At 48.3% G+C, this 268,990-nt stretch overlaps 1 protein-coding gene across 1 annotated transcript; it reads left to right on the forward strand.

Moving 5' to 3' along the window:
• Positions 1–40,683: 40,683 nt before the first annotated feature.
• On the forward strand, positions 40,684–237,807 carry GALNT2 (polypeptide N-acetylgalactosaminyltransferase 2). The gene is made up of 16 exons (XM_075995452.1): positions 40,684–40,915; positions 146,489–146,582; positions 166,873–167,026; positions 198,728–198,826; positions 199,102–199,169; positions 199,412–199,477; positions 206,379–206,500; positions 209,144–209,231; positions 213,362–213,449; positions 214,432–214,535; positions 217,574–217,700; positions 222,042–222,134; positions 222,390–222,473; positions 224,622–224,748; positions 231,853–231,972; positions 235,064–237,807. The coding sequence occupies exons 1-16, from the start codon at positions 40,790–40,792 to the stop codon at positions 235,217–235,219; spliced, it is 1,716 nt and encodes a 571-aa protein (XP_075851567.1). The 5' UTR covers positions 40,684–40,789; the 3' UTR covers positions 235,220–237,807.
• Positions 237,808–268,990: the final 31,183 nt, after the last annotated feature.

Consider the following 268,990-nt stretch of genomic DNA (forward strand, 5'->3'; position numbering starts at 1 on the left):
AAGGAAAGGCCTTCTCTGACCGTTTTCTTCCCCCAGCAGGTGCCGTCTAGGCTGAGCCTCGGGGGAGGGGGATGTCGCTAAGCGTCAGTAGCAAGGTTGCAGGGCTCTCCTAATGTCGGGGGCCAAGTTCAGAGATCCAGAGGATCAAGCGGCCTGGTGGGCTCCAGAACCACCAAGCATGGTGTGTGGCTGAAGCGGGAAGAAGATGCCTTTAGACTTTTCCCTGGCTCACCTGAGAAGCCAGGGACAGGATGCTGTGTGCAGATGAGCTCCATTTTCTTTACGAGTAAGAGGCAAGGCCCCTCGGTGAAGGAGGCAGAAGGAAGTCTATAAACTCCAGGAAGCCTGGAAACACTGTGAGGAAGGGGTGAGAGAAACGACAGGGACAGGGAGAGCAGGCCCCTGAGAACCTGGCTAGGCGCTGTCCCATTTTGCCCTGGGTCCCTTCTCAGGTAGTGCATGGTGTCAGGATGGCCCTGGTCCCCAGGCCAGGCAGGTGCAGGATGGATTGGAGGTGAAGGACTGCATGGGGAGGCAGGAAGGAGGGAGGAGGATGGAGGAGGAAGGGGAGGAGCAGTGCAAGCCGGACACATGCGGGCCAGAACGCAAAACAGGAAGACTGGGATCAAAGCCGGGACCCAGTCGGAGTCTAGAGCTTCCCCCTCTCATGCCCATCCCTAAAACATTCCTGTGATGCAAGTTCCGGGAATTTTCAGTTTAGTGTCTGGGCAATCCATGCCATTTTTTCAATTACAACTTTGTGGTGATGTTCTGAAATTTGGGATTCACGGTTTGTCTTCCAGCCTCATCACAGACTGAGCATTCAGCTGTTTCCTATAAAATTTCCCTCTGTTGGTTTCTTCTATGGAGACAGGACGATCAATTCTGCTCACTTGCCTTAGGGACAATAACGATCAGATGTGAACCAGCCCTGGAGTTTTAAAAGTCAGTGATGGATTCCGGGTCATCGGGGTGAGGTGACCCAGGGGACCCAACTCTAACCCTCCTCCAGGCAATCCAGCATGTCCACGCCTGACCTGCGGCGGGCAGCGTTAGAGACTCTGGGTAGGGGGTTGCCAGGAAGGGCAAAGCCAATACCATCAAAATTCCAGAGTGGGATTTTTAATGTACATATGCCTACTAGCTCGGTCTGTTCCGGCTGCTATAACAGAATATCATACACTGGGCAGCTTATCAACAAATGAAATTTATGAAATGAAATTCTCGCAGTTCTGGAGGCTGGGAAGTCCAAGATCAAGACACCAGCGGACTTGGTGTCTAGTGAGGGCTGCCTCCTGGTTCCCAGATGGCACCTTTTTTGCTGTGTCATCACATGGTGGAAGGGATGAGAGTCCCTTTTATAAGGGAAGTAATCCTATTCATGAGGGCTTCACTCTCAAAACCTAATCATCTCCCAAAGGCCCCACCTCCTCATACCATCACCCTGGGGGTTAGGTTTTCAGCATGCGACGTTTGTGGACACACAAAACGTTCAGTCCATAATACCTGCCTGCCCTTCCCCCAAGAGGCTAATGTCCCCACCCATCTATCACCCGCCTTCCAGGTGAGGACACACCTCTAATCCCAACACTTTCCGTTTACAAGTGAGTACAGATTCAGAATGACAAGATGACTTCCCCAAGTCATAAGACTAGCCAGTAGGAAAAGCAGCACTGGGAACCAGGCCTCTGGCCATCTCTATGATCCTGCGATTCGATTCGTACAACCAGCAGTGAAAACCCTCTCGTTTCTACCCAGCAGTGTGTGTGGGGAGGGAGAAGAGATGATAAGCACTTGGATTTGTACCCATCTTATTCCAAACTCAGAACACGCCGGAAGTAGCATGATTAAGGCCCCTCCTCCCGAGTCACTGGCTTCCCGGCTGCAGGGCACCCACTGGCCCGTCTGTCCATCAGAAGTAGCCGGCGTGCACCTCTCCCCGGACAGACGCACCTTCTTCCATGAGTCCTTTCCATTTCAGGAAGCTGTGAACAGCCAGGAGCTTCAGGGAGCTGGAACAGGACTGCTACCCATGGGGAGGAACTGGGGTCACAGAGGCAGGGCCCAGGTTGGAGCCAGCCACATCCTTCTGCAATTCAAAGGCCTGGAACTGGTGTAGCACTGGGAGCTCCATAAGCTTCTGGAACGTAAGAAGCATCTCTGATCTGGGCACTCTGTGGCTCGATGCCTCCTGCTCTGCTCTTTAGATACGGCGCTGTTCCCGAGGTGAGCGTCCGCTGAAAACAGAGGGGAGGGCTTGCCCATTCTCCTTGGTCTGTCTTCAAGGGCGGTGACTCTGCACCCACCGAATGAGAGCCCGGCTCTCAGGCAGAGCAGGCCACACTCCAGCCCCTGCTCGCACACTCTCCTCCTCCCCCGACAACCCGTCTTCTCCCTCTCTGCCTCTCTCCCTCTCCTTTCCAAGCTCTATTCTGAGGCTTCAGGCATGCACTACAACCCTTTCCTTGAGGCGTTTGCCCCGACGTCTGAAAAATGACCGCGAGCCCCTTTTCTGAGTGGCTCACTAAAGCCAGTGTAAACGAATACCATTTTTATGTCCTTTTATTCTTTCCTCCCTCCTTTTAGCTGCCATCCAACTTGAACATCTTAAGCACATTCTTGCATCAGCCAATCAAGTTGTTTCTGCCTCCTATCTGACTAGTGCAGAATCTAATTTAAAACTTAACCAGGTGAAGCAATCAATACAATATGGAAATCCAGGACTTGACCCTCTGCGTAAAGCACAAACAAGAATAAAATGTATTTACTAGAATAATTACTAGTTTCAAAATGTCTAATAATTGCTCCCTGCTAGAGTCAAACCCTTGGAGAGGAAGAAAGGTGGAATTAGCCAAGGGCAGATGGAGAGTGGGCTGTTGACGCCCCCGCAGTTGCGGAACCATGAGGTGTCTGTCCCCTCACTGGCAGAACCCTGGCTCAGGGCGGCCGGGAGACAGGCGACCCCCTGGCAAGGACGCTGGGCCCAGGGCTAGGGTGACTGGATGAGTCAGGGCTCTCCAGAGAAACAGGCCAATAGGGGAGATGCACAGAAAGAGGCATGATGAGGGCGGGCTCACGTGATCATGGAGCCCACGAAGTCCCCGCAGGCCAGAGAACCAGCTGACCCTGCGATCTTTCCAGCTCGCCTACGAAGGCCTGAGAACCGGGGCTGATGGATAAGTCCTGGCATCAGAATGCAGGAAAGGGTGGCTGACCCAGCCAAAGCACAGACGAGGAATCCACCCTTCCTCTACCTTTTGTTTTATCTGGACCCTCAAGGGACAGGGTGATGCCACCTCCATCGGTGAGGGTGATCTTTCTCACTCAGCCACCAATTCCAATGTCCCCCTCTCTCAGGGACACCTCACAGACACACCCAAAAAGGATGTTTTGCAAGCTGTCTGGGCATCGCTTGGCCCAGCCGCGCCGACACTAAATTAACCATGGCAGGGACCACCTGTTTCTAACAGGCTTCGCCTGGCAGCCCTGGACCCGTGGCAGGGGCAGTGAATTTTACCTCTGAAGGTCTGTTTTGTTATGCATGACTGCTTGTGGGAGCCATGGTTTATTTTATCCAGCTGATGGGAGCCGAGCCCCACCCATCTCGGCTGCTGGGGGGACCACGCGGGGCGTGCGGCCAGGCATGCTGTAATCTCTAAAGCTCGACGTAGATGGTGGTTCTTTTCATTAAATGTGACTGGCTGTATGGTAAACAGTCATGGAAAACAGATGGATAAACCAACCAGCCACTGGTGCTGGAAACCTCACGTGGCCAAAGCAGGGGAACACGAGGACGTACTCGGTGGTGTGCGCAGCCACGTGGGACAGAGGTCAAAGGCTAAGTCTGGGTTCTAGAAAGAGCTGGTGGGTTCTGAGGAGAGTGACATCAAGTTGGAGCAGCTGGCCCAGGAAGCCTGGTAAACCTCAGAGTCAGGGGCCCAGGTGAGAAGCCTCTGTTCAGTTTGGTTCATTTAAATGCAAATGAGCCCAGGGATGGTAACCCTTTAGGGTATTGTCAGTAATGCGTGTTTTTCTCTGAAGAGCACTGGGTGCCTCTGGGTAGGGAGGAGTTTGCACCCCAGAAAGGCCCCAATTAATTTTAAAACATTTTTTCAGGTCCAGTTTTCCTTCTTGTGTTTTCATTTTATGCCAAGGGAGGTGAAGGGGAAATGTCATCTTCTCTTCCAAAAGCAATCTGAAGAAGTGCTTAGCTTGCTCAGTTCGCATCTACCCTGTGTCTTGCTGGAGCTCAGCATGCATGGGCCCTGCCTCCAGAGAAAGCCTGCTTCTCCAGAAGATTCCATGTGTATTCAGCTCTTTCTACTTACCTGTCTCTCCCTGTAGCTTTCAAGTCCCCCAGATGGGGGGAGGGCAGGGAAGGAAGTCTGGTTTCTTCTCTGCTCTGGGTGTCTCAAGAGGGCTTAAGCCTGTCAGAAATAAACAGAATGGCGGGGTTCCCCCTGGGAATGTCCAAGGGCTCCAAGGGCAGGTCTGGAAACACGGGTCTTCGGTGTCACAAGCCCGTGTCCCACAGTGGGTTTATCTTTTCATTCACTTTGTCACTTACCATGCAACTGGCATTGTTGTCTCTGCATCAACCTCACCCCACAGTAATTCAAGGGAACCCTGACAGTGACACATTGATCAACAAAAGAAAGAGGACCCAGGCCTCCTGAAGCCAGCTGGGGGCTAGGCCCCATCCCTGCAGCCCACCCTTATCAGCTTAAACTGTGCCCCGCTGCTTTATTCTTAGGAGCCAGCACTTCTTTGAGTGTTTTCACTCGCTTTTCTGTTGGGTTCATCCCCAGGTCCCCAGCGTGACGGTGACCACCTGGCATGTCACGCCACTCACAGGTCTCCACTTGTAAGGTGTGCCCTCTCACCAGGGGAGGACCCCCAAACGTGGGCTGGCCTTCCCACCTAGAGATCGTGTGCTTCTGTGTTGCAATGAGCCACCAGTAATCCAGGAAACTCTAAAACAACCCTCAGGGGAGACTTTGGGTTGTTAAAGTCTCTCATTGCCCAGATCTTACCTCTGATTAATCTCTGATCTGATCCCTGATGTCTACTAGGCTCATTCTTTGCTCCTAGAAGACTTCAGGGATCTTTTTGTCCCCCCCCCCCCCCCAGAACGTGAAAACATTGCCTTAGAATCCGTCCAGGACTCTGGCTATTACAAATTGGCTGGTGTTGGCTGGAAATTGAAACCTGTTGACGTCCCCTAATGTGGCCCAGTTAATGGTGGAAGGGCTCAGTCACCACGGCCACAGAAATGGAATTTAGTACTGTGTGTTATAAGACGATTCTTTTGGCAGAGAGGCAGTATGTTATCCAGGAGGAGGGTAAAGGTACAGCTTAATGCTATCTTTTGATAAATTAGCAGTGCATGTTGTAATTCTTAGAGTACTCACTCAAACATCATAAACACATTGCTGTCAAAATCAAAATTCTGACCAATTGAGTTTAAAGAGCTACTTGGCTTTTATTAGCAATTCATGAATCAGGCAGCATCCTGTCTGAAAGTAGGAGTTCCACTGGGCATAGCAGAGTGGTCGGTCTGTAAGGTGCCTTGAACAGGAGCAAGGAAACAGCATGATACAAAAAGTGGATGGGTTAGCATCAAGTTTCTTCAAGTTACTTTCCTTGTAATTGCTAAAGCAGAGGGGACTTCCTCATGCCAGCTTTTTGACTGGTTGCTCTGAATTTCTTGTTTGTTTGTTTGTTTGTTTTTAAATGGCTTGTTTGGGGATTTTTCTGATTTTTAAAGTTGCAGTTGGCTACATGGCACTCAACACAAATGGCTCCATTTTGGTTTGCTCTGGGGCCCAGGGCAAGAGCTTAGTCGAAAACAACAGCCTCTTGGCAGTCGTATTTAACACCGTACCCTCCCCAGCTAAGAGAGGGAAATCGCGAAAACCTGAACACGGAGACTAAGCTCAGATGGGGCCAGAGGTCAGGTCGTGGGCAGGGACAGGTGGTGGCCGTGCTGCTCTTTGGGACTGTGGTGAGGGTCGTGGGCAAACACAGACTGTTACTGGACAGCTGCAGCTTCCTGCACGTCTGCTTGTGCTCGACCTCCCCTCGGGGTGTCCCCTCAGCACCCAGCTTCCTGTCCCGTGGACCAAGATGCCTACAGCAAGGAAGGTGGATTGAAGTTGGCATCAGACGGGGCGTGTGCTCCCAGAAACAGTTTGACTTCAGGAGAAATGTGAAAGGGTTGTCTGTCAGAGGTTATTTTCCTTCTTTATTTTCCCAAGATTTGCCTATATCTTCACTTTTTGACCCAGAGATTAGAGCTCAACGATCACACTACTGCTCCCACTTCCATCACCATCTCAAACAACCAGACTAATTTTAGGAAATCATCCCTAATCACACCAGAAAATAACCAGAGAGAGTCTCCACAGCTTTACGTGCAGATACAAAAGAGGGGACAATTCAGACAAATGTCTGGTGACTAAGCATGATCCATGAGTTCCTACATTCAGTCAACGCACATTGACTCACTGCCTGCTATGTAAATTATCGCTGGCATTTATTGAGCATTTACTACGTTCCAGACATGATTCCAAGCATATCACATATATTTATGTCTTTGACCTTCCCAACATCCCCACAAAGGAGGTCCCATGATGATGCCCATTTCATAGGTGAAAAAAAAGATGCAGAGAAGTGAAACAACTTGCATGAGATAGAAAAGAGGTCAGTAAGACCAGGCGCGGTGGCTCACGCCTGTAATCCCAGCACTCTGGGAGGCCGAGGCAGGAGGATCGCTTGAGCACTCTGGGAGGCCGAGGCAGGAGGATCGCTTGAGGTAAGGAGTTTGAGACCAACCTGAGCAAGAGGAAGACCCCATCTCTACTAAAAATAGAAAAATTAGCCAGGCATTGTGGTGCTCGACTATTCCCAGCTACCTGGGAGGCTGAGGTGGGAGGATCGTTTGAGCCCAGGAGTTTGAGGTTGCAGTGAGCTGTGATCACACTACTGCACTCTAGCCTGGGAGATAGAGTGAGAGAAAGAAAAGAAAAGAAAAGAAAAGAAAAGAAAAGAAAAGGAAAGGAAAGGAAAGGAAAGGAAAGGAAAGGAAAGGAAAGGAAAGGAAAGGAAAGGAAAGGAAAGGAAAGGAAAGGAAAGGAAAGGAAAGGAAAGGAAAGGAAAGGAAAGGAAAGGAAAGGAAAGGAAAGGAAAGGAAAGGAAAGAAAGAGAGAGAGAGAAAAGAAAGAAAGAAAGAAAAGAGAAAAAGGGTCAGGAAGTAGGGGACAGACCTGGACATTAAACATGGACTACTTGGCCCCACCTCGCCATAGTCTCTGACATGTGACAGCTCCCAGGGCAGTCTCAACCCTTAGTGAGCTTTAGGTTTAGCAAGGAAATAAGCAGGTACACACATGATTCTAAAACAAGACAGCATGAAAACCACAGAAGAATTACAAGTGGTGTAAGTGAAGAGGGAGAGATCATGCAATGACGAAGAAGAGAGTGGCTTTGGAAAGACAGGGAAGATTTCACCAGCCTCACCAATAAATACCAGCTGCAAAGCTAGTCATGCGAAGGGAGGGACAATCCTGTCGAGAGTAGAAAATAGTGTGAGCAAAGACACAGATTCTGAAACCAAGTGACATTTGAAAAATGGCCGGTGAGGCTGGGTTTCCTGCAATGTGACAGTGACAACAGCAACAACAGTAATGATGGTGACGTGTTTCCATACATGTTGCTGGGAGAGCCAGGCGCCGACCGCGCCACTGCCCTGGTGAAGAACTAACAGGAGCTCATGCCTGGTTTCCCCTGGACTCCACCCTATCTGTCTTTTGCTCTTGCTGATTTTAACCTGTTTCCTTTTGTTGCAATAAATTAAAACCATGACTATCACAAAAAAGTGATGCAATAATAATGATGAAAAAAGTATCATTATTCCAACATGCCAGGCACAAGTCTGAGCACTTTATGTATACTAACTGATTTAATCCTCACCACGACCCTATGGGATGGGTAGGATTATCACCCACATTTTATAGATGAGGAAACAGATACAGTCAAGGACAATAATTTTCATGAGGTCACAATGCCAGGTGTGATATTGGGGTTCGAATCCAGGCAGACTGGCTCAAGCATGACACTAGACTGCCTCTTTCCCCTCATAGTAGGATAGAGCCTTAGTGACAGTCACTGAGGAACAGAACACAGGCTCTGCAGACCTGGATTTGAAGACCTATTTATTAGTGATGTGACCTTGAGCAAGTTTTCGTACTCTCTCCCTATCAACTTCCACTTTTATAAAAGGAAGACAACGCTACTAACCTTGGAGCATTGTGATGATTAGAGACCAACGTATGTCAAGCACCTGACATATAAGTGGAGTATTGAAACACCAGGTGAAAGAATAAATACCCAATTTGGTAGATGCTCTTTAAAGGCCTTCAACAAGTAACAGGGTTGCAGCCTCACATGAGAAGAACCATCTGAGAGGAGTTTGTTGAAGGAACAGGGTCTTGGTTGGCATGTCCACACATTCCCATGAATGCCAAAGTCCTCAGAATCTCATCAGAATTATATCATCTAGGAATTTATTCTATCAAAATAGAGATGCACTAAAGATAAATATATAAGGGTGTGTTATTTTAAAACAAATAAATGAGTTTTTATTAAAAAAATAGGATCTGTTTTATATAAATGATGCAAAGCATAGGATAGAATGCTATAAAAGACATTAAAAATACTATGTTGGAGGACTATATGATGATTAAATGCTCATTGTGAATTATTAAAAGTAGAAAAAGAAGCAATATATAAGAGTCTACATAGTATGTCTTCATAAATATACATAAAAATGTGTACATGTGCATATAAAACTGAAAAGCTATTTAAAAAGTGTTAACAGTAATTCTTGGCTAGTGGAATTGTGGGTAATTTTAGTTTCCTTCTTCGTAGAGTCTCTATTTTCCAAATTTTCAGAGTGCCCATGTATTACTTTTTATATGAGAGAGTATTTAAAATTTTTTAAATATGTTTTAAAATCTTGGATATATAACTTTAACTGGGAAATTTTAGTAACAATGATAAACCTACCAGACGGATAGTGATTCCGAAACATATCTGCTCAACATGGCAGATTACTAGGTATTTTGTTTTATTTTTATGTTGTTGTATGTAAGTCGTTTTTGTTTTCAGAGTAAGGATTCAGGATTTAAAATAAATTAGACCAAATGGAAAGATTTAAATCTCCTTTCTTCACTAAACCTTTTAAGAACTGGGGCTTTCATCCCAGTTAGCCAGGAAAAGATGGACGTCCCAAATCAGTGTGCGGGTGTGAAGAGACTTCTACAGCCGGACATCGAAGGATGGCAGAAAGGCATGAGTTCTGCTGTGAAAATGGAAGGAGAAGTACGCTTTATCTTACTTCTGGGTTTCTCTCTGTTTCAGAAAACCTCTGCATCACAGCAGAAAAAAACATTAAATTATTAAGGTCTGTGCTTAAGAAGCTGAGGAGAGCTGTTTTATGAACACCGTTGTGACCATTAAATCCATTTTACTGAGGACTGTGATTTTATTTTCTTAAATTCATGGTGACATGCTTACTTTGAATCATGTAGGGTGGCAGGCACATTGCTTTATGAAATAGTTTCCTGGGTTTAAAAAGGACCTTAGAACCTTCAGGAGAATAAACAGCAAAGGGAGGCTTTTCTGTCTGGAAAATGACCCAAAAGGGTGGGTTATACTTAATGCTACAGGATTGTACACTTAAAAATAGTTAAAATGGTAAATTTTATGTTATGTGTATTTTAACACAACCAAGTTTTTCATATAGCTTAGATTCAAATCCTTTATCATATATATTTGACAAATATCTTTTTCACGCTTTGGCTTGCCTTATCAGTATTTTCCAAAGAGAAATATCTTTCATTTTGATGATGTCCAATTTATCAGGTTTTTTTATGGTTCATGCTCTTTGTGTCCTAAGAAAGAAACTTTTGCTCAAAATGGGATCACAATGTATTCCTATTTTTTCTTCTACAAGTTTTTTCTATGGCTTTAGATCTTAAGTTTAGATCTGTGATTCAATTTGAGTTGTTTATATATGGTCTAAGGTTCATTTTTAAAATATGGCATTCTAGCCCATTTGTTAATAGACAATCCATCCCCCCATTGAATTACCTTGGCATCTTTGCCAAAAATCAACTGGCCATATGTATGTGGTCTCTTTCTGGACTCTTCATATTGTACTTTTGGTCTAATTATTGATTTATGCAATTATATTTTAAATCAGTTAAGAGTTAGAGACAAAAAAATACATTTATACCTTCTTTTATATTTACCTATGGAGTCACCTTTACTGGTGTTCTTTATTTATCAGATGGATTCCAGTTATTGTCTAGTGCTCTTGCATTTCAGCCTGAAGTGCTTCCTTTAGTATTTCTTGTAGACCAGGTATACTAGAAACAAATTCTCTCGGTTTTTGCTTACCTGGGAATGTCATAATTCTCTTTCAGTTTTGACGAAATGTTTTACTGGAAATAGAACTCTTGATTGATAGTCCTTTTCTTTCCAGTACTTTGAACATGCCATCCCACTGTTTCCAACCTTCATGGTTTCCAATGAGAAGTCAGCTGTTAATCTCACTGAGGTTTCCTTGTGCCTGGCGCATTGCTTCTTTCTTGCTGCTTCCAAGATTCTGCTCTTTTGTTTGACTTTCAGCAGTTTGATTATGATGTGTCTGGTGGATCTCTTTGTGCTTGTCCAACTTAGAGTTTGTTAAACTTCTTGAATGTGTAGGTAGATGAATATTTTTCAACAAATTTGGGATGTTTTCAGCTGTGATTTCGTCAAATATTCTTTCTGACCATTTCTCTCTTCTCCATGTGTGACTCCAATTATTAGTATGTTGGTAAGTTTGACAGTATCTGGCAGGTCTCTAAGGGTCTGTTTCAGTTATCTTCATGCTTTTTCCTTTCTGTTCCTCAGACTAGATATTGTCAATAGACATATTTTCAAGTTTTCTGATTCTTTTGCCTGCTCTTATCTGCAAGTGAGCCTCTCTAGTGAATTTTTCATTTCACTTATTTTACTTTTCAAGTTCACAATTTATATTTGGTTCTTTCGTCAATAATTTCTATCTCTTTATTGATATGTTATCTTTGTTAAGATGTTACTATTCTCATACTTTTTTTTTAGTTCTTTAAACATGGTTTCCTTTAGTTGAATATATTTTAAATACTGATTTAAACACCTTGTCCAGTAAGTCCAATCTATGGGCTACATCAGAGATGGTTTCTATTAACTGATTTTTTGTGTGTGCACAGCCATACTTCCTTGCTTATTTGCATGTCTTGTGATTTTTTTTTGTTGAAGTGATATAATATGGCAACTCTGGGTTGCAGATTCTTCACACTCTCTAGAATTGTGTTTTGTTGCTGTTTGTTATTGTTGCTACTGTGCTTTGTTTAGTGACTTTTCCGAACTTATTGTATAGAGTCTGTTCTTTGTTATGTTTGGCCATTGAAGTGTCTGCTTGGTTAACTTAGTAGTCAGCTAATGATTGGTCAAAGATTGCTTTAAATGCCAAGAACCAATGAGTCTCTCTTTCTTTGCTGCAGGACTTTGTATGTATATTGGAGAATGCCTTCAACACTCAGTCAGACAGTCTACAATGGTGGTTTAGCCTTCACTTCCTGCTTGCATGCAGCATCAAGGTTAGCTAGAGGTAAGAGTTTAGGACTTTCTCAGGTCTCTCCTGAGGGTTTACAAAGCCCTGAGCATATGCATAGTGCTACACGTGCATGTGACCTTCTAGAGTCTCAGGAATATGTCAAAGCTTTTCAAAGCCCCCTTTGGACATCTCATTCCCCAGCTTTTCCTTTTAAGAGTTTGGATAACCTGCTGTTTGGATAATCTACTGCTATCCATTCCCTCAGGCAGCTACAATTGTTAAACAGTTACCCTTGATGGTTTTCAACAAATGTCCCTGGGAAAAAGCCTTTTTGCACTGGGAGAGCTCTTAGGTCAAAAGAAAAAGAGAAGTCTTGTGAATGGGAACTTTCAAGGACCACCAGACAAGTCAAATAATGACAACTCTATCAGAATTGGGCTTTGAAAGAGCTCCAGCCCCATTTTTCCCCTCCAGTGACTGCCAGGTGCTGGTTTTTACTGTGACTGTGGGCTGTTTGTTTTCAAGGCTATTATCAACCTGCATAGAGGAGGTAGGAAGGCTAAGTTAAAGCACCATAAAGCTCACTGTTCTTACTGAGATTAAGTTGTTTTTCCTAAATAAATGCTCTCCAGATTGCAAAAATCCTTTGGTTAATTTCCAGAGCTGACAAAGTTGTTCCGACAAATTTTCTCAGTACAGTTAGTCCCTGACTTACAATGGTTCAGCTTCCATTTTTCAACTTCACATTGATGTGAAAGCAATACACATTCAGTAGAAACCATACTTCAAGTACTCATACTACCATTCTGTTTTTTCACTTTCAGTAGTCAATAAATTACATGAGATATTCAACACTTTATTGTAAAATAGGCTTTGTGTTAGATGATTTTGCCCAACTTAGGCTAATGTAAATGTGCTGAATATGTTTAAGGTAGGCTAGCCTAAGCAATGATGTTCAGCAGGTTAGGTGTATAAATGCATTTTCAACTTACAATATTTCCAACTTACAATGGATTTATTGGGACATAACTCCATCATAAATTGAGGAGCATTTGTAGTCTCATTGTCTTGGAATAAAGGATTTTCAGAGGTTCTTACTCTGCCGTTCTTGCTGACATTATATCTCTTTGATCTATGTATCTATCTATGCACACATATGACATTCTCTTGAATACTGTATAATAAACCTTAAATCAAGTAGTGTAAGAATTCTAACTTGGTTCTTATTTTTCAAAATTGTTCTCCACTACTCTAGGTTTTTTTATATTCCCATGGAAATTTTATAAATGGCTTTCCAATGTTTACCCAATAAACCTGCTGGGATTTTTATTAGTATTCTATAAATCTATAAATCAATTTGGGAAGAAGTGACATCAAAAAATACTGGGTCTTACAATCCATGAACATAATATATGTCTCCATTGATTTAGGTCTTCTCTAATTTTTCTAATCACTGTTTTATAGTTTTCAGTGTATAGGTCTGGCACGTTTTATAAAATGTATCAGAATATTTTGTTTTTTTGATACAATGATAAATAGTATTGTATTTTTAATTTAATTATTTAATTGTTAATTGCTAGTAGAAATACAATTGATTTTGTATATGGACATTGCTAAGCTCACCTATTCTGCTACCATTTTTGTACATTAGTATTTTAAATTAGTATTTTAAATTAGTATTTTAAAGTTTCATTAGTATTTTAAATATTAAAAGTATTAAAAGTATTAAATTTTGTTGAATCTTTTTCTGCACCTATTGAGATGATTATATGATTTTGCTTTTTAAAGCTGTTAATATGATGAATTACATTAATTTTTCACATGTTAAACTAACCTTACATTCCTGGCATAAATCCTACTTGGTAATGATGTATTCTGGATTATAGTACCAGATTTGATTTGCTCAACTTTTGCTAAGAATCTTGCTATCGATGTTCTTGAAAGATATTGGCATGTAATTTTCTTTTCTTATAATGTCTTTGTATGGGTTTGGCATTCGCACAATATCAGCCTCATAGAATGAGTTGGGAAATGTTCCCTTATTTTCTATTTTCTGGACGAGTTTGTACAGAATTGGTATTGTTTATTTCTTAAGTGTTTGGTAGAATTTACCTATGAAGCCATCTGGGTCTGGAGTTTTCTTTGTGAGAAGGTGTTAAGTTTTTTTTTTTTTTCAATAAACTTTTCATCATAGAATTGTTTTAGATCTACAGGAAAGCTGTGAGGATAGTACAGAAAGTTTCCATACACGTTATACCCCATTTCCCCTACCATGAACATTTTGCATTAATATGGTATATTTGTCACAACTACGAACTGATACTGATGCGTTATTATTAACTAACGTCCATTATTTATTTGTATTTCCTTTTTACCTAATGTCTTTTTTCTGTTCCAGGATCCCACCCAGCTACTACATTATCTTTAGTCACCATGTCTTTTTAGAATCCTCTTGGTTGTGACAGTTTTCTCAGACTTTTCTTGGTTTTGATTTTTTTGATGACCTTGACAGTTTTGAGGAGTACTGGTCAGGTTTTTGTAGAATGTCCATCAATTGGGGTTGGTTGTTTGATGTCTTCTCAAATTGTACTGGGATGATAGATTTGGGGGAGGAGACTACAGAGGCAAAGCACCATTCTCATCACATTATACCAATCACTGTTGATACTAATTGTCACCTGGCTGAGGTAGAGTTTGTCAGCTTTCTCTAATGCAACTTTATTCTTTTTATTCTCAGGAAGTTTTAAACTATGAATTTAATTTCTCTAATGAATATAGGGCTGTCAATAACATGTCTTCTTAAGTGAGGTTTTTGTCTTTCAAGGCATTTGTCCATTTAATTTGTTGAGTGTATCGACAGGAATTGTTCATACTTTTTTCTCATATTCTCTTAATATTTATAGAATCTCAAATATTTATACAATCTATTTATAGAACCCCTTTCTCATTCCTGATATTGATAATTGGTGTCTTCTCTCTTTTTTATTTTTTTCCTTATCTTTTCATCTCTTATCTTTTTCATGACTTATTTATTAGTCTGGCAGGGGGTTTATAAATTTTATTTGTCTTCCAACAAAATCTGCTTTGGTATTATTGATTGTTCTTTATTGTTGTTTTATTTTATACTTCATTTCTTTTTAATCTTTACTATTTTCTTTCTCCTGATTAACTTAGCCTTAATTTGTTCTTCCTTTTTGTGTGCCATAGTGGAAACCTAGTTCATTTATTTTAGATCTACTTACAAGCACACAATGCTATAGATTTCCCTCTAAGTACTACTTTGGCTACAGCCAAAAATATTTGTAGGTTATGTTTTCGTTTTTCCCCTTCAGAAGTTCTTCCTTTTCTTCTTTTTTATTGTATATGTTTAAGGTATAAATGTTTCCATTTGTATTCTGTTCAAAGATTTTCTAATTTCTCTTGTGATTTCTTCTTTGACCTATGTGTTATTTAAAGGTGTGTTGTTTAATTTCAAAACATTTGGGGGAATTTTCCAGGTATCATTCTGTAAATGATTTCCAGTTTAATTCCTGTAGGGTCAGAGAACATATTTTCTATGACTTAAATCCTTTTAAATTCATTGAGAATTATACTAAGGTCCAGATATGGTCTATTTGGTAAATGATTTATATGAACTTGAAAATAATATATATTGTGCTATTCTGAGATGGAGTGTTAAATAAATGACAAATTGGTTGTCAGTGTTGTTGAAATCTATATTTTTACTGATTTTATTTCTTCTTATTCTATCAGTAATTGAGAAAGAAATGCCGAAATTTCCAACTATAATTGGTAACTTTATTGCTTCTTTCAGTTCTATTAATTTTACTTCATTTTGAAGTGGGTTACTAGTTAATACATATTTAACATTTCGATGTCCTCTTGATTGCTTGACCTCTTTATTGTTATGAAATTTTGATCTCTTTTATCTCACATATTTCAGTGCATTTATATTTTAAATATCATATTCTTCATCTTTATAAGTTCCATTTAAGTATTTTTATATATTTCATTTATTGCCTCATTATATTTGTCTTCTCTTCTACTTTCTTGTACGATGGAGCATATTTATAACCGTCTTAATATTCTTATCTGCTAATTCTATCATATCTTTCATTTCTGTTTCTATTGGTTATTTTTCTCCTGATAATGGTTCATATTTTCTCATCTTTTTCTTATTTTAAAATACTAAGGAGGACAAATGTTTTTGTTACATGGCTTGAGTCAGGGCTATAAATGTGGCCACCACCTGATTAGTGTTCATTGTACCTGTTAGGTGGAGTTCTGCCCCCCGCTTCCTCCTCCTCCCCACTGCTTGATTTCCAATGACTTTGCTTTCCTCTATGCATTTGTGTATCTATCGGTTAGTTCCAATTTATTAGAGAGTACCTATGGTGTTTGTTTTTCCATTCTTGAGATATTTCACTTAAGAGAATGGTCTTGAGTTCTATCCACATTATTGCAAAAGGCATTAATTCATCCTTTTTATGGCTGAGTAATATTCCATGGTATACATATACCACATTTTATCAATCCGCTCATGAATTGATGGGCACTTAGGTTGATTCCACATCTTTGCAGTTGGGAATTGTGCTGAAATAAACATTTGAGTGTAGGTGTCTTTTTGATAGAAAGACTTATTTTCCTTTGGGTAGATACCCAGTAGTGGAATTGCTGGATCAAATGGCAGGTCACTTTTAGTTCTTTGAGGAATCACCATACTGTTTTCCATAAAGATTACACTAAGTTGTAGTCTCACCAACTGTGTATAAGCATTCATTTCTTTCTGCATCCATGGCAGGACCTATTGTTTTTGGGCTTTTTAATATAAGCCATTCTAATGGAGTGAGGTAATTTCTCATTGTGGTTTTGATTGCATTTACCTGATTATTAGTGATGTTGAGCATTTTTTCATATATTTATTGACCATTTGTCTATTTTCTTTTGAAAAGCTTTGCTCATGTCTTTCCTCCACTTTTTAAATGGGATTGTTTTTTTCTTTCTGATTTGAGTTCTTTGTAGATTCTGAATATTAGCCCTTTATCAGATGTTTAGATTGCGAATATTTTCTCCCATTCTGTAGGTTGTCTATTTGTTCTGTTGATTATTTCCTCAGCTGTGCAGAAGCTTTTTAATTCAATCAAGTCTCATTTATGTATTTTTGTTATTGCTGTAATTGCCATTGGGGTCTTAGTTACAAATTCTTTGCCTACACTAATATCTACAAGAGTGTTTACTACATTTTCTTCTAGAATTCTTGTAGTTTCATGCCTTACATTTAAGTTTTTATCCATTTTGAATTAATTTTTATAAGTGGTGAGAGATAGGGGTCTTATTCCATTCTTCTGCATATAGCTATACAATTTTCCCAGCACCATTTGTTGAATAGGGCTTCTTTTCCCCAGAGCACGTTGTTGTCTGCTTTGCCAAATGTCAGTTGGCTGTAGGTAGATGGTTTTATATCTGGGTTCTCTGTTCTGTTACATTGGTCTATGTCTCTATTTTTGTAACAACCCCATGCTGTTTCAGTTACGATAGCCTTGTAGTATAGTTTGAAGTCTGGTAGTGTGATGCCTCCAGCTTTGTTCTTTTTGCTTAGGATTTCCTTGGCTATTTAGGCTCTTTTTTGGTTTCAAATGAAGCATAGAATTATTTTTTTCTAGATCTGTGAAATCGGTATTTTGATGGGGATTGCATTGAATCTGTGAATCACTTTGGGTAGTATGGGCATTTTAACAATGTTGATTTCTACCAATCCATGAGCATGGTGTGTTTCTCCAAGTGTTTATTTCATCTGGGATTTCTTTTTTCTTCTTCTTCTTCTTCTTTTTTTGGGGAAGATGGATTTGATTCATCTGCGATTTCTTTCCACAGTGTTTTATAGTTCTCCTTGTAGAGATCTTTCACCTCCTTGGTATATTCCTAGGTATTTTATTTTCTTTGTAGCTATTGTGAATGGTATTTAGTCTTTGATTTGACTCTCAGCTTGGTTGTTATTGGTATATAGAAATGGTACTTTTTTGTGTACAGTGACTTCATAACCTGGCACTTTGCTGAATTTATTTATCAATTCTAGGAGTCTCTGGGTGGAATCTTTGGGGTTTGCTGATACAAGGTCATATTGTCAGCAAAAAGTAGTATTTTCTTGCTTTTTGCTTTTCTAGTAATTTTTGGTTGAATGCTGGACATTTTAAAGTTTAGATTTTTGAGATGCTAAATTTTTGGTGTTTCTCTTAGTTTTGGTAGGTGTATACATTGCTCTGAGTTTATTTGCTCCTTTCAAGGCTTGCTGTTAAGCTTTTTGGAAGTACGTCAGAAACAGCCTTTAGTCTAGGGCTAATTTATCTCTGCTACTAAGGTAGTATTTTCCTGAAGACTGTACTTGATGTCCTATGTATTATAATGTCTGTCTACTTTGGCTGGTGGGAGTACAAAGTGTCCTACCTACGTATGAGCACTAGGAGTGTTTAGCTTACTGCTTTGCAGAGTTCATTCCCCAGGTTCATGCAGTTTCCTTTCACAGATGAGCAGATCTGTACTCATCTAAAGACTTGGTGTGATTTCTCCCACAGATTTCTAGAGCCCTTTCTCTGTGCAGGTCACTTTTTTTCTTCTTTCAATATACTATTCCACAAATTCTAGACACCTTGCCTCCCTCTTCCCCAATTCCAAATTCTTTTCCTGAGCTCAGCATGACCCTCAGACTTTTTGGGAACCCCCTTTCTGCACTGCAGCCTGCAAATTGCTTCCCAGCACTGAGCTGGAGCAACTGTAGGGCTTATCTTGTTTATTTCTCTTGCTCAGTAATCTCAACTTTGGACTATAGTCTACTTTCTAAAAAAGTTGTTTCTTATAATTTTGTCCAGTTTTCTAGGTGTGGAAGGTGGGAGGGTGATTCTAGCCCCTGTAGTCTATCATGGGCAATAGTGGAAGTCTACGATACTCTTTTAACAAGTTTTGTGGCAAAGAGAGAGAGCATGAGATAGAGGTAGCTTGTAGGTCAGACAGAATCAAGGAGATCTTTGTCTTTACGTTGGAAAAGACATTTCTTTCTGCAGGCAGAGAATGAGCAAAGAATAAATGCCATTAGAACTAAAGTTTGTGATAGTGGGTAGAAAGCTTGAAGAAGCTCATTTCTGGTGACATTTATTATTTCTGTACTGTGGGAGGTACAGTCACACAGTAAAAATGATACGAAACTTAAGAAAACGGTGAAGGTGAAGGAGCAGCTGGTGGAGGCAGGGAGTGCAAAGTCAAGCTGATCAGAGAACAAAGAATAAGGCAGGTGAGCAGATTAGAGAGTCCGTATTGTAAGCCAAATATTTGTAATGATACCAATCAAAGAGACAGGTAACTTGAGCAACAGCAGGAAACACTGTCTAAAATGATGCCCTTCACCGTAAGACCATGCTCAGTAAACCCAAGGCACATATACATCGAGCACTATTGAAAATTCATTCCTCCGGGCTGCTTCTAAACACCATTAGTGCCAGGTGCTGTGTTTCCAGCCCCATTCCTAGGGCTGGCTGCAAAGCTCTCCTTAGATCCTTGGCTGTTGTTACTCTATTAAAAATAGAGAAGAGTTCATACATGGTCAGACACTTAGGTCAGAACCACACCTTCAAGTCTTGTGAAAGAGAATGAGGGGGGAACTTGGAGCTTTCAAAGAGGCACTGTTAGAACAGACCAGTTGGGTTCACCTGGGCTGACCACAAGGAACCCTTTTTCCTGTGTTTTGTTTGCCTGCACGTCCTTGCCAGCTTGAGATTTTGGATTTGCCTACAGTCTCAGTTTATTACCTGTTTTGCCCAAATTTACATGCCAAGTGTGCTGAAACACCCCAGCCAGGTCCCCCTTCTCTCACCTCACAAGCTGAGGCTTGGCACCCTGCCCATCGGGGCCCCGTTGGACTTTGTGTGAATTAGTAAAAGGTGCCGCTTTCTATAAGTATGCATAGTGCCATGTGAGGGCTTCCGGCCTGGCAGGTGGAATGTAGATTAGATTTCAGCCCTAGCCTAGCTTTCTTGATCAGCCACCCTGGTACAGTCTGTAACTATATCACCCACACAACCAAACACAACTGCCACAGCGCCCCAGATTTTCTTGTCTTGATTTCCTAACTTCTGTCTTGGCATCAACAACTAGTAGTGGTTTTATCTTCCAGGAAGGGTCCTGGCTTCTTCATTTGCTGCTTTTTATAAGTCAGTACAGGTATCCCTCCAGGTGGGTCCAATCCTACCCAGGTGTCTGCAATGACGTCTGCCAACTATCAGCTCTGCACTGCTAAGCCCTGAACCAATGCAGGTCAGGACACACCTGTGTATTAGGAGACATTCCCTCTCTACCGGGGGCATGGAATCTAGCGCCAGTGTCTGCTCTCCAGGTTGCCTGAGCTGACCTGAGTTCCTGGGGTCCCTTATGGGAACAGAGTTGTGGCTTCCCCATATACCCCATCAAGGGCTGTCAGTCTACACAACCAGCCAGACCTTATATGCTTCCATGTTCCTGCTAGTCATGTTCATTTCCAAAAGAGCCTGGGCATGGTGCCCTGGGAACCCCACACTGACTGTCTGTAGCTTTGATGTGACAAGGCTCACCTAGATGCCACCAGATTTTTTCCCCTGGTGCAGAGCCCAACTTGCAGGGTCTTTTCGGCTGTTCATCCAGGGAAGACTTCATTGTAGGTGGGATCTGGGCACTCCTCAGACTCTAGAGTGGCTGCCCCAGCATTTGGGATCCTCTGCTGTGCCTCAACGCTCCTCCTAGAGTGTGAGTAGCATTAACACATGAAAACGTGAAAGTCCAATGTCAGACTTCTTAGTGGTTCTCTTAGAAGTGTTGGTAGGAACAGAGGCTGAAACTGACGGCCAAATGAAGGCCTTAAAATGGGTCAAGGCAATATTTCCCAAACCGTGTGCTAGGAAACACTAGTTCCACAGGATGTTTTATGGGAAAAAATTTTGTCTGGCCAAATATGTTTGAGAATTCTGGGTTTGGAAGCAGTTTAACTGATTATTTTGTTGCAGGACTTCTCCGTGCTTTTAATATACTAATGTCTGTAATGCACCTGCAAGGGGATTTAGAATACAAAGCATTTGCCAAAGTTATTTGATTACAGAGCATCTCATGAAATGAGAGTTTCATAGAATTCTCTTGGGAAAAGTTGGTGTGTGGACCTTTGTCTTCCCCGTTTCCTGGTATTGCTTTCTCGTGTTATTGGGAGGGAGTGTGCACTCTCCTCCCTTCTGGGCTTCTGCCTCCGCTCCTCAGGTGAGGAGGAACTACCTTGGCCCCCCTGTAATCATGTCAGCTGCATATGGAGCTGAGAAACAATCAAGGAAAATGCCTGCTGATTACATCTCTGAATTCTGGCCCTCGTGTACTGGGATCTGATTGATCTCCTCTGTTTAACTTGCAGTGTTTGACTCTCAGGCGTTTGCATTCTCAAGTCTGCTCTAACAATGCTGTTCTTGAAATATGCTAATAATTTCCTTTGAGACAACTGGCCTGCTCATTTCAAAATGACAAATTTTGTCTTTCAGCCCTTTAACTGAGCTCTCTTTGATTAAAGGTGTCTTTAAAGCAAAGCTCTCTTCTCAGTTCTCATCCCTACGTGAAAGAACACGAGAAGTGTTTAAATAATGAGCCTCCACTTCTACATCAAACGGCTTACTCAGTTGATGCAAGTGGAGAACCTCTGTCCACATCTCCTGCCCAACCTCACGCAGTCTTTTGGTAAGTAGGTAAGGGCACACGCCTCCTGAGATGAAGGTGCTCCGTGGTGACTGTCTCTAAGGACAAAGAGTGGGCAGAAGTGTTGATGTCTTAGTCCTTTTAGTGTTGCCTTGAAGGAATCCTGAGACTGGGTAATTTGTTTAGAAAAAGGTTATTTGGCTTATGCAGAGATCACATGGTGAGAGAGGAAGCCAGAGAGAGGAAAGGGGTGCTAGGCTCTTCTTAACAACCAGCTCTCTCAGGAACCCATAGGGTAAGAACCCACTCATCCCCATGAGGACAGCACCACGCCATTGTGAGAGATCTGCTCCTGTGACCCAAATACCTCCCGCTAGACCCCACCTCCAACTCCGGGGATCAAATTTCAACATGAGGTGGGGGTGGGGACAAATATCCAAACTATAGCAGGTGACAATGGGATAAAGATTATTTAGAAAAAGCTGAGGGCCCAAGTCCTTGGCACTGTGCAACTGACAAAGAAAGAAAAGGAAGAAGAGGAGGAGGACGAGCAAGGAAAGAGGAGATGGTCACAATTTTGTAGTCCAGGTTCTCGTGGAACAGAGTTCCTGGTTAGGCTGGGCTTCAGAAACCTAGGAGGTGATGAAATCAAAGACTCTGATGGCTGGCTGGTCATTCAGTCGCCACTGTCTGCAAGGTCCATGTTGCTGGGTGCAAGGCTACGTGCAGCCATGGTCTGCTGGAGAAGGACACAGATCATGAAGAAAGACCTTGGCCTTCCATGAGCTTACGGGATCGTAGGGGGGACGTGTAGGCACATTGCATTACCATGCAATGAGATATGTGACATGTGATCAGGTGTAACTCAACAGCAGAGCAGAGCTCAGCCGAGAGAGTCCCTGCTGAAGGCTTTACGCTAGAAGTCACATTTGAGCTGAACCTGACGGTTTTACAGGTAGCAAAGGCAAGAGCCATATGTCATACCACTTGCTATGTTTCCCCCAACCTTCCACGGCCTAACAGGAAACCGATTTTAATTGTGGTAATTAAAATTCTGGTAATTCTCTTGCCAACACAGGCTGTGTGCTTTGGGCCATGCTTGACTCACCTTAAGCCAATTAGCACTGTCCATTCCTCGGGCCATATCATTATTTTGGTGAGAGTATAGTATTCATTATAGCTTCTTATTTTCTGTACTCCTGATGCTCTGGCATCTGGGGCCTACAGACTGGGAAGAGGCTGCCCCTTCTAGGGCAGCCAATTCTTAGAGACAGCAAAGGGCTCACCCAGGAGCGTGTCTTTCCCATGCAAACTCAGAAATCCAAAGCTCATACCCTGAAGCACCTCCTCTGTGTGGCTCTAACACTGCAGGAGGCAATTTTCCTGTGCCCTAACCATGCCCAGGACCAGGGACAAACAACTGGAACAACCCCTGGAACAACCCCTACACCCAAGAGCCCATTGAGTTTACTCAAACCAGCCGCCCCTGCACCTGCTCACTGTGCCTCGCCTGGTCTTTCCTGTGGGACACAGCACAGACTCCTGCTCACGCCCTCCCCTCACTCCCTCCACCTTGAGAGCAACCCCGGTGCTTCCCCATGTCCCCCTCCTAACTCCCAGTGGCACGGGAGTGGCCCCCTTGTCCTGGGAACTGTAACAAACTACGTTCTCAATGGTGGCCACTTCATGATTTGTTGGCTTTGCCATACCTGAATAATAATAAAACTTATATTTTAAAATGAGTGTGACCTAAGTCAGTCCAATTGGCGTAAATTTCTGGAGTCTTGATTGGAATTACGGAGCAGAAGCCCTCTCTCCGACGGCTGGCAGGGAGAGCGGTTGTAGCCCTGTCACACGTGGTGGGCAGCGATAACCACAAGGGGAGCCACCTAAGCTGGGTGCCACCAATTGAAGAGACACAGTCTTGATGACAACACTGCACCTCTAAGCCCCTGACAGCTACACCTGAGACCCCCTGTCTTGTCAGGTGGCAGAGCTCCGGCCAGCTGGTTTTAAAGCAGGAGATAAAGCAAAGAATATTCAGAAGCTTAGACGATGGTTGGAAATAGTCTCCAGCCTGCGTTTGCAGGGACAGCTCCCAGCACGCCTCGGGGAACTGGATGAAGAGGCGACTGTCACAACCACTCTGCCCAGGCCAGCCTATTGTCTCATATAGGCTGCTTCACATGGTGACCAACTCAGCTCAGGTCACCCAGGGCCTTGCCAGTTTCAGCACCGAAAGAAAGCCTCACATCCCAGGACATTCTCAGTGCTGGGCAAACCTGGATGGTGGCTTGGAAGTTTCAGGAAGTGCAACTGGATGGTGGGAACCATGTCCCTAGCAGCAAGAGGGGATGGCTCTCTACAACGAAAAGGTGGGATTTACGATGTGGTGAATGGTCAAAATGCAGAGAGGATGTTTAAACAATTTTGAGCATCCAAGAATGACAAATGTGCAGTACACCATCGTACCTGGACTTTCCAGGTCCACGAGCAATACATAGGAAGCACTTCTAGCTGGGCTTGCACCCAGAGCTGCCGCCGGTACACGGCAGGCTTTCGGCGGCTCCTGTTTAAGAGCCCTGCGCTGAATTGGGAGTGAGCACCCTGGCATTGCTCACAAGAGGATGGGGTCAGATGTCCAGGGCTTTTCTCATGGGATTTCAGATCTACCACACTTGACTTTGTGGCGCCAGGGGCAAAGAAATGAAGAAAGTGATCAAATAGAAGAGGGGGAATAAAATTCACCTTAACTCAGTCTGTTAAGTAAAAGAATGCATTTAACCTTTTATCCCTTGGTGAGAATGGGCTGTGCCACCTTCTTGTGAATATGGCATTTTGACTCTGGCTCCAGGGTATGGACTACAAAGCAATAAACCCAGAAGACCCTGAGTACATGCCTATGTGAATTAATGAATGAGTGAGAGAGTGGCGTAGAAGGTGGTGGTCTAACTATCGTTTGTCAACTGCCTGCACCTTAGCATCCAGCACCTGGAGCAGCTCTGCCAACATCACTTACAGTTGCTGCTGAATCACATGTGACATGACAAGTCCCTGGCAGGTCTGGGCTGGCAGCCAGCTTGCCCACATTGCAGCCATCAGTGCCCAGGGTGAAGCCCCTCTTAGGGGCTCGGCCTAAAGGACAACAGGACCCCCCTGACCCCCCCACCCCATCTACCACCACCAGGACTGACCACCACAGTTGGAGAGCAAGGTACAGGAGAATGTCACACGCCTATCCTTGGAGACAGACGCCATGTGGGACAGATTAGCCCTGCCCTTTGCAAAATTGTCCCATGCACTTTGTCTCAGGTGAGCCCCACCTACATAGCCTGGAGAGGTAGTCAGGGCAGGTGTTGTGACATCACTTTCAGAGAAAAGTAAGCTCAGATTCCAAGAGTGAGACTCACCAGCGGTCATACCCGAGGTTGTCACATGTAGCTCCTTGCCTTTGATGGGTGAGAAACGCTAAGAGGTGGCAAGACAAGCCTCATTTGTCAAATGCCATTCATCAAAACCAAAGTCAATAATTTTGAAACGTTTGAATATTTCCAAATATTTCCCAAATACTTTGGGAATATTCCCAAATACTTTGGGCAGATTCATTTCATTCTATAGTAGACTGGTTTTTGCATGCAGGCTGAACTATTTGATAAACACATATTCTGCACCATTCTATATATTATTATTCTTATGTATAGAAAAAAATTAAGCTGCCCAAAGTTGCCCTGATGTCTTCTAAGCACACGGAAGCAAGGAACATGGAACAATTCCAAAATAAGTGACTCCTATCAGCCCCGTGACGGTGTCTGAGGCCTCACAGTCCCCACTGTTCTGCTTCATTCTCTGCAATCCCGCTGGATAAAGCGTCACCTGGTCTAAACTGTCTTGCCAGCAGAACTTTCACTTCCTCTGCTGTATGTTTCTGATCCTCATACTCCTGGAGCCATTCAGACCAGGGCTTTTCTTCCCGCCCCCAACCCCATCTCTCCTGAGCTCTGTTCTTATCTCCACAGGGGCTGTTTGCGGCTCTCTGGCTTCCAGCTCTGACCTTCCAGTGGCATTGAGAACCAGCCCTTCCGCCATGTCTATATTCCACTCTGCACCCCCACCCCCACCCCAGCCCGAACTGTTCAGAGAGGGAAGGGCGTGTCATCCTATCCAGCCAAGTGGACTTTCACTTCCTGGGGTTCTGGAATTCAGCCTCAGCCATTGTCTCTAGACTCTGCTGGTTGGTTGGACTGGGGAACCACCTGAGACAGGGCTGGAAGGGACACGGTGACCTTGTTGGCCTTGTAGAGGGGAAAGCCAGATGTTTTAGTGAGAGGCATGAAGCCAAGGGCAGGAGATCAGGAGGTTCTAAGAGGCTGAGCAGGAATCTGGTTCTTGGGAAGGTCCCAGTTCTGGGAGCCAGTCCCTATGGAACCTGGCCACATTTCCTGTCCTTGTTCTTTTTTGCTTAAATTTTGAGAGGTTTCTGTTTCTTGTGCCCCTAACCATGCCTCTGACTTTGTCTTTAATTTGTCGAGAAGCTTTAACTGACAGCATCTGCCCCCCTCAGGACTGCAGCTTTATTCTGACTCTAGCGTTGCCGTCTCAGGAGAACATCTGATCTAATCCCATCTCTATATATTATGAGCTGAATTGTGTCTCCCCACCCCCACTGTTCACATATTGAATTTCTAACTCCCAAGGCCTCAGGATGTGACTGTATTTGAAGACAGGGCCTTTAAGGGGTAATTAAGTTAAAATGAGGTTGTTAGGGTGGGGCCTAATCCAATATGACTGGTGTCTTTATAAGGAGAAGAGGTTGGGACGCTGATGCACACAGAGGGAAGACCACGTGAGGATGGGGCCGGGGAGATGGCCATCTGCTAGCCAAGGAGAGAGGCCACAAGAGGAACCAACACTGCCCTGACACCTCAGTCTTGGACTTCCAGCCTCCAGAATTATGAAGAAACAATAGAGCTGAGAGCAGCTGCTGATTTCCATTGCTCAGGGCAAAATCTGACCCCACCTCCTGCCAGTCATGAAACCCTGTTGGTTCTACCCTCAGTGCTGGCTCTTCTCATCTCCTGCACGCTCCAGTGCCAGTCTCGGCTGGAGACCTTCCTGAATGGTCTTCCTGCTTCTGCCCTTGTCTCCCACCATAAAGCACAGCACAACAGCCAGCATCAGATATGTCGCTCTTCTGCCCCAAACCCTCCAGTCAGAGTAGAAGGCAAAGTCCACGGAGCAGCCCACAGGGTCTTGCATTTTCCTACTTGCCAACACCTTCTGACCAGCTCTGGTCTCTTTCCCTTCATTCTAGATTCACCGCACAGGCGGGACAATCTCTGGACTAGGGGCCTTTGCACGCCACTCTGGCCCCTGCTTGGGATGTTCTCCCAGGCACCTGCTTGGCTAATTCTCTCACCTCTCTCCAGCTTGGTCTTGAGTATGCCCCGCTCACTCTGCCCTACCCGATCACCCCTCCGCACTCACTCTCACCCTGCCCCGCCCTGCCCTGCTTGTCCTGGTGTCCAGCGCACTTGTCACCTTCTCCCATGCTACAGCTGCCCCCTGAGCGCCGTGGGTGTTAGGGGCACCAACCCCGGCCCACATGAAAATCCACGCATAACTATTGACTCTCCCAAAACGTAACCACTAATAGCCTACTGTTGCCTGGAAGCCTTACCAATAACAGAAACAGTTGATTAACATCTATTTTGTATAGTATTGTATACTGTATCTTTATAATAAAGTAAGCTAGAGAAAAGAAAATGTTACTAAAAAAAATCATAAGGAAGATAAAATGCATTTCCTATTAAGTGAGACTGGATCATCATGAAGGTCTTCATCCTCATTGTCTTGGCATTGAGTAGGCTGAGGAGGAGTAGGAGGAGGAGGAGGAGGGTTGCTCTCGCTGTCTCAGGGTGGCAGAGACGACAGAAAGTCCATGTATAAGTGCACCCTCGCTGTTCAAACCCGGGCTGTTCAAGGGTCAACTTATATTTCCTTTGCTACTTATTCCATTGAATGTTCGCCACCAGTGCCTCTCTGCTGCAATAGACTATAAACTCCAAGAGGGCAGGAACTTGAGTCTGTTTGTACCCTGTTGTAACTCAAGTTCCTAGAACAGCACCCAGCACAAAGCAGGTGCCTAATTTAGTGGCCGAAGGAATAAATAAAACTTCTCATGAAGTCGATCCGCCATTGTCCTCCCGTTTCCTCAGGCCTGAGGCCGCCCTTCGCGCCCCAGTCCCGCTGTGGCTGCTCCCTAGCTAGCTCTTGTTTCACTCCTCCTTCTCTCCTGGCCCCTACGGAAGTTCAGACTCACTCCACCCCATCTGGCTGCAGGGAACGGAATGCACCTCTTTACCTCAGTGTGACCTGAAATTGTCTATTACATTAATCTTTTTATTTTTTATTTTTATTTATTTATTTATTTATTTTTTGAGACAGAGTCTCACTCAGGCTAGAGTGAGTGCCGTGGCGTCAGCCTAGCTCACAGCAACCTCAAACTCCTGGGCTCAAGTGATCCTCCTGCCTCAGCCTCCCAAGTAGCTGGGACTACAGGCATGTGCCACCATGCCCGGCTGATTTTTTCTATATATATTAGTTGGCCAATTAATTTCTTTCTATTTATAGCAGAGACGGGGTTTCGCTCTTGCTCAGGCTGGTTTCGAACTCCTGACCTCAAGCAATCCGCCCGCCTCGGCCTCCCAGAGTGCTAGGATTACAGGCGTGAGCCACCGCGCCCGGCCTACATTAATCTTTTTAAATGCTGCTTTTATCGTATCACTCCTTTGCTCCAAAAAACCCACAACCCCCCCCCTCTGTTTGCTGTAGGATCAAGTTCAGGCATACCCACCGGAGAGCCCCACTCCATTTACATAAGCCCTGGACCCAGGGGCTGTCACCACAGCTGTCTGCTGTCGGCTCCTCCTCCCAGAACGCTCACACTTGGGTCCAAACTGTTCTTTTCCAAAACCAGCTCAAACCCTCTCCCTAATCCTTCCTGGGCACTCCAGACCACACTGGTGTGTCCCTTCTCTGAGTTCTGTCTTAACAACAACCGAGGGTGACTTCTGATTTAAAAGCCAGGTCAATGCAGCAGGAGATTAAGGACTGCGAGCCTTTTCTCATTTGGAAATCCCAAAGAGATTTGATAGCAACCTGGCTGGCTCCCCATCTTATATATTGCATTTTAAATTTCCTGTTGACCTCTTAGTGGCCCACACTCAGCATTTGCTGCTTTATTTATTGCCTCAGTGTCTACTTCACGTGTGCGTGCTCAGTCTGTCAAACGAAGAGAGAAGTTCCTTGAGGGTAAAGGCCGGTTTATACAGTGATGCGCCGATTAGAAATTCCTCAGGAACAAGGCTCATTTATTCAAACGCAACTATGTTCAAAAACAAAAACCAAACATCTTCATCAATCACTCTAAGCAGAGCTGCCTGCTTACAGCTGCGAGTCAGAAATATTTCAACGTGCAGTTTCTGTCTGTCTCTAGGGATTCTCAAATCCGCAAGGCCCTCCTTAGGGGGACGTGGAGTCTGGGGTTTGCTCGGCATCCAGAGCCCTCACTCTACCTCCGGCCTCAGCCTCCGTGGCCAGGCCCGGCCGGCGGTACTGCCTCCAGCCCCCCACCCTCCCAGGAGCTCGTTCATCCTGTCTGGCTTGATGAGCTGGAATGACTCACTGGCCCTGAAGGTGTGAGATTCTCTGAAGGCAGAGATTGTTCTCTGGGTCCCTCATGGATGCATCCCAGCAATCTAGAACAGAGCTGGATGCGAGGTGGGCGCTTCATGAACATGTGTGGAATGGGCGACTGTTCTCTCTATGGGAGTTCACACTTTGGCCCTTTTATCCCTAGTTGCTCAATGACATGTTCAGGAATTATCTACACGGGGAGGAATGTTCTCCCTCCCCACAACTTCTTAAACAAAGATGCCCCTGATGTTACCCCGAGGCTCGTCAGACCACCCATCACTGGCCTGGCCTGCTGTCAGATGGGGTGACTCACGGGGACTTCCTCACGGCTTCTCTGGTCATGGGCAGGCCCTTGGGGGGACGGGTGGTGGTGGGGCTGGCCCATCCCCAGGACGTCCACAGCCTCGTCAAGCCCCTCTCTCGGGCCCCCTTCTCTGCAGGGCTCTCCCCTGTCACCCACCCCTGCAAAGGTCAACCCTTTGTTCCATGTATCCTTTTTTTTTTTTTATTTCAGGAAATTATGAGAGAACACACATTTTGGTTATATTTTATGTCTTTGCCTCTCCCTAGCAAGGGTTAGAGGCATGAGGATCCCATTCATCCTTGACAATGACCCAGCTCTGCTCTTCCTTCCTGCGCTAGGACTTCCAGACATACCATTGTATGTTGGCCCTGTCTGGGATCTGGTATTATGGACTTTTCTTAGTAAAACTTCTCTTTTTCAAGATCCTGGACTGTCCTGTATCATTTCTCTTCCTGGTTGCAAAATTTCGACAAAGATATTCTTCTTGGTAGCAAAACATGTTTGCTAACAGAGACATCACTTTGGTGCTTTTTTTCTAGGAACCACCAAAGGATCACATCCAGAGCAAAGAATTTCTGTGGAGTTGAATTTACTCATTAGCAGTTCGGGGACAGGAACCCTATAGTGTACATTTGTGGGTTTTTTTTTTTTTTCCATTGTTTGTAGAAGTTCTAGGCCCAGCACAGAAGTGAAATAAACACCTGTTGAATAATGGATTGACACACAGCTAGGCAAACATGTGGTATGTTTCTGTCTGGCTACAATGTCTAGGGTTTGGTTTTTTTTCCCAATAAAAATTGTGAATGTTTTCACTGCAATTATTCTCCAGACTCCCCTCATTGTTTCTTTTTATTTTCTCCCAACTTTTCATTTTGAAAAGTTTAGGGTATAGACAAAAGTTGAAAGAATAGAACAATAAACCCATTAGGTTCTCCACCCAAATTGAACAATAAATGTTTTTCCACATTTGTTTTCATCTCTTGCTGTATCTCTGTCTATGTATCTGTAACTCTCTCTAGAAACATAAATACTATTTTTGCTGTGTCATTTGAAAGTAAGTTGCAGATGTCAAGACACTTCACCTGTACATACTCTGGCTCACAGCTCCTAAGATTGAGGACATTAAATAACCACAACAGCATTAGCACAGCTAAAAAATTAATAATCATTTCAAAATGATTATTTTTTATAATATTCCCTCATGTATTCTCAAACTGGAAAAGTTTGCCTTTCGATCAGACAATGACTGTGCTTTCCAAAATTGAATTCTAGTCCTGGTTCCCTACAAATCCATGAGGATTTACAGGTGTGGCCAAGATCTTATAGTTCACATAAGGTGGTCGAATTCTCTAGTTCTGAGGTGGCAAAGGGTTGTTCAGGCCCCAAAGGTAGGCTGTTTCTAGAACAGACCGGGTTCATCCTCAAGCAGGAGCAGGGCAATGTTGCTCTGGGACACTGAGGGTTGCCATGGCTCCGCATGGCTGGTGGCGTTCCTAACCCCCACAGCTATACGGTGTATGATTTCTCTGTCTCTGCAAAATCTCTGTTTCTACTCTTCCTTTGTCTACTTGCATCGGTGAATGAAAACAATATACAGAAGTCAGCTCCACTCTTGGCAATTCTTATGCAGTAGGTCTGGGATGGGAATCTCAGAAAATTGTATTTTTAAAACGCTCTCCAGGATTAGCAATCTGGCAGGGGGAGGGAGGAATGGAAAATCCCCTATGCGTTGCAGGGTCTGCCTACACAGCTCTTCTCTGTACATCTTATGTATATGTGTTTTGCGGATTTCTGTAAAACGACTCCAATTTTTTTTTGGACGTGAGTGGAGTATAAACTATAAATAAATGAGAGACTTTCTCAGAACATCTATGTTCGCGGAGACCAATCTCGGTATCTGCAGCTGAAGGCAGAGGGAAGGACGGTGGAGGGAGGCCGTGACCTTCCTGGGAGATGACCTGGCTGCAGTTTACTAATCGCATGGCTGGGCTTGGATAACTGGCCTGACTTCTCTGAGCCTTAGTTCACTATCCTCTAAAATGAGCAGAGTAATACCCACCTCTTGAGGACTTGTGCTTGGAAAAGCACTTTGTAAACAATGCAGCAAGCAGGAGTCTAGCTGAACCAGCGTTAAAGTCACCCAAGAACCCGGATCTCCCCTGGGGGACTGCGAGGGCAGGCATCCCAGGAGCCAGCTGAGGGGGCTTCCTGGGAGGAAGCTTACCCAAAAGGAAGGTGGCAGCCACAGGCAGGAGGGGAAAGAGAGCAGAAAGGACATTGCTAGGGCTAGAGAAGTATTCCTCAGTGGCCAGGAAGCTTCTGCTCCCCTCTTCAGGACGTAGGGACAGAAGGGCCCCAATGCGAGAGTGGATACAAACAAAAAGCACGGGCAGGTTATCCCTTCTGTGGAATGTGGGCAGGACAATGTCCCTGTAGCTTTCAGCACTCCTGACACTGGACTCCTCCTTCCTAGGCTGGGCTCTCGGGCTCACTCTGGCCACAGGCAGCCCTGGCCTGCGGGACACTGGCAGAGGTGGTCATGCAGTGACACAGTGGCACAGTGCCCCAGTGGACACATGCTCTGGGAGCCTTGGGTGAGAGAGTTTACACAGCAGGGGAGGTAAGGACAAGAAGACCACCCCTCAGCAGGATGTCCCCTAAGCGCTATAAGGCTGTGTTTAGTCGAATCCCTGCCCCTCCTTCTGTGGGTAACTGCTGTCACAACATCCAGCGGCAGGCTCAGTTTGCCAGCGGTGTAGGCAGGCGCTTACTTGCGACTCACACTGCCGGCTCTGCCACTCTCTGAGCTGCCTTGGGCAGGCAACTTAACAGCACCGTGCCTTGCTATAAAACTAAAGTAGTAATAGCATTTTACATCATTGGACTGTTGTGAAGATTTAATAAAATAATATTTGAACAGTGCCTGGCATATGGCAAGCACACCATTAATGATTTTATATGTTCAGGGCAATTGATTCCTTTACCCTAAATCACACTGATAAACTATTTCTCATTCACAGTTCAAGTCAGGAAATTTCTAGGAAGATTGTAGCAGGTGTCCAACACTCTCCACTGGGTGCAGGGATTTTGAGTTCATGTCACTAAGAGCTACTCACTAAGGAGAGAACTGTCATATTCCAAATCGTTCCCTCCCATTAAAGCCAGCCCAGGACTGATCCTGGGAGTTGGGCACGACCTGGGCAGAGCTTTTTAATATCTTCTTTTTTACAATAGGCTTTAAATTTGAAGGGAAAAAAGAGTTCTGATTGTCCATTTTCAGTGTTTAATATGTTGGTCCTTTTAAGCAGTAATAATTTAGTTTTTCCTTTGTTTCCTGATTGGGTACTTTCTCCCATTAAAATATTTTAGCAAAAGGAAAACAGAACGATCAGATTATAAAAAAGTCACAATGTATTATTAAATTGTACAGGGCTCTTGACATCTCTTGACAACAGTAACTGGTACGGTGCGTTGGCAACAGAAATACTGAAGCTATATTTATGTGTTGCTACAAATCTGTGGCTGTTCTTACTGTACTATACAGTCAAGAACAAGCCCTGAGGGCTTCCGACATGAAAATATTACATTGATAAATGACAGCCTTGCTGCACAGTAGCAGGGGCTGACAAAAGGGCACGTCAACGCTTACAGAGCGTTTACTATGCAGCCTATTACCTGAGAACACTATAGAAACCATGCATGAGTGGCTGAAAGTGTGTGCGGAGGTGTGTTAGGAAGGAAAATAAAAGTAAAAGAAATGGAAAGGAGCCTGGTGCAGTGGTTTGCACCTGTAGTCCCAGCTACTCAAGAGACTGAGGCAGGAAGATCGCTTGAGCCCAGGAGTTCAACACTAGCCTGGGCAATATAGTGAGACCTCCATCTCTGACAGTTTTTTAAAAAATTAGCCAGGCATGATGGCATGTGCCTGTAGACTCAGCTAATGGGGAGGCTGAGGCAGGAGGATCTCTTGAGGCCAGGGGTTCGAGGCTGCAGTGAGTTATTATCTCACCACTGCATTCCAGCCTGGGCAGCAGAGGGAGACCTTGTCTCTAAAAAAGGAAAAGGAAAGACAACAAAAGAAAAGAAAACTAAATGGAAAGGATTTGTATGTATGCCTGCAGCCTAGGGAAGCAATTTGTGGTGGAGTGTACAGGCCTGGGCTGTATAGCTTTCCTCGAATGATTTTGGGTTTCTGCATCTTTCCTAATATAATCAGACTCTACCACACTGTAAGCAAAATCACTTTTTAAAGTAAATAATTCCAAACTTACATAAAAGTTGCAAAAATAATACAGAGAATTTACATATGTCCTTTACCCAGACTCACCATTTTAAAATATTTTGCCACATTTATTTTTTATCATCCTCTATATTTTTTCTGAATCTTTTGAGAGCAGCTTGTACTAATATATATCATGCTCCTTTAACCTTTGATAACTTCCAATTCATATTTCATAAGAGCAAGAGCATTCTCCTAGGTGACTATAGTACAGTTAGAAAAATCAGAAAATTTAACATTTTACTATTTATTATAGTATACCATAGTATATAACACTGACACTGGAAAGTGGATCTTCAAACTGGGGTCTGGCCTGAAGGCCAAGAGGGTTCTTGGCTTTGTGCAGGAAACAATGCAAGTATGAGCTATAAGTTGGAAATAAAAGCAACATTTATTAAACAAGCAAACAGCAGCAAGCAGGCTACCCCATAGACAAAGTAGCCCCTGTATATGGCTGGCAAACTCTATTTACAGCTATCTCTTGATTATATGCTAAACAAGGGGTGGATTATTTATGGATTTCCTAGGGAAAGGGTAGAGGTTTCCAGGAATTGAGAGTTCCTCCTCTTTTCATACCATATAAGATAATGTTCAGGGATTTTCATGGTGTTGGTGGGAGTTTATTTTAGCTAGCTAATGCATTGTAGTTAGTGTCTAATGAGCTGCAAGGTCAGGCAGTGGCTGGTTTCTCCTCCATCTTGGTCTCACTTGGTTTCATCTGGTTCTTCCGTATCCTGTCCTTTGTTTCAGGAGCTGTAGGAAACTTAGTCTTGCTGAATCCCCATCTCAACATCATGCTCTTACCTACTGTCTAGTCCATTGTCTTACTCATGTTCTCCAGGCATTTTTATCCTTCGGGACAGGAGCTTGTATGCCTTTAATTATCATGTCTCTTTAGGTCTATTACTTTGGGACATTTTCTCACTGTATTTCACAATAGTAACATTTCTGAAGAATACAAGCCAGTTATTTTACAGAATGTTCCTCTATTTTTTTTTTCTTTCTCATATTTATTCATGGTTAGATTCAGGTTATATAGCACTCGGCCAGAATACTAAAACTATGATGTGTATCCTGGGTCTCTCTGCAGACTCAGGAAATCCATCTGACCCTCATGAGTGATGTTGGTTTTGATCACCTGGCCAAGATATTGTCCAGTTTCCTGCTAACTACTGATTTCCTCCCAAAACTAATAAGTATTCTTTTGAAAGACATTTGAAGACCTTATAAATATCCTCCTCTTCATCGAACACTCCCCTCCCTCCACCACTTCAGTATCCACTGAAGAGTCTTCTCCTAACAAATCTTTACGGTGATGGTTGTAAAATGGTGATCCACTCTTCCCTGCACATTTGCCAGTTGGTATTCTACTCAAAGAAGAGTCCTCCTTTCTCCCCCATTTATTATCACTATGAACTCATAGATTTTTATTTTATTCAATATTTATTTTGATGCACATACTGTCCTAGATTTAGCCAGTGGGGCCCCTTCAAGCTGGCTCCTGTGTCCAAAAACATTGCTGTCCGTCTCTGTCTCTGCCTCTCTCTCTGCCCTTCCTTACTTTCTACTATAAGATGTTCCAGGCTCATTTAATACCTTCTAGGCTCTGGTCATGGAATCATTCATTTCTCCAAGGAAATATTCTTAGAGTGGAAAATGGCATTTAGACACCAAGATCTGGGTATAAAGTGTGCCCATTGCTACTGGGCCCTTTCAGTGGACAGATCTAGGAAATATGTATATATGTATTTACATGTGCACATATATATGGGCATAAATGTATGTGTATAAGTTCATACTGTTGCCTTTAATTCCAAATCCACTCCATAGGCATCTTACATGCCTTCCCCCAGTCCATATTGTATCTTCCACAGTGAAAACTCTAGCTTCCCCAAACAACACACTTTCTCATTTGCTCAATCCCACACTGTGCATAAAACAGTTTAATTGCTATACCCATAACACTATGAAAAAAACCATTAAGAAGAGTTTTAAAATTCTTTGTAGTTCTTTTATTTTCTAGGCTAGGTTATACAGCTGAAGTACTTTGTTTAAAACTTACAAATATCAGGGTTTTTTAAAAAAAACTCTCTTAGGTTATTCATTTGTAATATACTTGAATCCATATATTTCTGTTTGTATTCAATTTTTAGTCCCCTCCCCCATCTTTGCTGATTTTATCTTGCTTTTTGAATATGTAGAACATTATCACATTTCCAAAAGTCACACCTAGGAAAGAAGTATACCCTGAGAAGGGTCATACCTTCTCCTACCCCTTCTACCTTTCCCTTCCATCTCTTAGTAGGTAATCTCATTGCTTTCTAGTTTATTACTATTCCATATTCGAGTATGTGTTTTGCCAAAATAAGTAGATACATGTATGTTTTCTTATTTCTCCCTTTTTCTTACAGAAAAAGTAGCAGATGATATATACTCTTTTGCATTTTGATTTTTTTTTTTCATTTAATAACATATCCTGGAAATCACTCTCTATCTGTTCATAGAAGACTTCCTTATTCTTTTTTTGTAGTCTTGCCAACAAAATGTTTTGTCAGGCTTTTGATTTTTTGTCAGTTGATTGGGGTGGTGGTGGGATAAATAGTATCTCTGTAGTTTTAATTTACTACTCTATGATGAGTGAAGTTGAATGTCTTTTCATATGTTTATGAGCTCTTTTGAGACCTTTACTATCAATTATCTGTTTATACTTTTGCCCATTTTTATAGGATTTTTTTTTCTTCAATGTTTAAGTTCTTTATCTATAGTAAAGGGTACTATCAGGGATAGTACCCTTTTATCTATGATGTGTGTGGAAATAATTTCTTCCAATTCATCATGTATGTTTTTTAATTGTGGTGTTAATAAAATATACTTAACACAAAATATTCCATCTTAACCATTTTTAAGTGTGTAGTTCTGTGGCATTAAGTACATTCACCAGCCATCTCCAGAACTTTGTTCTCATCCCAAACTGAAACACCATACACATTAAAAAAATAACTCCCCATTCTTCCCTCACGTGAGCCCCTGGCAACACCATTCTACTTTCTGTCTCTATGAGTTTGACTACTCTAGGAACCTCCTATAAGTGAAATTATATAGTATTTGTCTTTTTGTGTCTGGCTTATTTAACTTAGCATAATGTGTTCAAGATTCATCCATGTTATGGTACATATTAGAATTTGCTTTCTTTTTAGGCTGAAAAATATTGCATTGTATGAACATAGCACATTTTGTTTATCAATTTATCTGATGATGGACACTAGGGCTGCTTCCACTTTTTGCCTACTGTAAATAATGCTGCTATAAACATGGGTGTACAACTGTTCAATTCCCTGCTTTCAATTCTTTTAGGTATATATTCAGAAATGGAATTTGCTGGACCATATATAGCAATTCTATGTTTCAATTTTTGAGAAACTGCTGTACTATTTTCCATAGCAACTGCACCATTTTATATTCCCACCAACAGTGCACAAGGGTTTTAATTTCTCCACATCCTTGCTAACATTTGTTATTTTCTGTTTTTAAAAAGTGTTTTATATAATAGCTATCCTAATTGGTATGAAGTGGTAACTCACTGCATTTTTTGTTTTGTTTCATTTTTCATAATCAACATAGGAGGTAGATTCCAGTTTGTTCTCATGAATTCTAGCTGTTCCCCTGAGATCCACTTTAACCTTGCAGGTTTCTACTTTGTCCTTGCAATTCCTCCTGTCACATCTGGCTTTTCTTCTGACTGCCAGGTCTGTAAACCACAGTGACTTCAGGCCAGCCCTCATGTGCAATGGAAACAAACGTCTATATCTCTAACATTATACAAAGCTTAATGCCCATCATACATACCTCATTCCATATCACTGATAATGATTTACTTCTGTGATCAATTCCTAACTGATACGCAGTTGACATATGTTCATTGGGAGCTGAGGCTTTTTTTTTTTTTTTTTTTTTTTTGCTATAAATTGTCCCTCTTCATCTCCTTTGTGCTTCTCAGCCTGTCCTACTTTGTTTGATAGTAGGATCACAGCTCCTGCCTCTTTAGAGTTGGATTTTCCTTTATGGCCACATTTGAAAAACTTTTCTTTTAAAAGGCAAATTAAGCCCATTTGTAAATTGATATGACTGTTACGGTTTGGTTCAGCTCTGTCCTACTGTGTCCTACCAAAGTTATCACATGTATCGTGCTATACTCATTGTGTCTCTTTCACTATTTGGTGCCGTATTCCTTGCTATGTTTAGAATTTTTCTTCTGGGGTTTTGGAGTAGAGTCCAATAGTTGGGAATATTGATATTTTGTTTTAGGGGTTAGGTTTTTATTTGTATTTTTTCTATTTACCCTTAATTCATTTTTGTTGTTGTTGTTATTGTTTCTAACCTTTTAGCGTCTGGCCTGTGAGCTTTATACAGTATCCTTTCACACCTATCTATTCCTGATAGAATAGTGAGGGCTATTATTCTACATTCCTTTTGCTCTCTCCCCTCTCTTTTAATTGTTTTTAGTTACACCTGTTCTCCTTCATTAGGAAGCATAATGTGTATACACTAATATATTAATACCTATTGAATATATAAAATTCTCTCATCATTTTTCTGGCTTCCTCAGTTATCTCTTGCTCAGAAGAAGCTCATTGCCTAAGATTCCTCGGGGAAGGCCCATGTGTATGGTGTTCTCTGAATTTTTGCACTCATTTCACGTCTGTTTGCCAAGGCTACATATAAAAATCCTTGGCTGGTACTTTCTTTCCTTAAGTTTCTTATAAATGCTGCTCCACTGTTGCACTGCTTTGCATGTTGCTCACAAGAGGTTTGATGCCAGCTTAAATTTTTATCTCTATAAGTAATTTGATATGTTCTGCCTTTAAAATCTAATAGTTTTTACTAAGATACATTTTGGAGTGGATTATTCCATACCATTTTTTCCAGGATACCTAGCAGGTACTTTTGATATAGAGATTGAAATTTACTTTATTCCTGAATTATTTTCTGGGATTACTGTTTGAATTCTGTTTCATTGTTTGGCATTTCTACTTTAGTGACCCAGGTATGTGTATTTTGGCTCTTCTTTCCTGGCTTTCATTTCAACCATTTCTCTCTGACTTGCCCTTTTACTTCTTTATCTTATTTTCAATTTCTTGATTATTTTCTTGCCATTCATCAATGTCCCTTTACATATTTTGTTTGGATATATTCTCCCCTGGGCATCTTGTAATTATTCTTTGTTCCTGGGATAGTTTTTGCCTTTATTTTCAATTTCTTTCCTGAATTCAGTCAAGTCTTGTTGCATTTATTTTTAATTTTTGTCTGGTCTGTTCTTAGTTTTTGAATTCTGATTTCTAGCTATATGTGTGTGTGTATGTGTGTGTGCGTGCATGTGTGTATGTGTGTATTCAAATTATTATGAATACATGACACTCTGTTCAGTTTGATGCATGGTATTACACTTTTCTTCTGCTTCATGGTTTTTATTGGGGTGGGTTTCATGGCTGAATTATTATGATTAATTTTTTTATCATCAGAAATGTGATTAATTTCCTGTTTTCTTTTTGTATCTTTGTATGCTGTTGATTTGATGTTTTTCTGTTACTATGTGTTTTGAGGCAGGTTCCCAGGTCAAGAGAGCTCTCTTTTATCTGTGTACTGAAGAGCAGTTTTTAATAGATAACATTGCTGTTTGGGAGAGGACTGTCTTCTGTTTTATTTCTATAAGATCTTTAATTTTTCCTTCTGACTTTCTTCTTTTAGCTTGCTGCCAGGCCTCTGAAGGGCATTACCTTTTTTTCTATTTATCTGACTTTTCCCCAGAAGCGAGGCTTCTTCAAGGCTGCCAACTTTTGTTCCATTTTCTTTCAAATCTCTTTCCTTGATCAATGAAGTTCCCAACCTGTGTTCAGTTTTCAGTTCTTGGCGTTGGACTTTCTCTTTATAGAGGAGACAAGCCCATGCTTCACTTAAGTTCCTGGCAATCGTGGAGGGAGCTCCGTTGGAATTTGATGTCTTTTTCTTCCTTCTGCCTAAGTAAATTCTAGTTCAGTACATGGCATTCTCTCTCAGCATTGCTGAAGGCTTGTTTGTGTTTTTGTTTTGTTGAGGAAGTGCGCAGAGATTTACATTCAGGCAGATGCCATTATCCCCTAGGCTGGGAAGCTCCTGAAAACATTTAATATATCAAGTACTAAGTAACATTTCTTTCATAGGAACACTGGAAACTTTGCATGTTACAAGGGCACCACCAAGGTTACACAGCTTCTGTTACAAGAGGGATCTGTTTTCTTGTATCCTTTAAAGACCCCTAGTGTACTGAAAGCAACTAACGAAAAGATTTTAAAAATATATAGTGTCTTCCTTCTTCCTCATTTCGTGTTTATTTAAAACAGCAACACCCCTGCTATTAAGAGTTCTGGGCATCCGCAGAAAAATGTTTCTTTTAAAATTGCCTTCACGGATTCTACCTCGAGTGAGGCTCGCACCTCTGCCTAAATTAATAAATTAATTAATTGACTCCAGGGGGTCAGAGATGTTTTGTTGCAAGATTAGCAAGAACACTGCAGCGAAGTCCGGGAGGGGGTTTTGCACTAAAAAAGTCAGGTTCGTTGGCCAATAAGAGAGAGCGTGTTAAGAGTGTGAGGTGGTCCCAAAGACCAAGGACTGAAGAGGTGACACTCTGGGTAGGAAAGGGCTGAGGCCCCCAGAGCCCCAGTCCCTGTGTGCGTGTGCACGGCTGTGTGCGCACGTGCGCGCGCGCTCCTCCGGGGTCCCGGGGCAGCCACCTGTCACTCACGGGGGAGGGGACGGCCGGCGGCCCGGCGCACGCAGAGGGGCGGGGCGGCGCCCAGGCTCCCCCGGCGGAGCGTGGCGTGCCGCAGCCATGGAGACGCGGCGGTCCCCTCCCGCGGCCCGCGCCCCGGCCCCCGCAGGCGCCGCCGATTGGTCGCCCTCTGCTCCCTGACCCCCTCGCCGCCTCGGGGCCGCCGCTTCCTGCTCGGGCGCCGCGCGGCGCTGCCGGCCCGGGGCGGAGCTCGGGTGCCCAGTGCGCGCCGCCGCGCAGCAGCCCCGGCGGGAGGAGGAGCCGCCGCCGCGCCCTTCCCCTTCCTGCGCTCCGCCGCCCAGCGCCCGCGGCCGGCCCAGGCAGCACTCGCGAGCAGCGGCCGCGGCCGGCGGCCGAGTCGGGAGAATGCGGCGGCGCTCGCGGATGCTGCTCTGCTTCGCCTTCCTGTGGGTGCTGGGCATCGCCTACTACATGTACTCGGGGGGCGGCTCCGCGCTGGCCGGGGGCGCGGGCGGCAGCGCCGGCAGGAAGGTGAGTGAGCGCCCGCCACGGCCGGGCCCCCGGGCCACCCCTCCGCGCCCCTGCCCCGCCGGGCCCGCCGCTCCCGCGCTCCCCTGCCCGGACCTCCGCCCGGCCCCGGCCTCCCCGCGGGCGCCCGGGCCGGAGTGCGCCGGCCCCTCTGCTCGCCCCGGCTCCGGAGAGGGCGCCGGCTCAGCCTTTCTTCCCCTCACCGCCCGCGACGTCGCCCCTCTCCTTGCTCCACGTAATTGGGGTCTGGCCCGGCCGCGGGGGTCCTCATCCCCTGCGGTGGGAAGTTTAGGGATGGGGGTGTTGGGAAGCACAAAGCGGGTGGGAGGAGAGAGGCGGCCGCCTTCCCAGCGCGTCGTGTACATCAGGGGAGAGGAGTCCAAGTTTCTTTTCAGCCCTTCCACACTAGCGGCTGCAAATCCTCACCCTCTGCCCCTTGTCACTCCGCGGGGGGTGGGCTCCAGGCTTCAGCCACCTTCTCTGCTCCTTGTGTTCAGGGGGTGGGGGCGCAGCCACCCCTGTGCCAAATAAAATCCCGGGCCGGAGTAAACAGGAGCCACCGCGCCCCTGCGCCCCGAGCGAGGCCGGGCACGGCCAGCCCCTCGCGGCCCCTGCGCTACTCTCTGCCCTGCCGGGCCCAGCCTCGCGCCGGCCGGACGTGGCCTCCTGCGCTTACACGGATGGTGTCCCTCTTCGGTGGGTGTGTTTCGACCTGCTCCAGGGGCCGCGTGATTAGGCTGTGGCGCGCGCGTGAGCCTCTGTGCGGTTCCACGGCCTCGTCCCGCACTCCGGACGGCCCCCCGGGTCTGCTGGTAGAATTGCGCCCGGGACAAGCCTGGATGGCGCGGTCCTGCGGCCGTGCGCCACCGCCACCGGGAAAGCAGGGCTTCTGGCGCTGGGCTTGTGCACATGCGGGTCGAAGGGGTTTGTGCTGTTTTATTGGCTAAGCGGCTTTGAAAGCAGCGTTATCTTTTCCAAAAATCCCATAACCCTCATTCCTGTGATGTTTAGTGTCGCCGCAAGCCCAGGAAATTGTGAGTTAGCGGAGGTGGAGCACGTCTTAGGTTGGACAAGGGAATGGTGTCCCGGAACAAACCAAACTGGACTGACTACATGGACAGACTTTAGCCTTGAAGTCAGACCCCTAAGTGTCAATGCTGAGATTTGGCTGCTTTAGAGGTTTCCTTCATTGCTTCATTCATTCATTCATTCATTCATTCATTCATTCATTCATTCATTCATTGCCAGCTGAAGGTATTGGTTGGAGGTTGGTGTCTTACCTGGCTTTTGGTATTTCTTATGGATTTGCTTTATCTAGAGGGCAGAAATGAAAACAGTCTTTCCGTGTGCTGAATTGGCCTAGCTTGCCTCTGAGCTGATTTGGTACTCTCAGCCTTGTTTTTTTTTTTTTTTTTTTTTGAAATTGTACGTGTACGTGAAGACCCCGTTTATTCCTGAATAGTAAAGAGCATACAGCCGGTGGAAGCAGTGTGGTCCTTGGAAAACTATGTTCATGTTAAACTGGAATGATTTTAAAAACTTTGCTTTCCGGTAAACTGCGCCTTGGCTTACTCCATATAAGCCTGGTGTGCTGGTGAGACCTGGCAAAGCTTTTTGCCTTTTCTGCAAAGAGGACCAAACACATACACCACCCTTGGTGTTCCTCCTTCCTTGGTCTGCCACTTTCGTTAGTACAGGTGATTAGAAACAGCATGTGTGTGTTAGCTTCCCAGGCGCTGGTTTCTCACTCTGGTGGGCTTCAGTTGTTGGATGCTTTAAGGCAGCGGTCCCCAACTTTTTTGGCACCAGGGACTGGTTTCGTGGAAGACAATTTTTCCACGGATTGGTGGGGGAAGAGAGGCGGGAGCTCAGGCCAAAAATCAGGCGGTGATACAAGCAATGGGGAGCACCTATAAATACAGATGAAGCTTGCTCACTCACCTCCTGCTGTGCGGCCCAGTTCCTAAGTTTCCTGGAAGACAATTTTTCCACCAACAGGGAGTAGATGGGGGAGGTAGAGCTCAGGTATGATGTGAGGACCAGTTAGTAACAGGGCTGGACTGGTACCAGGCTGAGACCCGGGGGCTGGGAACCACAGCTTTAAGGGGTCTTCCATGTTGCAGTCTTCGGACACCTGGGAGGTATGATTCTTAGTTTAAAAAATCCAAGAATTCCTTGTGGTCTGGTGGCAATACTGACACCATGTAGAAAAAGTGGGGGGGAAATGAACAATTACACATGGATTGGTGATTTGGGATTCTATTCTTTCTGTCAACGAAGCATAAAATTTAATCCTAGCCTTTAGAATGATTTAGTGATTTGTCGGTTGAGGAAGAAGTATATAAATGCGATAACTTTTGAAATTGCAGTACAAGACTCATTAACTTAGTGCGGTGAACCCCGAGACAAGAGGGGAAGCCCTAAGTTTCTGGAGGGGTAAGTGGAACCCTGCTGTCCTCAGTCACTGGTCTGTAGGAAAACTGCATAGTCTTCTCCCCTCCTGAATTGTCCCAGTGGGTTTAGACATTAGAAGCCTCTCCAAACTTAGTTCATCCTCATGATAAAAGAAAATATGTGGTCTGTTTGGCTTATAAAGTATGGACATGAAAAAGATGGCAGGCCAAGCATGGAAAAGCAGAATTTAAATATTAGCTATATTTTTCTGTTTTTTTTTTCCTGAGATAAGTAGATTTATATTTATCCTCTTGTTTTATACTGTTCAAGTCAGGGCTCTCATTCCGTGTTTAGCCAATTTCTCCACATCCTGACGTTTTCGCAGGGTACCAGGCTGCAGTAGCAGGCTTTGGGGATTGTCTGAGGGGAGTCTGATAGGATTTCTGCTGCTTCAGCAGCCCAAGCTGGGCTCGGCATTGTGTGCCCTGCCTGTTAAATAACTCATCACAGAACTGTTATTCTCCATTTGGCAAAACTCAGAAAGCCAGCTCACCTCAGATTGCAGATTTACTAAACGAAACGGGAGTGAGTGCTGAAAACCAACTGCAGGCGCTGCTGCGCAGCTCAGTGCTGAGGGTCAGGATACGTGTGTTAAAGCAGTTGATGCATAATATTGTTTAAAATTACTTTTCATTTACATTTCTGCTGATACCCCTCCCCCCATATTTTGCTCTTTCCCCCTAAATTGACGATTTGCACTTCAAGGATGCCTTTCCTTTGAGCATCTTAAATGCTTTAAAATTTCCATCACGTTAAGTCTCCCCTGGGCCCTGGTATGTTGGCAGTGGATGGAGCCTCCGAAAAGAGGATGGGATTTCTGTTGAGAGGAAGCTGCCTCTGGGTGAAGTGTGGCTGTCCAGGATGGAAGGGGAAGGGTTTTCCAGTATGCGAAGAGTGATCTCTGCTGAAAGCGTGTGCGGAGCCCAAGACCCGGTCCCTCCCTGTGTTCCCTGCATGCATGGAGGTCAGAGAAAGCTGAGCAGGGCCCACGCAGCTTGTTCACTTTCCACGGCAGCATCACCCTCCTTCACCGAGCTGGCACAGATGCTGCAGCGCTGGCCTGGGAGCCCAGGGGTGGGGGACATTGGGCAGGATCTTGTCTGCAGCAGGGGGAGGGTACGGGGGAGGGTGCAGGTCACTTCTCAGAAGGGTGAAGAACCTCATGTGGTTGGAACATGGTCCTCATGTGGGGCAGCATCAGGGTGTAGAATTGGAGGAATTTGGAACTCAGTTGTAGAAAGCTTCAGATGCCAGACTGACTTACCTACTGGTCCTTAATTTGGTTGACCTCAGGGAACCAGTAACATTTTGAGCTGGGTAGTCAACACCCAAATGGAGGGAAATTTCACAGATCCACTTCTTGGCACTGAGACCCTCTGCCTCTTTCTGCTTAGTGACTTTTACTGATTTATGAACCTCCTGACCCTCAGTTTCCTCCTCTTTATAGTGGGGATAATTATTCTTACCTTGTGGCCTTTTTTGGGGAGAATTAAATACTATTAGTAGGTGCTTGCAAACAGTGGGTGTTGAATAACTGGTATCTAAAAAAAAAAAAAAAAGAAAAAAGAAAGAAAGAAAAGTTTAAATATTCCTTTGAAAATTTAGTGAACCAGGAATCTTAAATGTCTTTTTGATTTCTGGAAAATTATTTCCAGTAATAGTTTTTTGTTTTTTTTTTTAATCCCTCATTCATACTTTTGAGATTGATCTGATTGGTTCGTTTGGAGCTTGTGCTGTGAGCCTTGATGCTGCCAAGGACTGGCTTTTTGGAAAGTGGTCCAGACGCCGTGCCAGCGCTCTTGTACCCAGGTGTGGTGTCAGACTTCCCATTAGCGGGCGGCCGGCAAGAAAGTGGGCGCAGGGCGCAGCGCGTTGCTGCTAGTTAAACAACAGGAGTGGCACTGATGGACGTTTCCCTGAATAGGGATTTCTTGTCGTGGGGAGATGGCTCTGGGCTCCCCCAGCTGCCCTCTCCTCTGCAGCCCTGCTCCTCTTGTTGGAAGGGGTGGTGGCTGTGATCACTGTCGCTGTGTGCGGTTTGAGCTGCAGCGGGAGGCCGCCATGCAGTTTAAGGTTGGCGGCAGATCTGGGAGCGTGTCCGTGGGTGGACGTGAAAGGGGAGACCCGTGCAACTCCTTGCCATGATAGGTTCAGAATTTAAAGAATGTCCATTTGAAATGAGAGTTTGAAGTTGAGGTAGGGAGGACAGTAGCGGGGCAAGCATACTGTAGAGCCAGAGAATCTGACAAATGGTACTGTAATACAAACTTCTCTCTTTAAAGAAAATAAAGTTTCCCTTTTCTGGAGTTATGCTGTGGCTGCCTCCGGGTGCTCAAGCATAATGGAAACAGATTGTGACTGCTAAACAGTGCAAAAGTAACGAGCTCTTCCCTGGACCTCCTAGCAAAAAGTGAAAAAGAAGCTACGGTACCCAGCACCGAATGGAGCTGACTTGCCTGGGCTCTGTCAGACCTGGCCTGGCGGGTGGGGACACCTGGGAAAACGGGAAGGTGGTGTGGGGGCTTCGGGCCCTCTGCACATCTCTCCAGCTGAGCTCCTGGGGTGGCAGGTCTCCGTTTGGATCAGAGGAAGAGGTATTTGAGAGGTGGTCGGAAAAAATGATTGCAGGGGAAGGCACACACATATTTTGTCATTGCTGCTGCTCATGTTTGTTTTTCAGATCTTTTCGGGGAGAGGTCATTGGGGAAGATGCCAATGTCAGTGGCAAAGCAGGCACGGCTGCTGTCCGGCGTAACTTCTAGCAAATCCAGAGGCCACTAGTGGGCTCAGTGGAAGGAAGTGGGGGTGCAGTGAGGCTGCCTGGGGCAGAGACACGGGCGTAAGCAGTTGACTGTGAGGTTCTGGCTGGGGTCCTAGAAAGGAGGTAGGGTATCCCTGGGGAAAACCTGTGAAGTCTCTTGGCGGGCCCAGAAGTTGCGTGGTGAGAAAACAGGCAAACCAGGCCAGGTGCGTTCTCCCTTTTGATTTTTCTGCTTTTGTCCTTGTGAAGCCTGTTCTGGAAGCTCTGTTTGCTTGGATGATGCTGAGACATACAAGCTGGACAGGTATCCAGACGGGAACACACTTGTATAACCATGCCACGCAGATTTAACAGTGAGACACTTCCATGCTGGTTACGAGATACGCCACTATCTCGAGACCACCGAGCGTCCCCCAGCCCCTGGCTACCCTGGTCCTCCCTTGGGATCCCTGGCCCATGCTCAGCAACTAAAGGGTTGAATCCTGCCACCTCGAGGGCCTCTGGGACCCGCTTCTGTACCCATGCCATGGTAGTAGTTAACATGCTGTCACCCCTTGCACACATGCCGCTTGGCTCGAAGGAGGCCTGGTCTCATTTCCATGATTGGAAGATCCCCATCCCCTTGAGTAAGTCTTCGATTCTGTGCTGCTCTTGGGAATCCTTGTTCCACTATTGTCGTCTTGGGTCCCTGCCTGTAGACTGCCTCCCTGGTGAGGTTTCTCAGGGAGGAGGGGTGTCTTGGCAGTTGCGCCCCCATACCCTCCCGAGGGGGTTCAGGAAAGGCTGGGCCTGGCGAGGCCCTCTCCTCCCTGGAGAATGACGTTGAATGCACTGGTGTGTCCTCACCACCTGTGTCCTCGGAGCAGAACTTGACCATGTTCTCTGAGCAGTGTGAAAGATTCCCTGACCTTTGGCCATGTGCTTGATCGTAAAGATTAACCCCAGATGTGGAGGCACCAGGACTGCTACCTTTAGTTTACCTGTCCGGTCAAGAAAGCCGCCCGCACCTTTCTCCTTTGTAGACCGTGTGCCCGTTTCTAGGAAATTAAAAAAAAAACCAAAACAAAACAGGTTTAAGGCACTAATCTGTCTCCCCTGGTGGAGGCCCCTCTCCTGTTCCAGGGCTCCCCGCCCCAGCGAGGCAGGTGGCGCTGTGCTCCTGCCTGGCTCTTGCCTCCCGCCGCAGCGTGGGGTGTCACACTTGGCATTTCTGTGCTCAGCCAAGTGCAGTAGTAGTGTGGGCCCCAGAAGCAGGGGTCATCTTGTACAGATCGGATTTCTTAGGCTGCCAAAATGTAGACAGCAGTGACTCATCAGGGCTGGATTTTGAAAAAAACAAAAACTGCCACAGAGATTCTCACTTAGGAGCTCACATTTAAAAAGCTCACCCAGGCTTTGGGAGTTGCGTGAGCCCTGTGTCTTACTGCGGCCAGCTGTCAGGAAGAAGCAGTTGAGGGGTGACTGCCTGGGAGCTGGGAAATGGGCCGGTCACTCATAGCTCAGCCTGCCCCTGCCTGCCTGCCCTGGTGAACTGTCCCTTCCGCCTCTGCCTTCTGGGAGCTACCCTTGGGGCAGGGAGTCTCTCCCAGGCCACTCTTGCTGGCCCCCTGGTCCTGCCAGGGCCAGCAGTTTCCTGTCCCTAACTCCTACAGAGGAGGAGTGGCCAGGAGGTGTGGGGGAGAGTTCTGAATTTCCAGAGCCCAAATCAGGACATGTGTTTGGTCAGGGACAAAGGTACTTGGGGGGTACGGGGGTTGCTCTTACTCAGGGTTTCTCAATTCTGGCGCTGTGGACGTTTTGGGCTGGATAATTTTTTGTTGTGGAAGGCTGCCCTATGCATTATAGGGTGTCTAGCAGCTTCCTGGCCTCTACCCACTCCATGCCAGTAGCACCCCTTCCCCCAGCCCTGCCAAGTTGTAACAACCAAAAATGTCTGTGGACACTGCCATGTGTGTGTGGGTAGGCGGGTGGGCAGAGTCACCCTCCGTGAGAACCACTGCCACAGTCACTGTCACCTTTGATTTCGTTTCTTTTCCCTGTGCTTTGGAGGAGGGCTGATGCCAGTTTTAACTTTTAGAATTTAATAAACACTTTCACAGCATGCGTGCACTGCGGGCCACGCACATTCCCGTTTACCCCTCGTGGCAGCCCTTTGTATTTCTCCTATTTTACCGTTGAAGAAACTGAAGCACCGAAAGGTTAAGTGGCTTTCCTGAGGTCACAGAGCCGGCGGGAGGCGGACCCAGAGTTGTCTGGCAGGAGAAATCTCCCCTGGGGCTCCGAAGGTGGTGGGGGTTTGTCTGCGTGCTGGGCCGCGGGTTTCTGCCGGCCAGGGCTGCGGGATGTGGCTTCTTCTCGTGCCGTGGGCCTCCTTGGCAGTGTCCTCATCCTGCCGCATCATTTCAGAACGTTCCTGGAAGGCATCTGGGAGCAGATGCCCTCACGGGAATGTTTTGATAGTGGTGCTCCTCCGTTTTGCTCTTTTCTTCATTTTTATCTTTTGCTCTAGCACATTTATGTTCTTGCCCTCCAGGCCTCTGCCTGTCCAGAGTGGTAGTCCTCAGCTGCCCCTCTGGCAGGGGCAGAAGTGAAAACAGGCTCTGATCCTTGTCATTCATTCTTTCAGTGAGTATTTCTCGAGCACTTACAATGTGAGCTTTCTCAAGGAGGAGGGTTGTCTTGGTCGTTGCACCCCTGTACCCTCATGAGTACTTGGCAGTTGCACCCCTGTACCCTCGTGGGACTGGCAAGGGCCTCTCCTCCCTGGAGAATGATGTTGAATGCACTGGTGTGTGCTCACCACCTGTGTCCTCAGAGTGGAACTTGACCTTGTTCTCTTAACAGTGTGAAGATTGCCTGACCTTTGGCCATGTGCTTGATCTTAAGGATTAACGCCAGGTATGGAGGTACCAGGAATGCTACCTTTAGTTTACCTGTCCAGGCACTGCTTGGGTGTTTAGAAGTAAGCACCCCAGTGAACATAACAGACAAGATATCCCTGTACTCGTAGAACTTTCATTCTAGTGGGGGCCTGGGGAGAGCTAGACAGTAAGCATCATAAAGTCAATTATGTAGCCGGGGAAAAGATGCTAAGTGCTATGGGAAAAAGTATAGCAGCATGTGGGGATTAGGAATTGGGTAGAGAGGTAGTTTGCAGTATTAAATTGGTGATCCCACCTTCCCATGGGGAAGGTGAGTCTCTGTGGCTCAGTTTGCTCTAAAAGTAGCTCCTGGTTTCAGCTATGTCTAGCCTGTTTTTTTGGTGATCTCTATACTCCTTGGTTTATTTTGCTAACTAAACGAGAGTTGTTGCCTTTGGTTTTTTAGTGGTGGACGTCTTGGGTCATCTGTTCTTGTCCAACGTGGTCTCCTGGATGACTTTAACATGCTGGCTGAAATGTTGTGTGTACTCTCCTTCCCACCCCACCCCCACCCCCACCCCACCGACCCGTGACTGCTTGATGTGCCAGCAGTTTAATTTGGCGATCGGCTTCTTAGAATATGCTTGTGGAATGAGCTCATTTCTTGATTCCTGAGCTGACTTCTGGGAAGTGCCAAGTTGGATTGGGGAAGCCTTCGGTTGTCAGGCATGCCATTAAAGAACTTTGCACATTCATAGTGTGGTCTCCACATACATTATCATTTAATGAGAAGTCCTCTTGGGCCCTTGGGCACCTGTTCCAGCATGGGATTTCCACCACGATGTGACCTTGGTGAGTTGCTGTGGGTGAGTGATGGTGGTGGGGTTGTTGATAAACATTTGCAAGAAAACACAGAGGTCAGAAGCCTGCCAGGTACTTGGGCTTTGGAGAGGGAAATTGTTCTTGGCAATATGGGTAATGTTGAGGCTTTGTGATCTGTAGTCTTTGTGGAAAATAAAATAGAGATGTGACTTCATTGTCCACAGCCACTTAGGGAGGTGGAACGGTGGGAAATTGTAGCTCATTCTGGTTCTCAAGTTGAGAGCATGCAGCTGCTTCTCATAGAGGCCATTGGCACTGAGGAGGGGCCATTAGAATTTCTGTGGAGTTAGGTACCATGCCTCCAGTGCATTTCTGGATGAAACAACTGGAACATTTACATGGTGGCAAAGGACATAGAGGCCTTCAAACTCAAGAGTGGCCATCGAGGTTTCTTCATCTCTCCTGTAGAGGCCAGTGCAGGGAATGACCTCTTTTCTTCCTGACAAGGTGCTGCCCTAGAAAAATGATGCACTTCAAATGAAGGGTCCTTCTTTCCTAGCTAAATTGCCCGATGAGCCCTTGAGGAAGTGCTGTAAATTAAAGGGCTGTGTTTTGGAGCTGCCCATAAATCAAGCACTCTGTTATCAGGATTTGGGTAAGTGCAGATGACTCTCATGTAGGGGCATTTATAGGGCTGTCCTGGATGGTGAGATTGTTGGCTCAGTGTGGGATGCCTTGAAGTCTCACTGTCTCATCCTTCCTGCCGCAGGGGCTTGCCCATTGACCTAGATCTTGGCTCTGTGACCTTTAAAGGCCTCCCCTACGCCTCTCCCTTCCCCTCTCTCCCCCTCCCACCTTTGCCCTGCTCTATTCCCTAGGCCAGGGAGTTCACCTAGTTGTTTGTCTTCCTGCCTCACTCTTGATCATCACTGATTTCCCTTGTGTCTGGAACACCCCTTTTTCATCAATGCTAAGAGGCCGTTATTTGTCAAACATGCCATTATTTTATGGACCAGTAGGAAAAAAAAAACACTGTCCATTGAACTGTGACACAATGGTTTCTTACCAGTTAATGTTCTTATTTTCTTCTTATTGAAAGAACTCTTTCAGACCTAGACATCGATTTCTCCATATATCTCTCATGTGCGTGGATACAAAGGAAAATAAAAGGAAACTCACAGGGTAAGGTATTCCTAAAACTTTGATTTCAGAATCCAAGCACTCTGAGTTACTTTTTGAGTGTAAGTGCCCGTTTTTTCCAACAAAATCATCCATTGTGCCCCCAAGAGTATTGGTCATATAGTATTTGTTAAAAAAAAAAAATTAATAAAAGCAGTAAAAGCTCTTGGTTCTGGACTCTTATAACAGCTTGGAAATTATGTTTGAGTTAGCCAACTTTTGACTCTTCTGGGAATTTTGCCTAACTCTCCAATTCACCATCCATTCCGTTCCCACCATGATTTGGTTTCTGGGGATTAAGAGTGGTTCACTGTTGTTTCTGGGATTTTCTTCTAAGCCATTGACATACATCCTGCAGATTTCGATGCGGGAACATGGGCTGATAGTAGCGTGTCATGGGCATTGCCTGGCCCGCAGCATCTTAGGACGCCATTGATCGTGAGACGAATTCTAACTTCCTGTGTTAAACTGGGGAGGGAGCGAAGAGCATCTTCTCCTTGACCAGTTATGGCCTTCTCTTTTCTCATGTGTCAGATTACAGTCGGCCCTGTGTATCGCCAGTTCCGCATCTGGGAATCCAACCAACCGCAGATGGCAAATACTCAGAGAAAAAAAAAAAAGACCCAATAAAATATAAAACACAACAATAAAAAGTAATATAAATTTTAAAAACCAGTACTGTATAACAACTATTTACATAGCAGTTACATTGTAATTTAGAGATGATTTAAAGTATATAGGAGGGTGTGCATAGGTTGCATGGAAACATCACATCATTTTACATAAGGCACTGGAGCATCCTTGGGTTTTGGTATCTTTGGAGTTTCCTGGAGCCAATCCCCTGAGGATACTGAGGGACGGCTGTACCCACCTTTATGAGAACTCAGCTCCGAGCCTTCTGTTTCTGATACAGGAAATTGGCAGCCCTCATTTGAATGTGTACATCTGCATCTGTTTACTCCCAATTCCTGGAATCCATATCAACAGAAGTACTTCTGGCTTTTATTTTCGAGAGATGAGCAGCTGGTGAGCACGAACCCATTCAGAAGCATTTTCTGCATACATATTACCGTGTTGCGTGCTAGAGTCTGCAGAGAAACACTGCCTCCCTTCAGGGATCTTACAATCATGAAACAAACCAACATTTGTTGAGTGAGATACTTTCTTTTAAAATTAGGGGTAAGTTGAACAAGGCTGGGATAGTAGATCAAATTAAGCCATCCCTATTTTAGTAATGGTGATAATGGCATCGGGGTAATGTTTTTAAAAAATTCTCATTTGGAAATACAAACTAAAGTATTTATAGATACAGTGATATCACGTGTAGGGGGAACAGTTATGGGAGAACAAGATTTGCCAAACTAGCTGTTGAAGTTGACTGATGGGTTCATGGAGTTCATTATGCTGTTTCATTTTTGGATACTTTTGAAAAAGTTCATTAAAAAATTTGTTTAAAAAGAAATTTACAGATGTTTGTAGCTTAAATTAATGAACCAGCCAAAAACTAGTTTTTTTTTTTTTTTATAAAGCAAGTTTAAGGGTTTGTGATTGGGTCAGTCTAGAGGCGTGTCACCTCCCACCTCTTCTGTAGTTTAGGAATATTCCACAATGATTCTTTTCTTAGGATGCTTTGGAGGTTGCATAAGATCCTGACTTACCACCTGTGTCACTAGGGGAATGTTCTTATTTTGGTTGCCATTTCTTCTGTAAAGACTATCTGAATTCTTTGAAACTTGCTAAATCTGGGGAACTCTGTAGTGGTGGAGTGTAAGTTAGGTGGTCTGGGAGATCACGTCCTTCTATGTAGACTGTGGCTCAGAGACCCTGTGACCCACCAGAGTTCCCAGTAGGATGTTTTATTATCTTGTCTGCACCCTTCTCATTTGCCAGGCATGTCTTTGTGTTCATTCTTTCTGCCAGATTTTTCACTTAGGCGGTTTTGCTTGCTATCACAAGCTATCCATTAGGAGCTATGGATGATTTAGGAAGCTGGATGGGAAACCTGTAATAAATATTTGCTATTGTTTCCCCAACAGGATATTATTGCTAAAGCCTCATACTTTACATTATATTTATAAATGAGAGATGGGGGCAAGTTATGATAACTGCGTATTTTTTGTAAGGTATAATTCGTGGTACTTCAGATTTCCATCAGCCTTGTCACTGAGATGTCCGAAAGGCTTTGGAGCCATTGCTCATTTAACTTGCTTTGCAGCATGCCTGGAGGAATGTCAGGAACAGGTTTTCTTCCCACATTCGCACATCCAGTTTCTGATAAACCCCAAGGTTATTCGCTTGTCCCACAGGTCACGCAATAGCAAAGTAGGGGCTGGAATTTTAATGTTCCTCCAACTACCCTTCAGTATGGCTTTGGAGAAAGTCAGGTCTGGCTGTCCTGGCAGTAGAGCTGTAGGCCCTGAAATTCCAAGCTACAAATAGCAGGTCTCCCTCTTGCTGGTGCAGATCTGCAACCTCAGGCCTGGCAGGTGCTGATTGCTGGGGCTCGTGCTCTTCTTCTTAACCTTCGCTGGAACTGCTGGTGGGGGTGACGAAGAAGCAGGGAGCTGCAAAGGGAGTATAGTCTGGATTCCTGGGTGGTCTCAGCTCCAGGCCCGAGGCCGGGCATCATGAAAGGGGCATAGCTGTGGCCGTTCAGGCTTCCTTTGTCATCAGGGGTCCTGTGGAATGTCCTTGTGCGGAGGGCTGCCGAGGCTTGGCCTCGGTCTGCACTTTGGTATTTTAGGCGGCCACATGCTAGTATGGAAATAACGTGGGTCGCTGAGGATTTGCCTGGGAAGATGTCAGTTGGTGTCTTTTGTTTTAGAAAGAAAAGGAATAGAGGTAAAGTTTCCCCTGTCCTTGGGAATAAATCTGACTGTGTCATGATTACAGTAGCGTTTGTGCCTAAGACACAGGTTTTATTTTAAAGCATTTATCTCCCTAACTGGCCATGAGGAGCTCGTGGAGTCATTTTTGCCCATACTGGCCCCAGAAGGATATTTTTGATCATCTAATAAGATCTAATTTTTTTTTACTCCAGTGTTGGAAAGCACTGAGTGTCATTACCAAATATGCCAATGGTTTTTTGGAAGCAGAGCTCTCATCAGCACTGTAAGGTTTTTGTTAGGGTACTGCCGAGAGGAGGAGGTTTTGGTGGAGGGCTGATGTGTGTTCGGGATCAGAGCCACCTGCAGAAATCGTCCGAGTCCTGGTGACCCAGGGAGCTGGTTCTGACATAGGCCCTGGGTGTCATGCTGTGGGATTTCCAAGGAGTGGCTGCTCTGACCACTTGACCACCAAAGCACTGGTGCCAGGGGGATGGTCTGAGTGTCAGAGGGCTGCCAGAGCAACGCCGTCAATACATATTGGGGGTGCTGGGGGCTTTGGGAACAGTTTTACCTGTTTCTGGTCCTAGCCTTGGGGTTTGACAGCAAGAGCCCAGGAGGCTTGCTCAGGGAGCTCTTGGTGGACAGCTGGTTGCAGGGTGTCATTCTAGTTCTGCCATAGATATGATAAAGTGGATGCATGGCGCAGCTGTTAGCTCCGTGGCCTCAGGCAAATCACTTAGCCTTTCTGTGCCTCAGTTTCCTCATTTACTTATCTCATGGAATTGTTGAATGATGAATAAATTAATGCATGCAAAATGCTCAGAATGGTGCCTGGTGTGTACATAGTAAGTGTTTAAAAGTGTTAACTGCTGTTGATGATGTTAGCTGTTGCATTCAAGGTGGAGAGGTGCTCCTTAAGAGTGTTGGCTCTTGGGAGGCTGTATCAGTGCGTTCCCGCGCCACATGTGGCTCCTCTCGCATGTCACAGGCATGTGCCCTCACCGCAGCCACACTTGTCTGCCATGTTTCAAGTGGACAAACCCACTTTCCTGGAAGGCATCTGCAGCCTTCATGTACTGTGCCTGGGACCTTCATTCCCAGACAGGTGGGTTGTCCGGGAAGAAGTGTAAGGACCAAGGGACTCCTGCAGCTCTTTGTTCCTTCTTCAGGTGGGGAAACTGAGTCCCATAGAGGGTGGGGGAGCTGATCAGGGTCCCCCAGTCAGCTGGTGTGAAGGCCAAGTGGATGCTGGGTGTGCAGGAAGCTTCGGAGCGGAGCCCTTCCCCCGCCAGTGTTTGATGGCTAAGAGATTATTTCCCAGTTTCACCCCTTAATCTCTTGTAACTGGCCTCTGAAAAATTACACTGGGATTTGGTTTTGAACTCTGTGGCTGTATAATTAATTTTTTTTTTTTTTAAACTCTAATTGGCAATTGGTTTTTTTCAACACCTTGTGCTGTTATTATCTGATGAATAGAGTGTGTTATTTGAAAACTTTTCCACAAGGTCTTAATTATTAATAGTAAACGTTCTTCTGGTTTCATTAGTTCAGTTTCTAGCTTGCTTTTGAAACTGCAGGTGAGTGACAAGCAGAAGACAGATTCATAATTGTGGCAACGCATCGTACCCCCCGAGAGGGCCGAGGACTAGCTCTGTCGGTTAGCAAACTGTTCATGAGGTTTTGCTGATAGCTCTGATTAAGACAATTTCCAACTGGATTGCAGATTAGTAGATACACAGCTTGATGATTTCAAGGAAGAACAATCTGTGTAAAAGCCTGGACGTTTGATTCTGCTGACCGTTACCCGGAAGGATGGCACAGTGGTTAGGAGCCTGGGCTGTCACATTGGGCCTGGGTTCAAATCCTGCCGTCACTACTGAACAGCTGTGGGACTCTGGCCTGTGTCTCCTCTCCTGCAAATGGGGGTTGGAGGAAAGGAGGGAGCTGGTGGAGACGGGGCTGCGGAGCCCGGTGAGGGCTGTTCTCTGCGCTCACACAGGCTCGCTCTCCCTTCCTGCAAGCAGTGCTGGAGCCGGTTTCGGCCGTGCTTCTCTGACCCAGAAGGGGCTTGCTTGGAGCAGACACACAGGTCCATGGTGACATCAGGTGTGAATCAGGTGTAGGGGTCCCGGCTTTTCCCTCCTGCATGGTCAGTGTCCCTCCTTTGGGCCGTATGGAATAATCGCCTTGGATCTGGGAAGGTCGCGGTTTCTTTGTTTAAGGTGCAGCTGTGGGTCTGAGTGGGGCAAGTGCCACGTTTGGGTTACGCTTTTAAGATGCTCTGATTGGTCAGAGTGCAGTGTCAGGTCCCAGGGGCGCGTGGAACAAAGCAGGCCTCATGGATTAATGGATGTGATCGAGTGAGCCGATGGGGGTCATTTCATGGGTGTCCGGCTTCAAGTTCTGCCTTGTCTTTCTAGTTCCACAGACATTCAGGCAAGTCATCTCCTCCCAAGGCCTTGGAGCTGCCCCCCACCCCACCCTGGGACCCCCCGCTGTTCCATTCCTTCCGCAGTGGGCACCCTCCCTTCCCCCAGTGCTGAGCCGGAGGAGAATCTGCCTCAGGTGCCTTCTGTATGTTGTGTGTTTTTTATTTACTCCAGGGAGGGAGTGAAGTGGCTGTCAGAAGAGGGAAGCCCAGACTCAGAGCTCTGCACACATACAAAGAGTGAACAAAGCCTGGAAACCTAGCCATTGTCCCAGCTGACAGTCAGGAGGTCATATGCCCTGGACATACACATTGAAGTGCCAGTTAGGCAGCTGTGATGATAGAGCAGGAGACCCAGGCTGACAGAGCAGGGAGCATTCACATAGAGCAGGGGACCCAGGCTGACAGAGCAGGGAGCATTGACAGAGAGCAGGGGACCCAGGCTGACAGAGCAGGGAGCATTGACAGAGAGCAGGGGACCCAGGATGATAGAGCAGGGAGCATTGACAGAGAGCAGGGGACCCAGGATGACAGAGCAGGGAGCATTCACAGAGAGCAGGGGACCCAGGCTGACAGAGCAGGGAGCATTCACAGAGAGCAGGGGACCCAGGATGATAGAGCAGGGAGCATTGACAGAGAGCAGGGGACCCAGGATGATAGAGCAGGGAGCATTGACAGAGAGCAGGGGACCCAGGCTGACAGAGCAGGGAGCATTCACAGAGAGCAGGGGACCCAGGATGATAGAGCAGGGAGCATTCACAGAGAGCAGGGGACCCAGGCTGACAGAGCAGGGAGCATTCACAGAGAGCAGGGGACCCAGGATGACAGAGCAGGGAGCATTCACAGAGAGCAGGGGACCCAGGCTGACAGAGCAGGGAGCATTCACAGAGAGCAGGGGACCTAGGATGATAGAGCAGGGAACATTCACAGACAGCAGGGGACCCAGGCTGATAGAGCAGGGAGCATTCACAGACAGCAGGGGACCCAGGCTGATAGAGCAGGGCACATTCACAGACAGCAGGGGACCCAGGATGACAGAGCAGGGAGCATTCACAGAGGACAGGAGACCCAGGCAGCCAGGATGTTGGAGCAGAGAGCTGGGATGATAGAACAGGGAAGCTGGATTGAGAGATGACCTTTAAAGGTCACCTGCAGCCCCCCTGATGCTTGTAGTATGTTACAATGTTTTAAGATGTAGAATCCCCATTTTAAGGCCTTGTTCTTTCCCTGAGAGAGCCGTCTTTGCTGTAGGGTGGCACCCGGAGCCTGTGGAGGCAGGTGGTCAGCATTCGGTTCCTTCAGAGGAGTAAGAGTGGACACTGCATTGTTACCTGGTGTATCTGGATTGATGAGGACCAACCGTAGCTGTGTAGAAAGCGTGGCCTGTCCCCTGGGCGGGGCTGCAGCAGGCTGTACTGTCCAGTCCTGCGTGAGCGGAAGGAGGCGGTGCCTGCTGTGAACGAGAGGGACCAGAGCCGTGGGTAGGCCCGAGCTCCTCTCTCTGGGCTTGCAGAGGTGGGGTGCCTGCCCATGGGGTGGGGTTCTGCACTTCCAGGGAGCCTCCCCCACCGCTGTAGACACCCGGGACTTGCGTGACCTGCCTGGAGCCTCTGTGTGACTTTCTGTGTGATTGCCCGTGTCCCACCAGACTGTGAGCATCCCAAGGGCTCAGCCTGCTGTCTTGCTGCTCCTCCTCCCACGGAGAGTGAGGCAAACGTGGGCCTGGGAATGTGCATTCTGGAAAAGGGGCAGGGTGGCGGGGGGCCAACCAAGCCAACATCAGAGAGAGCTACTTGGGGCTCCATGACGGGCAGGTCGTGCCCCTGGAGGGCCGAGGGGGGACCTGTAGGGGAGACCTGATGGCTGGCAGGATCTAGCCATGAAGATAAGGGGGGAACTGTCCAGACATGCAGAAGGTGCTGTGCAAAGATCCTGAGGCCAGAATGAACTTGGCATCCTTGGGCAACCAAAAGAGGGCAGCAGGCTGGCGAATGGGACATGAGGTCACAGAGGTGGTTGGGGCGTGGTGAGCATTTGGGGTGTTATTTTGCCTGTTCTCATACGCCCCGTGCCCGGCTTAGCACCCAGACATTTCTAGATGAGGGAGGTGAGCCTGGGTCTGGTGAGCTAAGGCTAGAACGTCCAAGAGCCGTGGTCGTGGAGGATCTGCCACTTGGGGGACCAGGCTGCGCTGTTCAAGCATCAGGGCCTCTGTCCCCTCTCCCCGTCCCCATCCCCTTCGCTGTTCCTGCTGGGTGACAGCTGTGGTTGGCAAGTCATTTTGCCCTTTTACGCTGGGATCGGCATGCTCGGTTTCTGGTTGGTAATGGCCCGTGCTTTGTGGTTTGGCAGTGTCCCTGCTGCCCGTGAAGGCAGGGAGTCCGCGTCATTTCTGGATGTGAATCTGGCTTTTCCCCTTGGTCTAGTGTGAACAGGGAATTAGGGGAGTCAGGAGTGTCTGCCTCTTCATCCAGAACTGCGCCATTGCTGTTGCAGCCGAGCAGACCCCATCTGCATTTATAAGTTAAGCTGTTAAATCTTCGTGCCTTCGTGGGGAGAGGTGCCGCCTCACCTATGAGGAGTGGAGAGAGATTGTGCAGGTACGGGAGAGAGATGAGGAGTAGAATTATAAATTGTTTCTAGGCAGTCTTGTTGCTTTTGGCTCTCTTTAAAAAGTTTTTCATTATTAACCCTCTTTTCATCAATTCATCATCATACAATGATTCTGCATTTAGATGATAATGTTTAAACCATCACCTAGGTTGAAGTGGTTGGAGTGGTCTACCCATTAATATTTAGGGTGGATGCAGGATTAGGCATCTGAGTTTCTTCCATTTATTACATCCCTGGTCTTTTGGAGCTCATCACTGACTGGTTATTATTATTATTATTAGAGACAGGGTCTTGCTCTGTTGCCCAGGCTGCAGTGCAGTGGCATGATCATAGCTCACTGTTACTCGGATCTCCTGGGCTCAAGTGATCCTTGTGTCTCAGTCTCCTAAGTAGCTGGGACTACAGGCCTGTGTGCCACAATGCCTGGCTAATTTTTAAAAATTTTTTGTAGAGATGGGGTCCGTTATGTTGCCCAGTCTGGTCTCAAACTCCTGGCCTTAAGTGATCCTCCTGCCTTGGCCTCCCAGAGTGCCAGGGATCACAGGCATGAGCCACCGCACTTGGCCCCACACCTCCGTCAGTGCCCCCGAAGTGACTGGACACTGCTCACGTAAGGGAGCCACTCAAGCAATCTGACAAGGCTTTGAAGCTGACCTGCCGAGTTAAGGGAGGCACCCAGGTCCCACTAGAAATGTGATTTCTGTCTACTGTCCTGGAATTGTCCAAGAACAAATGGTAGGATTTTAATCCAGGACGTAGTGTTCTTAGGCTGCCAGGAGGAGGAACTGGGAAAATGTCCTCAGTTGTTTGGCAAGTTTGAAGGCACAGACTAATGGGCACCCCTGCAGAGGGTCCTCCCCATCATTTCCAGGAGGGATGAGGGAGGGAGGATGACCGAGATGCGTGGTGCAGCCTCGCTGGGCCCGGCTGACAGGTGCTTAGTTCAGCCTGTGGGAACTCGGTGCAGGGTGCCTGCTAGTCGCCCTACCAGCCCTTTAGCCAGTGAGGTAGGCGTGGAGGGGCTTGGGGTGCGTGGAAAATGCGTAAGTCCAGGGAAAAGAGGGAGAGCGAGGTAAGAGGAAAGCCTTGTGGGGAAGATTTCTACAGTGTCACTAACTCACCCTTTGGAGATTGGAGCTTTCTCCATTTTACATTTTTTTGGGGGGGGTGTTCTTACCGGCTGAGGAGGAGAGCTGTGAAGTGAGCAGTTTTCTTTGTGTGTTAAGGGAATCTGTTTCCCTTTCCTCTCTTTGTTCCTCCTCCTTGGTTTCACCCTTGCTCGGGAGGTAACTTTTCCGAGAGTGAGGATTCAGTGGAAGCCTGAATCTCCTGGGTTGGGTCTCCTGCAGAAGTTAATAACTTGTTGCGAATCGAATGTGCTCCGGGTGCAGCAGTGTCCACTCAGCTGTGCATCTGCTGTGCTTCGGGGGACCGCTAAGACTGCTTGGTAGAAAGGTATGGGTAGCATTGAGCTTTGGAGTCATTGTGGGGTTCAGGTCTCAGCTCTGCCACTTAACATGTGCGCCCTTGGATGAGCACCATGCTCTGTCTCTGTCACCTCTCTGTGAGATGGAGTTGAGCACCAGGCTTACTGCGTGGGGCTGTTAGAGGGATTCAGTGAGATATCTGGATCACTAGTCTACAGCGAGGCGCTTGGCAAAGTGCATGTTCTTCTCCATCCCAGGGAGTGATGCACTTCACCTGGGAGGATGTCCCACACCCTGGGAAGGGGTGTATTTCACCTGGGAAGGTTCCTGCAGAGCTAGAAATGAAGGGCCTGGCTGGGAGCTGACTTCTTTTTTCACACCAAGCCGGCGTCTCGCACGGCCCCTTCTAAACCAGTGCCCACTGTCCCCGTAGGGAAGGGGCCTGGCTTGCTGGGACATGCTTAGTTTCCTGTATTTTAAGAGGTGCTGCATCTGCTGACCAGTACTAATTACTGAATTTCATAAATGAAATATGTGCAGGGTGAAGGAATTTGCCTGTGGATTGCGCTTGAATGACTGCATTAAAATTAAACTTCAAGGACTGCAGGGGCCTCAGGAGCCTCCTCCTGTCACCCCCTCCCCATCCTAATTGGCTTTCCTTGCTTTGCTGCTTGCGGTCTTTCTTCCCTTTACTGCCCTGGCTACCACCAGCCCACACTGGCCCAGTGCTGCTCAGTCTGGCTGCACAGGAATCTCCTGGGGAGATTTTTCAGCTGCCCAGGACCCACCCCACATCAGTTCCACCAGAACGTCTGGCTGCGGGGCCCACGTGGGGTGATTGCCATGCCGTCAGGTTTGGGGACAGTGGTTAGGAAGGCGTTGTTGAGAGTCCCCATCTTTTGGTTGTAACTGCTAAAGGTCATGGAGCCCTCTAATATATGTTTAGTCTATTCTGAGGGCTTTGAGCTTGAGTTTGTTCTTATCTTTTGGAAGACCAGGGTGTTTGCTTTTATATTCAAAGTTAAATATTGACGGGCAGGTGATGAAATACCCATTGGATTACTGAAAGTTGCTTTTAGCCATGAGTAGTTATTCTGGAAGCTCTGAGAATAATAAAAACAATGAACACTAATTGACAGTTTAGAATTTTAAAAAAATACAGCTTTTGTTGCAGGCTCTGGCTAAATGAATATGGGGGAGGATTGGGGTATTAAGCAGTTGAGCAATTCTGTTTTTCCATGTTATTTGTGTCAGTTTTTCTCCCCAAATATGTTGTAGCTTTATTTAACAATTTTTTTGGGATAAAAAAACATAACATAAAGTTTGCCATCTTAACTGTTTTTAAGTGTACAGTTTCGTTGTGTTACGTGTATCCACAGTGTTGCGAAACTCCTTCAGAGATTTGTGAACCTTCTCATCTTGCAAATCTGAAACTCTGTCCCCATTAAACACTAACTCCCCATCCCCCCTCCCAGCTCCTGACAAACACTGTTCTGTTAATACTTTCTTTACGAATCTGGTTTCTTCAGGTACCTCATATAAGTGAAATCTTAACAATATTGCCCTTTTGAAATTGGCTTTTTTCACTTAGCATGATGTCAAGATTTATTCATGTTGTAGTGTATGACAGGATTTCTTTCCTTTTTTTCTTTTTAAAAAAATTCATTTTTTTTTCTCGGTGGCTCACGCCTGTAATCCTAGCACTCTGGGAGGCCGAGGCGGGCGGATTGCTCGAGGTCAGGAGTTCGAAATCAGCCTGAGCGAGACCCTGTCTCTACTAAAAAAAAAAAAAATAGAAAGAAATTAATTGACCAACTAAAAATATATATATACAAAAAAAATTAGCTGGGCATGGTGGCGCATGCCTGTAATCCCAGCTATTTGGGAGGCTGAGGCAGGAGGATCGCTAGAGCCCAGGAGTTTGAGGTTGCTGTGAGCTAGGCTGACGCCACGGCACTCACTCTAGTCTGGGCAACAGAGTGAGACTATGTATCAAAAAAAAAAAAATTCATTTTTATTGAGATGAAATTCATATAACATAAAATTAACCATTGTGAAGTGTACAGTTTGGTGGCATTTAGTACAGTTTGGAAACATTGTCATCATTCCAGATAAAAAGCCCATTCCCCTTAAGCTGTCACTCCTCATTGCCTCCTCCCCCAGCCCTGGCAGCCACCAGTCTACTCTCTGTCTCCCTGGATTGCCTGTTCCAGATATTTCCTAGCAGTGGGCTCGTACAGCGTGACCTTGCCTCTCAAAGGTCTCATCCAGTCCTTTGTGCCTGGCTTCTTTCCCTCGCCATGGTGTTCCTGAGGTTCATCCACGTTGTAGCCTGTATCAGTACTTCATTCCTTCTTTTTGTAATTTTGTGTATTGTGGTAAAACACATATAACAAAACAGATCATCTTAACCATGTTTAATTGTATGGTTCGTTGACATTAAGTGCATTATCATTGTGTGCTGCCATCCCCACGGTCCATCTTTACACCTCTTCTCATCTTGTGAAAATGACACTCTGTGCCCATTAAACCATAGCTCTCTATTCACCTCTGGCAGCCGCCATTCTGCTTTGTTTCTGCGAATTTGACTATTTCAGGTAGCTCAGGTAAGTGGACACATACAGTGTTTATTCTTTTGGACTGGCTCATTCCACTTAGCATAATGTCCTCAAAGTGTATCCATGTAGCACGTGACAGGATTTCCTTTCTATCTGTTGTAGAATAATATTGCATTGTGTGGATATACGTTTTGTTTATCCATTCCTCTGTTGGTGAACAGCTGAGTTGCTTCCACTTTTCGGCTTTTGTGAACACTGCTGCCATGGACATGGATGTGCCAGTCTTTCTTCGAGAGCCTGCTTTTAATTCTTTTGGGTATATACCCAGTGGAGTTGCTGGATCATTGATAGTTCTACTTTTAGTATTTTGAGGAACCTCCATACTGTGTTCCATAGTGGCTGCACTATTTTGCTTTCCTACCAACAGCAAATAAGGGTTGCCGTTAATTTTTCCATATCCTTGTGAACACTTGTTGTTTTCTGTTTTTCACAGTAGCCATCCTAATAGGTGTGAAGTGGTATCTTATTGTGGTTTTGATGATCATTTCTCTGTTTTTTAAGAATTTTTAAAAAATTTTATTTTTTAGAGATGGGGGTCTTGTTTTTGTTTCCTAGAATGTTCTTGAACTTCTGGCCTCAAGCAGTCTTCCCACCTCAGCCTCCCAAGCCTCTGGGTTTGTTTGTTTTTCTCTCTTGGTGGGGGGTGAGGTTTGACCCTGTGTGTGTCATGGTATAGTGGATGTGATTCCCAGGGAAAAGTCATTGCAGATGACCTCTTCTGGATCATGTCCCAGCTGATTGGAAGCGTCGGGAACATTTTTATGATTGGAGGACTTTGACATTTGTTGTCAAACTGCCTGTGAGTCATTTATCTTCCGGGGGGAAATAAACACAGCTGTGTCTTCCAGTGTGCGATGGGTCGGGTGGATTATATGAAGCATGTACAGTGCCTGCCGCCCCTCCGTGGCCTCTGTACCTTCCGTGCGGAGCTGGAGGGACCCTGGCAGAGCTGGTGTCCTGCTCTCCCTGGAGTTGTGCGTGCTGAGATGCGGGATGGGGAGGGAAGGTTTCCAAAGTCCTTGGACTTTCTCTGTTGGTGGATAAACTGGTCATAATTTAGGAATGTGGTTAAGTAGGGTTATCCGGGGAAGTTGAAGTTTTGTGTCTGTTTTATTCTTCTGCGAGATTGTGTGTGTGTAACACATTGGCTGAAGTCGTTGAGGCTTACATGCTTATTTTCTTCTAAAGACCTGATTTTTTTTTCTAGTATAAAAATGACATGTAATCAAATATGTAAAGTAAGAGAGACCATTGGGCTGTTGAGCCTGGGCTTTGAGAGAGAGAGAGAGAGAGAGAGAGAGAGAGAGAAAGAAAGAGAGAGATAGATCGATTGATTGATCACCATGGGTCCAGAGTCTCAGTTTTATAGGTTTGGAAACTCAATTTTATTAGTTTACTTGGGAGTTTTCAATCAAGGGTTGGGGTTCGCATGCATCAGGATTGTAAGGTATTGGTAACTGAGAATGACAGTTTGTTAATTGATGACGAGGATGGTGCCTCCCTGAGAAAGCCCTCACTGCTGGGGTGTATGTGCTCAGCAAACCACAGCACAGCTGAGTGAGCAGCTACGTTTTCTGTGGGCTTATTTTTGTCAGTCTATGGAAACTTGATGAATCGGCCTTCCCCATTCCGGGGATCTTTCTGTATATAAAATCAATACCTTCTCTCTGGGGTAGTGATGGACACTCATTTTTCAAAAACCCCAGTGTGCCATTTGTTACCATCTCAGCTCCAAACCTGTCTGTGCTCTGTTCTGTGGTGTTGGGGCGAGCACTGCACACTACAGTTTGCTTTGCCAGTGGCTTCCTGGCAGGCTCTGCCAGTAGGGGGTGGTACAGGGACCAGCAAGATGAAGGCACAGAAGGGGCTGTCCCTCCTGTTGGCATCCTGTGGCCCCAGCTGCAGCACTTGAATCCAGTCCTTGGTTTTCCCAGCACTGATAGACCCGCTTCACTGTCCCACTCCCCTTGGAGATCACAGCTCCCCTCTTCAGAGGCCCCTGCCTCCCAGCCTTTCCTGTAGGTTTCTGGGGTTCAGCAAGTCCAGCCTATTTCCTTGGTTCTCTCAGTCCTAGGGGTGGTAGCTGCTTCCTGCTGTCGCAACCTCCCGTGTTAGGTTAGAATTTTTTGTTTTTCCTTTCAGTTACCTAGTTACCAACTTTATAGCCAGGTAGCAATTTATAGTAAAGCCCCACTGTTCAAAAAGCTTGTGTAGTTTCTGAGTTCTAATTGGATCCTGACTGATACATCTGACTTACTTTTGAACATTCTTTAGTAATCAGTCGGCAAAACTATTTCATGATAGATGTATCATACTTAATTAGATTACAGTTCACCTTATGTTCCTTAGATTTTTCCTGTTTTTTATTTTTTTTTTCCGCTCACGTCTTCCCGATGAGATTTTTAGTTTAGGTTCTTCTATGAGATCCGAGGCATATTCTCCTCTCATCAAGCTACATTTCTAAATCATCAGCTAGACTGAGTTATTTCCTGGAAAGATTGCCACAGATGGCTAATGTCATTCATTCTGTGGTTCTTATTTGGCTTTCTTTTTGGAGGGTGACATTTCCCAACCTTATTCTAAATCCTGTGTCCATTATGCAGTTACGCCGAAACTTCCTTCAACTTGTACATTGTTTCCATTGTGTGTTTAAGCTACGTGTGTTCCTTAAAAGATTTGAGGCTGTTTATAAGGAAAAGCACATATGTTATGTGCAAACACAGATTGATTAAAATAGGAGTTTAAAAATCTAGGGCCAAATAATTTGGTGGGAAGGGAAATGGGGATGGGAGGATAAAAAGATGAAGAAAAAAGAAGTGGATGGAAAATTAAAGAATGAAGGAGGTGCCCATTAATAACAGTGGGCACCTCCCTTGGGCCGGATCCTGGTTAGGTGTTTCCCGTCTGTGTTTAGTTTAATGCTCAGCATATCCCTGCATGGTAGCTGTCGTTATTCCCGTTTATAGAATGGGACCCTGAGAGCCAGAGAGCTGGCCGGCTGGGCTCTAGTACTCATGTGCTTCCCAGCAGGTATGTGCTGCCACTAGGCCAAGGGGAGCTCCTTCAGTTGAACACTCAATTGTCTCTTATTAGTCGAAGCAAGAAAGGAACCACGTTGGGTTGCATGGTTTTCATTTTCTTATAGAATGAAGGATTTCCTTGTGAGGCATAAACATTTTCTTAGCCTTCAAGCTTGATAAGAATCTAGTGGATATTAACTTAAAAGGTCATCGAACATGATAATGGTCAGTATCCATTGGGAGGAAAAATAACAAAAGCTCAGAGCAGAGAGGCATGCGTGGCCATTTATTTAGATCAATACCTGAAGCGGAAGCAGGAACATTAAAACCACAGCTGTGGAAAGGTAATTGTAGGGGAGAGAGAAGGGTTGCCTGTGCATAGCTAGCTTTCTGCAGCCCTGACCTGGCCGAGGGTGAGATGGGAGCGGCCGTGGGCTTTGTTCCCCGTGCTCCCGGCTGCTGCCCTCCTTGGAGTGGGTGCCGAGAGGGCAGGCTTTGATAAGCGCTGTGAACCCACGGGAGCATTTACTGCCATGCACACTTGGACAGGGTACGGTCACTTGCCACATAATGATGTTTAGGTCAACGAGAGGCCTCACGTACAGCAGATCACATGTACGACGATGGTTCCATAGGTGACAGTACCATCTTTTTTACTGTACCTTTTCTGTTTGGATGTGTTAGATACATAAATACTTACATTGTGTCACAGTTGCCTGCAGCATTCAGTACAGTAACATGCTGTACAGGTTTGTAGTCTAGTAGAAGCAGGCTAAACCCATCTAGGTTTGGGTAAGAACACTCTCTGATGTTTGCACAGTGACGAAATCTCCTAATGCCGCTTTTCTCAGAAGGTGTCCCCAACAGGAAACAACACGTGACTGTACTCAATCTAAGGCCCTCGCTCTCGATCATTCATTAAATGGGGGTAATAACGTTTTTGTTCTTTGGTATTTAAATACTTTCATGACACAGCTGGACAGCTGATGCTAAAAGGAGTATGCGTAGTAGAATTAAAACTATTAAAAGAGAAATAGAGCCAGACCATTTGGGGAAGAGAGAAGACAGTGAGGGGGACGGGCCACTCATGTTGGGAGGGGCCTTGCACGTTATTGCACATAATCTTCCCCAAGGTCTGCAAGGCGGATGGAGATCTCCCTGTTGTATAGACAAGAAACAGGTTCCGATTCATAACCGTACCTGTGCTAGGTGTGCTTTGTAGCTCCTAGCGAGGTGGTGAGGAGTAATAATGGTGATCCAGGTAAAGCTCTCAGCATAGCCGGCGGCATGCTGCTCCTGGTCTCTGGGTTGTCACTGCTGTCACACACTGGCCCCTCTGCTCGGGGTGTGCTTCCTCATGTGGGCCCTGTCTGTCCTGCTGTGCAGGTTGAGATGGGCTGGCTGCGGTCAGTGGGGCAGCTGGCGACCGAGAGTCTGGTGAGCAGAGAGCTGGTGCAGACTGTGGGTGGTGTCAGCGACCCGGGGGCCTGGGACTCTGTCCTTTCTGTGGCTTGGGTGGGCGTTGGGGTGCCCCTTCTGGTGGGGAATAAAAATAGTAGCCCAGAGCACTGGATGTGTGCCACACGCTCTTTCACGGTTTTGTACGTGTTAACGCATTTAATCCTGTGAAAACCCAGGAAACATTTTCATTCTCTCCATTTTTACAGATGAAGGAACTGCCAGGTAGAGAGAGAGAGCGAGCTGCCTCAGGTCACTAACGTGGAAGCGTGCAGGTGGGATTCCAGCCCTCCTGCAGGCTCTTTGGGCCTCTTAACCAGCCCAGTATACTCCTTGCTCTCTCCGTGTGACCAGGTCCAGTGCTGGGGTCCACCTCCCAGGGGAGGTCTGAGGAGTTGTGCAGTAACCTGCGTGCACTGGGGGTTCAACTGGCTTTGGAGGGGCTGGTGGCTCCAGCAGTCACCACGCATGGGCTCGGCAGTTTCTCCTCCCTGTACGATCTGCGTACACTTCTCACCTTCCCCCTTCATGAACCTGGGCCGGTCTGGTGACAAACTTGAACCAGTAGACTGCTGTGGTTGTGACACTGGGCCCAGGGTCCTGGCCCAGTCCGTGAGAGGCCAGATAGCCATGCCTCGGTCCCCTGGAGGTCAGCTGCCCTGCCGAATGACATCCAGGCTGCTCTGCTAGGGAAACAAGCCGTGTGGCGTCTCCTGCAGCGTGGGATGCATGGCGGGGAGGGGGAGAGAGGCCACGTGGAGGGGCTCCCTGGGGTCGAGCGGCCTTAGACCTGTCCAAGAGGCCCAGCCCTGTGGGCTCCTGGCGTGGAGTACCAGACCTGCCCGGTCGACTCAGCGGACCCTAAAGACAGAAAACCTTGTCTGAGCCCCAGGGTTCCAGGAGGGTGTTTTTGGTGGGAGTGGCAGCTGAACTCCTGTGACACGCGAGTCCAGGGCTGGGGACTAACACCGTTTGCGCAGTTTCCCAGCCACGTGCTGGCAGGGATTTGCCATGGGGTTCTCCCACCCCGCTGGGCCGGGCTCGCTTGGGTCCCACCGGTTCCGGGAGGGCCCGTCCGCCAGCCCCGCCTGCTGTCTCCTCGCCAGCCCCCGCCAAGTCAGCGTGAGCCGTGGTGGAAAATTTTCCCTTTTAAGAAGATTGTAATTACTGAACCGAAAATATTAAATATGTACTTATCTGCGGTAATTATGACTAAAGCATTCTTTATCACTGCAGCTTAGTCATTTGCTTAAGTGATTTAAATGATTATTTGTTAATACACGTGTGTTGTCCAAGGGTATTGGGGGGGAAGGGTGGTCAGAAGATGGTGCTGGCTGCCCGGTCCCGAGGGCAGGAGGGCGTCTGCAGGTCCCTGACGCCCTGTTCTCCCCTCCCTCCCTCCCTCCTCCACACCAGGATCTCTTTAATGTCTCTGTATTTGATCACCGTCATCGTATTCCAAAGATTTATTTTATCCATCAGGCAGTCTTTCATAATTCATAATTAATTTAGTTTTTCCAGCCTCCGCCCCTCCCCACCCCCATCCTTGGCAGCCTGGGGGCACCAGGGTGGGAACTGCTGTCCATGTTAAATCTCCTTAATATCCTTTCATCGATCTCTTCGCAAAGATAGAATTAGCTTGCTCTGAATTGTATGCAATCATAGAATCAAAGCGATTTGAAACCTAGAAGGGACATTTTCCTTTAGGGTTTAATTCACTCAGAGGTCCTCCAGCCCAGCCTCATTCAGTAAAGACTTCCCTTCACCAACAGATGGTAAATAGATTCTGCGGGATGAGTAATTCCTTCATTTCTGTCTGAGTGGTTTGTTTAGAAGCAAACAAAATGATTCCCTCTTCCTATTAAATTTGTGGGGAGAACATCAGGATCATACTAAGTTACTAAGTTACTGTCCAAAGCTACACTGGGGAGGAGGAGGTGGATAGTAACAGAAAGAGAACAGGCTGGCTTGGAATTTCAGAGTTCAGGCCCAGGGACCCACAGTAACAATACATGCCAAACCTTGACTTTAATAAACTGCGACTCCAAAATGTTAAAGCACTGGGCAGTCTGCTCAGGAATGTTTATCATGTTGAGATTACCCATTTTTAGGGAACCAAATATTTTTCTTTACTTTTTTTTCCATTTTCTTTTATTTTGCAAAATTTTTAAATTGTGATAAAATATACATACATTTATCATCTTAACTATTTTTAAGGGTATAGTTCAGTGGCATTAAGTACATTCACATGATTGTGCAGTCATCGCTGTCACCCATCCATGGAGCACTTTTCATCTTGTAAAACTGAAACTCTGTACCCGTTAGACAATAGCTTCTCTCCCCTCTCCCAGCCCCTGGTGACCACCATTCTACTTTCTGTCTTTGAATCTGACTACTCTAGAAACTTACATAAGTGGACTCTTACAGTACTTGTCCTTTTGTGACTGGATTATTTCAGTTGGCGTAACTGTCCTCAAGATTCATCCACGTTATAGCATGTGTCAGAATTTCCTTCCTTTTTAAGGCTAATATCCATCGTACACACACACCACGTTTTGTTCATTCATCTGTCAGTGGATACTTGGGTTGTTTCCACTGTTTGGCTGTTGTGAATAGTAATGCTATTCCTTGCATTTTAACAGTCAAGGGAAATATAATTTAATTTATCCTTGATATCTCAGGAGAATTTTAAGTATCTTCTAATAGTGGAGAGTTATAGTAACATGTACCAAATATACATTGTATTATTAACACTTAACTGGTAGGCAATTTGGCACGACTTCTATATTCTGAATCTTTAAGTTTGGGCTCCATAAAGTAGATAATACTGCTAATTCTACCTTGGGTTCAGGGATCAAAATGAGTTAATGTGTATGAATATAATTTGTAAAATAGAATATATAAATGTTTTTATCAGAGTAAATTCTGAACTTTCTTGTTTGCATTCTGGGTAAGTAGACCTTTACAGTAGAGACTTAAGATGGATAGAAAATTAAGATAACTTAATTCTTCCAGAAACTTGAAACATGTTACATGTACTCTTTTTAGCCCAGGCTGCAGCTCTCTGGGGCTATTCATGGGGCTTGTGAGATTTGAAGGCGTATCTAAATATCATGTAGGTTCTCTAGAATGAATGCGGAAAGAAGTATTGTACTCTTATAAAATGCCGGTACCCTCACCAGCATTAGGGGTGGCTTTCTTTTTTTCTCTCTCCTTTCTCCCTTTGCTGGACTCTCTCTGTCTGTATAAAGCGTGAGGTCCATCCTGTGGAAGGACATCCCTTTTAGACTGCACGCACATGAATTTTGTAGCTTGCAGATTTGCTGTATCCATTTCCAGGATGTTTTTATTGCACACTGATTGCATGCCAGGGGGTGACTAAGATGTGGTGTGAGGCATGGGGAACGCACCCCATTTGAATCTGGGAGAGTGGCTGGAAATTGTAACTGGTAGTCTGTACAGATTCAATCATGCCTTGACTGGGCTTGTCATACGCCCTCCTTTGGGTGTTCCCGATCATGCAGAATCATGTACATGAGAGCATGAGATGAGATCAGAGCTCTGTCAGCTTTATTTAACCCAGGACTCCAAGTTCTTTCTCAGAAGAGTCGGCCTTCTTTAGCCTCCTGCATCACTCTGGTCATCTGTGACACTGGTACAAGGTACAAGTCAGGTGCCATGTGCTGTGCCCGAGGTGTCTTAGTGCCCCTGCTCCAGGTTGATTTTGTCTGTCTTGCCCATTTGCATCCACTTACAGAGGCCTCTGTGCTGTTTCCATGGTGGCAGTTCCAGGGTTCCCTTGCCCCGGGACGGGGGCATGTGACGTTACAGGTGCTTCATGGTCAGAAGTCTTTGGGAATCTAGGACAGTCGAATACACTCTTCACTGCAAATTTCTCCAAACCATTAATACACTGTTGCATTTTGTGAATCTCCACCAAGTCCATATAGCTCTGAAGCTTTGCCTGGGAAGATTTTTCTCCCCTTCACAAAGCTTTCCATGCATCCCAAGCTGCGATTCCCAAGAAACACCAGCTGGGAAACCTGTTTTGGGGGTAACATGTGCTACATTGCCATGGCCAAGTCAGTACATGCCTTTTTGCGACTGCGCGTGCGCTCAGAAGGTTCACTGTGGACAGTTTAACCATATTTTGGCCTTTGTTCCTGGAAGATGTCTTTCTTCTGCCATGTTGTGCTGGCTGCCAGGCATCCTCTCTGGCTCATCTGGCTCTGCAGATGGCTTGGCCGAACCCAAGAGTGCTCAGTCCTTCCTGTGGGCCTGATGCCTGCAGGAAGGGCCAGTCTGGTCCCCGTGTCTGCAACCCCTACAGCCCCCTTTTCAGTTTCTTTCCATTGTAGGGTTATGAGACATCTGGACTCTGAGGAACTGCTTTATCTGGGGGTTAGTGTCTCAGGCATGGTATGTGTGAAGAGTTAGTAGTTAATGTAGTTAAGGCATTTCCCCTCCCTACCAGGACCTAGGCTGCTTTATGGCAAAAGCCATGGTTTATTTGCGGATGTGTTTCCAGCTCCTCATGCAGTCTGTGGTGCAGAGTAGGAGTTCCATAGATTGTTCAATAAATGACTGAAAAATGAAGGGTCAAGTCTTGGCAGTCATTTCAGTTTGCTACGATTCCAGGCAACTTGCCCAAACACTCTGTGTTTTCCAAATTTTAAGGTGTAACTAAATATTTCTCAAATGACTCCAGAGGACATTGGTGAAACTCAGTTCTGCACCAGCTGTGCAGGATTGTGTGCCCGGACTGTGCAGGGTAGGGGATGCCCAGTGTTTTTTCTCATCCCTATAACAGTCCTGTGAGGTGTAGGTGGTGGTATTCACTGGATTTTGTAAGTGAGCAGACACAGAGGATTGAATAACTTGCTCAAGGTTACAAAGCTCTTAAGTTTGAGAAGTGTGGTGAAAATGCAGGGCTGCCTCAATCCAAAATCTGTGTGTGTGTGTACATAAGTATATATAGACACATGTACATATGGATACACATATGTACATATATACATATTTAGGAAATGTATCGGGGAGTACACATGCATACACACACATATATACAGTCATGCGCCGCATAACGATGTTTTGATTAACAGGAGACTGCATATGTGACAGTGGTCCCATAAGATTATAATATCCTATTTTTACTGTGCCTTTTCTATGTTTAGATATGTCAGATACCCAAATACCATTGTGTTACACGGTTGCCTACCGTTTTCATACAGTAACGTGCTGTGCAGGTTTTGCAGCCTGGGAGCAATAGGCTGTCCCATACAGCCTACACCTGTAGTGGACTGTACCATCTAGGTGTAAGTGCACTCTGTGATGTTCACAAGATGAAGAAATCACCTGTCCACCCACTTCTCAGAATGTGTCCCTGTTAAGTGATGCATGACTGTCTGTGCATATACACAAGTGCGTGTGTGTATGTATTATACTCCTAAATGTGTCGTATACCAGGGATGCTGCAGTGTAATTCTGGCTTTTGTGATAAATCTTAAAACAAGCATTCGCCCCTGCCCCTGGTTCTTTGAAACCTCTGACCTGGTGTCCAGTTCCTGTCCAATGCCGCCTCCCCCCCATCCTGGTCACAGTGTGCTCGTCTTTTCACACATGATTTTCCCACTCCTGTGCACTGAGGTGCCAGGATGTGTTTGTTGAACTGAAATTCTTAAGCCTGCAGAGTGTGTTCCTGGTTGGTCAAGACAGATAAAACAAACACCTTTTTGTTAGACTATTTAAAAGATTCTTGACATGATCCTGATGGTGTTTTAACAGCTTTTCAGGTCCTGGTCAGCCAAGCTCTGGGCCAGGAGTCAGTGTTTAATAAACAACATCACAAGAGTGATGAAAGGGAAAATGTATCTTAAGTAGAACTGTGGGCTCTGTAAATCTGTGATGGATTCTTGTTCCTGCTTTTGTTGTGTATAGTTATTTGTGTTCCTCCTGAGAATTTTCCTCTTTTTCATCACGAAACACATAGCCTGCCCCCCTCCCCCTGTAATTTGGAGCAGCGGGGCTTGAAAGAGAAGATTGATGCGTAGTAAGAAAAGTCCGTAGGAGAGATTTAAGAGGGCAATTTCCTTATCTTCTGTTCTGTCCTGTTGCCAGACAGAAGCACAAAAAGTAGTTGGAGTGAAAATGCTGCCTCCTAAAATTAGCTCTTCTCTTTGTTTTCTGGATGCTTTTACTGGTTGATACAGGCACAGTTTGCCCTTCCTGGTGAGCCTTTTGCATTGTTTAAATGTGCAAAGAAAGACAAATTGTCTATCAGAGGAGTTAATTTTAGGTGCAAGTAAGTTTTAAGGGTTTCCAAGACTCCAAACTTTTCCCGTTCTCTTTGAAGAAACACATTTTCTTCCCCTGAAAGTCAGAAAAGGGGATTCTAGACAAAGCTCCCACGTAGGCAGGTATGTCTTGTCTACTGTAGTGTTCAGCAGCTGGCTGGGGGCCGGCCCGCTGTGCACCCAGTAACCCTTGGCCGGATGTAGAGTTTCCGTGCTGTGAACTTGGGAATGGAGCGACATAAGGGGAGCTTCTGCTTGAGACAGCAACTGCAGCATCAAAATAAATGCAGTGTAATTTTGGTCGAGAGTGAAGTTGTGTCTCTGAAATTATAAGCCCAAATGGATAATTTCCTTTTTTAGGTTTTAGAATTCTGGGTTTCTTTTCTTAAGAGCTTGCAGCAGATGTGGTTCTGTGGGGAAAGTTTACACCTCAGGGGTTCCATTTCAGGGGTCCTTGATGTGTTATTGTTTACAAACGGTAGATGGCAATTGTTCGTTGATCTGACATTAAGTCTGCTGGGGCTCATTGTAAAAAACACCTCTGCATCTGGTTAGAATGACACTTAGTAGGATAACTCAGGACAGCTGATGGCTTTTTTTTTTTTTTTTTTTTTTAAAGAGAGTGAATTGAATAAATCACTCTCAGTTTTTTCATAGCCATTGATGGAAGCAGATTCTGGGGGGGGGGGGAACAGTCTTGGCTGCTGGAGAGGTTGAAAACATCCAGTAGCCCTGACAGTACAAGTGTCAAAGGACTTTTTCTTTGGGGGGCAATGGGGAGGGTGGGCTGTGGGTGAAGACCAGAGAATACCCACACAGTAGTGTGGACAAGGGTGTTGTCTGATGTCTATCTGAGACCAGGAGAAGTGACATTTTGCTTGCTCTAGTTCACACTGAGGCTGAGACCAAGGTCTGTTGGTCTTCCTGGGGTTGTTTAGAACACAGCACGGTGCAGTTAGGGATTCTAATAACCCAAGTCAGGTTTGCATTTTGAGAGATTGTAGAGAGCTTCTATTTCCTCCTCGGTGAGGCAGTCCAGGAAAGCAATTGCTTGAAAAAGCTCATTGCAGAGACAGACAGTTGTGGTCCTTTCACATTTTAATAGTTGTTTCTTGGATGTCAGGGAGTCTAAGATTCTTAGTAGACTTTAGTAACATTCATGCAGTCTCAGTTTGCACACCGTAAGACCTTTCGTGTGGCTTGCACTCTCTTCCCCTTGATTGACTTTGTGCCTGTGAGCAACTGTGCTACTGTTGTGCAGAGATGTTTATTTTCCCTTCAGCAGCAGTTAGGTGCAGAGTTGAGCACCGAGATGCCGTCCCGCAGCAGGCTTCCCCTCTCCCAGCCAGCATCTGCAGCCTCAGCGTTTGGGAAGAAATGCAAATCAGCTTTCTTCCTGTTTGATTCTGGAGCAGATGTTGGCAGGCTGCAGAGGCTGTGTCGGTGGGGCTGGCTAGAGCATGACTTTCTGCTCCTAGGAAAGAGATTCTTGCAGGATTTTGTGTGTGGCTCTCAGGAGACGAGTAGGTGGCTGAAAAACCAAACCAAACCGAAAAAAACCACACACATAAAACCAAAAGGAAAAAAAAAAAAAAAGCACATAATTATCATGTAGGCACGGTTGCAGCTGACCCTGATTTTGGCCTCAATTCTGGAACAAGTGAGCTGGTTTAAACAAACCCCTTATTAGGTAATGGATTGTTATTCCTTCCTTCCCTTCTTCTAGGCATTTACTCTGAAAGCTGCTCCCACCTGACCTTCGCGGATTTTGGCAGCAGCATCTCCTGGAATAACTGTTTCCTTCTCCAGCGGTATTCCATACATAGGGCGTAGATCATACACCAAGGATCCCCGTAGCACGTTTAATTAACTAATTGATTCAACCCGTGCTTACTGAGTGCTAGGTGGGCGTGTGTTTCTGTTCAGTAAATGGCGCATTTTACCTCCAACTCCTGAGCATCCTGAAGCTTCTCTTACGGTGCTCTCCAGAGGTGTGGGGCCAGGGTGCCGGGCCTGCCAGGGCTGCAGGAGGCAGGGAGGTCGGCCCTGTCTTCATTTGGCAAAGGCTCTCTCAACTGGGGTCTCTCCTGCTTCTTTCTCCAAAGCTGAATGGAGCCACTGTCTGAAACAGCTGACATCCTGTCTTCTGGAGGATTTGGGCAGAGAGGACCCCCTTTCCATGGTGGTGGATTAGGTTATCAGAACCAGCTGGTGGGCCTCAGAGGGCAGCGGCTGTCATTTTAGCCCAGTGATCTTGATTCCTAGTTCCCCCTGCTCTCTAGCCGTGCCTCATTGAATGCATAGAGTGATAAAATAAACGTGATGTGCTGAGTTGGGGTTGGGGTGGGAGGAGGGAAACAGGTTGTTGGAGCTGCTTCGTGATGGCCGCCCACCCCGGCTCTCCCGTCTTAATAGGCTTCAGAAATCCTGGAATGCATAATTCAGCAGCCCGTGGAGTCCCACCCATGTCCCCTGTGGCTTCAAAATGTAAATGACATTTGCAGAGCCCGTTCTTTTTCCCTGGATCTCGGGCCCCAGGAGGAGCTGGCTCACGTGCCCGTTACAGCGTCTGGCCTGCTTGTTACTGGTCTTTGCAGGAAGCCGCTCTGAAGGCACTTGGGGCCTCGCCAGGCTGAGTCACAGCTGACTTAGGGAAATGCCACACAGGACGCTTGCAGTCCCCCTGGTTCTAAGCGTGGGTTTGCAACTGCATTCTCCAAAAATGAATCAGAGTGGGGGAAAGTGTGCGAGAGAAACAGAAATGGAAGCGTGGGTGGGAAGGCCACAGTGGCGCTGTGTATTCAGACCACACCTTCGGCCCTGCTGCTCAGCGGTTCTCCCCCAAGGTGTGTCTGGGGGCTGGAGGCTGTTGGGCCATTAGATCCTTTCTGCCTTGTAGCCGGCCTTCCTTTTCCAGACTGGCACAGATAAGGGTGCATTAGAGGGCTGCCCAGGCCCCATTTCAGAGCAAGGGAACCAGAGTCTCCATGAGGGACGGGGAGTCTGAAATTTAAGCAAGTCCCCAGGGGTCACTGAAGAACAGCCTAACTGAACACCCACGGCTCGCTGGGCTCAAGCTGGCCCGTTTTTTTCCTGCTCGCATTTTAATGTCTCTGAAATCAGGATGCATCTTACAACGGATGGTGTTTCAGGGTTTAATTGACAATGTTTTTCTTCCTAAATGGCACATAAAATTAATGGTGCGCCCCGCAGTGGATGGCGTCTCCGGTTCGGTGAACCACGCTGCTTTTGCACACGCCTCGGTGGGAGCGTGCGCTTGCTTTCTGACTCACCTGCTCTCTCCGGGTGGTCAGCGCGGACGAGGCGGGAGTTGCGGAAACAGCAGCATCCAGGAGCAAGGGCTTCTGCCAGTGCCCTGTCCCTCCGCGGGGCTGCAGAGGACATGGGCACCTGTGTTTGCGTTCTGCATTGAGGTTAATGTCCTGTTGGCTCAAAAGCGTGATTATCTCCATTATACAACTGGGGCACCGACGCCCGGAGAGAAGTTAAAAGACTTGTTCGAGGAACACAGCTCGGAAGTGGCGGGGGCAGACCAGGGCTGTCTGACACCAGCTCCAGCGCTGTCTCCGCCCGGCTGTGCGCACACCCCGCCTTTCCAGCCTCTTCCCACTCACCTTTATTCTCAGCCCTTCCCGGCCCCCACAGGGATCATAGTAATGCAGGAAAGATGATTCATGTCTTCTGTCCGGTCTTCGGACCTGACTCCTTAGAGGCCGGGTTCGTGCGACAGGTGCACGTTAATAACTACTTGGAGAGTCCGTGCACTGGGACATGCCAGCTTTTCTTGCTTACGGCTGTGCAGTGCAGAATCTCCAGGCGTTGTCTGCCCTGTCTCCTGGATGTTGCAGTGATTGCAGAGCTCTGTGTCCTGTGCGTGCATGAACTAGCTGCATATCTCCGGGCGGCAAATTGATTCCTCTGTATAAGGGTGGGGGGATTGATTCCTCTGTATAAGGGTGGGGAGATGGCTTGCAGTTGCCCGAAGATTTCAGCCTGAGAGATGGTGCTGGATGCTGCCTGCTTCCAGAGGCTGTGCCTCCTCGTGGCCTGGGGTGAATTCCTGTGCCCCTGAGGCTCTGAGGCTCTGCACTTAGCTGAAACGGTTGGTGGTTTGGCCCATGGCCCCGAAAACCCAGCCACCTGAGGTTGTGACTTTCAGGCTTTTTTGTTTTGTGTTTAGCTTTAGTTCCGCCTGTGAGGCAGTGCGGACCGTTCATTTCATTTTACATCAAAGGCTTTTAGGGGTTGAGACGGGAACAGGATGAATAATTTTTGAGCATTTGCTGAATGGCAGACATTAGGGAGAGTGTATTTGTTGATATTCTTCTTCTTTGGTCTTTCCTGTCATCAGCCCTAAGCAGCTGATTTTGCTAAGCTCTGTGCTAAGGCTGAAGTGTGTGGGCTGCCAGGGACGGCGCTGGGGTGCCCGGGACAGCACTGGGGTGTGGCCGGGACGGCGCTGGGGTGCCTGGGACAGCGCTGGGGTGCCTGGGACGGCGCTGGTGTGCCCGAGAAGGCGCTGGGGTGCGGCCGGGATGGCGCTGGGGTGCCCGGGACGGCGCTGGGGTGCCTGGGACAACTCCAGGGGTGCCCAGGACACACTAGGGGGTGCCTGTTGCCCAGTGCAGGATTGATCGTGCGCCTTTTCACACTCACACGTGCTTTCGCCTGGCTAAATAATAATGTGTAAGTTCATCCTATTCATGTGTATTTACATTTAAATGACATATGTTATAACAACACTGTGACAGAGACAATATTACTATCCCCACACTCGCAGCGACCAGGCGGGCTGCGGCAGTGGGGGCGCCTCCTCGAGGGGCTGGGTGTCCCGACTGTGGCCGGGGATGAGCCGAGGGCTCCGTGAACGAGACTGTGTGCAGAGGGAGTCCGGGCTCCCCCTCTGTTCCTTTCGTCAGCGGCATGGGTACTTTCAGAATATAAAATCTTAAGTATTTTAGTGAGGTGACTTGCAGAGTTGAGCTAGGGAATGACAGTGGCCTCAGGCGGTGACTGATGAATCCAGATAGTTACTTCCGCCTTGCGGGAGAATCAGCTGCTTGTACCCATTGGGAAGTGACTCTAGGGAGAAAAAAATAAATTCTCATTTTTTTTCTCTCATGGACTTTGTATTCGTGTATGTGTGAGGATGGGGGTTAAGCTCTTGATTAAAGAAAGAAGAATTATAGAGAGCTTTAAACGTCCACAAATAGGTTTCCTGTCATTAAAAGTGACTTACATATTGGTTCTGTAGCAAGGGTTTTGGAGGGCGGTTTATGTGTATAATTAAAACAAAAGTCTTTCTAGGAGATGTTCGTTCATTAGACTCAAGACCTTAAAAATAAGAATCAAGGGTCTGGAAGAAGAGGAGCAGAGCCTTGGCGGTCGCTGGGGCGTGGGCTGGGGGTGAGGCTGCATCTCATGGCAGCATGTGGTGAGCGGGGCGTCCTGGGCCTCAGCTTGGGTCACCTGCCCGTGGCAGGCCTGGCTCCCACTCTTGCGCAGGTGCAGGCAGGTGAATGTTGGTCACATGCTCCGTGAAGTGCCGTGGAAGGTGCAACTGAGTGTTGCTGAGGTTTGGACAGACTCCTTCCCAGGGCTCGCTGGCTTGTGTAAAGATGGGGTGCTGGGCTGGGGTACACAGAGGAGGGGAAGGCAGGCTCTGCTGTCAGGAGCTTGCACCCCCAAACCATGTGGATCTGGTTTGCCCACGAAGCCACAGGGCTGGTTCTGAAAGAGCGATTCTAATCAGACAGATGTGTAAGCTCGAAATAAAGGTATCCTAGGAGTTTTCCTGATCATTTGAAAGTCACACATACATTTAGGATGGTTTGACTCATGATTTTTCCACTTCATAACGCTGTGAAAGTGATATGCATTCAGTACATTCCTTGACTTATAATGGGGTTATGCCCTAATAAACCCATTGTAAGTGGGAAATATCATAAGTCAAAAATGTATTTAATGCACCTAACCTACTAGCCTACCTTAAACGTGCTCAGAATACTTACGTTAGCCTGCAGTTGGGCAAAATCGTGTCAAAAAATCACTGGCAACACAGTACACTGTAGAGTATGGTGATTGCCTGGCCGATTGGGAGGTCCGGCTCACTGCCCCTGCCCAGCATCAAGAGAGAGTATCGTGCCTCAGATCGCTAGCTTGGAAAAAGATCAAAATTCAAAGTATAGTTTCTACTGAATGCATATGGTTTTTGCACCATTGTAAAGTTGAAAAATCATAAGTCAAACCATTCATTGTAAGTTAGAGACCAACTATATATGTGGATGAGATACACAAGATGAGCTATAGGATAGGATATATATACATTTGAAACAAAGTTTCACAGACAGTACTTATGCTTTCTGGATGGGCTATCTAGCCTACCCTTTTCTATCTCAGGAAAAGCTTTGCAGGCATCAACTCATTTGATAGATTTCACATTCTACCAGTGGGCCTCCCTTGGCCATGGAAAGGCACTGCCCTGAGATTCGTGTGTCCCCAAGAGCTGTGGCTACGGAAGTCCTGCAGAGGGGGTGCAGTTGCACAGGGAGGTTGTCTCAGAAGGGGGGGGGGCGCCTGCCCGGCTGTTAGAGAGCAGTGGCCCGGGTCACCGTAAGGCTTGTACTCCCTGCCTTTGCACTTGAACAGGTGCAGGAGTAGTGGGTAGGGGTGCTGCTGCTGCGGCAGTGCTGGGGGCCCTGCAGGCTCCCTCAGGGGTGTGGCAAGGACATGGTGGTCAACAGAAACAGGCCATTCGTGTGGCATCAGGACTAGTCCCATAAGGCAGCCCTGTCAGGTGCACGGGTTTGCACGGTCATCCCTCTGGGACAGGTGCCTGTGTCTGGGACTGGCTGGTGTCTCTGGGCCACCAGGGGCTGCTCCTGGGACTGGCTCCCGCATGTGCTAATTGCGGCTTATTTACCAAGACTCTGGCCTCAACATCACCAAATTCCAATGTCTGCAAAGTGTAAACGTGCTGACATTTAGCAACACTAGTGAAACGGGGCAGGCAGATGCTTCTTCAGGCTTGACGCTACATGGTTAATGCTAGGAATATTGGCAGCCCTGCTCACTGAGAGACAGCTCTTACCTTTCAGGGGTGTGCATTTGATTGGCAGATCATTTGTCAGAAACCAGCCCGTGTCTGTGGATAGACTGTGCTGGGCTGTGCTGGAGGTTCGGGAGAAATGTATCGATTCACCAAGACCGTGGTCACCCCGAGGACCAAGGAGCAGCCCTGTCACGTACGACCCAGGGCCGTCTCCTGGGGCAGGCCGGGTGCCTGTCAGCCCACAGAGGCTCAGCGTCCCCTGGGCGCCAGGCGTCAACAACCAGGGCTGAGAATCATTGCTCTAAAGTAAATCACCCAGAGCTTTTCCTTCTGTCACTTACAACACTTGGTTACCTTTTCCCTGGTGTCGTTATTGACCTGTTTATTCCCCACCCTATGGATGGTGTAACACAAGGATAGCCTTGTCTCTCTTAATTGAACTAGACTCCGAGCCTCGAAGGTTGGCATTGCCCCACGTGGTCTTCCCGGGTCGTCCCTCCCACCCCCTTATGGCTCTCTTCCCAATCTCTGCTGCCTTCCCACCGGCCTGGGTGGGGCAGAACACATGCTTGGATTCTCCCACCTGGGCTTGAGCACACGCCTCTTGCTTTAAATTCTTGGAGCACACCTGGGATCCTAGAGAAGTCAGTTCGCCGTCTCACTAGGTGTGACCGCTGCTTGCAGCTGGAGGCCAGCGTGGGCCTTGCCTTCTCACAGCCTTTCCCCATGTGCGTGTGGTGGCCTCTGTCTTGCTCAGTGAGTGAGTGGACGTGGAGTCTGAGCTGCCTGAGTCCAGGGCTGGTCCTGCCCCGGGCATCCGTCTCTGGGCATCCGTCCCTCTGAGCCTCGGTTTCCTTACTTGGGAGGGGAGGGTGATGCACACAGCACATCTAACGTGTGATGCAGCAGCGGCTTTGCTCCATGGCAGTGCTGACCTAGTGCAGTGAATATTAGTTGTTATTCATGTCCCCTGCGGCACCTCCCTCAAAGGCCTCCAGATCCCTGGAATCCTCGACTGCAGAGGACCCCAGGAAAGGTAGGAGGGCCCTTGCTGTCTGCACCCTGCTCACTCCTGTGTTCCTGTCCAAAGACCCATTTCTTCTCCAGATGACCCCACCCCCCATGAGGTGGGAGCAGCTGGCTGCAGTGTCTGAGCATTGGGGGCCCTCCTGCCCCCTCTCCGTGCCCCTGTGCCCAGCACGGTGCATCTAGCACCCAGTGGTTGCCCAGCAAATGTTTTTTGACTGGTAGAACGTGCCAGAGAATCTTAGTGCTCCTGGTCTCCTCTTCACGGAACAGCAGCCCACACCTGTGATGTTAGGCCTGGGACTGCCACCCCCAACCCCAGAGTGGCAAGAGATGGTGGGTGGAGGTGGGGGCTGCCTGAGAGCAGCAGGAGGGGCTCGTGGACCAGCAGGGGCTCCACGGGAAGGGTTGAAGGGTCACTGAAGACTGAGAGCTGGTTTCAGAGAGGCAGCCAGCAGGTTTCTGTCCAGCCATCCCTGTCTTCTGGGCTACTCAGCGATCGCCAGGTCCCTTCACGTCACCTCGGGCACTGGCTGGGTGTTCTGAGAGTGTTGAAAGCTCTGCTCTCAGCCCCGACACCTCTGTTGGCTACTCTAACCGTGTCCATTGAGGACATTCAGTGCAGACATCGTCTTAAAGAACTCAGTGTATTACACTTTGAAACTTGGCACCTTGGCTCCCAGACCCAGTCTGATGCTAGCAGAAATGTCCATTAGACCACATGGACCATTTTCCCTATTGGATCACGAGCTGGAAGAGTGATCAGGAAGACCTCCCAGGCTGCAGTATGGCTGGAAGCTTCTGGAAAGGGAAGACTGTGGTTCTTGAGGCCCATGGGGCGAAATGGGGCGGGCTGGAAAGGCTCTCACCTGAGGAAGCATCTTGGAAGGTGGGTGATGTCAGGAGCAGAAGAAGGGCATGTTTGGGAGAAGAAGAGAAGAAGAGAGCTGGCCAGGGCTGGATGGTAGCGGGCCCTTTAGTAAGGAGTAGAAGCCGTGAGTGATGAGTTACAGAAGGAGGAAGCTGAAGGGAGGTCGCTGTGGGGTAGGCAGGCAGGGAGGCTGAAGTCAGAAAGTGAAACAAGCTCATTTCACACGTTTCGTGAGCTCTTTTTAGACATGCGTCTCTGTAGTTCCGGGCTTCTGTTTTTGTCTCCTCTCATGAGGAACAGAGATGTGAAACAGACCCAATGCGTGCCCGTTGGGGCAGCCCCAGGTGCAGTGGCGTGCTGGGCACAGCCTGCTGTCCCTCCATGGGATACGCAGCAGTCCTGCCCCGTGCAGGTGCCGAGCCAGGCTGGGAGCTGCCCGGGGTGAACGTGTTCTTCCTGAGGGACTTCCAAACTGAGCGCTCCCCTGCTTCCCTCAAGATTTCTTGTAGCTCATTCAAAAAATACTACGGTGGTTTTTCATTTTTGTGACTCCTTCTCATCTGTCTTTTTGCTGTGAGTTAGGGACATTTTAGGGACCAAAGTGATTCTGGCCGTCTTGAACTGTGAGGGCCTGGGGCCAAGGCCACGGAGCCCTGCTGTTGTCACACGAAGGCAGATCTTGGGGTGGCTCAAGCATCGCCCTTGGGCTTGGGCCCCAGCCTTGCCTTGTTGGGGGTGTCTGATGTCTGCACTGAGTTTCCTCGCTTACGCTGAACGGGAATAACCAAAGCCTTGTGTGAGGGTTAAATGAGTTGACGTAACTAGAACACTTTAGAACGGAGTGTTGCACACAGTAATGCAACTGTTTACCGATGTTGCTGTTAGACTATTTGTTTGATTATTAGACGTTTTCTATGACTAAGGCTTCAGGGTTTCTCTTAGCTATGCTCTTCTGGTTTTTTGTCTTGGACAGATTTTTCCAGGGAATTTAGTGGTAAAGTGAGAGTAGGAATGCAGATGCATCATTGAGCACGGTTTGAGAGAAGGCTGGACGTCAGCCTGACCGTGGAGCATTGGGAGGATTGAAGCATGTAGTTTTCTCTGGGTAGGTTATTGATAAACTGTGGCAACTTTGGGAGAAAATTCATGCTTTTCTCTTTAACCACTTCGTTACGAGCGTCGACTATAGTCAGTGGTCACAGATGAAGGCGTACAGCCGACTGTTGACTTTAGCCGGCAGCCGTCATATGACTTTTCTAACTTTTCATTTATCAAAATAAAAAATTGTGAACATTTAAAAATAATGTAATGAAAACATATATGTATATGTTACCTATTCTGATTTACATTACAAGTAAGGCTGTCTGTAAAGTAAAACAAGCTTTCAGTGCTTTAAGGCTTTCCTCATCACACAAGAGCAAAATGGATTTGTAATCAATGCACAGCACAAACTATCATGTGGACTATGAGTGCCGGCTGTGGGCAAGGTTTCACGGTCAGCTTGCGCAGTACTGAAGTGGTTAAATGCAAGGCAGCACCATTACTAGGCAGAAGATGATAAAGGAGTTGAAGGTGTTGGCCATACCTGACTTTCAGGATGTGTGTGTGTGCACCTGTACGTTTGTATATATTCTTCATGGTGTATTTCCGTGCACACACACATGTATACAGTGTACATGTGTGTTTGCATTTATGTACATATGGGCATGTGGCTCATGCATATTTGTTCACACACATGGATATACACAACACTCACACATGTATTCGCAATCATGTGTGTTCACATGCATACAGTATACACTTACATGCATGCACATACTGCCCACATGTGCTTGCATACACACATGTACACATGGCATATGTGTTTGCATACATGTATGCAATGCAACATCATGTGTGTTTGAATTTATGCATGTGTACATGTGACACATGTGCTTTTATGCATGTGCATATTTATATACCTGTGGTTCAAGGGGAATCCTTACCATGCGGCTCTGCCCAGTGAAACTCTCAGTGTTCAAAGGCACAGTCTGAGAAAGCATCCACCTTCAGGGCAGGTACCCAATGGGCTTTTTTCTTTTTTGCTGGCTGAAATCATCAGGGATTGTTTCAAAGTTGTAACTTCTGATTCTTGCTCTTCTTTTAAATCCCAGAGCCAGTACTTGAACAGAAACAAGTTTGCTGTTATGCCTCTCACTTTGATTAGCTTGTTGCATTAAATTAATTGTCAGGTTGCCTGGAATCAAAGCTTCTTAAAATGAAAACTGTTTCATTAGAGAAATTTATGCAAGATCAGAAAATGGAAGACTGTCTCATTGAGGAAATGGAAAGCTAGCCTGAATACAAAATTTGGAGCTTCAGACCTGATCTCTGGGTGCAAGATATGATGCACTTTTCCTGTCTTACCTAAGAAGGAGCCCCCAGCATTCACATACCAGTAGCCTCTTTCTGTTCTTTGTTTTTTAATGTAGCTCCTTTTTAAAGATCCTCTTGGTTACAAGCAAGAGCAGCCTACTGCAGGCTGGCTTAAGCTGAGAAGCGAATTTATTGTGGAGATAGGAGGATGTCTCACATTACTGGGAGGAGGAAGGTTGGCTGGCCACAGAGGCGTGAGAGCTGAGACCTGGAACCAGCCTGGACCACAGTGGCCACAAGTGAGTCTCAGCTCTGCTCTCTGAGTCACGTGACTGCTCGGACTCCCTGTGTTTACCTGTTGTGGGTCTAGCCTCCCAGCCTAGACTAAGCCCGAGTCTCCTCGAGGAAACCAACTGGGTGTTCACTCTGGCGTGTCCCAGAAGGGGGTGTGTGTGGCCTGCAGTCTGTGCATGAGGCGGGCAGTTCTTAACGGTAGCGTTGCCTCCAAAGGCGCTGGGAGGGCCTGGCTGAGAGTACCTGTCTGGAGCGCCTAGGTGGCCTCTGTTTTCATGGAGTCTCAAGGATCAGAAAGCATTTTATTCTCAGCTCTGGTAGAGATGCTCACACCTGGCCTGAACTGCTAGGATTTGGAGGATTGGGGGGTGGGAGTGAGGGATCTGGCAACACAGGTGATCTGATTTCAGGGGCTACTTCAAGTCACTCTTCCCTTGCTGGGCTGAGATTTGTCCTTTTCCAAGTGACTTAAACAGAGACTTTCTCTCTTGTTTGTGGGAGTGAGGACAGTGAAGGGAAGAAGCAGGAGGGGCTGGCTGAGTGGAAGGAAGCATGACTGCACTGCTGGGATTCTGGCTCCGAAGGTGCCTTCCATGGACCCGCCTAGGAGGCAGGTAGCACCCCAAAGTCCAGGTCTGGCTCTGGTCTGCTCCTGGGCTGTCAGCCAGGACAAAAGCATGCACCGGGCAAGCATCTCTTCCAGTAAAACAGAGTGTGTCCATGTACTTTTGAAATGCCTGGCACATCTCATTCTGTTCTGGATTTTACCCTGGGCTCTGCTGCCTGCTTGGCGTGAACCAACCACCTGGGAAACGGGGCAGGGGTGAAGATCTCGGACCTTCTGTCCACCCTTCTGCGTGTGGGTTTGTGAGCATGCGCGGGGCTCTGTTTAAGTGTTTCCTGGCCTGAGGAATCATTCTGCTCCCACGTGGTTTAGGTGGCAGCACAGTATCCAGAGAGAGGGGCAGAGCCCCAGAGCAGGGGCCATCAAGGCTGCCTGGTGTAGATAGCTCTGCTGATGCCAGAGCCGACTGACCTGCTCTGTGCAGGGCTGTGATAGCCAAGCTTAGAGAGTGAGGGGCTGCCGAAAAATTCATTCTCCTCTTCTAGGGCTCAGTCCTCTTTGCAGCAGTTTGTTTATCTTTCCTTCTTTCCTCCTTGACTCAGCAATGCAGCGTGCCCAGCACCTGTGTGCAGTCTACACCTGGAGCACAGGGTGCAACCACTCCAGCCAGGGGCCGTCATCGAGAACCAGCTGTGGGGGGAAGGGTGGGGGCAGGTAGGAAGAAGCAGGAGACCTGGCCCCTCCTTCAGCGCAAGAAGCCCACACAGCACAGCCAACAACGCGGGGCAGCGGCCGAGCAGACGTGACACTGTGGCACGGTGTCCTGTGCAAAGTGCCGGAGAAGTGGCCGGGGATGGATCATTGCTGAGTGGGGCTTCAGGCGCAAAAGGTGTCCCGTGGCTGGCAGTGCCCACTGCGGCTTTCCTGCAGACAGCACTCGGGGTTTCAAATGCTCTTCTCGTCGCCCTCAGAGGCCTGGGGGGAGTGTCGTCAGCTTATTTGTGCCTGATTAGATAAAAGAGGTCGTGATCCTGAGAAGGTGCTTTTCAGGAAAGGGGTCCCTGTTGCCAGATGTGCAGCGTGGAGCGCCAGTGCGGGAGGCGGGAGGCCTCAGCTCCCCATTCTGCCCGTGACTCATTGCTGTGGCTCAGGGCAAATGACTGGACTTGTTTTTTTTTGTGGAATAATGTCAGCGCGTGTTGGGCGTCTGACTCACAGGGTGAGGCAATGGATGAAGGACTTAATCTCCATGCAGGGCTTGACATGACGGATTGAAAGCCATGGCGTTGCCAGCCTTGGGTGCCACAGTCCTGCTTTAAGGTAAGCCAGTTGTGACGTGTGTTTCCTTTCAGTTTGGCCCTGGCTTCAGTTAGAACAGGAGGGTCCCACCCACTTAGCTGTGGCCCTGGTAATCTGAGATTCATGGAAACAGGCCCCAGTGATTCCTTTTTGACCACCTTCAGGATCAGGTATTCAGGTCAGTTTCCTGGTGTTTCCACACCTCATTATATAGGGGGAAGTGTAGTCACTCCTGTCCTTCTCTGCTGTCACCTGGCGGCTTCAAAATGTTCCTTGTGAAGGAATATTCCCAAGTGACTCTTCCTCAGTGAAATTCAGGGAGGCATTTGAAGTTAATAAATTGATGAATGTTTCCCATGTTATTACCTCTTTATCTTGGAAGGAGTTATTTGTACGTGGTAGTGAGGTAGGAGGGATTTCTTAGTGGAGGAAGGTGCTTGGGCTGAACTAGGCACTGCGGTGACGTGAAGAGGAGAAACGGTATTCTGCCGATGGAGTGGGTGGACATTCCCACTGTATCCTGGCGAGTGACTCCTGGGTGTATTACTACACAGCGAGCTGGCCCGCAGGGTGAAAACGATGCAGCTGACCCAGGAAGTGCACTGGGCTCACCTTCTAGTCTGGTCCAGAATGTTGGATCGAGCTCTCGGATCTTTGTGGTCATTATGTGGCGTGGCATTATGAACAGTAAAGATGGATGGTTGTGTCCCATTTGGAAGGTGGAAGCCTGTTTTTAATAGGCTTTATTTTTTTTAAAGCAGTTTTAGGTTTACAGCAAAATTGAGCAGAAGATACAGGGAGTTTCCATACACCCATTGCCCAAATGCAGGCTTTCCTATTATCAACCCCCCACCCCACCGCCAGCAACACATTTGTTACAGTCCGTGAGTCTGCGTGACAAATCACGATCACTCTAGTCCACAGTTTGCATTAGGGTTCACTCTTGGTGTTGCACAACGTATGGGTTTAGGCAGATGTACAGGCGCACTGCAGGGGTACTGCAGGTTTGGTTCCAGTCCACGGAATAAAGCCATTATTGCAATAAAGCATGTCACACGGATTTGTTGATTTCTCAGTGCATATAAAAGTAGTGTTTAGGCCGGGCACGGTGGCTCACGCCTGTAATCCTAGCTCTCTGGGAGGCCGAGGCGGGCGGATTGCTCAAGGTCAGGAGTTCAAAACCAGCCTGAGTGAGACCCCGTCTCTACTATAAAATAGAAAGAAATTAATTGGCCAACTGATATGTATATAAAAAATTAGCCGGGCATGGTGGCGCATGCCTGTAGTCCCAGCTACTCGGGAGGCTGAGGCAGTAGGATTGCTCGAGCCCAGGAGTTTGAGGTTGCTGTGAGCTAGGCTGACGCCACGGCACTCACTCTAGCCTGGACAACAAAGCGAGACTCTGTCTCAAAAAAAAAAAAAAAAAAAAGTAGTGTTTACATTGTATTATAGTCTATTAAGTATGCTATAGCATTATGTCTAAAAAACCAATGTATATACCTTAAGTAAAAAATACTTCATTGCTAAAAAATGCTAATCACCATCTGAGCCTTTAGCAAAGAGGGTCTTGCCTCAATGTTGATGGCTGCTGACTCATCAGGATGGCCGTTGCTGAAGGATGAGGTGGCTGTGGCAGTTTCTTAAAATAAGACAGCAATGGAGTTGGCCACATTGATTGACTTTTCCTGTCAGGAAATAGTTCTCTGTAGCATGCGATACTATTTGATGGCATTTTACCCACAGTAGAATTTCTTTCAAAATTGGAGTTGATCCTCTCAAACCCTGCCTCTGCTGTATCAACTAGGTTTATGTAATATTCCAAATTCTTTGTTGTCATTTCAGCAATGTTCATAGCATCTAAACCAGGAGTAGATTCTACGTCAAGGAATCTTTTTCCGGCTGGGCGCGGTGGCTCACGCCTGTAATCCTAGCACTCTGGGAGGCTGAGGTGGGTGGATCACTCAAGGTCAGGAGTTCGAAACCAGCCTGAGCAAGAGTGAGACCCCCGTCTCTACTATAAATAGAAACAAATTAATTGGCCAACTAAAAAAAATATATATATATAGAAAAAAAATTAGCCAGGTATGGTGGCGCATGCCTGCAGTCCCAGCTACTCAGGAGGCTGAGGCAGAAGGATGGCTTGAGCCCAGGAGTTAGAGGTTGCTGTGAGCTAGGCTGACACCACAGCACTCTAGCCTGGGCAACAGAGTGAGAGTCTGTCTAAAAAAAAAAAAAAAAAGAAAGAAATCTCTGTCTTTGCTCATCCATAAGAAGCAACTCCTCATCCATTAAAGTTTTATTATGAGATTGTAGTAATTCAGTCACATCTTCATACTCTACTTCTAGTTCTTTTGCTATTTCTGCTACATCTGTAATTACTTCCTCCACTAAAGTCTTGAACCCCTCGAAGTCATCCATAAGAATTGGAATCAGCTTTTTCCAAACTCTTGTTAATGTTGATATTATGACCTCCTCCTGGGAATCATGAATGTTCTTACTGACATCTAGAATTATGAATCCTTTCCAGAAGGTTGGCTTTGCCCAGATCCATCAGAGGAAGCACTATCTAAGGCAGCTGTAAACTTACAAAATATATTTCTTAAATAATAATAGTTGAATGTTGAAATTACTCCTTGATCTGTGAGCTGCAGAATGGATGTTGTGTTAGCAGGCATGAAAACAACATTCATCTCCTTCTCCATCTGCATCAGAGCTCCAGGTGACCAGGTGCATTGCCATTGAACAGTAATCTTTTGAAAGGCATCTTTTTCTTCTGAGTAGTAGTAGGTCTCAGCAGTAGGCTTAAAAAATTCAGTAAACCATGCCATAAACAGATGTGCTGTCATCCAGGCCCTGTTCCATTTATAGAGCACAAACAGAGTAGATTTAGCATAATTCTTAAGGGCCCTAGGATTTTCAGAATGCTAAAGGAATATTGGCTTCAACTTAAAGTCACCAGCTACATGAGTCCCTACTAAGAGAGTGAGCTTGTCCTTTGAAGCTTTGAAGCCAGGCATTGACTTCTCACTAGCTATGAAAGTCCTAGATGGCATCTTCTTCCAATAGAAGGCTGTTTTGTCTATGTTGAAAGTCTGTGTTGAGGGTAGCCACCTTCATCAATGATCTCAGCTAGGTCTTCTGGATAACTTGCTGCAGCTTCTGCATCAGCACTTGCTGCTTCATCTTGCACTTTGATGTTATGGAGATGGGTGTCTTTTCTTAAACTTCATGAGCCAACCCCTGCAAGCTTCCAGCTTTTCTTCTGCAGCTTCCTTACCTCTCTCAACCTTCATAGAATTGAAGAGAGTTAGAGCCATGCTCTGGATTAGGCTTTGACTTAAGGGAATGTTGTATCTGGGTCTATCTTCTGTCCAAACCACTGAAACTTTCTCCAGATCAGCAATAAGCCTGTTTCATTTTCTTACTAATCATGTGTTCACTGGAGCAGCACTTTTGATGTCCTTCAAGAATTTTCTTTTGCATTCACAACTTGACTAACTGGTGCAGGAGGGCTTTCAAGTAAGAGATGTACAACTCTTCCTTTCCCTTGGACACTTAGAGGTCATTGCAGTTATTAATGGGCTTACTTTCAAAACTGTTGTGTCTCGGAATAGGGAGGCCCGAGGAGATGGAGAGAGATGGAGAACGGCCAGTCGGTGGAGCTATCAGAACAAACACAAAATTGCTCTCATCCTACATGATTAAAAAAAAATTCTTATAGAGAAGTTCAAATATATGTAAGTAGCAATAGTATAATGCTCCATATGCCCGTCACCTGCTCTGACCCCATCAGCCTGTGGTCAGCCTTCCTCTGTCCCTGGCCCTTCAGATAGACGCCAGAAGTCGTATTATTTTGTCTGTGTATAATTAGTATGTAAAAGATAAGTTAAGATCACAGTACCATAAATCATACCTAAGAAACAACTAGCTAGTTCCTTAATACCATGAAATATTTAATTAGTGTTTGTTCAAATTTCCATTTGGTTCATAAATGTTACACATGCATTTTATAATTTCTCTTAATTCAGTATTCACATAAGGTTACCTATTGTGATTGATTGGTACAACTTTTTTTTTTGAGACAGAGTCTCACTCTGTTGCCTGGGCTAGAGTGCTGTGGCATCAGCCTAGCTCACAGCAACCTCAAACTCCTGAGCACAAGCAATCCTTCTGCCTCAGCCTCCCGAGTAGCTGGGACTACAGGCATGCGCCACCATGCCCGGCTCATTTTTTCTATATATTTCTAGTTGTCCAATTAATTTCTTTCTATTTTTAGTAGAGACAGGGTCTTGCTCTTGCTCATGCTAGTTTCAAACTCCTGACCTTGAGTGATCCTCCCGCCTTGGTCTCCCAGAGTGCTGGCGTGAGCCACTGCGCCTGGCCGATTGGTACAACTTTTAAGTCCTTTGAAAGCAGTTCCCTCCTTTCTCTCTTGCTTTTTGTCATTTTGTTTTGTTGGTTGGTTTTGCAACTTTTTTAAGGGAGCTGGTTTTTGCCTCCCAGGTTTTGTGGGTTGTGTCCCCATCACGTTGCTCTTTGCTCTTTCCTTCCCGCACATTGGAAGCTAGACTTGGAGGCTTGGTGAGATTTCCATTTAATTTCTTTTTTCCTTTCTGAGGGACAGGCAAGATCACTTGCTACATGGGTCTGTTTCACTCCTTGGTCGTCCAGGGTGCGAGCAGCTGTCAGGGGTGCAAATATTTTTTAATTCTTTCTCCTTTCATTTAGCAATTTCCAGTCAGTGGTGACAGATAGGGTTTTTTGTTTGCTTGGTTTAGTATCATCATTAACTCATGGTTTACACATTCGCATTTCAGTGTTTTCCAGTTATCATTCTCACTAAGGTTCAAATCATACCAGCTTGGGCAGTGAGAGCTGCTGGAGGTGATCCTGGGTCCCATCGATCTGATGGTCTGGCCATGGAGCTCTGTGTTGCATTCTGGTGTGACAAGATTTCCGGGATCACATTGTCGGTTCTTGCCCCAGACCTGGAGTTATCTGTTCCCAGAGATCCCGGGTTCCTGTACTGGGAGGTGGTATTTGTATGTCTCCATCTGGGTTTGGGACAGTCTGTTCTTCCTGTTCCTCCCTGCTGCTCCTGGCACCTGGCTGGAACGTTCCCAAATACCTGCCACCACAGATTGCAGTCACCAGCCAGGCTCTTGGTCTTTTCCGTTAGCGAGGGCGCCCATGCCCTGGGTGTCTGGGTCGTTCATCTTTGGATTCTTGGCCTCCAGCCTGGGTCCTGCCGCACCGCACATCTGAATGTCAACACTGGACTAAAACTTACTCAGGTTTGCATGGGGGGTGCAGGGGAAGGTTTAAAGGCTGCACCCGAGTTTCTCCAGCCCTCACCAGCCTGTGTTAGTTAAGGCCACACAGTAATCATGTGAACCCAACTTGCCCCCTTGAGTCCCAGTGGTTCCTGGGGGGTCTGTCAAGACAAGCCCTTGGATGGATGTTAGGTCGTGGCCACCTTGTGGATGGCTCTTGCTCCGTTATCGACTGTCTCCAGGGCCACTCCCAGGAAGGGTGAAGTCTCCACCAAGGGTGTCGTCTCCCGAAGCTGCCAAACTATAAACTCTACGGCCTCAGCCCCATCCACGTGTCCTGGGAGTCTCTGCTTTGTGGAACGCTGTGTCCCACGTCTGAGGGGAGTCCATGCACCTCTCCCCTCGGGCGTCACTCGGGCCAGCTAGACACCAGGCCGTACTGCTTCGACCCTCACGGCTCAGCTCTGTCCTGTCCTTCCCCACATAGGATGGAGGGACCCACAATTCCTCAGGGATAGTGTCCCAAATGACAGTGTTCCTTTCTTCCCTAGCCTGTCCTCAGGCTGCTTGGGAGGGAGAGCTTCCCAGGTGCCCCTCAGCACACTCAGAAGACCTTCCAGTAAAGCTCTTTCTGGTGGTCACGGCCCCAGGTCCTCATATGTGGCTGGATGCTGCCCAATCTTGGGCTGGGTTGTGTCTGCACAGCTTCCAACCCTTCGTTAAAATTCCTAGTGACTTCCTTAATTTTTTGATAGGCGGACGCCTTATAAGTAAATTTTGGAGTGGACACCAGGCTAGAAATTGGTTGACCTCCGTTTAGCACTCCCAGTCACCTCCAGACTTACTGAAAGCGTCACGCAGGCTGGCACGCACCAAGTCTCCGTGGCACCGCGTCCTTTCCTGATGCTCCCTAGGAAGGGACGAGGTTTGGAGGAAGGAGCTGGGGCCGGTGTCCACTTCCAGCTCTTCCCGCTTCACTGCCAGAGCTCTGGTCCTTCACGTGCCCGCCACGTGCTGGCAGAGGCCGTGAGGACATGAGGGGGTCCTGCGGGGCGCTAGACCACACTCGGAGAGGCGCTGCCTTAGCCCCACGTGGGGACAGGCTCCTGAGCTGGAGGAAGCAGCAGCAGGCTTTTTACACACGGACAGACAGCTCTGCTTTGCTTTGCTACCCCCACCTCCCTGTCCCCTTGACTTCCCCTTTCTCTTTTTCCTCTGTTTCTGCCTCAATCCTAGTTTCAGTCCCCGGGTCTCCTCTTCCTTTTGCTCATCGGTTTTCCGATGGGTTACGTCTTTAGTAGGGAGACCCTGGCACTGTTCTGGAATACCCAAGGCAAGGTTTGAGGAGGAGGGGATTGGGCAAGTGTGCATCTCACAACACTTAGTTTTTGCAGAAGGAGAACCCTACTGTCTGTTTTTAGTCCTGGGCGGATAAGCTCCTCCAGGCGGATTCTCCTGAAGATGGTTAGTTATCACCTGTGTGTATGTGTATGTGCGTGTGCATGTCCATGCCTTGGCTGAGTGTCACGCTGGGGGAGATGGCTTGCTGTCATCCCGAGAAATAATATCAATAGCTGACTATACCGCAGGCGGTGCTCTGCCCGTGTTCAGTGCTCACAATGGCCCTGCGTGGGTAAGTGCTGTGGCAAACCTCACTTTGCACAGATCCTGAAAAGGGGACCTTGAAAGAATCAGTAACTTGCTCAAGGTCACACAGCTAGAAGAAGGGAGACGGGACTTAGAATTTGAACCCAGGTCTCTCTGACTCCAGTGTTTGCTCTTAACTCCTGCAGCGCTGTCTCTGATGAACAGGTCGGTTGCCAGGAATGGGCAGAATGCCATTGTCCTTGTAAACCTTTGCCCTGCAAGTGTGGCTGGACAGGCGGTCGGTGTTTCTCTTGGGTATATTTGGCAAAGTAGGGGCTCGTGGATCAATTCTTCCATAGTTGGTTGGAAAATAAAAGGGCATGGTTTTTCCCTGAAAAAGTTCATTTTTCTATTTAACCACGGTTTAAAGAATCTAATCTCTAACCCCTGAGGCCTCTAAATCAGTAGCTGTTTCACTGCTCTTGCTCTTGATCTTGCTTAACCTGGGCTTAGGGACACACGCCTTTTTAAGTCATGGCATGTTGGGACAAGTGTTCCAGGGCAGTCCTGTCTTGGTGTTTATCTTTCATTTTTTAGTCGTACCTTCTTAACACAATTTTCTCCTCCGGTTGTAAAGGAACCAGGAAGACACAGTCAATCGGAGTGCGGGAGTGTGTGCTGGCGGCTCTGCGTGTGTGTGTGTTTTCCTCCAGAGCATTTGAAAGGTCTCGGCTATTATTAACATTGAATTTATTATCTATATTTAGGATAAACCCACTAACGATGATTTTGGGATGAGCTGTGAATCTGTGATGTATATATAGCTCTGCACACATGTGTCATGCATATTTATGTCTGCTCACACTCCTGGGCATTGGCATCTGCCCGTGGGGTACTGATGTCTCTGTGCAAGGTTGGGGCTCATCATCCTCTTGATTGGCTGTTGAAGTGTCCCATGTCCCCTCCTTAATAACGACGTTTTTGGAGTTAGGTTTAGTTGGGGTTGTGCAGTAGCGATTTATTAAGAGATGGCTTATCAAGTCACCAGGCCAGGTTTAATCGACTAATCAGAACATGTGCCTTCAGACAAGTGGCGAGTTTCAGAGTTGCTCCACACTTAGAGCAGAACATTGTTCAGAACATTGTTGAACCTATGCTTTGGCATTGCCATCACGGCTAGTCATCTGTGAGCCCTGGGAGAAAATTTCACTTGCCAAGTTGGTATCCACTATGAGCATCTGACCAAGAATGAAATTACCGAGCTTGGTCACTCACCTTGTTCCTGACTCTCAGCTCTGAGTGGTTGTTAGCGGTTTCCAAGAAGCACATGTGCTTCAGAGGATGACAATTGTGCTGTAGGCACATCAAATATCTACCCAGAGGACTGTTTTGAAGGGGGGGACATGTGTGGATTGGTCACATTTTGTGTGAATTTCAGGGTTCAAAAATAACAGACTTGTACCAACTGTGTTGGTGTGTGTGTGTGTGTTGCCCACACAGTCAAGTTTAGATGCCTGAGCTTTTCGAGCCTCTGGGAGCTGGCCTCGCCATCTCGTCCCACGCTGGTCTGTGCCCATTTGGAATCATCGTGCTTGAGCCCTGTGGAGAGTGGCCTTTACTTCATTTCTTAAAAGTCTTTTTTACTTCCTGGTTTCCTGTTGTTATGGAAAGGAAAAATACATATATTATTTATAGTGTAGCAGGTGTGCTTATGTCCTTCTATATTGTGCGTAATGGGAATGTTTTCATTGCTTTCTTTTGTCTCCTTTAGCCCCATGTTTGTAGCTTTTGTTTGCTAGTTTTTCTGCATCTGCAATTTTGGAAATGACCTGTACACTTAGCTGATGTGATGTAGAAACTAAAACCTAAAACCACATCATCAAACACTGTAAAAATGCAAAAACACCATGGTATTGATTTCTTAGGCACTCTGTTCATTTGGTGAATTCTGTAGGTCCCAAAGGCACAGCTTGCTGATAGTGACGTGCAGATGACCTGAAGATGTTACTCCCTTTCCTCTGGACTGAGTGGATTTGTACCAGTCACACATCCAGCTCAGCTTTCAAAAGAAGTTAAAGATATTGTCATCAGATCTATTCAGTGTCAAAAATTTCACCCAGCATGTATTTAGATGGAAATAAATACAAGTGCTGATAGGTACCTTCTTGGAGCTCATTTTATTATTTTCTTCTCTTTAATTTTGATGCATGCAATGAGACAGCACACAACTCTTGAGCATGCCACGTGTTGGTTTGTTGGTAAACGTTGCTGAAACAGCCATCTCTCAACCAAGAGAGCCTTTCTGACCCAGACTGTGGTTATAACTGGACTGTGACAAGCTGGCATGTTCACTTGTTACTGGTGATATGGTTAATGTTATTACAAACCAGAGAAAATATAATTAAGAGCTCTCCCCCAAAATCTGCCCATGGCATGAAAAATCTCTCTGGTTGCTCCATGTCCAGAAGGAAATGTGGCAGAGCTCAGTGGGAGTTAATTCCTGGGCTCTGGGTACTTGGAAGAGGTGGGCAACAGTTCTCATTGGAGACATTTGGAATGAAGGCACTGTATTTTTTTCTGAACATACTGGATTCTTACAGATTCTTGGAGAAATAAAAGCTATGGTCTTGGAACCTACTTTCATTTGGCCCGAGTCCTTCTAATGAGGGTCACAGGTGTGGGTGGGACCTGCTCTGCCTGCCCCACCTTCACCCTCCCCCCCCCCAGCAGATTAGGGTCCAACCTGTCTGGGAATATGGGCTTTCCCTCCGAGAAGCAGCTGTGTGGTTATTAACTCAGGATTGTGGCCCTGTGGCTACCGTGCGCGGATGAATCCTCCGAACACTGGAAGATCAACGCCGTGTTTCTGCACCAACAGCTGTTGTTAAGAGTACTGTTCTCTTCCATGAAACAGACTGCAGCCCGACATCCATGTTTTGCTTTATTTGTTGATGAAGTTGGAAAGATTCCATGTGACCTGCAACCTGATCTCTGCTAAGCTGTTCTCCATTCCTGTCAAATGTGAGGCTTCCCAAGCCTTGGTTGTGTGCTGTTGGCTGCCAGAGACCGCCAGGTGTTTGGAAATAAGTACCAGATTGGAGCATCATAAATGAAGACGTAACAACCCATTGCACAATTGCAGCGCAGCCGCTTTCCCCAAATCAGACTGAGACAGGACTGAAGAAGTTGTACCAGCCAGAGAAGGGGGTCTGGTTGGAGACAGGAGGAACAGCGGGTGGAACGTCCCTGTGTTTCTCAAATTCTGCAGTTTGCAGCTGAGGAGTGCCAGCAAGGCCTTGCTGGTGTTTGACAAACATCGCATGTGTTAAAGGCAGACAGAACAGAGACGGAAGGTTTACCGCGTGTGGATCGTTGGGCCGCTCAGCCAAGATTGTGTCTTAAATTTTGTAGCTTGCAATACTGCATCTGTGGGAAGTGTCAATGATATCGACAACACCTCAAGTTATGCAAAGGTGTAGTGGGAGTTTTTCATGGGAGGTCATAGATTCTGGTGGGCAAGAGAGCTCTGCATTTAGAGGGGGTCTGGTAGCTGCCTTCAGGCAATGGGGAAACTGTATGAATGGTTTGAAGGCTGACCGGCAGCTTGGGGTTAGACAGCTAACACGGAGAGCTTTCCCAAGGGTAATGTTCTAGTCTTCCATTTGAGTAAAGAGTTGAGCCCTTTTTAAACTCTCGTGCTATGCTTCTTATCATTTCTTCGGAAATGGACTGTGTGTGCCACCCTGTCTAAAAAGGGTTTATGGCAGAGTTTTTATTTCTCCCTCCTGTCTGTCTTTTCCTCCCTCCCGCGCCCCGTTCCACGTTAACACACGTGGGACGGTGGTGTCCCCCAGGCACTGGGTGGAGGCAGCACACAGACAGGTGATGATGACCCTGTGCTGCGGTGAGGCCAGGGCACAGGAGGATGGGTGCGCGTGTCAGAGGAGAGTGGAGGATGACACCTAACGGCCCGAAGAGGAGAGAGGAGGAGGAGGCCTCTTGGAGTGGAGACCCCTTAGTTACACATGAAGGATGGGGGGGGGGGTTACCCGACCAGAGTGCGTTTGCTGGCCGGCCGGGCGGGGCAGCCCTAGCAGAGACGCAGCAATGGCGACGTAGAACTTTCCAGAGTGCGGTGGGTGTAGGAGCACCCGAGTGGGGCCATGGGTGGGTGGGATCCTGGGGGCGGACACCCGTCTGCTAGAGTATCGAGAAGGCCTGGGGAAGCTGAGAGGGGAGCCTCCCGGGGTGCTCTGAGGAGGGATGGAACGGTACAAGTGTGGAGCCTGGAGCCCTTGAGACCAGAGAACGGAGTGACTTAAGGTCATAATTGGGTTGCAGTTGAGAGCTAATGGACTTATACCAGTTGTGTCCGTGTGTGTGTTGCCCGCACAGTTACCTCGAGAGGGTTTGGGGTGCAGGAGGGGAGGCCCCTGCTCCCCTCTCACCTCATGATGGGCAGGAACACGAGCAGGAGTGAGAATGGCGCTGGAAGGACACGTTCCTGGCAGGCAGTCTCCAAGGAGCCGAGCCTCTGAGTTGTAGGACCGCCTGGGGAAGTCAGGTGCAGGCAGGTGTGGCCTCCGGGGCACACTTTGCAGAGGCAGGTGAGAGGCTGAGGCATCCGCAAGGGTGACTGCGTCCAGTCGCATAATCAACAGTGCCCAGGACTCTAAAGTGGAGACTGTCTTCTCCCTCGGGATGTGGAGGGAGGAGAAAAGGATTTATGGGGCCAACATTTGTTTCCAGACCTAAACCGTTCCTGTGAAATGACAACCTTATTGGTCAGTCTGGTGGCTCCCTATTTCTGGCGGTAGGTTAATGGGGGTGGGGGGAATGTCTCCCCCTTTTATAGATGGTTGTTAATATTTTACATGGTGTTAGAACCTGGGAAAAATCCATGAAACAAATGCTCCCCGCATTGGTGCTTGAGGCAGGGGTGTGACCAGTTGCACCCTCATTTCATTTGGAAAGAGGGACTTTGCAGGGGCTGGAGGCGCCCCCCAAATCCCACTGTGTGATGAATCAGCGCCTCTTTGTTCATCTCTGGGGATGGCTGTCTTAATAGTGTGATTTAAAATTCATTATGAAAAGGAATTTCTTTTTAATTTTAAAGAATTGACTCTACGCAAGCACCTTGAGGTGTGTGGTAATATTCCTCAGTGGTGTGCTCCCTACAAATCCATTAGCACGATATGTCGCCCACCCCATTAACCAGTGCTTGCTGCGGGCTGTGTGAGCTCTTTCGAGGTGTGAATTGTTGCACTCTCACTCATTCCTCGTTACCACGGTGCTGCTCACGTGGGGTGTGAGATAGGACATCTTTACAGGCCAGGATGGGGGTCCTCCTGGTCCCACCTTTGAAGCCTGCTGCTGTGGTCTTGGGTGCCCACTGAGGAGTCGCTGGCCCCGGTGGCCTCTGTGGGCCGTGGGGGGGACAAGGCACAGAGTGAATGGGACGTTGTCACTGGAATGGTGTCTGAATCCTTTCTTTTCTCTCTCTCTTTTTTTGAATACGGTCTTGCTGTGTCACCCTGGGCAGAGTACAGTGGTGTCATCCTAGCTCACAGCAACCTCAAACTCCTGGGCTTAAGAGATCCTCCTGCCTCAGCCTCTGAGTAGCTGGGACTACAGGCAGGCGCCACCATGCCCGGCTAATTTTTTCTATTTTCAGTAGAGACGGAGACTCACTCTTGCTCAGGCTGGTCTCAAACTCCTGACCTCAGGCGAGCCACCTTGGCCTCCCAGAGTGCTAGGATTACAGGTGTGAGTACTGTGTGGCTGGCCCTGAATTCTTTCTAATGCCCAGGGGACTGGGGAGCATGCAGGCCATTTAGTGCCCTTCCAGCCATCAGGGGCCACCTGTCTTACATTGTAGCTGCTCTCTCACACCCCACACGCCACCTGCAGGTATTTCTAGATGCAGGTGCACTTAGAAGGTGTATATGGGGTTACAACAGCAAACAGAACCGTTGCTTGTCACTGTGTGTCATAGGGCAGGGGAGTACACTCATGCTGTTGGCTTTAGTGGCCCTGAAACCCCTCAGCTACTCACTCTGAGTTTGTTGGTGCGAAGCCTCTTCCCTGGAGCATAGGGGAGGGCATGGGGCCCAGCGTATCTGTGTGGCCACTTACGAGATACAGAGCTGCACTTGGGTCTCGGGCACCAGGGTGGGAGCCACTGGCTTCTGCGTTGCCTCTGGCATTGCCACTGCTTGAGTAGGGAGGTGAGGGGGAAAGAAAAGCAGGAATGATCTTAAAGTCCTCTTGTCTCCGCCAGAGCACCAGGCTCAGGGCGGCCTTCCCGTGTTCCTGACTTCCCCATCTGGGTGGTTGCCTGCCACTCATCCCGGACACCTGCACTTTCCCATCAGCAACATCTCGTGCCTCAGCATCCTCCAGAGCAGCCCAGCCCGGCATTTGCTGGGTATTTGAGTCCATGGAGAGGATTTTCCAGATTATCCGTGATACTTCCGCCAGCCCTTTCTTCCTGAAACCCCCGCGACACCCCTGGAGCACACGCCCCGTCATTACTCAGTGGCCACATGCCGCTGCTAGCAGTGCATCGGTAATGTGGTGTATTTTGGGCCCTCTCATAATTTTATGATGAGCTTGCTGTTCGTTTGTAGTCTGTTTCTAATCTGGCTCATTAGGAATTAGCAAAACTTGTCTCATGCTCAAAATAGATTATGTTGCCAGGATTCAAAGCCAATTTCTAACTGCAGATAGGCTGTGAATTTTTCTATTTCTTAAGATTTGTGTGTGTCTTTCCCGTCTTACAGCCTATTTGCTTCTGGGGGGTGGGGGGCAATCCACAAATCTAAGTCTTTTAAGAGGAGACGGAGCATCTGATTGTCCTCTGCAGTGGCTAGATGTTCTGATGCTACAAAGGCTGCTGAGTTGCCAGTCCCTTAGCATGAGAGTGTTGGATCTGAAGGGGCCACAGGTTGTCTGTCCTTAGGCCAAGCTCCTGGCCCGGCCAGGGAGGCAGTCCCTAAGGTGGGTGTCACTCACCTGCTGGGACACTGAGCAGCACAATTGCAATTTGCCACCTTGGGGCATCAGGTCATTGCACCCTCAGCGTTCGTATCTGTAAAACGCAGAGTAAGAGTGGACGACCCCGAAGCCCTCTGCTGTCTCTGGAGCTTTGGGTTAGCTGATAACCGCCTCTGTGGAACGTTCTGGCCCGAATATCTCTGGCACATGAAAATCTCTCAGCTGTTTGAAGACCACTCTCATGTCACCATCTGTGACCACCCCTATCCTGTAAGCCAAGCCTCTCTGATTGGCAGGGCTGTGGGGGATTCCTTCGGCCACCCCACTCCCCTGCTCAGTGGCACAGGTGCTCATTGCAACCTCTTCAGCGCCCTTTGTGCGTGGTGTAATGTCCACTGTAGTCCGTGCCAGTGCTGAGCACAGGGCCACTGTCGCTTGCCTCGTTAAGTAAATTAAGTGGCTCAGGAGAAGCACTTAGCAGGGGGTCTGGCGGTTAGGAAGCGCTCATTAAATGCTCACTTCTGGATGCCACTGTAGGTGAACTTCCGCTGGGGACTCCCTGTGCTCTAGCCGGCTGTGAAGGACCTGGGAGGCTGGCGTTCACCCCCACTGTGGGGCGGGGTGCCTCAAGGAATGCAGTTTGACACAGAGGCAGCTTGGGGCTTATGGCAGGGTGGGGGGGCCCTGAGACAGCCGGCATGAGTCACATGGCATCAGGAACATGAGGGGGCCTCGGGGTGGCCCCCGTGTCTGCCCTGAGCAGGAAGCTTCCGTGCAGGAGCAGAAGGACAGGCAGCCTGGAGCTGCCGCCCGGCTGTGCCCGCAGTGGGACTTCTGCCGACCAAGTGTCTGGAATTTACACTCCGACAGGTTCGGAAATCTCAGCGACAGCTCCCGTGTGTTCAGAGTCAAGCTTGGCAGACCATGGCTAAACCACTCTAATGAGTTTGTGGGACATCGGTGAAGCAGCAGACCGGGTCAGGATGGGAGCAGGGGTGAGGGGAGGGTGTTGGGGGACAGGGGGCTCAAGTTGGGAAGCAGCAGAGGGCTGGCCCACGCCCGGCCCAAGCCCACCTGCCCCGTTTCTCATATGAGCAGAAAGGTAGAGGCCAAGCCCTGGAGGGTTAAGACGGGGACTTGGTCGGGGTGTGGGGTCCTGGGCATAACCCTCTGCTGATACGGTTTTCACTGTCCCTGAGTAGACCGGCTAGGAGAGGCCAGGACCTCCAGCCCAAGAACTATGCAGTCACCCAGACTTCCTGTGGAGGGGCTCGGTGGCCATCTGTCCAGCTGATACCAGGGTCCTCACGGTGGGGCGATACAATCTCATCCCACAAAACTTCTTGAACCCTGGGAAAGCCCAGGGAGGCTGGGTCACGTGCTCTCCTCTGGCTGGCCCTGTCCCCTCCTCTGGTTTTGTATGTAGGGCCGGGTTTTGCTGAGAAATACAAAATTGGGAGCCCTACGGAAGGAACTGTCGTAGGGTGGACGCCTGCAGACTGCATTGGAGCTTGTTTGGGAGAAAGTAAGAGAGTAGCAGTACTTAGATGCAAAAGGTGATTTGCACACTTCCTGAAGCAGGTAGAAGGCGGTGGTTGAAAAAATTAAAGCAGCATTTAAAAAAATTTCTTTTGAGCATTTTGTTGCAAAATAAAGGACTACTTTATTAGATGTTTCTCTTCTTTGTGAATCCCTCTAGGAATCTTCTACCGTCTATTATGATGGCCTCCTTTTGTCTGGGAGTTGTGTTTCCTGAGCGCAGGGTGAGAGGGTGAGAATCTTCTGCTGTTGCTCCCCTCCCCCCCACAGAACTGATACATATTAGTTATGAGCTGACAGTGTGAGGAAGCAGAAAGAAGTAACACATAATTCACACCACGTAACCAGCACTGCCAGCACTGCCGTGGTTCCTTCTAGGCTTTATTTTGTTCAGGTTTTGCTTTTTTTTTTAAATATGCTTGAGATAATAATGTATTGCAGATTTCCCTGCTCCCATAACCCCCATCCCCAACCTTGAAGATTTTAACACTGTACTACCAATAATTTTATACAATCTGAAAAGCTTTTATTAACATTGTATGGATATGTCCAATCTACCTAGCTAATTCCTCATTTTTGTTTTAACTTAAGGTGGAACTTTCTGCATAAACCTTTGGCTCATTTTTCACTGTTTCCTTGGAATAGATTCCTGACAGTGGAATTAACAGGGTCAGAGAGTTTGAACGTTTTTTAAAGCTTTTGGTAGATGTTCTGAATGTCTTTCCAGAAAGGTGGCACCAGTTGTACCTTTGCCATGTTAAATGTTAACATTTGCAAATAAACTCTTTGCTTATTGTCTGGGTGGTAGTTGACATTTCCATTTTGATTTCTTTAATTCTGTTGAATTGAGCTGTTCCCCATCATTGTTATTTGATCTCATAGCCTGCTTTTCTTATCACCTTTTTCTTTTTTTTAAGACGGGTCTCTGTTGCCCAGGCTGTTCTCAAATTCCGGGGCTCAAGCCATCCTCCCTCCTCAGTTTCCCGAGTCACTCAAACCACCATGCCCCACTTTGTATAAGCTGTTTAATAAATATTACTAATTATAACCCTTTGTCTATTTTTAGCTAATATTTTCCCCAGACCCTTTTCTACTCTTTTACAGAGAGACCTAACTTTATGTAGTTAAATTCTCTTTATTTATTTATTTATTTTTGCTTCGTGGTTTCTTCCATTGCTTTTAAGCTTAGAAATGCCTTTTTCATCTAGAAATCAGGCAAGCAATATTTAATTACATATTATTCTGATGTTTGGTTTGTTTGCTTGATTTCAATATTTAACTCTTCATCCGTCTGAATTTATTTGGTATTTTTGAGAAGTGAAGATCTAAGTTGGTTTCACCCCCTTCTCCTAAGCGCCTAACCAGTTGTTCAGGTGGGACAGCCATATGATGACTATTTCTTCATTTTCAGGGAAGCTGTATATATTGATCTAACCCTCCCTCCCTGATCCTCACCTTGTTCTGGGTTGGTGCCAGGGGAGAGGGTCCCCACCTGGGCCTGGTAGGGAGGACCACCAGGCTCTCTCTCTGGCCTCTCTTTTGAGGCCAGTGACGCTCTGTGTTTATAACCTCTTCTGTCTCAGCTCACAGAACAACTCACAGTTGCAGTCTTTGCCCTCCTTGCAGTGACACTGAAGGAAGTGTCGGGGGGTGGGATGATAGTGAACAGGTGAGGTGTGTGGCAAGCCCCCCAGCATCTTTTCCTGGGTCATCGCACTTTGTTCATTCATTCATTACCTGCAAGACCAAGCAGGCAATGTCTACGCTTTAGAATCAGATGCATCCCCCTGGGCCCAGCTCTTGGGAACTCCAAGCCCTGTCTCGGTGCTGCCACTTGCTTAGAAAAATCACCGAGCAGTCTGCCGCAGCCAGTGTCCCCATTTTTAAGGATAAACAGTGGGAAGTAAAAACCTGTTTGACTTACCTATTGTGAAGCTTGAATGTGTTTTGAATTATCTAAGGTGCTATATAATTTTAAAGCAGTATGAACATATTGATTTGAATCTTTAGGTGCTAAGGAGTAGAATAAGATGAACCATCATTTTATCTCAGAGAAAAAAACAATGATGAAATGGGGTACCAGCAATTTTGAGAGTCATCCCCAGTTTCAGAGGTGTTGAAAGAGATTCCATGTGTCCTGGAATCGATGACATTTGGTATTTGGTCCTGACTTTCATGAGGGGTGAGAAGTGGCAGCAACAGTGTCCTGAACTCAAGCATGGCGTTGTAAGGGGTGCAGAGAAGGAATGTCACTGATACCTACATTTTATTCTCTAATAATACACAGTATTCATTTTACTCTGATTCCTGAGGCTTGGTTTTCCTCTTAGTCATTTCACCTTGTGATGCTTGCCTTAAAGAAGAAACTGTCCTCCAGTTTTCTTCATCTCATTTCCATTGTGCCCACAGAGAAACTGAATTCATCACGGGCGCCTTTCACTCCTGTCTGTGAATTGTCAGGCACGGGCCTTGGAAGCCATCAGAACCCGCCCTCTGTGTGGAGGTCGTGCAGCGGGGAAGTGGGGCACCAAGTGACCTTAGTGATACGCGCTTCCTCCTGCCCCCTTTGCAGTCTGGCATGCGTGGCTCAGGGTTCGAATTCGGCTCTGCCGTCGATTGCTCAAGAGGTCTGAGATGAGTGCTCTCTCTCTGGTCCTTAGTTTTCTTTTCTGTAAAATGAGGACATGCAGATATGTCCTGGAGCCTCGTTGGGAGAATTGGATGAGACCTGCATGGAAGGCCCTCGCAGTTTCTTGGGTACACAGTAGGAGCACTCAGTAAACATCACCTTGCTTCCTGTCTCAGGAGTGGAGGAAAACTCGGTTTTCACTCTTTTGGTGGCATGTCAGGTAACTGCAGTGGAACCTGCGTGGAATTTTTAATGCCGCCTTGATTGGGACGTGGCTGATCCGTTTGCTTCCGGTCTGGCTGTCTGAGATGCCCCCCAGCAGGTGTGTCTGGCACCAGCTGTCCACGGGTCACCCTGTCGTAGGGCTGCAGCGGTGGGGCCTGTGCTGTGGTGCCTGAACTGTTGAACTGTACTCTTTCGACATGGAATGTAGGATTTCGAAATATACGAGGGTCTGAGAGGCTTGTCAGCCCCGCATTCTCACCCTGACTCGAGTTCCAGCGTGTGTGTGGCCTCTCTGACCTCCCCCGGCCCGGACCTGGGGCCTTCCCTGTCGGAATACATCCAGCCCTAAAGAGGGAGGCGTTGTCTCGGGATCACAGACTCTGCGGCAGCCTTGTTCCTCTCCTTCTGGAACATGGGCATGAGAGAGAACTTCAGAAATAAAGGGGGCAACTTCCACTTTGATGCTATTATTAGATAGAATCTTCCAAACACCGCTTGTTTGTAGCCTCCCAGGGCCTTGGAGAGAAGCGAGTGGGAAAGGGTTGCGGCTAGTGCCAGTCTGCAGGAAGCTCAATGGCATTTATCTGGCCCAAGGTCATTCAGCAAGCACAGATTGAAATAACTCAGACTGAAGAAGAGCCGGCTGTCCGTGCGGCTCACTTTTCCCGCCTGGACTCTGCTTCCTGTCACTTGCCGGGTCTGGTCTCCGCGTGCAGACTCAGGTGGGGGTGGTGGCAAAGAAAGTGCACTTCTCAGTAGTTCCTAAGCTACCAGCCTACTTCCTTGGACCAAAAAGCTGATTCTTCCCTGTTCAGAGCTCCTGTTTCACACCCATTTCCTTGGGGAGTGGCGGTCTCAGGTGTGCGGGCCACCCCCAGCATTTACTAGGGGGACCGCATGGTCAAGCTCACTGGCGCGTGGATGGATGCCAGGAGACACACGGGCCGCGCAGAGCGGCACCCTGAGGGCTGTCTCGCCGCTCTGGGGCTCCATCGTGGAGCCTTGCGTAGGCTGGGCTTTGTTCTGCGTGACAGGAAGGCGGCACAGAGGTGGCGGATGCATCCAGGGCCAGTTCTTGTTCACGCTGTGGTCAGGCCAGGTGCCCTGGGTGGCTGGGAGGGTGTGCCGTGGAGGTGCCCGTGGTCAGAGGGGCTACAGGCCGGGGAGCAGGTCCCTCGCCTCCTCACCCGCACGGCAGAGAGGGTGCTTGCTGGGGGTGTCTCAGGTTGGCAGCCAGCGGAACCTGTTAAAGCCACAAGAGAAGAATTAATTTTTTCTCAGGGGTGGCTCTGAAGTACTGAGTTACTTGCAGAAGGACCATTGCTCTCTACTCAAATTCTCCTTGCTGCTCCCCAGCTGCGACCTCAGGACCCCCCCCCCCCCCCGTGACACTTGTCAGCCATGGGCATTTGCCGGGCTTTCTGGGTGGGTCTGGTTCTAGATGGCAACCCGGTTTAGCGACACATGTTACAAAGAAGGGAAAAAAATAGAGATAAAATAAGATTTGGCTCAGGATTGATGTTGTTGTCTGTCGTTCGGTTTATTATATTTTCTTTCATTCATGAAAATGGAAACATACTCTGCTTTGACTTCTGTTGACTTTATGTTGGAAATAGAGATTTCCTTCAAGTCTTTAAACAACATTGTCACAGTTGCCCCGGTTCTTAGTTTTGATTTGTTTTACAAGTAGTTATGTTTCATTCTAATCCCTCCTGCATTTGTTTTACCTTTTCTCCTCCTGGATTTTGTTCAGTGATGCCTTAATAGAAAAAAATACCTTGCTCGTTTTGTTTGTGTCTTTTATTATGATCCTCTGTTTGTAGTCCCTCCTCTTTCATCTGCCGTTGCCCAGGCACCTGTTGGGGACATGGGGCCCAGGGAATAGCACCCCTTGTCTGCCCTCAAGGGAGTCCTAGTGTAGTGAGACCTACAAGAACTTCTGGCTTTTTCTGGCTGCTATGTACCATTCACCATTGACAGTCACTTCACCTGGCCAAGCTACCCTTGCCTCACTTTGTGAAAGTGGTCTATTAACCCTCTTTTCGGAATTTTTATATTTAAATGATGAAATTTAGAGGAGAATGCCAAGATCTTATTGTGAAAGATGAAAAAAAAATCTTGGCCAAGCGTGGTAGCCCACACCTATAATCCTAGCACCCTGGGAGGCCGAGGCGGGAGGATTGCTTGAGCTCAGGAATCAAGGCCAGCCTGAGCAAGAGTGAGACCCTGTCTCTACAAAAAGTAGAAAAATTTGCCGGGCATGGCGGTGCTCACTTGTAGTCCCAGCTATTTAGGAAGATGAGGTGGGAGGATCGCTTGAGCCCAGGAGTTTGAGGTTGCAGTGAGCTATTGTTATAACACTGCACTCTAGCCAGGGTAACAGAGCAAGGCTCTGTCTCAAAAAAATAAGAATCCTAATCTTAATGTTGAAGCACCCCACCCTCTCCATGTGTGTCTCTTCGGATGAGAAGTTTGTCCGTCTGCGTCCCCTGCCGTAGCCTCCAAGCCTGCATGGGCCACAGGACCCCTGATCTGGGCTAAGACAACATGGCGTGGCCTGGAGGAGTTTCTCTCCCTAACTTACACACCGAATGGCATGGAAGCAGTTGTGAAAGATCATCTCGAATCGAGGAAAACTGGGACAAAAACATCTTGAAATTAAAATAGAGCCAGAAGAGCCGTGTGCATGCTGAGGTTCCCTCTTGATCAGAGATTGGGAGCCTGAGTGAGAGGGCTTCCAAGGTTGTGTGCCTTTCAAGGCTGTGAGCCGTCAGCTAGAGGTCGGCCACCTCTGAATTGGCTAATTGAAGAACACTGTGTGGTTTCTCTGTGTCCTCCTCGGCCCCTCAGGGGAAGACAGAATGAAAAGCATTGGCTCTTGGGTGGATCTGCCACGCAGTTTTCCAGCTTTCCTTAGAATTGAGTCATTGTTGGCGCCGGCGTGGGAGTGACCCGGGGCAGAGGTCCTGCCAGCGGAGGGCAGCGGGTCACGCCGCCTGGAGGAAGCCGTGTCTGGTCGAGCACTTTCTTTTTTGATTCCTGTTCGGCTGGAAACGCTCTGAGCCCATCCGCCGGCCCAGAGCCAGCACCTCTTCGGCGGACAGCAGCCAGAGTTGTGAGAAAATGGCCACCCATGGGAAGAGCGCTGAACAGTAAGGGATTTTGGTTTTGTTTTTCAGTAAAATTCTAGAGAAAATGAAGCACCAAGTTTAATAATTTGCCAGTGCACGGAGTAAGGGGGAAAGATAGGATTGCATGATGTATTCGAGCAAATTTGGCCTTTTGTCCATCTATGAAGATTGTTTGGGTTTCTGGAGAATCGTTTACCTTTGGAGAATTATTATGGAAATCATCTGCTTGGAATGAGGTTCTTTTAGCTCCCGGAAGCCTTTGATTGGCCCACTGGCCATTCAAGTTGTGTATTCACAGAGTCACAGAATCACATGTCCCTGGAAGGAAGGGACGAGAAAGATGGATCCGTCCAGCCTCAGCCTGCTCCAGACAGCGTGTGACAGCCCAGGCCTGGAGAGGCTGCGCCTGGCTCGGGCTGCCAGACTGGAACCATCTGCTGACGGCGCCCTTCCCTGCAGGGCTGCTCTGCTCCCTGGCCCCCCTTCCCTTCCCTCAGAGGCTCCGCGTTTTAACTCCAGCTCCTCCCTGCCCACGGGAGAGGAATGACAGCTGCAGCAGGGGACTGGCCTCTTAGCACATCTGCCAAAGGTGGAGCAGAAGGAGGTGGGTTTGGGTTTAGAGGCTGGTTCATCCCTGCCATCCGTGCTTCATGTCTGGGGACAGCTGACAGATAACCTAGTGACAGTCCCTGCCAGGGTGGTGTGTAAATAAACAATAGTGTGGCCGGGAGCTTTGGCCAAGAACTGGTGTTTCAGTCTCCTGCTGCTGCCTGGCTCTGCTACCCTAAGCCATGTCCCTGTGCCTTCTGCTGCCCCTAACCTCTGGACAGCAGCGCCCAGGTAACTGGGATTGGCCTCTGTCCTCCCAAGGGGATGAGAGCACAGTGGCTGGACCCTTTGGCCTGGCATTCCTGGAGTGGCATGCCTCCGGGCTGTTCCTGCGAAGGCACTAGGCTGTCAGTGTCTAGTGTCTAGATATCTTAGATACCATTTGGAACCTCCCCCTCCCCGCTTTCCCCTTTCCCCTTTCCTCAGGGAAGGGCTTGTGCATGAGTCAGTGGTAAATGAATTGTCTAAATCATTTAGCATAACACAAGATAAGGCGACTCTCTAGCACCTGTCTTTATACAGCCCAGTTACGCAGTATTTGAGCGTATGCAGAAGAGTCCCTTCTGATTACCAAATGAGAGTGTGGAAGGGAAGAAAATACAACTTCTGCTCTCCTCTGTCCTTTGGGGTTCTGAAAGAGGTATGTCCTCGTTTCTCTGGTTTTGTGTCATCATTAAAAAATTTTAACATGCTTTGCAAATGTGTATATTTTGAAACAAACCACACACTAAACAAGAATGCATAGGTAAAGATGCTTACAGACATCCTGGGTGATCTGTCTTTTCAAGGAGACGTGTGAGAGATCACCCTACAGGAGACTAGTGGGATCTGATTTATTTGGAATATGTTAGCAACGTTTGTTGGCAGTGTATCCTTACTATTACATCTGAAAGAAAAGACCTTCAGACAGCACAGAAGTGAGTTGCACAGGCTCTGGGTTCAGACCCCGGCTGTGCCCCTTCCTTTGTTTTTGTTTTTAATCTTTAAGAGTGTGGTAAAATACACATACACTATAGCATGTATCATCTTAGCCATCTTTAAATGCACAGTTCAGGGACAGTAAGTACATTCACACTGTTGTGCAGTCATGACATCTCTCCACGGAAATCCCTTCCTCTTGCAAAACTGAAACTCTATGTCATTAAACACTAACTCCCCATCCTCCCCTGCCCCCACCCTGGCAATCACCATTGTACTGTCTGTCTCTGAATTTGGCTCCTCCAGGCACCTCTTAGAAGGGGAATCATAGAGTGTCTGTCCTTTGTAACAGGCTTATTGCAGTTAGCCTAATGTCCTCAAGGTTCATCCGTGATGTAGCATGTGTCAGAATCTCCTGCCTTTTTCAGGCTGAAGATACTCTGTTGTGTGGTCAGACCACGTTTCCTTTACCTGCCTGTTCACCAGCAGATGCATGGGTTCTTTTACTGAGTGGTGCTGCTGTGAGCACGAGTGTGCAGGTCGATCTTCAGGGCCCCGCTCTCCCTGCCTTGGAAGATAGCCCTGCACGTGGGGTCGCAGGGTCCTGCAGAGAGGATGAGCTGTGTTTGGGGGTCAGGAACTCGCGTGGAGGCAGAGGGAGGTGGGGAAGGAGAGAGCTGGTAGAGGGGGGAGCTTCCCACAGTGGCGTCTCCATCCAGCCGGTTCTCCTTCCCCGGTGCTCTTCTGCATCTGTGCCAGACGGGGGACTTGAAAGCGCCAGGCGTGTCTTAGAGTGACACTCGCCCGAGCAGTCTGCGTGGGGGGAGCCCCGTGCCGCCCGTGCACAGAGGCTGTGTGGCCCAGTGGATAAGGGCCTGGGTTTCCAGCCAGCTCTGCTGGTGGATTCCTCTTGACCTGGGACAAGTAACCTCTTGGTGCCTCTATTTCCTCCTGTGTAGAAGAGGAATAAAAATAGTACCTGCTTCCTAGGGCTTGTTTGAGAGTTACTGGAGTTAATACAGTTAAAAGTACCTCGTAAGTGCACAGTCAGTACCATTTAAGTGGCAGCGACATTGTGGGTAAAGGCAGGCCAGGTGCTGGTGAGTGTGGGAGTCTAGGATTTAGCTTGTACAATCAGGGCGTTGCCTGCTCTCTTCACCTACTTAGTAACATTCGACTACTTACCTGCTGAATGCTCTCCGGGTACTTGCTGGTTAGCTGCTGCTTGGTCCCTACCTTACTTGGGGTGAGGGGGCTACCTGGGGAGGCCGGGTTTTTCCGAATACTCACTTATAAATTATCCTCTTTGTGTGCATTTTAAAACCAAACATTCTCCCCTAAGTGGGGATTTTTTTTTTCAGTCTTCAAATAGTTTTTTTGGAAAGCCATATATTTCCTTCATTAATGGTATTTCACATCACTGTACATTTACTTTTGTGAAAAAAGTACCTGCATTTCTAGGATTTAAAAAAACCCTAATGAATTGTTTCAGTACTGTAGAGAAAAACCCAACTTAAATAGTGATAAAGGACACCATAATTACTGCTTTGCTGCAATCATTTCTGCATTTCCCATTCTTAGATAACCATCTTGTGCCATAACGCAATATGAAGAGCAGTTGTGAAAAACAGACATTTACATATACTGCTGAAGTCTTTCTGGGAATGTCCTGTGCCAACTGGATAGCCCATTGTAGGTGCAGCTGCAGTAGCGGGATATGCTTACGCCTGTTGGTTCATACCGTTGTGCATATCGCAGAGAAGGTATGAGTCCCACGGGGTCCTGGGGGGCTGCGCTTCCAGGAGACCCATTTTCTTGTCTGTAATTGCTCTTCAGAGCAGCAGCCTGCAAGCTGGGCCAGCCCCTGTTCCCTGCGGTTTTTAGGGGAATGGGCTGCAGAGCTCCCTGTGTCTGAGCAGCTGGCGGAGAGAATGGTGCTGGCTCCTCTGGGCTTCTGGCCACTCCCGGAGCCTGAATCTGGAGGCAGAAACCTCTCGTCTTTTTCTGGCAGTGGGCTCCAGGAATTGGGGTAGAGGGCACTGTCGCTGGTGAGCATCTTCTTGGCTTTGGGCAGGGTCCCAGTCTCTCTGGCTTTCAATTTCCACACCCAAAAAGTCCAGGGAATATGCCGCCTGATCGGTCCTCTGGAACAAGTAGTTATTTTTTGGTAAGAGATGACCCATTGTTTGCAGCAGCAAGCAGGAATGGAATACTAAAACAGGGCCACTTGCCAGAACAGAAGCAGCAACAAGGCATTGAGTGTGTGCAGGTGTACACATTTCCACACAGTGCCAGTGCTCATCCTTCAGGGGACCCTGAAGTCCCGTGCAGAAGATGCTGGAGGCCCCACTGGGGTTTTTGTGGATGCCACTGTTGCTCTGTGAAGAGACAGATGCAACAGATGCAGTAGGCACCAAGGAGAAAGAGGCCTTCTGTCGGTCCGGCACTCCGTGGTTTTTTCCTGGCTTCATGCAGCATATTGCTTTTGCACATGGGAAAGTGTCAGCCCCTCTCCCTTAATAAAGCCTCTGGTTTTAACAGACCTGTGTCGCTGCTCTGATAACCGAGAGGGTATTATGCTTGTCTTTATCTGCCACGCGCATGTGGGTGACTCCAGAGAGACAGCCAGACGCCCCCAGCTGCGACCGGCAGGATTCAGCTGTCGCAGTGCTCACTGGTTAACTGCTCGTCTCGTTTCGCCCAATGATGGTCCTTCCTGTCATTTGGCTGTTCATCAGATATCAAGAGTTTTATTTATTTTTTTTTTTTTTTGAGACAGAGTCTCACTTTGTTGTCCAGGCTAGAGTGAGTGCCGTGGCGTCAGCCTAGCTCACAGCAACCTCAAACTCCTGGGCTTGAGTGATCCTTCTGCCTCAGCCTCCCGAGTAGCTGGGACTACAGGCATGCGCCACCATGCCCGGCTAATTTTTTATATATATATCAGTTGGCCAATTAATTTCTTTCTATTTATAGTAGAGACGGGGTCTCGCTCTTGCTCAGGCTGGTTTTGAACTCCTGACCTTGAGCAATCCGCCCGCCTCGGCCTCCCAAGAGCTAGGAAGAGTTTTATTTTTAATGGCTTTAATTGCTAACCTTTAAATCTTAATCAGTTTCAAAATAGCACCCTTTCAAACGGAGGTGATACGTCTCAGAACATTCAGAATGATGCCCACCTAAATTTGCTGGGTGTATTCAGCTTCTAACGTGCCACCTGTGAGCGCTTGGCAGTCTGAGCATGAGTAGAGTGAGGAGGGATGTGAGACAGGTCATCCGGGTCCGTGTTTTGACCCCGGGGAGGAGATGTTGGAATGCCGCTGTCTGGGCCACATTTCAAAGAGATGACCCTGTCATTACGTGGTTCCTACCCCGTATCTAGAATGACCATGTGATTTAGTGTCTGGACCTGGGTACTTTTGAGAATGAAAGGGAACAGTAGTTATTATCCGAAATAATAGTCCTGTGTTGTCCCTGTGAACTGGGATTATTGAACTCAGCTTATCTACAACCAAATTACCAGATCCAGTGTCACCCAATGCACTGAATGATAAAAGCTCAGAATAACAGTTGGCCCCCAAGTGAAGAGTGGTTTCTGATCCTTGCCACCAGAATAATGATTACAGTTGTAATAAACATAAAGACTTTTAGTATTTTTTCTTTAAAAGTTTTTATTGTTTCAATATCTACAGAAGTAGATGCTGTGAACTCCTATGTACTACCCACCCAGCAGGATTTTGCCATGCTTGTATTGTCTTTTCCTATATATGTTTGGGGTGGAGGGGTGTTGGTATATATTAAAGCAAATTACAAATGTTTTTTTTTTTTTTTTCTGTGATGTTTACTTCAAAGGAAACATCGCTAACCTTGCGTTAGGGTTCTCATGGGGGACAAGAAGAGTGTAATGATTAATTAGAGACTAGGGGACTTGGAGAGAAACCGTAAGGTGTATAAAAGCTCTGGAGTAGGTGGTTGATTGGGTGCAGAGGTGGTAGCCTTTCTGAAATAGTGGCTTCTGAACTTACAGTAGGAAGCACAAGTTTATCCAAGTTTATCTTTGGGAGCCTTTCGGTAATCTCTCCCTAAGCCTAGAGGTGAGCTCTGTAGTGAAGTCAGGCTCCATTTTTGCTTGGTAACCTACAAGCCAAGGCCAGAGGACCTTGTTGGAGCATCCTGGGAGTCTCCTGGCTGCCCCCGAGGAGCTGGGTGGCTTGTTTTCTGCTGTGCTGTGTGCAGACTGTCACTCACTGTAGAGCACCACATGTACCTGTGGGCCCGTCCCCCTCCTGTCTCAGGCCCGAGATTGTCCTTGGGCCTCAGTTCTCTAAGTGTCCCCCGTGTTGCCTGTTGGCAGGCAGGTTCCAGTCCAGACCCACTGCATCTGAATCTTTAGGGGTGGGGGCAGCTCAGAAATCTGCACTGTCAGCTCTCCTTCCCACGCCCACCCCCCAGCCCCTACTGCTTGGGCGTCCCTGGGCCAGGCCTCGGGTTCCTGGCAGGCAGGCCCAGCCTTTCCAAGGGGGGTTTGTCCTGGAAATCATGTCTTCTCCTTTATCCTTTGGTTCCCTGCGTGTCTGGTATATGAAGCCAGTTCCCAGTTTCCCTTCTGTTTTTGTTTTTATCACACTGCTGATAGTGAGAGATGCAGCCAACTCAGTGGTTCTCAGCCTGTCACAGTCTCTGGGGATACTTAGATCCTGGGTTTCCATTGCTGAGGTTTGGGCTTAGACATTTACATGGTTTGGTTTGGTTTTTTAGAGATCTTTATCCACAGCTAGCTTGTTTATTGAAAGCCACCCACCTTGGCATAGTGCCCGAGGTGGCTCAGGTGGTGGTAGGTGCAGCACAGGGGGAAGTCACGCAGGTGTTTCCAGGCCCAGAGCGTCACCCGCCTTCTTGGTGGCAGTGGTTTCATCTGGACTTGGAAATTACATGTTTGACACAAGGTCTCTGTAATCAGTTACAGAGAAAATGAGAGTTAGCACTTTGGGGTTTCTTACCTCCCTATCCAGCCCCTTTGGGAAGTGTGTGTTTTAAAGACACTTACCGCCTTTTATTATCTGAGATTAATTGAGAAGAGAGAAAACGGTGGTCTGTAGCTTGTCTGGGCTACTCTGGGCATGAGTGAACCCGTTTCTGCTATTCTGCTTTCTCATGAGGGTTCTTCCCCCCCCCCTTCCCCTGTTCTTTATTGATCTGTAGCTGCTTATGTTTTCTGACTTGGCTAAAAATAAGCACTTTTTCCCTTCCTCCTCCTGGGCTAGGAATGAAAAAGACAGTCTTTGTACTTCTGCTATTTGGAGTTGGACCTAAGAAATTGATCTGCTGAAAGACAGAGTGATTATTTTTTCCCTCCCTTTTCCTGTATCTCATTAGGGAGCCCTGGAGGAGGAGGGGTGGGGAGGAGTCCTGGCCAGCTCCCCGGCCACAGGCCTGAAACTTGCACACTCCAGTTTGCGTCTCCCTGCGCGCTCCCTCACTCCTCCTCCCCGCTCCAGATTTTTCCATTTCATTGCTAAATCATATTCGGACTCTTTTTAAAAGTGTGAACAATATTTTTATTCCTTTGAGGGTGTGGCTCGGAGGCCATTGCCTGTGTCCCTTCCCGACCAGGTTGGAGTGGCGCAGGCGCGGGCCTGGGAAAGCTTTCGCGGGAAGCACTCCTGCGTTCTTTACTCTTCGGCCACCTTTTATTGAACACGCCCTGCAGACTGGACTTTAGATGGGGAAGGAGCAAACTGTGCTGTCAGGGAGCATGTGCATTTCGGAGAAGGAAGGGCACGGAAACAAATGGTTACAGTGCATTGTGGTCAGGACTGAGCCAGAGGGGTGGCCCAGGCTGCCAGGGAGGGAAAGGATGGGAAAGAGAGAAGGCAAGAGTGTGGGGAGCTTGCTGGGGAGCCCCTGATAGCTCAGTATTGCCGAGAGAGAGTGTTGGGGGAGAGGGGTTATGGCTAGAAATGTGACTGGTGCAGCGGTGCAGGTGAGAATCACGTAGGGGCCTGTGTACTGGATAAAGAGCCCTGCGACTTCAGGCACTGTCGCATTGCTCTGCGGGATGTGCCCTGGCAGCACTGTGCAGGAGGAACCCTGTGGGGAGGACAGGCAGGAGGCGGGTGGGCCATTAGGAGACTGTCGCCGGAGTCCAGGTGAGAAGGGGAATAGGCCTCGGCAGTGGCCGTGGGAGTCGGGAGGGAGGGCCCGGAGCTAGAGGAATAGGAGGCGGATCCACAGAACGGCAGGGCTGGGGAGATGCTGGGGGTGAGGGCTGGGCAGTGCGGGAGGAGAGGGCAGCTGTCAGAGCCACTAAGTTGGGGCCGATGGCAGCTGAAGATGGGCAAAAGGATGCTCTCTGATTACCTCCCAGCCTCTGTTGGAGGAATTGCCTTTGCATCCCTTCCAGGGTGTTGCTGCTGGATCCATGAACTAACACCCCAAAAACCTTTTCCTCTGGCGTTTCCTAGTTTCCAAGATTGACTATGACTTATAAATGGTTTCATTTCGTTAAGCGTTCATTTTGTGGAAAACTTCTTGCCGGAAGCCACCTGATTTGGGGTGACGGTGTGGTTTTGCCTGTGTTCGCTGTGCCGTCCTTCACTCCTAGCAGAACCGCCCAGACCCCTCACCGTGCAGGGTCTGCTGTGGCCTGAGACTGGTGCCACCTCGCCCCTGAGGACACAGGCCTGCCCTGCCCTGGGCCTGTCCCGTCCACTGGATCTCTTTCCCTGGGCCTGTAAGGTTTTTTTGTTTTCTTTCTTTCTTTTCTTCCCTCTTTTTAAAACGTCTCAAGCCAGGGCCGCTCCTAGTCTGCGTTTTCAGCTGATCGTATCTCTGTCTCGTGAGCAGGTGCTGGCGGGCAGCGCCGTGTACTCCTCCCCGAGGTGAAAGCAGGAAATCTGATAGGTGACGGGGACCTTCTTTAGGGCGGAGTAGTTCGGCCCAGTCTTCTCCTGACTGTGGAATCCTCTTCTAAATCTGTGAGTCGGGGTAACTGGCTGTATCCTGCAGTTCCACGGGCCTGGAAAAGCCCTCGTTTAACACAGCTTTTCTCCCTCCCCACCTCCTTGCTGCAGAGACGGGTGACGCCTTTGTTCTAAAGAGGTGCCTCACTCCCCACTCGGTCATTTCCAGGGTGGGTCAGCCTTTCCAAGGTGTTTTCTCTAATTCTTTTTGTTTGTTTGTGTATAGTTGCGGAGTACAGGTGTAATTGATGTATTAGGCAGCGGTGAAGTCGGGGTTCTTGGCGACCCCATCGCTAGAGTAGTGTACATTGCACCCATCAGGTAATTTCTCATCATCCCCCCTCCCTCCTGCCCTTCCTGAGTCTCCACCGTCCATCATTGCACATGGTATGTAGCTCCCACTTACAAGTCAGAACACGCAGTGTTTGTCTTTTGTCTAATTCTTGACTGCCTGATTTCAAAAGCTGCTACTTCTGCTTTTTGGGTCCTCAGGTCATTTTATGGCCTCGACCTTGTGTCTCCCAGGAAGGGGACATCGCAAGGTCACGTAGAGCTGCCTTTTGGGCACGGCGTTCAGGAGCATCACTGGAGGGTGGGTGTGGTGCCGCCTGCTTGCGGCCTTATGGGGGCTTGTCCCGCGGGCTGCTGACAGTTTGGTGAACACAACATTGATAAGTGATTCTGGGGTCTTGAGTTGAGGTCGGGGAGGTTTCCTAGCTAAACACACTCCTCCTCTGCAGTAGTGATTCTGGGACGAGCCACTATAGATGGGGGCATACAGCGTCCCTTTGATGTACTGAGTACAACAAAAAGCTGAGGGCCTTTGGATTTAGAAGATTTTAAAAAGCTGCCTGATTGTTGGGTGTGTGTGTGCACATGTGTGTGTGTGCACGTGTGTGTGTGAGTGTGTGTGTGTGTGTGTCCTGTCACAGTGTGCCCCCTAGGTCAGCTTAATGAGGTGGGCGGTGGGCTTTTTGTTTTGCTGTTTTGCATCTCAGCCATGTCAATATGAACAGAGCGATATATCGACGAATTCTGTGTCCAGAGTGGGACATGGCAGCCAAATGCCTTTGCTTTTAGAGTATCGTGGCATGAATAACAACCGCACAACCTCCATCCAGTCTCCCCTACCTCTTCAGGATTTGTGTCTCCAGAGACTGGCAGAGCCATCTCAGCAGGGCATCTCCTGTGGCCATCAGACCAATCGATCCTGACACATGGGGTGCCTCGGAGGGCTTCCCACTCTTGATTCAATTCTCGGAAGTACTTCACAACACAGTCGGCGTGGTGCTTGATTATGCCCTGATAGAGATTGACAACCACACGGTGTGACAGTCCCCGGGGAGAGGGTGGCTGGATGGGTTTGGGGAGCTGCTGAGGCCGGGGACCCAGGAGGTTGCTCTCAGGCCCCGGGCATGGAGCCCACGGATGGCTCAAATGGTAGCCACTGGCCCTGGCTTTGGGGCCAGGGAGTCGTCTGTGTGTTTGGTGACAGAGAAGCTGCCCACCTCCGTGTGCTGCTGTTTCTCTGTGCGGAAGGTTCGCTTCTTTACCTCACCGTAGGAAGCCTGAGATACAAACACCCAGAAGAGGCTTTATAGGCTGGGAATAAAAGGCAATGTTTCATACATCTCCCAAGGTGTCATATTTCCTCCCAGAAATTTATATTTGGATAAAACAAAAAATTCTTTTTCAACCTTTGAAACTATTTCCAACAGCTGTTCTAAAAAGACATTAAAACAACTCCTCAACTCAACCGTTTCCTCCTGCTTTGTTTTTGTCAGCATCCTTCCTAGAAAAAGAGATGTCTCTGTTAGAGTTTGGGTTGGGAATTGGGGAGGGACGTGCGTCTTAGTTTATTCTGAAAGGAAAAGTCTCATGTCTTCTGCTGCATGAACCTTTTTTGCAGAGAGCGTTTTTTGTTTTGATTGTTTGTTTTTAGACGTTAAGCTCTACTTATAATTCTGTCCAGGACACCTATGTAGAGCTGTTGGAGTGTTTGGCTCCCATTAAAGGATGTTCTGGAACATTCAGCCCCTTCAGCCTTTTAAGATGATGGGAGACACAGGCACACCCCACTTTTCCCATCCAGGGGTTTAGCATTCAGAGCAGGGGCTTTGGATGCTTGTCTCTGACCGCACACTGTTTCGGATGGACGACTCCTGTCTCCTGAGCACCAAGGAATCCATCTTTGCCTTTCCTTCCCTAAGGAATCTGTCCTTGTGAGCTCAGAGCGGCATAGAGAGTTCCCGGCTAGGACCAGTATTCACAGCTCTCCACGACTAAGCTGGGTACAGCAGGCATTCAGGTGTGTCTCATACCTTGGTGTGACTTTTGTTCCACGCTTTTGCATTTAAAGTGCACTACGTGGACTGCTTTCTGGAACATAATCTTTCTCTTGTGGAAGCACGTTCGGGATTTTGTGTGGCCTCCTGGGTTGGATTTAGTAGGTTTGTCAACATAACAATTGTAGAGTAGTTGACAGTCACCGTGCCCTTCTTTATCTTTTATCTCTGCTCCTCTTGTCCTCTGCACCTTCCTGGAGAGAGGACCACTGGGGAAGGGTCCCCGTGGAGCCTCACTGTGGCATCTCTTGCTCTGCCTGCTGTTTCTAACGCAGCACAGCGCTGCACAATTAGGTCCACCCAGGGCGATGATAAAGGTGAAAACGTGATTGTCCATCCAGGTGTCTCCAAGAAGCCCAGGATGACAGCCGGGCCAGCAGTGTAAGGTGGCTCTGTCTGTGCTCCTTTGTAAAGCAATGCTGTTTCCTTAAAAAGCGTAAGATGCTGACTGCACGTGTTCCCTAAGATGGCCCTGGGAGGAGAATTTCTAATTCTCAAATTGGCTCAGAGCTGCCTTCCCTGGAGGATCTGCCCTCCTTGGCCCCGCGCCCGCCGTTGAGGCCTGAGGAAGGAAAACAGAGCCCCTGCCATGCACTGATGTGCGCAGCTACAGGTGAACAGAAAAGAAGGCCCTCGGAGAGCCCAGACTGACGGGCTCCTTCTTACTTTTGTGAATTGAGCTTGGCCCCGTGGCCTGTAAATGCGTCCGACACCAGGCTGAAGTCTTGATCCTGGCTCTTTCAAAGATGAGGGTGAGGTTTTTCAGATTGTAAGTCATGACCCGCTAAGTGGATCATGAAACTAATTTAGGAGAATGGCATCCTTTATTTAAAAGAAAAACTAAAAGAGAAAATACTAGAGCACATCAGTAGTCTTATGACACTACGTATAGATAGATATGTGTGCGTGTGTATATGTAACATAGATTTCTTTAAATACATGGATTGTGTGCTGCATGTCTACATCACATTTATTTTGTACTATAGGTGTTGGCAAAAAAGTTTTGAAAGGTACTAGGGTAGTGCATGGCCAGGAGGGAAATAAAAAGAGAGGCTATCAGAGAACTAAATAACTGGGCTTAGAGCACATGTTCGTGTTTTGCATGAGTGGGACACTCCTCGGCCTGTATCCATGCACAGGTGACTACCTTCTTGGTCCGCTTGTCTTTTAATGGGCAGGGGCCATCTGTGCCGTCACCATCCTTGGCTCTGGGCACGCTGCCAAGAAGGGTCATGTGCTCATCGTCCTTGACCTATCTTTACTGTCTTGGGCTTTGGCTTCTTATCCCGTCACCTGTCTCTACGCCTTCTCACTGGCTCTGGTTTGGGAAACATCACTCCATCTTCCTGTGCCTTGAGTATTTTCGTCCACTGTGAGTAAAGCATAGTACTTAGTAATGAGACTAAACTGTGCTCAATCCTTCTGAATACATTTAAATGAAATAAAACCAAGTGAGATAATGACAATAAATAGGCCCAGTGCTATGCCCGGGACAAACTCAGATGTCCACTATCTGTTCTCTTTTCCTTACATACAGAAGTATTTCTGTAATCAAATTTGACACATAAATGATCATTAATAAGGGCTCATCCTTTAACATTTTAAAGGTCTTTTTCCTTTTTTTTTTTTTTTAATCACAGTAAGCACATTTTCATGTATTAGGGAAAGAGAAAAAAATGCCCATATTACTTGCTGCGTAGAAACAAGCATTATAATGATCTTGGTGTTAATGTCCCCAATCCTTGTGAAAAAATAATTCATGGAGAACATTCTGTTTTGTCTGAGGATGCTTTCTAAGCTCACCAGTCATTGGTCCTCCCAAAACACCCTCCCGCGGGCCCCCACCTCTGTGTTCTTTCCTTAATTCCCACCCAGAGGCCTTGGTTGTGAAAAGTTTCTTTTGTCAGACACAGTGAGCTCAGTCTGTCTGGCCAGGCCTGTCCCCACTCCTGGGTGATGGATTATAGCTATTGTCACTCCTGGGCGGCCCAGCAGAGCCTCTGGGGGAGGGGGACCTCTGGTTGGTAGCATTTATCGTTCAATCTCTTGCCTTCTCCAGCGTCTGGTGGAATTGATACATTTATAAAAGCTACTGGTAAAAAAAAAACAACCCAAAAAAACAAAAAGCAAAAAAACAAAAGCTACTGGTGCCCAGTGCTTCTTACGAACTTCCATGCAGATTTATTGTGTGGGTCTGTCTGCCTCAGTGTCTGCTTTCTAAAGACTCAGAAATGGCTTCTCTTTTCACCCATTATTTGGAGAGAATAATAAGTCTCTGTCAGATTAGCTTCTTGGGGGCTCAACGCCTTTTGAAAAGAGCTTGCATAATCAGGGTGTCTGTTGTGCGGTTAAGCCAAGAACGTATCCCTGTAGTGTGATGGGAATGTTTATTTTGTACATTTTAAATATTCTACTGTTCCGTCCCGTCAAAGGTCAGGCTGCCATGTGCCCCGGGCTTGGTGTCAGGATGTAGACCTTCGTCACACAGTGGGCAAGTTTTTCTCCATGTGGGACACAGTCTTTTTTTTTTTTTTTTTTTGAGACAGAGTCTCGCTTTGTTGCCCAGGCTAGAGTGAGTGCTGGGGCATCAGCCTAGCTCACAGCAACCTCAAACTCCTGGGCTCAAGCGATCCTGCTGCCTCAGCCTCCCGAGTAGCTGGGAACACAGGCATGCGCCACCATGCCAGGCTAATTTTTTTCTCTCTATATATTAGTTGGCCAATTAATTTCTTTCAATTTTTAGTAGAGACAGGGGTCTCGCTCTTGCTCAGGCTGGTTTCGAACTCCTGACCTCGAGCGACCCGCCCACTTCGGCCTCCTAGAATGCTAGGATTACAGGCGTGAACCACCGCGCCGGCTGGGACACAGTCTTATTAGAGGAGGACCTCGGGCCCTTTAGTTTGCTGCTTTCTGTCCCAGTTGCCCGGAACTGGTTGGGAGCCTGTGCAGTGGAGAAACAGCCTTGAGTCAGATGGAATGTGACCAAACAGCCACAGGTGAGAGGTCTCCAGGCCCTTCTATTTGTATACTCTGCACTTTCTGAGAAAGTGACAAGGAAGGCCTAAAAACCTCCAGGACCTCAGAAAGTGACCTTATTTGGAGATAGGGTCTTCGTGGACATGAGGTTATTAGCATGGGTTCCAATCTAATACGATTGATGTCCTTATACAAAGGGGACATTCACACAGAGCCAGACACACCTAGAGGGGAGACAGCCACCTACAAGCCAAGGAGAGAGGCTTGGGACAGAGCCTTCCCCTGCAGCCCTCGGAAGGAACAAACCCTGCCAACACCTGATGGCAGACTTCCAAAACTGGGAGACACTTAGTTTCTGTTGCTGAAGCCGCCCAGTCGGTGGTACTTTGTTATGGCAGCCCTAGCAAACTTACGCAGGTAGTGTCTATCAGGTTATTGTAATTCACCTTATAAAATCGAAGGCACACGGTTTTACCATTTGGCACGACTGTCCAAGGCCCCTTGGAGTTCTGATATTTAAATATTAGCTCTTAAAAGGCTTTCTTGGACCCTGTAGGGTCTTTGCCAGATGGGCTTTGGTCTTGGACTTTGGTTTCTAGACATTACGGCCCTCCCAGGTAGGGCTGGCCCTCACCTGGTGTCTGTGAGCATCTGTGACTGTCCTCCATGCAGTTTTCTATGGAAGTATTTCCCCAGATCCTTGGGGTCTCTCCTGTTGAAGGGTGTCACTTTCCCCCTCATCTATAGAGCAGAAATCATAAGGCAGTCCCCCTGTTTGGGCCCTGGCTGGGGACTGTCGGAGCCACATGTGCTGAGCTCTGGCTCTCCCTGGCTCTCCGGCTTCCTCTGGTTCTCCATCCAGATTTTCTCTCTAGCTCTGGGGTGGGTCCTTGCCCGCCGACCTTCAGAAGCCTGGCCTCTCCTTAATCATAGCTCGGCTCTTAATGCCAGTCATTGTTCAGCTGGGCCGTGAACTGAAAATGGAAATGCAATTCCACCTGTAGTGTGTGTTAGAACTACCTTTAATTCAGAGGTTCAGATAAAGAAATTTTAGCTTATTCCAGGATCTTCAAAAACAGATGAGGACCGATCAGGTCATTACAGGGCCTCCTTCCTGGGGGCTGGCAGGGACAGGGTAGGACTTGCCCAACGCAGTCCCACGGGCAGAGGTAGGCTTTGTGAGGACTGGCGCTTTTGTCACTTGAAAACCACTTCTAAGAGAAAAAGTGATTATGACCCCAAAATTGGGTTCCCAGACAAACAGCTCAAAGGAACCTGCCAAAGATCATAAATTGCCCATCCTGACCAGAAGAGAGAGAGAGATTAGGTCGGGGGCCAGGTCATGAGAGTGCTCTGAGGGTTACTAAGAAATTGAATATCAGCGTGCAGGACATTTGTTCAGGGGTTCTGAGCAGAGGATGAGAGTTTTGCTTTGAAAGGGCTAATTCTGGCCATGCCCGATGGTTTGTGCCTATAATCCCAGCACTTTGGGAGACTGAGGTGGGAGGATCACTTAAGGCCAGGAGTTCGAGGTTACAGTGATCTGTGATTGTGCCGCTGCAGTCCAGCCTGGGCAACAGAGCAAGACCCTGTCTCTAAAGAAATAATGAATAGATGGCTGGCTGAATGGATCGATCTAGACAGACAACCAGATTCTGTAGTGACTTGCCAGATGGAGAGGAGGGAACCACTGGATCCAGATCATAAAAACCGTGGGATCAGTGCTGGGCCTGGGCAGTGTGGCCCTGGGGGTGGCGAGACCAGGGAGGAAGCAGGTAGAGCTGAGGGAGCCTCGTCTGGGGGTGGTTAATAGGAATAGAGGAGCAAAGCTTGTGTTTCTTCAGGGCGGGGGTTAGTCATAGACTGGAAATGCACCTGAGCAGCAGGTAGACCTGGACTCTGCATGGTGGTGACGTGGGCTGGAGTCCAGGGAGGGTGAGAACGTCCGGATGGGGGAGCGGAGGAGACAGGGAATTGGGGATGGGGTTATAGCAAAGACCTGGGCCCCAATCCCGGGAGGAGGCATCACCGTGGGAAGCAGGCCCAGGAACAGCTGGTTGCGTCAGCCTGATTGGGCTGCTTCCCAGTGGCTTCCAGTTACACGGCTGAGGTCTGCCCTGTCATTTTAGGCCTCGCTCTGGCATTACTGGTTTACATTGTCATCCTGGGAAGTCACCTTGTCCCTGGTAGCATATTAATTGGTGAGTTAACTCAAGAAACTCCTTCTTGTGTTTCTTTTGCCTTCGATGTTTGTTCCTGAGATTGTGATCCTCCTTCATAATGCCATCAGCAATTTTCTCCATGTATTCTGTACACTGGATATTTAATTATTGCTTGTCATGGGTCAGTTCATAGTAATTTTATGGGGGGGGGCGGGCTGTACCTTGTCCCTTAATCTGTTGTACTTTGTACAAATAAATTGCTTTAACTCTCTGACCCCCCCGCTGGGGCAGAATATGGCCTGCAGGTTTGGAACTCGGGGGTCCTGGCACGAAAGTGGGTGGCGTTTGCTTTCTGTAGAACGCCTCCTTCCTTGACTTCAGAACACTTTCTGCACATTCTGACCATTTCAGTCAAGGGCTGAAATGTAGAAGATGAGAGAGAAATGCTGGGGAGACAGGTGCTCTGGCCTCAAGAAGCTAAACATCTTGTTTGGAGATAAGAGATAGGAGCTGTTTTGAGAGTACTTTGGCTCTCTAATCAGAGAATTGATCAAGTGCAATAAAAGGCAGGGGCAGACTGGGTCTTGTTACGTCATGCTTTGGGGAAATTATCACACTGGAGGTAACATTTGAACCAGAGCCTGAAAGACTGTGGGGAAACCACAAAGGAGTGAGGTCATCCTAGGAGAGCTCTAACTGAACGCCATGCATTTTGTAGTCATCTGACCTTGGTCCAGATGCCACCTCGGTTCACAAGTATTTAAAAGCAGAGGAGACACTGGAACTTACTATCGAGTGTTGAAATAGCATTAATTGAGATGTGAGTCATTGAGCCTGGTCTACCTGGCATGTCGTAAGCACAGTTATAGCAAATGAGAAAGCTGCGCTATGTCCCTGTACACCAAGTAGAATGAATTTGGGGGGGGCGGGGATACAACTAGTAGAATGGCTTTAGGAAAAAAAAAAAACAAAGAAGTACAGGCGAAGATACAGAGCAGCGGAACCCTCATCCATTGCTGGTGGGGATGCAAAATGGTGCAACCACTTTGGAAAACAGTTGGCAGTTTCTTATGAAGTTAAACACATGCTCACATACAACCCAGTAATCCTACCCTTAGATATTTATCCAAGGGAGATGGAAATTTGTATGTTCAGGGGAATTCATGACGGCTTTATTCGAATTTGCCAAAAACCAGAAGATACTTGACCGTCCCTCAACTAGGAAGTGGATAAACAAGCTGTGGTACGCCCATACAGTGGAGCGTAGTGGTCTGCCATGCAGTAGCTCCCGCGGCAGAAGGGAGACCAGCATGGCACACGCAACGTGGACGATCTCAATACAGTATGTGTGTGGAAGAAGCCAGGGTCCAAAGGCCACATGCTGTACGATTCTGTGTGTGTAGGACATTCTGGAAAAGGCAGAGCCACAGAGAAAGCAGGGGCGGGGGGAAGGGAGTTAACTGCAAAGGGGCACATGGGGATTTTGGGGGGTGATGCAACTGTCCTATATCTTGATTGTAGTGTGGTTGCATGACTGTATGCGGTTGTCAGAACTCCCAGATCTGTACAGGAAGAATGAATTTTGCTCTGTGTAAATTATACTCTAATTTAAAAGCAGGGGGAAAACTCATGAGCCAAGTCAAGGAAATGAGAAGGATGACTTTGCACGTGGAAAACGGCGGTAGAACAGGCCTGCGTCGAGGTTGGGTGGGTAGGACGGAGCCTGACTCTGGAGGACTTTAGAAGTGTTGGCAGGAGCGTGGTATAACACAGAGAGCCCTCGGGAGGTCCAGGTGGCAGGGTAGCAGAAAGGAGGCGGCGTTTGGCCTTGTGGCAGGGATGGGTGGCGGGGGGAGATCAGAGGCCAGATAGCCCAGCCAGGGACCAGTGCATTCTCCAGGATACAGATAATTTCTGATCACAGTGTTCTATCGAGGGCTTCTGGAGAGACTCGAGGCCTCGAGCTAAGACACATGTGCTGCCTTTTCTTAGAAATGGGGAAACTAAGGCACAGAAACACTGACTTTTATTTTTGAAAAAGGCCCAATGTACAGGCATAAGCTAGGTCTCCTGAGACATGTTGCAAACTTTATGTACAGATCCTGTGGTCTGCAAAATACTTGCAGCCTGGGATCCCATTGACAAGAGGAAGTGGCTGGTGGGCCACAGAGCTGCGGCTGCCCCACCGCACAGAAGGGCCGGGGCCTCCCGTGGGAGGGTCCTGTCATTTCCCCTCCGTACACCGAGTTGGGTTTGCAAATCAGCAGCCTTCTGGGTCCTGTTTTTCCTCCCTTGGGAGCTCTTGCGTTTTATGCCCCCTCCTCCCAGTGGCAGATAAAGACTTTGTACCAGCAGCCTGCAAGGGGGTTGGATGAACGTGCAGGAAGGCTTTGTTCCTGTGCACATGAGGGTGTGAATAGCGGGCAGCAAAGAGGATGGGGCCCTGGACTTGTGTTTCTGAGAAGCGCCCTGGCCCCAAGCCGCTTTGGATGCGGTGCCCTCTGGGGCAGTTTGCTTATTCTTACATCAGATGTTTGAAGTAGGTAAAGGGGCAGGTGGCGTGTGTCCAGTGAGGTTTCTGACACTGCGTTTAGATGAGACAGGCGGTAGTGGTTGAAATAGGGCATTCGGAAACACACACCCTTTAACCTGTCATCTGCAAATATCGCTTTGAGTTCACCCTGCCCTGGGAGAGGACACCGTACCCCAGCACGGCTGGCTGCAGCCCTTTGCTGTCGACGGGAGGCTTTATTTACCTAGGACCTGTTGTGTGGCTTTGTCACTCGGTGCTCCTTTCTCCACACCACGTTTAACGCCACGTGACTTCTCAGCTTTGCACATGAGGGCGAAGCCTTCTATTGCTTGTCTCTCAAATGTGTAGCAGTCTCCTGAGCTTATCAGAGGGATTAGAAGAAAGGAGGCATTCATCGTGAGGCTGGGTCAACCGGAGAATGTCATCCAATTGTTTCACGTCTTTATTGGGATCCCTGCTCTGCATTTCTGCTGGTTCTGAAGAAGACATTTAAAGCGGATCAGAATTTTCTCAGAGGGGAGGTCATGGTCCATCGCTCTGACCTTGGCCCATGAGAACCACACCAGAGTCTGGGGGGGGGGAGTTTTGGGGTGCGTAGTGACGTCGGGGTGCCATATTGCCCAGGACCGGCGCAGGCTGTATGTTGTGACAGTGACTAACTCTGTGTCTCACGTGGAGGGGACACCAAGTGCATGTCGGTCAGCTTCAGGAAGGACATGCCGAGTGCACAAACCACCTGCAGGCTGGCTGGCTCTGGCCACAGAGGCCCTCCTTCCCCTCGAATCACTTTTCCACCCTGCACTGTTGGGACGGGCTTCCCTGGGGAGGTGCAGGCTTCCCTGGCCCTTGCCCAGATCCGAGTTTGCCAGAGCTCTGCTCCCGGCTCCGGAGGAGTTGGCAGTTGTACCTTCTGGGATGACTGCCGAGGGGATGGCGGGGAGGCCTCGGTCCCAGTCCTGCGTGTGAGGTGTCTTGCGATCCGGGAGTTGCCCCACTCGGGGGCTTCCCTCTTCCCCGGCTACTGCGCCAGTGTCCTTAGTCTCTGCTCGCTGCTCAGACCTTCCCCTCTTTTCTCTAGGATAACCACTGTCATTTCCTGGTCGTCCTCCCTCACTTCTACCCGCTGAGGGCTTCTCTGACCCATTGTCTGTGGCTCAGCGAAATGACACTACTCTTGGTATCAAGATTTTCCACTAGTGGGGCTTTTTTTCTTTTTTTCTGAGATAGGGTCACACTTTGTCTCCTCAGCTGGAGTGCAGTGGTGCCATCATAGCTCACAGCAACCTCACACTCCTGGGCTCAGGTGATCCTTCTGCCTCAGTCTCCTGGTAGCAGGGACTATAGGTGCACAGGACGCCCGGCTAAGTTTTTATGGAGACGTGGTCTCAAACTCCTGGCTTCAAGCGATCCTCCCGCCTCAGCCTCCCACAGTGCTGGGATTACTACAGGTGTGAGCCACCATGCCAGCCTCCCACTGGCATTGCTAACACTGCCTGGTGTTATTGAGCATGTCGTATGTGCCAGGCACTGTGCCAAGAGCCTGTGGAAATCTTACTTGGCAACCATGGAGCACTGTTCCCATTCTGTAGACCAGAGAGGGGGGCATATTGGGAGAGGGGTATCTGGCATGGCCAAGATCACACACCGTGCTTTGTGCTCACCTCTGATCTCCCAAGGCAGGCTTCCCTGTGTACCGTGGTCTTTGCATCTCTTCCTCCTAACAAAGGACTCAAAAACACATTTGGCGAGTGAATAATTGGCTATTCACTCCGTATCCGAGATGGCCCTTGAAGCTCAAAAGCTCTTTGAGCCCTGCTGATGCACAGGCCCTCCCAGCCGTTTCTGTATTTACAGACGGGGATGTGATAATCAGAACAGGGGCTGTGGCTCCAGCTGCGGACCGCACCAGCCTCTGCTCCACGCAGAGTGCTTTTGACTGCAGGGCCCTTTCGTGTCGTGTCCCCAAGGCTTTTGTAGGCAACAGCCATGTAACGGTCTTCTTCCGAAGTTGTTGTTCAGGAGTTCCTGTGTTATTCCACATCCGTGCCTCAGTTGTCTGCTGCCTGGCAAGTCACCCCAAACGCCCTCCTCACAGCCCCGTGGGTGGCTGGGCAGTTCTGCTGGTCTCCCCGGGGCTCACTGTGTCCTGCGGTCGAGTGACAGCGGGGTTGGCTGGCTGGTCCAGGATGGTCTCACGTGTCACCTGGGGCTCCTCACCTCTCCATATGGCCTAGTATGCCCCGTAGCCCCAACCAACTTCCTCACGGCGTGGTGGCCTCAGGGTGGCATTCTGAGAGGGCAAGTGTGACGCACAGGTGCCTCGCCTCGCAGTTGCTGGCGTCCGGTTGGCTAAAGCAAATCTCTGGGGGAATCCAGAGTCCAGTTCCAGCTGTCCATGGAGGAGTGAAGAAAAATGGCCAGTTCTAACTCACTGCAGCCCATTCCTCCAGATCCATTCCTTTCATGGCAATTTCGGGATTTAGTGCCAGAAATTTTGTCTTTCTTAAGGTCCTCGTGACTTCATTCGGGCGATGATGATGTGGGGAGCTGGAGCACGCTCTTGGAGGCATGTCCGAAATAAGACTCTGCCTTGATCACGTAGCCGTTACACCTGTGGCAGGTGACTGGCTTCTGTTTCGTCACCTGTAACAGGGACACGGTGACGCCTCCTGAGCTGGCTGAGTAGGTGAGACGGGACCCTGCGTAACATCTGCGGCCCAGCCTGACCTCATCACAGCTTGATTCTCGTTTCTGTTGCCCCTTTTACTTCTGTCTCGGGGAGGTTCAGAGGTTACAAATTCAGGTTGACCACAGCGTCTTTGCTTTGTCATCTCCTCAGCCTTCACATTTCATTTCTTTTGTATTTCTATCCAGGCGGTTTTTTTCAAGCTACCTAATCCTTTTTGGAAGAATATGGGGTATTAAGCTAAGGGTAAAACTCATTGGCAAAATTCCATAACAGTGAATAAAAAATAATAATAATCCTGGCACTCCCAGTTGATTGGTTTGGCCGGTAAGATTGTGGGATCATAATGCTATTGAGCAAGCTTGTGTAGACCTAAATGAAAGTGAGTTTCCACATTCCCTAGGCTTGACACAAGTGATCTTGGCTGGTTTTCACAAGCACAGAAGACTGACCAACCCTCTGGGGGATCCCCTAGCACTGAATTCAGCGGGCCCGGCAGGCCCTGGAAGCCAGTCCCTCGGGGTGTCATGTGGAGGCTCATGCATCCTCATAGACTGTGCTCCACACATTTTCCATACACTCTGTCTAATCCTCTGAAAATCTAGCATTCTGGACGGTGCTACTGAGATAGTTGAAGGATTTATGAAGTTTTAGAGTTCTGATTCTAGATCTTTCTAGTCTCTGTCAGGGCTCAGAAAACTGTCCCTTAAAATGAAGGCCTCAGAAGCAGAAGTTTTTCTCTGATCTTCTCCTGCCCTCCTGTCTCCCTGTCCCATTCTCCTCGAGGCTGTCCGTAGACACCAGAATCTCTCTTCCCTAAGACAGGTCATGGAAACCAGAACCCCTTTCCCCCAAAGCCAGCTGTAAAACCTTACAATATTACTCTACCTTTCCCTCCACCTTTCTGTGTTAAAACTGACCATAAAACAATTATCTCACCTCCCTTGTTTGACTGTAGGTGGTAAGACCCCTATTCCGGAGAGGCTCCTGGCCCACACCCAGAAGGAAGGAATGTATGCTCAGAGAGGCCAAGAAGAATCCAGACAGACAGGTCTTGCTGGGCTTCCCTGTTCGGTCTGTTACCATTAGATCATACCCATTTTGTCCCATCATATTTCTACACAGCTGTCCATACTATGTTGAACCTAAGCATAAGAGTGGACAATTTCCCCTGTATCTTTGGGTCTTCTTTCTGAAGGTTCCTGTGTATACATGTTAAATAAATTTGCATGTCTTTTCTCCAGTTAATCTGCCTTTTGGGAGTTGATTTTACAGTGAACCTTCAGAAGGCCAAGGGGGAAGTTCCCCTTGGCCCCTACCTACATTTTGCAAGCCAGCGGACACGTGACTCTTTGGCTTACGGAAAGTAAGGAGTCAGGTACACAGGCTCCTTGGAACTCAGCATTAAAAAAATAAATAAATACACTAGGTGAAAAGGGATTGTTAAATTCTCAGAGCTTAATGTATAGAAAGGTAAGAGCCAAGCACCACCTGGGACAAACTTCATGGGGGTCAGCACATCTTGGTGGCCATGATCCCCTGCTGAGTTCCATGGACTCCTGAGGTCTGAGTGGTAGAAAGAGGACTCGTGACTAATCTCAGCTCTGCTGCTCATCGGTGACTGGTCCTGGGAAACAGGTGATCTCTGTGCTTTGGTTTTCTCAGGTATGAAAGGGAGTGGTGTAAAACTAACCGGGGAGTCGTGGGGTTCAGTTTGTGTTGAGAGCCTGCTGTGTAGCAGACCCTGCTTGGTTAGCAACATCATACATGTTGTCTCATTTAATTCTTCCATCACTGCCCTGGGTAGAAACATGATTCTTAGTGTCGTGAGCTCCAGAGCTGGAGTTTGAATTTGCCTTCAAAGCCCAGGCTCCTCACAGCAAATCGCCTTTTCCTTGGCTTTCCGTTAGGATGGAACGGGAGGAAGTGTGTACACAGGAGAAGCAACCGTTGAAAGCAGGTATCAGTAGGAGGCTGTAATTTTCCAAAGTTAGATAAGAGGAGGGTGGGCATTTCCCACATACAGACTGAACACCTGTGGGCCGTCACTTTGTGTGTCACTGACGAGCTTATTGGACTCAGCCCTCCTGACCACCTGGGCAGGGGCCGGTCAGTCCATCCCAGACTGGCCTGGCGTGGTGCACAGAGCCGGGTTCTGTACCAGTCAGATCTTGTGACACCAGAGACACTGCCTGTTTGCCATGTGCAAATTCTATCTTTTTGTGCAGTTCTATCTTTTTGTGCAATTCTATCTTTTTGAGTCTCAATTTCCTCTTCTTTTGAACGGGGGCATTAATACTGTACCTCAAGGACATTGTGAAGAATAGACAAGTCACTGAAATAGGACACGTGTAGATATTCCCCAGTACTTGGCACATGGGGCGTCCCCAGTAAATGCCAATCCTGTGGAGGCAGTGTCACTGCCGTCGTTGTTCCCAGGCCCTGTGTTGGGGACAGGCAGTCAGACCAGCGGTGGGTTGCCTACTAGAGGTATATGCTCTTGGTCTCTCTCTGTGCATGTCATTGCCTGTGAACACGTCAGCATCCAGCGTGGTCCCCTTGAAATGTTTAGTGCTGACAGTGGCCGTAAGCACACAAGGCCAGTTTGGTCTTTCACTGACTAGTTTCTTGGAGAAAACAAAAGATTCAGCAGGGAAAGTGATGTATACAGAAGAGATGGGCCCCGCAACAGGCCTGCCGGAGCTGCTCTCTGGGCCCCTTACTTAGGGGGAAGGGAGGCCTCTCTGGATTCTGGAGTAGTACCTGGACCTCCTCAGATCTTAAAAGCAGAGGCCAGCTCACACCTGCTTCTAGAAACAGCTCCTGTGTCCCCTGTGAGTTTCCCCAGTGTCTTTGGGCAGCATTTGTACCCTCCAGGCAGATGTGGTCATCCGTCATGATGCCTTAATGATGTGAAATGTTACATATTGTCGAAGCTCCCACTTCAACATGTCCATACCAAATTTTTAAAATTATTCATGAAGATAATTTTAAAACTTTAAAGAAAGTTTGGGAAGTAGAGACATCACTCATCATTCTCCACTCTAACACAATCATTTTTATTTCAGTGCATTTCATTCCAGGCTAATCCATATGGATACGTGTTCTTATGTAGTTGTTTCATTGTGTACATAAAATTTGTCTCCTGCTTTTTCACTTAAGCATTTTGCATGTGGCTATGTGATCTTTATAATTATACTTTTTAATGGTTGCATAATATTCTTTTAAGGGGATGCAACGTAGATTAACCTTTTATTGGTGAATATTTTAAATTTCTTACATTTTTTTTCTCCTATAAATAATGCTACAATATCCAAGCACAAAGAGTTTATTCCTTACCTTGGGTTAGTTCCTTAGGGTAGATGTGCAGAAGTGAGATTTCTTGGCTTAAGGTTTTAAGTGTCTTTCTGGTTCTTGACGTAGCATGCCAGGTTGTTTTCTGATACAGTTGAACTAATTTACTCTGTTATCATTTTGCTAGCAACTAAGATAGTGAGACACTTGCAGGCCATGTTGTAATACCAAGTATGGGGATAGTATAAAGAATTCCCCAGCTGTTGAAGGCAAAGACTGTACATGTTCCATAAGTGTGCCAGAGTTAAGGGATCCAACAGGTTGTCCCTGGTTGGCACTGTTCATCCTGTCCCAGGGCAGGACTTGAGAGAGGAAGGCTCTGCAGTAACCTGTACTCCTGGAAAGAACTGGCAGATGCCCAGCAGGGCTGGAGGTTTCTATATAGAGTCCTGCTATGGTCACTCACATTGGGGGTGATGTGAACGAGCTCTGCTCAGCTTTTGTGATCTAATCTAATAACCTTCTAAGAAAAGAGCTTGGAGCTGTGGGGAGACCACCACTTTGGATCAGGTTGGAGCGGAATCTGGGCTCTGATTCCACCATTCTGGTTGATGGGACTGCATAAGCCACCGTTCGTTCCCTGTCTGTTCACTTATCTTACAATGTGTTCATGAGGCAAGACAGTGTTTTATTAGCACATGTCCTTTGTGAAAGAAGAATTTGTAATTAATAAAATAATGACCTTGTGAGAAAAACAGATTTAGGACAACTCTTACAGGGCTTGGGGGTGATACCCACACAATTAGTAACCACTGGGCTCTGGGTAAAGAGAATGTTAACAAGAAACATGTGCATTTTAAATTAATGAAAATAAATATACAGTTCCCGTTTGCTGTTGCTTACGTGTTAGAAACTTTTCGGAAACTTCTTCCCCACGACGTCACTGAGATGCTCACGGGTTTCTTTTTCCTGGTTGCAGAGAGCACACATGTTACAAGGTGTGCCTCACGCTTGATGTTTCTGGTCGTCCAGCTGCACCTGCTGTCTTTCTAAAAAGCCCACGTGGGTCACCTTCATTTCGATTACTTACCTTGCCATGCATTATCAGATGTTATTTGAAGATCTCCTTCCTCAGCCCTCAGGTTGCATGGCCTTGGCCTCACCTTTTAGACGTCGTGTCTCGACACAGCGAATCCCAGGGAGTCAGCTGAGCACACAGCCGTGTCTTGTCTCTCCCTTCTGGGGTATCGGCCTGGGAGTGTCTAATTACTGCCACCCTCTTCTCCCCCGGGCAGCTTTGGGAAAGCATCTCTTCTTCCTTGACTTCCCTACTTTCTTCCCTTTTCCCAACATCTAGGTCCAATTCTCATGGTCCCAAAAGAGAAGTAAATTGAATTCTGAGCTGTACTTGGACTAAGATTCTTCCCTTTGAGGAGAAGGGACAGATAGTTTTCTGTACAGGGAACTCCAGGTTGGGGGAGAATTGCTTTGTCCACGTCGGTGGGGAGTCATCAGGAGGAAAAGAGATAATGTACCAGCGCCAGCCCAGTACTTGGCCTGGGGTGGGTGTTTAATAAACGACAGTCCCACTCCCACTTGGCTCGGTTGTTCCACTTGTGTTGCCAGGGCTTTCTGACTCTGATATATGATGAGATAAGCGGTTACAGGGGAGAAGCTTAATTACAAATTTTCCATTTCCTTTCTCACCCTTGGTCCTCTTGAGGTTTGTAGTGTATCATTTTGAGAATCATTTTTGCTCTTGGAGATGCTCTTCAAGGCAGACTCAAGATCTGTCGCCCTTTCTGACTCGGTGGCCACAGATCTGGCCCAGGAAGGAGCCAACTGTGTGGAAGTCAGCGCCCCCCCACCCCCCACCCACCACAGGAGGGATTTAACCAGGACCGTGGTGTGAGATGGCGGCACCTACTGGTGATTAGGTAGCATTGCAGCACAGTTCTATGAGCCCTGGAAAACTAGTGAGCTGAGGCCAAGCGGGCAGCAGCCGCCTTGCCAGTGTGTTGATGTTGAAGTCCGGGTGCTGCCAGGCCTGGCAGGATCCTGGTGGTGACTGGGAGGAGGGAGTGGGGAAGAGCATGGGTGTGGAATTTGCAGGTGGTGGGAGATCATGATGCTCACAGGGCTGCAGATGTGGCTGCGCAATGAGGCTGCCACCTGCCTCCTTCCCTCTGGCTGCTCTGCTACTGTACTTAGCTGCCTGCCTCTCCTCTCCCACTTTTTTCTCTTGTTTCTTGGGAATTATTATTTTTTTATTTTAAAGTACAACTTATTTTTACAGAAGTCACAGGGGAAAGAATTTTCTAAAACACCTGTTTTTTTGTTTTTGTAAAAAGACATTTTCTAGCCCAATGTGCAGACACTTATCACTTCTCTAAGTAGGAGAATCTGCTTTATGTGGAGTTGAGAAACTGAGAGGCGGAGCTGCAGTTGAGAAAGGGCTTTGTCTGATACCCCTACGAGGGGCAGCAGAATTGGAGCCAGTGTTAAGAATGGGGTCATAAATGTGTCAGGTGCTCAACTAACTTACGGGCTCCCATTATATAGCATCTCTTAAAGCACCTGCAGCTCTTGCCTTCAGGAATGGGAAGTTATCACCAAGCGCTAAGGGCCAGCTTGCTTCATAAACTCCTATTTAGGACCAGGAATAAGGAAAAGCTGCGTGTTAATAGCTTGCCTTGTGCTTCCCTGTGCTCCAGCCGCCGCCTCCTTAGGTCATTGCGGTGCGCACGAGAAGTTAGGATGGATTGCTTGCTCTTGAAAAGAGGATTGTGGTGTAAAATGGATTACTCTTAGGCCTTGCCCCTCACGTCTCCCGCAGCTGGGCTGATCATTCTCATTGCAAAATTGGCTTTCATGCCAGCATTTATCAAGAGATTTGTACCTCAGTTCTCTCGAAGGAGGAGGGAAGTGGAGAAGGCTTAAAATTGCCATTGAAAATGGACAGGCATTCTAGAAATACAAGTTGGCAGATACTGGCACAGGAGTGTCTAATTACCTTCCCTTTATGTAAATAAGACATATGCACACATTTCAGTTGTAATTTCTTTAAATTCTTTTTTTTTTTTCTAGAACAATTTTAGATTTACAGAAAAATCGGGAACAATGTGCAGAGAGTTCTTGTACACGTCACACCCAGTTTCCCCTATTATTAAGATCTTGGCATGAGTATGATACATTTGTTATAATTAAAGGACCATTACTGACGTGATTGTTTACTAAAGTTCATAATTTATTCAGATTTTTTTTATTGTTTTTCCCTAATGTCCTTTTCTGCTCCAACATGGCATCTATTATAGAATACCACATTCCATTTAGTTGTCATGTCTCTGTAGATTCCTCTTGGTTTTGACAGTTCCTTAGACTTGCCTTTTTTTTTTTTTTGATGACCTTGACAGTTTTGAGGAGTCCTGGCCAGGGATTTTGTAGTCTATCCCTCATTTGGGGTTTGTCCAATGTTTTTCTCATGGTTAGACTGGAGTTACAGGTTTGTGGGAGGAAGACCACAAGTAAAATACACATACATTTTTTTACAAGTCAGTGAGTGAGCTGATTATGGGAAGGAGAGGAGGAAGTTCAGTAGCTTGAGTAGTAACTACAGGAGGAGCAAAGGCTGGACCCTCAAATTGGAAGAAGGCAAATGTGATGTTCTCAGTGATGGGACATGATGTCTGACATATCACTCCCTGCAGTTCAGCGGAGACCTGTCAGTTATGTGGTTTCAGGGATAGAGTTGTTTTTATTATTAATTTTTTTTCCTATCTAATTGGGTACAATAGAGTTGTTTTTAAATTTCTGTGTTACACATTGGGAAACTGAGGCCTAGAGAGGCAGCCTGAGTTGCCCAGAGTGGTAGAGACAGACCAGGACTGATTGGCCTTGCCAACGCATTTCCAGGCTTTTCCTAGTTGCATTTCAGGTGCCCAGAGAATCTAGACTGCACAGGCTGGCTGGAGACTCCACATAGAGAGGGCCATTTCATCTATACGTGGCCACAGGGATTTAAACAAAAAGATTTTGGCTAAATTAAGGCAATTGACTAGCCATGCATGGAGTGAGTGTACGAGATGATACACGAGGCCAGGCATCCTCAAACTATGGCCCGCGGGCCACATGTGGGTGTTTTTGCCTGTTTGTTTTTTACTTCAAAATAAGATGTGTGCAGTGTGCATAGGAATTTGTTCATAGTTTTTTTAAAACTATAGTCCAGCCCTCCAATGGTCTGAGGGACAGTGAACTGGCCCCCTGTTTAAAAAGTTTGAGGACCCCTGCATTAGGCTTTCTGCTTGTTAGAAAAGTTAAATAGGCTGGGCACAGTGGCTCATTCCTGCAATCCTAGCATTCTGGGAGGCCCAGGTGGGAGGATCGATTGAGGTCAGGATTTTGAGGTTGCTGTGAGCTAGGCTGACGCCACTGCACTCTACCCAGGGCAGCAGAATGAGACTAAAGAAAAAAGAAAAGTTTTCTTTTTCCGAAAAGAAAAAGAAAAAGTTAAATAGTAGGAGATTAATAACAATGCTATTGTATTTTGTGACTGTAGTACAAGTCATCATTATAGGTCTCAAATATTGAGCAGCTCCATGTTATTTCTCACCAGCCTGCTTTTCTCTGAGGATACACAGTCAAATAAGTGAAGTGGTGGCCTTTATCATAATGTGTTTTTTATTTGTGAGCAAGCGCGTATGTATGAAGCAGTCTGTGACTTTGAAACCAAAATAGAAATTTGCCCTTGTCCCATTTTCACAATGCTGAATTTCTTAAGCCAAGTTGGAGTAATGCATGTGAAACTGGAAGTGGTTCTCAATGCTGAAAGCTGCCTGGAAGCCTTCTAGAAAATGCCCAAGGCTGAGCCCCATGCCCTGAAGTTGTGATTAAATTGGCGGGGACAGGAGTAGGCATTGGGAAATGCAGGAAACTGGGCGCTTCTGTCTTGTTCCTCACTCTCTGCACTGCCCAGGTCTTGATCCTTAAACCCTTCCTATCTTTTGGTTAAAACTCAGGTAAATGTTTTGGGAGCTGTCAGGTGTGTGCTGTTAGAACCGCACCATAGGCTTCTCCTACTCTCCCCTTAACAAGGGAGCTAAGGAGGTCTCACAGCTATGCCTGCTACATGTGGCACAAAATAAATGCTTCAGAAATGTTTGAGGGACTGAATGGAGCATGTATCTGGTCTCTAAGGTACATTATGTTCCCTTTTCATTTTGATGATGGCTAGGAAGAAAGATACCACTCTTCCTCTTAAACCAACCTGTTGCTTTTAATGGGAACTTTTATTTAGAAGCAAAACCGGTCTCTTTTATAAATGCATAGATATCAACGTTTTGCAGAGCGCAGGATCTGGTGTTAAGAGAAGTTTTGCTGTGGGTCAGGGTGATCTGACTAGCCTAGCTAACTCTGGTGTTCTCTTTTTTAGAACCCTTTTCCAGCGAGTTAAAATTACATTTGTCAGTTACTTGTTGCGTCATACACCCTATTTGGAAAGTGAAAGGTTGTAGGCGGTGGCACAGTACATTAGCAGGTTTCTCCATCCTCGCAGGGGAAGACCTAAGGATTATTCCTCTGCACTGCCTTGCAGACACCCACCCTGAAGAATTAGAAACAAACAATAGTCCTTCTGGTTCCTCCATGGACCACTTTAGAGTGAAAATGCTTGATCTTGGCAAGTCTTTAGCAGGAAACAGAGCATATTCTTAAAAACTTGCTTTTGAGTAAATGGTATTTCAATTAGTTTATTTTTTTAATTAATTGTTTTTAGAGCCTGAGTCTCACCGTTGCCCAGGCTGGAGTACAGTGGCCCAATCATAGCTCGTGACAACCCCTCAACTCTTGGACATAAGCGATCCTCCAGCATCTGCCTCTCGAGTAGCTGGGACTACAGGCATGTGGTCACCAGTCCTGGCTAGTTTAAAAAAATTTTTTTTTTTTTTAGTTAAGGTCCTGTTATGTTGCCCAGGCTGGTCTCGAGCTCCTGGCCTCAAGTGATCCTCCCACCGTGGCTTCCCCAAGTGCTGGGATTATAGGCGCTAGCCACCACATCCGGTTGTATTTTAGTTTATAATGTCTTAGCTTGCAAGTGTGCTTGTTATCTCTTAAGAAACGGACTGTGGAATTATAAATTATCACATCTTTCTAAGGTATCCCGCAACCTGGCTTATTTTCGGAACTTGAGGGTTGCTACATGGATGGGTTGTGGTGGTAATTACTGAGCAGTCGTCAAATCACAGTAGACAATTGATGAGGAGGGAGTCAAGTAGTCATTCAGATGGTATTTTTGGTAACTTAATCTGCCTGTGAGCATATGGTCTAGTCAACTGAAATAATTTAGCAGTGACTACATGTTATTTCAGTAAGGGGAGATTAAAAACAGCCTATTTATTTTCTTTTTTCTCCCACAGTAATATTTTTATATCTCTGTTAACAAATATGATGCTAGCCATTAAATTATATGAAGGCAGCCTTGGATGATTTAGCAATTTACATAACATTTATTCTTTGTTATTACTGAGTTTTATGTGTGCGTGCATGTTTATTTTAGTGGTGTTTCATAATTCACAAATGTAATCATAGGTGGTGATGGTCTTTATATTGGACGTGGGTAAGAGGTCAGTGTGAGACTGTGACTCAACTCTTGGGCTTCCGTCCCTACACAGCACCCCACATGAATAACTGGGTGTAGCAGTGCTCTGTCTACACTGGGAGTGATCTGGCCTCATCTCTGCCAAGAGCAAGTCTTCAGGCATTGGTAAATATCGTGGTTTTAGAATATTCTAAATACTCCATTCTTTGCAAACCCTCCTCTCAGAGGTGGAGTCTAATTCTCCCGCCTGCCCCCACCCTCATTGACTGTGAGCTGGGCTAGACACAGCACTCGAGTCTAGTGAACAGACTGTGGTAGTGACAAGTGACTTCTGACACCGGGTCATGAGAGGTGCTGTGGAGTCTTCCCTGCTCTTGCACCTGCTATCTCCCTGGCCTTCCCCAGCCTCCCCTGAGTCACTCCCTGTGGGAGGAGCCCGCTGCCCTGCGGGGAGGACACTAGCAGCCCTGGGGAGAGGTCTGTGGGGGTGGGGGGGGACAGGGGCCTCCTGGCCGTAGTCCTGCAGTGAACCCCTTTGCAAGCAGGTCCTCCGCCCCTCAGAAGATGGCAGCCCTGGCTGACGTGTTAATTGCAGCCTCGTCAGGGACCTTGAGCCAGAACCATCCAGGTTCCTGACCCTCAGACACTGTGTGAGATGCTAAATGTTGTTTGTTCTAAACTGCTGAGGTTGAGGCAATTCGTTTTGCGGTGTTTGTTAACATGGTAAGTTCATGCAGCCTTTCTGGATCTTGTTCTCATTTGGGAGATGAAGAGTTGGACGACACAGTGCTCTGAACAAGTTGATGGTGGCCAGTTAGTGCCTAAGAGGCTCCCTGGTCCCCCAGTCCACTGCACCTCCTCTCCCTGCACAGCCTTTCCCCTGCGCCCCCAGCCCCGCAGCCTTTCCCCTGCGCCCCCAGCCCACAGCCTTTCCCCTTCGACCCCAGCCCGCAGCCTTTCCCCTGCGCCCCCAGCCCGCAGCCTTTCCCCTGCGCCCCCAGCCCGCAGCCTTTCCCCTGCGACCCCAGCCCCACAGCCTTTCCCCTGGGACCCCAGCCCCGCAGCCTTTCCCCTGCGCCCCCAGCCCCGCAGCCTTTCCCCTGCGCCCCCAGCCCGCAGCCTTTCCCCTGCGAACCCAGCCCCGCAGCCTTTCCCCTGGGACCCCAGCCCCGCAGCCTTTCCCCTGGGACCCCAGCCCCGCAGCCTTTCCCCTGGGACCCCAGCCCGCAGCCTTTCCCCTGGGACCCCAGCCCCGCAGCCTTTCCCCTGCGCCCCCAGCCCCGCAGCCTTTCCCCTGCGCCCCCAGCCCGCAGCCTTTCCCCTGCGCCCCCAGCCCGCAGCCTTTCCCCTGCGCCCCCAGCCCGCAGCCTTTCCCCTGCGCCCCCAGCCCGCAGCCTTTCCCCTGCGCCCCCAGCCCGCCGCCTTTCCCCTGCGCCCCCAGCCCGCGGCCTTTCCCCTGCGCCCCCAGCCCGCGGCCTTTCCCCTGCGACCCCAGCCCGCGGCCTTTCCCCTGCGCCCCCAGCCCGCGGCCTTTCCCCTGCGCCCCCAGCCCCGCAGCCTTTCCCCTGCGCCCCCAGCCCGCAGCCTTTCCCCTGCGCCCCCAGCCCCAAAGCCTTTCCCCTGCGACCCCAGCCCGCAGCCTTTCCCCTGCGCCCCCAGCCCCGCGGCCTTTCCCCTGCGCCCCCAGCCCTCCTTCCTCTGAGCGCTGCCCTCCCTCTGGAGCCTCCGACACCTTGTCTCTGGCAAAAGCCCAGACCACTGTTTGTTTATTATTTCTTGGAGCAGAGACAGATCAGATTGGGAATATAATGGAGAATATTCTGTTAATAACTGAACCTGTATTTACACCTAATTAATTTTTATATCTTTCAATAAACTAACCTATTGGATTTGCTGTTTCTGAAGATAATGTCAGATCATTTAGACGGCACTGCTGTTTCATCTGCTTGGAAGCAGGATGGATGTGGGCTGCCGTGCTCGCTACCTGTGGCGCTCAGGTGCTGGTTCTCGTCCAGTCCCCCCCCCGCCCCCCAGCGCCTGGCTTTAATGCCATGTGCGCTTCAGGCCTAGTCTGCTCTGTTGTGTGTGCTCGTAATAGCAGTGTGGGCAGGATGTACATTTGGAGCTTTTCGACTTCGGAAACGAACCAAATTCAAACATCTAACAATCACCGCCAGCTTGGGTAAGTTAGGAGGAGGAAAAGAATTAGAGTTCTCCTTACTGGGGCCAGACGTCACTTACAAAGGGAGAGGAAATCTCAGCGCCATCGTCGGGGCTGTCTGGGTCCTTCCAGAAGAGGCACGTGGGTGCACCCCGGCTCTGGTCCAGGCGGTACAGCCCAGCGGGGAGTCCTAGACCTCTGGTTACATTTCCCTGGCAGAATTCAGTTTTTGGTCAAAACCGCGGAGCCCTCCCTTGTCCATGTTTTCCTGAAGCAGCATCCGTCTGTGGGCTGGTCTCTGCATTCAGGGCCGGCATCCCTCCTTGGAGGGCGGTGGAGACGGAGCAGAGATGGGTCTCCATCCTGGGAAATCAGAGCAGGCTCCCGAGATCGCAGGCTCTGAATTCCCTGCAGTGTCGACCCCGCATAAACCACATCGGTACTTCTCTAATCTCCGCGGTTTACACTTGGCACTAGAAAGAGGACCTGTCACTGCATCATTTTCCCCCCAAAAAGGGAGAAAATGCACACAGATCAGTTGGTAGCGCAGCCTGGATGCCAGTGGATACTGGGCGGGAGAGCCTTCTCCATACATTTTGCATTCAGTGCGTTTCCATTTTTACACAGTGTTGACACTGGTGTAAATAAGTCTTGTAATATATGTAAATGTATGGGAGGGGGATTGTCATAATGAAAAGCTTCCACGGTGCAGTGGGCGACGCTGGTAAAATCAATCTGAGTAAGTAGGGCGAGGATTGTTTTTCCAGCCGCGTCTATTATTGGGTAGCTCCAGCCGCCACACTTGGTGCCATGAGGATGCAGGAGGAGGATGGCAGCTCTCTCACCCTCAAGGGACCTGGGGTCCCTTTGGAAATCAAACATCGCGAGATAGGCAGCGAGTATGAAAAATCACCGCGTGCTAACGGAATGCAGCGCCCACGCAGGGGTGCCGGGGAAGGGGAAGGAGAAACCTACTCTGCAGGAGGCATCCAGCCCGGCCTCCTGATTTTAGAGGAGTTAGACTCCGACTCTTAGCGTCATCGGCAAAGCCATGGCTGGAACCCCAAGGCTCTGGCTCCCAGGCCAGGGCTCTCCCCAGTGTGCCCTGTGGTCTCTCCTTGTATTCACTCGTCCTGCCAGTGCTGGTCTCTCCTGTCCCCTGCACTTGCACCCTGCCGGGCCGGTGTCTCTGCTGCTCACCAGCAGCCTTTCCAGAACTCCGGATTTGTGTCGCTGTCTGTTTTCCAGGCACCTCCTCTTGGTATCTCGTGGTAGCCTCAGCATTTCAAAGACATTCTCATCTGTATTTCCTAGTGCTGCTCTTTGTGCTACCCAGACAACTTTCTTATATTTCATCTCGGTGAACTTCATGCCTGCCTGGGAAGTGCTGGAGTCGGGAACCTGGGCACCGTCTTTCCTTCCCTCGTCACTGTCCTCCTGTCTCACCAGCCCTCCCAGCCATAACCATCTACTCTCTGGGACCTGGGCTCCGTGCAGCTCACCATCTCCCTGGACTGCATTACCATAGTGGCTTCCTGCTCTCTCCTTTGTCCCCCTCCAGTCTGCTCCCACCCCACAGCCAAAGTGACGTTTCTAGAACACACATCTCAGACTGTCCTGCCACTTCCATGACTTCTCATTTCCCGCTTTCCCTTTTGCTCCCTCCATCTGGAATACCCGCCCCCATCCCTGCCCCCTGTTTCTCCTTGCTGCCCCCAGGGCCCTTGTCCGGGTGTCACCTCCGTGCACAGCCTTCCTCGGAGCTTTGCCGACACTCCCTGCGCGGGCCCTGCCCTCGCGCTGTGCCGTCGTCCCCCGTGCTCGTGTGTGTCTGGGTGCACGCGTGCGGCACGGGCCAGGCTGCTTCATTTCGCCTGCATCTCCGGGGACTGACTGTCTTAACCTCAGGGGGAGGGAGGCCCTGGGTTGGGGCGGGGAGAAACAAGCAGGACAAGACAAGTGTCTGCAGACCGGTGGGTCGTACCTGGGCATTCTTTGATCGAGGGAATCCAGTTTGCCGTCCTCGCAGGAGTTTATCACCAGTGACCAAGCATATTCTGAGATGAATGGCTAGTATGTTGCTTTCTTGAGCTTTGGCTGTTTAGTTGGGCGGGGGGAGGAGGGGAAGCGCTTCTGTCTAGAGACAGCACAGCAAAGTGACTGAGACCATGGACTCCAGCACTGACCTCCCCGGGGTCCAGATCCAGCCTCATTATGTACCTTATACTTTCAGTGCCTCAGCTGCCTCACCTCTAAGATGGGCTGGTGATAGCACTGCAGGAGGACGAGTGTGTGCGCAGTTAGGTCTAGCGCCGGCCGGGCTTGCTGCCTAGTAAATGCTAAGTGGGCAGTGGCCATGGCGGCTCCTTCTCTTCCTCCTCCTTCCATGCAGGTCATTAACATAATTTGCAGTTGTTGACTTAGGAGTCTAGAACAAAACAGTCCTTTGTGAGTGACCTCCTAGAAATGTATTCTTGGGTTTTCTTGACATTTTGAGACTCAGGCTCTTGTAACGTGGTTTAAATTGTCCAAGTCGTCCCCATTCTGACTTCCATAAAGGGCCAGAGTTAGCTTCTTGCCGTCTGTGTAACCTGGACAAATTACTGAACCTGGTGTCTTATATGTGTGTCCTCGTGGTAAGACAGGAATTATAAAATGTCGAGGATGAGAAGGTATCTATTAATATGTGCAGTGCTTCGTGCATAGTAGGCATTCATGTGTGGCACAGCATTCTGTGACCTCTTTGTTACTTTGCCAACGCCCTAGTTACATGGGCGTGACCTCATCCTCTTAGTTTTGAGGTAGGTATAGTTGATTGGGAGGGGGAAGAGAAGTTGAGGACTGTTACATATGGTTTCACCAATCTTGTTTTCAGGAAGAAAAAAAAAATGTTTATTTTCTGAAAAAGCATTGATGATCGACCTGAAAATGTTGATTTGGTGAACACTACATATAATGACTCGATTCTTACGTGTAGAAAATGAGCTAGAGTCCACCAGCCCTACCGCAATCTTTGCCTTTGATTTTATTCAAGTGCAAGGTTAAATGATTTGATCCATTAGCCACTGTATGTAGGAGGCCAGATGCCTGCGGGGGGGAAAATTGTTAGCCACAAAATGCTACAAGCAAGCTGCAAAATAAAAATTAATGCTTAATTAAAAGTCTGCACAGCATGACTCTGGTAACTTCATTACTTGCTGCTTTAGTATTCACGCATACTTCCTTCCTTTGCAGGTTAGACTCTTGTCACTGCTGTGTGTTTGCCAAGGTTGCTGAGCAGTAGTCATTGCCAATTGTAAATTGAAAGTTTCTTTATAGCCAAGTAATCTCAAAAGCCAAATTATAAATATCTTTTCAGATTTTTTTTTTCAGCAAAAAATATTTAAATTTGAGATACAGATGCATTTTAATACATTTGTTACAATATGGGACGGCACTGTCAAAAGTGCTGGGGTGTCAATTATGCTGATGGGTGGGGCCAGGACCCCGGTGTAGGATGGTCTGTGTGCCCTTCCTGCCATTTGCACGGCGGCCTGGTGTGACAGCCCTCCTGTGCTACCTCCTTGCAGAAAGCAGGGAAGGAGAGGGAGGAGGCCTAGGCACGGCTTGTCTCTAATTACGGTACCTCTTCAGTAAAAATGCAGATTATTGGCAGAGCCAGTTGCATTTGGAAAAAAATGTGTCATTTGGCCCAGGCCCTGAAGATTACCCTTCTTGCAGATCTCACTTTACATTTTAAATAAAGAGCCCAAATGTCTCCAGTGGTTAACTTCCGTGCAGCACGAAGCCCGCAATGCTCCAGAGCTTGTTGAATACACCCACGGAAAGCTGGTTGGGTCCCCTCCCCCAAGCCCTCTCCCCCCTGGGGAGGGATTACTGCAGCCAGTCGTCCTAACAGCATCTGCTCAGGAAAATGGACAGTTGACAAAGCTTGGCTCGCAGAAGTCCGGTGGGAAAATTACTAGCCATGGGATATTTCTGATTTGGGTTATGTACAGAAGCCTTTCTTATTTTGTTCGCAGAAATCAGATTCCCAGTGCTTGAAAAATATATTTAGCTCTGTGGTCATGTCGTCGTTATTTCGTTTGATTTGATGTTGATACATGAGAGTAAACTCTTTGCCCGGATGAGATGAATGAATTCTGCCAGCGCTTATATCTTATTCTGGTTTCCCATTAAGTCCTTAATATGCAGCTCTGTTTCATTGGCAGGCCTGTTAGCGGGAGCCCCAGGAAAACCTTGGGGGTCCTCCCCTTCCGCTCCTGCATTAAACAAATCATTTAACACCCTCTGAGGAGAGCTCAAAGGTGCCCTTAGGGAGAATCTGGTCCTAGGGTATCCATAAACCATCTAAGATGTCTGGAACACTACCCTCGTTTTAATGGTTTTAATTTAATCACCATTGAATGATTTCATTTAATCCACTTTCCCTGTCCCACTTCCCTACCCTCGCAGACCCTCAAAGCCCTGGGAGTTTTCAGAGTATGTCCTTCCCGTAGACGTGCAGCATGAGTGAAAACGTGAAGAAAGAAATGCAAACTCTTAGAAAAAGGACATTCCCACACTTTCCTCCCCTTGCGCCTTGACCGCCTACCAAGTTCTGGGGTGGGGAGGGGAGTCCTTAAGACAGCTGGCGTCCCGAGACTCACGCGTATTGAGCTGAGAAATGGAAGTGTACTTAAGAACCAGTCAACTCATTTGTCGTCTTTGTTCCCCCCAGGAGGACTGGAATGAAATTGACCCCATTAAAAAGAAAGACCTTCATCACAGCAATGGAGAAGATCGAGCGCAGAGCATGGAGACCCTCCCTCCAGGTACTGCCAGGGGCAGGATGCCGGTCGCTTTGCCCGCTAATTGTGAATGGATTGGACGTGGTGCTTGCCACAGGCGCCCTGTGGGGCAGAGGGTGGATTTCGTAGGACAGGTGGAGACACCATCCCAGAGCACTGCTTTGCTGACTTCTGCCAGGCCCACCAGTGGGTGTTACCATTGAAAGTTTAGTGGAAGGTGACTGACATTTGGTGCAAGAGAAAATAGAATAAAATACAAAGTACAGGGTGGCATGTATTCGTTTATGAAAGTTTTTTTAATAGACCTTATTTTTTATTTTTTATTTTTTTTTGAGACAGAGTCTCGCTTTGTTGCCCAGGCTAGAGTGAGTGCCATGGCGTCAGCCTAGCTCACAGCAACCTCAAACTCCTGGGCTCAAGCAATCCTCCTGCCTCAGCCTCCCGAGTAGCTGGGACTACAGGCATGCGCCACCATGCCCGGCTAATTTTATCTATATATATTAGTTGGCCAATTAATTTGTTTCTAGTTATAGTAGAGACGGGGTCTCGCTCTTGCTCAGGGTGGTTTCGAACTCCTGACCTCGAGCAATCCGCCCGCCTCGGCCTCCCAGAGTGCTAGGATTACAGGCGTGAGCCACCGCGCCCGGCCTAGACCTTATTTTTTAGAATAGCTTCAGGGAACTGAAGGGAAAGTTCAGAGAGTTCTCATAGATCCCCCTACCCTGACACATACATAGCTTCCCCCGCTGTCAACACCCCCACCTCCCCTAGGCTACCCCACTGTCCGGATGCACCTCAGTTCATGTATCCACTTGGCGAAGGATGTCTTGTTGTTTCCGAGTTTTGGCTGTTATGAATAAAGCTGCTGTGAGTATCATGTACAGGTTTTTGTGTGGATATAAGTTTTCAGTGCACGTGGGTACACACCAACGGGCACAACTGCTGGATCCTGTGGTAAGAGTGTGTTGAGTTTTGTGAGAAACTGCCAAGCTGCCTTCCAAAGGGGCCGTTCCGTTTTGCATGCCCACCAGCTCTGAGCGGGAGACCCTGTTGCTCCACATCCTCGTCAGCACTTGGTGTTGTCGGTATCTGGATTTTGGCCATTCTGATTAGGTGAGTGCTGGTGTTCCGCTGTTGTTTTAATTTTCAGTTCCCCAGTTCCATAGGATGTGGCACATCTTTCTTAGGCTTGTTTGCCATCTGTGTGTTTTCTTTGGTGAGGTGTTCAGCTCTTCTGCCCGTTTTTAATTGGGTTGTTCATTTTCTTATTGTTGAGTGTCAAGAGTTCTTTGTATATTTAGGATGATCGCCCTTTATCAGATAAGTGTTTTGTAAATATTTTCTCCCAGTCTGTGGTGGTCTGTCTTCTCATTCTCTTGATAGCTCTGTCAGTTTTTGCCTCATATATATTTGATACTGTCTTTGTAGGCATGTACACATTAAGAATTGTTATGTCTTCTTGGAGAATTGACTCCTTTATCATTATTTAATGCCCTCTTTATCCCTGAAAACATTCACTGATCTGAAGTCTGCTGTCAGAAATTAAGGTGTTCTCACTCTCTTTTAATTGTTTTTAGCATGGTATATCTTCTCCATACTTTTACTTTTAATCTATATGCGTTTTTATATTTAAAGTGGGTTTCTTGTAGACAGCCTAGAGTTGGTCTTGGTTTTTGATCCACTCTGACAATCTCAGTAGTTTAGTTGGTATATTTATACCATTGCTGTATAAAGTGATTATTGATATATTTGGATTACTATTTATCATATTTTTTATTGTTTTCTATTTGTTGTTCCTTATTCTGTGTTCATACTCTCGTCTTCTACCGGTTTTCTGCCTTTTGTAGTTTTAATCGAGCATTTTATATGATTTCATTTTCTCTCCTTTCTTAGCATATCTATTCTGGTTATTTTTTCTTAACTCTTTTAATGGTTGTCCTAGAGTTTATAATACACATTTATGGCTAATTCAAGTCTTGTTTCAAATAACATTATATTGCTTCATAAGTAGTGCAAATATCTTTTTTTTTTTGAGACAGAGTCTAGCTCTGTTGGCTAGTAGAGTGCTGTGGCATCAGCTTAGCTCACAGCAACCTCAAACTCCTGGGCTCAAGCAATCCTCCTGCCTCAGCCTCCCGAGTAGCTGGGACTACAGGCATATACCACTACTCCCAGCTAATTTTTTTCATATATATATATATTTTCAGTTGCCCAGTCAAATTTCTTTCTATTTTTCAGTAAAGGCAGGGTCTCGCTCTTGTTCAGGCTGGTCTCGAACTCCTGAGCTCAAGCAATCCTCCCTCCTTGGCCTGCAAATATCTTATAATAACAAAATATTCCTAATTCTGCCCTACCATCCCTTACTTCATTGTTGTCATTCACTTACTTATCCATATGGAGGCATACATAGAATATATATACGGATACATAACCAAATATATTGTTGCTATTATTATTTTAAACAACCTATTTTCGGTTAAATCAATTAAGAATAAGAAGACCAGGAGTTTCTATTTTACCTTTCAATTATTCTTTCTCCAGCGCTCAGCATTCCTTTATGTAGATCGAAGTTTCTGACCTATATTCTTTTCCTTCTCTCTGAAGAGCTGCTTTTTACATTTCTTGCAAGGCAGATCTACTGGCAACAAATTCCCTCAATTTTTGTTTGTCCAAGAAAGTCTATATTTCTCCTTCACTTTTGAAGATCAGTTTTGCAGACTACAGAATTCCAGGTGGTGGTTTTCTTCTCTCAGCACTTTGAATATTTCACTTTACTCTCTTCTTGCCTACCTGGTTTCTGTGGAGAAGTTGGATGTAATTCTTATTTTTACTCCACTGTAGGTAAGGTGTTTTTCCCCCCCTCTGGCTTCTTTCAAGACTTTATCTTTGATTTCCTATAGTTTAAATATAATATGTTTGAAGTGTAGTTTTTTGAGGCATTTATACAGCATGGTGTTTGTTCTCTGTGCTTCCTGAATGTGTGGTTTGGTTTCTGACATTAATTTGGAGGAATTCTTAGTCATTATTGATTCCAATATTTTTTCTATTCCTTTCTCTCTTTCTTCTCCTTCTGGTATTCCCATCATATGTAAGTTATACCTTTGTAATTGACCCACAGTTCTTGGATATTCTGTTTCATTTTTAAAATCTTTTTTCTCTTTGCATTTCAGTTTCTATTGTCATATGCTCAAACTCAGAGATTCTTTGTTCAGCCATGTCCAGTCTCCTAATGAGTCCCCTAAAGGCATTCTTCATTCTATACAGTGTTTTTGATCTCTAGTATTTCTTTTTTACTCTTTCTTAGAATTCCCGTTTCTCTGTTTACATTATCTCTCAGTTCTTGCATATTGTCTACTTTTTCCCATTAGATCCCTTTAGCGTATTAATCAGAATTGTTTTGGATTCCTGATCTGCTAATGCCAACATTTCTGCCATATCTGAGTCTGGTTCTGATGCTTGCTTTGTTTCATCAAACTGTGTTTTTTGCTTTTTAATATGCCTTGAAATTGCATGTTGAAAGGTAGGCATAATGCAGTAGCTTGTAGGGGCAGGGGAAGCTTTCTACAGTCCTATGATTAGGTCCCATTCTTGTAGTGAGCTGTGTCCCTGGGCTGAGACCTTCACAGAGCTTCTGTGCTCCTCTGTGAGACAGGAAGGCTAGAGAGGGCTGGAGCTGAGTACCTGCCTTCCCTCAGGTTGAATAGACTCTTATAAAAAAACCCCAGCAGTATAGTCTCAAGTTAAATAGCTTCTCCTGAGGACAGGCCTTGTTAATAAGAACAGAAAGAGTGCTCTGGCTTCTTTCAAAATGGTTATTTTTCTCTTTGTCCTACCAGAAGCATGAGGGGTATTTCTCCAGTATTCACTGTGATGACCTGGTAGAGCTCCTAGAGGTAAAACTCAAGAAAACGTGGGGATTCCCCCAATGCCTGTGTCACCCTGGAATTTTTATCTCCTAGGTTTGTCCGTACCTAAGAGATAAAACTCTCCAGTAATTTTCAGTTACAGTTTAGGTTTTCCTACCCGTGCAGTGGATCCAGAGGTTTCTGTTATACTGTGAGTTTCTGCTCCAGTAAATTGTGATTCTCTGATTCACCCGTCTGTCCAGTTTGGGGGGCAGCAGCTGTGGTCCTTCTCTGATGGATCTAAGACCGATCTCCAAGCAGAGTTGGTGATTTCTCCTTTTGTTCAGCTCTTTTACTTTGGCTAGAACCCAGTGACGACATCCAAGCTCCGGTCACCGACCAGTAACCAGGAGTCCATTGGTGAAATGTTTGCCTTGGTGCTGAGAATGTGTTTCTACATCTGTGTTCCTTACTATGATTAGAGAAGTGTCACCCCAGGGAGCACAAGGCCTTGGTTTGTGCCCTTACCATTCATTGTCCCAGCTGTACTAGATGTAGGTGTGTCACATTCTCCTCCAGGGAGTCTGTGAGTGTGTGTCTGTGTGCAGGGGAAGTAGCATTAGGTCTGCCTCCCTGTCTTCTTTCCAACTGCTGGGTGAGTCATGCAGCCCTGAGCCACAGTTCTTTCATATGTAAAACAAGCATTACCCAGGCAGTGGGGAGTATCTGAATGGAATTGTTAGCTAATAAACATTTCTTTATTACAATAATGGGAAGCTAGGATATATTTCTATTGTGTGGATTAATGAGAGACTTCCCATGGATTGTCTTCTATTAAAAAAAAAAAAAAAGAAAAGAAAGTGTTCTAATGGCTTTTAAGGCACATTATAGAGAGGGAGGGAGAAACCTTCTTCAGGGCACATACTAGATGTGACCGTTAAGAGTCATACTTTATTTAAAATCATTTCAGTGTATGCATTGACTCTGGCTTTCATATACTCAACTGTTGCATACAGTTGATTTTCTTATCTTCAAAGAGATAGGAATGCACTGTAACTCTTTTGAGTTATTATTAATAATTTTTGATGAATGTGCTATGTCCTCTTATGTTGCCAAAGGGCTTTCTCTTTTTTTTTTTTTTTGTTGCAACCATTTTTCTTACTAAAGCATACTCATGGTTTTTTTCTCTAGAAATTATTTTGTTATGGTTAAAAAATACATTTTCTCCTAGCATGATGGACATAGCTAGAATTTTATGGTCTGTAAGAAACCACTGGTCTTAGCAGTTTCCAGTGTGTAAGCTGGTTGCTCAGGAAGCTCAGTGGCTTCCTGTGTTCTGTGTGTTGGCTATCTAGCAGTGTAGACAGACAGATGGGTGGGAGGATGAGACGCTAAGCTGAATATTTTTATGGCCACAAAACCCACTGACAGATGAAGGAGCCAGATCTAAGAGAGCAGTGATGTTCCAAGGCAACCACTTCCAACTCTGTGACCACACACCCCCATGAACAAAAGTGTTTTTAGATCGCCTCCCACATATGTATTACAATACTCACTTGTATCATTAATACATACGGCCACAGGACTATACTGATACTATCTGAAGTGTATTTAAAATAAGCTTTGTAAAGGACAAGGGAAATAGTTGACAATATCTACTATTTTCTTTCTGTGCCCCAGAAGATGATGAAGTGCACCCCACTTTGGAGACTACTGCTTTGGGGGCGTAGTCACAAAAAAGCCCAGATTATTGTTTAACTCTATTTCTAGTCCCAGTTCACCCTACTTTGGGGTATAATCTAGAATTTGGATAAAGTATACCATTCAAATGACAGTCCTGACTGGGAGAGTCATGGATTGGGGACAAGGATGATGGAAGCCAGGGATCAGCGTATGGGGACAGGATGAGGGCCAGGGAGCTCTAGGTTCAGCCCAGCCACCAGTTCTGTAGCCTTAGAAAAGTCAATGAGTATTTGGGTTTCATTTTCCTCATCTATAAAATGGAGATACTTTCTAAGATTCTTTAATTCTATTCACTCTCTGTTTTCCTATTTCCCTTTCATTTCCATATATCTTTATGGTCCCCCCACCCCCACAACCCACATACCAAATTTCAGGTCTACTGTGGAAAGACTTTTGCCCTTAAATTCCATGACGCTTGCTTCTACTTCAGTATCATGCTGAATACTTGGAACCACTGAAATTTCTTTCTTCAATGCTGTTTTCAAAATATTGTCTTCAAATAGAGTATTTATTGGTCCGTTTTTGTTGTTGTTGTTGTTTGTTTGTTTGTTTGAGACAGAGTCTCACTTTGTTGCCCAGGCTAGATAGTGAGTGCCGTGGCGTCAGCCTAGCTCACAGCAACCTCAATCTCCTGGGCTCAAGTGATCCTCCTGCCTCAGCCTCCCGAGTAGCTGGGACTACAGTCTTGTGCCACCATGCCTGGCTAATTTTTTGTATATATATGTTTAGTTGGTCAATTAATTTCTTTCTATTTTTAGTAGAGACGGGGTCTCGCTCAGGGTGGTTTGGAACTCCTGACCTCGAGCAATCCGCCCGCCTCGGCCTCCCAGAGTGCTAGGATTACAGGCGTGAGCCAATAGGCACCCGGCCTATTGGTCCATTTTTTGTGTGTTTTGGAAATCTATCTGATAGAGATGCATCTCGTGTTATCCACCCCCCCACCTCCCCCCGTGCGGATCAACCTCTTTGAATTGAAAAATAAATTTCTCCCTGGAATTGTCCCTCTTGCCTCCTGTTGTCTCTGAATCTGACTGTCCAGCCAGCTGGCAGGACAGCTGCTGGTGCAGAAGGACCTACCTGTAAGGGGGCAGAGCCCAGCTGGCGGCTGGCAGGTGGACGTCTGTCACTGAGGACAGCTGTTGACCAGGCGCTTGTTGGGGGCTCTCACCCTTGGGTCAGCGTGGACTTTTAGAACAGATTTTCTTTTTGCCTTTATGGAACCTTAGCGTCATTCTTGTATTCACTAGTGACCTTGTGTAAAGGGGGGAGGCTTAGGAGTGTTCATGGGGAAAAAGCCCAAACTCTGTAATTTAAAGAGGTTTACGCTGAGCCGAATGTGTGTGACAGGCTCAGAGCACATGGCCTCAGGGGGTCCTGAGAAAAAAACGTGCCCACGGTAGCTGAGTCACAGTTTGGTTTTATGCATTCATAGAGACAGGAATTACATGTCAAGCCCCCGAGTCAATATGTGCAGGACGTGCATTGGTTTGGCCCGAAAAGGCGGGACATGGCAAAGTAGAGGGGGTGGGGGGGGAGTATGGGGGTGGAGGGCTTGCAGGTTATATAGGTGGGTTTAAATATTCTTTGATTTGTAATTGGTTAAAGACATGAAGCCTGCCTTGTCGAAAGGCTTGAAATGTTTTCACTTGACCATGTCTATTAATCAGAGACTAGCCACCAGACATTTATCAAAACTCAAGTGATCTCTTGAGTAAACTGATGGCCTGTGGGTGTGGCTTAAGCTTGTCTTGCCTTAGGCCTGTTAATGAGTTATAAGGACATTCCTAGGAGGGGGAGGGACATGATGAGGCATGTCTGCCCTACCCTCTCATGGCCAGCAGCTCAGCTTTAGGGCATTTCTGGGGTCCCCTTGACCAAGAGAGGGGCCTATGCATGCAGTCAGCTGGGGGGCATAAAATTTTATTCTAGTTCACAGGAGAGACGCGGATTCTCCGAGTGGGCATTGTCCTGGACTGTGTCTTCATTACACTCACCCCTCCCTAACATGCTGCGACTTCTGTCACCCCAGACAGTTGCTTTCTCCAAATGGAAATTGCTGATGTTTATGAAAAAAATGAATGAGATGGGAATGGCAAAATGTGTAATAGAACTTAAATCCAGAGTGTGAATTGCCAGCGATCCTAACGGAGATGTTTTAGCTTTTCTGCTTCCCACCTGCCGGAAGACAGATGCAAGGAGGCACTTGTGTTATTTATTCAGCATTGCAGCAGCGTCAGGAGAAATGTTCCCCTGACCTTTCCTCCTCTTCTAGGTGATTTAATGGATTCTGGCATTGTGCTTTTGTAAAAAAAAAAAAAAATGGTGGTAAAATACACATAACATAAAAGTTACCATTTTAACTGTTTTTAAGCATACAGTTTGGTGACATTAAGTATGTTCCCAGTGTTGTACAACCGTCACCACCATCCCTCTTTAGCACTCGTTTCATCTGGCCAAATTGAAACTGTACCCATGAAACACCGACTCCTCATTCCTTCCTCTCCCAGCCCCTGGCAGCCACCGTTTGACTTTCTGTCTCTATACATTTGACTGTTCCAAGTCCCCCTATCAGTGGAATCATATCAGTGGAATCTTATCAGTGGAATCATACAGCGTTTGTGCTTTGTGTCTGGCTTGTTTCATGTATTCATGTAGCATGGTGTCCTGCAGGTTCATCTATGTTGTAGCAGGCGGCAGAATTCTCTTCCTTGTGTCTCTATGAAGCACGTGCCGTATGAGACATGTCATCTAGGGCACGACCATGTGACATCTGTGGGGAGGCAAAGTCCCGGAAGGTTGCTGTGATCCAGGCCCCAGGCCCAGTGGTCCACACACTGTCATCGTAGGGAAAATCAGTGGCTCAAATATCCTTAGGGAAGCATCTTTTAAAAAGTAAGCAATATGTTTATTGTAGAAAATTTTAAAAATTCAGGTAAACAAAAATAAGAAAATTGTATTCATACATAATTCTACCATCCAGAAATACCCAGTGTTCCTTTTCCATCGTGTGCTCCTGCAGACTCGCTCTGGGCGCGTACTGGGGGTGGGTGTGCTCCCCGCAGCTGAGCCAAGAGCATCTCCCTCCGCTTCCCCTCAGAGGCCCTGAGACCCCGGGGTGGTGAGGCCTCAGCTGCCACACGGTTTCTGAGAGTCAGCTCCTGGGGCTTTTGGCCTCTCTCCCCGTCCACACGTCTTAACTTTTATCTCACGCTGAAAGTATAGTCTTGCCATGAATTTGTGCAGAAATTTCCAGGTTGTCCACAAGGTAACATTTCTGTAGACGCTGGGGATTAGCTGAGCCATGCCCCTTCCTCCCTGCAAAGCCCCTCCGGGCTCTAGCTCCCTGATGGGGGGATGGGGGTGCCTTCCTCCTCCTCCTCCTCCTCCTCCTCCTCCTCCTCCTCCTCCTCCTCCTCCTCCCCTCTCCTGAAACAGGGCTCTTCTTACGTGCAGTCCTCGACCAGCTGCTTACGTCAAAGCCCTTAAAAATACAAATAGGCACCATGGTGTACTTCCTCTGCCCAGGTGATACATCGTGAGCTTACTTTCACGTCCATAAACATCTCCTATAACAATTTTAACGGCAGCAACATGTCGATTGCCATCGACTCATTGAACTCACTTTGTGCCATGGGACGGAGAGAGGGTTTCCAGCCACTATCCTTAGAGGTAAATCTTTATATGTCCATAATGATTTCCTTGAAGTAAATTCCTAAAAGTGACATTGCAGGGTCAGTGGCAATGCTTGTGGTTAAGCACTTTTTAAAATATGAATTGCCATTTTGCCTTCTTCAGGGGGCCTGTTTCCTTGCACCTAGCCAACGTTAAGAAAACAAATCTTGTCTTTCTCCCGTTCCAATAAGTAAGAAAGCAGAGACCAAGGGCTGAGGTCAGTAGCCAGAAGCGGGATGGAGCTTTTTTAAAAAAATCGAATTATCTTAAGCTTTATTAGTAGAAATACCGTGTCCAAAACCAATCAGGTAACGTCCAGTGTTCTCCCTGTTGTCACGCCACACTGGCAATACCTCCTTCTGTTCTGGGCGCGGGGTTTTCTGAGATGCTGACAAATTAGCTATTCGGCTCTCTGGGGAGGCAGCTCCCCCCGTGATCCGCACCTCTTAGCCCGTGGCGGGACGTTAGGGGCTGTGATGAGAGGTTTTCACACACATGTGGACGTCCTCAGTTCCTTCTGACTCCAACGACATACAATGCCAGCGATCCACAGAGACAGGAGCACGTGTTCTCCAAGGCGGAGGCTCAGTCACGGCAGCGATGGGGACAGGGCTGGCACCACCACCTGGTGGAAAAGTGTGGGGCAGGTGGGAACCGCACAGGAGCACGGGGTTGCTTTTTAGTGCTTCACTACAGTTTTACGCTTGTAAAAGTGAGTTGCCAGGCACAGTGGAAGGGACATAGATTTGGCACCAGAGAGACCCGTGTCTGAGTTGGGGTTCCATCATTGTATGGCAGCAACATATCGGATAAGTTTAACTTTTAAGCCTTAGTTTCCCAATTTGTAAGGTGGAACCGGTCATCTTAGTGTCTTTTGCAGAGCTGTGGTGTGGCGTGGGCCCGGTGTCACGTGAAGTGACAGATCAGGTGGCCAGTGGCTAGTAACTGATGTTTCTCTCCTTCTGTCCTTCCATGTGTCGGCTTTGATTCTGGGCGGTAGATTCCCTTTGATAATTGTACTGCTATTTAGGATGAAAAAGGAGATTGGCTGAGACTATGTACAACAGGGTAAATTTGTTATGGTTAGACCCTATGACACATGGAGGAAGAATGAAGAATTTTTATTTAAAATTTAGAGAAGAGCTATGTGAAGATTCACGTATAAAGATGTACTTTATCATTTGAGACTGTTTCATGGTCTTTTTAAGTTATTTTGATAGCGTAGATAATTTTAAATAAACGAAGAGCATTTCTCCTATAACATCTGATATTTTCTTAGATTTTCTTTTAAATAGCTTTTCAACACTTATTTGAATTTCCTGTCTTCTCAGCCTTGATAATGAGTATGTAGAATTCCTTATTTCAGGAGACAAAAAGCTCACAGGTGAACCAAATTTCCTGTCATACCAGATCTCTAGTGACAAATGGCGAGGCATAATTTAGGAGCCTTTGTAATTGAAATGGGTGTGTTTATTTGTAATCCTGGCCATGCCCTGGTCTTCCCTTTTGTGGTGCAGCATTATGAATTATGACTTTCTGGAGGAAGAATATTAGGAATTTTTTTCCTTAAAGCACAGTAAGATGATATTCAATTTGAGATCAGCAAAGAGGTTAAAATAAATCTGAGAGCTCTGTCCTTTGGTTTCAAATGCTTCTGTGTCCCGGCGTTGGCTGCTTTCCCAGAGGCTGCTGTCTCACCTGGGGCATCGTGCGTCCATGCGAGCTGTCCTTCCCCAGCAGGGTCTGCACGGAGACCTGCAGTACCACTGCAAGACCTGTGCAGGGCCCAGGAGTCCCCGCAGCCCGAGTCCACCGAGTCTGTGTCCTGTGCAGTGGGACCCGCACCCAGGAGGACACTCGGCCTTCCCCTGTCCACCTGTGGGCGGCAGGTGACACATTTTTGCTCAGGAGCACGTGTCTGGAGGTTCTGATCTGTGACTGAAGGACCGTCTCCCAGGGAGTTCTCTACTGTAAAGGCCACAGTTCTGCATGTGCCTCTGTGCCCTTGGGTCTCCTTGTGCTTCGGTGGCGTTACTTCTCCGAAAGATCAGTTTCACAGATTTATATCGTTGTGTTTTTCCAGCCGTGAGGTTTAGTAAAAACAAAACATTTAAGAAAGAAATGACATTATTTGGAAAGGGTTAAGATTATTTTAAATTAGAATTTATTCGAACAAGTCATGCAAATGCAAGCAGTCCCCCGATTATAAAAGTTCATTTGAGCATTGGTTATTAGGAGCCTAGCAGGAGCTTTCCCGGGGAAATGAGTGGGTGTCCTGCGTGGATCTTAGACCCCCCCAGGAGGCAGACATGTTGTATCTCTGGCTGCAGTTGGGCCCTCGAGCGTTGGCCACAGGGCTGATGGCAGCGGTGCCCAGAGCAGCCCTGGCCCCCACGTGCAGGTACGACAGCCCAGGTGTGGTTGTGGTCGGTCATCAGCCACTGTCTGCTCCAGGGATGCTGTGCTGCTCTCCTGACTGGGTAAGATGAGGGGGAAAATCCCAAAATCAAGCTAGGAGGGAAAAGGTTCTGAAAAGGTGGCTATAACTCCAGAGCCCGGAGAGTGGATTAGGGGAGGGAGAAGAAACTCTAGATCCGAGGAGGTACCAAACTGCAGACCCTTGTGCGTGTGGTGGGACAGCCATGTGGTGCAGGAAGGATACCAGTTGGGGGGGCTTGCCAAGGAAGCCAAAGATGGGACAAGGAATAAGGAAGAGCTTGCCAGGCTGGGGGGCTGTATAACCCAGGGAACGGTAAGCGGGCAGCGGCTGGGACAGGACAGTGGGCGGAAAGTGTCGGCAGAGCAGACCTGGAGACAGCAGCAGGGGACGTCGTCACGCAGCACCAACCTTAGGGCCCCTTCTCCTGCGGGGTCCTGAGCAGGGCTTTGCCAGGCCAGTGCCGGGTCTGGTCTGGCTCTCTGGGCCCTGGCCCTTCTCTCCCAGAGCCAGAAGTTACGTGGTGCCTGCCTGCCCCCTGGACATTACTTCCACGGCTACAGTGGAAAAGGGGCTGTGTCCTTTTCTTAACTGGCCCATGCTGGGAGGCTGCGGGGCCATCCGTCTGGGGTGCTGGGCATGGACCACGCTGGCTCCTCTTGCTCTTAGCCCTGCCCTTCCCCGGACTCATGTCTGCTCAGCATCAGGGATCAGATACAGCACTGAGATGGACAGGACTGGGGACCAAACGCACTGGGGGCTGCAGGTCTCAGAGCAGCGTCAGAAAGAGCCATGGTAGCAACTAGGGGTTTGCAGGAGGTTCGCGTTTGTTGCTGAAATGTGCTGCCCGGCAGGTTCTGGCTGGGCCCTGTCGCTTCAGGAAGCAGCAGGTCTAGTGCATCGCGAAGTCTGCCCCGGCCGAGACCAGAGCACACGCCTGTAGACACAAGACGGGAGGAGACAACAGAGAGGGCAGCCCCGCTGTGGTACGGGGAGCAGGGCCTGTCCATTGCCACTGGTTCTCCGTCCTCTCTGTGCAGATGTTGCTTTCCAAGCTGAAAAGGGGATGACAGACACAGGTGAGAGGATATTGAGGCCTGAATCGGATAGAGAGATACCGGCGACTCATTTAAAACGTCTTTCAGTGAGTGTGTCTCCAAGTCCAGACCACTGTCAAGACAGGAGGGCACACGAGGACCCAGGACGTGGCTGTAACTTCCGGGGAGTGACCCGGGAGTAATCGAGGTGCCAGCAGAGCAGGGACAAACGCCATTGTCTCCGTGTTTGTTCCCGTGCTCAGCAGCCGGGGGACATGGGCAGACTTGAGCTCCAGCCCTGGCAGGGTTTGCAGTTATCAGAGCAGTATAAGCGCTTAGAACCTCTGGCAAGAGGTTTGCAGAAAAGCTGTTGTCGGGACGGAGCTCTGGTTGAGAAGGTAGGACGGAGAATGCCCTGGAGAGGTGCTGCGGCTGAGGACAGCGGGAAGGGGTCCTGGCGGAGGTGACAAGTTAAGAGGCAGCGCTGCCAGCTGGAGGAGTGAATGTGTCGCAGTGCCACACGCGGCGACGGCTCTGCATGCGTGGCTGGAGAGACCTGGTAGCGAGGGCTCGCAGGCGAACCTTCGAGGGCTGCAGGGCAGGGTTACAAACAGTAAGTAGGTCTTAGCCATGTTCATAGAGGCACAGTGACCTCTGTGAGAGGTGCTGCACCCAGGGCAGGGCTCAGCTCCTGCCAGGGCTCCTCACGGAGCAGGTGGGAGATGCTGGGGTGGTGGCATGGCTGCCACACGTGCAGGACGTGAGCAGAGACCTGGACACGGGTGCGGGGTTTGCAGGGGCTGGGCTGGCTTGGAGAAGACATGGAATGTGTTGTGGGTCAGGGAATAGGTCATCAAACGCAGGCAGGGACAGATGCGTACTGGACTGTACCCTCTTGCGCTGCGATCATCGTCATCCTCACTTTCATTTCCCCGCCTTCCCCCCAAGCATCCCTCCTCCCGTAGCCAGTCATGTTCCTGGAGTGTCACCTGCTGCAGACTTTCTGTGCTCTCTGGAAAGTTGAGAATAAGATCCAAGTCCTTCAGCCAGGGCGAGGGAACTCGTGGCTGCTGGGCACAGCACACCCTCGCCTCCTGCCCACCGCACCGAGTCTCTCTCCCTCCAAGTGTCTTCTGATACATGCCTCCTGCATCTGGCAGGCTCTGCCCGTGCTTCGGGACCCAGCCCAAGCCCCTTCTGTGGACTTGCTCTGTGCCATCGGCCCCTGGGGACCCTGCCTCCAAGCACGGAGTCATCTGTGTCCTCGTTATTAGTTGGGCTTTCCAGCAAAGCGTTTGCTGCTCAAGGTGGGGCCGCGTTCCATCATCCGTCCTGTGCACTTCCTGGGGGTTGGCATTTTCGCCGTGCCATGCCATTCTGTCCAGCCTGGGGGAAGTGGAGAGTGGTAGGGTTTTTTTCCTCCAAATTTAAGACCTTTCTGACAGTGACTTTGCCCAAAATAGAACGGCTGTCTCACGAAGTCATGCGTACACTCCTCAGGACTGCAAATGTGAGCAGGAACAAAATGCCAAGATGTCCCCTACACATTCTTCCGACCCTGGGATTGCGGGAGGAGGGTCTGGGTCTCAACGGGAGACGAGAAGGTAGAATTCCACCCTGGGATGCAGGATGTTCCGTTCTCACCCCGTCCCGCACACCCCGACTGTCAGTGGGCAGCCCCTCTTCCCCTCGCCCTGTCCCTCCGAGCCAGGGGGAGGACCACCTCTGCGTGGAAGCCCCTGGAGGCTCTGTGGCCCTCGCTGGCCTCTGGGTGGGGTGAGGGGCAGGGGAAGGAAGGGGCCCAGGGAGGTGCCCGGGCATGTGGGGGGAGGTGCTTCCCGCTTGTGCACACTCCTGGGCCTTCTCAGATCCAGTATTGCTAAGAGATTTCAAAAACAGCTTAAGTGAGAAACTTAAGGCCCTAACTGGTCATGGTATAGCCGATAGTATAACTGAATTTTGTCTGAGAGTGCCCCAGGCACTTGCATTTTACACGTTGGGCTCCATCCTGAGGATGCCTCCTTCCCTGGATGACAAGATGACAACCGGGGTCCTGAGCCAGCCTCCTCTCCTCTCCCCACCCACCTTGAAACAGGACTCGTCTCACAGCTCCCCCTGCCTGCGGCACGTGGAGGATGACAGTGATGGCACTGAGTTTTTTATTATTTCCAGGTGTTTCCTGGGAGCAGCAGATGGAAAAAGGAAGGACACAGGTGTAGTAGACATAGGTTCAATCATCCACCGATGCCTGTTCTCCCCCACACAGGCTCTGTGCGGAGGGGGCGGAAGGAGCTCGTGGGTGACAGCAGGGTTGTGAATTCAGTGTGTCTGCAGGTTCTGACCCATGTTTACCTGGACAGGTGCTCACAGGAACGGGGGGTGGGCACCAGGACCCCTCTGGCACTTCCTGCTGGCTTCCCAGGGTCAGGCGCACACAGGACACCCCTCGTGGGTGACACAGAGGGGCTTGGTGGCTCGGCAGTTCCCGGTGGCCCTTTCCGAGTGAGGCATGTGGGGGTTAGTCCACAAGGCCAGGGGTTGTGTTTGTGTTTGGCCATTTCTGCCTGTGACTATCAGTTAATTTGCAAGGGCGTCAGTAGCGTAGCAATTACTTTCGCTGCTGTCATTCCAGTTACTTTTTATAGCCACTGCAGCGGTGGTCTGTTACCCTGATTTCACGCAGACCACAGGCTGGAGGACCACAGGCTGGAACCACACACATGCTCAGGCCTCGGGCTTTGGGCTGCGTCCTCTGTGTGTGGGTCGTCTCAGCTTGAAGCGCCAGCCTGTGGTCCCTCCGAGCCCCGTTGGCGACACGGACGTTGGCTCGGACCCCTGTGAGCCCACTCCCCGCTCTGACCCCTGACCTCACTGATTCCACATGAGCATGGGAGGCAAACTTGGAGGGGCCAGCAAGCTTCAGTGTTGAGCACCATTAAAAAATATCTGCAGACACGTGGAACCAGGGTGTAGGAGTGACCGTCCTGCACACGGGAAGAATGTTTCTCGGATGGGGCTGTCACAGCAACGTAGCGATGAGATTTGTAAGCGCCAATAAGAAGCCGTGTCCTCCCGAGTCTCGTGCAGGATTTGGGTTGATATTTTTATGATCGACCACCTTAGACCCAGGACGAGAAAAGCAGTGGTAAAGCAGTCGACAGGTGTTTGTGGACAAGTGCATGTGCAGGGTGCTCAGGGTGCCGTGGGTGAGGTCGGGTCTGCGATGCAAGGAGCTCTGTCCTCAGCCCCTTGGGAAGGGGAGCCTGGAGCAGCGTGAGGACGAGTGCCCACAGGACATACGCAGGGCCACCAGCGCCAGGAGTGGCCTTGGAGGTGGGGAGGGCTGCTCTGGCCACTTGCAGTTACTGGAGAGGGAGCAAGCAGGGAACCTGGGACGGCCCGAGGGCTTGGCTGGGTTGTGGTGGCAATTCTCATTCCAGCCCCCGAAGGTCAGGACAGGGTGGCAGAGAGATGGCCCGTCCTTTCTGCAGAATAATCCTCTGTAGGCTCATCTTTACAGAATTGGGTTTCAGCATGCTCGAGGTCTTACGATTCCTTCCTCGGCTTCAAAGAGAAGTCCATCTTCTGGAAATAAATTTCCTCATAAATATTTTCATTACCTTATTTCATAAGCAAGCTGTTTTCACAGCCCTTCTTGGGGTCATGTTCCCTTTCTCTTCTCATGTTATTTAAATACCTTTTCTCATGTTATTTAAATGTGTGCCTTGTTTTCCCGCCATCTTTGGTGATAAAGCTGGTTTCTGCCTCCCCCTGTGAAATGTCGCATCTTGGAGGCATTTTCCATCGGCTGCTTCTGCTTAGCTAAGTCCATTTTGGCTGGATTCTCACATATTTTTTAGTTTTTTAAAACGTCTTTAATTCCCCAAACTGTTTCTAGACATTTTAAAGAAATGACAGAAGCATAAGATGACGTATGAATGTCATTTTTTAGAAAGTCAAAATATTCAGACATTTAATCTGTTATTTGCCTGTTTCTTTGTAACCTCTAACTTATACTCTGAATTCTCAGTTACCTGTGTCCCTTGCTACTTCCCTTCCTGCAGGGCCCTCGCCGGGGTGTACGTGTCCTCCGTGAACCTTGTTCTCTATGCTTTTTCCTTCCTCTGCCTCCTAGGGTGCCTCCTCTAGCTCTCGAAATTCTATATAATTAATAACCAGTTTTTGTAGTGGTTCTTTAGCCCAGTGTGTTTCACACTCTGGACTGTGACCCATTATTAGATGGTGAAGCCAATTTCATGAGACACACCCAGATACAAGAATGTATCTGTTCATCTCATAGAGCGAGGGGTGAGTTAGTATCAGTTGTGTGTGTGTGTGTGTGTGTTTGCATTGTGACATCGGGGTCCTATTGTAAGATGTGTGTCATCCATAGTAGTCTGACATACTGCTTAGCTTTTATGAAAGAAATACTGTTGTTTGTAATCTGTCTCTAGTGAAGTGGTTTTGTGCCTCGGGGAGATTGTCACCAGGCAAGGCAGGGCCCACCCAACAGAGTCCTGTTGAAGATGTTCCTGTGTCAAAGGAAAAGGTAGCAGTTAAGCTCCTACAGTCTTTGGATGTTAAAGAAAGATGGTATTTCTGTGAAGTCTCGAAGGGCTTCTCTTAGTTTATTTTTACTCATTATTTCAAATCTCAGCTCAAATACTCCTTCTGCAGGGAAGCCTTCCCTGACCCCCCGGTCTAGATAAAGTCTCCTCCATCAGATGCTTCCATGGAACAGCATTTCTCACCATGGAGCACTGAGCACAGGTTTTATTGACACATTTATAGTATGATTGTTTGATTATCGCCTGCCTCCCTCCACCTCCTAGAAGAACATGACTCCACAAGCGTGGGCCTCAGGCCAGTCTTTGCTCACCTGTCCCTGCAGGACGAGCATGATGTCCAGCACATAGTCAACATCTTGTGTACACTGATGGTTTGCGTCTTAGTTTCCCCACGATGGATGGACATTAGACAGCTTGACATTAGACCCTCTGCTGTCATGGTGTCTCACTCCAGAAAGTGGGTGGGAGTTTCACAGCACAAAGAGATATGCAGGTGGGAATGCGATCGATTTAAGCTTCCAGAGCTCAACTTGGCTGCTTGCTCTCCTTGTACACAGCAGGTGAGCAGCAACAGGTGTGAGCAAAATTACGCTATGAGATGAAACACCTCTTGGGTGATGACTCTTCTTGGCTGTGGGTTGGGTAGGGGCATCCATCATGGTTCCTTGTTCCATAGTTCAAAGTTCCTTGGTGCAGTGACCAGTATTTAGGACATTAAACAAGTTCGTTAGAACCAGCTCATTTGAATTCTGTCCTAGGTGCAGCTGGTGTAGATTTTATCAAAGGTTTTTCAAAGCCCTGTTGTGTGGTCGTCTGTGAGGGGTAAACTCACGCGGTGAGGAGTAGGGTCTGCCTGTTCTTTAGCGCAGGTGGGTGTTTTTTCCCTTCTCATCTGTGAAAATATGTGAGGGAGAAGGCAGGAAGATGGGGAGAGAGTGGGAGATCCCTAAGTATTTTTAGGGTTGCCTTTGCACGGTAAACATGTTTCCAATAAAATGTTTTGGAAGCATTTTATTTTAGGTGGAAGGAAACGCTGACACTTTGACCAGCCTCCGTAGCCAGACATTTATCAGGGCCACGCTGTCATCGCTGGAGCCAGGCTCGTGGGCTTTGGAACTGATTTCCTATTTGAGAGGCCAGGCTTCCGTGACCCCAAATATCATTTCCACGGCAACCAGCTGTGATGAGATATGGGGCGTTTAACCTCGCAGGACAATTGCAACAAGAAGCAGATGAGCTTTTAGATGGAAAATTTACTCTTCCGTCTTGAACAAATCATGTGTAACCGCATCTCAGTTTGCTCAGCCCTGAAGTAGAGGAAGGGACGGGACATTCTTACCATGGTTTGCCGAGGGACTCCTGGTGGGAAAGCGCATTTGTAGCTACACATGCTGTTGCTATGCCGTGGTGGTGTTGATCTCAACTCAACAGCCCAAGGGTTGACACGCTGCAGAAAAGCTATCACTCCTCTTGCTCGCCTGTTCCCGTACAGCCCTGCCTTTCCCCTCTGACCTTGGCTCTGACTGCCCACCTGCCCCCACACTCCATTAGTCAAACTGACCTCCCGGCTGGTCCCTGAGCGCACACACTCGTGCCCACCCCAGGACCTCGGCGCTGCAGTGCCCTGCGCTCTTTCCCAGGAGTTGCGTGCCCGCTCCCTGCCTTTGTTTAGGTGTCTACTCAAAGTCACCCTGTTAGAGGAACCTTCTAGATCCCCTGTATAAATCAGCAACCCCAGTACCCCCTGCCGTTTCAACAAGCCTTATGTGACTTCATAGCACTTACAACCACTGGAAATTTTATGAGCTTCATGTGGGCAAGTTTGCTATTATTGGGGGATTTTTTGTTTTTGTTTTTTTTGAGTTTGTTATATTCACAGAACTGGAGCATCATAGGCCATTGAATCCTCATGAAATACGTTGTTTTTTGTTTGTTTGTTTGTTTTGTAATAAACTTAATTTCAAAGAACGAATAACTTGTCCAAGATCACGTAGGCAGCAAGTGGGGACAGTAATTGATGGAAACCCAGGGTTGACACCAAGTCCTGAATTGTCTCTTTGCCTCCAATTCTTCTTTCCTTCTACCTTTTTTCTGCTGTCTGAGCATCATGCCTTCTTCACTCGTTTCTCTGGCTCTGCCTTTGTTATAACCTGAGCTCGTCTAGACTTAACCCACCTCGCTGAGCTCTTTACCCTGCATGCCTGTCTGCCGTCAGCACTGCCCCTGCCCCGGGTACCTGGTAAAAACTCTGCAGAGCGTGGTGTGTTCTCGGAGAACCTGTGCTTGGCTTTCCAGAGTGGCAGCATATGCGCGGGTTCAGGTCGGCGTGTCCATGCATGGTCAGGCGGCCTTACCTGCCTTCCCTCCAGGAAGAGAAAAATTATGACATGTGTTTTAGGAATGGCCAGGTCCCCGCTGTGCATGCTGGGGGCACCTTTGTGAGCCACACCATTCACTTCTCCCTGTGGGGTCACATGTGGTGACAGCTGCAAGAAGGACCCCAGAGACAATCTCACTGAGAGATGTTTTGATATCTTGTTCTTTGCGGGGGGGTGGGTGGGGTGGGTGTTATTTTTTGTTTAGACATGTACTTTTGTGTTACCTGATGTTACATGGTGGGATACCTTATGTTTAATGTATACATTATCTTTTCACCCTACCTGAGATGCTTTGGGCATTACCGTAATCCCTAGAAAGGTGGGACAAGCAGAGAATATCTCCTTTCATAGAAAACATAAATGGTGCCATAGTTACTTTAATTTTGCTTTGCTCACTGGGTGGGTACCTGCACTCCCAGCCTTTAATTCTCACGTTGGAAGCAGCAAACATCTAGTTTCCCGTTCTCAGGCCCGTTGCCATGAGGCTGCTGGCTCGGGCTGCTTCGGCAGGTTCGTTGTTTGTGACGAAGCCGTGGACACTGTTTCTAGAGGTCACACTTACTGCAGTGTCCGTGATGAGCACTCTGGGCACGTTCCCCGCCGTCCCATACCTTCTGCTTTGCTTTTTTTTTAGGGAAAGTACGGTGGCCGGACTTCAACCAGGAGGCGTACGTCGGAGGGACGATGGTCCGCTCTGGGCAGGACCCCTATGCCCGCAACAAGTTTAACCAGGTGGAGAGCGATAAGCTTCGAATGGACAGAGGCATACCCGACACGCGGCATGACCAGTGAGTACCTCGCCAGGCGCCAGGTGGGGGTGGCTTCACTCGCTTTTACGCTGTGGCGCTGGGCTTTCCCGTTGCCCCAGGCAACTGAACGTGCGCTGTGTCTGTGCAGCGCTGTCCGACTGGGACATCCCGAGGCATGTGGCAGCGGGAAGCAGGGCCGGTGGGTTGCTGGTCCCAGAGCATGGGAGTCAGAAAGAGAAAGTTGCATCACTGACCTCTTTTCTACTGATCGCTTGTTATTTTTAAGATCCGTTCACAAAAATCAAACTTTTCCATTGTTCACAACCTTGGAAGGAAGAAAATCTAAGTTCCTTTGTATTGGTACAGCTGAAGTAGGAAATGTGCCAGAGACCAGAAAGGGGAAATTGACTGGCCAGCAGGGTGGACATTAAACTGAGCAGAGGCACAGGACGCAGAGGGGACAGGTGACACCTCTCCACACCTTGTACTGAGAGAAAGCCTCTTAAGAGTCCACATGCGTCTTTTTATTCTTTACAGACCTAGGACTTGTGGGTGACAGGCACCCTGGGCTTAGCTCAGGAGGTCTGCATGCATTTTAAAGAGTGTTTGTCACCACTTACCAGAAGAGTGATATTCATAGCCCTTGCTGTCACTCTGTACCTTTAATCCTTGCTGATAAGAAGGTTGTTCACATCGGAATTCTTAGTGGATTGGTTCTCGTTTCAGATTATTAAAAAAATAAGAAGGCGCATTTTGAAGGCAGCTGTTTTCTTGGGTGCTTGGCAGGTCTTCCCACTCTCTACGTTGCTTTTAGAGTTGCTCATTCATCAGGGAATGGAATGTAGATATCTGCCGAGCACCAGGCTGTGTGCTTGGATTCCGGGGTTCCAGGCGGAAAAGCCTGGCCCCTTTCCGGCTGCTGTCCCAGGCAGGCCCACCGAGACTCGGGGTGTGCGGCTCCCCCGGTTGGAGGGTCTGCTTCACGGCAGTGCTTTTGGGACACCCAGGAGGCTGGGAGAGTCAGGACAGGCCCCGAGAGGCGTGAGTCTTGGGCCGGGACACCCAGGATGAAGGCCAGTGCAGAAGCTGTGCCCTGGCATCGGGTCCGCCCAGAGAGCCAAGCAGCTGGCTTTTGCAGACGTGAGCTCCAGGGATTGACCAGGAGGCCGAGCTGGAGAGATGGAGCCCACAGTTGGCTTTGTGTTCTAAGTCAATAAGCTTACATGGAAAGAGGATTTTTCTCTTCTCTCCTACTCTCAGGGGTTTTATGGACAGTGTAGGTCCCTGTTAACTGCGAGGGGCTGCCTTTCTGAACAGCTTTCTTTGGGTTCCAGTCAGCTCTGTTCACTCAGAGCAGCTCATATTTAAGAAATTTGTACCTTTATAGTTCTTTAGGCTCAGACAAAAGAGTGTGTGCATGAATAGATAATACATGTGGGCACATATTGTATGTAATATTAAGAATCCCGTCATCTTTCTAAATCCACTCCAGAAGATTATCTTTAATTAATGTTTCCTATGGTTGATTAATTTCTTCTTTGAAGGCAGCTTTACTCAGTCCTTACGCTGTGCTCCTGATTAACTGTGAAATGCTGTGTCTAAAATAAGGGGTGCTAACCTGGGATCTAAGGACCCCCAAGGAGCCACGCATGGGCATTGGGACTCTATGAAGGTCTTGAAGCCAAAGCTGCATGTGTGACCGTGGGCGTGTACACGTGTGCGTTTCTAGGGAGAGGATTTGCGCTTCTTTCAGTTGGTGCCAGGTGTGTACATCCCCACTGCCCCCGCCTCCCAGGCCCCACCAGGCTGACCCGCCTCTGCGAGGTGACCCCCGGGGACCCACTCATACCGTCCTCACATCCACCAACGTCGACTAGAAGGTTGTCTTCGTTTTGCAGAGAAGCAGCTGAGGCACCTGGGATGTTAATAACCTGCCCAGTAATTAAGCGCTACTAGCTGAAGGCCAGCAAGGGTCACTAAAGGTTTCAAGAAGGGCGTGGCCTAAACTCAGGGAAGTAAAGTCTAGCAGAACCTAGAAATCTTCCCCGGTGACTTTGGTCGACTGCTGGGAATGGCGTCTCCGTGGATGGTCTGGGCTTTGTCTCAGTGTCTGGTTTAAGAGCTAGTTTTCCACCAAGGCTTTACCTCTACATACATTCCCTAGAGCTGGCAGCTCATCAGCGAGTGGGCTGGGTTTCTCCTCTGCTGCCTCCCTGGCATGTCCCTATACAGGCCCCCAAAACTGTATGCACGTATATTTTTTTTCAAAATGTTTGAAATATGAGTTGATCCAAACAGATGTTTGAATATTCATCTTATGGTGTGGGATGCACTTTAGGTGGGTTTAATTTTAGTTCCAGCTACTGTGTCATATTCATTTGCATGCGTTAAAGGGGCAGCTGGGATGGCTTCCACATTTGTTGGATTTTGGCTAAATTATAGTCTATCCAAAAGTCAGTCGTATGCCTAGAGCTGAACCAATTTAATGCCTCCAACGTAAGCTCTAGAATAACCATTCTTGTTGAATGTCAGGTTAAGAAGATCAAGTTACCTATTTGAATTTTCCCCCAGTATGTCCAATAGAGCGCTGTTAAAGAATTTGACCTTCCCATCTAAAAATCTTTCCCTTTTCCTTTTTATCTCTGGGGTCTCTGCCTTTGTGTATGTAGATCTACAGAAACGCTTGCACAGTGGAACTCCGCCTTCCATTGTGACAAAGCCAAAGGCAGTGCAAGTGCAGATTAATGAAGAACACGGTTCGGGAGCCCCAAAGACCTGAGTTGAAATCCTAGACCCTCCAGTTCTGAACTCTGTGACGTTTGTCATCTTCAAGATGACATAACATGACTCCCTCTGTAACCTGGGAGGATTGAACACAACCAACGTGTGCAAGGAAGGGCTGGTTCCTCCTTCCCGAGATTCTTCTCAGGAGCCACCTCAGTGAGCTGTCCCCAGACCACTTCTCTAGGAGTGCAGCCCCCTCCCCACTCGGTTTTTAGTTCTTGTCGCCACCCCCGCACCATGCGTTTCACCTGTTTCTGTCTTTGTCTGTCTTTGCTCATCAGAGTAGTGAGTTGTTACGTGCAGGGTTGTTACCTGGACAGATCCCCACTCAGTAAATGCAACAAATGTTTGTTGCGTGAGTGATTCGCTTAGCGTGGTGCCTGGCATACAGTGAATCTCTAAATGAGGGGAAGAATCAGAAAGGAATAAAGGAGAGTGAAAGGGGCATATTTAAGCAGTAGGGGGCAAGTGAACTCAAGGTGAGCCACAAATAACCACACCGTGTTTATTCTCCCAGGATCAGAAAACATGCCATTACAATCTGCCCCTGTTGCCCTTAGGGACAGATATAGGGGCTCAGTGGGTCAGAGGCTCGCAAACAAATAAACAAAAAAACTCTTGGACTGTATTTAATTTACCTTTTAAAGTGCATAAGAAATATTGTGCCAAGAGGAAATATTTACGTGAAACCAGGAAACCTAGAAAAGCCTGCTGCGAGTGAAATACCAAATATTACGCATGGGATGTTTTAGGCTCTCTTAGATATTAGGAAGGATAGTGGAAACAGAGTTTTGTGTGTGTGCATTTTAAAATTAGATATATCATAGTTTTATATAATTTGGGGATACATGTGATAGTTTATATATGTGAGAGGATGGAGTCAAGGTAATTGGATATGCATCACCTCCAACATTTATCTTTTCTTTGTGTTGGGAAAAAGCATGGTTTCTCAACTTAAAAAAAAAAAGAAAAGTTCTTGTTTACCTTGCTTTGAGATTTCAAATAAATTGTCAAGACTTAAAAGCAAATTAAAGCGATGGGGATTCTGAAGGCGCCTTTCTGGACTACTTGTTTCTCGCCTCTCCCTGGTGGGAAGCTGTCGAGATTGCCCAGGCAGAAGGTAACCAGGAGCACTGGGGGTGGTGATGAGTGGTCAGATGGGACATCTTCCAAAGGTGGGGCTAGCAGGATGTGCTGATGGGTTGGAGGAGGGATACCGCTTAGAAGAAGGTACCAAGGATGGTGGCCAGAACAAGGGAAGAGTTGGAGTTACCGTAACTGAGATTTGGGGAAAGCTGGGAGTGAAGCAGGTTTGGGGAAGTTTGGACATGTTAGTGCATCGCTGTGTGGGTGGACCTGTTTTGTAGGTGGTGAGAAATGTGTCTGGTGTTCAGGAGAAAGGTCTTAGCTAGAATATGAATTTGGAAGTGTTCAATGAATGGATGGTATTTAAAACCTTAAGACCGGATGTCAAACCCAAGGGAATGAATGCAGAGAGAGAGAGACCCCAAGGCCCAAGCCCCAGACAGTTTCAACATTGTGATCTTTAGCCGGGAGTTTAAAGCCGACGGCTAACACTTGAAGGACAGTCTAACACTGTAGACTGCGTACTATTTTAGGCTCTGTTCACATGATCAGGGGATATAATTTCATGAAACTGTGCGACTGTGAAGCTAAAAGGAGCCTTGGAGCAGTTGCTAATTCCGTGGTTCTCGGGCCAGAGTGGTGCCACCTACCCAGGGCGAGGACGGAAGTGCGGGGGTGGGGATTTGGGGGCTGTTAGAAAACCCGTGGGGCGTTCCTGGCATTTTCCACCAGGAGCCAGTGGGTACCAAATGTCTGCTGTAGCACAGGATGGTCCTGTGTTGTGGAGAAACTGTCCTATCCCAGACGCCACAGGACTTTCTGTCAAGCCCTTATTTACTTAACTGTTCCCCCACCTAGTTAGTAAAAAAGAAAAAAAATCCATGTTGAAGTTCTGTCTTTGGTTGCTCTCCATTATTCCTGTCTGGTCTATCAGCCAGCCCTCACAGGCAGTGTTGAAAGCGATCGCCTCGTGAGCTTTGTAGATCGTACTGGCCCCACCGGAAGTCTCTCTGTCCCCCTGACCACAGCACACGAAAGAATGAGTGTGATGGCCTGGATGGTCTCCCCCTCCCCCGCCCATGTTCAGGTCCCAAGCCCCAACGTAACCATATTTAGAGATAGGGCCTTTATGGAGGTGATTAAGGTCAGATGAGGTCATAGGATGGGACCCTGATCCAACGGGACAGGTATCCTTCTAAGAAGAGGAGAAGAAGGATGTGAGTCTGTCTCTCCCACACGAGGACAGAGCGAGAAGTTTAGCCGTCTGCAAGCTGGGAAGAGAGGCCTCACCAGGAAACAAACCTGCTTGTACCTGGATCTAGGACTCCCAGCCTCCAGAACTATGAGAAACGAATGTCGTGTAAGCCCCTAGTCTGTGGTGTTTTCATGTGGCAGCCCGAGCTGATTAATACCAGGCAGAAGTGGAGATACATCTTGACCCCCAGGCCCGTGGGAGGGCTGGGCCAGGCAGGTCTGGAAACGACTTGGGTGACATTCGCTTCCGTTTTCTCGAAAGCTTTTCCAACCCCCTGCCTAGTGCTGGAGAGGCCACAGGCCAGAAGCACCCGGATGCCTTCCTTAGAGCAGGCTACGTTTAAGAGATGATCGTCTTCCTGCCAAAGCCTTTCCAGAATCCAGATTCCTTTCCAGGGAGGTCTTGATTTTTGCCTAGAAATACATCTGCTGAGAAAGTCAAGCGCAGAAACCCAGTAGAACCCAGGAAGTTTATGGGATCTCATTCTGCCTACTGGGGAAAGCTTGAGACTGCTCAGTTTGAAATAGTTTATGTCAGTGAAATCAAATAAAACCTGTAGGGGACAAAACATTATCTTTGTTTTCTTCTTTTCCTTGTCAGCCAAACACCATTCCCTTTCATTTATTTGATTAAATCCCTTGAAAATGAGAGCTGCTTGGTAAAGGAGGAGGTTTCCTTCAGCTTGCAAACATAAGTCATTAGAAAGCTATCCCTGCATTGCCACCGTTTCTTTCTGCCACTGAGTTTAAAATGTGCGGGATTTTGAAACCTTTTTGTGTCTCAAATGGAAGTAGTGCTCCTGAGAACAGGTCTGCCTCGAATGTATCCCCACAAAGGAACCTTCTTAGAGAGAGGAATTTGTCCAAGTTGTACACCTGATGAATTTATCTGGCAGGCTTTAAGTCAAGAATACATTGTTTTTACTCAGTTTACAAATTACGGTTGCTCAGCGTTTGTTTCAGAAGAATCACTCAAGAGCTCTGTTGCAACCACTTTCTGAAATGTCTGGCTTTAACGCAGCCCAAACACGGGCCAGAGCCCTCGAACGCCCGGGCATTCTTCCTTGATTTATTTTTTAAGGACGTTTCACTGAGAAAGGCAGGTGTTAAAGTCTTACTGGGACGGGGTTGTCAGCGTTGATGTCAGTTGTCTTTTAGTGGCTAATCAGGATTAAGGATTGTGGGGGAGATACAGTCCAAACTTCTCATTCTTACTCTGGAAGAGTAAACATTGCTGAATCCAAGAAAAAGTTTGCAGCGTAAAAGTCAGCCAGCTTGGCGGGGAGCTTCGGTTAAGGCAATTACTGTGGGACTCGGGGTTTTCTTTTTAGGGGGGCAGAAGATCTAGGGAAACCAGAAGCAGCCCAGCTCCCCGATGGAGTTGGGAGGGAGTCAGGGGGCCCTGAACTTTTTCTTGACTTTGCACTTAAACAGCTCATGATTTCTCCTGGACACATGCAGCTGGCCTCCCGTTACTTCTGTGACGGAGGCCACTGCTCCGTGGCAGAGCTGCTCGAGCCCCAAGTCTTCCCCATCGACTTGTAACCCCAACTCCAACTCCACCTTCTCCGCCATGCAGAGGCCTGGTGGAGGAGATGGGGTGCCACACGGGGTGTCGCACGTGGGCATGGGCACTTCTTTAAGTTTAGATGTCCTGGCCTTGTTAGCATCTGTGGCTGGTGGGGCAGGTGGAGTTTGGCAGTGGCATAACGATGAGTCTCGAAAGTTTGTTCCATAATCACAATAATAAAACACTTACTGAACATTTTATCAGTATCAAGGCCTGTGCTCTGCCTTTTATGCACATTAATTTTATTTAACCTGCATTGCAGTCCTGTGCAGTGGATAGGGAGGTTACACTTCTGATGACGTCACATATTCCAGGGTCCCCTGAAATCAGACCCCACTTCCGGAAAGTTCAGGAGTTTCACCCAGACTTTTGCTGGGTTGTAGGCTTGTTTTGCAGAGGACAGAGGTGGCTTTTTCCCTTTGTTTTGTTGTCAGTGGGAACATATTGAGGGATTGGAAGGCAGCCAGGACATCCTTGGGCCTCTTAAGGTAGCACCTCTATCTAGAGAGCCCTTATCCCCCGGGAGGTCAGTGGGATTTTAAAATTAGTAAGCCATGAAGCTTTATCCCTGTGTCTGAAGCGGGTGAGGAAGCTGAGCTGCGCACAGTGAACGGGCTGCCTGCGGTCTCACTGGCGCAAGATGGGAGCTCTAAGTACCTAGACTCCCGGCCGGGAGTGCTGTCTAATGGACCGGGCTGGCTCGCCACCCACTGCTCAGAGTGTCTTTTACACTCCTGGGTTTTAGGCCTGAGTCTTTGGCATGTGGCCCGAATGTGCCCCAAACCAGAAGAGATGCGTGTCGGTCACTGGCAGCCAAACTCCTGGGGTGGAGCTGCATTCCCAGCCGGCCGCGTGCTGACCGGAGCCTGAGAAGTGCAGGAAAAGTGGTTTCCTAACTTTCAGGTTGCACAAGAAAATGTCCTGGAAGAGTGTCCTTTATGTCTGTTCCCTTGGGACTTTGCTCACGCTGATCAGGAAGTGGGATTTCTGCTTGTGTGTCCAGTCTGTGTGACTGACAGCTCTGCCTGTTCTTGGAAAGGTGCTGGCAGGCTCAGGCAGGTAGGTGAGACACGGGGACTCAGAAGTGGCCGGCAGCAAAGGCTCTCCGCTGTGACGGGTCCCCCACCAACTCATGACTACCAGGGGCTACCTTGCCCGTCATGTGCAAAGTTTCAGACCAAAACCATGACATTCGCTCTCCATCAGTGTGCTTTTCTAGGCTTTGTTTGTTTTTGTTTTTGGTGTCTTTATAAAACCAATCACTGGTTTGGGGGCATAGACCATTCTTCTTCTTCCCTTTGTATATCCCCCTCACACACACACACACACACTTTTTTTTTTTTTTTAACCATTTCAAACCTTGTCTCCATCTCCATGAAAGAGCATACTGGCAGCAGTGGAGAATACAAGGCTTAGACTGCAGAGACTGAGTTTGGGTCTGTGTTAGCATCTCTGAAGGGCCTCGTGTAAGTCCACTCATCACAGATCATTAGCAAATGTATTTTCAAAGTTCAGCACTGGGGTGCCTGTCCACATATTTGGCCCAGTTTCCCTCTCTGTAACTCCGGGTTATAGTTGGGGCAAAGACAAGATGATGCTAAATGAGTCATGTAATTTGGTTTTTTTATTTCATAGTCCTTTCTGTCTACCCCCAGCCTGGGAACATAGTGATGAATGGAAACATCCTAAGGGGCTTGTGTCTGGTGGGAGAGGCAGGCAATCGTGTAGTCTAGTAAGGGTAATCCAGCCAGTGCTGGGCTCTGTTGAACAGAACTCTTTCTGTTCTTCATATTTTAGACTTGTCTGTGAGTTTCCATTTCCTTCTTGGTAGACTAACCCTTTTATCATTATGAGATGCCCTTTTTATCACTAGTGCCGCTGCTTATCTTCCATATCATTATAGCCACACCATCATCTGTCTTTGGTTTCATGTTTTTCCATGGTGTATCTTTTCTCCTGCTTTTACTTTCAACCTTTCTCATGTCCTTATATTCAAAGTGTATCTCCTGTAAGTTGCTGAGAGTTGGATTTAGGATTTTATCTGCTCCGACAATCATTGTCTTTTAATTGGATTATTTTAGTTCTTTTACATTTAATGTAAGTACCGACATATTTGAGTGTAACACTAGCATGACATTAGCTGTGTTGTGTTAGTCTCACATGCTTTATATTGCTTTTCCTCTCCTAGCCTTCTTCTTCCGGAGTATTTTCCCCTCTATTAGCTTGTTGCATTCTTGACTAATAAGTAAATATATCCAAAGTCTAATATAAATGAATAGTTTTATTACTATGCACAGACTTTTACCTCCTCTCTCCTTTTTGTGCTCTTGTTGTCATTAAATTTAATTCTATGTGTAAACTCCACAGGACATCTTTTATTATTTTATGCAGTAAATACTCTTTAGATTTATTCACATGTTATGTTTCCATCACTCCTCATTTCTTCTATGTCTGTTTTTCCATCTAGGGCCATTTCCCCCTGTATTCCATTAGTATTTATTTCCATTTCTCTCAGTACTAGTTTTCTGGCAGTGAATTCTATCCTTTTGTTTCTCTGGAAACATCCTTATTTTACTTTTATTTTTGAAGAGTATCTCTACTGAATGTAGAATTGTAGGTTGACAGTTTCAGCGGCTTTACTTCAGTTGTCTTCTGGCTCTCACTGTTTCTGGTGAAATATCTACTGTTAGTTGCCCTGTTCTTTCTGAAGGCATTTTGACTTTTTCTCCTAGCTGCCTTTTGAGACACTGCCTTTTGTCTTAGTTGTTCAGCAGCTTCACGACAACGTGCCTAGATGTTTTCTCCGTCTTGAACCTGTTTGGAGTTTGTAGAATGTCCTGAATCTACAGCTTCAGTTTTGCCGTGTCCATTCCTCCCTCTCCTCCCTCTGAGACCCCAGTTACACCTGTGCTAGGTATTTCCACCTGTCCTCTGTGCCTTTTATGCTCTCTCCTGTGCTTACTCTTTTTGTTCCCTGCGCTTCAGTCTAGCTGTGTTTCTGTTGGCCTATTTCCTGTTCATTGGTCCTTTCCTGCTATATCTAATCTGCTTTTAAATTCACCTGCTGAATTCATTTCAGTTATTGTACTTTGTTGTGTATGGACAAATATAGATATTTAAAAGCTCTCACTGCTGTTATCATCCTCCAAAGAGGATTTAGTTTTGTTCTCTGGCAGGCAGTTACGATAGGGCAGATCACCTTAAGTCTGAAACTGAGCTGGTGTAAAGTTGAATTTCAGTCTTTTGTGAAAGAGCGATGAGTTTCTAGTTCTCTTTTGCTACTAGGAAGTAGTCTTTTGGGATTCCACTTGGAAGGCTGGGGTGTTTGTCAGATCCCCATTTCCTCAGCAAGACCTGAACTCCATTTCTACCCATCCCCAGCCCTGTGACATCTCTGGAAGCTTAGCTTGGCTTTGTGCTGTAAACTAAAAATAAAATCCTAAGCCTCTCACCTCCAACTGCACAGACCCCCTCTTGTCCAAGGGGTCCCCAGAAAAACCTTAAAATTGAGTTCCCAGCAATGAAGGAAAGGGAGGTCAGACATGCCTCCTTATACCCCCTCCCTTTTGAAGTTTAGTTTACAATTGACCATCATTAATGTTAAAATAGAGGTCAAAGGACTGACAAAACAGACTCTTTGTAGCAATAAGGTACTAAATTACAAACCAGACGTAAGGCCATGCAAGGCAAAGGTTAAGTCACACCTGTGGGCCATCGATTTGCTTGACGGATCACCTTGAGTCAGTAGATTGTGGCTTGTCTACAATTGGCACACTTCCTTATCTTCACTTAAAACGCTCCTTTCTACTGACTCCAAGCTATTAAAGCTTTGTTCCTTTTAACCAATTACAAATTAAAGAATCTCTGAACCCCCCCTATAAGCTGTAAACCCTCTCACTTCAAGATGTCTCGCCTTTTTAGGCCAAGCCAATATGTACCTTCCATGTATCGATTTACGATTTTACCTGCTATTCCCATCTCCCTAAAATGTATAAAACGAAATCACAACCTGGCCACGTTGGGCACTCTTTCTCAGGAACTCCTGAGATGATGGTTCCCTGGGCCACACTCACTCATAGTTAGCTCAGAATAAACCTCTTTAAGTTATTTTACAGAGTCTGGTTATTTTCCATTAACAGTTCCTACAAGGCCATCACTTGTGCTTGGCAATTCAACCTTTTGGCTTCGTACTGCCTGGAGGTTGGGGGGATCAGAGAGTGCCGGCCTTGCTCTCACGGTGCTGCATTCTGGGAACCCGGCCCGTGGCGCCTGGCTGCCTGGCTGCCTGGCCAACTCTCCAGTGCCTTCAAATAGATTCTTGAGTATGTGGCATCCAAAATTCCCATTCGCCTTCCGTGTGTAGGTTAGTCTACAACAAGGAATTTTATTGTCACTCAAAGCAGGAAACACACCTGAGTGTTTTATTTGGAATCCAAATGCAATATGAATTTGACAGTTCATAAACTTGGCCCTGAGCAGCAATGTCTGTCTCAGATGAGAGTAAATAGAAACATCACTGTACTTGACACGTTGGAAGGTATAGATTTTGTTAATAGCTCCACCACTTATTAGCTCCCAGACTGAGGTTGAAGTGATCCCTCTAAACCCTGGGTTTCTTATCTGCAAAACGGCAATGATGCCCGCACCGCCCATAGCTTAGAGCTTTGTTATGAGCTTATTATTGTTATCAACTCAGATGACCCGGAAAGGACTTCATAAACTGTATGCAGCTACCAAAATGTGAGCCATTATTGTTATTCTGTGTGACTGGTGGCTTGTGTATATGTGACATCAGCTTTGAGGAAACAGTGAACTGTGACTCTATTAAGCTTTGCCCTCAAATTGTGTGTGGCGTGCCAGCAGCCCGAGGACAGACACGCAGTTCCCGTGTGTGCATGTCTCTGTCGCATCGAGAGGGTGTTGGACTGTTCCATGATAGAACCAAAGACAGTTGAGGAACAGCTTGGCAGCAATGATCCTATCCCACAAAGAAATTAGAGCAGGAAGAACGGAGTGAACGGGGTGTTGCTTGATGAATGAGATCAATCTTTGGGTCCAAACACACCAAAGTGGTGTAAAATGTGTCTCAACTTTTCTGGCCATTCAGGGTGGTGTGTATTTTACTTGGATATGGTTTCAGAGATTACTTCCGACTTTTCTGATGACCTTAAGATAAGCAGCATCGTCAATTTACGGCATGCTCGTTGCTAAGTCAGAACACCTGCCCGTTCTCTGGCGTGACTGACCATTCACATGTACTCGGAGTTATTACGTCTTAGTGATGGAACCTGCCAGAGCCCAGAATCGCCACCGCAATCTGTAAGATTAAAAGGGCAGACTTTTACAGTAGTAACCATTTAACTACACTGAATCAGCCAGGATTTTCTTCATCTGACAATGAGAGGAAAAATCCATATCTTTTTGGAAATTCAAGTCCATTTTGAAAAAAAGGTAATAACCCAATAGGAATATTGCACTTGTATTTAAAGTGTTGCATTCAGTGTTGCTTTCTACCCTGTTCTTGCATTCAGTTATTCATTCAGCAGGTAGTTGAGTGCTGACTGCGCGACAGGTGTTTCTCTGGTCACTGGGGGAACAGCAGTGAACAAAACTGATAAGAGACCATGTTAAATATAATGGAGAGAGATAAAACAAGGGTGGGGGCTGGGAGTGGGTGCTGGGGAACAGGTGGTCGAGGAAGGTCTCACTGACAGGAAGGCAAAGACCTGTGGGAGGGGACGAGGAGTAACCTTTGGGTAATTGGGAAGAGAGAGTTCCCATCAGGGGAGGCGGCAAGGGCAAAGTCCCCAGAGAGGGAGTGTGCCAGGCACACCCAGGGAACAGCAGGAAGCCAGAATTGCAGAGCAGGGGGTAGTGGGGAGAGCAGGAGAGGTGGGGTCCGAGGGGAGTCAGGGCACGGAGCCCTTGGAGCCTGCGGACACCTTGTAAGGCCTTGGCTTTGCCTCTATCTCAGTCTGCTTTGTGCTGTGACCGCAGAATACCTGCGACCAAGTAATGTGTAAAGAAGTTTATTTTTTACATTTTGGAGACTGGAAAGTCCAAGATCAAGGTGCTGGCAGGTTCATTGTCTGGTGAGGGTCTCGCTCTGGGCTCTGCTTCCAAGATGGCACCGCAAACTCTGTGTCCTTACATGGCAGAGGGCAGAAAGGCAAAAAAGGGACAGACTCACTTGCAGACTCCCTTTTATAAGGGGACTAATCCTTTTCAAGAGGGGAGGAGCCCTCATGGTCCAATCATCTCTTAAAGGCCCCACCTCTTAACGCCACTACAATGGCCATTAAGTTTCAACACCTGAATTTTGGAGGGGACACGTTCAAACCATAGCAGCCACTGGGGAAGATGGGAGCCATTGCAGGTTTTAGAGCAGAGGAACGGCGGGATCTGATTTGGTTTGTGAAGGGTCAGTCTTTTAGAGGTTGCTGTGACAAGACCAGGCTTATTGGGGGCAGGAGTGGGCGATGCAAGGCCAGGAAAGGGGAAGCCTTTTGCCGTAGTCCAGCTGAGATGACAGTGACTGGGAGCAGGGGTAGCAATGGAGGGTGAGAGATGGCTGATTCTGGATGCTTTGAGAAGGTAGAGACAAGGCATGCTAAAGGATCCGGATATTCTTTGGAGTATGAAGAAGAGACGGGTGAAGGATGACCGAGCAACTTGAGAAGTGGACTTGGCCTTCCCGGAGGGGGGAGCAGTACAGCCTCCTGGGCTCGGTGTGGTGTGGGCGCTGGCACCACAGTGCCCGTGTTGGAATCCCGGTTGTCCCTTTAGCAGCTGCTCGCTCTTGGCAAGTCACTTGCCCTTCTGCCTTCGTTTCCTCGGGTAGGAGTTAAAGATGACAGCAATATGCATTTCACAGAGCTGCTGTGAGGACTAAATGGGTTAATTCTCATAATGGACTCAGCACAGTGGCTGGCTCCGAATCGGCACCCTATGAATATTAGCTATTATTCGGGGAGTGTTGCCGGAAAGATAGGAGGGAAGTTCTCATCCAAGTGGAGATGTCAAATGCATGGCTGGAGATGCATAAAAATCTGTAATTTAGGGCGCAACCCTGGATAGAAGTCACACGCTTGAGATTTTTCACACTTATAGATGGTATTTAAAACCATTTTATGTATCCCTGAGTGTGTATTTTTAAACGTGGATCTATTTCTGATCACCAGAATAGGCTTACAGGATACTAAGTTTGTTATCTGTAGAGTTTCTTCTCCTTTATGGTAGTTATTGAATTTCTTCTAGCATCTCTGCTGTGGCCCTTCAGACCAAGTCTGATTTATTCCTGGTAGTTTGATAAGCGCAAAGGCCAAGGTTCTTGTTCTTGATATTCACGTATAAGTGCTACATGTTGATACTGGAAAATTCCCTGTGTGCTGTTCTGAGCTAGAATAAAACAGTGCACTGGCCGCCTAGTCCCGATTGGCCAGGGTACACTGGCCTGTGGGACTGTGAGCTGCCAGGGTGGCCTTGGGTGCCTTTCTGTTTTTCTGGCATCCCTCTCCAATTAACTCCTTCCTTCCATTGTCACTCTTGGTGCAGTCCCTGGCCCTCCCTTCTGAATCACTGTGCCTGCCTGCTTTAGATCTCTTGGCACCTCTCACAGACCCACCTTCTACATGATCCTCTCATGTAAGAAATAACGTATGACAAGGGCACCTATGGCCTCCCTTCACCCCCCACATCCTGGGCCTGGGTGAACACCCACAGCAGCTGGCCTTACTCAGGACTCGAGCACGGATGGTTCCAGCAGAGGAGGTGGGCTGCAGGTACACAGTGCTCGCTGCTGTCTTCACTTAAGGTATTCTCCATGCCCTCCTGAAGCTTTCTGAATGGGAGCATCCCTCCAAACCCAGCTCACCTTCAAAGAACCATTTCTAACTGGCCCCGTGCCGTGGGCTGCTGCCCTCGCCTGATAAACCACCCACCTGCCGCGCCTCTGCGTGGTCTCCCTTGTTTCACAGCTGTGCGTGTTCTTTCTCCAGGCACTTCGTAAGCCGCTTTGGAAAAGAGATTATCAGTAATTATATAGCTCACCAATCCCTCACTTTAACTCCAGGGGAATTCACATTTTTTAAAAAAAATTCTAGATAGGTATTACAATATATATACAATTTACTGAATATTCTTAATCCCGGGGCAATTCCTTATAATCAAACACACTAATGTTTTTGCAGCAAAACAAACAAAATGAAAAAAATATTCACACCAAGTGTGATAAATAGGGATAATAGATATCAGGTTTTCCAAATATCATTGGAAATATCATTTCCAAATATCATATCTTTCCAAATAGATATCAGGTTTTCCAGTTCAGATGGGGCAGGTCGTACCACCAAATATGATACAGATTCCCACCCCGCCCCAGGGTGTTTTCATATTTTAAAATTGTGTATTAGGAATTATGGACTGTTGGCAGGTAAATAAAGAAGAGTAGCATTAATCTGTTGCCACATAGTGTATAGCTAGTCCCAGAGGGACCAGAGCCTGCTCCTGTGTCACCGTGGTCAAGTTGACCCAAGTTAACTCTTCGGTGGACTGGAGTTGGAACTCCAGAGTGGTCTTTCATTTGCTCTCTGTCCTGGTAGGCCCCTGGTTCAAAGCTTGTGTGTAGCTCTTGGTTTACTTTATCACTCACTCCCCATTTGCCAGTTGCTAAATGGGCTGAACAGATAGATCTCTCTTGGTGGCTGCTTTTATGAAATGACTCAGTTAACCCAGTTGACCGTAGAATCCTGGCTGCAAGGAGGCGGCCCCTGGAGGCCAGTGCATGGTGGTGTCATCACATGAAGGCACCTTTGTAAGGGTCCATTTTTGGGCTTAAGCAGTACCAGCCCTAAAGAAATCACGGTAGGGTGATGACAACGGTGATGATGAAGATATCCCCTTTTGTTGGCAAACCTTATCTTAGGCAAATATTAGCTAAAATCTCTGAATCTGTCTCTGTTTCTTCTAAATATTAATGGTCCACACAGTGGGCTTTTCCATCTGGTGTAGAACAACCTTGTATCACAACCTTCCCGGGTTTTCCTTTCTTTAGATACACCCAATTTCATCAGTTTTTCATTTTGAAAGTAGCTTTTTAAAATAAATACATGTTTGTTGTATACCAAAAAAAAAAAAAGGGCAATCACACCAATAAGTTAAAAGGAGTTTAACGTGATCTCTTCCGTGAATGCCCTTCCTCAGCAGTGTCTCGAATCTTCTGACAGTTAGATGTGTGTAGTTTTATATAAACATAATGACCCTGCATTTGCTGATTGACTGTTTCCTTTTTGCATTCAGTAATACATAGGAAACATATTTTAGGACTGTTAAATATAGTTTTTATTTCCAATAGCTTTATATATTCCACTTTATGTTTATTTAGCTAGTTCTGAGTAAACATAGTGATGGACCTGGAGTTGTGTCTTTTCTTTTTTGATGCTAATAGCGTTGGGATGAATATTTTTAAATAATTTTTTTGCTCACTCATTTGAAAGGAAGTAATATTTGAAATGACAATGTATTGTTTGGTTCTGAGAATGTACCAGAATTTATTCAATATATTGCTGAGTTTGATGACTGCTTTATTTTGCATTTTGAATTAAGATTCATCATCGAAATTATCCGTGGCCTGCCCGCCTTCTTTTTCTCCTTCCTTCCCTCCCTTCCTTCCTTCATCTGGCTTTGGTTTCATTGATTATGCTAACTTTGTAAAATGAATTTTAATACAAATGCCTAAGTCTCTTTAGATGCTTAAGAAAAATTTATTTGTGAAGGAATCGTTTGTTTCTTGGAATTTGCTTGTAAAAGCCATCTAAATCTAGAGCTGTTTTATTTTAATCAAAGTAATCCTTTGATGACTTTTAAAAATTCTTTTACAGATACTGACATTTGGTAAGTTTTTCTGTGTTTTACTTGAATTAATTTGATAATTTATATCTTCCCAGAAGAATAAGTTTCCTTTGGATTTTCAAATTTATTGGCATAGTGTTGCATGTATATGCACTTAAATCTTTATTAATTATAAACTTCTTTTTCTTCTTGTTCAGAAATGCCAGTGATTCGTTTCTGGTTTCTCCCCCTCCTTGTTTCTTCCTTTCAACCTAAAGAACAAGAGCTGGAGTCATATGTACCTTCTAATGTTAGTCTGTTTTTTGATGCATTCACTCTACCCATGTTTTAAGATTTTCTTCCCTCTTTCCTCTATACTCCCCTTGCCCTGTGAGAATTGAATGTTTAATATTTACTTTATGTCTGTTTAATTTTTTTTTTTGAGTGCAGCTTTGGCTGAGTTTCACGTTACGAAATGCAGTGTGATGATTTTTGTTATTTTTTAAATTTATTTTTAAATGACTGAAATGCTATTATTTCTCACTAGTCTGGAATGCTACTTTTGGCTTCTTTTTAAATACAATGCTTATTTAGGAAAGCGTTTCAAAATTATAAGAAATTAATTTCTTTTTCTTTTTATCTACGTAAACTTGTCATTGGGTTTTACATTACTCATTTAATTCCCACAACAACCCTGTGAGAGACGGTACTATTGTTATTGTGACTATGATTTTATAGATAAAGAAACAGAATCAGAGAGGTTGTATAACTTGCCCAATGAACTAGGCAGTGCTGGTGCCTATACAACAGCTGCCTCTGAAGGCTACAATCTGTATTTGTCATTTCTGTAAATATTTGATGGGTATTTCTTTTTTAAAGACTAGTAGTGTCTATAGTTGTTTCAAAGTTCACAATATACATGTTAAACCAACCTGACTGATTACATTCAAAACGTCTTTATTTTCATTATTGTCCACCTGGCAGAAGAGTTTGAAACTTCCACTACAGTGTTAGGAGTTTCTGCTTACTTCTAAGAGTATTTGCTTGATCTATTTTAATATTATGAGGGGTATAGAAGGTATATCCATGGATTATACCTTTATTAGCATAAAGTTACCCCCTTGCATTGCATTTAACGCTTTTCTTTTTTGTCATACGTTTTACCTTGTATAAATGTTAATCTCCTACTTTAGTTTGCTTATTTTTGATATATTTTTGTCTTAGTTTACATTTTGGGAATACCATTTTATTTTAGGTTTGTCTTTTATAAGCAACCTAATATTGTATTTTGATTTCTAAGCCAACCTGTTAGTCTGAAGTTTAATACACTCTTAGCCATTTTCATATTTGGTCTGTCATCTAATTTTTTATGTCATTTTTTTTTTTTTTACCTACTTCCTTGCTTTTTCCAAAATCTTCTTTCTCCTCTTCTATTATGTGGACAGTGTGCTTTGTTTCACTTTGTTAGCCTTGTATTTTTGTATTTACTTTGTTCTCGAGTTAGTTAAGAAAGTTTCTTTCCTACTTTTAATGCAACTAGTAGCAATTTTTTGTTCATAAAAATTCAACAAAAAATTTGATAATTAAAGAAGTGTTGGTTTAATGCCAAGAATAAAAGGGTAGTTATTTTTAAATGAGTAATTAATATGCTTTTACTTTCTTTTCAGCCACTTTCTGGTTTTGTTGATATTCTCTGGAATTAAACACAGATTGTTGCTGTTAAGTATTAAAATATAATTATCTTATTTTAAGAATTTTTCATTAGCATAACCATATTTACACAAGTCTGTTAGACTGTACTGCTGAAATAGTTTTAATGCTTTAATGCCACTCCTTTTATGCCGCAAGTTGAATTCTTTATTTTAATTTTTTTTTTTTTTTTTTGGACTAGATCTTCCAAGTGGCTTTTCAGGAGGCTCATGCAATTGAAATACTTTCTGAGCCTTCGCTTGCTTGGGAATTCCTTCCCATTCCCTTCACAGGAGTGGTAAATGCACAGTGCATGGAATTCTTGTGTCAGGTCTCTTTTTCTTTTAAAACTCTTACGTGTTGGTTCATGGTTATCTGTTTAGTTTTGTCAAAGAGAAGCCCAAAGCCATCCTGATTTTGTTCATTTATCATGTTACATCAGTTAGGATACTTTAAGCAAAAAAGACATTTTGTTAAGTTATCTAACAAAAAGCCTCAAGTTGGCTTCTCCCTGGCTGGGTGTTCGTCTTCTTTCCTTGGTGTCATCTGCAGCATTTGGGGTTTCATTCTTGTGAGGCTACAGGAAGGTGTCCCATAGTGCATGTGATCACTTTGAAGGCAGGAAGCAAAGAGGCCAGAAATGGGCTTCTCCTGAGTGGCTTTCTACTCTTACCATTGAAGAAAATCTCTCCCAGGCATCCCCCAAGTTCTGTCTGTGACAACCTGTGGGCCAGAGCTTAGGCATGGCCCTTGTTACAGTGGGGACGCTGGGGACGGGAGTTTGTCTCAGGGTGATCAGGACTCATCCCTGGGGCTTGGCAGTTCTTCCAAAACAAAGTCTGTAGGAAAGGAGCAAGAGGGAGATGGTTTCCGTGTTACCAAGAAGGGTGCACCCTTCTTCAGGTCTACACTGAAGGCATCCCACGACGGCATTGCAATAGAGTCAGAAGGACCGAACATAAATGTGGTAACCCGTCCGTGTTCAGGCACCATAGAGCAAATGCCTTATGGTTCTTTATAGGAACATTCCATTCTGTCATCAGTGAGAACTTGATTTCCCCCCCCCCCCCCAGGATTCCAAGAGAATGCTGTTACATTTGACATGAACAGAGTTTAAGGAATCAGGCAAATTACCATGGGTTTGCTTGGGATGGGTGTGAACAGGTCGTGCCAGGACACAGCTGGTGACCTGTTCTTTAGGTGGAATGCCAGGAGGCTAGGACCCAGGGATGGTTAAAATAGCGACTCCTCTTCTTCAAGGCTACCTTCTTACACTGACCCAGTGACTAGACTTGTTCGCCTTTCACCTTTGGGAGGAAATGTATCCTATGTAACCTGTGATTACTAGTAACAGTAGAATTAATTGAAAAGTTAACCTTTTTGCCAAAGGCCAAAACATAGAGTAATTGATTGTATCTATGAAAAGAGTGGTGCTCTAAAACGTGGCTCTTTACAGACCTTGAGCTTTTCTCCTATCGGAAGTAAGTGGCTACATGGACTTCATTATTTGGCCCACGTTTTGGTAGGAGAACCTCAAAAGTAGGGTAGAAAAGAAAATCGGCCCCCTGAGTAACCCCTAAGAAGGATGCTCTTAAGGATTGGCCACTTTGGGACAGCAGGGAGCCGATGACATAAAAGCTCATCTCTTAACGGAGCAGTGGAAATAAAAACCGCAGCTTGGAAGCCAGAGTTCCCGTGTGCAAGAGGAAGGCACGGGCACCTGGAGGCAGGAGAGTTAGTGTGTTCGAGCAGGACCACGGGTGCCACCCGTCCCCAGGGGCAAGCGAAGGGGGAGAAATGGAACGTGTGGTTGTATTGTCTAATAAGCAGTGTGAGCTTCCATCCAGGGAAGGTGGCTTTTTCCCTGGCATCAGGAGCAATGACAGTTTAAGGGACGATAATTACTTTCTCTCTCTAAGCCCAGCCCAAATGGTGAGCGGGAGCTGGCCGCTGAAGTGCGCTTGGAGGGTATCACGGGAGAGCTCAGATGGCTTCATCCAGGGCTGGTATTTTCTCAACTTTCAGTAGCTCTTGACTCTTGGGAAAGTTTTCAGCTAAAAGTCAGTGTCTGTAAAACTGGAGGCAACAAAGGGCGGACGGTGCTCTTTGAATGAAAGAGCAGTTTCTTCCATCGAGTGGTGGCTTGCTGACGGCATCAAGTGCAAACCTGCTGTTCCCTCCTTGGGTGGAGAAGCCTCACGTATTCTGGGCAGCGTTTTCCCAGTCCAGCGCGGAAGCGCGGGGTGTTTGGTGAGCAAGGAGCCTGTCTGTGGGTTCTCCACTTGCCCTGGGCGCACGTGTGCTTTTCGCCTCTGGAACCCTTGGCTTTGCAAGGGGATTAGAGGACTTCAAAGGAAGTGCAGGAAATAAGACAGGCTCGAGTTCTTGTGTCACAGGGAAGACAGATATTTTGTTTTAGAGCAAATGCTTGTCTCCTGTGCAGTGCAGAATGCAAGAGCCTGTAGTATGGAAGAAGGCGTTTTTAGACTAATAATTTCGAGGCGAGACAAACCTAACGTGATTAATGGGGTTTATTCAGATCTCCAGCCAACCAGATTTTTAAGCAGCTTAGTGTCACAGGGGTCCTACGGAGGTTTTCAGCTATCTTAGTGTTTGGTTCTCTTCATTTTTGAAATATCTGTAGAATAAAGTCTGTAGCTATTAGGACTGATCAGATATTAGTTGATTAGGTGGAATATTATATCATTATCACTGTTCGGAGGTTTACTAAGAGTGTGTTTTAATTAAATGAACATTATACAACAGCTGGTTAGCTTTTTTCCTCTTTCCTTTTTTAAAATTTTTGTTTCCATTTCCAATTCATACACTATCCACAGGCCTGTCTAGACTTCCTAGAGACTCCATAGCAGCGCCCCATGAAGATATGACGCTGACCAGCGGGCCAGAGGGGAGGTGCTTTTGAGGTTGAGAGAGAGGCATCCCTGGCCCTGGGGACTGGGGAGGGGAGGGCCCGTTTCCGGTGCCCCCTCCTTACTGTGGTGGACCCAGACTCTGGTGTGGGTGAGGCCTTGTTCTAAAGGGGCCTGGTCATGTTGGGGCTGAGCCTTGACTCTCCATAGCCAAGGTGGAGTTCAAGGACATAGTCATCATGTGTGATGACCACTGGGGTTCGGGCTGTGGCAGAGAGAGGGGAGGGGAAACCAAAATCTGGGGGAGGCAGAGTCTAAGCTACCCTATGTAAAGAGCAAATGGGCGTAATGTCTATCAGTGCTGTGTGGTCCATTTCAGAGTTCCATGTGTAATGCCAAAGCTCCCCAGGTACATCTAATTATGGTTCCATATTAGAGAAGTGTCACCAATAATGCCTGTCAGTCTTCTGCATGTTTCTTTAAAAGAGATCTAAGAGCAACCTGCACAAGCATTCCCTGGAGCGGCCTCTTAAAATTCAGATTCCCGGCCGGGCGTGGTGGCTCACGCCTGTAATCCTAGCACTCTGAGAGTCCGAGGTGGGTGGATTGCTCGAGGTCAGGAGTTCGAAACCAGCCTGAGCAAGAGCGAGACCCTGTCTCTACTATAAATAGAAAGAAATTAATTGGCCAACTAATATTATATATATATATATATATATATATATATATAGCCGGGCATGGTAGCGCATGCCTGTAGTCCCAGCTACTTGGGAGGCTGAGGCAGGAGGATTGCTTGAGCCCAGGAGTTTGAGGTTGCTGTGAGCTAAGCTGACGCCACAGCACTCACTCTAGCCTGGGCAACAAAGTGAGACTCTGTCTCAAAAAAAAAAAAAAAAAAATTTCAGATTCCCAGGTATCACCCGGGCCCCCTTATTCAGAATGGAGGAGACCAGGCTTCCCTGTTCCAGAAGCAAATTGGCGTCCTGAGCAAGGAGCATGTGCCCAGCGTGTGCCCAGCCCTCGGGAGCCCTGGCTGCACAGCAGAGGCAGCAGCGACGTTCTAGCTGCCCATGGGACAACTGCGTCAGGCCACCAGGACAGTCCCTGGGACAACAGACCTGCCCTTTGAAGAAAAGGGAATCAAGTGAGCATTTTCTGTGAGCAAGGGCAAGAGACCGGAAGGCATTTGGGGCCCAGTGGGTCACCTGCCTTTCTCCCATTGCTCCCAGGTGTTTAAAGCCCCCCTCCCCAGCCCCTGCTCCATATCTCCATAGATGAGCAGGAAGACGGGGGCTGGGAAGTGACAGAATCTGTTTTAATCTGTTCTTTTGACTTTTAAAACTTTCTGGTCCTGCCGGCTGAGCACAATGTACCCACGGACTCTAGTGGCTCGTCTCACCTGGTCTGTGGGTGCTCGTGGAGACTCTCGGACTCTCAGGTGCCGGGTCGGCTGGAGTGGCCACAGGGCTCCCCGGGCTGCTCTGTCTTTCTGAACGTGGGATGGAGGCAGGTGCCTTGTCACTCTCCTCCCAAAGTAAGACCAGCGATCGTGGCATCCATGGATCTGTCCCTCCTGGTTGGGAGCAGAACGGCCCTTGTTTCTCCAGCTGTAGAATTTGCTTGGATTTACTCCCACTTGTTCCCGATATAGGGAGCCCAGACCCGCTGTGTGACTGCAGAAGGTGGAGAAAACAACAGGGTAAATCTAAAGAAAGCAGAGGGAAGCAGATAATGAAGGTAAAGGGAAAACATTAATGAGCTAGAAAAACAAGAAACAATAGAGAGGACTTTATAAAGCTTCATCTTTAAAAAATAGAAATCTCTAAAAATACTGATTAACACAAATAAAAAAACATGGTTAATAATATTAGGAATAAAAAAGGCAGATGCAACTAAGATCATAAAATTATAAGGACACTTTTATGCAAATAAATTTGAAAGTTTCATGAAGTGGGTAATTTCCTAGGGAATGTAAACTATCAGAATCACTCAAGAAATAGAAAATATGAATAAATACAAACCATCTGAAGAAATTTTCGGCAGTAAAACATTTGCCTTCTCAGAATTCACAAGGCTTAAATTGTTTAGCATAAGACAAATGATTTTAGAGAACAGAGGAGGAAAAGCTACCCTACTCCTTCATTAGTACCTCACCATGGGAAAAAGGAAGTATAAGACAGAAAATTGTAAAGCAATTACATTTATGGTTATAGATTCAAAAAAAAACCTAAACCAAATGTTAGCAAATCTAATGCAGCTTTATTTTTTAAATATATATGTAATATATATATATATGTATATATATATATATACACACACACACACATATATAGCCAAGAAGAGTTTATTTTAGGAATGCAAGAATGATTGTACATCAGAAAATCTATTAATATAATATACCTTCTCAGTGGATTAAAGCAGAAAAGCTATATGATCATCTTAATAGATTCAGGAGAGAGAAAAAAAACAAGCAGTAGAATTCAGCACGTATGAGGGAATTTTCTTAACCGGATGAGGTATCTGTAAAACACCTATGCACACACTAAGCTTAATGATGACAGTATAGTTGTGTTCAGTTTAAAAATAGGATTAAGGCAAATTCTCTAACCCTTTTTTAAATCATATATTGTGTTGCAGGCCATACATAATCACTGCATCTTAAGAACCGTAAGATGTGTGAGGAATGAAAAGACAGGGGCAGAATGTAGATGCATTGGTGGGTGGAAGATCCAGGAGAAGCTGCAAACCATCAGAGCTACTGGGAAAGCTCGGTGAGATTGGCGCCTGCGGGCTCCTTGGGCAAAACGTCATGGGAAAGTGATCCCATGCTCCTTAGCAAGCCGGCCTGTACGTATTTAGGAGTAAATGCAACCAAAGACGTGCAAGACTTTCATGGAGAGAATTACAAAACACAACCGAAGGACATTAAAAACACTCAGTATTATAAAGATACTAATTCCCTTCAAACTCATCTATCAATTCAATGTAGTGTCATACAGGGTTTTTTGTTTTTTTTTTTTTTTTCATGGAAGTTGAAGAGCTGATCCGTAAATTCATAAGGAAAAGCAAATGGCCAAAAATAGCCTGTGCAGTTTTAAAGAACAACACATACTAGGGCAACTTGCCCTGTCAGACACGAAGGCTTCAAAGCCATAGTAATTAAGACAGTGTGGTGTCGGTGCAGGGCCACACAGATAGATAAACAGAACAGAAGTAAATGTATACATATATAAAAACTTAGTATGATAGCAGTGATGTTAAATGAAGCTGGGACAATGGATTAGCCACCCAGAAAAAATGAGATTATGTATGTCATTCATAAAAGTATATGTATAAGTAGATGGTTAACCTAAAATGTTAAAAAGTTAAGACATTTGGAAGAAAATGTACAAGAATATATTAATGACCTTAGAGGTTTAGGAAAGCTTTTCCTGAACATTACCGCAGGATCACAGTTTGAAAAATCAAAATTAAAAGCTATGTTTGACAAAAGACATCATAAACAAAATAGCAGGATCTGCCACAGACTGGGAGATTTCTGCAATGCATGTGGCTGGCAAAGAATAATATCCAGAATGTATTAATCCCTAAAATCAAATAGTAGGTAAAACATAATCAAAAAGTGGACAAAGACAGCCGTGATATGACTTTTCTAATTTTTCATTTATCAGAATAAAATTGTGAACATTTAAAAATAACGTAATGAAAACATATATGTATATGTTACCTATTCTGATTTACAAGTAAAGCTGCCTGTAAAGTAAAAAAAAAAAAAAAAAAAAGTGGACAAAGATTATGAGCAGGCAATTAACAGAAGAAACAATCCAGTCAGCTCGTAAACATATGAAAAGATGTGTGGGCTCGCTAGTAATCAGGGAAAGGAATATTATAATGATAAGGCTATTTCATACCAGCCTGGTTAGCAAAATTTTAAAATCTGACAACACCACGGGATGGTGAATATATGGAATGGTCTCATATATTTGTGGGTGCGAGTGACACTAAGTACAGCTACTCTGAAAAGCCATTTGGCTATATCAGAGTTGAAGCAGTGTGTAATCTGGGACTGGTAATCCACTTGTCTGTCAATATTGCAGAGAAACTTTCTCTGGTATATAAAAAGACAGTGTCTACTGCTGTGCTGTCCCTGACAGAGAGAGGTGGATAATCGACAGAAGAGGGATTACCTGTGGAAAGCAGCGTAGCAGAGAAGGTGAGTGAAATAGAGCTAGGTGTGTCAAAACGGGCACATCTCCCAAAAAGTGAAAACAGCAATCACAGTGCAGTGCCATCCGTGTGGACTTTGGATATATGCAGAACAACACTAGATATTATTTGTGAATATGTGCCTACATAGTTTATTAAAAACATACATAGGAGGAAAAAAGCGCCAAATTCTGCACAGTGACTAATCTGGGGAAGACGTGAATTGGGGCAGGAACTAGGAACAGACTGTAATTATTTCCTGTCATGTGTCATTTCATTTAAAAAATTTATTAACAGAGGCCAGCATTGCAAAATACAAAGATTTGGCAAAGCCAAGTGGAGGGTGCATGGGTGTTTGTATGATATCTCCGTGTTTTGTGTTTGCAATAGTTCATACACACAGTGACGACAGTGGCAGTGAGGTTGCCTGCCAAGAGGCCACAGGAGACTCATTGCCTTAGTGAATTTATTGTAGTCTAAGACTCGACCCTTAGCTTTGCAAACCCAGAAGCCTTTCTTTGTTTTCTTTCTTTTTTTTTCACCTCCTGCTTTGCTTTGTTTTGTTGCCAGCAAATCCACACTAGATTTGTCTCTCAGGGGCAGACTCAAACTCAATTTACAGATCGAATGAACCCAGAATGCCAATTTGGTAATTTGTAAATACATATCACAGCGACCGAACCCTGGGCTACTGTGTGGCCTTGTGTGATCCTGGTGGCGTTGGCCTTGACTGTTCCCCAGGAAGCTGAGCTGCAGCCGGAATGGGCTTGTAGTCACCCAGTGAGAACTGGCTGCTATGGAGACGAGTCTTCCAAACCGGTTGCCAGTAGGGTCGCTCCCACGTGGGACTCCAAATCCTAATCAGAACACATCCCTGTGAGGGTTGATACTAGAAGTGCCCTGCTGGCTTCAGAGAGAGACCGGGCACGCCCCCTGGCCTCTGGATAACCAGAAAGTGCCCTGGAGGCGCCGCATTGTTTTTAACTTTCATTTTTTATCTTTTAAAGCTGTGGTCCCCAAGCTCCAGGCTATGGACTGGTGGCACTGGTCTGGTCTGGTCGGTGGCCTGTTAGGAACCAGGCTGCACAGCAGGAGGTGAGTGGCGGGTGAGCCTGCACATCTTCATCTGTGTTTGCAGCTGCTCCCCATCGCTCAATTCACCCTACAGCTCCGCCTCCTGCCAGGTCAACGGTGGCATTAGGTGCTCACAGGAGCACGAGCCCTACTGTGAACTGCTCATGCTATGGTCTAGGTTTCGAGTTCCCTGTGAGAATCTAACGCCTGATGATAGGAGGTCAGGGAGCTGAGTCAGTGATGGTAGCGCTGGGGAGCGGCTGCAAATACAGATCGTCATTAGCAGAGAGGTTTGACCACACAATAAATGCAATGTGCTTGAATTGTCCCCAAACCATCCCCCACCCCCACCCCTGGTCTGTGAAAAAATTGTCCTCTATGAAACCAGTCCCTGGTGCCAAAAAGGTTGAGGACTGCTGTTTTAAAGTCTGTCTCTTTCCCATCTCTTCCATGATAGAAACCTGTCTGTGTGTGGACACAAACTAATGCGTAGTTACTAATCAGTTAAATTGCTTAGTATAATATTTTCTTTACAAATTTCAGTTAAGTGGGCATTTGAGGGTATATTCACCCAGCAGTTTTTCTTTCCCGTGACCCTCCGTTTGGTCTTCATGGCTGTGTCATAGTCGTAGTAAGTGTGGGTTTGCTGTTTGCCACATACCCTTCCTGGGCCTTGTAGAGGTCCCTGTACAATCGGTCTCTCTCTCATATTCTCTCTCTCATTCTCTGTCTCTCTCTGAGTATGTTTCTTCTGCCCCACCATTCCATGCACTGAGCTCTGCTTGCAGGCCTGGGAACCTTGTCCCTCTAACCGTGCAGTTATCCGCTTGCAGGCGCCATATGTGGGCTTGGAAGGGTGTCCCCGAGACTGTCTCAGTGCCTCGTTTCCAGATTTACTAGACAAAGTGCCACTCTGACCCCCATGCCCTGATGACAGTCACCACCGACATTCAGCTGCCAGATGCAAATTATAACCCTATATTTGCTACAGTGACCTGGCCAGTATTCAAAGTCCTTTTTCACACGTTTTTATTTGAACTTCCCAGTAATCAGGCAGGATTGTAAGGGCCACTTTCACAGGTGAGGAGTGACATGAATTGCCTTAGATCACACAGTTAGTAACCAAGGTTACCACGGGCCCCTTGCAAAAACACTAGACCAGCTAAGCAGAGAGTGGGGCGGGGATGCCAGGGGGTAGAGTAGGAAACATATTTCTGTGTTCCTCCCCACACAAGGCGACAGCCTTCCGTGTTACTGAACAGCCGCCCTGCCTTCCCAAGTATGCAGAGCTTGCATTGGATTATTTGATCCATGCCTTGGTGCATCCCAAGTACAACATCTGCGTCAGAGATAAGTCTGCCCAGAGACAAACTCATTCTCCCACCCCAAGAAGCTCAGGGGTACATTGCTGTGTAGATACACCAGGTTTGCCCCACTTCTAGCCAATCAAGAGTTCAGATATTGATAGCCATCTAATCTCAGAGAAATTTAAAAACTAAATTAAGGATTAAAAAAAAAAATCTTTACATGTCTGGTTTTTAAAGTCTCCATTATACTGGACAGGAAGTTTCTGGAACAATCATATCAGCACGTGACCTTGGAAACTCAAGTGAACTTGAGCCCACAAAGTCTGCCCGTGGCCCTGCCCGGCTCCTTGGTATCCCACTGCGTCTAGCCTGCTTCATAGAGGAGAACAAAACTGACCCAAACACTTCCTGCTGCGGACTTCAAATGAACTGCAGTTTCTCCTCCCTTCCCAGAGAAAGCTCGAGCATGGCTGCGCCCGGCAGCCGGCTTCACTGGGCTTTCTTTCACCTGCTCTGGGGTGGTGAAGACTCTCTGGCAGGAATATGGCACTTTAAATACAGAATTTATTTTCTTTTTAAAGACCTTCTTCAAGCTGATCCCCCCCCCCTTGGCTCTCTGTGAGGATTTGTTATCTAAGTTCATCTACGTACGCTCACTCTAACTCACAGGGTGTAAAAGAGTCGTAGTTTTTACTTGTTATCCCTCTTTGCCTTAAAAATGAGATTCCTCATAAGTTTCCTGATTGCCAATTCTGAGCAAAACTTGATGCCTTATGAATATGTAGAGGAATTTTAATAACATGATGTGAATGCAGCAGCCCTGCGTGTTCTGAAAGATGTTTCCAGAGCCCCGTGAGACTTCCAGAAGCTCATGGAAGATGAGGCTTCCTGCAGAGGAGAGGGAAATGAGAGAATAGGACATGATTGGCTGGGTTCCGGTTACTGCGACTTAGCATGAGAAATGCTTGCTGCCTTGTGTCCCTCTCTTAATTCTCCCCCGGCTGCAGGAGCCTGTGTTCCGTAAGTCACTCGGCCCAGGTCTGCTCAGCTCCGCACCTGCCTGTGTTAAGTGGGACCTAATTGCAGAGGTTAGCTGCCTCCTATTGTGGAGTCCTTATTTCATTAGCGTTCCAGATTGGCTTCTTGGGAGTGACAGTCTTTGGTAATTTGTTTACAGTTGAAGCCTTGCAGATTCTCACTTCCTTTAATCTAACAATCTGCTAATTCTTAAAATTGGAGGAAAACAAAATGGAAAAAAAAACCCCAGCCTATCATCAGTCTGCTCATAAGTAGAGACTTAGCTGTCAGGAGCTCTAATGAGGTATGATATTAATTCCAGAATTCCAGAATGCGTTTTTACCCCCAAACAGCAGTGACTAGTATATTATGCAGTTTTCTCATGATTAATTAAAACAATAACTACAATAAATAAAAGAAGCCCGTTTTGTGATCCTGACCTAATTGCTTTTTAATTGCGCTGCTTTTCTTGTTTATTTTCAAAATTTGCTTCTCTGAAGTAGTCATCGGGGAGAGTCGGGGGCTGGGGAGCGTTTTCTCTTCGCTGTGCCCGTTCACGCGAGTGGCTGGTCATCGTCGTTCAGCAGCTGCTTCAGTGTCCGCTTCAGTCCTTAGCTGCTAAATGTTTCTAGCCGTGGCCGAGCGCCAAAGATGATTTTTTTTTTAATCTATCTCCTTTTCACACTGATTGATTTCCCATTTAAAATAGGTATTATCTTTAATTCTGGGAGCAGATAATTTGTGGCTCCGGTAAACAACATGAAGAGCTAGAGCATAAAACACATTTTATTTTTCTTAACGTATCCGTCCCGTGGAAGGTGCAGAGATGGAGGGAATTCCTCCCTGAAATAAACTGGCAATAGACAGATTTGCCCGGAAAAAAAGACACAGCAATTTTACCAATGTGCAGGTGCACGCAGGAGCCACCCGGAATGGGAGACTGAAAGGGGCCGAGTGGTTGGGGCTTCCTTAGGGGAGAGGGAAGTGGGGATGTGGGCAATTTTGGAGGAAGAGCCAGTGATGTTTAGGGGAGAGGAGCAGGCCTAGAGAGCAGGCAGTAGCCTGGGACTAAGTTCCTCTGGGTTCAGGAGGGGTGGCAACAAGTCATGGAAGGTGAGGGGCTGATGGAACTGTACTCTGAACAAGGGTCCTCCTGTTATGCAGATAAAGTCTCCCAGCTAACAGCCCTTGGAAGAATATCTGAAAGGACAGGTGAAAAATGTGTCCCGGAGTGGTGTCCTGGGGTGGAAAGTTTTCCTTTCCTTTCCTGCTCTATGATGAGTCAGTCTTCTCTGGCTAACTTAGATTTCAGAAAGGGGGTCCAAGACAGGCGCATGCCTTCTGGATAAAATTCCGTCTGTCTGATAAGGGAGCTTCAGAGAAAGCCCCTCCCCGGGCTTCCGAAGAGAAGAGGGTGGGCAGAAGGAGGTCAGAGAGAGACCTTGGTCTCTCTCCTAAGGTCTTTGAATCTCCTTTGCTCAAAGCACTCGGCGTGCCCAAGCACCATAATTTTGGGGTATCATTTTCTGAGCCCCAACAAAGGCTTTCAGCTTCTGCAATACCAGTGGCAGCATGTGTGACTGCTAGAGTAGCAGGAAAACATTCTGCAGATGATAAATGCCAGCATGGAGGGACCTCAGCATGGAGCAAACAGGTCCCTCTTGCTGTCTCACAAGCAAAGCGGTTTCATCCTCACAATCACTGGGCATCAAACGTGATCACTCAAAAACTGTTTTCTTCAAGCCAGAGATGCTTTAGCTGCCTGCCCTAGCCTTTTCTCCACGCTAGTATCAGCAGTCACCAATTTGATAACTAGATGAGTGTCATCAAACCACAATTCGCCTGATTCTAGACGTCCTCTCAAGCTATAAGCACCCCAGAGGTGTTCTTCTCTTGGGATTCTCTGCAAATATCACTCTGTGTGGTATGTTCTTCAAATCACAGACCCTGCTTCGAACAGCTCCCTGTGATAGATTCTGCTGAGCCTGATCCTGCCTTTACTGGTTATTTCTAGTGTATGATACTTTAGCATCTCCAACCTAGAGCTGTCAGAGCTTTATTTTTATTTTATGTATTTGTTGTATTATGTATGTGTTGGTTTTATTTTTAGAGGCAGGGACTTGCTCTGTCACCCAGGCTAGAGTGCAGTGGTGTCCGCAGACTCATGGCAGCCTCTAATTCCTAGGCTCCAGCGATCTCCACGCCTTAGCCTCTTGGGTAGCTGGGACTACAGGCGAACACCACCACGCGAGGCCAGAGTTTTGGCTTTCAAAATAGCCATTTAGTGTCCTTTGGTCTTAATGTCTTTTTTGTAGAGCCCAAACTTGAAAAGTGCCTTGTTGAAATCTGCCTGCACTTTGTAGGCCTGGCCCCTGAACCGACTTCTGTTCCGAGGTAACCCCAGGTTCTTTCACTGCCGCTTAAAAGCAAAGAAGGGCGTGGACGAGCTCAGGTTCCCGTGGATGGCACTCTCACTTTACCTTTGCGTGCGCCGCCGTCGTCGCTTGGGTTACTTGGAGATGGCCTGGGGGGCGAGGGGTGTGCACCCCAGCTGTCCAGGCAAGGAGAGGGCGGTCAGCGGGTCCGCTGTTCTCCGTGAGAGCCAGCTTGCAAACATCACTAAAAGTACCGCACGCTTGTTGTGGGCAACGTAGAAAATAAGAAAAGAGCAGGGGCGCACGGCCGCTTCTGCCCCTCAGAAATCACTGCTGTAAACTGTGAAAAGCACATCACTGGAGGTGTGTCTGCATTTGAGTAGAAATAGGATTTCACTGTTTTAAAACACACTTTTTTTTTTTAACATGTTAGAAAGATGTTCTCAATATGTTACTTTTCGCTGAATTCCTTCATGCCTTACAACGTAACTCCGGTTTGTTTTCCTGTTTCCGTATGTCCCGTTGGCGCCCCATCTCAGGAGGGGCCAGCAGCTGCTGCGGCTAGCCAGTTCATCACAGCACGTTGTCCCGTCGGGGCAGGCTGCTGTGCCCCCCAGGGCCGAGCACGTGGTGGCCGGCCTGGGGCCGTCGTTCAGAGGCTGACCTTTCTCCTCCTGCAGGTGTCAGCGGAAGCAGTGGAGGGTGGACCTGCCGGCCACCAGCGTGGTGATCACGTTTCACAACGAAGCCAGGTCGGCCCTGCTGAGGACGGTGGTCAGGTGAGGCCAGAAGATGCCGCGTATCTGCCACCTGTCGCGTCTCACGGGAGGCATTGCCTGTCAGGGATGCTAGACACGCGCCGTGTCTCAGATGTGGTCAGGCTGGGGCTTCCCCGGGGGGGGGGGGGCTGCAGATGGGGTCACCTCACTGCTTAGCATGGGGAGCGGCAGATACTTCCTCCAGCCAGGAATTAGGGCCATGATGTGAGACTCCCCCACCCCGAGTGGTACCCCTGAAAGGCCCACAACCTTTTTATCTTTTTGTCTTTTCTCAGTGTGCTTAAGAAAAGCCCGCCCCATCTCATAAAAGAGATCATCTTGGTGGACGACTACAGCAATGATCGTGAGTATACTGGGATGGATTTAGCCCCTGTGTCTGGCCCTCCTCCTGGGCCCTGCCTCCCTCCAGTGAGGGAGCTAATGAGGCACGAACCAGCCAGAAACCAGACCCACAGAGAGAAGAGGTGCCTCTGTGATGCCCCGAGGAGATAATCGGCCCTTAGATGATTGAGAATTGCTATGCTTGAGTGCAAAGCCCTTTATAAACTCGAAGTTCAAAATGCTCTGCTTCTTTTCTTTTCCTAGCTGAGGACGGGGCTCTCTTGGGGAAAATTGAGAAAGTGCGCGTTCTTAGAAATGATCGGCGAGAAGGTAAGACTCTTTTTTTTAATTCACTACCAAGACAGTTGAATTTTGACTTTTCCTGAGCCCAGTCATAACTTAAAGAAGTGCTTCAGCTCAAAGAGCAATTAATTGCCTGGCCTTTTTGTCTGTCTTCCTCTACCAGAGCCACTTGGGAGCCCTCGCCCAGCAAAACACAGGAAGGACATTCAAAGCTTAGCTAATTGAAATTGTTTATATACTAGGGCAGGAGTTCAAATTATATTTTTATTTATGTGTTTAGAAGATTGGCTTATCTGTTCCTTTCACAACCTAGGAAGTCTCACCAGTCCCTTGAGTACAACAGGCTTTTAAAAGGAAAACAAAGACTTAGCAATGAGAAATTTAATGACTCCATGCTCCAGGCATCTGATAGGATAACTGGGATTCAAGTTTGACAGTCTGCTGAAAGTGAACTCTCCAAAACGGGGAGAGAGTGCTGCAATTACATGCTCATGCGGTTCTGCAAATGCCAGCTCAAAAACCTCACGTCAGTCTTGCCTGTGCTGGAGATGAGCTCACAGAGTCTCACTTCATTGGCCGTTTATAAGAGAAGCTCTGAAGGAGGAAAAGTCTTAACTTTGGAGTGTCTGGAAAGGAAGCTCAGATCACACTGTAAATAACACCCAGTGCATCGGTGCTGTCAGAGAGCCTGGTGCCGGATTCTAGGTTCCTCCACATTCTGGGGAAATCTCAATGTAGGAAGATCACAGAGCCACGTTTGGTATTCGAGGATGACTCTGTTGATGCAGGGGTGGTGATTGTATTCCTCGATCAACGCAAGCTCTTTCTTCTAGTTCCCTGTTCAGCCCAGCTGGAGTCAAGGATTGAAGTTTTCCTGGCGATACTCTAATCGGCCAATACAGTGATTGAGCCTGTTAGGGCAGTGCTGTCAGCACCAAATTGTAACCAGCCAGGGTCACCGACGCAGACATTCAGGATAAACAGACAATGAGATAGCCCTTGCCCCCCTCGGTAACTCGCATCAGCCCCTCAAGCCTGGAATAAACCCAAAATCTTGCAATTTGCTATGTTATTTTTGTCCCCTAAACAACCTACAAAGTCATGTAGGTTTATGAATTTAAACCCAAAGTGTCTGCCATCCCACCCCATCACCTAAAAAGGGACAAGGCTGATACAGGCTAAGAAAAGAAAAGGAGGAGGAGGAGGAGAAGCTGGGAGGTGGGGGGAGGAAAGACAGAGGGAGAAAAAGATCATGTTCCATGTTTGTAGTTTGTAACTGACAAATCACTTGCTAGCTTCATACCAGTGTGCCTTTAAACCTGCTTGGAAATCAGAATAATACTTCTAAATGTTACCTTTTCATTGCCTTAATTTAGGATGTTCATTTGGGTAAGAATCCATATTGATGTGTTGTTTGGGGAAGGGATGAGGAGAGGAGGTTGTTGGAAGCCAGATTATAGTAGACCTGTATGGGACAGCTGAAGCATGTAACAGTGGAGTGAGAAAATAGGTGTGCAGGTGCATACACACACACACGTCTATATGTGCCTGTATATATTTGTGCATGGGTTTACATATATTAGATCTCATATATTAAAGCATACACACAAGTGCTTATTATGATGCTACTAGATGACAAAGTGAATTAATTGCATAAAATATTATAGTATGATAAGAGCTGCCATACGATCAATATTAGTGCCAGGGATTTTATTGTGCATTGATTCCTACTTAATCTAGCTCTTTATTAGAAGCACTCGGGGAATTGAAGACCATGCCTTGACCCCACCCACGATTGAATAAAAATTTCTGGATCTTTACAGGTGGGGCCTGGACATCTGCATTTTTTAAAGCCAATTAGATGATTCTGATGTACATTGAAAGCTGAGAAACTAGTCCTTCTCATTTCACAGATGGAAATATTAAAGCCCAAAGAGGTTAAGTGGCCATGCAGCTATTTGATGACAGAAGTAGGGCCAAAACCACATTAATAATTTGAGTTAAGTCTTTTTTTCTGCATTTATGGAGATGATCAGGTGGTATTTCTTTTTTTTAATCTGTTAATACAGTGAAGTACGTTGGTTGATTTTCAAATGTTAAACCAATCTTGTATTCCTGGCATAAACCCTACATGGTTATGATGCAGTATCTTTTTTATATATCACTATTTGATATATCGCTGCTATTTTGTTAAGGATTTTTACATCTGTGTTTGTGAGAAACATTGGGCTGTAGTTTTCTTATAATGTATTTTTCAGATTTTGGTATCAGGGTTAAACTAACCTCATAAAACAAGATGGAGGGTCTTCCCTCCTACTTTAGTTTCTGAAAAAGTTTGCATAACATTTTAATTATGTCTTCCTTAAATGTGTGATAGAATGAACCAATCTAGACCAGGAGTTTTCTTTATGAAAAGGTTTTGATGACTAATTCAATCTTTTGAATGAATATAGGCTTATTCAGAGTCTCTTTCTTTTTCGGTCTGTTTTGGTAATTTGTGTCTTTCAAGAAATTTTCCATTTCATCAGAGTTTTCATATTCACTGGCACACAGTTGTTTATGATGTTCTCATTATCTTTTTCATATTAGTAGAATTAGTGTCAATATCCCCTCTTTCACATTGATTTTAGTAATTTATATTTTCTCTTTTTTTTATCTGCTAATTTTAATCTTAAGAACCAACATTTGGCTTTGTTAACTTTCTCTGTTTTTTGTTTTCTGTTTTGTTGGTTTCTGCTTTTATCTTTATTATTTTCCTCCTTCTACTTTAATTTGCCTTTTTCTAGCTTCTAAAAGTAGAAACTTATATTGCTGATATCTTTCTCAAATATTAACATTTAAAGTTACAAATATCTTTCTAAGCACTGTTTTACCTGCATCTCACAAATTTTGATATGCTATATTTTCATTATCATTTAGTTAGTGGTATTTTCTAGTTTCCTTTATGATTTCTTCTTTGATCTGTAGATTATTTGTGTTCTTTATTTTCCAAATATCTGAGCCTTTTTTTTAAACTGGAGACTAGGTCTTGGTTTTTTGCCTGGGAACAAAGACAGTGGCATGATCATAGCTCACTACAACCTCAAACTTCTGGGCTCAAGTGATCCTCCTGCCTCAGCCTCCCAAGTAGCTGGGACTATACTTCACACCACCACACTCAGCTAATTTATCTGTGTTTTGTAGAGACAGGATCTCACCATGTTGTTCAGGCTGGTCTTGAACTCCTGACCTCAAGGATCCTTCCGCCTTAGCCTCCCAAATTGCCTGGTTTATAGGTGTGAGCCACCAGGCCTGGCCATATTTGGAGCTTTTAAATGTATCTTTTGGTTATTGATTTCTAATTTAATTCCATGTTTTCAGAGAACATATGCTCTATGTCTATAAGATTTCAGTCTTCTGGAAATTTTGAGTATCTTACATCCTAAAATATGTTCCAAGTACATTTCAGTGAATCTATACTCTGCAGTGTTGAGTGTGGTGTCCTATATATATAAATTAGATCAAGGTGGTCATTAATGTTCAGATATTTAAGTCCTTATAGATTTTTTGGTCTATTTTTTCTCTTAAATTACTGAGAAAAGGTTGTTAAAGTAAATTATAATTGAGAATTTGTCTGTTTTACCCTACTTATTCTGATAGCTTTTGCCTTATCAATTTAGAGGCTATTATGCATGTACACATTTATCAATGTTATGATCTTCCTAATGAATTCACCATATTATTATAAAATGTCTCTTTATCTCTGGTAATAATTTAGGTCTTGAAGTCTTCTCTGTCTCCTGTTAATAGGGGTATACCAATTTCCTTATACCTCCTGTTTGCATAGTGTATTCTTTTCTATCCTTTCCCAAGCTATGTATTTATAGCCAAAGTATGTCTTTTATACACAGATCATAGCTAGATCTTGCTTTTTTTATCCAGTCTAACAATCTTTGCCTTTTAATTGGAGTGTTTAGTCCATTTACATGTTTTGTAATTATTGATGTGGGTTTGGGTCTACTCTTTAGTTATTGATTCTCTATTTGTCCCATGGGCTTTTCTGCTTTTTGATCTGCAGTCAAATGCTCTACCACTGAGCTATACCCCCTTGCTTTTTGTAACTATGTTCCTACTTTCTTGCTTTCTTTTGGATTCATTGATGACTTTTTAATTTATCACCAGATTGGGGGGCTACCTCCTTTCCAGGATCTTCTCCTTTAGTTTGCAGACACTAGAAACCCTGAACTCTTGTCCTCTGACACCTCAGTTATTCTTGTAGCTTTTAGTTATACTTTGCATGTGTGTGGTTGCTCTGAGGGTTACAGCATACATCTTTATCTTAGAACAGTCTACTTAAGCGGCCATAACACTTTACATAAAATGTAAAAACCAGGCCGGGCGCTGTGGCTCACGCCTGTAATCCTAGCTCTTGGGAGGCCGAGGCGGGCGGATTGCTCGAGGTCAGGAGTTCAAAACCAGCCTGAGCAAGAGCGAGACCCCGTCTCTACTATCAATAGAAAGAAATTAATTGGCCAACTGATATATATATAAAAAATTAGCCGGGCATGGTGGCTCATGCCTGTAGTCCCAGCTACCCGGGAGGCTGAGGCAGAAGGATCACTCGAGCCCAGGAGTTTGAGGTTGCTGTGAGCTAGGCTGACGCCATGGCACTCACTCTAGCCTGGGCAACAAAGCGAGACTCTGTCTCAAAAAAAAAAAAAAAAAAAAAATGTAAAAACCTTTTCAACAGTTTAATTCCATTTCTGTTTCCTGCCTTGTACTATTGTTATCATATGTTTTTCTTATATATATATTAAACCCCACAATGCAGTGCTGCATTTTTGCTTCACATAATCAGTTATCTGTTTCCAGTTTTCAGTTCTGGAATGCCCACTTGTTCTTGATGCTTTCTTGTGGCTTTCATTTCTCTGTTGAGATTCTCCATCTGTTCACTCACTAAAAGCATTGTTTCCTTTGAGTCCTTGAACAAGTTGTAGTAGCTGCCTTTAAATCCTAGTTTGCAAATTCTAACATCGGGATCATCTCAGGGTGAGTTTCTCTTGACCTTTTTCTCTTGGGTTTGGACCACATTTTTCTATTTCTTCTTATGAATCACTATCTTTTAATTATATAAATCACTATTTTTTATTTTATAATGGACACCGGGGATGATGTAGAGACACTGGATCATATTATCTTTCTCTAAAGAGTGTTAATCTTTGTTGTACTGGGTGGTTAAATTACTAGGTGATGGCATAAAACTTGTGTAAGCTTGTCTTTATACTTTGCTAGGATGAATATATCTTATTGCTGAGACATAGTCTTTATTCTCAAATGGGGCCCTTCTGGGGTTTCTGGAGAAGAACTGAAGTGTTTAACAAGCCCTTTAACAATTGTAAACTCCGTGTCCCCTACGGTAGACAGCAGCTGAAACTGAGCCCTTTCTGGCTGTTACGTTTCGTGTTAGAGTTCACGCCTGCGTGGTTCAGGAGTCAGCCAAGGGTTTAAGGGGAAGTTACCATCAGACTTGGGGCTCACCTGCTTTCTGGGATCTGCTCCTGCAGTTGCCAGGCATGGGAGCTTTGTCCCCTGACACCCCGAACCAAAAGGCCGCATTGCATGGGATTGGGGAGTAAGCTCAGGGGAAATGCCCTATAAACATGGATCTCACACCGTGTGATTTTCTTCTTTCAAAGGTTGGATCCTGTTAGTTTCTGCCTGCTTCTGGCTACTTTCCAGCCCTTTCAAATCATTGCTTTTTCTGTTTTGCTCAGAGTTTATAATTGTTATCTGAGCCAGGGTTTTCCCAATATGAGTTACTCTGCAATTACTACAACTAGAAATCTTTAGTTTTTTTCCCTGTTCTAGCATGTAGCTACATAAGAATCATTGAAAATCCATTTTGACTGTGCGAAAAAGGAATTTAAAATACTTGTCCTTACTAGTTGTGAATAATAGAATCATCTTCATATATAAAGCCCAGAATAAACAGCAGAAGCCATGTATGACCACAGCATCCAGGGATAAATATACTATTATATTTACAATGAGACTTTGTGTCATAATGAAAAATGCATATTATTAATAGATCGCAATTATGTAAATTATATAATTGGACCAATAGTATAACAAATTTTGTGTAAAAGCCAATCAAGGCTTTGTCATTTATGTTATTTGGCTTGTGTGAAGTCTTAGAAGATAGAGATATTTGCAACACTGTTACAAATATTATTGCCACTAAAATCGGCACCATTAGCTCTTGAAGTGTCTAGGTGACACTTCCCTTTGTCCAGTTCATTAGAAAACTCCAATGTTATGTCAGAGGAGAGTAGCTTTAAAAATCCCTTATTAGTTGCTTGATAAAGGAGATTTCAATTATGTAAAGGCCTTTCTTAGAAGACAGTAGTTCCACGAAAGTTGTCTTCCCAATGATCCAATTAACTATTTTTTAGAAAGTCCTGGCCAGGTGCAGTAACTCGGTACCTGTCATCCCAGCATTTTGGGAGGCCAAGGCAGGAGAATCGCTTGAGGCCAGGAAGTCAAGACCATACAAAAAATTTAAAAATTAACTGGGCGAGGTGGTACGTGCCTCTCATCCCAGCTGCTCGGGAGGCTGAGGCAGGAGGATCGCTTGAGCCCAGGAATTCGAGGTTACTGGGAGCTGTGATCATGCCACTGCTCTGCAGCCTGGGCCACAGAACGAGACTCACTCAGTCAATCAATCAATAACACATTTTTTTAAAGTCCTGAGAGAAACCTTTTTTGGGAACAACAGGGCAATGTTGATCCTACCAGACAAGCTTGCAGTTAGCTCTCTGCCGGGCCAGTGGGCTGCAGAGCCGAGAGTGGGGCCGTGCCAGCAGCAGGTGCTGGGCTGTGCCGATCCTGCTGCCACCTCCGTGCACACCGCGGGTTCTCTCCTGACGCACTGTTGAACTCGTCTTCACAGGCCTGATGCGCTCGCGGGTCCGCGGGGCCGATGCTGCCCAAGCCAAGGTCCTGACCTTCCTGGACAGTCACTGCGAGTGTAACGAGCACTGGCTGGAGCCCCTCCTGGAGAGGGTGGCCGAGGTGAGGTGCTGGGCGGGGCCTTGCGGTGTGGACCAGGGAAGGGGCGGGGCGTGGCCCTGGGAGGGGCAGGGAGAGGAGAGCAGGTGGTAGGGGCAGAGGGGCGCACTGGCTGTGGTTTTCCTTGATGCCACAATGAAAAGAAAACGCCACTGGGAAGTGTGTTGAAAGGGCCTGGTATTGGCTGTAGGAATCCATCAGCAGGAGGTGCTATACGTCGGATGGGGCATAAGAATCAGCAGAGCATGGGGGTCGTTCATTCCTCTTGGAAGCGCCCCCTCCTTGCCTCCCCAGCTTCGCAAAGCCGTCAGGACAGCGCTGGACATCGAAAGTGACAGCGGGTGCAGTGTCAGAGGGGCTTGCTGGGGACGCCGCCCCTGCGCTGTCACGTCAGCCACCAGGAAGTGGCGGGTGGAAGCCACACAGTGACCGGGTGGGGCTGGCGGAGGGTGGTCTGTGGCTACACCCTCCTGCACCTTCTGCCTTCTAGAAGCATCATCGCTAATATTACGTTTGGCCTTTTGTTGTTTCTCTTGCCTTCTGCTTGCTTTGTTGACTTTCTTTCCTTCCTGTTAAAGAAAGCACTTCCTCGGGGGTGATAAAGCAAACTTAATGAAAGGAAATAGAAAGCGAACACATCTTTCTGCCCAAGTGTAGCGAGAGTGGCGGGCGGGCCGTTACTAAGTAACCACAAGCTACTAGCAATCATGAAAATCATATTCACTGCCCTTTATTGAGTTCCAACTAGGTGCTTTCTATGCATTACCCCTGTGTGTGGAGTGTTTTGTTTTATTTTTTGAGGCAGGGGGTCTCTCTGTTACCCATGCTAGAGAACATTGGCACAATCGTAGCTCACTATAGCCTTGAACTCCTGGGCTCAAGCGATCCTCCTGCCTCAGCCTCCCGAGTAGCTGGGACTACAGGCTTACACCATCACACGCAGCTAATTTTTTTTTACTTTTTTGTAGAGACAGGGTCCCAGTGTGTTATTCAGGCTGGTCTCAAACTCACTCTTGGGCTCAAGCGATCCTCCCACCTCGGCCTCCCAAAGTGTTGGGATTACAGGCGTGAGCCACCACACCTGTCCTATGCATTACCTTTAATGCATGTATTATCCCCATTTAGCAGATGAGCAAACTGAAGTTCAGTGAACTTTAATAATGTATCCAAAATCATACAGGTGGCAGAGCCAAGATCACAAAGCAGGTTTTGTTAAATTCCTGAGCCCTTTCTTACACATACGCACACACCTACACCAAGAAGAACCCAGCCCAGGACCCCACCCCCACCCCCACTCCACCACCTCTCACTCTCCTAGGCTATATTTACCTGGCCAGGCTGTCTCCTGGGAAGGCACGGCCAGAACCAGAGATGCCACCATGCTGTTTGGGTGTGTGAAAGCCACTCGCTTCCGTGGTCAGTTGTCAGAACTGCTCCAAATACCTCCTCCAAAATTAAGAAGAGAAAGTATTAAGGTGATTCATTGTCATTAATTGTAGTCCTATCAAAAGAAATGTAAAGCAGATTATATACTCTTTGACTCCCACACCTAGGGCCAGACTGAGCTAGGCAAAGAGGATTTCATTCTTCCCTGGGCTCAGTGAGCCACGTGGCTTATTGTTCATTGTAAATTCGCACCTGGGCGGTGTCAGAACTTTACAGTATTCATGTGTCCCTAATTAGTGTGTTCCTTAGTGTGTCCCTCTGATGTATGATGTTCTTAGCTCTGCTAATTCTGCTACTCAATTGTTTTTCTAAATCTTCTGGCTCATAAGGGTTCTTTAAATGGCTCGGGTGAAGCACTCACTCTGGCTGGCAGCGAGGGGCAGAGTGGCAGCGTCTCGCCGGCAGCAGCCATCTGAGATTGAGGAGGTCAGAGACGTTAAATGGCCTTTATGTTCACAAACTCTGACCACCGCGATGGCAATGTGGCATGAAGGAATGACTCAGTCCAGGGGCGGACGCATTTTTTGGTAGAATCACAGATAAGGCAGACTTAGACCGGAGAATTCTCTAGTTGGTTTGGTTTCCCGTCGGCTGTGATGATGTTGGTGTTCTGTACATCACGTGTGCTCTGTCTCCTCTGTCTCTCACACACACACTCCCCCTCCCCCCCATGTATTCACAGAAACATAGTCCTAATTTTGTCATGTGGGCATTTTAGTCTCCAGTCTCTTCCTGAGGTTTACTGCAGCTCAAAAATTGATAATCATTGATGCTAAACACACCTGAGCTTGGATTCTGGGAGAGCGAAAGCTACCCTGTGGGTGAAATTCTGGCATTTGGGAAAACAGAAAAGGACCCTGGGGACACCTTGGCACAGTCGTGCCTTCAGCTGGGCGACATGGCTGAACTGCCCATGGCCATGGTGTCTCCTTCAGTGGAGCGGTTCCTGCTGCGTACCCACTCCCGACATCCCTGGGCACAGACCACGGCACGTCAGCTGATGGCTAAGAGCGGGACTTTCCTGGGTTCTCGTGGCGGCGAGCTGGGTCTTCGTGGGCTTAGGGTGGAAGGTGGTGAGGGGCGGTCGGGTTTGCTCCCTGATTGCCTGGCACTGATGCCTTCTTTGGGTGGGTGTGGTTTATCGTTTTTGCTGGGATTTTGATCCCACTATTTCTTACGTTTTCTTTGTTTATGTTTTAGGACAGGACTCGGGTAGTGTCACCCATCATCGATGTCATTAACATGGACAACTTTCAGTACGTGGGGGCGTCTGCTGACTTGAAGGGCGGTAGGTGTCCATCACGGTCCACCTGCCTGGGCTCATCCTGTCCACACTGGCATCCGATCGCCACCCCCTCTGGTTGTTAGGAGTGACAGTGACAACAGCATTCACGCCGCAGTGTGTGCACTCTGAGTGAAAAACGTCTGTGTGCTTAACAAGTAGGACTTCATAAAGAAAGAAAAATAGCCTTGCTCCCCTTGCGAAGCTTCCTGGGGTTCCTGTTCCCTTCTCGTCTCCTTGACCTTCGTTTGCTCTGCTGAGCCACGTGGCCACTGAACAGATGTGGTGTCCTTCCTTTTTGGTTAGAGGCAATGAAGCCCTCTCTCCCCTTGGGGTCTGGGACAAGGAGACCAGCGCTGCCTGTCCCCACAAGCGGGATGTGAAGAGCTCCACAGAGCGGAGGTTTTGTGGAGCTGGAGGAACCACATCCCGTCTTTGCCTTCCCTGCTCACCCCAGCTGTTGCTCTGGCAGCCCGTACCTCTTCCTGGTGACCTGTGGCGTCACCACCTCCCTCTCCCAGGCCAAGGCCCTGGTCACCTAGTTCTGCTGGGTCTGCCCCTTCTGTGTGTCGTGGTTGCTGACCCGTCCTCCGCCCACCCACCCACATCCTGCTTCACTCCTGGGTCACTCACCTGAGTGACAGCACCATTTCCTGTGGGTCCTCACAGCCTCCAAGGGTGACCCCTCAAGCCCACCCCCCACAGAGCCCCAAGAGTGATTTGTCTCTTCACCCTCTTAAAAATTATCAAGAGCCCCGAAGAGCCTCTCCCGTGTGGGCCGCGTCAACATCGGCCATGTGAGCCATATAGCCCGGAAAGCGTTAAGACGCGAGGTGGAGCAAGTACACGTCCCGTCCTCCGCCAGCCTCGCCCCAAACCTCCACCACGCGCCTCTGGTGGAAGGAGACACAAAGCGACACGTAAGGTTTTGTCTTAGTATAAAGTAGTTTGACATCTCAGCACTGTAAAAGGGTCTGTGGACCCCCAGGGGGTTGGGGACCATGCGTAGAAAGCTGCTGGTCTCATAAAGTGCATCCCCAGGAGTCACCCACCCCACTCTGCAGAGCCGGTCACGGCACGTTGGGCTCTTACTCTTTGCTCCTGGTCCTAGGACCGAGGCAGGTAGACGGGTGGCCTGGGCCCCAGGGGGCTCTGCCACAGCTCGGCGGCAAATGCCTCACTCTGCAGAACTCGGCTCGACGGCAGCCTTGCCTGAGAGAACTCAGCTGACAGCCAGCACGTCGGCAGAGGCTGCTCTGAGCAGCAGAAGGAGGTCGAAAGTCTTCGCCCCCTGCTTTCATGATCTGTCCATTGGAAAGGAAACCGGTGGCCGTCGCCCAGACTGTCGGTTCTTTACACCTGAAATCAGCAAGCTCTTTTCCAGCCGGCCAGCGCCTTGGTGTGTGTAAACGAGGGGCTTCTTTCCTACCTCCCAGCATTTTTGATGGATTAGAAGATGGACTGTTCCAGACAGACACTGGACAGAAGGTCACCTGACAGTCTAACATCAAAAACAAAGAAGACGGCATACAATTGGGTCTTAACCTCAGGGAACGGAATGCTGGGACTGTTGGGTGAGATTGGGCCTCACCCCTGGCTGTTTGGGGCTTTGGCCCCACCTGAGAGGCACTGTGGTCATGGGTGGCCGTCTCACCTCTGCTCCTCAGCTTCCCGTCTGGGAAACGGGGCGGTGACTGTGCCAGCCACACAGGCGTGGTGGGATAGCCTCGTGCCTTCTGCGCTGTCACCACCCAGGGTCATGCCCAGCAGGGCTGGCGTGCTCAGAGGACTACTTAAGTTGGGAGAAAGCGTAAAAGTTGGAAAGATTCATAACAGATGGTGAGAAATAAAGTGTTTGGGGGCTTAAAGAGGAGAGACCTTTAAATAGCCAGAAAGCTCCCGTTTTCTGGAATTTCTTATTCCCCTGAACCTTTGGGGGAGCTGAGGCCGGATGGGCCATTTCTCCCCAAGCTGCTGCCTGTGTCCAAGCAGGGTGAGGACAGTGAGATGTCAGAGTGGGGTGCAGGCCTCCTGCTGGGTCAGGAGACGGGGGGCCACATTCACTCTAAGTATTTCATGAAATTCCTCGAGGGAAAAAAAAAAGCCAGGATAACATTCCTAGCAGAGCCTTAATATAGCTTATCTCTTTGGACCACATTAATAAATGATAAAAATAATAATAAGTATCAAGAAAACATAAAGGCAACATGACATCAGTTGGCCTTTAGCGTGCTCTGTTAATAAACCAGGCAGGGCGTTGTTTTTCTGGGTGGACCTCCCAGCCTCTGCAGCACCTCGGTGAACCCAGCTCGGTGCCTGCGTAAGTTTCCTCTTGGAGGGTCACTGTCCCCACTGCCTGGCCCCCAGCCACTTCTGCTCCCAGCAAGGGGCTGGGAGAACTTTTTCATAGGGAGCCATAAAGGTGTGGTCCCCAACCCCTGGGCGTCTGTGGCCTGTTACGAACTGGGTACCCCCCACCCATCGGCCTGTGGAAAAATTGTCTTCCATGAAACGAAGGAATCAGGCCGCACAGCAGGAGGGGGATAGCAGGGGCCAGTGGGCGAAGCTTCATCTGTATCTGTGGCTGCTCCCCATTGCTCGCATCACTGCCTGGGCTCCACCTTTTCCCCCTGCCCGCCTCTGTCCGTGGAAAATTTGTCTTCCGTGGAACTGGTCCCCGGTGGCACGAAGCATGCGTGACTGGCCCGGGAGACTAAGGGGCCCCGCCTCCCGTCCTTCGGTCACTGGTGGCCGTCCAGGCAGACTAACCCTGAATTCAGAGCACACAGATGAGAGGCACGAACGTGGGCATTGCAAGAGCCTTGTTGACACAAAGCCTGAGGGCGGAGGGCTCAAGAGGTGTGGGGTTGAAAGGTGGCCGGCCCTGGAGTAATCGGCTCTGCCTGGCAGACCCTTGGAATCGCAGCTGCAGCACCACAAGCCGCGTGTTCGCGAGAAGCGGGGTCCTGGCGTACCAGGCCAGCTGCAGCAGGTGGGGCGCGCCAGCCTCTGAGCAGTGCGGCGTTTGGTACCTTGTGAGCAAGACACAGACCTGAGGCCCCGTGACGCCCAAAACCACACCCAGGTACAAGGCCCGGGCTTTTCCATCCTTAGTGGCCTGTGGATTCTAAAGAACGAAATGGGAACAGGCGCCAGCTTCATCAGAAATCGAAGCTTGCTTGCCCAGTTTGCAGCTTCCTTTGGGGCGTTATCATCTGAAGTTTTCACGTTCCCACCCGGTCCTGGCTCCGTTCCTGCCGCAGATACGGTTTGGGTTGCAATCAAGAGATGCCGAGATAGGCCGGGCGCTGTGGCTCACGCCTGTAATCCTAGCTCTTGGGAGGCCGAGGCGGGCGGATTGCTCAAGGTCAGGAGTTCGAAACCAGCCTGAGCAAGAGCGAGACCCCGTCTCTACTATAAATAGAAAGAAATTAATTGGCCAACTGATATATATATAAAAAAATTAGCCGGGCATGGTGGCGCATGCCTGTAGTCCCAGCTACCCGGGAGGCTGAGGCAGAAGGATCACTCGAGCCCAGGAGTTTGAGGTTGCTGTGAGCTAGGCTGACGCCACGGCACTCACTCTAGCCTGGGCAACAAAGCGAGACTCTGTCTCAAAAAAAAAAAAAAAAAAAAAAAAAAAAAAAAAAAAAAAAAAAAAAAGAGATGCCGAGATCAAGTTTGCGGCCCAAGCAACGGATGACACCTTATCTCCTCTGCAGCGTTCCCTTCCCCACGGGGTGGTGGTGGAGGCGCGCTGGCCACTTTCCACCTGGGGTGCCCCCTTTCCTCCCTCCTGGCGGCCCTGGGACAAGCACTGGCATCATCATGCACATCCCAGCTCTGTTCGTGTGGTGCGTTTGTTCTTGTGCATTTCGACATTAGGAAAGGCTGGCCCACGTGTCTGGGCTGGGAAGGAAGAGGGTTCCAACATGCACCCTCCCTCTGGCCTCTCCCCCGGCGCCACCCCCAGGCATTCTCTCTCCCCTCCTCACCTTCTTCGGGTTTTTTGGTTTGTTTTGGTTTCGATTGAGTCCTGTTCAAGTATCAAGTGTTTATAAGCTGTACAGGGTGGGGGTGTCAGGGACAAATGGCCAGTCTCTTGTCAGCGCCCTGTTTCTTTTCCTGACCGGCAGGTTTTGATTGGAACCTGGTGTTCAAGTGGGATTACATGACACCTGAGCAGAGAAGGTCCCGGCAGGGGAACCCAGTCGCCCCAATAAAGTAAGTGCTGGGCATCCTTCCAAGTGTCCCCCCCCTCCCCAGGTAAAACCCCAGGCTCTGTCCCCTCTGCAGGGCCTGCATTGCCCAGACACCTGGTTGGGCTGTTTACCTGCCACCAGGTCATAGAATAGAGTCCTTTGAGGCCTCTTCCTCACATGTCATCTAACATGTGTTTATAAGGCACATGCACCAGTTCTGTGCATTCATGCGTGTATATAATGTGGAGTGCTTTCTGTAGCAGAGTGGGGTCCCCGAGCTGACCTCAGGGACCAAGGCAAGGGGGAGGTGGGCCAGCGTGGGTCTGGGCTGCCACTGCTGCCCAGCAGGTCTCCGCTCTCCTGTCGGCCCCAGAGGAGGTTGCTTGTGCCTTTGAACCCTGTGCTTTGTGGTTTGCAGGCCGTGCAGAGTCGTGGCTGGGAGTCGGGGTGCCGTCTCCATGAGGGGAGCGAGTCAGAGGCAGCACGCAGCTCAGTGAGGTAGCCTCTGCCGCACGCTAGCCCCTTCCCCGGCTGCCGGGAACGTGATGGGTTCCCTCCTAGAGAGGAGGCACCTGAGCCACGACAGTGACAGCAGGAGCTGACACTGCTGAGCACTTCCTGAGTGTGTTCAGGGCTTTATGCCTGTGATGTTTTGCAATCCTTATAGTTATCCTATAAGGAAACTGAGGCACAGAAAGGCCAAGCACCTTGCCTGTGGTGGCTTGTCAGCTAATGGTACAGCGCCAGCAGTCACTCCCTCGTAGGGGAGGCTCGGTCCAGCCCCTGCCGCTGTGGGAGTGTCCAGGCAGGCACGGTGGGAGCTGTTTGTGGGCAGCTGAAGGAGAGAGGGGCACCCTGGCTCTGAGCAGAGAGCAAGGGCTGTGTGGCCGTCCTGAAGGTCAGCTTGCAGTTAGGGGTCTGGGCGTAGCCTTGGCATAAGCATGCTGGCAATCTAACCTTGACCTTTGCTCTGTCCTCCTTCCCTCTTCTCTCTGCCTCTCCAGAACCCCCATGATTGCTGGCGGGCTGTTCGTGATGGACAAGTTCTACTTTGAAGAGCTGGGGAAGTACGACATGATGATGGACGTGTGGGGAGGAGAGAACCTGGGTACGCAGCAGCCCCTCGTCTCGGGACAGCAGCCCGCCCCGGCCCTGGGAGGCTGCAGAGTGACCACTCGTGGGGTGTGATTGGCCCCTGTAAATGCGTGCATAGCACCACCCCTTCCGCTCTCAAAAGCATCTGAGGTTGGGCATTGGAGTGTGTCCCCCTAAGTTAGAGTGGAGGATGCCAGAGCGCAGATACAGTCTTTGAAACTAAATGCAAACTCTTTAATGTCATTTGAGTCTGAGCATTTGGAACACAGGCTTGCAAAAGTAGAGGAAGCAGTCCAGGTGCGCAGGCTCGTGTTTGGCTGTGGAGCGTGGGGAACGAGCTCTGGCTAAGCCCGTGGGATTGACTGAATTGGAATCATGGAAATCGCATGGGGTGGGAGCCTGGGCATTTCATCCCTTCTGGGCTCCTTTTGTGAATGGCTCTAATTTGGGTGTTTCCTCCCCACCCCCTCCCACTTTTTTTTTGATAACTCCACACACAACATTTTTTACCAAGGTTTAGGGCAATGAAATTTTACATATTATGGTCCATATTGGTAGCCTCATATTTATTCCATAAAAGATGAAAAGACTCTTGTTTGTGTCGGTTTGGGGGGGGAGGTTAAATTTTGTTTTGTTTTTGCATGTTGCATCTGAAGCCTTTAATTTCAAGTACTTGGAGTTCTGAGCTCGTTATCCCTGGCTGTTGAGTATTAACTCACATCCGTCTTTGGGCGGGTGTACCCTGGGAGGACAGGGGACAAAGTGGGGGAGGGAAAATGAGGCCACTGCCGTTTTTAGTAGTCTTCACTTGTAACAGAGACTTTGATGGGTTTTGTTAGTCTAAAAGACTAGCCTAGCCTGTTATTTTTCTATTGTTTCATGATGTTAAAGTTGGTGATAACATCTCATCTCTGGCAGATTTCTCTGCCTTTGTTTGATGTTGAAAGTGCTTCAGACTTAGTAATTGCACTGGGGGAGTGGGAGGGACATGACTCAACTCCTTTTGGGGTTTTTTTTTTTTTTAATGATACATTGACCTTTAGGCAAGGCTTGAAGTCATTTGTGCACAGAAGGCTGTAGGACTGTTAACCTTCTGAACAGAATTCTGAGTCACCTGCTTCCGCAGGCAGCCCCTGGTGGCTTAGTGGAAATCCAGCCGGCCAGGTCCACGCAGCATGTCACTTAACGTCACTTTCTCAAAAACAGCGTGGTTTTTAGAAGTGTGCCTATTGTTAGCTGAAAGCATGGACGAGGCCGGTGAGATGTCAGCCAGCATTCTGTGTCATAGCATAGAAAGAGTGCTGATTTATACGTAAGGTGACATTTCACCAGGAGACCAGAGGCAGGGGAGAGGATTTGTTTTCAGGAGCCAGTGCGTCTGCAGTTTGGTTGTTACTTAATGTGGCTGTGCTGTGTATGAGGTTCTGTGTGAGGGCCTGACGCAGGTTGTCTTAGGGTGGGGGCAGGACCCCGAAAGCCCATCTGTGCCCAGCGAGGTTTGGGCATCTGCCCTTCCCTGGCTGACACTAGTGGGACGTTCTTGAGGACTCCTTCAGTTTCGCTGGGAGATTCAGCAAACCCAGGGCTTTCCACGTGACAAGGCTGTGCTGTGAGTGTTTCTCTCTCCTTAGTGCTGCTTCCGGCTTTTTCTTGTGGGTCCTGTGCATGCTGTTGTCCCGCCTGAGTGGCCTTTGTGGGTGTTTGCTGGGAGAGGTGTGGGTTACAGAGATGCCCCTGTAAAATCCCAAACCACCTCCGCAGCGTGTGTCCCACCAGAACGACTAGAGCTTCCTGCTTTCCTAACTAATAATGTAAGTCCTTACACAATTTCAGCAATTGCCAAGGAGGGCAAAGAACCTGACCCTTAGCTCCAAAGATGTAGGGGTGAGGCTCCTTGGGGACATCATTTGTCCTCAGTCCCTTCCCTCCTTCCCTGGATGGTAGGACGGCGCTGAGTGCTTCCGGTATATCATCTCAGTTTGTGCTTTCTTAACGGAATGTGGTCTACAGAGGTCATGCACCTGGCCCAGGGTCTCAGAGCCAAGATACAAACACTGACTGCTTAATTAAAAAAACCACCAAGTTTAATGAGAAATCATCCTCTAGTTATAGCATCCACGAGAAATCAGAGTTGAAGGTAACTAGTTGTACTCAGCCTTCAAAGTCTCCCAGCAAACCTCCCAACAGACCCCTCACTGGCTATACTGCCCGTGGAGAAGCCAGGGGCCTCCTGGCCCCAGTTTTGAACATTCCAGTGATGCAAATGTATGTTTAAATTTTATTTCCTGAAATACAAACAACGTCTCAAAGTTGGGTTGAACGCTATAAAAAGGAAAGTCAGAAGCCCTTCACTGCCTGTGCATGGGTGGTTATGACCACACGTTTTTATGTCACTGCAGAATTGGTCAATAAAGTCCCATAACAGCCACACGGGCCACACATTCCTGGTTTTTCCTGCTGCTTTAGTTGTCTGCCCGAGTAGAAAGCCACGCTGCCCCGACCCGAGTGGTGCTTCCTGCCTGGTGCTGTACGGCCCAGGCACCTGCTGCCCGACCGGGCTGCTGGTCTGGAGGATTCGCTGTTGGCGCACTTCATGGCCCGCGATGCTCTCACCCTGTTTCTGCAGATGTAACTCTCTGTGATTGTGAACCACTTAGTGGGGAATTCCGTGCAAGCGCTTCATCCGTCAGTAGTTAGGATAATGCTGGGATATGCATGATCTTCTGCCCAGACGACTTTATATTCAAATTATTAATGCATCAAGAATCAGTCTTGTCTCAAGGTTTTCGAGTACGAATCTGAAAGATACTTCTATGTGAACATACTTTCTTGATTGTACTGTGGAATCTAGACATCCAGGGTGTGTCAGACATCTCCCTTATAGAAAGTTCTGGACCATGTTCTGGAAAGAGGCAGATTGGGCCTCTTTCAGCAGTTGAGAGCAGGAGGAGCCCCGTGATGGGTGGTCAGGGGAGCTTCTGCACCCTGGGGTGGCTGCCGTTGCCAAGCAGCCTCTGTGTTCACCCACCCATGTCTTGTTCGTCATCTCAGAGATCTCGTTCCGCGTGTGGCAGTGTGGCGGCAGCCTGGAGATCATCCCGTGCAGCCGTGTGGGTCACGTGTTCCGGAAGCAGCACCCCTACACGTTCCCGGGTGGCAGTGGCACTGTCTTTGCGCGGTAAGTGGCGAGAGGCTGAGCGGGACCCAGAACATTGCTGACCACCCTTGAGACGGGACTTGACCTTGGGAACAGGTGTCCTTCAGTGGGTGTGTGGTGCATTCACACAACAGAACACCACTCAGCGATGGAGAGGAGCAAGCCACCGACACCCGCAACGGTGCGGGCACCTTGCAAGGCATTACGCCGCGTGAAAGAAGCATCTTGTCTCCAGAGGTTACATACATGATTCCACCTACATGATGGTCTCAGAAAGACACAACTCCAGTGTGGGGGTCAGACCAGTGGTGCCCAGGGCTTGGGAGGGGGAGCGTGCCAGGGATGTTTGAAGCGGAAGGTGGGACTGCTCTGTCTCTTGACTGTGGCGGTGGTTGCACAGATCTCCCTGTATAGATGTTCTTAGAACTGTACACCCCAAAAAATATCATAGGAAAATATTTTAAATAAGAAAATGTATTTTTTATTATTTGATACCATTCGAGGTATAGTTAAAAACAATATTGTCTTAGTCCATTTTGTGCTGCTATAACAGAATACCACAGACTGGGTAATTTATGATGAACAGAATTCAATGGCTCATAGTTCTGGAGGCTGGGAAGTCCAATGTCATGCTGCCGGCATCTGGTGCGGGCCTTCTTGATACGTCAGCACACGGTGGGAGGGCAAAGAGAGGGCAAGAGGGGGCTGAACTCACCCTTCTATAACACACAGTCCCAGCCAGGAGAGTGGAGCCCTCTTGGCCTAATCACCTCTGAAAGGTGTCACCTCTTAATACTGTTGCAATGGCATTTAAATTTTACCATGAGTTTTGGAGGGGACAAATGTTCAAACCATAGCAAATATTAATCAAAAAGACATCATGACATGGAGATATGATTTATGATAGATAATAGATACATTTTAGTAAACATGAAGATGCCAAATGAAGGGCTTTCCAAAGAAAAAATAGCACATCATTATTCTACCAGACCAAGTTTTTTTCCTAGGGAATTCTTTTAGATGCTAACAACAAAAACATCTGTTAGATGCTAACAACAAAAACTTACAGCAGTGTTGCAAGTCAGACCTTGGGGTGGTTGCCGTCTGGTAGGGTAGACAGGGAAACACACACACAGCTAAATAAGATAATTTCAAACACTAAAAAATGTGAAGAAGATGAAATGATGTCATGTGGTCGAGCGTGACAGGGGCAGGCAGGGGGAGGGGTTTGCAGGGTTGAAAGCACACGTGGGGACCCTCTGGCCTGTGACTTTAGACCTGAAAGGTGGGGAGGAGGTTGCCGTGGGACCCAAGGGACCGGGCTCCCTGCAGGAGGAGCAGGTCCAGGCTGCTGAGACAAGGGTTGAGAAGCAGAAGGGAAGCCAGGGGTTGCTGGAGCATGCAGAGTGATGGGGACAGTGGATGGGGCAGCAGAGCTAGACAGGCCTGGGCTGTACACCTTGGCAGGTCATGGGAAACTTTGGCTGTTATTTGATGCTGGAGGAAGCCATTGGGGGTTTTAAGCAGGTGCCTGCCTTCTCTGTTCTATGCTTTGGAAAGGTCCTTCTGTCTGCTAGGTGGAGGGTGGCAAGGAGGTGACACCACGGTGTAACAATGTCCCCTCTGCTGTGGGTGCCAGAGGTGGGGGAGGGAAGCCCATGAGCCCTGTTGCAGTAGCCCAGGCCAGAGATGAGAGGCAGTCAGGTGCCTCATAACGATGTCCTTTCAGTGACGCTGGTAAGATTACGACACCGTATTTCCACTGTACCTTTTCTGCATCTCAGTATGTTTAGTTGCGCAAATACGTCCCACTGGGTTACGATTGCTGCAGGATTCAGCACAGTCACACGCTGCGCAGGTGTGTGGCCTCCGAGTTATGGGCTGTCCCTATGGCCTCGGGGTGCAGCAGGCTCTGCCATCTGAGTTTGTGCCAGTAACTCTGTGACGGTCACACAGTGCAAAATCGCCCAACAATGCACTTCTCAGAAAGTATCCCCCACGTTAAGCGATGCGTGACGGTACCTGGAGCAGGCGTGCGGCAGCGGGGAGGGGGCAGGTCTGGCTCTGTCGTGAGGCAGGCAGTGTTTGCCATCGAGGTGGCAGAGACGGGGAGGCAGAGCAAGAAGCTAAGTGTTGTGCAGAGTGCCGTGCTCACCTGTGCTGACGCGCTGCCCCTGCTGAGATAGAAAAGGGGGTGGGGTGCACTGGGGACCACCGTCTTGTCTTCTATATTGCATTTTTTTTAACTTTTATTAAGTACAAATTACACAGTACAAGTGTTGCACAGAAGTCGTATTTTTAGCGTAGAGAATCTGATTCCTGAGGAAACGTTGGCAGAAGCCAAAATAACAATGCTTCTGACCAAATTACCTTCCCTCAAACAGTGTGTGTTTGCACAAATGTCTAAGCTTTAAAGCTTCGTTTTTGCTCGCTTATTAAAAACAAAATATGATCTTGCACAGCAAGCTTTACAAAGCCAAACACACACTTGATACACGTGCTTTCTCCCTGGGGCAACAGGAGAGCCTTTCCAGAAAGCTCTTCTGTAAACAGAGCAAATTCCCCAGATCAAAGCCATTGATAACCACCAGCATCAGTGGGATCCCAGAAAACAGGATGTTAAAATACACAAGACATTGCTCTCTTTCTTAGAAGAGAAGCATTTTGAGTTGCGTTTTGCAGCCCGGGAGCCTCTGTCTTAGAGATGTGGAGAAGAAATGACCCAGGGTGTCAGCACTGGGGGCAGCCTGGGCCTGTCGCAAGAGGCGGCTGGCGGCCATCAGCAAGGCGGCCCTGCGTCTCTACTGACTCATCTCAAAGATAAAGGGCTGGCATCATAGGCCCGTATTTCTGGCTCCAGGTTCTCTTAATTTCCTACAAAGGTTGAGCATCTTTTATACGAAATGCCTGGGACCAGAAGTATTTTGGATTTTTTTGGCATCTGAAATATTTGCATATACTGCATATAGTGAGATATCTTGGGGATGGGACCCAATTCTAAATGTGAAATTCATTTGTGTTTTATATACACCTTATACGTATAGGCTGAAGGTAATTGTATGCGATGCTTTTAATAATTTTGTGCACGAAACAAAGTTTGTGTATACTGAACCATCAGAAAGCAAAGGTGTCACTATCTCATGCCAGTGCTCAAAAAGTTTTAGATTTTGGAGCATTTCAGGTTTCAGATTTTTGCATTAGGGATGCTGAACCTGTAAAATGTGACATTCAATGTTTTAAGTACCATCTAAATACCTGCAAAAGCAATGGAGGCCTGGGTTAAAGTGCCACTGTATCTGTAGCACCTGGAAGACAGTTGGTGTATGATAGGTATCCAATAAATACCCAGGTGAACCAATAAATAAATGAATGGAAGGAACTAGCCATGAGTATCACATGAAGGTCATTCTTCAAGGCTACCTAGATATCTTTTTTTATTCAAAAGACAGAAAAGGATTGCTTTGCATTTAGGAATTAAGAAAGTACTTAATCACTTAAGGATTTAAGTGATTTTTAGAACATTGTGATTAGAATTCATAAGAGCCTTTAGGGTTGAAAGGGACATAGGACGTCCTCGAATCTCAGAGTCTTTCATTTTCCTCATGGGGCAGTCCAGTTGCCAGGAGGCTGAAGTCACACCTCTGGGGAGGTTAAGGCATAGGTCGCTTAGCAAGACCCCCAAATCCCACTAGGAATATTTCATGGCTCTCCCGAGAAATAATACTTTAATGATCCAGTATCACCCAGCACTTAAGTACTTGTTGTGTGTGTGTAACTTTTCTTTTTTACAGAGAGAGTGTAAAAAATACTCTCATCACCAGACCAAACTGTACCATAGCACTCTGCTAATTTGGTGAATCAGTGTCTCAATCAATATCTATCTCTGTCTCCCTCTGCTGCTTCCACACACGTGCCATTCTGCGATCCATTTTATTGTCACACGAGTCCAGAACCTCATTCATGTCAACACATAGGATGTAGGATGTACACCTGTGTTTTTAGTGATCATGGAATATTCCATTTATGTAATCACTTCCCTATATTCGGTCATACCGTTGTGGGTTTTTTTGCCATTATTTTAACTGTGACTCTTGGTGTTTGTCCCATCTGTGCACGGTGAAAGAGACCAGAAAGCAGTTCTGAGGGTTTGGTAAGCATCGCCGAGCACCAGCCCCCCAGAGATCCAGCCTGGGGTGCTGAGCGGGGCGGCCTCCCCTCTGCTCCGTGCCCGGTGTCCCAGCTGGAGCTGCCGCACACCTGCAGGGACCTTCCTCGTTCTCGCTCCCAGCACACAGGTGCAAACGGAGTGGTGCTGACAGAAAGAAGGGAATCCCACCTCAAGAATATTTATTTTGTTTCTAGCAACACCCGCCGGGCAGCAGAGGTCTGGATGGATGAATACAAAAATTTCTATTACGCGGCAGTGCCTTCTGCCAGAAACGTTCCTTATGGGAAGTAAGTGTTCGTTCTGCCTTCTCGTGCCCATGGGGATCCTGTGGTGGGGGTGGGGGGGCAGTGGTGACAACAGCTGCCCAGTTGTCAACAGGGCCTTCTGTTCGAGGCCAAATGGGCTCATGGGCACAGGAACCTGGATCATCTATGTTACACACCTGCCCCAACCCTGTTCTCGTAGGCAGATTTTCCTTTTTGATGTGGAGAGCCTGTTCGTTCTTAAAATTTATAAAAGAATCTTATTTCCCTCTTCTCCAGTATTCAGAGCAGATTGGAGCTTCGGAAGAAACTTAACTGCAAGCCTTTCAAATGGTACCTTGAAAATGTCTATCCGGAGTTAAGGTCAGTCCCCAGGGATCTGGGGTTTCACCGTGTTAGGGCTCAGAAGCAGATAAGTTCAGAGAGGAGCAGAGGCTTTGAGAGGGGAAGTGGAGGTCGCACTGCAGGCGACCAGTGAGAGCTTGTGTCCTCCCCCGCTGCAGTCCCCACGCACCCTGAGAACATGCTTCTGAGCAGCTCTGTCCCTGCAGAGTCACCCTCCCCTTCTGCACGGCCTTGGAAGCAATCCAAGACATCACCTCGTGTTAGCTTGTTCTTCCACCTTCATTCGTTGGTAAGATGACAGGCCGGTGAGCCCGGGGACGTGTGTCTCACGGGCTTCTGGAGTGGCCAGAGAAGCAGTCCCCAGCGTCCCTGAGTGCCCTGTGCCACCTGCCCGGCTCCTCTGCCCGCCCCCTGCCCTGGTGTGCGCACCCTCGCCAGGGCCTGTTGGGAGGCAGTGGGGCCAGGGCCAGCTGGGGAAGACACAGAACAGGACATCAGCCTGTCACTTCCCATTTGACTTTGGCTCGCAGGGTGTTGCCGTCCCTCCCAGGGGGCCAGCAGGTAACGGCCCCCAACAGAGGCTCGGAGCACAGGGCCCTGACCACGGGTTTCCCTGCTCTAGGCTGGGTTAATCCCACGTGAAATGGGAATAGTGACACCAGATCGTCCATCCCGGAGGATCGGTGATGGCGGAGTACCCTCCCAGCCTCATGTCTACACGCGGCCCCACATTTTAAGCTAGTGTGAGCTCCTGTCCTGAGGGACCCGCCGATAACCCCATCGGGAGCCCGTAGAGCTGCTGGCCTTCCGGAGCCATCGGAACTTCATCTTCTTAAAGGGACTGTCAGGCAGGTCAGGCCTTAATGTGGCACATTCCTTATTCTAAATATTCCCAGAGCGTTTTACAGCCACTCACATATCTCCAGCAGTGACTGTGAACTCGAGACTTGCCACCATTATCTTTCTGCTAACGGCTCCTTCAGAGCCCTTGCCACGGAGATTTGTTGGAGAGTTCGGTAATGCCCCTGGCTGCTGCTGTTCGCTCACTTAACTCCTGGGAACTGTTTCCTCCGCTTTCAAGAAATATGCGAGACACCGGGCACCCACACCCCAAGGGAAGGCAGGGAGAACGCGGCATCCTCCTGCCTCCCATCCCCTCTGTGCAGGGCGACTTTCGCTGGGGATTAAGAGCAGCGATGGTCAGCAGTGGGCAGCCCCTGGCCGTCGTCTCTCCCCCCACAGTGGATTTTAGCCCCGTGAAGGTCCCGACTTTGCTTTTGCTGTCAGAGTCCCCTGTGACTTGGTGGATGAGGGTGTCAGAGTGACATTAAATGCACAGTTTCTGGCTGGAGTTGCTGATGATTTGGGGTGATGCCGGGCCCTGTACCCACTTAAGACCATGTCTAAGGTGCTGGGCACCACACCGGCTGGTTTCCTTGTCTGTGCAGGGCAAGGCAGGCACCAGTGTCACATTTTTATTGTGTCTTTAATAATTGCTCCCATTTACTGAGCGCTTCTTCTGGGCCAGCCACTGGGCTAAATGCTACACTTGATCTTAGCCAAAAGGCCAAGAAGCAATTGAGCTGAGTGCTTCATGTTACATGTTTTATGTAATGCTTGCAGCAGGCCTCTTCCACAGGCATTGTGCAAAAGAGCAGATTGAGGTTCAGAGACAGTGAGTCTTGCCTAAGGGATCTCACGGGCAGCACCTGGCAAAGGTGGGGCTGAGGTTTGGGGCCGATTCTGAAGCGTGAGCCCCTTGTTTTGTGTGTATCAAGCCACCTGCCAGATCCACTCATTTTTTCCCGTGACTGGGTGAAGGTCAGATCCCAAGTCTATTGGAAAGTTCAAGGCAACGGGATCTGACCGCACTGATTGATTTTCTAAATGACTTCCAATAAGACCGACATTAAAGAGTATCAATCAAATGCTTTTCTAGAGAAAATTTCCTTCCTAAGGCAGAATGTAAAGAATGTGTCTCCAGCTTAAAATCTGAAAGACTTAGACATCCAAGCCAGGAGAAATGTGCTGCTGACACACCCTGCCTGCAGTGGAGAGGGACACGACAATGCCACCTGTGTGCTGGTGTCCCTGAGCAGAGGGGTAGGCGGCCAGTTGCAAGTGACCATGTAGAATTAAGCAGGTGATTCTCACGTTGCTTTTCAGGGTTCCAGACCACCAGGACATAGCTTTCGGGGCCTTGCAGCAGGGAACCAACTGCCTCGACACTTTGGGGCATTTTGCTGATGGTGTGGTTGGAGTTTATGAATGTCACAATGCTGGGGGAAACCAGGTATGTGTATGGGTGAACTTGATCACCTGCAGGCCCGGAGAGAGCAGGGATGGGAGCCTGAGGGCAGAATTGCTGGCTGCCACCTTTCTCCTGTGATGGGAGCTGTTTGGGAGGAAGCTCCTGGATCCTGCTGGTCACGGCATCTTTGGTCACCAGGCTCAGGGACAGATGGATCGAGCCCGTCACCAGCTTCAAGCCAGGTGATACAGTGGCAAGGGGCGCACTGCTCAAGGTTGACAGTTGCAGAGCTGGTGGCCTTAGTCTTCTTCCTGCCACCTCTGTCCTCCCTGCCACATGCACTCCCCCCACCACGGCTCCAGTTCTGTACCTGCATCTGCGTCCGGCCTGACTGTGACATGAACACCTGCCTAGTGGCCCCAGTAATAGATGCTTAACTGGGGGTACTGGGAGGCTGCTGGTTATTGGCGTCCGTTGCCTGTTAGATAATTACAGCTTAAGATGTAACGTATTAATTATGAATTGCTTCAGTGTGCGTACGCCCTTTCCTATAGAGGCATAAGATCCCACCACCTCCCATCGCAGGAAGGAGGGACGGAGTGCAGGTTCGACAGGTCCGGCGGTGCCCTGCGCGTCCCACAGCAGTTTTCCCGTGGGACGATAGTCGGGAGTGGGTGGCACGTGCACTTTATGCACAGATAGGCGTGGGCACTGCTGTGTTCTCCTATCCCCCTTCCCCTGTTCTTGAAAACCTGCCTGGCACCAACAGGGCATGCAGTTAAAAGAAAAAGCAACCAGACCGATTAACTCAGCATATATGTCCCAAATTCATGGATCCCATAACTTTTTTTTAACTAGAAGTGTGTTTGAAAGGGGCGCCTGCTTTTACGTAAAGTTGGCTGTTCCAAATCCCCCCCATAAGTGTCCAGACAGACCACGATCCCCAAACACTTTGGGGCTCCTTTCTTGACTTGCTGATGTAGTTTTGGCGGTTGCTAGAATGGCCAGGACATCCTAAGTTAGACCCGAGAGGGGAGCCTGCCTGCCTCAGGGCTTGCCTGGGCCGGTCCCCATCTGGCACAGGGCATGGGGCGTGGGGGCAAGTGTCCAGGGCCTGGCCCAGCTCCCCCTGCCCGGCACGTGTGCCGTTCCCAGGCCCTCACCTGTGTCTCAGCCCCGAGGGCCAGAGGATGCGCCCAGGGAACAGAGCACAGGCGTCGGGGGAGCGCACACGCCAGCATTCCCGCATAGCCAGTTCATAGTTTTAAATATTTAGCCCTGTGACACAGGAGCTCCTATGTGTCCTCTTGTTCCAGGCCCTAGAGGTGTCAGGAGTGGCCTGGAGGGAGGACCCCACAGTGAGGGAAGGGAGTGGTGGGGAGGGGACGGCAGTGCAGAGAGAGAGAGAGAAGGGGCAGAGCCGGCTGGCATATGTGGGTGGGCAGCGGCGGAGGCGACCTGGCCTGTCCTCCCCCCCAGGTGTGTTTCTGTGTCCTTGACAGCCCCTCAGTCCAAGGCGCTGACATTCAATGTGGTTGTCACTTACTGCTGGGAGACTGGGAGGCCTGGGTGACACCCTCAGAGTCTCAGGTCATTGGTGGCCGTTGCAGGGCTGCACATGCTATGGTCACCCCTACTCGGTGCAGGTGTGATTGGAGGAAGCCGCGTGGCGAGCTCTGTTCCTGCCACAACGGTCATTCGTGTGTTTCTTCCGTGCTCTGGGCTTCAGCGTTGCGGCGGGGAAAACAGTGGGCAGAGGGAGAGATTTTCCACACATTTCCATCTGTAACTGCAATGAAAATCAACCGAAATGCCCTGAGAAAAGGGAAGCTCCAGGAGGAAGAAGGAAACATCAGATTTCAGTCTCAGGAAGCTGGGTTTAATCTGAGTCAGAACGCCGACTCTTCAAGGCTCAGTAGCACGGCGTCAATGCAGATCTCACCAAATGCAGAAATCAGGGTAATTGATTGGGGGGGCGGCTGGGTGAACCCCACCTTTAGTCTGTGGACAACAAAACAGGAGGTGCCGGCCCACGTTCTGCGCTGTCTGGGTGTCAGGGTTTCTGTTACCCCCCATGGGGCTCAGCTCCACGTTTAGTCGCCGGGGCCCCCTCTGTGACATCCTCAATGTTCTGGTGACCCTGTGTGCGTCGGAGGGCTCGGTCCTCCCTGTCTCAGCAGCTCCGCTGGAAAGAGACGTGTCTTGCGCCGCAGAGCGTTTAAACAGAAGCATGTCCAGGCTCGTCCTGAAGGACTTCCTGGTCGGAGTCTCGGCACCAGCTTAAGGCTTCCCTGGGCTCTGTGACCGGCTTGGCCCCACTCACTGTCACACGTTTAGTTGCTGTGTGGCCGGTGGCACAAGACGGAGAGCCCGGCCTGTGGCAGCAGCTCGGCAGTGAAGATGGAGACCTTGCCCACAGCCTCCCAGGAGGAAGCCTGTGTCTGCCTTCGGGACTCGTGGCTGCGGCCCTGGCTCCCCAGGCCCTGCCTAGCAGGGGGGCTCAGGGAGCTCTTCCCTGCGCCGTGGGGGTGCTGAGCAGAGGGCCTGTGCTGAGGAAGTGGCACAGCCCTGATCTTGGTGTGACGTGGGCTCCTTGTCTGCCTCTCGCAGACCCCAGAGGTCAGCCCAGGGCTGTGGAGGAAGAGATAAGATCAGAGCTGCTGAGCGCTTCCCTCCACTCGGGTGTTGCTTTTCCCTTTTGCTCTTGTGCAGCCGTTACTGTTATCATACGAGGCCTTCCCTCCCTTTCCGGAAAACACTGCTGCCTGCCTGCCCCGCCTCATTCCCTGCCCACTCGGTCCCCCTGCAGGGACCGCACTCTGGAGTAGCCTGGAGAGCCTTGCAAAAGACTGATGCCAGCTTCCACGCCCAGCTAGGGTTGGAGGGCACCAGGTCTTTAAAGTGCTCCCAAGTGATCCTAAACGAGGAGCTAAGCTGGGAGGGTTTTCTAGCGGGAGAGACGGCCATGTCGGCAGGTGTGATGGGACGAGCGGCAGCATGACGACATGATGTCCTTACCCACTCACCTGGGAACACCGTGCTGCAGGGACTAGTCTGAGCCAGCGAGCACCGTCTCATCAGCGCTGTCCAGTACAACCGCGTGCTGTGATGTTGGAGTTTGGCACCATTCCGTACGGCAGCCACGTGTGCTTACTGAGCACTTGCAATAGGACTAGTGTGTATTAAATTTTCATTTAATTTTAATGAATTTGAATTTAAATAGTCACATGTGGCCAGCGTATTAGAGAGTGCAGTTCCATAGGGGGCAGGAAGCTTGAGATGGTGCTTGCTGCTGTTCCAGGTTGTAAACCCACCATGAGTAAGTCCTCCCTGGACCCATAGGACATGACGCTTTTTTGGGTAGCGTGCCACGAGGATGCGAAGGGAGAGGGCAAATAACGTTTCCTCACTGAAAATAGGGCACGGTGCTTTAGAAGAGTGAGGTTTTTATCTGGTTTCCGGCGGAGCCCCAGCAGACACACAGGAAATGGGAAAATTAATGGCCTTGCTTTTTAAGAGTGGCAGCTCAAAAAAGCATTCCTTAAATATTTATGAACTTTGCTTTACAAATTCAGATAATTGAAATGCAACAGAAGAACAAAGCAGCAACTAGCTCCGTTGTTTGCATAGCTGAATTAGTTTTTCTGGAATTCTGTGTAAAGTCCGCTTTAAAAGAATGAAGCACACAATAGCAGGAAGGTGGCAGAAACGTTCAGACGTCATCTTCAACCGGGTGTCAGCAAAACTTCCAACGTTTCCCAATTCCTGTTGCCAGGGATAGCCTAGTACCTTCTCTATACCAGCATCCTCCCACCTGGAACCACCTCTTTTTTTCTTAGAGATGGGGTGTCACTCTGTCACCTAGACTAGAGTGCTCACTGCAACCTCAAACTCTTGGGCTCTGGGGATCCTCCTGCTGCAGCCTCCCTAGTAGCTAGGAGTATAGGTATGTGCCACCAGGGCCAGCTTTTTTTTTTGATAGACACGGGGTCTCGCTATGTTGCCCATGCTGGTCTTGAACTCCTTGCCTAAAGTGATCCTCCCACCTCAGCCTCCCAGAGTGCTGGGATTACAGGAGTGTGATCAACCATGCCCAGCCCTACTCCCCTCTTAAGCGTGAGTGGCTATCTCTGTGTGCTGTAGTTTCACATGCACTGGCAATGTAAATGAGTTAAAAAGAGATAAGGCTGTACTTTTTCCTGAACCTTTTCATCCTGAATGTCATCTGTATACAGGAAAGCACACACAGCTTCCTCTCTCTGCTCAATACTTCCAACACTTCTACGGCCAGATGAATAGGAGAAAACAAACTGGTCTTCCTATTTTATACCCTCGCAGAACTTTCAGCTTCTGATACCAGATGTGTGGGCTTTTCCCCCCACACCAAGCAATCCTCCAGTTCTCTGCAGACGCTAACTGGGTGTCCCACGATTCAGTTCAGTCCTGACACTGCCCGCCTGGAGTTAGCTGCGGGCTCAGTCCCACGACGCTCCTTTGGGCTCAGTCGTTTGTGAGAACAGTTCACAGAACTCGGGGAAACAGTTTACGTACTGGATTACCTGTGTACTATGGAGGGACACCGCTCAGGAGCAGGCAGGTGGCAGAGGTGCGTACTGCAGGGTGCGGGCGTGGGGTGGGGTGACAGAACGTGCACGCCCTCTCCTGGTGCACCACCCCCCAGCGCCTCTGCGTGTTGTGCAACCTGCAAGCTCTTCAAGTCCCGCGGTGCAGAGATTCCTACAGAGGCTTCATCCCTCGGGCTTGATCGATTACAGACTCAGTCTCCAGCCCCCGCCCGCTTCCCGGATGATGAAGTCGGGGTAGGACTGACAGTTCCAAACTTCCAATCATGGCTTGGTCTTTCCGGCGACCACCCCAATGCAGGAGCCCACCAAGACTCACCTTGTTGGAACAAAAGGCTCTCCTGTCACCCAAGAAATTCCAAGGAACTAGCAGCTCAGTGTCCTCAAAGACCCAACACAAGAGCAGAAGGTGCTCCTAACATCCCGGTGGCTCAGGAAATGGCAAGGGTTTTAGGAGCCTTGTAATTGTGGCCCGAAACCAGGGCAGAGACCAGATATGTAATTTTATTATGTCACACCACCCTAAAGTATGGGTGACGTTGAGTGGCAGTTGGTGCTTTGGAAGAGCCGGCTATAACTCACCAGCTGTGTGGAATGACGGCGAGCCGCACGTGGGAATTGGACTGTGGGAGTTGGGTGGCCTTTCCCAGAGAATGTGGCCGGCGGGGCGGATGAGGAAGGTGCTCTGTGTGTGAGCATGTGTAGGGCGCTGCGGTACACAGGCCAAGCAGGTTTTTCCACTCTAGGACTTTCCACAGGCTTTCAGTAGGCTGCAGGTGCATTTCGAAGAGAGAAACATGGCACAGATTCCACTTTTTCCCAAATTTATTTGACCTAGAACCAGTTTTTCATAGAATTCCTCACGGAGAGTGAGATTTGAGAAACACTAATTAAAAGGTGAGAAAGAGGAAGCCCAGGGAGGGAAGAGACTTGTGCAGTTGTCCCTCCCTGCAAGGGGAGGAAGTCGAGAGGCGAAGGTCACTTCACTGAGTGCTAGACAGGCCACCTGTGCCTCCGCGTCTTCTCCAATGGGCCCTCCAAGAGCCGGAGACACGCCGCCCGCCCATGGTCATGTGAGGCTCAACACTGCGATCTTCAGGTTTTAATGTTCTTCTAATAACCGACCACCTGTTTTAACGTGATTTAGGTACTGGAGAATGAGGCTCCTTTAAAGATTGTGTTTCCCTGTCCTTAATGCTATCCCCTGAGAACAGGGAAAAGAAAAACAATGTCTTCATGGCACGTGATGGTGCCTGAAGTTACAGAACATATGCATTTGTGTGTCACTCGTTTTCCCCACTAGAAAGTGAGCCCAGCGCCGTGAGAGCACCTGGGTCGTGCAGGTGTGCAGCAGGTGGTCACTGGACGAACGGGCAGGGGGAGGGAGAGGGCGTGGGGCAGCTTGCCTGCGCTTAGAGCAGAAAGGGGACGGATGGGGACAGGGTGTCCCTGTGGGGTGCTGAGTTGGAAGGGGCCTGGCTGCTTCTAGATCCTAAAGGGCTTACGTGGGTGTGCATCCCTTGGTGGGGTCAAGCTGGAGCATGATGGCCGGAAGCGTCACCTTCCTGTCCCCACTGTGGTCCTGCCCAGGGCAGGCTCTATCCTCCTCTGCCACCTGTGGCCACACTCACCCTCTTCTCTGTTGTGGGGTTTCTGGCCGCTTCAGATGGTCCTTTTTAGTATTCAGAATGGTTGTCCTGTCAACCCAGTTTCAGCCCTGAACTCTGTGCACGTGTGTGTGTCTATACACATACATATATGTGTGTGCTTGTGTTTTTTAGAATCATAAGTGAGTTACTGAAACACTCACTGGCTCAGATTTCTTATCTATGAAATGAGAATAGTAATAGTCCCCTATAGGACTGTCCCCTATGGGGCTGTCATATAAAGGGCTTAACATAGTGCTTGGCATGTAGCACCCAGTTCAGTTAAGCTGTAGTCTGCCTGTGTATGTAAATACATAGATCCATTCCTCCAGTTTTCAAAGAGCTTCATGAACATCTGTAGATCAACTTCGCACTTAATTATGAGGCTGTGCACTCTATATTTTGCTTAAGTTTGCAAATTAAATATGCCATGTATAGTTTTTGCATATTACAGTCCCTATTCGTAAGTGCTGTTCCAACCCCTGCCCACATGGGGGCAGAGTCCCTCCACAGCAATGTGGGTGGGCCAGTTGCCCCTGACTGTCCACCTTGTGGACAACCAGAGTCTGAGCTGCAGTTTCTATAGCTCACAGTTAGTTGTAGGAAAATGGACAGGGTGTTCTTGCTTGCATTTTGGACTAAAATAGTCAGTACCATTCATCTTAGTCACTAACATTCTCAAAGCATTTTTGCACATCTAATGGCCAGCTAGTGCTCAACTGTGAGGTTCCCCCCTAAATCCCCCATGCTGTAGATTTGTCCTTAGGCAAGAAGTCACTTGTCGGTTCTGAGTTGGCTCAAGAGTTCTAGATTGCTCTCCAACGTGACATTTCCCTTCTGGAACCCCTGCTGATGTCCCATCCTTCCTTTCACGGCCCACTCGTGGCCTGCCTCTGACTTCTCGTTTTGTGTTCCAGGAATGGGCCTTGACGAAGGAGAAGTCGGTGAAGCACATCGACTTGTGCCTTACTGTGGTGGACCGGTCGCCGGGCTCTCTCATAAAGCTACAGGGCTGCCGAGAGAATGACAGCAGACAGGTATGGTCCTCGGGCACGTGTGGATGCCCGTGCTCAGCTCAGACCAGGGCGGTGTCTGTCCCCAGCTTTGCAGTGCCCTGACTTGCCCCTGGCAGCATCAATGGCAGCGAGCACTTGGCGTTTATTTTTATTTGCATCACTATTTGCATGTCTAGCTGTCTGTCGGACTTAAGCCTAGGCCTAACGCTGCTTATTTCTGGTTACATTCTCACTCTCCTCCCCATGCCACTGAATATTTTAAGGAGAAATTACATGTTTTGCTTTATTCATGACATATTTTTAAAGTTACAGAAATTCTAAATGTTTAAAGTTCAAAGGGATGAGACTTTATACACATACATACATGCAAGTATACATAGCTGTCCTTTATATATAGAGTATGTATAGCTTTCCTTTCTTCAAACAGTTCAGAACATACTTCATGCCTTGTGCGCTGGTATTCTGTGACACAGTCACTGATGGAAACTTGTAGTCACACCCCGTCTCGAGCCGCAGGAGCGCGGCGTCAGGCATAGAAACGCAAGCACAGAAGGAGCTCTCAGCGTGCCCTTAGGAGATGGATGGGGTATGGGGAAACTGAGGCACAGAGCCTACCGGAGCCAAGAGCCTAAAACAGGCTTCTAGTCCAACACTTAATTTCACAAAAAGGGAAGCTGAGGCCCAGTCAGTCAGGGCCTTCCCCCAAAATCACCTGGGAGCACCGAGGCCAAGCCCGTGACCCCAGTCGCCCGGGAGGTGCTCGCCGAGGGCTGTCTCGTGTCTGTCCATCTCCAGATCCCACACCTGGCTCAGGCGCCCTCCTTCCCTGCTCTGCAGAAGCCCTGCCGTGTCGGCGGTGGGGGCTCCAGGCTCTGCTCACTGTCAGCGTCTCTGCATGTGTGTCATGTTGGTGATGCCATTTTGTGACTTGCTTCATAGTGAGGAAGAGAGTGGCTATTAAGCAAGGGAAGGTCACCGTCCCTTGGACCCAAATCACCTAGACGTTGGCCAGACTGGCATCTGCTGAGCCAAGCATGTGGCATTTCCCCCCGGATGTGACAGGGCAGGGATGTCTTTGGCTGGAAAGAAATGATAAAGCGATGACTTCAGCTGGTCTCCAAACCTTTTTAGAAAACAAACCGATACTTTAATGTGGCTTTATTTCAAGACTTGACAGGTGTTCCTGCTCCAGTCCCAGTTCGTGGGAACCGTAACTGACATCCCTAAAAAGCCTTTGTGAGATGTAGAGACCTATAAACAATGAGCTTTTCTAGATTCATGGTATATGTAGGTGAGGATCTGTTAAGTTTTAAACCCCAAGACGTGGCCTGTCATAGCGGATGTGGGTGGAGTCGAGTCTGGCCGCCTCAAAACCTGCCACACCCCACGGCGACCCATCAAACAGATGGCTCGGAGCCCACGAGGCTGCCTTCCAGAGACAGAGTGGGGGTTGGTTATTTTTTTTTAAGGTTCTACATTTAGTTGATGCTTTGACACGTGACAGGCAGTGTCCCTCCAGCGGCCAGAATGGGGTTCCATTCATCACACATTCTTTGTTGAGAAGAGTCCAGCTTCTCAGAATGACACGGCAGCCTCCATCCACACTTTACATGACAATGCAGGAAAACAGCATGAGGATGACTGGCAGGAGCCAGGGAGCCTGAAATGAGTGGGGAGGTCGTGAGCGCTTAGCTAGAGCCTCCCCCAGCCCACCTGACTGCAGGACTTGCCCTGTTGGCAGGACTCCAGGTGGTGGCAGGGCTCAGACGTGTGGAAGGTCAGGTCCCCATGCCCTGGGTTCTTCCCACCTCACCTCTTTGCCCTTTGAGTGGAGGCTCCTTAGCAAACGTCACCTCGGAGCCAGGCCGCCTTGCCAGTGGGGGTGTCTGGTTTCCGGGCACGTGCGTGTGTTCCTATGATGTGTGCGTTTGCAGAGTCCAAGGGGAAAGGGAAGCTGGAGTGAGAAAATTGAATTCCACAGTGTCAAAAGGATTTGCAAAAATACTTACGTGAAGGAGCTTTAGTGCACACAGCGTAAAAAATTAATTAGAACCGCAGACGACTGCATTATTGAAGGGAGAGCTTTGGGGAGGAAAAACAGTGTTTCCCCTTTTTTTTCCTTCTTAAAAATAAACATTGGAGATTTTAAAATGGGGATAGTTGTGTGACTAAACAGCAGGGTGTGGGGCCCTCAGATTTCCCTCTGGCTTGGGGGTTGGTGGGTGGGGGGTTGGGTCTGGCTGTGGGTTTGGTCGGAGTGTGTGTTGGTTTGGTGTACCCGCACTTTACAAGGGGCACGTTCAGAGCTCAGGGGGACGTCCCCACCCCTGCCAGGCGGAACAATGAAGGGCTCCAGGGTGGCAGGGACAGGTTTCTCACGCCCACCCAGGAGCCCACGAGCTCGCAGAGTTCAGAGGCTACAGAAGGAGGTTCCTCAGCGTGGTGGTACCCTCTTCTCACAGTGTCTCTTTCCCTCTCAGTTGGCTAAACGCTGCTCTGCTAAGGACAGACTCCAAGTGGGAACCAGGAGGTGCCCAGGCCAAGACCTCCGGGAGGGCTGCTCCCAACTAGGGGGACAGGCAGGGCCCTTAGAGCCAGCGCGCCGTCCTGGGGCTGCTTTCTAGGGCTGGAACGTCATGGGATCAGGCTCTCTTGTGAATGATGCAAAATCCCCACATCAAGTCCAGAGCACGGGGGCTTGGAGCAGGGGACACCCAGTGGGGCAGAGGGGAGGTTCTGAGTTTCTAGCCGAGACAGAAAACACATTTCCTGCCTGGGCCCCAGCAGCACCCACGGCTGATTTGTCCCACGGCCGTTGCAGACTCCCCTCCCTATGCTCAGAGGCCAAAAAGGAAAAAGGACCCCCGGCCTCGGCCCAGGGCGTTTGGGGCAGTCCCTGCCCTGTGTGGGGATCCGCTGTGTGCTTCTGGTATCTGCAAACCTGGATGGGTTTCTTATTTTGACAGATGTTGCTTTGGGTCTTTTTTACATTAAATTTCTTTTCTCCAAGGAATAAATGATTTCAGTGCAGCCGGAAGACCCTGGGAACAGATCTGGTCTGTACTGTTTTGTTTGTGCCCACACTGTCTAAGGTACGCCCTGTCTTTTGCAGAAATGGGAGCAGATCGAGGGCAACTCCAAGCTGCGGCACGTGGGCAGCAACCTGTGCCTGGACAGCCGCGCGGCCAAGAGCGGCGGCCTGAGCGTGGAGGTGTGCGGCCCGGCGCTGTCGCAGCAGTGGAAGTTCTCGCTCAACCTGCAGCCGTAGGCGGCCCGGAGGGGAGGCCCCTGCCACCCTGCCTCCCGCGCCACGCGGCGGAGTTCGGTGATCACATTATCGATTATGTTTCTTAAACTTTCCGCGAAACTATATACCTCAGTATTCCATCATGGTCTGAAAGTCGGAGAACTTAAGCAAGACACGAGGGGACCGTGCAGACACAAGCAGCGGCGAGAGACGCGGCCAGGGTCCCTTCCTGCAGCTGGAGCCGCCCCCTGCTCCTGGCTCCCGCCTCCCGCCAGCCCGCAGCTGAGCAATCAGTGTGCCCGCCGTGGCCGTGGCCGTGGCCGAGGGGCGGCAGAGAAGCCACGGAAGGCCGTGCGTGTCGGAGGACGGGGGGCCGAGACGGGGTGCGAGTGCCCTGTCGTCGCAGCCAGGAGAACTCTTCCGAAATCTCCATTTTTCGATCCCATCGAGATCGTGTCTGGTTTCCACAAAGCGGAATCGCGTCATTTTGCAGGTTTACGTTGGTAGCGCCTTTTTCTCTGCTCCTCCGTCCCCAGCCGTCGTCCTGGCCCAGACTCCCCCCTCCCACCCGATGTCCCTGCTCTATTTGAATATGAACTTTTCTATGGTGGGACACTAAATATAAATCTATATAAAGAAAGAATGTACGGTCAGTTCCCTGTGGTTTCTGTAGGTCGCCATCATCGTGCTGTTCCCTGCACGGCAGCGCACGCCGGGCCGGAGGGGCCGGGGCCCTGTGGGAGGGAGGAGTGGCCTCCTCTGTCCCCTGGAGCCACACCTCCAGTCGTGCTGCTGAGACCGGCCGGGGGACGGCCCCGGACCCTCGGCCTCGGCCCAGGGCGATAGGGGCAGTCCCTGCCGTGCGTGGGGATCCGCTGTGTGCTTCTGGTATCTGCAAACCTGGATGGGTTTCTTATTTTGACAGATGTTGCTTTGGGTCTTTTTTACATTAAATTTCTTTTCTCCAAGGAATAAAAAAGCAACCCCACAGCTCCTAGGACACACATGCTGGCAGCACCGCCGCCCTGTGACCGGGCAGACCCGTGACGCTGTCACACGCTGGCTTCGGGCGAGCCGTGATCTGAGCCCCACACGTCGGGCTTCACGATGGACTGAGCCGCCTGCGGAGCGGTGGTGGGGCCTGTCGGCCTGAAGACGGGCCGGGCGCACAGCCCCTGGCCACTGGCGTCCTGGTGTGCTCCGCCCGGGCATCGAGTGCTGCCTCACCGCCCCCTCGCGCCCTCCTGGGCCCCTCCTGGCGAAGGTGACTGCTCTCGGGGACTCTGGGTAAAGGCTTAGGAAGGGTCAGGAGCAGACAGTGCCTGCTCATGGACACCGAGGATTCGGGGCAGGAGGCAGGAGGCAGGAGCCCCATGCTCCTGGATAAACCACAGTCATGAACTAAAAGTCCTAACAGGAGGAGATGCTGGGTGCATGATGCTCTGGAATGTTCTTCCAGAGCCCCTCTTGCCTCTGCAGCATCCCCACACGCAGGGCAGGCCAGCCCCAGCCCTCCACCTGATGGCTCCTCTGTCGTTCCCATGGTCACTGCTCTGCTTCCTTCTGCACTCCCCCCTCACCCCTTTACACCCCCCACACACACACACACGTGCTCAGTCTCAAATAGGCGTGGCACCATAAACGCACATCTGCAGCCCCTCTGCGGGGACCTCGGAGGCCATGCAGTTAGAAGTGGCTGCGGGAGATTCTGCTAATGCCACCCTCTTTCCCACCTGTTTCATGTAGGAAAAGGGCCGTCGTTGGTCCTCCCCGCTCCCAGGAGCCTCACGTGCGTACGCTGCAGTGCAGAGGCCTGGCTGGGGACTGTCCCATGTCTCCCCCTGTCCTGCCTCCTGCCAGCAACCAGGCGTGTTTCCTGCGGCAGTGAGACCCTAACTCTGCGTGCTTCTGCCTTTTGTGGAGGGCTGTGGGGAGGGTCTAAGCAAAGTCACTCCTAGGGACACGTGCGGGGCGCATGAATGCAGCTACTGTTAGAGGGGAAAAAAAACCGTTGATGTCAGACAGATTCGGCGTGTTTTTAAATCAGGTTTTTTGATCAATCCTCTGCCCGCGCACCTCCCCCTCCAACGTCTTGGCAACTTCTGTACCATCAAGGTGTGTCTAGTCAATCCCTGTGCTGGCCGTGCCCTGCGGGGTGGCACCCTGCATCCTGTCCCCGAGCTGGGGGACGGTGCGGGCGTCATGAGTGGGGCAGGCTGGGAAGGGGCCCTTCGCGGTGAGCTATGTTTACATGACACAGTGTGCCAAAGTGACTTACTGTGGTTGCGTTATTTTGTAGTCATCGGGGACTGCCCCGCCTTCCCACTCCTGTTTTTAAAACTAAAAGTTCTTTCCTAAGAGCCCTTCGAGCAAAGCGTGACAAAGTCAGTCGTCTTCTCTGTGGTGGTCTTTCTTATGTCTTCATAAAAGCTAAAACGATGGTATCTGTGAGTATGTTTTGCAAATTCGAAATATAGTTTGGTAATTTTTTTTCCAGTTGATTTTTAAAAAGAACTGCTGTACAGAGCTTGTACTTTGTCCATTTTATAGATGGAAACCATCCTTGAAAATTGTTTAACTTAAATAAAGAGAAGATACTTTATAGATAATGCCGTGTGGCGGTGGCTGCGGTCGTCTTTCTTGGTTTTCGCACAGCGGACGGGAGTGGGTTTGAGAATGGTGATTATGTCTTGGGGGGGGGGCTCCTGCACGGTTTCTGTTTCTTGTCACACTTTTTAAATGCATCCGCCATGCATCACTGCGCCCTTTTGTTATTCTCGTTTGTAATAATCGTTATCATTTGGGGCGTGTTTATACGATGTGCCAGGCTCCCAGCCAAGCCCTTAAATATTAAACATTTGCATTTTACAGCCACTGGGGAAGCTGGTGATTGATGTGGCGACCTGCCCAAGGTCACGCTGCTCCTTGGTACCCACCTGGCGTCAGTCCTGGGCACTGGGAACCCAAACCCTGGGCCTCAAGCTAGGAGGCCAAATATATTTAGAGTTTTTAAAATAGTTAAAGTCTATACACTTAGGTACCTGGGACTCTCCAGTTCCTTCCATCTGAGGCTAGCCGAGTTCCCTGAAATACTTTTTTTTTTCTTTTTTTTCTTTTTTTTTTTTTTTTTTTTTTTTTCTTCTTGTGCGCGCCTAGGAATTTTTTTTTCTTTTTGAGACAGAGTCTCACTCTGTTGCCCGGGCTAAAGTGCTATGGCATCAGCCTAGCTTACAGCAACCTCAAACTCCTGGGCTCAAGCGATCCTCCTGCCTCAGCCTCCCAAGTAGCTGGGACTACAGGCATGCGCCACCATGCCTGGCTAATTTTTTTCTGTATATTTTTAGTTGTCCAGCTAATTTTTTTCTAATTTTAGTAGAGACGGGGTCTCGCTCTTGCTCAGGCTGGTCTCAAACTCCTGAGCTCAGAGGATCCACCCGCCTCAGCCTCTCAGAGTGCTAGGATTACAGACGTGAGCCACCGCGCCCAGCCAAATACTTCTTTTTTTTTTTTTTTTTTTTTTTTTTTTTGAGACAGAGTCTCACTTTGTTGCCCAGGCTAGAGTGAGTGCCGTGGCGTCAGCCTAGCTCACAGCAACCTCAAACTCCTGGGCTCGAGTGATCCTTCTGCCTCAGCCTCCCGGGTAGCTGGGACTACAGGCATGCGCCACCATGCCCGGCTAATTTTTTTATATATATATCAGTTGGCCAATTAATTTCTTTCTATTTATAGTAGAGACGGGGTCTCGCTCTTGCTCAGGCTGGTTTTGAACTCCTGACCTTGAGCAATCCGCCCGCCTCGGCCTCCCAAGAGCTAGGATTACAGGCGTGAGCCACAGCGCCCGGCCCCAAATACTTCTTAAAGTACCTGGATTTGAGCAACCACACAAGCATGTCAAGGAGACATGACAGTGACCAATTACTTCGCAATTTTGATGGAGAGTGGGCAGGAGTGGGGGCTCCTAAAAGACTTCCTCAGATGAGTGTTTGGAAACTTCTGGAGACCATTCTCTTCCTCCACTATTGGGGCACCAAAAGTTTGGCTCTGCTGCTATCTGAGAAACAAAAGCAGCTCTTAGCATAACTTTGTAGCACTCACCAGGGGTCTTCAGGGATCCTGAGTTTGGTTCCTGCTTTGGGAGAAGAGACAGGTTTATTCATTCAGTAATGATCGATATTTGTTGAGAAACTCTCTTTGTTGCAAGGATAGTCCTGCAGAAGGCTGAGGCCAGGGAAGAAACGTGTTACATGCCCACAAAGGGGACAAACAAAATGCTTTCTGGGCGCCGCAGCCTGGAGGGTGTGCATTTGAGCCAGGCCTCGAAGCTTCAGTGAGTTTGGACACAAAAGGGGGCGTATTGCAGGCCAGGAGGCCGGCAGCCCAGAGGCCAGGCATGTGGGCCTGCAAGGAGCCATTCCTGAAGGGACAGCCCAGGAGGAGGAGACTGGGCAGGGGAGGGTCCACACAAGGTGCTGGGAAGGGGGGTGATTCGAGTTCTTGACTCCGGAGCATACAGAGCCGGATTTGCAACACTTTTCAGAATAAAATATCCAACCCAACCCAGCTGTTTGATTCTGCAGTATGACTTCACATTTTTTTAAAAAAATATTCAGCCAGAAAAATAAAATCTCTTCTCACATTCTCTTCTGTCCATGAACCTATCTAAGAAAAGAAAATTCTCTCCCTAAGAGCCGTTCCATATTTCTCTGTGACTTACTCACAATACAGTGCGTGCGTATTTGATCTTGCTGTGAGCGCCTGCAGATAACACACAATACATGATGTTTCCAAAAGACTCTGTTCCCAGGGCTGCACGGAAGCCATGGGGAACATGCGCTCCGTAGCTACTACTCTGGGCGGAGGCCCACGGGGGAGGCCGGCTCTGAACCAGATTTTGATGCAGTTGAGACAAGCAGATAAAGCAGTAGCAACGGGTTGATTCCCACTCTCGGAATAAAGACTGAGAGTCTCCAGAAGGCGCTGGCCTCCGGAGGTCACACAAAGGCTCTCAGGTGGTGGTCACCACAGGGCCGAGGCATGAGAACGAGGAGCAGCTGGCTCCGGCTGGCCGAAGAACTTTCCAGAAGCTACCGGTCCTGGCTGCCGTGGAGCTGGGAGGGTCCTCCGCGGGAGGCCTCAGCTGTGAGCGTCCGCAGTCCCGCCTCAGTGGAGTTTAAGTTGAAAGAGGTGTGTGTTGCCTCATCGCACAAGAAATCCACAGGTGACGGGACTCCAGGTCAGTCCCGTGGCTTGAAGTTGCTGTGAACAAACTGCTTCCTGCCGGCCCCTGCCCCGGCTCATCCTCCCACCGTGGTGCAGGTATGCCGGGCATGCGGGGACATAGGTGTGCGTCCTCCTGCCACTTTGCTTCCCCACTCAGGGGGGTTGCACCTTTGCCTGCGGCCACGCTCCCCACCCCTCAGACTTCTCAGGCCCCATCGCCCAAGCCAGGGCCTTGGGAAGCTGGGAAGCAGTCACCTCCGTGTCATGGGAGTAGGTCTGCTGGCAAGGATGACAGGGATGGGACCACGGTGCCCACCACACTTGCCATTGCTGGCAGGATTTGGGCAGCAGCTGGGTGGACACAGGTGGTGGCGTGATCACAGGATTTCCATGGCCAGTGAGAGGTGGCCACAGAAACTTCTGAGCCCCTTCGTGGCCTCCTTTGGCATGTGCCGGCAACTCAGGGCCCTTCTCAGAAGGCTTTCGAATGAATAAAACGCAGTGGCTGCATGGGATTACAATGCAGGCTAATTACACTGAGACACGGTTATCAAAATATTTTTGCAACATGTGCTCCTTAATGCATTAAATAACAAGGCCTCCTATCTAATTGCTGCCGTACTTTTAAAGTAGTGATGAGCATAAACAATATTTTGAAAAACCTGCAGTAATTAACGTGATGAAAATATCTGTGATTCTTTAATTAGTGACAAAGTTTGTTTCTAGTTTGTTGGCTACATTCATAACAGAAGGAATGCTATGTTTCGGCCGCAGGTTTATGAAAATAAGGATGTCTTTTTTCCCATCTAAGTTTCTGGACCCCCTAAATTCTAAGCACCGCAGTGTTGATGTGTGACCCCCGCAATCTCTGAGCTTTAGTGATTCTGTGGTCTCCCGGACGCAGGGTCAGAGTTGCATGACACCGAGTGGGGCGGGGCTGAGGGGCGCGGAGGAGGCTCCCAGGGCTCTGCCCCTGATTGTGAGGGCAGAGTGGGGACAGGTTGCCCTTGAGGACAGGGCTGTCTGAGCCAAGAGACTCCCAGTCAAGTCGCCTGGGTTGCATTTATGTTGAGAAATGACAGCCAGCAGGGTCCTGGCAGGTGGGTGGGGCTGAGCCAAGGTGGGCTCTGCAGGGAAGCCACCTTGTCCATGCATGACACCCACATGTTGACTAAATCTGTGCCACTCTGTGGCACGTGGGCCAAGAGCCTGGGAGTTTGCTGACTGACCAGCTTCTCTTCCTATCCAAGCCGCCTGGGAAATACAGTGGGCAGGAGATTGCCTGGTGAGGCGGAACCAGAGAGACAGAGTTGGCCACGCGTAGCCTTATCCTTGAAACCGCCATCCCGGAGTCTGCTTGGCCTGCAGTGGACTCCAGCTCAGGGTGTGAGGGCTGCCACTGCCCCCCGGGCACCTCCTCTGGGCCCTCCTGGCCTGTGGCAGGAGAGGAAGGCAGGGTGGGAAGGAGCCAGTCTCGGGGACAGAGCATGTACACGAGCGGCCACCACTGCGGGGCACCACGCAGGACGGAAGTCCAGGAGCGAGGAGAAAGGCTGAGGGGAAGGGAGGGCAGGCCGAGCAGGGGGGCCTGCGGCTTGCCAGGCTCTGGAGCAGGCACCCCCCCCCCCAATAACTCTAATTGTTGCAAACTACAGCCATCCAAAAGCCCACCGGCTGGCTAAATAGAAAGGAGAGATTTACTGGCATTGTCAGTCTGCAAACCAGGGAGAGTCCCCGCTGCGTGCCACAGGTGCTCTGCCTTCGAAGAGAGGAAGGGCAAGTGGGTTCTGTGCCCCACAAGGTCACCACTATACAGTAGGGTCATACAGACCCAGCAGGTTGGGGAGAGCTGTACGTGTTTATGAGCAGAGCCACGCTCATGTGCAGTCACTAAGCACGTATGTAAAATGCATCCCGTGTTCACTTTGGGGCAGGGCTTTGGCATTGAAATGGGGTGGGATTTGGCTCCGTGTCATCAAAAGGTGAACAACAGGACACAAAACAGTTTTTGTGCAGCCTCGATAAGGGACTGAACCTGGACCGAGGTCAGCAGTTGCCTGTCGGGTGGGTCCTCTGCAGCCAGAGCTGCCAGGGTTTGGTCCTCAGTCAGCGTCAACAGCTCCGGTTGGCAGGGAGTTTAGCCTCAGGAATTTAGAAATGTGCCACCCAGCCAGGCCCTGCCCCCTGGACTGGCAGGTAACTTGAATTTCTTAACCCTTGGGTCCATCTTAGTTGATAAAGGGGCATCTATTTTGGTCTTTCAGACCACACTGTGAAGAAGCCATTGTACCCATTTCGCCACTGGGGAAACTGAGGTTTGATGAGCTAAGCCAGTTGCCCAACTTACTAGCACAGCACTGAGTAGAGCACCAGGGCTGTGACTGTCCTCCTCCTGGTGCCATGGGAGGGGCCCCTGCACAGAGCTGCAGGGACAGGAGGTGATGGGAAGGAAGGCAGGCCTTCGGGGGCGGCCGGGGGAGGGACAGTGCCCCTTGTTGTTAACAGGGAGAGCTGGGGATGGCCACTCATGGGGGGCTGAGGGACAGGAGGCTCCGGGGCTTGTGTGAGAGAAGAAGGAGGTCTTGGGAGCCGGCGAGATGGGGCCTCAGTGCTGGGCCCTGCCGCGCAGCACCTGTGTCAGCTCAGCAAAGTCATCGAGCCTGGTTCGTGGAAGGGGACCCAGCTGCTCACCTTGCAAGATTATTGTCCAGATTAGGGTGGAGCGTGGGACGCCCCTCCTCAGCGAGAGGCTGGCCCAGAGGGGAGCAGTGGGACTTCCATTAGAGACGCTGAGTCTTGCGACCACGTGATGGTGCAGGAGGGGGAAATAAAGACAAGGTGGAGGTGTGAGCCCTGCGGTCACACAACCCAGAAGTGGCATCAGAGGCTACCAGAGAGGGAAGCAGCAGAGAGCGTGATGTCGGGAGCGTGAACACACAGATCCAACACGAAGACAATTGCATGGCCAGGACAGGGAGACCGTGGCAAGGTAGGGGCAGCGGGCAGAAGGCACAAGACACACCAGGTAGCCCTGCTGGCCTGGCCGGAGTGGACGTGAGCTCTGAGGAAGAGGTGCCTGCATTTGCAGCCAGGACGTCGGGCGGATGCAAGCAGGGCCCAGGGTGGAAACGTCTTCCTCACATGAGGCCCACGTGGCTGCTGGCTCAGTGCAGACACGGGCGGGGAAGGGCCTGAGCCGGGGGCAGCGTGGGCAGCAGCTCTCCCCCTCCCACTCCCCACCCCACTGCACCAGGGCGTTCGAGGCTCTCTGCACCTCAGGGCTTTGCGAGAAACCCAAGGCTTTAGAGCTGAAGATGTGGAATTTGGCCAGCGGGTCGCAGGTGCCTCCGTAGTGACAGCCACGCTGACTGCACACTTTACGGGCTTCACTGTATCACCCATTTTATCACATAGGAGGCCAAGCGAAGGCCACCTACAATAGACTAAATGTTTGTGTCCCCCACCCCAAATTCCCGTGTTGAAATGCTACCTCCTGTGGAGTCTGGGCTGAAAGAAAGGATGGATGGAGGGAAGGAACGTGAGCAGGCGAATGAAGGATCAGGCAAAAATGCCGGCCCGAAGCTGCTCGTTTGCTGTGTGCAAAGACCGGCTGAAAACAGCTGGCCTGTATGGAAGCTGCTAGAGAAATTAGCAAACAGCCCTGACCTTGTGCACGTGTCCTTGGAAATCAATACAGGAAGGAACTCAGCTAAGGAGGGCATTTTCTCCTTCAGACTTTTGCCTCTCCCCTTCTCTCTGAACACTGTGTTTGGGTAATTATTCCTTCGCTAAGGAGCTCAGAGCGAAAAGCTGCTGCTACACCCCACCCGAGGTGGTGGTGCTGGGAGGTGGGGCGTTTGGGACGTGGTGAGGTCGTGGGGGTGGAGCCCCCATGAACAGGGTTAGTGCCCTTATAAAAGGGGTCCGGACAGCTCCCTGGCCCTCTCCTCCGTGTGAGGATGAGATGAGAAGTTGGCACCCTTCAGGGACCCTCACCTGAACCTGAGCTTGCGGGCTCCCTGACCTCGACTTCCGGCCTCCGGAATGGTGAGAATAAGTTTTTATTGCTGATGAGCCGCCCGGTCTGCTGTGCTGTGCTGTAGCAGCCTGGCCTGACTAAGGAACCCCACCCCCCAGATGTCCAGTCTAGGGCAGCAGGGGGAGGCCAATGTCCCCCTGTGTTGGTGGAAGGAGAGAGAAGGGAGGGAGGGAGGGAGGGAGGGAGGGGGGGAAACCTGGCCGGCCCCAAGTGTGGCTCCCCTGGCAGACGGCAGGGACTCGTGAGGGCCACGTGCCATGAGACAAGTGAAGCTACGGAGTGACATCACTAAGACACATGTGTCAGCTTTTCAGGAGTTAAAAATAAACATTTGGGCCTTGTTATGGGTCAAATTGTGTCCCCCCCAAATTCCTATGTTGAAGTCCTAACCCCAGCACCGCAGAGTATTTCTGCATTTGGAGACGGGGCCTTTAAAGAGGAGTTGAAGCTAAAAAGAGGCCTCTAGGGTGGTCCCTAATTCAGAGTGAGGTCTGACTGGGGTCCTTAGGAGGGGATGGGGACACAGACACACAGAGGGACGACCATGTGGGGACACAGGGAGAAGACGGCCATCCAGAAGCCAAGGAGAGGGGCCCCAGGAGAAACCAACCCTGCTGACACCTTGATCTTGCACTCCCAGCCTCCGGGACTCTGTATTGCTTAAGCCACCCGGTCTGTACTGCACCTCCTGCAGATCCAAACCAAATGTCTGCATAGTGTGCACACATGTGTGCCCGTGTGGCTGGCCCTCAGCACTGGACAGGGCCTTGAAAGGCATAGCCCATGACATGCCCTGTAGCACCCCGGTCCTCCTTCCCATATCCTAGCACGTGTTCCAGCATCTGTAGGGAGCTGTGGCTAGGCCGGCAGCTTAGAAAGAGTTTGTTCACTGAGCACCTGCTGTGGTCCAGAAGCTACACTCGCTGTGTAATGACTGTTCTCATTCCGTGCTCACTTCTATTTGGAACAGATGTACAAAGTGGGGCTTACAAAGCTTAAGTCTTATTTGAGTCACGTTGCAGAACAGGAATTTGAACTCAGTTCTGGAACTTCAAAATCCTGCTCTTTGTACACAACACTAGCACTTCTCCAACCTTGTTGCCTATCACAGTTACTTTGGGAGTTGAACAACAGCAACAACAATGACTGATGCCCACACTGGGGAGATAAGCATGGCTGTGTTTTTGCAAAGTTCCCCCGGGGTTGGGAACCAAATCAGTGCTTCTCAAACTTCAGTGGGCAACAGAATCTCCAGGAGGGCTTGTTAGAACAGATGCCTCCCTACCCCCAGCTGGGCTTCTGACTCAGCAGGTCTGGGGTGGGGCCCAAGAGTTCATATTTCTACCAAGATCCAAGGTGATGTTGGTGCTGTTGGCCCAGGGACCACACTTTGAGGAGCAAGGCACTTAAAGCTGCCGTGGCTGGTTGGGCAGCCCCTGTTAGACAATAGGAAGTCCTCGCACTTCGTATTAAAAGATTATGACTGAGTCACGCGGTGGTGGCCTTGGGAAGCAGGAGGGGGTGGTGTTCAGATTGTGGGTTCTGGAGCCAGATGCTTTCAGGGGCTCCAATGTGGCCTCTGGTGTGACCGGGCGCACACAGTCGCGGTGCTCTCTGAGCTGTGTCCTCGTTGGTTAAGCGGGGGCGTGAAGGTAACCAAGGGAGGGAAGCAGGAGAGCGCGATTCTCCTGCTTCCCCTCGCTGTGACCTGCCGCGTCAGAAACCGGCTGTCTGCTCCTGCTGCTCAGAGGGATTTAATATCACAGATCTGCACTTTTGTGGTTTCAATTTGAAATGTTTGAGTTCAGAGGCCTTTGAGTGACAGCCTTATTTAAAAATCAAAGTAAGTAATAAAATGAATAAGGGTTGCACAGAGTATTCAAATACAGATGGTGAGAGCTTTGTGGGGGTGAAGAATCAGGCCTTGATCTGAGCCGTGACTTGGGAAACGGGATCTCTAGTGGCCGCTGAGCTTAGAGCCGAGGCCGCTGGCTTCCTCTCTGAACTTCAGAAAAAGATCTGCGAGTAACACACCCAAACACATACCTCTGACCTCTGCGCTTTTTCTCCTGGATCAAAGATTCGGTTGATAAATAAAATCACATAAGCCGGGCCATCCCCCTCCACCTTACCAGAGGGCAAAGAAATAGAATAGATGCATTTAAGGAATCATTCTAGCACAAATTCTTCCTTTGATCTATACTGGTAGTAGCTTCATTGTTTTGTTGGGATCAATTCTTTAACACATTGCTATGCTAGGAAAAAAAAAAATTTTCCCGAGACCATGGTGTTTTATTATGAAAATAGAATAAAAACTTCAAAAACAAAATGATCCTTTCTAATTTAATGAAAAATCTGTTCTTTTTTTATTGTTTTCTATGTGTGAGTTAGATGCAACTCATGAGGCGCTAGAATCAGTTTTTACACTGCTCACCAGTTGAGTTGTATGTGACTCACCACATAGTTGCTGAATTTACTTTGGAGGATTGAGTCTTCATATGTTTCACAAGGTCCCAGGCTCAAAACTAGCGTGAGTTAAATACAACTCACATGGTAGTTAATGTGTAAGGAACGGATGGGTTTAGGGCCTGCTCTGCAGGAACAGCAGTGGGGGAAGTGGTGACACTGTTCCTCTTTCTGGGTGGCTGCTCTCTGCCTGTCACCCTGGGAGGCAGCTTTGCAGACAGGACTCCCTGCACTGTCCCTTTGTTGTTCTAATAAAGGCACAGCCTCTGTCCCCGCCCCTGGGTGCTCCAGCAGGTGGGGCGCAGGTGCAGAAGGGGAGGGAATGGGTTTCTGAGGCACCAGCCATGTTGAGTGGGGAGACCCAGGGACCATCCTCCATGTCCCTTCCTTGCTACCAGGGACAAGAGAGATGACAGATCCTGCCAGGTGTGCTCCGAGAGGGGGCTGAGTGCTCGTGCTCGTGTTCATCACAAGTCTCATTTCACGGTTTTAGGGAAAGAGCGGCTCAGTCTGGCAGCCTGAGTCTCACGTACCTGACTGAATTCCATTAGCCACCTGGCTCTCTCCCAGTCTCTCCATTTCTCTCTCTCTCTCCTTTCTCTCCGAAAACTCAGATGTTTTCCTCCCTAACACGCTTCTTTTATGTTAGCCAAGGTAGCTCAAAAGGCAGAAAATCCGAATCGTGAGGCGCGTCTCCACACTGGGAAGTGCACGATTCCAGACGTGTGCGTGGGTCAGCCACTTCCGCAAGGGCCAGATGGTAGGTTCCCGGTCACAGCCCGAGGTTCGGTGGTCTGGGGCCACAGCCAGGACCTACTGGGAGAGGCTGTCTGGGTGATGAAACGGAGAGGTTTTAAAAAGCCCTCCTCCCTAAAGCATTCCCACCTGTCCTGCTGTCATGTCACCTGTGGTATCAGTATCAAAATCTCTTATCGCTTGATGTATCCTGCTAAGATGTGTCTCTCAGAAGGAAGAACCACACAGTTCATTAACTTGGTTCTTAAGCTGCATTAACTTGGCTCATCAGCTACTAACTAGCCCCAGGCCGCCCTGGTCACCAGATGATGGCCTCACAGCTAACGGGAGAAGGCAGAGGCCTGTAAGGGCCACCCACGCTGTGTCCCTGGAAGGACAAGACATGTTGCTCCAGTGGGAGGGGCCTGTGCTGCTGACACCCAGCCCAGGGCTCTTCTGTCTGTCACCCTGTTGCCGTGGAAATGAAGAGCCCCTCCCCCATCCCAATAAGCTCACAAATGCTTTTTCCTGAGACACTCTGCATGAAGGCACTTTCCTGTTAGGAAAACACATGGATTCTCACTGCCCACGAGATGAAACCAAATGCAAGCTGGTCCAAACCAGAGGGCTCTGAGCACCATGTGGCTCTGAGGACGTGGGACAGATCTGTTTTGAGGAGGAGGGGCCAGTAAATAGGAGGTGCCCAGAAGTGGGGAGCAGAGAGCAGGGTGAAGGCAGCCAGAGAGGAATATGGAGAGAAGCGAGAAGCTAAGCGTGAGAGCCGACTCCAGCCCCTTTAACCTCTCAGCCCGAGGACCCCAGACTGCTGTGGCGGTGTCGTCATGTGTGGACGGGGTGGATCCCAGGAGCTTTCACACCAGGAGGCCCCTGGCTAACCTGCCTGTGTCCCCATCCTGCAGGGACTACACTGGCTTCTTCAAAGCATATCCGAGTCTGGGTCTTTCCAATGCGCCATTTGTGGGAAGATCATGGAAAGGACCGGGCAAGAGGCAGCCGCGGGGATGTCATCCCTGCAGGACTCTGTAAGGTCTCTGCACAGGAAAATCCACTCTTTGGAGGTGGCAGGATGATCATGGACTTGCTCGGACCTGGTGGCCTCACAGGTGCTACGAGCAAAGAGGTGCAGTGTGTTAGGACACGCTGGTGCCCTTCAACCCCTTTCCTGCTCCCGAGCATTCAGGGACAGTGGCCTGAACAGTGGCTGGAATGGCCACATATGCTGGGGAGGGAGGGAATGAAATGGCCTGTGGCGAGCTGCCCAGAGACTGCAAGTCCAGTTCAAGATCAGCCCTGCCTGTCTTCATATCCCACTCATGCCATCAGCCAGGGCAGAGCCACAGGCCGGAAAGAAAGGAGCAGCTGGAAAGTTCCAGAAAGGCCAGGGGGCCTGAGTAGTGATCATCCGTCAGGATTGTCTTGGTGATAATGAAGATACAGTCATGCTAAAGATGTTATACCCTTACTGAGGAATATACTTTGATACAGCTGATATAATAGTATCAGCTGACATCAAATGGTACTTATAGTAGACTGAATAATGGTGCACAAAGATCTCAGCTACTTATGCCTGGCATGGGGCGGAGCCACAGACCCAGAGGGCGGAGCCTCAGGCCACAGAGGATTCTTCCCTGACCCCCAAGCTTAGTGGAATCTGCCCTGCTGGATCCCTCAATGGCTTGGGACTCGTGACTCCTTCCTTTTGTTTCCACCTTTTGGCATGGGAGTGTCTATAACTGTTAAACTATACCTATTCCACCATCACATTTTAGAATAAATAAGTAAGTTGTTTTCCAGTTTCACATGTCTAGAGAGAGGAATTTTTCTCCAGGAAGGATCAGATCCAGAGTCTAAATCATATCTAAATTAGATGATATGATTAATGATTTGGAACTTTTGAGTTCATGAGATTTAGGGTAGATTTTGGAATTGAGTTGATGTTGTAGTTAATTGAGACTTTTGTGGACATTGGGATGAGAGGAATGTACCTTGCATGTGAGCTAGACATGAGTTTTGGTGGACCTGAGTTTGGCCTCTGGTGGGCTGAATAATGGCCCACTCAAGGATATTAGGTCCTAATTCCTGGAGCCCTAAATATTACCTTATACATTAAAAATGTCTTTGTAAGTGTAATTAATTTAAGGATCTTGACATGGAGATTATCCAAGTGGGCTTTAAATCCAACCACAGTGTCCTTATAAAAGAGAGCCAGAGGGAGATTTGACATAGTAACAGAAAAAAATCCAAACTCTGTAAAATAATTTAAAGAGCTTTATTCTGAGCCAAATATGTGTGACCATGGCGCAAGGAGCCACACTCAGGAAGTCTTGAGTGAAGTGGTCCTAAGACAGTCAGGTTACAGTTTGGTTTTATATATTTTAGGAAGACAGAAATTGCAGGTAAAATTCACAAATCAATACATGGAAGTTGTACATTGTTTTGGCATGAAAAGGTGGGACATCTCCAAGTGGGGCTGACAGGTTATAGGAAGATTCAAAGATTTCTGTGATTTGCAATTGGTTAAAGATATAAAGCTTTGTTTAAAGGCTTGGAATCAGTAGAAGAGAATGTTAGTTTAAGTCTGGTAATCACAGAGCAAAATACAATATACTCAAAGCTAAGCAAATTGATGGCTTCCAGGTGTGAAACCTTCACATTGCATGGCCTTAATCCAGTTTGCAATTAGTCCAAACTCCAAAAGGGAGGGGGTATAATGAGGCACCTCTGACCTCTCTTCCCTTCATGGCCAGGAACTCAGTTTAGGGTTTTCTGGGGTCCCCTCAGCCAAGAAGTGCTTATTCAGTTCAGTTGGCTAGGGGTGGGGTTAGGATTTTGTCTGTCATTGATAGACACACACACATAGAAGGCAATGTACAGATAGAGGCATAAGCTGCAGTGATGTGGCCACAAGCTAAGGAACACCAAGAAATTCTAGCAGCCACTGGAAGTTAGATGAGGCAAAGAACAAGTTCTCCCCAAGAGCCTCTGGAGGGACACAGCCCTGTTGACACTTGACCTCAGAATTCCAGCCTCCAGAATTGTGAGAGAATAAATTTCTGTGGTCTTAAGCCACCAAGATCTTGGTAATTTTTTGTAGCTGCCCTAGGAAATGAAGACTGTCCTTTACCAAGCTTTTTCACATGCTTTGCCCTGTTCAGTGACGTAGATAAAGAACTTGGCAATGTCAGCCCCTAGAGAGCACCCAGACTCTCCCAGGTACCCTGTGAAGGGGGTCATCTTCTTCCAATAAAAGATGAGGAACCAGGGCTCAAGGGGATCCAGAGTGTGTGAGATCAGAGTCCACAACCGAGCATGGGTTGGAATTTACAAGTTCTGACGCCATGGCCAGAGCTCTTCCCTCCACATGGCATGTGGCCTGTCACTCTGAGGACCAGGCCCTGCCTCCACCACCTTTAAATGCAGGGTCAGCCTCAGGGAGGGAAGATGGGGTGTGCAGGGCCAGACAAGGGGCTGGAGGTGCCAGGTGGTTCACCTGGATGGAGGGTCCACTTTTCCTGTGCTTCCAAACTGCCCCTCCCTGTCTCTATGCTGGGCATGCGGCTCCTCCCAGCAGACAGATCACAATTTACCTGTCTGTGTCACAATCCTTTGTTTAGGTGACAAATAAACTAAGCTGGGCAAAGTCAAGGGCTTCCCCTGAGACAATGTCTATGATTACGTATGCTTGCCATTTGCATAGTCCTTTTTTTTTTTTTTAAGACAGTCTTGCTCTGTCACCTAGGTGGAGTGCAGTAGTATCATCATAGCTCACTGGAACCTCAACTCCTGGGCTCAAGTGATCCTCCGGCTTCAGCCTCCTGAGTAGCTGGGACTAGAGGTGTGCACCACCATGCCCAGCTAATCTTTCTAGTTTTAGTAGAGACAGTGTCTCACTCTTGCTCAGGCTGGTCTTTAGCTCAAGAAATCCTTCCACCTCAGCCTCCCAGTGTGCTAGGATCACAGGCGTGAGCCACTAGGACCTGGCCTGCATAGTCCTTTAAAAATTTCATTTGACTTGCTGTCCTCACACGCACAGGGAGAAATGAGGTGTGTTTCCTTGAATTGCAAACACAAAAGGCAGGTCTCCAAGCTGACCTCTACCCACACATTTAGAAAAGGCACAAGCAGACATGCCGGTGTGACCCGTCCCCAGGTTCCTACTCTCTCTGTTAAGCCCTGTTCCCTCTGCTCTTCTCCAAAGCCAGTCCCACCGAACAGTAAGTGCTGCCAACACTGCACTTACTGAGAAACTCCTGCATGTCCCAACTGCCCTCAAAATCCCTCTGGGGCCTGCCATCCCCCTATGTCAGGGGTGGGGATGTTCCTGTTGTTGCTGTAACAAATGACCCAGATCTGGTGGCTTAAACAGCACAGTCGTAACATCTTGTAGATGTGGAAGTCAGAAGTCTGATGTGGGTCTCACTGGGCTAAAATCAAGGTGTGCGCAGGGCCGCTTTCCTTTCTGCAGGCTCTAAGGGAGGGTTCCACTCATGCTTCCCCAGCCTCTAGAGCAGGGGTGCTCAAACTTTTTAAACAGGGGGCCAGTTCACTGTCCCTCAGACCGTTGGAGAGTGCGCACTGTGGGTCCCGGGGCGAGTCGGCTGCTAAGCAGGACAGGCAGCGGTGGCAAAAACACCTGGCAGGCCAGATAAATGTGCTAGGCGGCCCGGGGCCATAGTTTGAGGACGCCTGTTCTAGAAGTTGTCCATGTCCCTTGGTTTATGGCCCCGTCCATCATCAAAGCCAGCAACACTGCAGCTCCTAAACTTTTTCTGTAGCCACATCTGTCTCTGTGAATGCAGCTGGGAAAGGTTCTCACTCAGACCTTTGTGATGACGCTGGGCCCATCGGGATAATCCAGGCTCCTCGCCCCATCTCAAGGTCACCTCATTAGCAACCTTAACTCCACCTGCTGCCTTCATTCCTGTTTGCCCTGTAGGGTAGCACAGCCTCAGTTTCCAGGGACTAGGAGGGGGACGTCCTGTGGGGGGTGTCATCGTTCTGTCCCCTGCACCTTGCGTTAAGGCCTGCTGTCCCACTGGGCCGTGACTGAAACGAGGGTGTTCCCGGGACGGGTGATACATTAACCACGGATACTCACTGGCCCCTGGTCAAGAGCGGGGGGGCTGGCCACAGGGTGATGAGAGACTGAGGTTCTGGCAAGTTCCAGAGGAAGCCAAGGGTAGGGGAGGCAGATTTCTCTGGTGCTCACAGGTGGGTGCAACTTTGGAAAAGGAAGAGAAACAAACAGCAGGGCCAGGGAGGCGCCTGTTTCGGAATCTCCCCCGCCCGGAGAGGGAGCAGGTGAAGGTAGTCTCACCTTAGTTGTGCTGAGAGCAAAAGCCCTTTCTTGCAGCTGTGCCCGGGCTTTATTTTACAGACTCCGACTCCCCTCCCTCCCGGGTGCGCTGGGAAGGCCCGCAGAGGCCGCCCCACCTTTCTTGCTGGGCAACACCCGACAGCTCCCGGCTGCGCCATGGTGGCCGCTGCAAACTCGGTGCCCGGCAAGGATGCGTCTGCCTGGGGCATGGAAAACCATTCAACCTGCTCAGCAGCAGATGTTGCCGTCACCGACAGGGAGAGAGTAGGGCAGGAGAGAGCAAGCGCCCGGAAAGCCAGAGGGGAGAGCCGGAGAGCAGCCCCCAAAGTCGGTGCACCCCGAGGGCAGCCAGGGCCCTGCTGCCTCAGTCTCCAGCCTCTGGAGTCCAAGGACTTCCCTCTCCAGCTTCCCGGCCTTGAACTCTGAACTTCCACTGGGGGAAAAAAAATGGCTTTATTTTCCCAATTTGGAAAAAAAAGGAAAAGAAAAATAACAGCCAGGGGGTTCTCCCCGTGAAGTTTCGCTCCCACCTGGAGCCGCCCGCACGGCGGGACTCCTCGCAGCTGTGTCTGCAGCAGCCACGGCAAAGCATTGCGGCGTTTCTAGTCTCCAGCGACAGTTTCCTGGCTTCCTCCCACAAGTGCTGCGGCCTCCCAGGGCCTGGCCCCCTGAACGACTGGAGAACCCCGTTCTGTTCCTCGGGGAGATGGGGCTCGGCGAGGGCGGCGTGGCTCCTCTCTGATGTCGGGGGACCCTCGGCTCAGGTAGGCCGCCCCGTGGGTTCCCGCGCTGGAGCTCTGGAGTCTGCTGGGGAGCGGGGGACTAGCTGTCACTGTGTCCAGGCTCCTGGGGGAGCAGGGCAGCCCGGCCACGTGCTGGCGTTTGGGTTGCTGGTTCCTCGTTGCACGAGGGCTCTGCGCAGTGGGGGTGTGTGTGTCTCAGAGCCCTCTCTACAACACAAGGTCTCCGACTAAAAGCGGGGCTGTCCCCAGTCAAGGAGGGCCTGGGGCGCCCACTCCAGTACCTCAGCATGCGGGAATTGTGAGCAGTCCTTCCTTCCAGATCCTTCCCTGGGACTCCAGTGAGCTGATTTAAGGCTCATAAAGGCTCTTCCAAATTGCCCGTTTCTTTATTGAATTGCTTCCCAGGATGGCCCGAATATAGTCATTCCCTCCTGCACTCCTCATAAGGAGAGCCAACCAGGGGTCCGTACTCTGAGCTTTGAGTTCTCTCAACTCAAATTGCACATTTAAGAAGCCACAGCTACCCCTTAATTTCAGTTTGCCTCCTGTATTTTCTAAATGGTTTCATAGGATGTAATCAGGTTTTTCCAAATTGGCTAAAACCTGCCTGCAGCCACATCTTGGTGATGTGGAGTAATAATGAAGGCGCTGGGCCGTGGAGTCAGGCTGCTTGCGTTTGTTCCCTGACTGTATTACTTACTAGCTGTGTGATTTTTAGCTAGTTACTTCACCTCTCTGTGCTTTGGTTTTTCATCTACAGATTGGCGATAATAATAGTACCTACCTCGTAGGGTGGTTGTTAGGATTAAAAAGAGTTGATGTATTTTGGTTGCTGTTAGAATTAAAAAGAGTTGATGTGTGTTAAAGTCCACAGTGGTTCTTAATAAGTGGCAGCAAAACGATGTCGGCTGTTGGTATCCTTAAACTTCTCTGTAAGCCCCAGCACCCCCAGAACTGTGCTGGGGACCCAGTGTCACCCAATCAGTAGTTATTAACAGGTCTGGAAGCTGCAGCACCATGTGAAAGCTCTTGTGTATCTTTGTACATTGACTAGTCTCAACTCTCATTCCATAGATGGTGAGACTGGGGTCATGGTAGACCTCACCATCCATCAAGTCTGCCCTTTCTGAAACATGCTGATAGCTCACAGGGCACAGATTCACAACAGCTGGGGTGGTGCAACCCACTGCAGATCGTTCAGACTATTAGAAAAAATTCTCTTATGTGGCTACCAAACCTGCCCCTCATTCTGACCACTGACCTATACCAAATTAGTCCAATGCCTCTTTTATCTGACAGAATTTCAAATATTTGACAACTAGGAAGTCTTCCAGGTGCCCTCAACGGTGCTCCAAGTTGCAAGGCAAGATGGAGTGACTTAAATAGCAGTGAAGTGATGTGCTTGAGAGACCACAGCCAGGCTCCTGCCACTCTGGAACGGAGGCTCAGCTCCACTGCTGGCCCCAGTCTGCACAGACTGCCCAAGGCCTGGAAATTGCCCTTTCTTACTCTCTTTCCTCCAAAACGGATCCCAATTCATGGGGTTCGGGGCTCCCTCCCTCTTCCTCAGCTAACCCAGACCACCTCCTGGCTTCCCCGTGCCTGGATGGTAGCTCAGGTTGACTTCTTCACATTCACACCTGCCTTTCTTCCATAGTGTCTCCACCTAAGAGCTCAGGCAAAGTGCTTTTTGTTTTGTTTTTTGAGATAGGCTCTTGCTGTGTTGCCCAGGCTGGTCTCGATCTCTTGGGCTCAAGCGATCCTCCCGACTCAGCCTTCCAAGTAAGCTGGCTCCACAGGCATGCATCATTGTACCCAGCTTAAAGTGAATTTTAGAAAAGAGATCGTATGTGAAAAGATGCTCCACATCATTCGTTAGTCCTCAGGGAGGTGCAAATCGAAACCACAATGAGATGTCACTTCACACCCACTCAGACAGTCAGAATCAAAGGGACAATAACAACTGTTGGCAAAGATGAGAAACTGAAGCCCTCATATATTGCTGGTGGGATTGTGCATGGTGCAGCCACCTTGGAAAACAGTCAGTCTGGCAGGTCCTCAAACTGTTAGCTACCGTGTGACCCAGATGGATGCCACTCCCAGGCATCCATCCAAGAGAAATGAAAACATACATCCACACAAAAACTTATACACGAACAATCACAGCAGCACTATTCACAATAGCCCAAAAGTAGAAATAGCCCAAATGTGCATCAACTGATGACTGGCAGATAAAATGGGGTATATGCCTACATGGGAACATTATTTAGCTATAAAAAGGAATGAAGTATTGATACCACAACATGGAAGGCTCTTGAAAATATTGTGCTGAGTGCAAGAAGCCAGTCACAAAAGCCCACGTATTGTACAATGCCATTTATTTGAAATGTCCAGGATAAGCAAATCTGTAGGGACAGAAAGTATAGGAGTAGGGGTGGGGAGTGATTGCTAATAGGGATTCTTTTGGGGATAATTAAAATGTTCTAAAATTAGATTATGGTGATGACTGCATGACCCTGAAATATACTAAGAGCCAATGAACTTGGGATGGGTAGGGTAGACTATTTGGTACCTAAATTGTATGTCAAGAAAGTTCTAAAATACAAGTAAAATTTTTTAGCTTTTTATTGTATAGTTTAAATGCTTAGCATTAGTGCAATTTATACAATTTATCATACATGCTTCATATATTAATAAAAGGAAGAAATTAAAAAATCTGGCCAGGCTATTAAAGGGTAACATAAAGGAGTTTCTTTGGGTTGATGGAACAATTCTGTGTCTTTTTGTTTAAGAGATAGGATCTTGCACTTTTTCCCATGCTAGAGTACAATGGCATGATCATAGCTCACTGCAGCCTCGAACTCCTGGGCTTAAGCAATCCTCTTTCATTAGCTCCCCGAGTAGCTAGGACTACAGGTGCACACCATCACACCCAGCTAATTTTTAAAATATTTTGTAGAGATGGGGGGGGGGGTGTCTTACTACATTGCCCAAGCTGGTCTTGAACTTCGGGCTTTAAGCAATCCTCCTGCCTTGCCCTCCTGAAGTGCTGGGATTACAGTGTGAGCCACCACGCCCAGCTTTAGCTCTGTGTCTTGACTGAGGGTGGTGGTTTCTGGAGTCTACATGTGGGATTAAAAGTTATGGACCTACAGGCCAAGAGGGAGGGAGGGGGTGGAGAGAACGAGCCTTTAAAATCCGGTGGAACCAAGCAGGGTGTGCACCTGAGCTGATAACACGCACCGTGCCGGCAGCAGTTTCCTGGTGTGGACAAGGTACCGGTGGTATCTGAAATATTATTGAAAGAAACTGAGGAAAAAGGTAAACGGGAATTCTCTATACTGTGTCTGCAACTTTTTGTGAATCTTGAACTATTTCAAAATAAAAAATTGTTTAAAAACAAGACATCCGGCCTGACATTGGGGAGGGCAGAGTCTGGGTCCCACTGTCAGGAAGTAATTAACATGATTCTCACTGAAAAATGACTGGCAGAATGAATTGAAATGAATGACAGCAAGTGACTAATTATCATTAAACAGTTCCTGGAAGACAGTTTATCTGCTACCCCTGGGGGCACTTTTCTCTGAAATAAGAGGGCTCAGAGAACAAAAACATGCAGCCCAGGGCTGAGTCATGGTGGCAAGGGCCTCTTTTGGATAGAGAGGATGTGTCGTTCAGGGTCCTTCAGGTCCCAGGAGTAAGCAGCTGCCCACGCCTGGGGTTCCGTCTGCGTGTGACTCACGACATCAGCACTATCATCTGTGGAGTCTGCTGGCTGCAGGAGCAGAGAGTTGGTTATTTCTAACATTCTCCACTTGGGGGAGCCCCGAGGGACCCTGTCTCTGTGCCGCTGTGTCTGGGCACCACTGTCCTAGGCCATTTGGGGAAGAGCGCTGCCCACGCTTGCACCAAAAGACATGCAGGGAAAAGACACACTCCTCCCTGCACAGTCCTCTCGGTCTCACCACCGCTGGCCCTAGTTCATCTCTCTGCCTCCCTGGCACCGAGAGCTGCGTACGGGTGAAAGGAACTCTTGATGTAGTGGATTGAGCTGACCCCTGGCTGGAAGAGTCTAACTAGCGCCCTGCACAGTGTCCGGATGTCAGGGGACCAGCTCATGGTTGCGTTTTCTGATTCTGACTCTCCTGTAGTGGTCCTGGGTCAACACAGTCTTGGTCATGATACCTAGTAAAGCCTTCTGGTTTGACTTGGAGTCCCTCTCCTCCCTTCCCCCCTCCTCCCCCTCCTCCCCTCTTTTTTATTTTTAGAGGCAGGGTCTCACTCTGTCACCCAAGCTGGAGTCCAGTGGTGTCCTCATAGCTCACAGCAACCTCCAACTCCTGGGCTCAAGCGATCCTCCTGTCTCAGCCTCCTGAGTAGCTGGGACTACAGGCACTCACCACCACACTGGATTTATTTTAAAATTTTTTATAGAGACAGGGACTCACTGTTGCCCAGGCTGGTCTTGAACTCATGGAGACTCAAATGGTCTTCCTGCCTCGGTCTCCCAAAGGGTGGGGATTGTAGGTGTGAACCACTGCGCCTGGCGTAATCCCTCTTCTACAGTCACCTGGACGTTTACAGCCGGCTTTGGCCCTTCCAGGTGTTGTCTGTCCACCTCCAGGACTCTGAGCACCTGCTCTGGAGCAGATTTGCAGACATTGGCGAGTCATTAAGTAGCAAGTGTTCCTGATCACCAAAAGGAAGGCCGGGCACTCCACAGGGAGGGTTGGCTGGTGGCACATACAGATTTCAGGACAGAGAAATTTAAGGCTCACACGTTTTTCCAACCCTGCCAAATTGGGGGAGGGAGGAGGGATCCGGGACTGGCCTCCTAAATCTATCCTGCCCCCCAGGGCTCTAGACAATGGATCATGCTCCCTCCCCATCTGCCTTAAACCTTACAGTCCCTTAGCAGTGTCACATCAACTCCCTTGGGCTGGGTGGTCTGTCATTCATCTCCACTGCATTCTGCTGCTCGGGGCCGGGGAGGGTGACTTTGGAAGGAAAAGAGACCACAGAAGAGACCTCCTTGGGATGGAATCTTTTAGAAAGTCTAGTTTTTCATACCTGACGGTGGCCTGTTGCAGACTGCATGCTGTATGTCCTGTGCTGTTTCCTCTTCCACTTTGCCTTCCGTCATCAGAGGTGATGGTGTGTGCCGGGCCGGGGCAGGGGGCAGGGGGCAGGGGGCAGGGGAGGTGGACTCATGTTCTCACACCAACAGCTCTTCAAACAAATATGGGGTGGGGGAGAGGTAGGAGAAAGGGAAGGGGGCAGCAGCAATGCGGGGCCACCAAGGACAGCTTCCATGGTCTTGCACGGCCAGACTCTGGAGGAGTTCGGCTTCCAGAACGTTCCCCTCCTGTTGCAGGCTCTCCCTGGGCACTGCCGGGCTCCAGCAGGTCTTGACCTCTGATTGGACTTTGGAAGCCAAGGTCCCGGGCAAGAGGTTGAAATGGGACTCTCTGCTTCCATTTGGGCTGTGTCCCTAAAGGCCAAGAAGAACCTACCAAGTCCCCTGACCTTGCAAAGTTGGTGGGTCCCAGTGCAGGGCAACCCCTCAGACCACGGTGGGTATAGTTGTGGGTGGGTGACTTCTTTGCACCAGCAGTCAGGGTGCTGTGGGCTTCCCAGCTCCCACGGCACTCGGGGGAGGCCCCGTCCCCTTGAGCAGGTGGGAGGGTGGGTTCCAGAGAGAGCTACTCAGGGCACATCTCCTGCATGGCCCCTGTTATTGGGCAGGCTGAGTCATCTTAGGAGGGTCCTCCCCAGAGGGACTGGGCCCCAGGCAAGGGCAGCCACTTCTGCTCAGAGTCCCAGAAGGCCCTGAGCCCCAACACCTGGAGGGAGTGGGAATGGTGAAGTTGGAGGCTAGACGTGAGGGCCTAGTCGCCTAGGGCTAGCTTAAGCTGCCCAGGCCAGAGCACAGGGCCCAGATAGGAGCTGGACAGACCCCACCCTGCCCCGGTGCCCACAGGCCTGGGTGGCATCTGAGAAGACAGAGCTATCTGAGTGACAAGCTGGCACTGTGGCTTGACCAGGTCCCCGGCCACCTGCTCTTGGTCCTCCATGGCTTCCTGCACGTGGCCAGAATCCCCAGGGGCCAGGGCTGGTCCAGGCAAGGCCCCAGCCCAACGAGCCCCAGGCTGTGCTCCTCGCTGCCTTGTACCAGTTTCTGGGTGGGGCCAGTCTGTCTCCTGCCCATGTTGCCACATCAGCTAAGGCGAGTCTCGAATATGAGACACGAATCCCTCAATTAAGCCTGCTGGAGCTGCAGTTCAAAATAAATAAATAATTGAAAGCTGCCTTTTCGCTAAGACCAACTGTGCTGGAAGCAGCCTGGCCGTCCCACTCTTAGAGCCTGTCTTCCGAGACCTCTCTTAGCTGTCTGGCCTTGTGTGCTGGAAACCACAGAGGTCTGATGCGGGCAGCGGCCTGTGCAGGGAAGGCCTTGAGGGGGACTGTGCGATGCCACTGCCTGTCACAGCACCCTGCGGGAGGAGGAGGATGAGCTGTCCTGGAGTGTCAGGCACGGCCCCCTTACCCTCTTGACGGTGTCCCTGCAAGTTAACCAAGGACACAGAGCGATCCGAGTGTTGGTGTCCTGCAGTGGCAGGAGGAACCATCACAGAGCCCAAGAGGGGGGGGCGTGATGCCAGGGTAACTGGGGAGCTCAGGGTTTGACTGGCTCTGGGTTCAAATCCTGACCTTTGTTTAATTAGCAAGCCGTTGGCCTGTTTGAGCATCACTGTTGTCACTTGTAGAATGGGGGCTGGGGGCAGAGTAGGAGATGGGGCTGCCTAGAGCAGAGGGCCTTGGCCTTGGCCTGGGGGTGGGACCCAGGCGTGGTCTCGGTGGTCCCAGTGCAGCAGAGTGGCTGGCTGCAGACCCCAAATCCGCTCTGCACTTTTTCTCCGTAGCAGTGGATATCCTTTGAGAGAGTACACAACCCTCTGTGTTTATTGTGCACGCCGGCCTCCTGCTGGACCGTCCCTGTCCTTAACTGTCCCCAGAAGTGCCCGGCCCCTAACAAGCCCTGGTGGTTCCTGGCTGGGTGAATATATGTCAAGATCAGCAAGTCCCCTTCCCATTCCTGCCCCTGTTCCTGCCCCTATTACAGTGCTGAGGTCTTGAAGATTTGCCCGTTGTTCTCTCTCCTCCCTCTGGACCAGGGGAGACCTTGTGCCTCGCTTTCGGCTGCGTCTGGGGCGACTGGAGGGCTGCCCAGCGGCTGCCCACGGGCACCTGCGGTGGATGCTCTGTCTCGTGTGCTCTGCTGCCCTCTGCTGGCGGAGCTTGGGAAAAGCATCATCTCGGAGGACAGGGACAGATTCTGAAAAAAGGTGGGGCGGGAGATGTGGTTTGGGGGAGACCCAGGTAAGACCAGGTGGTTAAGTATTTCTTTTTCGCTCTAACACTGGGTTGAAATCGGACAAAGCTGCCTACACACCCCCACTTTCCCAGGCCCTTCTTCAATCCATCCATGCCAGCAACAATCTGGATTTTTATTTTATTATGAAAACATTTTTTTAAATGAAACAATATTTTTTTTATTGATACATAATAGATATACATAGTTTCAGGGAATCCTGGATTGTTAAATATGGCGTTTTCTTATCTCCATGAATACACCTAGGCTTGTAGGCCACGGATCTCAATTTTGGGGTTAGATGACGCCCTCCTGGTCTCTACACTCTGCTTTGCCCCCGGGTGGTGAGTGTGATGAAGGAAGGAGCTGCCGCTACCATCAGGCTTCGCTCAGGCCCGGCTAAAGTCTGGGCAGCTGGGCGAGGGACTCTCTCGGAGAACAGCCTCACCCTATCTTTTTCTGGCTCCTGGGCTGGGCGGGATGGGGTAAGGCAGAGAAGACCAGCTGACCACAGCCTCCTGCCTGGGGAGCGCTTGGTACAGAGAGTCCTGGTCCGGTTACCTTTGGCTTCCGCAGGATCCAGAGCCTCCTCCCTCCACACTGCTCACCATTCCTTTTAGGAGAAATTTTTAATGTGTCCAGACTTTGCATCCTCTTGCCCTGTAGCACTGGGGCAGAACTGTCAGGCTGATACCTGTTGGCCCAAGATCCCCCCAGTGGCAGATCCTGGGGCTTTTTGGCCCCAAATTAGCCAGTGTCATGTTGGCTTGCTCCAAAAAACAGGCCTATTCCCTTCATGAAACAGCATCCGTGCCTGCCTCTCTCTAACCCACGCAGGTCCCCAAAACAACTCCTTTCCAAATATTCTGTCCCTGTGTCAGGGCGTCATTCAGCCCACGTGCCCCATTTGTGGTTGAGAAAATATGGTCATCATTCCTTGCTTATTTTTTTACGTACTGTTACTACTCTGGCCACATGAGGTATTTGTGTTTGTGTCTCTCCAAGGAGACAGTCCTTGATGGTGAAGACTGTCCTTCCATCCCAGTGTTTAGCATAGTGCCTAGGGATTTAGAAGAGCTCAAGGAAAGTTTTTTACATGAATGACTTTCAGTCCTTTTGCCCTCTACTCTCAGACCAGGACAGAGCTGTTTGTTTTTCTCTGTGCTCCTGCGAGCCCCACAAAGGCCCATAGCACTGGGACATGTGATTAGAGTACAGCAAGTGTGGCACAGAAGGCTGGGCCCCTAGAGCAGTAAACTAAACCCCATCACCCCGCTCATCTTTGAATGTTGAGAGGGGGAAGGTCCCCGAGGACTGTGGGAACCCTGAGGCTTGAGACCTGCATGCCAGACAGTAGGGTGGGGACACAGACCAGCCCCTCTGCATACAAAAGGGAAAGGCTAGGGACAGTGATTAGGGGACATTGATTATTCTGGGCTGATCAGTGGAATGTGGGGAGGGCAGGAGGGGAAGGGACAGGAGGGAGGAGGAAAAGGAGGATATAAGCTGGAAGAGAAGGAGCAGATATTTGCAGAGTGAAGAGTCAGAGGCAGACGTGGAAAGGAAAAAAGGAAGATGAAAGGAAGAGATATAAAAAAGTAATGGTAGAGGGAAGTCATTGATTTTTATTAAAAATTATTACATCAGGAATAAAACAAGTAAAGGCAAATTTAGTGCTTAATAGGAGGTCTGGTGAACAAAGACTTGAAATCATTGAAATTTTAAAAGGATACTTGAAAATTATTTTTGGCTTACAGCAAAACTTAAAGCCTTGTTATAATGTGCTGTAAAAAGATTTGAATTCCTATTTTAGGTTGAAAAGCACATGCTTCTCAAAATCTTATTCTCCTAAAATGCTGTGTTTTTAAAAAGAGTGCCTGGCAAGCAGAGTCAGTATCAGCCGTCTCATTTTATATAATGGTTTTCAAAGTTAATGAAAACAGTTCCCACGTCGTGACCTTTTAGGACATGGCCGTCAAAATCGAGACCTTTCTCTCTTTGAACCCGATCACGAGAGCCTCCCGCTGGGTTGGCACTTGCTGGAGGGTGCCTCCCAGGGGTGGGGGCACTGGGGACGTCCACAGTCACAAGTGGGCAGTCGAGGCTCTTGTGGAGTCCTTGACACCCCCCACACACCCACACCTGTGCTCTCAGACATTGCTTCCTCCTGCTGCTTCAGCTTCTGACAACAGCGGCTCACCCCAGATTCCAGAACCTTCTCGGGAGGGGAGGAGGATGGCAGAGGCCTGCCTGCGTGGCAGTGGTGACGGCAGCAGCCTGGGGAGGTGCAGGCTGCGCAAGCTGGTCTCTGCCGGGGGGGAGGAAGATGGGGAGATAGGGCGGACCCCTTTACCTGTCACTCCCCGTCCATCTTCCAGAGAGCGCGAGGATGGTTTTCAGGCCCAGCCCAACCTCTGCCATCACTTCCAGCAACAGAGCCCACTGGCATCTTTGCCGCCCCCCTCTGCACTTCCCCCAAGAAAAACTGCCAGGGAGAAGCCAACGGAGTATTTCTGACTGTATTTCAAAGTTGCTGATGCAAACAGACTTCGTTGAAGAAATAAAAACCACATGGTGAGATGACTTATTTCAGGTATCTTAAGTATTTTTTTTTTTTTTTTGGCCAAACTTTAAATTTGAGAACCCAAACTCGGCTCGTGGTGTACAAAATTGTAGAAATCTATTGCAAGCGTGCCTTGGTGTAAAATCAGAATCTTCACAAAAGGGTGAATGCTTTGTGTCAGCAGAGGGGAATGTGGTTGTGTGATGTTTGTGCAGTTCTTGATAAGATTAGGAATTTTCTGCATAAGAGGTCTTAAATGGAAATTGGGAGAGAAGATGAGAAAAACAATGTACAATGGTGAGAACACAATTTTCAAACCGAGTAGTAGTCTTTCCAGATTCTTTGGCACGGACTTCCTTGCTGCCGCTGGTGGCTCCCTGGAGCTGGAGTAAGTGGGGAGAACTGGGAGGACGGGAGGGCAGGGGAGGGGAGGGGAGGGGAGGGTATCCCCTGGAGAGAGTCGCGTGTGTCTCTGATGATTTTGGTTCCTCCTTCATCCCAACTGGCATCTGCTCAGGAGCTGGGGCTTAGCCTCCTGGCTCTTTCCTCCTCTTAGTTAAGACAGGCATTGCCAGGCCGGGTGTCCTGCCCAAGCCCACAGACTGGAGGCAGGGGCCACTTCCTGCCCGCAGAGAACCAGCACCTTCTGGGAGCTCCCCGTGGGGCAAGCTGGCTCCGGTGAGAGACAGTCAGTAAAGGTGGAGTGTCGCATTTCTGAGACGCCCCTTCCCACGCTGTGCAGCTCTAAGTGCTAGGACTGCTCTCCCCACCGAGCTGAGGGCTGCCTCCCAGGGATACGTACCCAGCGCGTCCCATTGGGCCGGGGATGACTCAGGCTGAGTCTGACTGCATCCAGAGTGGGGCAGGAGAGCCAGAGGCAAGTCATGTCCACTGCCCTCCCCCCAAGTCAGTGCTTCCCCAGGTGAATCACCCCGACCTTTTAATGCCCCTTCATTTGGTTTCCACGTGGGCCCCCCATCCTCGATCTCCCGGCACCCCACCCCAACTGGCCACTGGTCAAGATCTCTTGTTGCATGTTGGGGGTTCACTGCAGGGTGGGCTCCAGGACCGCACATGCGTCTAGACCGCTAGGGCCCTAGCAGGGTCTTGTTGCACTCTGGCCTCTGTACTGTGTGTGTGTATATATACGCATATATTTTTTAATTAAGTGGACACTGTATTTCTATTGATGCGGATAAGGTGATGAACTGAAAAAGTCGCATTATGCCATGACATTATGTTGAGATGGATCAAAGTGACCAAAAAACGCCTCCAACAAAAATCCTGAAACTCGGCCGGGCGCGGTGGCTCACGCCTGTAATCCTAGCTCTCTGGGAGGCCGAGGCGGGCAGATTGCCCGAGGTCAGGAGTTCAAAACCAGCCTGAGCAAGAGCGAGACCCCGGCTCTACTATAAATAGAAATAAATTAATTGGCCAACTGATATATATATAAAAAATTAGCCGGGCATGGTGGTGCATGCCTGTAGTCCCAGCTACTCGGGAGGCTGAGGCAGCAGGATTGCTTGAGCCCAGGAGTTTGAGGTTGCTGTGAGCTAGGCTGACGCCACGGCACTCACTCTAGCCTGGACAACAAAGCGAGACTGTGTCTCAAAAAAAAAAAAAAAAAAAAAAAAAAAATCCTTTAAAAAAGAAAAAAAAAAATCCTGAAACTCCAGATCTTCAATTTATACAGAAAAAAAAAAAAGTATACAATTATTCTGGGTCCATCTTTCTAACCTATTGAAATAACAGAGACCCCATCCCTTCTTCCCCTGCATGTGTTCATGCCTTCTACGGTCTCCTCCCTGGGAGGAAGCTCTCAAGGGGGAAGTGGGATGAGTCTTTGACAAGACAGCAACGTCTAGGGAAAGGACCAATCCAAAAGATAAAAATTTCACCTGCCCAATTTTTTTTTTTTACCCGATTTTTTTTTTTTTTTTACCACTACCTTTGCCAATGCTGCAGCTCGCTCTTAGCAGAGAAAGGTGGCATGCTAGACATTTACTGGGGACAAGGAAACCCAACGCCACCTGGGAGCAAGGGAGCCCTCGCACTGATTGGCAGGCTGAAGGAGGTCAGTAACCTGGTTCCCGGGGAAAAAACAGAACCAAGTATAAGCCACTGGTGAAAGGAATAACATTTTGCAACTTATTAGTATTTATGAGATGAACTTCTCATTTTAGCTTGGGTATGGGAGAGCGGGGACCACGTTCTCCTTGCCACGTCTGGTGGCAGGTGCTTCTCCAGCACGCAGACTCACGTGGCTCGCAAGGCCAGCTGCCAGGTTGGCAAGTCCTGGTCACGCGTGGTCTGGCTGCAGCGCCTTGCGGAGGCTTGGACTTGCTTTCTCGGGGACGAGCTGAGCCAGGTGCGTGCGAGGGGTGCCAAGGGAAGGTGTTCTCGTTCCAGAGGGTGAGGGCGCTGCTGGATTCAGCCCCCTGCCACCTCCTCCCCACGTGGTCCTGGCCCCTCAGTTATATCTGTTCGTAGAGTAGCTAGCGAAGATGAGAACAGACAACCAAACACCTTACGGGCATCTCTTCTTTAAGAAGACCTAGACGCGGGGATACACTGAAAGGCAAATGTGCTTCATGCCCACAGATGTGGAGAAGCGGCAGGAGCGATTCACATACGGCAGCCACCAGCACCAGCCACGCCGGCCTGTACCCAGGGAGGCTCCAGGTTCCCACCGGACAGAGGTGAGAGCCAGACTGTGGGGAGATGGGGAGTGGCCCAGGCTCCGGGAGGGAGGGACACACGGACACCCGCTAACGGGCAGACACCAGTGGACAGCTGCCCGGCCAGAGGGTGACTGACACATGCCCACCTGCTGCTGGTTTATGGCCATGGCTCTGAGTGCCACTGTGGTACCTGATATTCCATTCTTTTCATTTTGGGAGAGAATGACATACTTAGAAGTTTTAGAAGTACTTTCAAAGATGACACACACACAGAGAAGCCACGCTGAGAAAAGGATTAAATAATGGAGTCAAAAGGGAGAAGTCTTAGCAACATTCCCAGGGAAGATAGAAGGTGTTTGGGACGACAGCCAAGCCGCGTGGTTGACCCAGGGGCCCTGACAGGGGTCTTTCTTCACAGATGGAACCCTTGCCAAAGCAGGCCTCGGCGGCCACTGTGAGAAGGGTGCTGGGGACATCTTCCCTGGTAATGACGACATTGGGAGGTTCTTTCCTCTGGTCCTCCAAGTACACAGGCCACAGCTTCCTACGCCCAGGACTTCTGACGAGCCCTTGCTTGAGGAAGAGGGATGGAACCGGAACCAGAACCGGAAGCTGGTGAGTAGTGAAGACTTGAGAAAGTCTAACCGTGGCATTTGGGGAACAGCCACTCTGGCCCAGATCGCGGGACGCCGTGGTGAGATCCCACGGCTGGACACCCGACCCCCTTCCCTGGTGCCGTGACATGGGGCTGTCTGGGGAGGGAAGCCTGGCTATTCCATCTCAGGGCCACCGCAGCTAAGGACTTGTCCCCATCTAAGTGTCCTCTGAGATAGCGACTCCCTGCCAGGTACACTCGGGTGTCATTAGTTGTTACGGCCCCAAACACCCCCTCAGTCTAGGTAAGAACTTGGGCGGAAAGCGACAGCGTGGAGCTTACGGTCATTTGCAATGTTTGGATCAGAAGAGAGGCTTGGGCTCCTTTCTGTAAGGCTCTGGAAAGGTGAAGACCCCCTCCAAGGGTCCTACAAGCATCAGGGATGAGACTCCCCATCCTCCTGATGGACCCGGAGAGCCAGTGCCTACGGCAGCCTGGGCGTGAGACTCGTCCCCTTAGCTGGCTCACCAGGCCAGCCACTGGACCTGTCCCCATGCCATTTCTCCACCTGTAGCCCGGGGCGAGGACAGCAGTGCCTACGTCGTTGGGGTCCCCATGAAGAGGGAAGCTCCGGTGGGGGGGAGCACCGCTCTGAAACATGTGACGACTGTGGCCGACAGGCTTCCATGTGGCTCAGACACGGGAGCTGTGGTCGATGAGTTGCATGGGGGGAGGTGACACGTCAGGGAGGTGAGTACACCTACAGTCACCTTTCTCCCTCCTCATCATCAGTGTGTCACTGACATGTTCTCATCCTAGTTTCCGGGGCCTGTGGGGAATGTTTTGCTCCATGAACGCAGCATGGGGATAGCCATGGAGGCTGGAGAAGTTGTGCTCCTCACGACCACGTGGGTCTGCCTGGCACCCCTGACCTGGTGCTCGGTGACCCCTCTCATCATCAGACACTACGGCTGGGTCCTCGAGGAGGAGGTGGTGTATAGGTCACACGCAAAGGACTCAGAACCTTCCGGGCCCTGTCCTGAGGGCCTGTGATCGTCCTGCCTCTGGCACACTGCACAGTCAATTCAATTTTGGTGGCCAGGCCCTGTCTAATTTATTTGGTAAACTGAATGTCTTTGCTTAGAATGACTCAAGACTCCCCCATGTGACTCGCCTGAGTTTCGGAAGATGACCCGAGCATAGTGTTTCATTGGCCACAGGGAGACGGCGTTCAAATTGAGGCTCTTTAGGGAACAGAGCGAGGGAAGGAGATGATGCGAGTCACATGTGGAACCCGATAAAGGCAGCGGCAAACCCAAGCAGAAATTCACCCGTCTAGGTTTGGCTAAGAATGACCTCACCCGATCCTGCACACAGCTGTGGCCACCGCGCTGTCTCTTAAACCATGCAAAGCTGACTGCAGGTGTGGTCTGATGGGGGATGTCTCTGGAGAAGATTGGAAGCTTTTGCTGGTGTTCGGTTTTGCATAAAGGTTGGGAGCTCACTGTTCTTTCTTTTCCAGGCACCTCACAGGGGCTTAGTTTGTCACAGTGGCAGGACCTGAGCGGGAAGGCTGCCACCAGCCATGGGATGCAAAAGTGCCCACTGGCTTCAGTCATATTGGGCCCTCTCTCATGAGAGCCACTTTCTGGGTCCTCTCTGGTCCCCAGGGATGGCCGGCTACTGAACAAGCCGCTCCGTGTCAACCCCAGGGAGAGAGACCGGAGCCAGGTGAATTTCAATTCCTAAAGGGGACGCCACATCACAGCTGCAAGGTAAGGTCATGGCCCCTGGAGGTTTCCCAATCAGTCCTACCTGTGTGCTGTCCTCCTGGGGGTGGGGGTGGGGGTGTGAGAGAAACTCTTCTCTACCGACAACACGCCCCGTGAGCCTGACACGGTCTCGCCTGGACCAGCTGAATGGCTTTTTCTAGCACTTACCAGAAGACAGGTGGCTACCACTTTAGAAATACAGCACTGAAATTGTGTGATTACTTGGGAATGCGACATCACCCACTGCCCTGTCAGAACAGTGTCTCTT

This window comes from Microcebus murinus, chromosome 19 (genome assembly GCF_040939455.1).
Source record: "Microcebus murinus isolate Inina chromosome 19, M.murinus_Inina_mat1.0, whole genome shotgun sequence".
Lineage (NCBI taxonomy): Eukaryota > Metazoa > Chordata > Mammalia > Primates > Cheirogaleidae > Microcebus > Microcebus murinus.

Coding starts and splice junctions, on each gene's coding strand:
- GALNT2 (XM_075995452.1), top strand. CDS start 40,790: ATGCGGCGGCGCTCGCGGATGCTGCTCTGCTTCGCCTTCCTGTGGGTG. Junction 40,916..146,488: donor GCGGCAGCGCCGGCAGGAAG/GTGAGTGAGCGC, acceptor TGTTCCCCCCAG/GAGGACTGGAATGAAATTGA. Junction 222,135..222,389: donor AGAAACGTTCCTTATGGGAA/GTAAGTGTTCGT, acceptor CCTCTTCTCCAG/TATTCAGAGCAGATTGGAGC.